At 32.8% G+C, this 237,436-nt stretch overlaps 15 protein-coding genes across 21 annotated transcripts; 6 read left to right on the top strand and 9 right to left on the bottom strand.

Annotated features, from left to right (window-relative positions):
• Positions 1–777: 777 nt before the first annotated feature.
• On the top strand, positions 778–21,264 carry LOC140051916 (ribosome production factor 1-like). The gene is made up of 9 exons (XM_072097264.1): positions 778–945; positions 1,201–1,257; positions 1,887–1,967; positions 5,835–5,930; positions 8,528–8,681; positions 9,575–9,657; positions 9,952–10,130; positions 10,618–10,744; positions 18,761–21,264. The coding sequence occupies exons 1-9, from the start codon at positions 778–780 to the stop codon at positions 18,800–18,802; spliced, it is 987 nt and encodes a 328-aa protein (XP_071953365.1). The 3' UTR covers positions 18,803–21,264.
• Positions 21,265–26,009: 4,745 nt separating this feature from the next.
• LOC140052117 (uncharacterized) lies at positions 26,010–40,891 on the bottom strand. Its single transcript, XM_072097537.1, has 7 exons — positions 40,243–40,891; positions 38,724–38,864; positions 34,435–34,673; positions 33,251–33,430; positions 32,399–32,587; positions 31,536–31,644; positions 26,010–29,914 (listed from the first exon to the last, which is right to left on the bottom strand). Exons 1-7 carry the CDS (start codon positions 40,367–40,369, stop codon positions 28,935–28,937), a joined length of 1,965 nt encoding a protein of 654 aa, XP_071953638.1. The 5' UTR covers positions 40,370–40,891; the 3' UTR covers positions 26,010–28,934.
• Positions 40,892–41,386: 495 nt separating this feature from the next.
• Positions 41,387–56,997, bottom strand: LOC140051915 (macrophage mannose receptor 1-like). The gene is made up of 12 exons (XM_072097263.1): positions 56,991–56,997; positions 56,531–56,785; positions 55,903–56,022; positions 53,195–53,458; positions 48,326–48,439; positions 47,375–47,626; positions 45,058–45,171; positions 44,628–44,888; positions 44,294–44,410; positions 43,641–43,919; positions 42,686–42,802; positions 41,387–42,348 (listed from the first exon to the last, which is right to left on the bottom strand). Exons 1-12 carry the CDS (start codon positions 56,995–56,997, stop codon positions 42,068–42,070), a joined length of 2,181 nt encoding a protein of 726 aa, XP_071953364.1. The 3' UTR covers positions 41,387–42,067.
• Positions 56,998–58,585: 1,588 nt separating this feature from the next.
• LOC140051914 (macrophage mannose receptor 1-like) lies at positions 58,586–67,509 on the bottom strand. Its single transcript, XM_072097260.1, has 9 exons — positions 67,239–67,509; positions 66,318–66,437; positions 65,115–65,366; positions 64,753–64,866; positions 63,150–63,410; positions 61,926–62,042; positions 60,838–61,110; positions 60,334–60,450; positions 58,586–59,989 (listed from the first exon to the last, which is right to left on the bottom strand). Exons 1-9 carry the CDS (start codon positions 67,507–67,509, stop codon positions 59,709–59,711), a joined length of 1,806 nt encoding a protein of 601 aa, XP_071953361.1. The 3' UTR covers positions 58,586–59,708.
• An 11,169-nt stretch (positions 67,510–78,678) lies between these two features.
• On the top strand, positions 78,679–90,594 carry LOC140051430 (macrophage mannose receptor 1-like). Its single transcript, XM_072096642.1, has 13 exons — positions 78,679–78,803; positions 79,620–79,664; positions 80,100–80,351; positions 80,609–80,725; positions 81,496–81,762; positions 82,891–83,010; positions 83,441–83,692; positions 84,043–84,156; positions 86,054–86,314; positions 87,095–87,208; positions 89,357–89,635; positions 89,807–89,917; positions 90,006–90,594. The coding sequence occupies exons 1-13, from the start codon at positions 78,722–78,724 to the stop codon at positions 90,290–90,292; spliced, it is 2,301 nt and encodes a 766-aa protein (XP_071952743.1). The 5' UTR covers positions 78,679–78,721; the 3' UTR covers positions 90,293–90,594.
• Positions 90,595–92,134: 1,540 nt separating this feature from the next.
• LOC140051913 (uncharacterized) lies at positions 92,135–93,462 on the bottom strand. The gene has a single exon (XM_072097259.1). It carries the CDS (start codon positions 93,356–93,358, stop codon positions 92,135–92,137), a length of 1,224 nt encoding a protein of 407 aa, XP_071953360.1. The 5' UTR covers positions 93,359–93,462.
• A 2,472-nt stretch (positions 93,463–95,934) lies between these two features.
• LOC140051910 (uncharacterized) lies at positions 95,935–108,103 on the bottom strand. The gene is made up of 13 exons (XM_072097257.1): positions 108,081–108,103; positions 107,917–107,963; positions 106,669–106,958; positions 106,169–106,397; positions 105,516–105,652; positions 104,845–104,920; positions 104,375–104,605; positions 100,978–101,032; positions 98,806–99,121; positions 98,215–98,443; positions 97,895–98,031; positions 97,090–97,165; positions 95,935–96,179 (listed from the first exon to the last, which is right to left on the bottom strand). The coding sequence occupies exons 1-13, from the start codon at positions 108,101–108,103 to the stop codon at positions 95,935–95,937; spliced, it is 2,091 nt and encodes a 696-aa protein (XP_071953358.1).
• A 79-nt stretch (positions 108,104–108,182) lies between these two features.
• LOC140052005 (pancreatic triacylglycerol lipase-like) lies at positions 108,183–110,847 on the top strand. The gene is made up of 6 exons (XM_072097377.1): positions 108,183–108,237; positions 108,514–108,806; positions 109,126–109,354; positions 109,771–109,907; positions 110,175–110,250; positions 110,512–110,847. Exons 1-6 carry the CDS (start codon positions 108,189–108,191, stop codon positions 110,784–110,786), a joined length of 1,059 nt encoding a protein of 352 aa, XP_071953478.1. The 5' UTR covers positions 108,183–108,188; the 3' UTR covers positions 110,787–110,847.
• A 775-nt stretch (positions 110,848–111,622) lies between these two features.
• LOC140051908 (pancreatic triacylglycerol lipase-like) lies at positions 111,623–115,980 on the bottom strand. Its single transcript, XM_072097256.1, has 6 exons — positions 115,893–115,980; positions 113,648–113,931; positions 113,021–113,252; positions 112,723–112,850; positions 112,487–112,559; positions 111,623–112,237 (listed from the first exon to the last, which is right to left on the bottom strand). The coding sequence occupies exons 1-6, from the start codon at positions 115,978–115,980 to the stop codon at positions 112,002–112,004; spliced, it is 1,041 nt and encodes a 346-aa protein (XP_071953357.1). The 3' UTR covers positions 111,623–112,001.
• Positions 115,981–116,603: 623 nt separating this feature from the next.
• Positions 116,604–168,493, top strand: LOC140052093 (protein phosphatase 3 catalytic subunit alpha-like). Of its 6 annotated transcripts, none has more exons than XM_072097493.1 (15): positions 116,604–116,768; positions 124,322–124,528; positions 125,710–125,834; positions 127,898–128,009; positions 130,929–131,074; positions 131,714–131,853; positions 138,757–138,834; positions 144,044–144,138; positions 144,642–144,767; positions 151,416–151,487; positions 152,923–152,955; positions 156,914–156,934; positions 160,272–160,356; positions 160,979–161,076; positions 163,375–168,493. In XM_072097493.1, exons 1-15 carry the CDS (start codon positions 116,720–116,722, stop codon positions 163,494–163,496), a joined length of 1,509 nt encoding a protein of 502 aa, XP_071953594.1. In that variant the 5' UTR covers positions 116,604–116,719; the 3' UTR covers positions 163,497–168,493. The 6 variants fall into 6 exon arrangements, with proteins under 6 accessions (XP_071953594.1, XP_071953593.1, XP_071953596.1 ...); XM_072097492.1 differs by lacking the exon at positions 163,375–168,493 and adding an exon at positions 163,116–163,361; XM_072097495.1 differs by lacking the exons at positions 152,923–152,955; positions 163,375–168,493 and adding an exon at positions 163,116–163,361.
• Positions 168,494–169,130: 637 nt separating this feature from the next.
• Positions 169,131–178,362, top strand: LOC140051489 (S-phase kinase-associated protein 2-like). The gene is made up of 8 exons (XM_072096724.1): positions 169,131–169,270; positions 170,286–170,406; positions 171,171–171,418; positions 172,346–172,528; positions 174,840–175,100; positions 175,771–175,901; positions 176,561–176,720; positions 177,168–178,362. The coding sequence occupies exons 1-8, from the start codon at positions 169,188–169,190 to the stop codon at positions 177,355–177,357; spliced, it is 1,377 nt and encodes a 458-aa protein (XP_071952825.1). The 5' UTR covers positions 169,131–169,187; the 3' UTR covers positions 177,358–178,362.
• A 1,740-nt stretch (positions 178,363–180,102) lies between these two features.
• On the bottom strand, positions 180,103–184,298 carry LOC140051490 (oligoribonuclease, mitochondrial-like). The gene is made up of 3 exons (XM_072096725.1): positions 183,939–184,298; positions 181,459–181,757; positions 180,103–180,841 (listed from the first exon to the last, which is right to left on the bottom strand). Exons 1-3 carry the CDS (start codon positions 184,176–184,178, stop codon positions 180,712–180,714), a joined length of 669 nt encoding a protein of 222 aa, XP_071952826.1. The 5' UTR covers positions 184,179–184,298; the 3' UTR covers positions 180,103–180,711.
• Positions 184,299–184,447: 149 nt separating this feature from the next.
• Positions 184,448–219,139, top strand: LOC140051134 (nucleoporin NDC1-like). Of its 2 annotated transcripts, XM_072096255.1 has the most exons (15): positions 184,448–184,545; positions 189,778–189,898; positions 190,076–190,177; positions 190,587–190,816; positions 191,542–191,607; positions 192,473–192,581; positions 193,585–193,766; positions 194,091–194,265; positions 194,677–194,835; positions 195,220–195,369; positions 195,947–196,096; positions 196,361–196,461; positions 197,276–197,439; positions 197,814–197,879; positions 219,027–219,139. In XM_072096255.1, the coding sequence occupies exons 1-14, from the start codon at positions 184,513–184,515 to the stop codon at positions 197,875–197,877; spliced, it is 1,806 nt and encodes a 601-aa protein (XP_071952356.1). In that variant the 5' UTR covers positions 184,448–184,512; the 3' UTR covers positions 197,878–197,879; positions 219,027–219,139. The 2 variants fall into 2 exon arrangements, with proteins under 2 accessions (XP_071952356.1, XP_071952357.1); XM_072096256.1 differs by lacking the exon at positions 219,027–219,139 and having other exon boundaries at positions 184,453–184,594; positions 197,814–199,789.
• Positions 219,140–224,338: 5,199 nt separating this feature from the next.
• LOC140051907 (uncharacterized) lies at positions 224,339–226,371 on the bottom strand. Its single transcript, XM_072097255.1, has 3 exons — positions 226,367–226,371; positions 225,567–226,031; positions 224,339–225,339 (listed from the first exon to the last, which is right to left on the bottom strand). Exons 1-3 carry the CDS (start codon positions 226,369–226,371, stop codon positions 225,270–225,272), a joined length of 540 nt encoding a protein of 179 aa, XP_071953356.1. The 3' UTR covers positions 224,339–225,269.
• On the bottom strand, positions 226,369–228,375 carry LOC140051905 (uncharacterized). Its single transcript, XM_072097253.1, has 3 exons — positions 227,932–228,375; positions 227,212–227,309; positions 226,369–226,828 (listed from the first exon to the last, which is right to left on the bottom strand). Exons 1-3 carry the CDS (start codon positions 228,373–228,375, stop codon positions 226,486–226,488), a joined length of 885 nt encoding a protein of 294 aa, XP_071953354.1. The 3' UTR covers positions 226,369–226,485.
• Positions 228,376–237,436: the final 9,061 nt, after the last annotated feature.

Genomic DNA, 237,436 nt, shown 5'->3' with positions numbered 1-237,436 from the left:
AATTGGCTTATCAATGATACAAATGGTAACCATACAAAATATAAAAAAAAAAAACTTACATTAATTGAAATATAATAGGTCAAAACAAAGTAAAGAAAAGATCATTCAATTAAGTCAATGAATTAAGACGTTTTTCTTTTATTTTGCATTCAGTTTGGACACAGAAAGTCCAACACGGTATATTTATTTTCATCCTTATATTACTTAATAATCAATTTAGATTAGTCTGTTTTCGAATTGCATTTTATTTTATTGGCATTTTTGTTTGCGAAAAATAATACAACTTTTTAAATGATGTTTAGATAACTAAAATGTGTAAATTACTATAGATAAAGATAATATGACAAAGAATTGTTTTGATTTTGCACTGTGGTATAAGAAAATACATATATTAAAAAATCCTGAAAATGTGCTAAGGGATAATATATTGACAGATTAATTTAAAAATAAATAATGTTAATATGAAAAAAATTGTAAGAATGTCTAAAGAGATATGCATACAAAATAACAATGTTAAGATAAATGTATATGAAAATAAAAGTGGGACGAACCCACATATCGGATAAAAAATAAAATTAATTTTACATATCCACCTTTTCCTTCTTTCGTCTCTTTTTAGGTATCCCCTGTTTTCAACACCATCTGCTTAAATGACCTGTACAAGTAGACTGGCTACGTAAGGACTGAACAGCCGTGCAAATAAAAAATAATGAATTAGACACACGACGGTCGGTTGACCCAAAGATTGACCTCAGCTCCATTCATCCGTTAACAAAAATGGCTGAAAACATGTGGACGTCGACGACGGTTTTAACCTCTAATAATGAGGAAAGTAACCAAACTCCTGCTGCTGATAGTGGAATTCCAGCACCCAATATATCAAGTATAAAGAACAAGAAACGAAGGATGGAAATATACAGGCAATTGAAAACTGAAAAAAGAAAAGTAAGATAGGCTATTAGGCTAGGCCTAGGCCTATGTAAAATGTATGCCTGCCTCTCTAATAAGTGAGCGTGGTACACACACGGGTTAGCGGCCTTCTTAGTTAGGTCAGGACGGTTCGCCCATGTTTGGTGGGTAGTGAAACGTGAAGCATGGAGTTATTAGGTTATTATAAATTAGATGTTTATACCTCTATGTGTACAGTACCACTTTTTCTATTGCATTGATCCATCATAAAACATTTTTTCTACATTTCAGCGTGAAATTAAGCAGAAAAAACTGAGGAAGAAAGAATCAAAAATGCTAGGTGATAAGGTAACTAATAAGGGTTTTTAAGTACGCCGTTGCTAAAGATACGGTACCGTATCCATGCTTTTAAAAACTAAAGATACGGTAATTATAGAGGGCGCTTCCGTTTGCTAAAAGTACGGTAAAATTGCATTCCTAAAACTCGTACAGGTAAATATAAATAAATAAAAAAAGACGTCAAGAAGAGTATCGAACCTCCAACCCCTTAAGCCAAAGCCTCATCACATGCCCACTAGGCTACACAGCTGGGTTGCAGAAAACCAATGCAATAACCTATTTGATTAACATCCACATTACATAGCGCCCTCTATAATTACCGTACCTTTAGTTTTTAAAAGTATGGATACGGTACCGTATCTTTAGCCATAACGTTTTAAGTAAGTACTGTGTGTAGTACGGGTAGGCCCTATATAGTGCATAAGATAGGACAACTGTACTGTTTGCTATGTTTTTCACATTTCATTGTGATATTTTAAAGTGGCTTATTAATAATTAACCTTTAAATTAGTTTTTTTTTTATATTTCTTACATTTTTTGGTATATTTTTAATTGAATTACAATTTTTATGTTTTATATATTTATTTAATATTTTATATTAAAAAGTAATGGTTTTTATAAATTTGTTTTTTAACCAGGCACCACCAAAACAAGCACCCAAGACTATTGAAAACTTGAGAGTGTATGACGAGACCATGGTTGACCCAACTGATCAAGAGGTATTATTACAGTAAATAAATATTAAAAAGATTTTCACAAATAATATGTATGTATACAAATGGTAAAAGTTTTCATTCATTCTCTATAAGCTATAACTTTCTTCATTTTACACACCTTTTAGTTTATTGTATTTTCATTTAATTTAATTATGTATGACTTAACTAACTTTTCTGTATAAACGGTTTTGACTCCATTGGAAATAAGTGGACATATTTTTAATTGTCGAGTTAATAAAGACTAACTTGTTTAACTAACAGTTTATACACATATATGGACCAAAATTGTGGAAATAATTCACTTGTAATGGTGGTAATAAACCGGTTATTTTAAAGATGTATTGTCCCTTTGACTAATTCCAAAAAAAATAAAAAATAAAAGATTTCGAAAAAAGGTGGGTCATTTTAAAGTATCATAATAGTTATTAACTATCACCAAACATTTTTCGAAAAAAAAAAAATTTAACTGAAATACAGACGTTTTTTTGTTAAAAAAATAACTTTGACTTCCAGTCAAAGTTTTCAATCAAAACATATCCCATAATGAAACGCACTTGTTTGGCTACTCTGTATGCATAATCATAAAACTTCCTCATGATCTGTGTGAAAATACCTTCTTAACCGTGACGAGTTGTAAATAATCCTAATTTAGCATATGCATAATGCGTACTCATGGTTTGAAATCTTTGTTTACTTTCGCTCGTGACGATTTTCCAGATGAAATGTAATCCAAATAACTCTACGCTTAAGCTTCATAAATGTTCGCCACACTCGGAAGTGCTGGTTGTTGGTATTCGCCCCTACTATCTTCCGAGAGAGTTCTCGCATGTTATCAATGTTATGGTATACATACCTAACAAAAAGCTTGAAAAGCCTGCTATAAATGAGATCGCAGAAATTATCGAAGGTATTGAGTGTAGTCACCCTGAGGCGCTTGTAATTATCAATGGCGATTTCAACAGATGCAAGCTCAAGAAAACAACGGCCACTTATTATCAGCATGTTACATGTAAAACGAGGGACAACGCGATTCTTGATTTATGCTACTCTAGTGTGAAGGATGCCTATATTTCGACCCCACTACCGAACTTGGGCAAATCTGATCATAATTTGATTTTACTCAGTCCTAAATATCGCCCGTTAAATAAGACATGCCAACCAAAAATTATTAATGTACGTAAATGGTCTCCTGAAGCCGAGGAAGCCCTGATAGCGGAATTTGAATCTACCGATTGGGATATTTTTACGGAGGATGAAGATTTGAATAGTATTACTTATGCAGTGAGCTCGTACATAAACTTTTGTATTGATAAATGCGTTCCAGTTAAAAAAGTGAAAATCTACCCTAACAACAAGCCATGGATCACGAAAGGCGTTAATTTACTGTTGTGTGAGAAACGTAAAGCCTTTAAGATGGGCGACTCTAATCGTATGAAAATATTGACTAGAGAGATTAAATCTGAAATAATGAAACAGAAGAACATTTATAGGAAAAAAGTTGAACATAACTTCAGGTCTAATAATATGAAACAAGTTTGGCAGGGTATGAAACTTATGAGTGGTTACACAAACGGTGGTAATACACCCACCTCGATTCCGAATGTTACTGTGCAATATGTTAATGAGTTAAATGAATTTTATAACCGTTTTAATGTTCATGATTTTAAAAAAGAAAGAGAGGCTCTATTTAGCTTGTGTCGGGTGACTGAAGATGATCCCAAATTTAGTATAAGCATTTCTGATGTACATAACGAATTCATGAAACTCAATTCATCGAAGGCTGCTGGGCCGGATAGAATCCCACCACGAGTACTTAAGGTCTGCTCTCCTCACCTTGATGGTATATTTACATTTATTTTCAATATGTGTCTTTCTTATCATGCGTTCCCGGATATTTGGAAACTTTCATGCATAATACCGGTACCTAAGAAACCTAAGATTAACAGCATGAATGATTTGAGACCCGTTGCACTCACGTCTGTCGCGATGAAAATATTGGAACGTATTATTTTAAAAATTATGCAACCTTATGCTGAAAAAGTGTTAGACCCGTTGCAATTTGCTTACCGATCACTCCGTAGTACCAGTGATGCGATTTATTTTAAATTACATAAATTGTATTCACATCTAGATAATGTAAAGAAAGGCCACTCGGCACGTATTATGTATTTTGATTTTCAATCTGCGTTTAATACCATACAACCCCATATCTTAGCAGACAAAATGTTGAATATGGAGTTTCCCCGTCCGATTGTTCGTTTAGTTTTAAATTTCATTTGTGATAGAAAACAATTTGTTAATATTAATGGTGTTAAGTCAGAAATCGTAACCTCTGACACCGGTGTTCCTCAGGGTACTGTCAACGCACCTAAATTATATTCCTTGTATACGGCGGATTACAGATCTTTAAATGATGAGCTTTGCCCCGTTGTTAAATTCGCTGATGACACTAGTACTATTGGTCTCATAGTTTCAAACAATGATGAAAATTATCGTAGCGAAATACAAAGATTTGTTAAATTTTGTGACGATAATTATCTCCAAATAAATGCATCAAAAACAAAGGAGATGATCATTGATTTTAGGACTAAACATAAATTTAATTTTCAACCAATCACTATCAAAGGTAAAGAAATTGAAATTGTTGACCAGTACAAGTATCTAGGAGTTGTTTTCAATGATAAACTGAGTTGGGGAGACCATATAGACTTCATCAGCAAAAAATTAAGTCCCAGAATGTATTGTATGAGAACTTTATATAAATTTAACTCCTGTGATTTGATGTTACTTTCGTTCTATAGATCCGTTATATGTAGTGTTTGGACGTATTGCCTCTCCTGTTGGGCTGGTAATGTTACCGGAGGGAATAAAGGACGCCTTGAAACTTTCATCCGTCGGGCTGGTAAAATGATTGGTCTGGAACTGCCTTCCTTTACCGATGTGCACCTAGAACACCTCCAGAAAGATTTCGAACGCATTGAGTCGGATGCCTCTCATCCTCTCCACAAAGTGATCATAGACCAACTTAATCCAAGTGGTAGATTGAGGCTCCTCAGTGTGAAAACAAATCGATTTGCTAAATCCTTTATTCCCTCCGGTATCATCCAGTACAACAGGAAGTCAAGAAGATAATTTTATATTGTAATTTTTTAGATGTTTTTATATGAATGGTTTTATGCTATATTTGTTTTTATAGTGTTTTCTTTGTTTTATGACGAGCGATGAATTTCCTTTTTGAGGATCAATAAAAGTTATCTTATCTTATCTTATCTTAAACTAATTTACCTGTTAATTACGTAAACTTGTTGTTTTTGGCTCGAATTTTCGACTTAAAGTGAATAACTTTAATATTACTTTGATATGGCCACTTTAAATTTAGAATATTTTGACTTTCATTTTTTTGTGTTTCAAGGGACAATACATCTTTAAAGAAACAAAATAAATGTATAAAAAAACAGGTCAAAAAATACTTTTTATTACTATATGCTGATTAACAACACCTTTGTTTATTTAAGTTCTACTTACTATATACTTGTTCTTATGTAAAAGGGTCCTACATTAAAAAAAACGAAGCTACAGCTTTTTTTATGCAGGATCCCTGTTTTCAGTTGTACTGTAATTATGATGTACAGTAATTGATGACTAAATAAATGTGGAATAAATGAAATGAAATAGGTTATAAATATACTTAGTATATTTACTATTTTATTTGAATAACGAATACAATCAATCAAGTGAGTTTACTGGACATTTAAAAAATGTTTTTCTTCCTTCTGTGATTCGCCAATTCAATGTATTGTGGATTTGTTTATATTTTATCTTTTTAAAATATTGATATTTTAAATTATTCACAAATATTTGAATAAATAGGTCATGCATGATGAAGCACAGGATGAGATGGCTTCGTACTTCAATAGGTTAACAGAACCAAAAATTCTTATTACAACATCTGACAGACCTAGATCTGTAAGTATAACAGTATTTTTTTTTTAAATGTGCAATCATTCATTTAATTTCTCTGGCATAACCCCACCAACAAAATTGTAGTCTGTGATGGATTTAGGTTGTAAAATCTAACTTATACTTGCAAAATGTCAGAGCAACACACAAGCAAGTACGCACACTTTTTGGTAAATCAATTCTATATTAACAATTTGAATTTGGACACATTTGACACAAACTAAAAGGTAACTATAGTAGAACCACTCATTTTTGGATAACCCTATACAGGAAACATCTATATCAAGGGGACTGTGTGAAAAGAACAAAAGTGAATATATGTTTTAAAACTCGATTCAGCCTCTATTCCAGAGACACGCCTAAAGAGGAACTTTTTGCATCCCAAAAGTGTCTCCATAATAGGGTTATGCTGTGTACCATTAAAAAAGCAGTTACAACCAGCAAATACTAGCTAGTTTTGACATCTTCAACTACATAGCAATTATGAAAAACTGACCAGCAAATTAGTAGTTTGCTAGTCTGAATTTTGAGCCTGTCATAAATCCAACAGTACACTTTATGATCCATTGATACTATTGCCCTCTATCGTTTACAAATCATTTTTGTGTAATTTAATCAATAATGTGAGGTTTTATTAATCATCAGCTTGAAAATATGATGTAGTTCAAATTTAAATTTGGTTTTCATTCAATCTTAAAAAGGCTATTTCCATAAACCAAGAATATTACTGCAATTACTGTACTACGGAAATTGGTTTTCCTTTTTAATTAATTTAAAAATATGCTGTTACACTAATTTAAATAATATAAAATAATTAGATGTTCAATTATTAAACAAATTGAAGCTTTCTTATATTTATAATTAATTTCTGTTTATATTTTGATAAATAAATTAAGTTATGGTATTAAATTTTTTTTAAATCCTTTTTTATAATAAACAAGATACAGTACTGTGCTAAATTATATTTTTCCATTAAAAGAATAACAAAATGAAGCTCACAAAAATTGTACATTTTTTATATATTATGGATTAATAATCTACAATGACCTTGACTTCATAACAAATAATAATAATAATGTTAGATACAAATTTTTAAAACCGTATGTAATTTTGTAAACATGACTCTGGTTGGATAGGTCAAACCAATAATATATACAATACATGATTCTATCTCATAACACGTAATAAAGAAGTAAGTATTCATTTTTTGCGACATACAGTATATATTTCTGTGTGTCTCATAAACTCATCCTTGTTTTTTTCTTTCAATACATTGATTCTATACAGAATATTAGAGAGGTTTCGCAATCTTACGAATACGATAACTAAAACGGATACGTCACGTACACGTATTCGTTTTCGTAAGCCAGTAAAAATCTGTTAAGCATGGCAACGAAATATTGAGGTGCGTCCAAAATATGACTGCGGTAAATTTGAGCGAAGCGCAGGTACGTGTTGCTTGGTGCTTGGCTGCCTAGGCCTATAGCGTAACATCAAAGCGAGTGAGGACTTTAAAAACTGCTATTTATCAAAATTGACCTGGCATTTTAGTAAATTACTTTCAATAAATCTATAATTATATTATAATCATGAATCATTCCTGATTCAAATGCAAAATGTGCAAAATAGATCAAAAACTATACTCGTTTTGTAGTTACGAATATGACTGGTGATATTCGTCAACACGAATACGCTTTACGAATATGAAATGGGGATCAGCTCAAAAGTTTCACAAATGTATGACGTATCCGTTTTCGTTATCGTATTCGTAAGGTTGCGAAACCTCCCTAATATTGTTTGTTATATGTATCTCTTTTATTGTAGGTTTATGTAATAATAAAAACAAAAGTAAATATATTTTTTTTTTTCAGTAAAGTAGTATGGTATATAGCGTGTTATAAAAAAATGCCAGCCGTTTTTAGCTTCAATCCTCTATTTTAATTAATTCTCTTCCTCTAGTAGATAACTGACATGCTTCATCTAAAACTCTGTCTACACTACAAACTTTATGTGGAAATAAATGTGATGTGCCCATATATGGTGGTGATGATGTCATAGCACTACCATATTTGATAATATCACTACCATATTAGGGCACATAACACTTTTTTTTAGTTTGATAGTGTAGACATAGCTTTACTCTTCTTTCAATACTTCTTTAAAAACCATCTCTTTTTTAGACCAAATAATCTTAATCAAATGTTTATTTGAAATCCCTTTAAAATATTTCTATTATACTATACTGTATAAAACTGTATACAAATGTATTGTATTTTATAAAAATTGTCTGTATTTTTGTGAGGGTCATTAATTAACCACCCTCATAAACTAAAAAACTAAAATACAATTTTAGTTTTGGACATACAGTATACTAGCTATATCAGTCACTAGGCCGTAGCAAAAGTTTAAAAACAGACGAGGCAAAGATGCTTTAAATATAATTATTTATTAATGTTGATCTGTGTGCTGAGGAATTGGGGTGAATGGTGAAAATTGAAACTTTCAGACAAGGTGGGCACCTCGTCTGCCTCATCAACCAACATCATCCATCCAATGAAATTTAAATTCATTTTGGTTTGTTTGTTTTTTTTTTCGTTATTCAGCGGACTATGAAGTTTTGCGAGCAGTTAAAAGAATGTATTCCTAACACACATGTGTACTATCGACGAGGGTTAGCGCTTAAGAAGATTATACCGCAATGCAAAGCAAGAGATTACACTGACATTATTATAATTAATGAAGACAAGAGAATTCCTAGTATCCTTTATCACCTTTTATTGGACAAAAAAAAACTAAAAAAGCAACATATTGTTGTTGTGATACTCATCTGAATTATGACATATACAGACAAAGAAGATATATGTTATAAACCACTCTACCTTTATTTTTGTTTTCTATTTATTTGTTTATTTATCTATTTATCTAACTAATGTACAGTAATCACATTGTAATAATGTTTTTTCTATTTTTTTAATGGTGGTCTCTGCTTATGTCTATTTCTAGACTTATTTTGACCACCATCCACATTCATAAATATTTAATGATTTATCAAGAAAATATATGTATTATTTGTGGAAACAGCAACAGTGGGTCAAAACATTCAAATTGAGGTCGGAGGTCAAAGATGATTTTTATAAATTTGACAACATTTTTGTTTTTTTTAACCAGCATGATTAAAATATTCATAAAACACAATGTTTACACTTTCCCCATGATCTGCACACGAAAATACATAGCGATCTGGACTAAACCAACATTACTACTACCAAAGCTCTGGTTTCTTAGCATGTGCAGATGTTTTGTACCTTCAGGAGTGGTGTTGAATCTGGATACAGAATATCCCTAACATTTTTGGGGGGATTTATTTTTAATTGCCAAAATTTAATTCTAAGAAGAACAGTTTACAAAAGTTTTTCTTCATGTGTACATCATCATTTTCCTGTTGTTGATATTTTAGAATTCTTTATAAACCCCACCCAATTTATCCTTTAAATCGCAGCTTAACCAATATACCACTCATTCTAAATCCTGAGCATACATATACTGTACTGTGGTATTTTCCCTTCCAAGTCTGCACACACTTGGTTTGCATCAATAGTTCTTAAATATATTTTTATGTTATTACTATAACACTTAACACACACTTTTAGCTGGACTTTTATTATGTCATCTTCCAGATGGCCCTACTGCACATTTTAAATTAACAAATCTTAAACTAAGAAAAGAAATTAAGGTAAACAAATCATTATATAATTCAGTAATAAATAAACTAGCAAAAAAATCAGTAAATTCAGTAGTTCGATATACGTCGCATTGGAAAGGTTGTCCCAGTATTTTGCATGTAAGACACACAAACACGACAACAAACATATTGGTTAATGTAGTTAATAATTGGTTAATCATAAATAAATATAAAGATTATTTAAAGATTAAATGTGTAAAAATGATAGGGAAAGGCCGAACTTGAATTTTTAATTTATGATTTTATTTACAGTATTTAGTAGCAAAGTTATGATTTTTGTTTTAGAATTCTAGCACACCAACTGAACACAAACCTGAGCTGGTATTGAACAATTTTAACACACGACTAGGACACACTGTTGGTAGGCTTATAGCATCGTTGTTTTCACACGATCCCGACTTTGTTGGACGCCGAGTAGTCACTTTTCACAATCAACGTGATTTTATTTTCTTTAGACATCATAGGTATGTTGTAAAATAAGTATAACAAATTATTTCAAATTATATTTTATATTGTAATTTTTTGAAAGACAATTGACAGCAATCTACTTTAAAATTCTGTCTACACTATCACACTAGTTTGACAAAAAAAGTTTGATGTGCCCAAATATGGTAGTGACATCATCATGTCCATGTATAGACACATCACATTTTGTTGTCACATAAAGTTTGATAATGTAGACAGAGCTTTAAACTTCAGAAGACTGTTTTAGCTGCATATCAACAGAAACGTTGAGACATTGTCAACTTTACTTTATTTCTATTTTATAAACACATGTTGTACCATACTTTTTTTTTAAACTTTACTTTAGCTTCTTTAGGAGTTGAGTTGTTTTATAGAGCAAAAAACTTCTGATCTGATAAGAGATTTGGACCCAGAATCTGTAATTGGTAGATGGGTACAACCACCATATTTTAAATCCAAAGTCTTAAGATTAAATTTTTATTTTAGGTACATTTTCAAAGATGGGAAAAAGGTAGGTCTTCAACAACTGGGACCGAAGTTCACTCTAAAGTTACGGTCGTTACAGAAGGGAACGTTTGATTCAAAGTTTGGAGAATATGAATGGGTTCACAAGGTACAGTATAAATCATATTTAACTACAGTTAACAATATTATGTATATACATTTCATTTATCCTACAAGAAAATACCTACATTGGTCGCACTGTACACATTATAAAAAAAAATGAACAAAAAATGAAATAACAAATACCAAAAGTTAAAAAATTTATTACATTTTATAAACCAGATTTAGGTACAAATATACCTTCATCATCTGGGGATAATATACTCATTTTCAGAGTCAGAGTCGGCAAATATTTCTGCAATTGCTTCGTCTGCAGTAAGCACATTATGTTGTTTACGGATAGGACGCGATGTAGGCCAGCTGGGTCAATGGCACTAGGGGTTAATAAAGTATCAAAATATTTGCGGTCCAGATCAATTTGGATGTTGAAATTTCTACATGCGGTCCATATATACCTGATCTAACAAATTGTGCAATAAAAAGCCAAAGACGGAAATTTCCGTCTTTGGCGGTCTGGCGCTGGGCATCGAAAGACGGATATTTCCGTCTTTGGCAGTGAAAGTGTTAATATTAGTGTATTACCGGGCGGTTTAAAATTTATTCTATATATACATAACAATACAACAAAATTGATACATATATTTTGACAAATTCAACATCAATGCTGTATAAAACGGCACCATATATTTTTCAATTCATGCCTCATTTTGTAGTGTAATGTTGTATGTTGTTAATCCCTAGAAGAGTTACAATTTTTGATTGATTGATACACATTTTATCTTCCTCTTCACCTGCCTACAGACATCAGTAGGATGTAGTGTTTTATCTCTATAGTTTTCCTCGATATTTTCAATTAGGCTTAAAAAATTGTATGTTGCCCAAGTATCAGTTTAAGGAACAGTTCAGATTTGTTTCATTCTGTTTGGGTTATTTTGTGTTAATGAATTTAGTCTTGCTAAAATTAAATTACTAATTAAATCTAAGATACAGAATAGAGGGTGCTATAGAAAGTTTACTCATTTATGCAATTTTTTTTTTAATGTAATGCTTAAAGATGTATTGTCCCCCTGAAAAAATTATTCTTAACAAAATTTTTCTTGAATATGCCATTTCATGTAACATAATAGTTATCCACTTTGACCAAAATTGGATCGAAAAAAAATGTATTTACCTGAAAAAACTAATTTAAAGCATAAAATGGGCAAATTGGCTGCTATTTGGCTGGTCATTTTATAAGTGAAAACAGTATTTGTAAAGTTTTTTCTACGGAATTGATTAACTTCGTGTGGCGCAGGGTGTTGGACGTTGGACTACTGATCGTAAGACCGAGGTTCGAATCCAACTCTTGCTGCATTGCTTGTATCCTTAGTCAAGATACTTTACTTACGTTTGCCTCTCTCCACCCAGGTGTATAAATAGGTACCCGGTTAGATCAAGACACAACTTTGAGCTGATTACTAGTTGCATTATGGGAGTATGTTTCCATACGTGTTTGATCCCAAAAAAAAATGACTGGGGTAATAATGTTCAGTGCTTAGAATGAACTATTATTATTAATTTTATTAAAACTACAAAATAACATATTCAAAGTCCGATAGACCAATAGGGTTACTTAGTTCATACTCTGGTATGTTCAATGTGATTAGATAATTATTTTCATATTTTAATCATTTTTGTATGTATTTATTCCAAATTGATATTTTGTACAGTTAATTTATTATAGACTAGATAGACGTAATTCAATAGGTATTGACATTGTGAAATTAATATATGTTACGCCCAAGGTGTCAAAATTACCTTCCAGAACCTTCACTTTATTATCCAACGTCTTCTGACTTAAATTTGATTAGTTTTAGGAAAACATTGGCTGTATGACATAATTCATTTATTACAAATCGTGAATAACAATTATTTTAAGATGCTAACCTACAATTTCCAGGTGCTGTTATTAATTACTCAACATGCTAATGCAATCTATTTCCTTTCTTCACAAGAGAATTTTTAGCATGAATGACAATCTTGTATGTATACTGTATATTGTGTTTCCAATTTATTTCTCAAGGCGTTTGCTTATGATGATATATAAAGGAGCTAGTGAGTGGCCAAGCGGTTAAGACACTGGAACCATAATTCATAACCATAACATCGACAAAGGTTCGAGGTTCACTCGCTCCATGGTTCTGGTGGTAGAACAAGTCTTCTCGGATAAGGACTGTAAACCGTGGGTCCAGTATACACATCTGGCTCATGTGCACTTTAAAGAACCTAATACATCTTTCGAGACGAGTATGGGGTTACCCCAGTATACTAGTTCACACACAGCAACTGTCACAAACTCATTATATATATACACTGGGTCTTAAACTGAAGAGGCTACCCGGTAGAAAAAATAAAAACGGAAAACGTTCTAATATGTTGAGTATAAGGATTTGAATTGTTGACCCACATTTAGCTGTCTATACAAAATAACCTTGGGACACCCCTATTAAGAGGACACTTTCCTGTGAAACAAACGAGAAAAATATATGTGTTAGCACTAACAGCCAACCCTATACACCACTGTTAAGGGAATCATTTCACGAGTCCCAAAGGTCTCCTTAAGAAGGGTTATACTTACTACTTACTTAAGTTTATTCCAATTGTTTTTTGAAGTTTCTCTATTTTGTAGATTAGATTTTATAGATGGCTTTAAAAACAGTTTTGTTCTTGAGCCCAAACAACCCACATTTTTCATTTTGCCTGTAAAATATGTGAGTGCACAACCATAGTGCTTCCTCAACCACCCTCTCCTGCCCACCACCCCCTCCCCATCTCCTGCTAGATAAGGAGTACGATTCAATATCAATACATCAGAATAGATCTCTCTTAATCTCCACTGCAACAAATTGAGGTTGTCTTTCTCTCACTTACAGTAAGTCAGTTTTTCTCAAAATTATTTCAATACATTAGCCTTCCATTATTCTTTGAAATCCTTATTTATTCAGCACTACCCCGTATAATTAACAATGAGTTATTTTTAATTATGTTAGAAGCTATACAAATGGTATTACGGTCATTTATGTAAAAAAAATGTTACAAATCATCAATATTGTTATAATTTATATAATACATTTATGTTAAGATATTTAAGATATATATCCAATCACTTTATCCCCATTGTGTATACAGTGTTTCTTGCACATTATTCAATGATCTATGAAAGGTATAACATTTTATCTTATGGCTCATGCACTGTCTAACAATTGGTTGAAAGAGCATCTCACATAAAGTAGTAGTATATAAAATAGACTAGAATAGATTTTGTTTATCAAGTACTGCAATTTCGTTTTGCATGTTTGATTTTGTTATACAGAGAGCAACTACACACACGAACCAAGGTTAGGCTGATGTTTCACATTCAATCAACCTTTAGTGTACACCATCTATAATTTTTATACTCCCCATCTTATATTAGAGCAGTGTCTTTTCGGATGGTTTAGGCCGGCCTTGGTCTAGCCTCTTCTTATTTAAAGGTGTGTTATAAAATAAATGGTTTATGTTCATGTCACAACGAAATAGATAATTTTAGGTAATGGATGAAAATGTATTTTTCTGTCACCTGATGACAAAATTTACATCCAGGCAATCTAGCAATATGATGCTGAGCTCCGGAAATCAAAAGGTTTATCTGTGACCTCGACACGATCAGTTACACGCCTCTTAACTGAGCGCCGTGGAGAATATGTACATAGTACAGCACTGTTGGTTTTTGTCGAAGCCAGACATAAGATCAAAGGACGGTTACGAGTTCCTATCTTGTCAAAGCAAGCTCATTGTCCTGTTGTTAGATTGCCTTGTTTGTGCCATCACGCTCATAAATATTCATTATTTGTATTCTAGTATTTTCTGTAAAATGACATCACTGTTGAGTGGTGTATAACTCTTGTACCAAAACGTGACCACTTCCATTCTACAGGCATAAATGAAAGTTTAAATACTTTACTTTAGAAGACTTCTTTCAGCACCACTGTCCATAGTTTTACTCCGAAATTCTCAAAGATTAAAGCTCTGTCTACATTATCAAACTTTATGTGACAAAAAATTTTTGTTTCTATTTTGTTAGGACAGGAAAAGTCAAAGCATATTATTATACCTTAGTGGAAAAGGTCAATGTAAATTGTCTTTTCATAGTTGCTCAAAGATAAACATACTCATGTTACACTCAATTGTGTACATCATTATTGTTGCCATGCAACAATTGATCATCTAATCCTCAATCCACACTGACAAAAGTTAACCGTGGAAAAAAATCAAGTTTTATTCCTAAGCAACATTCTCGAAAACTTAGTGTTAAAATAACACAATTCAAAATCTAATTGACACTTGTGTGTATTACGCTACCATATTTTTATTATTTTTCTCACAAAAGATTCTCGAACAATGACAAATCAACCTCTAACCTTATGATTGGATTTTTAATTGCAATTTTCCAATAGAAATCCAACTCTTTAAAAATCAATGATGCAGAACCAATTTAGCTCGTTCTTATACTTGATTGGTTTGACATCCAATAATATGTAATATAATCCTAATAATAATGATAATTATTGGCCAACTGGTTCAATTTATTGTCCAATATTTTAACAAAAAATCATAATATAGTTCTAATAAAATTAGGACAATTTGAGAAAAAAAAATGACTATAATTTCTACTTTAGTGCTCCATCTTTCAACTCATTTCATTTTTATCAAAATATTAAAATAATATGAAACATCTATTGTGTATTCGTACCTTTACATCAAATACACCCTAATAGTTTGTTTAAATACCGATTGTTATAGTTATATAAGTATAGAATATTTTCCTTATGTTAGACTATTACATATTAACAGATGAAAATATTTAATCCAGTCCATAAATAGAAATGATTTCTTATTTGTTTTATAACCCATTAACTGACTGTTGTGAATTTAAAAGACAATAAAAGCTCCAACCCTGCTGTTCTTTAGAACGCTCTTTTAAACTCATCAGGAAAGCTGAATTGACATTCAAACAACTCCTCAAATCCCACCTTTTTAATTTGCACTTTCATCATTAATCTTTTGCTCTTTAATTTTTTTCTGTTGATTTTTCAGTGCTTAGAGGCGCTGTGCATTTGGCATATATTTAATTAAACATTATTATTCTTATTATTAATACATTACAGTAAAATACAAATGTAACATTCTAAAAAATGTATTGAAACAATCTTTTAAATGCAGAAATAACAACATTTGATAATGTTTCATTGTAGGTTTCGCATTAACCAGAATAATGACCTTTAGTCACATTTTTCATGTACTTATTTTTTACATTGTTGGAATGTCAACATGTATTATAGGGAGCTAGCTTTCGAGGTAGACACATAGTAGTAAGACACGGAAGTCAGTCAACCATGACAGGCTTAGATGCCGATCCCTGTATCAATGCATACGAAAGCCAAGTCCACCAGGCAACAATGAATCTCGTCTCGCGATAGAAAAATTAGTATTTTCACAGTATGTTACATCTAAAAAAAATGCTGCATCATGCTTTCGTAAGTTCCGTATTATTATCGTAAGAGATACTGCATAGTATATAACTTCATTATAGACCTGAAATTTGCATATAAATTGCATGCAAAACCAAACAATAATGATAATTATCCTTAAACTCTCAAGAATGATACAGTATATAAAAATCAATAAAACAACAATTGCGCTATTAAAAGTATGTATTTTAAGTGATGAAAGCATCTTTGTGTAATATACAATAGCTTTATTAGTTTATTAATTTTTATTTTTAGGATTCTGATTCATAAATCAATAATTTATAATATTATTTTGAGTAAATAATAATTGGTATAAAATTTACCACTGTGATTGGACAGGAAATCAAAAAGAAACGCAATTTAGTATTGTACTGGTTGTCTGTAAAATAATGTAAAGGTTCTCAAGATCTCCCAAATTCTTATTATAGTGTTCTTGCTGAAAACCTTGGAAAATGTTTGGCCTATTATAACAATGGTGATCATTATTGAAGTCCTGACTCTGAGATCCAAGTGTGTTAATCTATATGGCGCCAAAGGAATAATTATGACAATATTACAATATTTTGATTTCAGTTACGGTATACTTTAGCATAATACTTCATAATCTGACCTGGTTATTATAATTGTGGCACACTCAAGCAAAATCAGACATACAGTAAGTTGGAATTTTCAAAATTGATAATTTCACAAATACTGAAACTAAATCCAATATTTAAAATACTGAAAAAATTAGTCCATGTCTACTTCCAGAGATATCTCAGTCTAAAGTGTTGGGGAGATCGGACTTTCAGTGTTGCTGGACCTAGGCTCTGGAACCACCTACCCTTGAACATTAAACACACATCGTTATTGAGTCACTTTAAGTCACTACTCAAAACTCACCTTTTCTGATTTTTTCTACAGCGCCATGAGCAATGAATGTTGGAATGGCGCTATATAAATCTAACGATTGATTGATTGATTGATTGATTATACTGTACTGGATTTATAAAGCGCTTATCCAAAAAAAGACGAAAGCGCTGTACATTAATTTGAGCAGTATATACAAGGACAAGTAGAACATCTAAATTATTGTTATTATTGTTACAATCAGTGTTTTGATAAAATGCTTTTAAAGTTAACTAACAAGAAATGACTACAAGTACAAAAACAGTGAGTTTAAGTTTACGCCTTAGTAAAGGGTATTTCTATTGTTGTATTTCAATGAATTTTCATACCTATTTCATTAACTATTATACTTAATTTTTATCAAAAACAACCCATGAGAACATTTTTAATTTAAATCGTACACAATTTATACCATTTTTTAACCAACTTACGACACAAAATGTTAACATTCCTGCATTTATTTTTATAAAAATAGAAAAAAACACCAAAGTAATTTAATTAAATACTGTTTCAACTGTTATTTTCCATTAAAAAAAATTAGATTTGTTTAGCCTTTCATTGTTTTTGGCTGTCTATACACATCTACCTATGTGACTTATTTCTGATTCCACTTACGTGTGCCACATATCCTAATTAATACATAATGCAATTAATTAAATTGTAATTTATTATTTCACCTAATTGATAGACACCTCAAGTAGTACAGTGATTGTTTGTCTTAGTTGTTTGACATCTTTGTTTATTCACAAACAACATATGGGCTTTATACAATACAACTGTTAACATTGCTATTTGATATCGGAATACTGTACATACATGCATTCCTTAGTTTACGTCACACTTAAGCGTGGTTCCCACTAGAACGCAATGCAGCAACGTATTGATGCAAAGTGCTGTATTGCGTAAAAGTGGGAACCAATGATGCAATAGTGCTGCAAACATCGCAGGTTTAACTTCACGCAGGCGTGGGAAAACACAATTATTAAAAGGGCATTTTCTTACATTGCGCAGATTGCGTTATATTGCGTCGCTAGTGTGAACCACGTTTTAGTGGGTGCTGTACATGTTGATAATTTGTTTCATCAGCCAATTGCAATATTCCAGGTTAAACTGTGCTAAGTTATCCTCAATGCAATGAAAAATAGCAGTTAATCATTGCTACATTTGAATAAGTACTTCTCAAATAACCACTTTATTTGAATAAGAATAAGTGCTATTGGCAATTTACCACCTTATTAAATAACCATCTGGTTTGAATAACTGCCACATTATAATAAGTGCTCCATTTGAATAGCCTTTCTCATTTGAATAACCACCTGATAGTGCCACATTATAATAAATGCCACATTTGTATAAGTACCTCATTTGAATAAGCACGTCATTTGAATAAGTGCCAGTTGAATAAGTACACTACATGTATTCTAAATAACCACCTCATTTGAAAAATAAAAAAAAAACAAATTTAATAAATGTCTGTGCATAGACATTAGACTCATATGAGTAATGGAAGGAATATACCACAACAAATGAATGTAAAAAATGTAATGTATTGTTTGATTATTGTTTTCAAATTTACCTTTCTCTTTGTAATACTTAATAATTAATAGCAATATATTTTTGTTTTGCAGCGACATGAAATGGAAACAAGTCGACGGAAATTCTTCTTGTAGTGTCGTAGCTGCCATGGCAACTGAAGAAAACAATGAAGTACATACACATAAAAACAGAGAGTTGAAATGACAGATCATTCACTATCTATAAAAGGTCGTCTGCTGTTAAATATATACTGAGCTAGCACGTAATTAGAAGGTGGTCTAAAGGTCTGTCTACACTATCAAACAATGTGTGATGTGGCCAAATATGGTAGTGATATGGCTAAATATGGTAGTGATATGCCCAAATATGGTAGTGATATGGCCAAATATGGTAGTGATATGATGCCATATATGGGAAAATTACATTTTTTAGTTACATAAATAGTGTATAGCTGAAGCATCTCTATTAGAGTGAAATCTGATGACAAAATCGTGCATTCACACAGAAAAAAGATGTATTGGCGTGTAAATCCAGTTCCATCTGTTTATACAGAAAAATCTAAAGTAGGAGTTCAAAAAGTGGCCATGAGCATGCATTGGCTTTACCCAAAGGCTAAAAACAAGAGACCCTTCACAACTCTCTGTCCCAAGTGTTGGATTGCCATCTGGTTTGAATAACTGCCACATTATAATAAGTGCTCCATTTGAATAGCCTTTCTCATTTGAATAACCACCTGATAGTGCCACATTATAACAATTATGTGCCACATTTAGATAAGTACCTCATTTGAATAAGCACGTCATTTGAATAAGTGCCAGTTGAATAAGTACACTACATGTATTAAAATAACCATGTATTAAAATAACCACCTTTGAAAAATAAGCCTCGCTTTTCTACGTACCTTAACTCATATTACCAACCATTGGTCTATAGATTTAAAAAAATCCAGTTTCATTGTACATTCAAATAGAAACAACTATTTTAGAAAAAAATATGGTAATATTGTTTTCTGTATATGTAATGTTTAATTTTTGTATTATTATTTTTCAATAACAAATTATTATGCTGTCTATATTAGAGACTGCACTGACAATCAACAGCTGGCTGCAGTGACTACAAAACACATGTTGAATCTGTTGAAAATAAATATACTGGTGTCAGATCAAAATGTTTACCAAGTATTTTCCAAAAACATGCAATTGGTGTTTTTGTTTTGTTTTTTGCTAGCCTTTGCATGGGAGAAAAGACTGCTATTTGTATACCAATAAACAATTACAGCAACAATTTTCATTAATTGATACTCAATTGAACAGACAATAAAAACCGCAGTGGTGGTATCTGCGCGCATATCAAACAGAAAATCCACCAAGAACTTTTTTCTCTATTACAACAGTTGTTTACCATTTTACAATGATCAGCTGTTTCTTAAGCAAGCTCTGTCTACACTATCAAACTTTGTGGAAAAAAATGTGATGTGCCCATAAATTATATAGACATGATGTTGTCATATCACTACCATACTTGAGTAGGCCTCACACTTTTTTGTTGAACTAATTTTATTGTGTAGACAGGGCTTTAAGTTTGGTTCGCACTAGAGCTCGCAACATAACTGCGTAAGCGCGACGCAAGTGAGTTGACCAATCACAATCTGTCGATTATTCGAACTTTCTCAGTGTAATTGTCATCTCGCGTGAGTCGTGCTTATGTCGTTTACATTGGGTCCTAGCTTGTGAACCAAGCTATAGGCGTTTTGCCGTTAACATTTAGTTGCAGTGTTATTTTTAATAAATATGTTAATCTACAAACAACCGTGTTGATCTCCTTTATGCGATAATTTAGAATACTTAGATTGAAAATTGCAACGCTACCATGGTAACAAATGGAATGATGGATTGTGGTCATAATTCTGCAGTGTCCCATTTTAATGAGCATACGTAATTGTTCAAACATTCAATACAGGTTTTATAAATTTTATAGCTTAAAGTAAGAATGAGCTTGATCAATTTTCTTCCAAGTTACTCCAAGGTATTGTGTGCTTATTGCGTGCTTTATCATTTTGTTGAAAAGGGGAATGTACCTAAAATAACGACTGATTAATGGTTTATGTTGTATAGGATTTTTTAGGCCCTACTTATAAAATTGTAAACATCTGTAAGAATTAAAATTTCCAGGTAGCGTGTTAACCTTTTTTGAAATATAGGTTAATATGAATATGGTGGCCGGCTGTTGGTGGGGACAAATTGGTTCGTTTTAACAATGGTAAATAGATGGACGAGATAATAGATGGATAATTTTACTGCTAACTAGATCGATAAGTAATATAATGTTGACAAAAACCACAAAGAATTGTTGCTGTTATTTGTATCTGCACTAATTTTTTTGTGAGGGTCCTTAATGATTCAGCTTCGGCTGCATGGAACACCCTCGTAAAATATTGTTGAAATAAAATAAATAAACAAAATAAATTTTAAAAAATTGTAAAACTAACCTTATCTGTCTCTACCTCTTTTTAAAGATGGACCATCATCTTTGTGTTTTGAAAAAGTTAGTTAAGTTAAACAGTGAGCATTGTCCTATTTGAAAATAATATATTCATCACTGCCCATGTATTTGCTATAAAGGACGCAACGCAAGGACGTAAGCGCAACGTAAAGCTTGGTTCCCACTAGAACGTAACGCAAGGACGTAAACGCAACGCAAACGTTTTAACCAATAAAAAGCGAAGTTATAGACAGTTAGCAATCACAAGCGAATAAGTCATTGCTTGTGATTGGTCAATTCACTTGCGTTGCGTTACGTCCTTGCGTTGCGTCACTAGTGGGAACCACGCTTAAGTGATTTGACCAATCACAAGCGATGAATTATTCGAACTGTCGCTTGTCATTGGCCAACTCGCTTGCGTTGCGGCTAGGTCCTTGTGTTGTGTCCAAGTGAGAACGAAGCTTAACTATCAACGTGTTCACTTGTTTTGGTTTTTCTAACAAAACTAAAACTCGTCATTTATTTTATAGAACAAACACAATTATATCTCCATCAAGTCTGTTTAAAATTTAGACCTTTTTAAAAAGAAAACTAATTTATTATTTTAATACTACTGTGTATATCTTAAGATTATATAATCATTGTAATGCATGGACCTAATAAAATTCACAATCGTTTGAAAACGTCGATGCTTACATGCCAATGATTAGTTTGTAATGGAAGCCTGTTTAGGAATTATCAAAACACATATATCCCACATTTATAAATGTCTATTTTCTGTTTTAGTGCTTTAATTTTAAACGTAAAATGTTAAGAATCAGAAATAATGGTTTCTAAACCAAAAATACTAATTTTTTATATAAATTTGGCGGCACAGACTATTATTCGGATTCGGCTGTTTCTCCCGTGTATTTTGGTTTTCAACATTATTTTGATGGCGTCTCTACTGCGTGTTTGATTACGGTACGATGTTTATTGGTTCCAGTTATATAATAGTTATTAAGTTGGTGTTTATGTGTTGGACTTGATCTAACCTTTTTTGACTGTTATTCGTTTTTGATGCATTTATTCCAACATATGTGTTTATTTAACGTTTGTTATAGTTAGTAATAAAAATAAAAACTACATTTTGTGACAATATACCTTATCAATTATAAGACATCGATTCACGGTAGTGTATCTATAACTTGTACAGTTTTATAGGCATGATACTGATGGTAGGATATAATACATTGTCATATGTATCACATATGACAGCTGCACCAAACTTAGCATAATACAGACTACACATGTGATACAATGTGATAGTAAATTACGGAATTCGCCTATAACTGGACATAATAATGTCATCGAGACGTGAGTACAGGGAATCGAATAACGGATTGCATTTTTCTTTTACTCCTGTTATGATGATTAGCGCGCATCCATTTGTTTAACAGGATTCGTGTTTATGCTTAATAACGAAATTGGTATTATTTTATGTTCAAGGACAATTCTTCTTTAAATGGCTTCATAAACTTATTAAGCTCTGTCAAACTAGTTCGACAAAAAAGTGTGATGTGCTAAAATATGCTGGTGATTAGTCTGGGTCTTATTAGTAAAAAGATAATTATTTTTGCACATATGGCGTTTTATACGTATACCACTTGAACTTGGTACTGTATTTTTAGACAAAAATCGAAATTTAAAAAATACGTAAAAGAAGACAATGAATACAGACTTGGGCAAGTCTAGCTGGTGATATGCCCATATATGGTAGTGATAATTTTATTTTAATTTTTTTATTTTATTCAATCGAAACCAACAGCGACAATTACCGCCACTAACAGGTTTGATAAAAACAAAGCCAGGACTGTTTAAAGCACCTTGATTGGTCCTAACATTGATCAAGGGCTTCTCTCGTCCAGTGCCCACCTTAACCAGAGGTCTGAGGCAGATACTACACCTGCCTCACTAGAGACATCATCATGTCCATATATGGTCACCTCACATTTTTTGTCACATAAAGTTTGATAGTGTAGACTCTAATGAGCATTGATTACAGTTTACTGAATTCCTATTTTCCTATACTAATTACCAAAATGTGTTAGAGAATTTAAAAAAAAAACAATGTAATGAAAATTACAATGCAATGTGTGTATCGATTAACCGATCGGTTCATTCACTGTCGTCAGTTATCGCTGTCGTCATCATCGCTCATAAATAGGCCTATACACGTCATAATCACCATCAGTATCATCATTATCACAACTATATCAATATCATTATTGATATTACAATTTATTATTACAATTATCATTTTTATTATACTCATCAAAACCATATTACTATCATTCATTACAATTATCTTTTACTTTTATTCAACTTCTCACTATGTACATACAGAACATTAGACATAAACCTAACACACATCTAGTGAAAGATGGGACCAACAGGTGGTAAACCCCTTTAAAACGGCCAATGTCCCAATTGCACAATTAGTAATGAAAAAGGTTTATATAAAATTATAATAAATATGGCGTATATATATAGCATTTTATAGAAATATCTTTAAAATTAAACTTAAGTTGGCCGACATACATATTTGTAAATAAGTCGTTAGAATATATGATTAGCCCCTAGCTTGAAGCTATAGGGCATGGAAGCTTCTCTAGTAGCTTGAGCTAGCTGCTCCCACATACAATGTGATATCGAACTACATCAATTTATGTGATTCAGTACGAACATTTCTGGCAGAAAGATTGTAATCATCAACATTATGATACCGTACCGTATATTATTATCATACCTCCATTTTTAATCATTACAATTATCGCTATCACAAATATTATGCCTAAATCATCAATATCATTATCACAAATCACAATCGCCATTTTGTTTTCATCATGTTTTTGTGCTTTGTCTTATTTTTTCTTAAGATCCATGCTTTTGCCAAATAATGTGAATTTGATTACGTTATCACCTTCCCCATTGCTATCATTATTATATCACCATCTTCATTTATATTAGTATCACCATCGTCATTATTATCTGAATCAAACCAGAATCACGTATCATTGACATTCATTACAAATTCACGGACAATATCGACTCGTCAGTTGCCGTGTATCGATTCGGAAACACATTGCAACGTAGCTCTCTTATTTAGCGATAGACGTGTTCACACTTTCTTGACCTTACACCGTACAAAATGACAATGAGAAATCTGTATCAAGCTATTATATCGAATGCATCTTCTAAAGGATATAACAATTATTCACACGATTCTTTGTACTGTTCTCCTTAGTTACATAATACAGGCATCACATGTGAGATTATGTGACCTTGTATTACAAAAAGTTCATATGATACTGGGCAAATTTTAGAGGCATACAGTGCCTAGAATCGGCTACACAATTATGATGTTTTTTTGGTTTTTATTTATACTGTATATACACATATGGATACAGTAATCTATCAAAACCTGCTATTTTAGATAAGATTTTTTTTTAAACATGTCAATTATTCAAAATTTTAAAATATTGAATAAAATATTTAAAATAAATTTTTTTTTAATGTCGTTATACGCTACAAAATGTACGTGGTATTTCAAAAGTCTATACGCAAATAGTACATTTATCTATATATATATATAGATTGTAATAACTTTATGACATTATTTTGTAAACATTTTGTATGGGCCGAACCTCTTGTTACGAGAGTGATCCTCCGTTTTAAAAGAGAGTAACCAATAAATATTATTAAAATATTATAATCTAAATCCAAATAAACGCCGACATTGTCGGATATTTTTTGTATTCATTAATGACAAAAAACAACATTTTTGTCCATTTCAAGGACTAAATCATTTCCTGTTTTTACCACTCCTAACATTACCACTTAAACAGAAAAATGCAAATACGAAAAAAAAAGAATATTTGATATTAAATTGTTTTCATTACCATCCATTAGCCTATTTTCTAAAGAACGCTTTTATTATCCATTACAATTGTAATCAACATAATGCTATTCTGGAAACAAATTTGTTCTAAACTAAGAAAATACGTATAAAGATATTTTATTGTCGTTTTTGTTGTTGTTGAATATGTCATTTTAATGTCACACACTAGTTTTTTTCTTTTGACTAAAATTCGAGCGAAAACATTTACCTGAAAAATAGTAAAATTGTCAGGTAATTTGAGTGGGCCTAATTTTAACCGTTTATTTTGTCTTTTTATAAGTGAAATCATTTTGTTTTATTTTTATTTCAATGGAAGTGAAGAACTATCTATATTAACACTGCAAATGGTGTATTCCAAGTCTGATTTTATTAATCTTCATTGTAAATGATTTTGAGTGACATTACATCTTTAATAGTTCTTTATTTAAAAAAAAACATTTCCTTACAGATAAATTAATTAGATTTATACGTAGATTAGATATAAAAAAAACTAAAAACTAACTACGTTGGTATGAACAAGGCTATTAAACAGCCTTGCTATACACAATAGGGCTTGTACTGTTGTTCTATAGAAAATAATTACATGTTATATTACAAGGCCTAGATTATATCTAGTATAAAAATAGAAAACATTGTTTCAAAACAACATAAAAATCCATCCATCCCTCGGATCGCACAAAGTTCTATATCCAGCTTCCCTCGGTGCACCGAACGTACTAGTATAATGCGACTTTGTGTTTTGTTTGTTGAGAGAATTTTACTCAAACCAAAATACATTTTAGTATTGTATTAATGCATATGCAAAGGACATAAATATAAATAAACAAATATAATTTGAATATGATATTTTAATTTTTTTTCTTCTTTTATTGTGAGAATAATTGCAGCTAGATAGATTTTCCACGTTACATCGCCTACATTATATTACATATTTTTTTCAAATTTTCAACAATTGAAATTTAAAATTATATATGATATGATAATTTATCCTGGTTTGGCTAAAAAAAGTCTAAAATATAAACGCAATCTTATTTTAAAATGTGACACATAATTTTCCTTCATTTATAAATTCAAATTGGAACGTTTTGAATTATTTGAATATCAGTATAATTATTACTGGCAATGAAGCGAGACCAATTTGGCTACCAAAAGCACGGATACAGTATTATTCAATTCAACATTGGGTGCCAAAAGTGTAACTAAATTAGTTCGATTTTTGATGACACCAATTCTGGCTGCCAAAAGTGGAACGATTTTTAAAAGCACAAATTTTTGCTGCCAAAAGTGAATCGATTTTGGATGATACCCAAAAGTGAATCGGTGTTGGTCAATACCACTTTTTGTACCCAAAAGTGAATCGGTGTTGGTGACTACCAATGTTTGCACCCAAAAGTGAATCACTGTTGATCACTACCAATTTGTTTCTACCAAAAGCGAATCAGTGTTGGTCACTACCAATGTTGGCTGGCACAAGTGGATAGTATCAACATTGGCTGCAAAGATTTGGCTAATAGTGAATAGATTTTGGATGATACAAATTGTTACTCCAAAACTGAACCGATTTTGAAAATTTATCAATATTGGCTGCCACAATTGGAACGATTTTTAAAAGTACAAATATTTGCTGCCAAAAGTGAATCGATTTTGGATGATACCACTTTTTGTACCCAAAAGTGAATCGGTGTTGGTGACTACCAATGTTTGCACCCAAAAGTGAATCGCTGTTGACCACTACCAATTTGTTTCTACCAAAAGCGAATCAGTGTTGGTCACTACCAATGTTGGCTGGCACAAGTGGATAGTATCAACATAGGCTGCTAAGGTTTGGCTAAAAGTGAATAGATTTTGGATGATACAAATTGTATCATGAACCGATTTTGAAAAATTATCAATATTGGCTGCCACAAAATATTGCTAAAAATATATCGATTTTGGTCACTAGCCCTACAAACTTTGGCCTCCAAAAGCCCTCTCTAAAGGTGGAGCTATTTAGCCAATATCTACATTAGCAAAACAGATCCCTCGAATATTACATTTAATAAAAGGAGTAAAACTGTTTTTTTTTTCAATCTTTTATTTCCATTCTAGATTGTATTTCAATTATATTTTGACTGTTAAAAACAATAGGCCTATATATTATTGTTAATTTATTTTAAAGGGTACCTCCGGGCTTAAAATGTATAATAAAACTTTTGCAACAACATTAATTGTGGAGTAAGTGGAGCATACTTGACTTTTTCGTAATGTTAATGGAAATTATCTATATTAACTCTCATGTAAACGTTGGCATTTTATTCGGGGAAAGTATATAAATCAAAAGACCACTTTTTGGAAAAGTGGATTATTTAACGACGCTGCTCGTTCTGTTTCCGCTGTCAAAAATAACTGGGGTTATATTGTAATAAATTTTGTTGCAAAGGTTTTTATTTTCTAATGCAGAATGGCAATTATTTTGTTTAAGCAGTGAAAACCCATATTGCCCAATAAACACTTTTGGTAAAAGGAAGAGTAAAGTTCGTTTTTCAGGAAGTGTTTTAACTGAACCTTCCAGAACTTATGCTTCCAGAAATATTAAAGAATATGTACTGTATGTATTAAGTAGGTACTTATTATGAAATAGTGCTTTAAATGTAATAATAATAATAATAATCGAAAAAGTGCATTTATCTAGTGCATATACAACAATACCTCATTACATTTAAATAGGCTAATAATTTCGTGAAATGCATTTATGACGATTGTTATACCGTAAAGATAAATCATTATAAAATTTGAAAACACTATTAGAACTATAGAATAAGAGTCCAGAGTACATGATAGAACGGATTTAAAGCGGATTCGAATCAGAGTTAACTCCGACACAAGTGCTCGTACACAACTCTCATACATCCGTGCCGTAACTCCGATATAACTCCAATAGGTTTCAGACGTATATCCTATGTAACCGTTGTTACGCTGCTACGCAAACTGATCGAATCATAGTATTTAACTCAGACAGAGAAAAAGAACGTCGATAAACATAGTAGCAGTTAAACATAATTAATAAATATAGGTATTTTTAAATACATTAGGATTTTGTCCAGTTATTTTGTAGGCTATTTGTACCAATATATTTTGTATTTTACACGTTGTGCAATTGCGTGACATAATCATATATATGCACTATGGTCACAATGATTGTAATGTCATGCGTTTCTCTGTGTTTTAACTACATTATCGAATAATAAAATAATCGATGCATTGATTATGTAGTAAATTCAATATAATAAAAATATAATTTGTATAGGACCCGCCCATAGTAAACTTATTTTTCTATAATAATATAGGCCTATAAGCATATATTTATTTAGGCCCTACGGAAATATTACCTTTAAGCTACAACCATCTACCGAAAAGGTTGAAGCGGAAAGACGAACAATAGAATATGTTTTTTATCGAAGAATAACTAATGATATCTATAGATTTATATTGTATAATCACAGACCCAAGGTGTTTTGTGTTAACGGGAAATTACATTCTTCCGAACAGTTTTCATATCTCCATATTAAGTTGTCTTAGTTGCATAGATCTTCTTTATTTTTAGATCACTCACTTCCGTTTGTACAAATAAATAATGAATATTTATGAATGCAATGGATTCAAATTTTTTGTTAAACTATAGACTTCTTTTCCAATATTATTGTCAAATTACCTGGAGGGATGAAGTTCCTTTAAAATCCTTTTGTCAATTTTTTACTCTTTCCGTCCATCATTTTGTCAGTCAATCGTAGTAGAAATTTCAAAAGATAGCATTCCATACATAAACATAATGCACCAATTATACTATATTGAATAGCGCACGATCATCAAACATAGTGCGTTGCAAATGACTTATTTCGTCGTCTATCTTTACGCTCATTCCTGCCATCATGATGGTCAATAACAATACCGTTATCATCAGTGGCATCAATATGGTATGAACTAGAACTTCTTGACCGACTGTGCTCGTAATCATTGCCATTAAATAGTCGAGGTTTCGAGTACATTTCCAATAAATTATTATTTCGTGTTTCTATCGGTATGTGATGTCCGTCATAATATCCTTTTGAATTAGTTCTTGTTCGATATCGTTCTGTGGCATATAAACTGTCAGAAAAACTGTGCCAACTACCTGCATAAGACTCTTCAAGATCACTAGATGCCACGTAGCCATAATTAATGGCGCTCTCTAGCGACTCTGTGGTGAGTTTATGTTGGAGCACGTGCTCATCATCAGCGTAGTTACTTGATTTGGATTTCTTTGATAATGGAGCTCTTTTAATCCTCTGTTGATGTTTTAAGTAAGGCGTTGATGGTTCCTCTGGAGTAAATATCTTATCTTCAGCATTTGAGGATTGCCTGCTTGCATTACTACTATCGTCCAAGGAAATCTGAAAGACACTGTTTCCTTGAAAACTCATGCGTGTCGTATGCGCACTACTTCTACGCGTGTTATACTTTGTAATACTTCCGCTGCTTTTACTAGCAATAGTTGAACCTTCAGCGTCGTCCACTTTCAGTGATGGTACATCCAACAACGGTGTACCATTCAGTGAATTAATATTTTCGAAACTGTCACATCTTGGTGAACTATGATATCCACCATTATGGTTTTGAACGTAACCGTTAGTGTTCCTTTCGTCAACAATAATTGGAATATCAGCAGTTTTGGCAGCGTTGGCGCCATTCATCGGCAATGCTGTCAAGTATAAAGGAGTAAAATGACGCAGGTGTATCACTTGTTGTCCATTGTGGTATTCCTTTATAAATCCTTCGTTTGCTCCACAGGATTTGGAGCAGGGATGAGCTACATGAATTTAAAACAAAACAGAATAGGATTAGATACTGCAGTCGACAAATTGATAGCCTATTCTAAAGTAGTCAACGTTATCACTGTTTGCTTCTGCAAACTTGTTTTCAGCAGTTTGTCAATGTTTGTTAACTTTTCAATACATTATTAACTAAGTTTGGAAAACTCAGAGTTTGTTCGAGTTTGCAAACACACATTTACCAGTGTAGACTATGCTTGCGTATGAAGCCTTCGATTTTCAGGACTTAGGACTTGTGGAGATATTCCTATACATTGATGTTTGGTATTTTTTCATATGTTCGGACCCGACGATGCTGTTATGCGCATTTGAACCTTTTTGAATGTGCGATCGTCGCGAAAAGATCGAAATCGAGAGCTAGACGACTACTCGATGTAATGCATAATTTACATAAGTTCAGGTCGTCGCAAACTCTATATAAACTGCGTGAGGACAGTTAACGTTACTGCATGGCAACAATTCACTGGTAGAATAATTTTAAAGTATCATATATTTTTAGACCAGGTGAAAAATGTTGTTAAAGACAAGAATTAGCCGATTCAAAGGAAAATATCTATACTTAGTCAAAGGAAAATTGTAATACAATGTAACATATGCATCACATGGGACGCCATGACATAAACCTAACCATAACTGGTTTTATATAACACCTATATAAATTCCTGTCATTTGATTGGACGAATGTGGGTCACATGGCGTGCAATAGTACGCACTATTCAACGATCGTTAAATAGTACTTTTTGAAACATTTTTGTGTACGAAAAAAAAAACGTCTCGCGTACTAATTTCATTCAAAAAGGCATTTAAATTAGCTTTAGATCGTTTTTAGGATTTTGATTAATTAATGGGGACATCCCTACAAGAAAACCATAATTAGCTTAGATAAGTTCCAATTGTCTGTCGAAGTTTTGCCTTTCAGCCAAGCTAGTACTAGGCTACTAGGTCTAGCCTAGGCCATGCTAGTATTAGGCTAGGCCTAGCCTAGGCGTTTTAGCCTTGCTAGGCCTAGGATTGTTTGGTCGTTTGTTGACATAATTAACACAAAAGTAGGTGTGTTTACGAAATCCATATAAATATAACATTTAATATAACATTATTAAAAACCAAATGTTACTGTTTTTAATCAAATGTGTGTGAATGAAATGTAGTAAGCTTTGGCTAGGGCTACCTTTTATTTGATTCAAATAACTAGAATTTATTTAGATGTTATATAAAACAAATAATGAATGTTTTGTATTCGTGTAATGGTACAAATAATGGCACTTGGTGAATGATGAAAGGTTATATCAACTCGGCTTTGCCTCGTAGATATAACCTTTCATCATTCACCTCGTGCCATTATTTGTACCATTGCACTCATAAACATTCATTATTTGTATAATATGTTATACATATGTGACGATGTATTACATAATTTGCCTATGTACAGTAGATCAACACAGAGTCGGGTGCATAAACCATTAAATTAGCTTCAATTAGGTCATTATTCTTGTTTAAATTCATTTTTGTAATTAGCTTTCATTATTATTATAATATTATAATCATTATTATATGAGATGATCAACACTCAAGGGCAACGTTTAATAAAACCATACACACCATATGTATATTCTTTTGTTCTACCAAATTTATCCTTGTAAGGCACGTTGCATATTGAAATTGGAAAATATACTTCTAACTCGGACTTATCATCAACAAATAAGGCAACCTGGAAAATAAAGAAAGAAATAGTAGAAATTGATCATGTTTTATCGCCTGGTTCGCATAATGCGTCTATATATTTGTAAGTGCTTAGCAACCATCCTTTTTTAGATCGTTCTGAACGTTATTACTGTAATTTAAGTACTGGCTATGTTCTCATATTAACATAATCATTGCATTATGATAAAGTACGTTTTGTGCCTTTGAAGGCTCACTTTCCATTTGTACGACGCACGCTTGCATTTTTTTTATTGTTATTGTTTTAAGTTGGGTTGAACACAGTTGCCTTCTTAAAATTAGGCTTTAAGCTTGGTTCCCACTAGGGTGCAACGCAGGGACGTAGACGCAACGTAAGTAAGTTGACCAATCGCAAGCGATGGATCATTCGAACTCGTCGTTTGTAATTGGTCAAAACGCTTGCGTTGCGTTGACGTCCTTGCGTCCTGGTGGGAACCAAGCTTAACATCGCACGTAATGTTTGTAACAAGGTGCGCTACCCTTCTTTCACAATTATTATTTTATAATACAACAAAACAAAACAACAGAAACTTTATAAGCTACGTACCCTGAAAAGTTCTTTTTACATGTATGTTTATACTTATACCTATTTGTGGCGCTTTTAAAGGTTCTTGCTTTGTACAAAAATAGATAAATATATTAAAACTAGTTTTCATATAGGCCTTATTGTTAGGGACTCCTTTGTTTTAGAAATTGCAAAACAGGAATTGAAATTGAATAATAGAAAACAAAGATCATCTTACTTCGATAACATAATTCACTTGAATGAGACGTGTTTGTATAGTGTGTGGAACAACTGGAATTTGAACAACACTTGCTGTTTGCAAAACGTATTCTTCGTCCGGTAGAACGGGTCTACTGCAGTAGGTCATAACATCAAAGGAGCCGTTACGAACTCGGTATTGGGGTGTTTCTGCTTTTGTTGATATATTCTGCAATAACAACAATAATAAGCAAAAGTAGTACAATAAATGGATAAGCTTATGCTACTGAATTTTAAAATGTAATGATTATTATATTTATGTGTATAGTAAAATTTATATTTTTCAATATTAACCATCTTTTTCACAAAGCGCCGTTGGAATACGCAGCCGACTCGCACATTAAGAACCATGAGCATGCGCTGTATGTAGGCTAGGACTCAATTTCTTATTTACCAGCATCTAAGAATGTAATAACACAATGAACGTTTGATATATTTGAAAATGCTAAAGTCAGAGAAAAATATCGATTTTATCTGTCCTTGTTTTTCTATGAGCATGTGTGGCTATTAACGACATGCCCTAGGTTATACAACAGGAGAGTGAACCAAAAATAATAGAAGTAACCATAAATGTGTAATTTAAAGAAAAAAACGATAAATAGCATGTACATCATTGTGACTCTTAATTGGTAACTGTTGTAAATACGGACGGTCGATTCGTAATCTATCTTAATTTGCTCAATATCGTAGAAACGTAGTACTGTTATATTTGTCACATGTTTCAGTTGTATCATAATAAATTAGGAGCAAAATGTTCTACGGAAGTGAATAATTGGCCCGATCGATTGTATTAATCTTCATTTGTTATTCTTTTGTGTTATTATTATCTTACTTGTATCAGCTTAACACCTAATTTCATTGTGTTATCAGAGTTGTTGTCCAGCTTTGTACAAATGTTAACAAATTCTCCAGGACAATATGCAGTCCGCTGCAGTTCCACTTTCAACGCCATCGGTCGCATCTCACGGCAGCACCATCCTTTCTTTTTCTTAGTAGAACCAATGATAGGTTTCTAAAAGGAAATTCAATACGAATATGATAGTGGCAGTATGATGATGAGAAGGAGGAAGGGGAATAGGAGAAGGATGAAGAGGAGGATGATGGAGAGGAAGAGGAGGATGATGAAGAGGAGGAGGACGACGAAGAGGAGGAGGAACGTGGAAATAATGAGTATACAATTAGACGGAAAACTATGAAAATAATGGGAAATTGAAGATGCTGATGAAGATAAATCCAGGTGATAGGAAATAAAGATAAAGCGGGAAGTCAAGAAGAGGAAATATTATTAACCATGATTAATTGCAGTGATGATTTGGTGTGATGATTTATGAAGATAACTAATCTTATCAGTTATGACTATTCAATATTGTTGGTAATCTTGGCAATAATTATTACGTTGAATCAAGGCAATCTGACAACATGACACTGAGCTCGCCTTTGCCAAGATAGGAAATCGTAACAGTCATTTGATCTTATGTGTGGCTGCGACAAAATACCAACAGTAACTGTACTACGTACATGATCTATGCGGTGCACGTTGTTTGTTTAGGGACGAGGAACTGATCGTGTCGCAGCCACAGATAAACCTTTTGATCTCCGGAGCTCAGAATCCTGTTGTTAGATTGCCTTGGTTGAATAATGCTAGCAATGGTGACAGTTGGTGGTGGTGATGCCAACGATATTGAATGATAATTCTGGCAATGGCTATTACAGTATGATAAGGATGGGCATTAAGGATGGTATGCCTATTACATCAGATTCTGCAATTGATTTGTTAACTATTATATAAAAATGTGATAAAGCTTCAGATGTTTCTCACATCATTATTATTGTTAGTGTTATTGGAAAAACAATACAGAAGCTTTATTCATGAAGTTTTCTATAATATGAAAATTATGACATTTCCTTATAAGGCTTACAATTGTAATTATAATAACAATGCATAAAATACAGCAAATTTGAGAGTTGGCTTAAAAATCACTATTAATAGAACATAATGTATGCCTAAATAATCACCTGATATTTTGGTAGATTTGGATCAATTGGTGATCCAATAAAAGAAAAATAATGTTCAGCTAATGGATCTACCGCCCACGAGATATTCACAGTGGCCTGGACGAAATAGCGAACACACGCAACTCGGCCACATTCAAGACTGCACGGTAAATCCATGTCACTGGGTAAAATGAACTCAAATGGGAAGGTGTGTTGTCCAGCTTGAAGTAGTGGAAGGTCTCGTTCGTCATCTTCATTATCTACAATGAAAATAATCTTATATTATTTTTATATTCTCGTTAGCAAAAATGACTATGACTGAGCTTAAAAACTTTAAATAAAATTCTGAAATCAACCCAATCTTATATTATATACCCTGTTATCTTCACTCTTTACCCGATCCTTAGTGGTATCACTTATATTGCCCAATAAGAATAGTTGGTAACACCGCATATTATGTGGTTCTTGTATCATGTAAGGTTTAGGGTTAAAGGTTGTGATATACTAGGCGATAGTTGTGAAACACATGCAATGATGTATACCGAATAAAATGATACAGGAGCAATCCAGATACAGTACCGAAAAACGGGTGCAAATTACATTTACTGCACCTTCCAACCGATTCGAAAAATAGGCATTTTTGCAGACAGAAGATCTAAACAGTAACCCATGTGGAAGTAGACAGTAGACAACAGACGTGATTGTCATGGACTATACACTTGAACAAAAATCTCAAACTTATTTATAGATCCTCTAGTTGCAATAAATAATATAATGATCGTCTTACTAACAGAGTAAATTAACTGAAACTAATATTTTCTAACTAAATTAAATAAAACCAATATCAAAATTGGTCATAATCTACCGCAATACTTTTAAAATACTGCATAAATCCTACGATGAGGTTTGATGTAAAAAGTCTGTATAAAGTAGTTATGTTATTTGATGCCGTGTCAATTTTTAATCTGTGTATTTATAATTGTTATTTTATATATTCACTCATAAACCAGAATTGGCTGGCCTTGTATTTCACGAAAGTGTGATTAAATAAATAAATTTGTAAAAAATACGATAAATTGATTTATTTTGGGAACAAAAGTAATATTATTGATAATTTATTTAAACATTTGTTGGCTTACGTCACATATAATACATCGGAACATATTATTATTATTATTATTGATAATGTTGCTGATGCCTTAATAATGATTTATGTTTACATTTTATAATATAGGCTATAACCCAATATGTAGATTAGAGAGTTTGTTAATACAAAGATAAGAAGTTGCATTGTAATTACGCAACACATCTTACATTTTTTTTAGAATAAAGTCAATGAAACGAGTCCATTGATTTAGCATAATGTGATTTTAAAAAGAAATACACTATGTAGTCTTTAGGATGATATGGTATTCGTTTGTAAGTACGTTTGTTTTGTACAGTGTAGGTTGATGATGATGACGATGATGATCATGATTATAAGGATGATGATGACGATTATAAGGATGATGATGACAGTTAGTCTCGACAGATAATGCATGATTGATTGTACGCATGCGCATCACAACGCGCTTACGTATTTTGATTCCACCAACTGCAAAGCGTAAAGTACCTAATCTCCGCATTAGGCGTCTATATGAACAGTAAAATCTAATTAAATTGTCAGTCTGCATTATACAATGTCATTTCGTTGCTATGCCAACGGATAATCACACAATAAAGTCATGGATAATATTGAAATCCAGCGTTTATTTCAGTTTTAGAGGTTGAAACATTTAAAGGTAAAGCAGATAACATTTGTTATGTTACTGACGATTTTTAGACAGATTAACAGGTGATTCTATACTTTCAATTTCTAAGACTAATGTTTGCATTAGAATCCCTATTTAACTCAAAAGACCTTGTAATGCGACTTTAATAAAATTAAATCGTTTTATAGTCGCATAACCGGAAAAGCATTATCAAGATAACAATTTATCCTAAGATTTCTAATTGAAATTAATAAACAACATACATTTACATACAGTACATACCAAAATATATCAAATGTATTTGTTGTCATAACAAAATTATATTTTGACAATAACATTTGATACCGGTAGCTCTTGCGTCATTGAGGTCATTGAAGCCTAGTTATTTACCAGGGTACGTTGGTTCCTACAAACCAAAGTTAGCGATAATGTGTCTATGAACTTACCTGGGTGAATAAATAAGCCTGAACGGGCCCAGGATGACAGTCCATTCCAAAACAAAAAAGGTAGGGTCCTTGTGCCAATGAAATTAATTTTTTTTCGTATATGTTTTTTTATAAGGGCCCCTTGATTGTCAGCATATGCTGTTTGGGTTACCGTCACTAAAAAAGATTTAATTTAAAAAAATAATTTTGACCTTTTTAATATATTACGATTTTACAACTTTGTATTTATCTTTTTGTGATTCCTTGTACCATTGAAAAAAATATACATGTACGTTACTTTAGCTTAGGCCTATTGCTTTCTCTATCAGTTGAGTTCCACCATTTATCTCGAAAATTCTGTATTCCCTATTTGTTTATGAATTGGTATACATTTTATAAAGTAAAATATCAATTTTAGCTGAACAATTTTCCTAACTAATTAATGTTTATATAATACAGTGCTGTGTGCCCGTTTTTGTGTTTTTAATCAACCAACAGATACACTGAAATTGGAAGCTTATTAAATTGGCAGTCAGCCTTTCATATACACACGATATATTATTAAATGACTTCTCAAATATCACTGTTGGTCGTTTAGTGATCAATAATATCTTTTCTTATGCCTGTGTATATCGTAACAGATGCAATTAGCAACATAAATAATTCGTTGACATTATTCAAAGAAATTGGAAACACGCAGTAAACGCCCAATATTACATACAGGGCGGAAATTGTTTTTGTCACCATGGTTCATTAGTTAGCGTGGGTCATTGTGTAGGTATACTAATACTTTGTGTACAGAATTACCTTGTGATTCAAGTAATGGTGTTATTTCTAATCACCGTTTAGGTCTACCTTGATCACGTTTCTATCTTTCTTGCTACACACTATAATTACCCTCATTTATGGAATCACATGGATTTTGTAAAAATGGTTACAAGTATAAACACAGAAACGTCAAATTGTCGAACTATGTATTTATACATAATTAAAAGGTAATAACAGTATTCTCATCTAGAGCATGATCGTATCAATTTTTATTTTTATGATTGATCATCATGAGAAAGTTTCTCATTTAACAATCTACTCTCATGGCCGTAACTACCCTTCGGCAATCATTCACTTTTATACTGTAACATCCAATCATACTCTAATCATCAGTATCAACACAATTTATTTTCAGGTTTTACAATTTTCTTGTCATCTTTTAAACATGTTTCAGAGTGATAAAGTTTAAAGCTTGGTTCTCACTAGCGACGAAACGTGACGCAATCTACGCAACGTAAGAAAATGCCCTTCCAATCATTGTGTTTGCCTCCGCCTGCGTGAAATCAAACGATGTTTGCAGCATTATTGCGTTGTCGGTTCCCACTTGTGATTACGCAATACATCACTGTGCGTCAATACGTCGCTGCGTAGTGGGAACCACGCTTTATTTCCTAACGCAAAGCAAACCGCAATGGCAAGGGACAGTTCGGTGGATAATTCATTGCGTGATTAAATTCACGTGCGTTGCGCGTAAGAACTAGTGAGAACCAATCGTGGGCCTGGTAGAATGAATTAATATTTTGATGATGTCACTGATTTGGATTACGTAACATAAACATTAGGCCTATAAAACGGCAGTTTAAGAGCGCTTTATAAATGCTCAGTATTTTATACACAGAAAGATTTGTGTTTATTCTGAGACATAAATGCATGTTAATAAATAAAGCATAAATTAAATGAAATTGTTTTGATAAAAAACAAAATTTAAGATTCACATCCTTCTAAACAAGCGTTCAATAGACGTTGTTTTGTATGAAAAGATGAAGCATAATAGTCTATATCGTTACGTAATAACTCAAATGCATTATGCAGAGCAGGGAGTTACAACTCCCTGTGCAGAGGATGGGTTGAATACGTTTTCTCAGTCAATCATTAATAAACAAGGCTATATACATGGCTGCAGTCGCGTGCGCAAATTTGAGTTAGTGTTTACCGGCCGACCAACCAACCGACCGATATAGTGAACTTAAAATGATCAATAGAGATCTGCTCTGATACATCACAACATGTCTTTCTTTTGTGAACAACATAATAATACTGAAGGTGACACATTCAATAACATACTAATATATAAAGAATACCTTACCCTTTCCCCATAATGTTCTTTTTATACATAAAAATGTTTCCAGGCCTTTAGCTATACTTCCACGTTTGTCACCAGTGACATTTAGAACAGGCTTTTCGCGCCACTGTGTCCTTGATTCTCCTTTCAACGAAGCTCGTATACCTAAAAAAATAATCATACCATTGTTAGTGTAGGCTATCTAAAATGGATTGTACTTTTTAACATAACGTTTAACATGTGTACAGTGAAGTATAATTATGGATAATGTTTTTTTGTATTATTTGAATCTGTTGGATCTTGGATTTATAGAAAAATATCATAAATCGCAGACCGTTTTTTGTTTGTTCAAAATGAATAATGTGACATTAAAATGACATATTAAACTAAAACAAATGTTTAAAAAATATTTTTTTCAGAGACAATATATCTTTAATATAATAATGTCACGTGTCTGCAAACTTTTGATACACGACGTCACCATTAACTGATTCCTGCCTCTTTTTCTTTGTCTCATTTAAATATTTTTATCAACTGATTCTTGTTTATAAAAGTTTGTTCAAGTTTTGTGTTGAAGGATTTTAACCAACTCCAAACAAAATAAATACCGTAAATCATACATAAATACATACATAAGTAATGTAATTAACGTGTTTTGACCTAAATGTTTAATTTAATGTTTTTGTTTGTCTGGCAGTCAATGTGGTTTTGGTTAAATTCAACTCTTTCGATATCTCAAAACAATGTTACTCAATTAAACTTAAAATTCACGTAGACAGAAACAAGTGACAAATCAATACAAAAAAACAGGCTTCACTTGGTTGCGATTTCATTTTATTTATTTATTTTTGTATTTTATTGTAGTATTGTACTGTACTACCAACGCGTTGATTGTACAGTACTGAACTGAACCGATGATACACGCTACGGGTTTGCTCGATAGTAATTAACATGAAGGTATTCAACCATTTAGGAAAACAATTAGTGAAACAATGCACAATCACAATGAAGTAATTAAACTATTCTTCTGAACATCACCTGTTTATTTTGTCTTTTTATCATTGTTTTCGTTCATTTTGTTTTGGCAAAAGTGAATTACTTTATTACTATTACTATTATTATTAACACTTTTTTTGGGAAATTGGCCAAATACATCTTGAATTAAATGAGTACAACCATTCTGGTTTTTATATTGATTGCACAATCAAACATCAAGGAATCATTATTGTGTTGTCTTGATCTATGTTTCTGCAGAATAATATTACGCCCGCGTACAATTAAAGATATGCCTACTATCATTATCATCGTTTGGACGCACGCGCCAAATCGTATGTTTCTCCTTGGTCTAATTAACGAATGTCACCCTATTTTCAGTGCTGTAGGCCTATCTCCTCATGACATAATATGTGCCTAGTATCACGTGATGTATAAGATTTATTATACAGGTTTCACATGTGTATAACAAATAATGCTGTATCACGGAACTTGTCATGATAACTGGATAAATGTTAACAGTAACATGTAATCGACTGTTTAACCTTACCTTTCATTGCAAGATCTTTTGTGAGTGACAATACAACCTTTCCTGTTAAAGTCTCCCCTGGCTGGTATACCTCCACAGGATGGTCCAAAAGAACATCAAACCCATTTACTGCTCCCATGTTGAACATAGTTGCAAGCCTAACGCCTTGCACATATAAGTTATGCGTGTCATTCGAAAAAGATACTTCTTTAAAGTACTTCGATAAATTAGAGAAATATCACTATGATTACTAGTTAATATATTTTCCTAGCACGTGTATGTTAATTTGTCTCCTCGTCTACCTGTATATCCCCTTAGGTCTATTTATAAAAAGAATGAACGTCTTGTAGGCATATATACCAGAATAAACATATGAGGTTCCTCAAAAACCATAGTGAACTATGACTAATTACTGTTACAGTTTTGATTTTCAAATATACGTATTAATATACTGTAAAAAAAATCGATGAAATGTCAATTCTTCAAAATGTTGCTATAATAATCCATACTGACGTTATTTCCAAAATAAACAATAACTTCTGCTAATGATATAGTTTCGCAGGACACAAACCTATTCGTTGTGAAAGACTTGATATATTCCATCGCTCTCCTTGTCTTACTTACTCTCAACTAAGGAATAGTTTAGTATGATGGTTATCCATCATCTTCGGTAGGCCTACTTCTTTGTAATGATATGTACCGAGAACATAATTTCCTGTACGCAAACAACAGATGAAGTGAAATAGAGCCTCTCCATGCAGGTTCAATTACTACCTGTTGTCAATACTTGACTTCCGTTTATATTACAGTCTTTTCATCGTTCAGTCATTTTAAATTATACTGAACTGAATGCAGTGTTTGCTGCCACCTACAGTATGATAAATGCCTCGAACTTCTGTAGCAAACGTAATCTCTGTCTACACTATCAAGCGCAACGTAAGTAAGCGCAACGTATAACAAGTAATGGATTATTCGAACTTTCATAGGTCAACTCGCTTTCGTTGGGTCTACGTCCTTTCGATTCATGGAATATTCTCAACCATCCAACTCATAAACATTCATTATTTGTATATATTTACAGCGAAATAAAATTAAATCATCTGTTATTATTTCATATTCAGAAGCCTGTTACCAATTGCTTTTAAGCCTGGACTTATTTTTTATTTAACAAAAATACGTTTAAAATGTGGGCCATCTTAGATTTCAACATAGTGGCTGAAATAGAATACTTTAATGACACTATATTTGGAATCCTCACAAACATAGGTATAGGTCACCTACTTTTTAACCTGCTATGTCACTTAAAAGTCAAGTTATAAGCCAAAATAAGTTTTAAATGGCGATCATTTTGTTTTTCACATTTTTAGGGAGAAGATCTAAAATATTGAACCGGGCAAACAACAGATTTGAATTCAGCACCCCACAATTACCCTAACACATGTTTATTCGCTTTTAACATATATAAGCTATTTACATTTCAAAATAAATATAGCATTATAATAAAGTACAATGAAGTTTTCTTAATTTCTTAATTACAAATATTACAGTATCACCTTATGAACTATTACAGTGTAAGTTTTAACACTTTTGTCAACAGTTTACAAATATCAGATTACAAAGTGTACGAAACGTATCACACGATCACTCAAAGTATCTTTGGGACCTAAATGTAGTTGATTTAGGCCTATTCGTTATTTAAATCTATATGCTAGACGGCGATTCGACATAATATTGGTAAAAAGATAAATTTCTAGAATCGAAACGCTAACTGAAAAAGACAATTAAGACCTAAATCGAGCTGCCCATTAAATTTTCTTTAGCCAATTTTAATTCGCATCTTCTAAAGCTATGTAAATTCATAATAAGTACACGTGACCAGAGTAAACACATCGTCCGGGTAGTCAGATCTGAAAACATCGTTTAGTTGACAGTTCATGACGTCATCAGCGGGTACGTAATAGTTTACGGATACGCATCCTACGTCATTTACGCATGCTGTTATGCATTCAATTATACTTCGTACACTAATATCTTGTAATACGTGTCCGTGAACGCAAGTGTTCTGCGTATCGTGATCTACTTCTTCACTGGTTCCTTCATATTGAAATTCATAGTCTTCTGTCCACTCTTTAAAACAAGACAATAATGTTAAGTATTCTTTCTACATTATAAACCTTATTCAAATAATACATGATGGCATTTATGTTGATTTCCAAACAAGGGTTAGGCCTGTATTGTTTTCAATGGTTGGGTTTGATTCCATCCTGTCAGTTTTGTCATTGTTTTCGTTAAGTTTGGTCTACTGGTTACTAGAGTTATGTTTTCCAGGGACAACATACTCTTTGGATTGGGGATTGGAATATGTAAAAATTAAAAGGTTAATAATTATAAGTAATGCTATGCTATGTCGTAATCATATGATTATAGGATATTATAATTGATTTTGGAAGGTCTATAATCTTACCTATTTCACAAATATGGTATGGGTTGGAAGTACATGAATACGAATACCAATCCATATCCTGAGGTCGCAAAACAGCACAATCATTAGTATCATCAAACGTAGAAGAATCTGACCAGACTAAAACAAAAATCAAAGATGAAGGGTGTATGTGAACAGTCAGGGGGAAAATGGCAAAAGGTTTCCTACCTTCTGGGATTTGAATCAGATATTCTATAATGTTTTAAGGACTCTTGTAACCACAGTGCTGATTTTGCCATTTTTCCTCTGAATGTGAAAGAAAGATTACAAATATTTGATGGAATGGAAAGAAGGTTATCTGGATAACATTTAACGTAAATTTCATATTAAATGCTGCTAATATTAAATGTTATAATAAAGTACCACATCACTCTTAAGCTCTGTCTACACTATCAAACTAGTTTGACAAAAAAGGTGTGATGTGCCCATATATGGTTGTGATATACTTAAATATGGTAGTGATATGACATCATCATGTCCATATATGGGTAAATCACATTTGTTGTCACATAAAATTTGATAGTGCAGACAGAGTTTTAGTATTATTGAATACTATTTCTTAGTTATTCCACTAATTGTGGCCTATGGGTCTTTACATTTTGGGTGTCGTTCAATGTATTTATGGTCACAAGTGACAAACTTCACAAGTGACAAACTTATAATTTAATATTCTGACTAATTAAATTATCAAAGGCTCTATCGGGTTCAAGTTTATCCTAGGCAATACTTTCCGATAACCACGCGTGTACACTTGAACGGTACGTGAGCAAAGTGGTTGGTTCTTACTTACTTACTTACGAATAATAATAAATAATAATACATCGCATGTGATTGGTCAAATCCCTTACGTTGCGTTACATCGTTGTGTTGCGTCTCTAGTGGGAACCAAATTTAAGTGTGTTTTTAAGACCAATGTTGAATTCACATTTCAACTTACTTTCAAAACCGTTTTGTGCTCTACCAGAAGACGATGTTCCCCAAACATAAGTTCCTTCGGTTACAATATCATTATATCCAATATAATAATAATGATTGCTGCTTGAATACGCATGTGCAGCTGCGACAACAACATCCATTTCATATTGTGACGTAATAGATGCCAATTCCATGCCCATCTCATTGCAGTTAGTACGAGCTTCATCATAAGTTAAGGTTTTTGGAACCACCAAATATCGCCTAAGCTCCCATATGCTGGTGTCAGTAGTTGCATTTAAATCTAAACGGTATGAAGCATAAAGCCCAAAATAATTATTTGATATTTTATATACAGTATTAACTTTTAACTATTAACAGAATAATAATTACAACAATTTAAATATACAGTAAAAATTCGATAATATAGATTCTCAAATACTTCTATCTTACGGTCGTAAGAAAATAAACTTTCTGTCGTCCGATTTTGATGAAATTAAAAACAATTTGTTCAATAACATGTTCTTGTTGTCAATTGATTATCGACGCATACCAGTCATTAGAGAAATAAGACTGCGCATGGGCGGGTTTCGTTGTTGATATTGATTGAATATTTACCAGTTGATTTGCGATGATATCGGCCTACATTCCTGTCTACTACATAAGGAATACACTTACCAGCTTCACAGACACTCGCTCTAAAGTGGGAGCAACTGATATCATAATAACAATCCAAGTCGCTCCAATACTCTGTGCAATATTCACTTCCTCCTGATGGTTCACTTGGACACCAACCTGTAAGATAGGAAGAAAGTGATGTATTCACTATTTCAAAAGTTGTTACCATTCCACTACTACCTATCTGAATTAGTGCTACTAATTCGAGAAAACAATGATAATGATTATAATAATATTTATATTTCTGTTAATGTTTAATCATGCACGTATTAAATGTGCCCAAAACAGATAAAGAAAGACAATTATGGCGTAACGTTTCTGCAATTTCTCTTACTAGACAGTGTACTAGCCGTGCCAGTTCGTGCCCATTTAAACACATCGCCTTCTCTGCGGTTGCCGATATAAACACCTTTATATTTCGACGTTATTATTAGTGTGCGCTCTAGAAGGCTCTCTACAACTTTTTCTTCTTCTACCGTGTCATATGACACAAGATCACCGCCTAACTGTTGGCACGTTTCTCTTGCTTTGTCGTAGGGCATTGGAGTTGGGTTTATGTAATATTTCTCATCATGCCATGGAATCCAAGGTATTTCTGAAAGAGAAATATAAGACTCCAGTTAAAGAATATCAACAATAGGCCTATTAATTTTGTCTCCTTCACCAAAAACTATTTCATTTTGAAATTAGTTTTAGTGTTAGTGTCAAGTTGTACAACGTGATCTACAGGTCTATAATGTATCTTTTGACCATTTTAGACATACCATCTTCACATATGATTCCGTAAATGCCTGTACACGATTCGTCGTACCATTGGCCATCGGATAAAGACAGTAATGCGCATGCGGACGCCAGATTACTTTCACCTACAGCCCAATCTGTAAGATCGTAAGATACATTAAGACACAGTAAAATACAGTAAGATCCAGCAAGATGTATTAAAATATAGTAATAATATACAGTAAGATTCAGTAAGGTACAGATACAGTAAGATACAGTAAGATAAAGAACGATAAAGTAAGATACAATAAGATACAGCAATATACAGTAACATACAATAAGATACAATGAGATACAGTAAGATAAGCCTACATTAGGATAAGGAAATTATATTGGGATGCAGAAAGATACAGCAAGATACATTAAGATACAGTAAGATACAGTAAGATACAGAAAGATACGTTAAAATACAGTAAGATATAGCAAGATACATTAAGATACAGTAAGATACAGTAAGATACAGAAAGATACAGTAAGATATAGCAAGTATTAAGATACATTAAGATACAGTAAGATACATTAAGATACAGTAATATATAGCAAGATACAGTAATATATAGCAAGATACATTAAGACATGGTAAGATACAGCAAGATACAGTAAGATACAGTAAGATGCAATAAGATACAGTACGATACATTAAGATACAGTAAGATACAACAAAATACATTAAGACATGGCAAGATACAGCAAGATACAGTAAGATACAGTACGATACATTAAGATACAGCAAGATACATTAAGATACAGTACGATACATTAAGATACAGCAAGATACATTAAGATACAGTAAGATACATTAAGATACATTAAGATACAGTAAGATACATTAAGATACAGTAAGATACATTAAGATAGATTAAGATAGAGTAAGATACATTAAGATACATTAAGATAGAGTAAGATACATTAAGATACATTAAGATAGAGTAAGATACATTAAGATACATTAAGATAGAGTAAGATACATTAAGATACATTAAGATACATTAAGATACATTAAGATACAGTAAGATACATTAAGATACAGTAAGATACATTAAGATACATTAAGATAGAGTAAGATACATTAAGATACATTAAGATACATTAAGATACATTAAGATACAGTAAGATACATTAAGATACAGTAAGATACATTAAGATACATTAAGATAGAGTAAGATACATTAAGATACATTAAGATACATTAAGATACATTAAGATACATTAAGATACAGTAAGATACATTAAGATACAGTAAGATACATTAAGATACAGCAAGATACATTAAGATACATTAAGATACATTAAGATACATTAAGATACAGTATGATACATTAAGATACATTAAGATACATTAAGATACATTAAGATACAGCAAGATACATTAAGATACAGTATGATACATTAAGATACAGTAAGATACATTAAGATACAGCAAGATACATTAAGATACATTAAGATACATTAAGATACAGCAAGATACATTAAGATACAGCAAGATACATTAAGATACAGTATGATACATTAAGATACATTAAGATGCATTAAGATACAGCAAGATACATTAAGATACATTAAGATACATTAAGATACAGCAAGATACATTAAGATACATTAAGATACATTAAGATACAGTAAGATACATTAAGATACAGTAAGATACATTAAGATACATTAAGATAGAGTAAGATACATTAAGATACATTAAGATACATTAAGATACATTAAGATACATTAAGATACAGTATGATACATTAAGATACAGTAAGATACATTAAGATACAGTAAGATACAGTAAGATACAGTAAGAGTGGAGCTGTAGCTTGGTGGTTAACGTGCTTGCCTTCCAATACCAAGGTCCCGGGTTCAATCCTGATACAGTAAGATGACAGTAAGATGCAGCAAGATACAGCAATATACGGAAGACAAAATAAGATACAGCAAAATACATTAAGAAATGGTAAGATACAGTAAGATACAGTTAGATACAATAAGATAGGCCTACATTAGGATACAATAAGATTAAGGTACAGTCACAGCAATATACCGAAGACAAACTAAGATACAGCAAAATACATTAAGACATGGTAAGATACAGTAAGATACATTAAGATACAGTATGATACATTAAGATACAGTAAGATACATTAAGATACAGCAATATGCATCAATATACAGAAGATAGGTATATTATGATACAGTAAAATACATTAAAAGACATTAAGACACAGTAATATAGAGTACAGATACAGTAAGACAAAGAAAAACAATTATGTTTTTTGGGAATAAATAATATATAATGTATCCTTAACATACTTGAATAACCTCTTGGAGATGAATCTGGCCAGGACCAGACCGCACTGCTGTCGCTCACATATCCAATGTAAAACTTTCGTTTACTATTGTGAGTTTTCTCAATCATGTTGACCAGAAACGCGTTTTCTTCATTTGAAGTAATTACTGCAAGATATCCTCCAATGTCTGCACATACATTTACGCCGTCGTTAGCCGTCATACGGTAGTCAGTCGCAAAGTACCTCTTATTATTATAGTATTCCCATTCAATACCTATGAACAATTACCAGAAACATGCAAAATGCTGTAAAACTTTAAAATCGTATCCCATAGCACCGCGAGTGGAAAGAGTGAACCATTAAGGCCAATCTACACAGCGGTAACGGTAAGCGGTAAGTGGAAAAATATATAAAAATATATATATAAAATCTATATTATTTACCAATACTACACGTTGCTGTCTGTAGAAATGCTGTACATATATTATAGAGGGCGCTATATAGAGTAAATATCTTGCGGAAACACTGTTTGCCAACCGAAATGTTTGGTCTAGTGGTAAGGGCTTTAATGTTACACGCTGGAGGTCTATCAAGGAAATGCATTTTTTTTTAATAGTTGAGAGAGATTATTTAGAGGGTTAGGTTTGTATATTTAGGAAGTAATTTTTTATAATAGAAAATAATTAAGGTAATAATCTCATTTTAAATTGTCAACAGATACTGTGCTACAGGACAGTGTACGGTGTTAAAAGTACAGCGTTTCTGCAGACAGCAACGTGTATAACTTGCTATAGTTTTATAGATAGGTACTTGACAGTAGCAGAATCGGCTGGTGGAACAGGCACGCGGTTTCCGCTTACCGTTACCGCTTGTTTATGTAAATTGGATATTAGTAGACTGATCTTGTTGGAAGAACATGTATATTAAATGTGTTTGTAAACAAAAGTAATGTGCGAATAATGAAAGAGTTTACCTTTCTCACATATTGATGGATAGAGAGTTGCAGTAGTAATGTCATTCCATTTTAAAGTATTATACTTTAAAGTAACTCCGTCGCCATCTCCATAGGGCTCACCCGAATCCCAATCTAAAGAAGGCAATTGTTATTGATGGCAATTACAGTATACATTATGGTTACATTATCTTGTAAATGAAATCCAATGATACATTATTATTGATATTCTAACTTCAAAATTTTATATCAACGATTCTGATTTCAAGCTCTGAAATGATGTGCTTATATATGGACATAATCATGTCATACCACTACCATATTTATGCATATCACTACTATATTTGGGCACATCACATCAAGTTTTGATAGTGTAGACAGCTTTATAATTTATTGTTGCTACGGATATGACTGTGGTACTGACTGTGGTTGTGACTGTAGTGACTGTGGTTGTGACTATGGTTGTTACTGTGGTTGTGACTGTGATATTGACTGTGGTTGTGACTGTGATATTGACTGTGGTTGTGACTGTGATATTGACTGTGGTTGTGACTGTGATATTGACTGTGGTTGTGACTGTGATATTGACTATGGTTGTTACTGTGATATTGACTATGGTTGTTACTGTGATATTGACTGTGGTTGTGACTGTGATATTGACTGTGGTTGTGACTGTGATATTGACTGTGGTTGTTACTGTGATATTGACTGTGGTTGTGACTGTGATATTGACTGTGGTTGTGACTGTGATATTGACTATGGTTGTTACTGTGATATTGACTGTGGTTGTGACTGTGATATTGACTGTGGTTGTGACTGTGATATTGACTGTGGTTGTGACTGTGATATTGACTGTGGTTGTGACTGTGATATTGACTGTGGTTGTGACTGTGATATTGACTATGGTTGTTACTGTGATATTGACTGTGGTTGTGACTGTGATATTGACTGTGGTTGTGACTGTGATATTGACTGTGGTTGTGACTGTGATATTGACTGTGGTTGTGACTGTGATATTGACTGTGGTTGTGACTGTGATATTGACTATGGTTGTTACTGTGATATTGACTGTGGTTGTGACTGTGATATTGACTGTGGTTGTGACTGTGATATTGACTGTGGTTGTGACTGTGATATTGACTGTGGTTGTGACTGTGATATTGACTATGGTTGTTACTGTGATATTGACTGTGGTTGTGACTGTGATATTGACTGTGGTTGTGACTGTGATATTGACTGTGGTTGTGACTGTGATATTGACTGTGGTTGTGACTGTGATATTGACTATGGTTGTTACTGTGGTTGTGACTGTGATATTGACTGTGGTTGTGACTGTGATATTGACTGTGGTTGTGACTGTGATATTGACTGTGGTCGTGACTGTGATATTGACTATGGTTGTTACTGTGGTTGTGACTGTGATATTGACTGTGGTTGTGACTGTGATATTGACTGTGGTTGTGACTGTGATATTGACTATGGTTGTTACTGTGGTTGTGACTGTGATATTGACTGTGGTTGTGACTGTGATATTGACTGTGGTTGTGACTGTGATATTGACTGTGGTCGTGACTGTGATATTGACTATGGTTGTTACTGTGGTTGTGACTGTGATATTGACTGTGGTTGTGACTGTGATATTGACTGTGGTTGTGACTGTGATATTGACTGTGGTTGTGACTGTGATATTGACTGTGGTTGTGACTGTGATATTGACTGTGGTTGTGACTGTGATATTGACTATGGTTGTTACTGTGGTTGTGACTGTGATATTGACTGTGGTTGTGACTGTGATATTGACTGTGGTTGTGACTGTGATATTGACTGTGGTTGTGACTGTGATATTGACTGTGGTTGTGACTGTGATATTGACTATGGTTGTTACTGTGATATTGACTGTGGTTGTGACTGTGATATTGACTATGGTTGTTACTGTGGTTGTGACTGTGATATTGACTGTGGTTGTGACTGTGATATTGACTGTGGTTGTGACTGTGATATTGACTGTGGTTGTGACTGTGATATTGACTATGGTTGTTACTGTGGTTGTGACTGTGATATTGACTGTGGTTGTGACTGTGATATTGACTGTGGTTGTGACTGTGATATTGACTGTGGTCGTGACTGTGATATTGACTATGGTTGTTACTGTGGTTGTGACTGTGATATTGACTGTGGTTGTGACTGTGATATTGACTGTGGTTGTGACTGTGATATTGACTGTGGTTGTGACTGTGATATTGACTGTGGTTGTGACTGTGATATTGACTGTGGTTGTGACTGTGATATTGACTATGGTTGTTACTGTGGTTGTGACTGTGATATTGACTGTGGTTGTGACTGTGATATTGACTGTGGTTGTGACTGTGATATTGACTGTGGTCGTGACTGTGATATTGACTGTGGTTGTTACGTGGTTGTAACTGTGGTACTGACTGTGGTTGTGACTGTGATACTGACTGTGGTTGTGACTGTGAAAGTGACGGTAGTTGTGACTGTGGTTGTGGCTATGGTTATGACTTTGGTTGTGATTGTGGTTGTAGTTGTGACTGTAGTGACTGTGATATTGACTGTGGTTGTGACTGTGATATTGACTGTGGTTGTGACTGTGATATTGACTGTGGTTGTGACTGTGATATTGACTGTGGTTGTTACTGTGGTTGTAACTGTGGTACTGACTGTGGTTGTGACTGTGATACTGACTGTGGTTGTGACTGTGAAAGTGACGGTAGTTGTGACTGTGGTTGTGGCTATGGTTATGACTTTGGTTGTGATTGTGGTTGTAGTAGTGACTGTAGTGACTGTGATAGTGACTGTGGTTGTGACCGTGGTTGTGACTGTGGTTGTTACTGTGGTTGTTACTGTGGTTGTGACTGTGATATTGACTGTGGTTGTTACTGTGGTAGTAACTGTGGTACTGACTGGTTGTGACAGTGATACTGACTGTGGTTGTGACTGTGAAAGTGACGGTAGTTGTGACTGTGGTTGTGGCTATGGTTGTGACTTTGGTTGTGATTGTAGTTGTGACTGTGATTGTAGTTGTGACTGTAGTGACTGTGATAGTGACTGTGGTTGTGACCGTGGTTGTGACTGTGGTTGTTACTGTGGTTGTGACTGTGGTTGTGACTGTGGTTGTTACTGTGGTTGTTACTGTGGTTGTAACTGTGGTACGGACTGTGGTTGTGACTGTGATACTGACTGTGGTTGTGACTGTGAAAGTGACGGTAGTTGTGACTGTGGTTGTGGCTATGGTTATGACTTTGGTTGTGATTGTGGTTGTGACTGTGATTGTAGTTGGACTGTGATAGTGACTGTTTTTAAACAAGTTATCTACCTATTGTACAAGATGGGAAGTAACTGTCAATGTTAACAAGAGTAATATTATGGTGTTTAAGAATGGTGGTAATCTTAACAAATTTGAAAAATGGAATTACAATGGAAATACAGTTGACATTGTCAAATCCTTTAAATATTTAGGAGTTGTTTTCAACTCAAATGGTAATTGGAATAAAGCCAAAGAATACAATTGTCAACAAGCTAATAAGGCTTTGTTCACATTAAAAGGATTGACCCATAGACGTTTTGGTAACCTCCAAGTTAATATATGGAACCATATATTTGATGTTAAGATTATGCCAATCTTACTTTATGGTAGCGAAATATGGGGTTTAAATGATATATCAGTATTAGAGAAAGTTCATCTAAGATTCTGTAAATACATTCTAGGAATAGGTAATTCTGCACCAAGTGTTGCAGTGAGAGGAGAATGTGGAAGATTCACTATCCAAATTCAAATTATCATTAATATAATTCGTTATTGGCTTAGAGTAATCCAAATGGATAATGACAAATTTATTAAACAATGTTATGATTTTCAATATAGAAAAGCTCAAAGAAATGAGCAATGTTGGGCCAATGACGTAAAACAAATACTATGCATAAATGGATTTGGTAACATATGGTACTCACAACAGGTTAATAATATATATACTTTTATTTCAAATTTTAAACAAAGGCTTACAGACATTGAACGACAGAAATTCTACGAAGATACTAGGCTACACTCTAAGCTCCAATATTACAAGCACGTTAAATATAAGTTTGGGATTGAAGAATATCTAACAAAAGTAACAAATTACAAACATAGACAAATTATGACTAAGATACGACTAGGAATTTTAGAATTAGAAATTGAAAAAGGAAGATGGAATTGTATAAATAGAAATGAAAGATTATGCAAATTATGTGCTTTACAATCAATTGAAGATGAATATCATTTCACTTTAGTTTGTCCATTTTATTCAGATATTAGAACTAAATATATGTTTTCCTTTTATACAAACAACCCAACTAAATTAAAATATATTTATCTTATGTCTGCCACAAATACTGATCTTATTGTTAAACTTGGAAAATATTTATTTTTTTCATTTAAACGTAGAACAGAATTTTTAAACGCACTCAACTGATATTTATTTAATATTGTATTACATTGTATATTATTTGGGCCAAAGGCCATATATAATAAATGTTTCTTGGATCTCCAAGAAAGAATGAATAAATGAATGACTGTGGTTGTGACCGTGGTTGTGACTGTGGTTGTGACTGTGGTTGTTACTGTGGTTGTGACTGTGAAAGTCACTGTGGTTGTCACTGTGGTTGTGACTGTGATAGTGACTTTGGTTGTATTTTGACCGTGGTTGTTGCTGTGATTGTGTATATGGTTGTGGTTGTTGCTATTATTGCAGTTTCTGTTGCTATTTCTATTGTTATGTTTCTCATTTTTATTTTTATTTCCTTGTTGGTATTGTTATTGTCAACTCAAAATCGAATTAGTTTTATATGTGTCTAAATCGTTTATAGCCCATTCAATAGAATCGTTATACTTACTTGTATAAGTAGTGACTTCTCCAGATTGGGGCCATTCAAAAGAACCTTCTGATCTAACGTCATCGTATCCTATCCACCAATAGCTGCTACTCCGTTTGGAATTTCCTATAGCGATTAACCAATCATTTTCGGTAACATCACCAACGACAGCCAAATGCGCGCCAACATCTTCGCACGAACTTTGCGCATAACCCCACTTGGAGTTTATTGTATTGAACAGGTACATACTGTACCCTCGTGGGTACCACTGTCTAGGAGTTATATCTACGATTAAAATGTAATGTTAGAATTTTAGGTCTCTGAATTGAAATGTACTGTTATTATTGTTATGCAATGTGGTGAAGCTTATGTGTTGAATCAATGATTGTGAGGTAACATTGCGTTGTTCAATAAATCGTCAATGAATCTTCATCATCATCAAACAGGACCATATGTAAAACAGGTGCAATATCTATACCTGATATGTTTTTATCCTGTCTAAATATGTTTTAAATAAAATAAAAGATTTTTAAAAAATAAAAAACCATCGTCATCATCATCACTGTCATAATCATCGTCGTCGTTGTAGTAGTCGTCGTCGTCGTCAGCATGTCGCGTTCCACTACTAGTAGAACTACTATAGACAGCGAGGGCGTCTCCCAACTCGCTTCATCTTTTACTATGTTTTGAGTTTCCTATATAATTAATAATTCGTTTCTCCGTCTACCTGTACACTACTCCTCTGTCGTCCTTATTTATTTTAATAGCTGTCATCCAAACGTCCTACAAAATTATAGACCAATAGCAAATCTTCCCTTCCTTTTCAAAGTCTTGGAAAGAATTGCAACTGCTCAGATAAAAGCATATATGGATGAACATTTCTTGTTTTCAAAAGTCCAATCAGCCTACCGCCGCTTCCACTCAACTGAAACCGCTTTTATTACGTGTTACAAACGATCTACTACTTGCTTTAGACAAAGGTAATGAAGCGGTACTTATTCTACTCGACTACTCCGCCGCATTTGACACTATCAATCATGATTTATTATTTCAACGTCTTCAGAAAAGATACGGCATAAGCGGAACCGCATTGAAATGGTTTATTTCATATTTTGAGAATCGTAGACAAGCAATCATTGTGGGTGATTCGATGTCTGATGAGTTCGCTCTACCCTGGGGTGTACCGCAGGGATCCGTAAAAGGTCCACTCGATTTCTTCTTATACACTGGACCACTCAGCAACATCATTGATTCCCACCCGGAAGTTCGTCATATGATCTATGCAGATGACACTCAACTATATTTAATCATGAAACCTACACATCATTTTGAATCTGTTAACGGCCTTGAATCATGCATTGCAGATGTTCGCTCATGGGCCATTCAAAATAAACTCATGCTCAACGACTCCAAGACTGAAATGATCCATTTTCATTCAAAGTTCCGTGAGGCATCATCATTTCCTTTGGTCCATATCGGAGATACTAGTGTCTCTACCTCCAGCTCAGCCTGAAATCTAGGCGTCCAACTAGACAACAGCCTCGGTTTAAAAGAACACATTCGTAATGTTTGCCGTGGTGCTTCCTTTGGAATTTACCAGATCGGCCAGATTCGTAAGTACCTTGACAAAACATCAACTGAACGTCTTGTTCATGTTTTTGTTTCATCTCGTCTGGACTGTAATAACTCGCTTCTGTACGGCCTACCAACTTCTTATCTGTCTCCTCTTCAACGAATCCAAAATTCCGCCGCAAGACTTATCACTGGCACTAAACGACATGAACATATTTCTCCCGTTTTACGTGACTTACACTGGTTGCCTGTAGATCAGCGCATTCGTTTTAAAATCCTGTTGCTGACATATAAGGCCATCAACGGATGTGCTCCAGCCTACATATGTGACATCATTACTCCGTCAACCAACTCTTCGCTTCGTTCATCCAGCAGACTTCTTCTAAAACCTGGACCCCGTTCCAGAACTCGGTTTTACGGTGATCATGCTTTCGCTGTCGCAGCCCCAAAACTCTGGAACACTCTACCCCTCGAAATACGCTCATCAAAATCTGTTATCACATTTAAAACTAAACTCAAAACTCATCTCTTCAGAGAAGCATAATCACACGCTACTACTTGCACAGATCTTGGAAAACACAGCGCTTTGAAACCTTTGTCTCTTGCGCTTTATAAATGTTATTTATTATTATTATTATTATTATCCTATCGCCCGTCCTTCCACTGAAATATCCAATCTGTATTCACTACATTCCTTTAGCTGTGATTATTACCCCCTTATTACCCATAAATTTTTTCTAATCAATATGTTCCATTTCTTTGGCCAGTGTCTAAATTCCATTACTGACATTGGTCGAAAAGTATCTTTTATCTTTTACATAACTGGTATTATATAGGCCTAGGATTGTTTGGTCGTTTGTTGACATAATTAACACTACAGTAGGTGTGTTTATAAAATCCAAATAGATATAATATTTAGTATATTATAAAAAACCAAATTTTACTGGTTCAACAATGTGAAGCATTGTTCACTGTCTTTGTGTAGTTTGTTTAGCGGTGTCGATATAACATTTCTTATATTTTGTACCTATATTCTGTTTTGTATACTCACCTATTTAACAATAAATACGTGTTTATAATGAATTTACATTTAAGAGTACTAAAAAAAGTATATATATATATATATATATATATATATATACATATTCTGCACATACCCATTTCGCAAATTGCCACATAATTATTTGTACAAGGAATATCATTCCAATTCGCATTGCTACTTTTATAAATTATTGTACAATCTTCAGTTCCACCATTTGGTTCACCTGAAGCCCATCCTGTAAAATTAATTTATATAGTTATTAGCTTCGCTAGCTTACCCTACGATGGTTCTCGTATACAGGAAGAGCTATGAAGGGAGTGTTATATAATACGTGAACCAGTATAACTAATGCATTCGGCATTGTTATGCCTCTTTCACCCTCTCGCGCTTAAAGCCGTCTTAAATGCATTTCTTACTAATTATATTGACCCATATTATTTGGTCAAATATTTAAAAAGAGAATCTATAATACTATACTGTAAATACTGAAACATTAAATTTATAGATGAGTAATAATATATTTTATATATCGAGATGCCGAGACTGCCGCCTTTAACGATGTTCGTCTTTTTTTCTTGCCTTATTTTTAATATCACCGGCAAATTGTTAAATGCAGTGTCACAAACTGAGCATAATTCCTATGATATAGGTGTTTCATATGACGAACATGTAACGTTGTATCACCGAACTAACTGAATACATTACACTATAGACAACGTTTTTAAAGAAAGTGATGTACTAACTTGTATATGATGTACTTGTTTTATCTTCGTCGTCCCACATAAAAGTACCCTCTGTTAATCGATCGTTATAGCCAATCAATCTATTTCTTGAGGAAGGTTCTTCAGTTGCCAAGTAATAAGACTCATCATAATTTATGACGACTGGTAAGTATCCTTTTTGTACTCTACACATTGATTGACCCTCGTTGTACGATGCTGACGTGCTTACAGTTTTGTAACACCGACCAACAGCGAATGACCAACCCTCTTGACAAACTGATAATCGTATAAAATAACTTAATGACAAACATTACAGAATTATATGTCTGAAACATTATTATGTAATAATAGCATTATATTTATAATTATGACATTATGTAATAATGAAATATTATGCATGTTTTAAAATACAGAGATACCAGAGATATGAATTGCATGTTTTTGATTTATATTTAAAGTGTATAACCATCAATATCTATACCATCCATAGACAATTTTTTACACCTTTTATTTTAATATTACATAATTAATTTTGTAGGAAAAAACATCTTGGAATATTCAGTTCATGTATCTATAGGACTAGATTTTATCAATAAGCTTATAAATGTCTTAAATCATGTCAAAACTCTATTTTGTCCATCATAAGTATTATTAAATTGCAAATCCATCATCTACCGTACAAATAGGTTTCGTAACAGCTTTTATCTAACTGCCATTTGGCACTGAATGCTTGTCAGTATACCGTACGAGAGTGATGTGACACTGTAATTGTTTTTGTTAGTTTTGCATTTATCTGTATTTGTATATCTCAGAGCAAACAATAACATAACTTGTATATTTATATGCAAACTTGTGAATGAATTTCGCACAAAAATAGCTCCTATCTACTATATGTATATTAGATAGTGTTTTGTCAGCACTTAACAAATGTTAAATAAACTGCTTTCAACTTACACGAAGGAGTTGTGCACGTGTATCCGTTGTCTGCACAATTAGACTCTAGATAAAATATTTTACAACATTTTGATTAACAATACATAATACAATCGTTATATGATTATTTCAAAATAACACGTTGTCGTTTCGTCTACTTTGGGTGGTATAAACAACATTAGTAATATTAGGCCTAAAGCTAAATTAGTATTATTCCTATATTATTATTATTATTATTCCAATATAATGTATTCGTTGTTGTAGAAATGCAATAATTCATAAATAAAGCTAAAAAAACAGCTGCATTTAGATACAGTTTACATTTGTAACCTATATAATATAAAGCAATAAATACCTATAGGTAAACTGGAATATACTCTATATCGAAGGTGAGTGAGAAACAGCAAAGTGTACCAGAAGGTTGTACAGTATTCCATTTTCTTTAACGCTAGATTCTATTTGGATTGCAAGCACACAAGATGTTGTACTGTTGTTTTAATGGCGTATCGATAAATGTGTTTCCTCCTACATAACTACCTTTTGTTATTCGATAATAAATCGATTCAATCAATCAACCAGCACTGGGACAGAATAAACGTGTAGACATTTAATTTAGATTTAACAACAAAATCCGGCCGTAAAAAGTCGTATTAGACGGCCATGCCGACGTTGCTTAGCATTATATCATTAGCAGTTTTATTAATGAGCAATTCAGAGCAGATGATAAAAATGTATCTACTTTTGTATTGAAGAAGCGTTCTGCAATAAAGGAGACTATTCGGCTGCAGCCGAACTTATTTGACGGTATATTCACATGGCAACGATTGACTGCACGATGCCAAACTTACATTCACAAAATAATCAATTATTTCGTATTGCCAAAAATCGAATGGCTTCTACCTGAACTTAATCCACAATATCAATTGACATATTGTATAAATTTATTTAATACCCAAAAACGAATTTCACCATAGTTTTATTCTTTTTCCTCTGCGGCTTTTCTTCTTTTGTTTGGTTATCTTAAGATATTCTATGAATCATTTTTGTGTGTAAAGCGCACGGGACTAACATTATTATTAATATATAAATTGTAAATATATGAAAACATCAATAAAAGAAATGAAGACATAAATTGTTACTTTCATTTTCATTTATTTATTCGACACAATCAGTCAAGGAGTTACGTTAGCAACATTAATGCGCCATAACAAGTACGTGTCTGCAAACCCTACTTTAAATTACCATTTTATTTGTTCTATTTCAATAATACGAAAGTCAAGATTTCGGCGCTATGTAAAAAAAATACTGTATCAATCTGAATGTACATTTAAAACAAGAAAAATAATAAATAATAACGAGTTTATAAATAGTGATCGAAAGTCCAATGTTATAATAATTATATCAAGTGGGGTTGTAATGCCTCGTACAATGGGGAGACTTCCCGGGCATTTTGTAACAAAATACTAGGATAAATGAGCACTTAGCCTAAATAGGAATAAGAACACTCATGGATTGTGTATAACACAAAATATTAAATGCAAAACACAAAGTAATGAAGGCAGTTTTTAGGCCAATACAAGTCACTATCTTAAAAGAAGCCCTTCACATTAAATTGAAGAACCCAGTCATCAACAAACGATTAAAAAAGTATGTATATCACACTTAAATTTCAATAGATAATTAACATGAAAACAAATTCAAAATACGTAATTCTACAAATAATGAATATACTGCTGATGATATCGTTGAGAAGAAACGAATAAATATGTTTGGTAATATGTACATTTAAAAGTGCTATAATCTTCAGTGTATTCTCGTTTTTATTTCTGTTGGGAAGATATTCTATTAATTAATGACTTCTCCCTCTGACGTGTACAGTTACCAAGCAAGAATCTAAACGTTTGGAACGACGAGGGAGACCATCTTTAAAATAATTGCCTAATGCCAACATTCCTTATATGCCTACTTGGTTTCTATTATTACGGATAAACTAGTAAGTTATAAGTACTTATAGTTTTATATTATGTATAAAAGTAAGTAAGTGTTGTGTTTGGTCAGTAATAAATACGTAGTTTTCTATTAAACCTAAAGCAGTAAGTCTAGGCCTAAAGATCAGTAATAAGTACGTATAGTTTTCCATTATTATCATTATTCAAATGACAGGAATCTATTTAGATGTTATATATTCATAAACATTCATTATTTGTATAATAATATATAATTTTGTAAAATTCATCATGACTTATAAATCTAGGCCTATAAGCTTTCATTTAAATTCATAATAAGTACACTTGTCAATAGTAAGCACATCATCCGGGTAGTCGGATCTGAAAACATCGTTTAGTTGACAGTTCATGACGTCATCGGCGGATACGTAATAGTTTACGGATACGCATCCTACGTCATTCACGCATGCTGTTATGCATTCTATTATACTTCGTACACTAACATCGTGTAATACGTGTCCGTGAACGCACGTGTTCTGCGTATCGTCATCTACTTCTTCACTGGTTCCTTCATGCTGAAAGTCATAGTCTTCTGTCCACTCTTTAAAATAAGATATTAATGTTAAGAAACATTGTTTCTATACTTTAATCTAAGTCAACAAGTCAACCAAGTCAGTAATATTCAAATAGTATAATAGCATTAAATTGCTATATACCACCGTGTGGTTGATTGACTCACGTGGTTTTATAAACGCGGTGAATGTTGTTCATGACAGCTTATATAATTCTACGAGTACTGGTTATTTATGTTATGCTGTTTTCTACGCTATACTTTGTGTGAAAAACAGGCAAATTGAAATGTTTATAAAAATCATTTATTTCGTCATCATTATCATACTTTTGAATAGAGTATCATGATTATCATTGTCGTCATCGTCATCTTACCGATTTCACAAATGTGATAGTAGCCGGAAGAACATGTAACTGAATGCCAGTCCGGATATTGTGGTCGTACAATAGTACAATCATTAGTATCATCAAACGTGGAACTCCCTGACCAGCCTTTTTTTATAAAAAAAATCACAATATAAAGAATATGATAATATTACAGCTTCTATTTGAACACGGACTGAAAAGAAGACAAATAAGCAGAATGTTAAAGGGCTATGGGAACATGCGAAGCGCTGAACTGGGGGTTGGGGTTCCAATTTTAGAGTCGTTATAGTAATCATTGAGTTGTATAATTGCATGTGTAACACAGTATACCTGATCAGATCTGATTTATATACTTTTTTTCAATAAGGCAGTAGCAGTAACTAGGTGATTCTACCTTTCTGTTTAAGCATTGCTTTGAAATCTAATTAGCATAATTTCAGTATGAACTACTTTAAAGAAAATAAAGTACTACAATTATAGAGTTAATGATAATCAATTCATGTATTAACTTACTTTCAAAACCGGTTTGTGCTCTACCAGAAGACGATGTTCCCCAAACATAAGTTCCTTCGGTCACAATGTCATTATATCCAGTATAATAATAACTGCTGCTTGAATACGAATATGCAGCTGCTACAACAACATCTAGTTCATACTGTGACGTAACAGAAACCAAGTCCATACCCATCTCATTGCAGTTAGTACGAGCTGCATCATAAGTTACGGTTTTTGGAACCACCAAATATCGCCTAAGCTCCCACAGGCTAGTGTCAGTTTCGTGTAAATCTAGAGTACGTAATAAAGGATAACGATTTGTGTATACATAGATAGTACTGTATTTCTAATGGTTTAAGTTAACTGTTGCGGTGTTCTTTATAATATTTGGTTATTGTAAAACACAGGTGGTTATTTGTGTTCTTCGTTATTTCATTACGGCTAATTACAACCGATTCATTTGGCCAATTGGTTAGCGCAGACAGAACATGTTGCATGCCATGGTTTGATGCTTCTAATTAAAATACTGAAACACGAATGTGTGTACACATTTCACAAGATATTATCTGATAAGAAGTCTAAACATCCTTGTTGCTTGTGTTTGCAAACATATGCTTCATAAAGCTTGGTTCCCACTAGAACGTAACGCAAGGACGTAAACGCAACGCAAGCGTTTTAACCAATGACAAGCGAAGTTATAGACAGTTTAGCAATCACAAGCGAATAAGCCATCGCTTGTGATTGGTCAATTCACTTGCGTTGCGTTACTTCCTTGTGTTGCGTCGCTAGTGGGAACCACGTTTAACTCCAAAATGTATTGTAGATGGAGAAGCATTCTATATACTTAAGTTTAGAGTTTACGATTTTTCTTTTTCTGTTTATAAGTTTATTAATATGGATGATATTTCCGAAATAAAAAGAAATTCAATTGAATTAAACAAATTTGAATCTTGTCCTTCCAGGTGTAGCAAGCTAAATAAGTACAGAAACGAGACAAACTCATGCAATCTTACATTCCAACTATTTTAACCATCATATCATTATATTATCAAGCTATATTTTTGACGTAATAATCATGAAAAAAAGTTTATTAGATTAAAGCTTACCAACTTCACAAACGCTGGCTCGAAAAACAGAACAACTAATATCATTGTAACAATCCGATTCACTCACATACTCTGTGCAGTATTCACTTCCCCCGGATGGCTCCCCTGAACACCAACCTGTAAAATTGAGAAAAACATAATTTGATCATTTTTGTTGCTGCTGTTTTATTTTTATAATTGATGATGTTGATTGGTTCTGCTGTTGCTACAGAAGGTGGTGTTTTGTCTGAGAATGTTCATGTTGTGTTCTGTTGCTGCTCTTTGAGTGACTGTAGCTTGGCTCTTAACGTGTCTGGCTTCTTCCAATCCCAAGGTTCAGGGATATCTGACCTAGTGCCAGGGCTGTAACTCACGACTCTTTCAATTCCACTCTCTAAGCTCCACTACTGGAATCGTTACAAGTTTTTTTTATAACCTTTTAATAAAATGTTTACGATGTAATGCGACTGATTCTGCTCCTACACCTGTTGTTTATGTTGGTGTTGCTTACGGTGTTGCTCTTCCTAAAATGTTTCTGCTGTTTTGTTAACTGATGGTGATGTTGTTTTTAAGGCCTAACCATCTTTCTTTGCAGTCAAGGTTGTAATGAAAAACTGCAGTTATATAATGTGTTTTGAAAAAAAAACTAAAGTTGAGAATGACGTGTCGGTTGTTATACTACAACCGTCTTATGGCAAGTAAAGATGAGTTAAATATAAGGTGGCACAGTCTAAGAAAAAAGACACAAGACAATGACAATGATCATCATCATCACACTTCTTGTGAATCAGTACAATAAATCGTCAAACATTTTCCTCAACAATTATGTCACACCACATGGACTATGACAGTGTATTTATAGAGTTTTAAGCTCTGTCTACAATATCAAACTAGTTTGACAAAGAAAAGTGTGACCAAATATGGTAGTGATATGCTCAAATACGGTAGTGATATAATATCATCATGATGGGCAATCACATGTTTTTGTCACAAAGTTTGATAGTGTAGACAGGGCTTTAGATAACAGTTTATATAAAATGATAGTAGTAACTATATTAGCATTCTTTTATTTTTTTTATTTATGATATTCTTATCAAAGAAAAAAGAAAACATTTTTATATAAGTAAGTAAGTAATTAGCTTCTGATTTGGGAGAGTAATGAAATATAACCCGAATTTTTACTGGGAAGGCATATTAGAGAGATACTGTGGGTAAAATAAGGTATCAAAAGAGTATTTTTCTTACTTGACAGTGTACTAGCCATGCCAGTTCGTGCCCATTTAAACACATCGCCTTCTTTGCGGTTGCCGATATAAACCTTCTTATATTTCGACGTTATTATTGACGTGCGCTCTAGAAGGCTCTCTACAACTTTTTCTTCTTCTACCGTGTCATAAGAAACGAGATCACCGCCTAACTGTTGGCACGTTTCTCTTGCTCTGTCGTAGGTCATGGGAGTTGTGTTTATGTAATACTTTTCATCATGCCATGGTATCCAAGGTATTTCTGAGAACAAAGCATGCAAACGATACAACGTTGTTAGTATTTTCTAGAAAGATAGGCTACTCGGATGTTTAAGTTGGTGCATAAGTGTATGTCATCATTGGCATACACTTACAAAAGTTCAAATCATTATTTACATTTTTACTGTATAGAATGCATCTGGTAAATAAAATAATAATAATTTTGTTTAGGCCTAATAATACAATAATAATTGTATATACCCAACATACAATTTTATTAAATTATATCATATCAAATAAACTGCACCACATCAACAAAGTCTTGTTTTGTGACAATAGACTTGCCTCAGGTCTCTAGTTGTTATCTATTTATATTGTTATTAGTTAGTATTTTATTACGAGTCGCTCCAGTGGTAGTTTTGATTTTTAGTCGCGTGCAACGCGACTCTACAGCGCACTATGTCGGTCGGTTGGTCGGTCGGTAAACACTAAATTGTATATGGCCTTGTCTTGATATCAGTTTCATCTAGCTAAGTCAATTTTTCAGAGTATATTCCTTATGACCAGGAATCGATGTGGTTATGTTTTCACGGCGCGCAATCAAAACGAACGAAATCACTTTTGTAATCATATCTTCACAAGAAGCATGAACCACAATTAAATAAAATTTGTTACATTTCAGGTCATATATCATTATATAGCAATACGATTACGTGCGTAGCGCATATAACGCATGCGTACGCGCGCTTAACATTTTCAAAACTGTCAATCCTTTTTCCCGATTTCTGTTTTACAACCTTTCTTTAATATCATCATATTTGATTCACTTTTCCACACAATCTACATAACGGTGTTTCTGATCTATACTGTATTTTATCACATTCGTTCTTAAAGCTTGTTCTTGAGCAGCTAGTATCAAATCTTTTGTCTCCTTCTTCAAAAAACCATTCCTAAGCCATCTCCAAGAATCTCCATGTAGGGCTTTCTCTTTCCAGCCCTTGGTTTTCTCCTCTTGCCACCTCTTCTGATAATCTATAAGATTTCCTTTTTCATCAACACCTTCTCCTTAAAAGCAAATTTCAGCACCCACTGTAGTATTTTTACTCTACTCTACAGCTCACTATGTCGATCGGTTGGTCAAATGATTGGTCAGTTGGTTGGTCGGTCGGTCGGTAAACACTAACTCAAATTTGAGCACGCGACTGCAGCCATGTATATGGCCTTGTTTAATCAACATGCGATGTTTATCAAAACGTCTCTTTACCAATATTTAGCGAAACAACGTTTAGAATCTAGAATACGGAAATAATTTTCTACTACTAAATAAATTGAACACCACATGTAGGCTATACCAACATATGGTAAGAAAAACCAAAAAAACCTACCATCTTCACATATGATTCCATAAATGCCAGAACACGATTCGTCGTACCATTGGCCATCGGCTAAAGACAGGAGTGCGCATGCGGACGCCAAGTTGCTTTCACCCGTAGCCCAGTCTATAAGAATTGTTATAATAGTAATTATAATAATGTTAATATATTATAATAATATATAAAAAAAGTGTTTGTATAAGAAGAAATTTCTTTTTGTAAACTTGGTAAAATCAATATAGTGTACTAGTGACTTAGTATAATATCCAGCTATTATGTAAGACTCGTTTACGATTGAACCCTGGATTAGAAGGATACAGTTTCTCCACCAGTTATTACTATTTTATTTTATGCATATTTTAATAATGACATACTTGAATAATTTGTTTGAGATGAATCTGGCCAGGACCAGACCGCACTGCTGTCGCTCACATATCCAATGTAAAACTTTCGTTTACTATTGTGAGTTTTCTCAATCATGTTGACCAGAAACGCGTTTTCTTCATTTGAAGTAATTACTGCAAGGTGCCCTCCAATGTCTGCACATACATTTATGCCGTCGTTGGCTGTCATACGGTAGTCAGTCGCAAAGTATCTCTTATTATTATAGTATTCCCATTCAATACCTATGAAAAAGTACCAGAAATATGTATACCCATTCAATACCTATATACTACCGTACTTTTAGAAAAGGGCCTATCTACAAAAAGCTACTTTTGAGTAATTGACCAAAACGTGTTTTAATTTTTAATTATTATTTTTTTTCATTTTGAGGGGTCTAATTGCAGATAAAGCCTTATTCTAAATAATTTGTACTTAAAAATGGCGGGAAATACTTCAAAAACAAGGCACTTTTGCAATTATTTTGTTTGAATTTTGATCAAAATTTACCAAAAATATTTAGTAACTTTAGTTGAAATAAATTATAAATGTAATTTAGATCAGGTAATTTTTTTTTAATGACAAAATATATGAAAAATGCTTTTCTACTTAGAGCATTAATCTGCCTAATTATATATTCATCATACTGTTATCTAATTGGTCAATTGCTGTAGTTGAGGCCTTTTGTCAAATTATTTCTTTAGGTGTTTGTAGATAAGCCCCAGTAGTAATTATTAGTATTATAAATGTCATATTTATAGGCGTATTTTGGGATAACTGGTCAATTCAAGTGATAAAGTATATACCCCCAAGAGTAAAATAAAACAGAAATGTCAATTTAAAAAAATATATATATAGAAAGGCCTAAACCCTTTTTTTTTTTGCAAGTTGCATACTACTACAGTATATAATATAATATAATCTTTCATTTGGTGCTATTACTACTAAAAAAGTTAGTAATTAATCAATGGATATGTCTTGTCAATGGATACATCATGGTGGCCAGGTTGACATCTGACCAACCGTAGGCCTACTGCTGGTGGATGGCGGCCCAAGTAAGATCATCTCACTTAATCACTATTCAAAGGATAAACTTTCTATTCTATAGGCCTCAGATTTGTTTTCTATTCAATCCTACTATTACATGTGTTTGTAAAAATAAAAACAAAAGTAATGTTTAAATAAAAAGGTTATACCTTTTTCACATATTGATGGATAGACATTTGAAGTAGAAACATCATGCCAAAGCCAAGATGAATAACTCAAATAAACCGCGTCTTCAGAAGAGCCACCTCCGGGCTGAGTTGAATCCCAGCCTAAAAATACATTAATTGATGTCAGTATAACAACATTGCTTACTGTATCTTATAAAATTAAGTAAAACTTGATAACCAAAATTATATATTATTATGAAACGCCGTTTATGCAACATTTCGATATGCATTTTATGACGCGATATGTGAATGAAATGCATCGATATGAATTGAATGACGTGATACGAATGAAATGTTTGGAATGAAAGGCTTTGAATTGAATGTTTTGAATGAAATGTTATGAAATGATATGTTTTGAATGAAATGTTTTGAATAAAATGTTTTGAATGAAATGATTTGAAAGAATTGAATTGAATGCGTTGAAAAGTCAAAATATTGGCGGCTTATGTCATCCAGCTTTGTTTTCTCAATCTCTTAAGCCTTGGTAACCTCTTCTCCTCTCTCTCTCCCCGCTGTCATCAATATGGGTCCTTTACGGCGAATCCTAACAGACCTGGGCTTGGATCCATTTAGTAGGGAAAAAGGTAACGTGGGAATGACATACGCCACTAATAGTTTTACTTTTCGAAGCAATCAATCAAGCATGATAGACATAGGCCTGCTCTTGCTTCAAACACAACAATAATTTTTAAACAAAGTTAGCAAATTAGTTAACCATATACAAATATACAAAAGATATGAACTCTGAATAACAATGCCGCCTGATTTCTAAATGAAAATTGACAAAACAAATAAAAATGAATGAGGACGAATGACTTAAAATATAATTATGTATAAATAGGCGTCGTAAGTAAATGAGATAAGAAAGCATTCAATATAGGCCTAAATAATGTTAATACGTACGCGTATACGTAGTGAATTCTCCAGTTTCCGGCCATTGAAAAGAACCTTCTGAACTAATGTCATTGTATCCTATCCACCAATGAGTGGAACTCCTTTTAGAAACTGCCGTCGTGATTAACCAATCATTTTCATATACATCACCAACAACCACCAAATGCGCGCCGACATCTGCACACGAACTTGTGGCGTGATTCCTATTGTGGGATATTATATTGAACAGGTACATACTGTGACCTCGTGGGTACCACTGTCTAGGAGTTAGATCTGACATTAAAATATGAAATAAACTAATGATTCATGGTGAATAATAATGTTAATCAAATGTGTTATTAAATATTACAATTAAAAAGGTTCACTCGTTTCTGCTAATGTCATAGCTGTAAATGCAGCTGAAAAAAATCTCGTCATATAAAGGTATAAAGGTATTTATACTTGTCCTAAAACTGAAGAAATAAGCAATTTATCCAGCTTTGCAATAATCTTCCCTTAAGATAATCTTCGAAAATCAATCTGTAAGTTTTACAGAAAACTTTAACACAGACAGTCATGCATTCAGTTTTGTCTTTTTTTCTAACATACCTGTTTCACAAATTGCAATGCGTGATGTACTATAACAGCTTATATCAATCCATCCTGAATATGAAGGATAAAGCATCGCGCATTGTTCACTCCCTCCTCCATTGGGTTCATTAGGATTCCAACCTACAATATAAAGATTCTCTAATAAAACGCTAATAAAATAAATCTTATCTGCTTTTTTAAAATTCTTATATTGATATGTCCATTCAGATATCACATGATCATGTGACAATTTGATTCACATGAATTCTAATACAGTATAAATAGCAAATAAATAGCTGTGCAATTGCTATACTTGATATAGCCATAAATAGCAAATAAATAGCTGTGCAATTGCTATACTTGATATAGCCATAAATAGCAAACAAATAGCTTGCAATTGCTATACTTGATATAGCCATAAATAGCAAATAAATAGCTTGCAATTGCTATACTTGGTATAGCCATAAATAGCAAACAAATAGCTGTGCAATTGCTATACTTGATATAGCCATAAATAGCAATATAAATAGCTGTGTAATTGCTATACTTGATATAGCCATAAATAGCAAACAAATAGCTTGCAATTGCTATACTTGATATAGCCATAAATAGCAAACAAATAGCTGTGCAATTGCTATACTTGATATAGCCATAAATAGCAAATAAATAGCTTGCAATTGCTATACTTGATATAGCCATAAATAGCAAACAAATAGCTGTGCAATTGCTATACTTGATATAGCCATAAATAGCAATATAAATAGCTGTGTAATTGCTATACTTGATATAGCCATAAATAGCAAACAAATAGCTGTGCAATTGTTATACTTGATATAGCCATAAATAGCAAATAAATAGCTGTGCAATTGCTATACTTGATATAGCCATAAATAGCAAATAAATAGCTGTGCAATTGCTATACTTGATATAGCCATAAATAGCAAATAAATAGCTTGCAATTGCTATACTTGATATAGCCATAAATAGCAAACAAATAGCTGTGCAATTGCTATACTTGATATAGCCATAAATAGCAATATAAACAGCTATTTGTTTGCTATTTATGGCTATATCAAGTATAGCAATTGCACAGCTATTTATTTGCTATTTATGGCTATATCAAGTATAACAATTGCACAGCTATTTGTTTGCTATTTATGGCTATATCAAGTATAGCAATTACACAGCTATTTATATTGCTATTTATGGCTATATCATGGTATAGCACTTACACAGCTATTTGTTTGCTATTTATCGCTATATCAAGTATAACAATTGCACAGCTATTTGTTTGCTATTTATGGCTATATCAAGTATAGCAATTGCACAGCTATTTATTTGCTATTTATGGCTATATCAAGTATAACAATTGCACAGCTATTTATTTGCTATTTATGGCTATATCAAGTATAGCAATTACACAGCTATTTATTTGCTATTTATCGCTATATCAAGTATAACAATTGCACAGCTATTTGTTTGCTATTTATGGCTATATCAAGTATAACAATTGCACAGCTATTTATTTGCTATTTATGCTATATCAAGTATAACAATTGCACAGCTATTTATTTGCTATTTATGGCTATATCAAGTATAGCAATTGCACAGCTATTTATTTGCTATTTATGGCTATATCAAGTATAGCAATTGCACAGCTATTTATTTGCTATTTATGGCTATATCATGGTATAGCAATTGCACAGCTATTTGTTTGCTATTTATGGCTATATCAAGTATAACAATTGCACAGCTATTTATATTGCTATTTATGGCTATATCAAGTATAGCAATTGCACAGCTATTTGTTTGCTATTTATGGCTATATCAAGTATAGCAATTGCACAGCTATTTGTTTGCTATTTATGGCTATATCAAGTATAACAATTGCACAGCTATTTATTTGCTATTTAGGGCTATATCAAGTATAGCAATTACACAGCTATTTGTTTGCTATTTATGGCTATATCAAGTATAACAATTGCACAGCTATTTATTTGCTATTTATGGCTATATCAAGTATAGCAATTGCACAGCTATTTGTTTGCTATTTATCGCTATATCAAGTATAGCAATTGCAAGCTATTTATTTGCTATTTATGGCTATATCAAGTATAACAATTGCACAGCTATTTATTTGCTATTTATGGCTATATCAAGTATAACAATTGCACAGCTATTTATTTGCTATTTATGGCTATATCAAGTATAACAATTGCACAGCTATTTGTTTGCTATTTATGGCTATATCAAGTATAGCAATTGCACAGCTATTTGATGCTATTTATCGCTATATCATGGTATAGCACTTACACAGCTATTTGTTTGCTATTTATGGCTATATCAGGTATAGCAATTACACAGCTATGTGTTTGCTATTTATCGCTATATCAAGTATAACAATTGCACAGCTATTTATTTGCTATTATGGCTATATCAAGTATAGCAATTACACAGCTATTTGTTTGCTATTTATGTTATATCAAGTATAGCAATTGCACAGCGATTCCCTTGCTATCTATGGTTACGCTATTTGATGTCTATAGTTTGCTATTTATTGCTATGACCAATCATGCGCCTTAGTGGGCAGGAGCTGCATGAGTGGATTGGGATAACAGAATGTAGAACAAAGAAAACGAGCAAATACTAGGGAGGATAAGATTCGTTTACTTACTTGTATATGTTGAACTTGTTTTATCTTCATCATCCCACATAAAAGTGCCTTCTGATACTATATCGTTATATCCAATCCATTTCCAGGTTCCTTCAGCACTTCGTATGTAATTAAATTCGTCAGAGTTTACAATCACTGGTAAATAACCCTTTTCAAGCTTACACATTGATTGAGCCTCGAGGTATGATGTTGACGTACTTACAGTTTTGTAACACCGCTCGGCATCGGCAGCGAATGTCCAACCCTCTTGACAAACTAAACAAGAAGTATTTCTTACAAAAAACGCCACTCTTTGACAAACATTGTTTTTTCTTCAGATATAATGGTTTATTATATCAATTATTTTTGTTTAACAATCAGTAGTAAACATTTTGTGTAAATATAGTCTATACTGTAGAGCTACTGTACAGAACAAGAATATAATCATAAACTAAACTACAGTATGTCATGGATTAAGCCATGCATAATATACATATTCCAGAGTATTATTCCTAATGACCCGGCCCCATATACTAGTATATAGGCCTACTACCTAGCAAGGGATAACGATGCAACATTAACAGTTAATAGCATACATTGCCTATTAATATTTTGTATCAATATTAATAAAATAATACAAGAATTATAAAGATCTGACTTGTAGTTTTCGAAATATAGGGTCCAAAACATGGTGTCACGAAACCTAAGATCATGAAAGCTGAGGACCCCAAAGATCTAAGATCACGAAACCTAAGACCCAAGACCTAAGATTACAAATTTTAATAAATATATATATATCCTTTGTTTCACAACAAACAAACTGGACGGTTTATTTGTTTGTTTGTTTATATATATTTACTCCATTGTGTTGGTTTCAGGGTGTGTTTTTCTTTCGCACGTACCTGCATTGTATTTTGACTCTAAATTAACTTTATTCTTAATACCACACCTTAGAATTAGGCCTCATAAGTACTTTTATGAACATAAAAAGTAACAAATAAATACTTGGTATTATTTATAAATAAAAATTGGTGATTTTACAGACGTGTTTCTTACACACTTTCGCATACTCAACTTTTCGTTTCTATGGAGCACCAAAAGAGCAACAATAATAGAGGGCTAAAAACTCGATGGAATGCGTCTACATTTAATGCATTTATTGGTGAAATACACGTTTATTTGTTCAATATAATTTATCAATTTGTCAATAAAAATGCTGTAATATGTTGCTGCTGATACTTATACTATTTTCAGAGAATATTAATCAATCTTAAAATCAGCATCACTACTTACCCTTGGCCTAGTCATAAGGGCGACCTAAGGGGATATGATGAATTTGTCGATTTATTCTTAAAGTTAAAGAAACTGTGTAAAGTATCAACAGTAACATTTTATTTGTATTGACAGTGACAAAATATATTAAATTGAACATTATTTTCACCAAAAAAATGAGTTAAATAGATGGATTCCACATAGCTTTTAGCCCTCTATTAATGTTGCTCTTTCGGCGTTCCATAGAAATAAAATATTGAACATAGTCTGAGTATGCGAAAAACGTCTGTATAATCAGCAACTTATTAAAAAAAATTATTGTTATTTATTGATTCTTCTTCATCTAATTCTAAGGTGGGGTATTCAGGATAAAGTTTACAGTTAAAATACAAGGTGCGAAAGAGAACTATTGGTAATCTTGGGTATAGGGTATTAGGTTTCGTGATCTTAGGTCTTAGGGGGTCTTAGCTTTCGTGATGTTTCGTGACACCCCCAAACATCGCCGAAAATAATCGTTTTTAGAAACGAACAAAGTAAATAAATTGCGCCCTTAGTAGGCAATTGAATGAACTTTATTTTTACGGTTTTTAGTAATATATTTTGTATATCAACATTGTAAAATTCAATCAAATATGATATTACATGTTTATTAAAGATGTATTGTCCCTTTGACTAATTCCAAAAAAATAAAACATAAAAGATTTCGAAAAAAAGTGTGTTATTTTGAAGTATCATAATAGTTATTAACTTTCACAAAAATTAGTCGAAAAAAAATCATTTAATTGAAAAACAGACGTTTTTTTGTTCAAAAAATAACTTTGACTTCCAGTCAAAGTTTTTGATAAAAACATATCTCATAATGCATTGCTCTTGTTTGGCTACTCTGTATGCATAATCATAAAACTTCCTCGCGATTTGTGTGAAAACACCTTCTCAACCGTGACGAGTTGTAAACAATCCTAATTAGCATCATGCATAATGCATACTCGTGGTTTGAAATCTTTGTTTACTTTCGCTCGCGACGATTTTCCAGACAAAATGTAATCAAATTAATTTACCTGTTTATTACGTAAACTTGTTGTTTTTGGCTCGAATTTTCGACTTAAAGTGAACAACTTTAATATTACTTTGATATGGACAATACATCTTTAAATAAAAAAGAGTGTTTATTTAACCTCATTCAAAGAATTTCAATACATTTCAATACTTTAAAAAATACGGTTTTCAATATATTTTGTATATCAACGTAAAATTCAATCAAATATCATATTAAATATTTATTAAATAAACAAGGCCATATACATGGCTCCAGTCGCGTGCTCAAGTTAGTGTTTACCGACCGACCGACAAACCAACCGACCGACAAACTGACCGAAATTGCTGAACATGTTTAAAAATGTTTAAAATTTTTACAAACATTTATATTTTTTTAATTTACACGTGCGTAGCCTGTCACTTTTGACGTGCTCGTATAACGTAATTTCGTGTTGAAAATTGAATCAAATATGCTGACATTAACGGAAGGTTTTAAAACAGAAATCGGGCAAAAAGAGTACCTATTAACGTTTAAGGTGCAGTTTGCGTGCAAAAATCTGCGCACTCTCATTGCAATTTTGTAAACGCTTAAAATTGCCTGAAACGTACTTTATTTTCATCGAAAATAATTTTGACAGTTTTAAGCTCGCGTACGCATGCGTTATATGCGCTACGCACGTAATTGTATTGCGATATGATGAAATATGACCTGAAATTTGTGAGTACCAAATTTTATTTAATTGTGATTCCTGCTTGTGAAGATATGATTACAAACGTGATTTCGTTAAATCGTGCGTATACCGCGTAATTTTTGATTGCGCACCGTGAAAAACATAACCACATCGAGTCCTGGCTATAAGGAATATACTCTGAAAAATTGACTTAGCTAGAAAGAAGCTGATATCAAGACAAGGCCATATACAAGTTAGTGTTTACCGACCGACCATCCGACCGACCGACCGACATAGTCACGTGAGCTGTAGAGTCTAAAAACAGGGTTTATTTAACCTCATTCAAAGAATTTCAATACATTTTTTTCCCGACGTGTGTTGGACATGCCAGGACATGCAGTCCTCAGGAGAGACAACGGCACACGTGAGAAAATCCGAAGTGTGTTGATTCGCGTCAACCAATCAAAGGGCGAGAATACAAAATCGTTCAACCGTGAGCCCTCATAGACTTTCTTTTCCCAGACGTTTTTTGGGTCCAGCAGCTTGGACCTATAAATTATATATATATATATATAAAATATATATATTATAGCTTTCGCGATGATAAAGCTTCTTATTGGTTTTAGCTGGCTAAGCCGCGGCGCGAAAAGATGATTACGTATATAAATACTATCAAGGTACCCTTTTATGCTTAGTTATGTACGGTCTACCCAGCACTAAAGTTGAGCGATAACTTACCCGGGTGGGTAAATAACAAGCATGAAAGGGCACCTTGGTATTTGATTAGTTGATTATGTATCACGTGTCGTGCATTATTTGCATTCATCCACATGATTAGGTTGTACATTGCACGTTTACAGTATAACTACAGATGACTACAGTATTTATTGTATAGGGGCCAGTTCACAATTGTCAGTATTGATTCACTTGATATAATATCTTTTCTAAATTCTAAATATTTCTTCATTGCAAACTTCGATTGACATTTTGCAACTTGTACTGTAGGTTGAACAAAACTACCTTACATTAGCAAGGATAATTATATAAGTAGGCCTAAAATAAATGGAATCGGTATTTTAAAGCAAAATGATAATAATAGCGAGCTTTCGTTTCGGAAAAAAGTCAACGAGACAATAATTTTATACAAAAGGTTCAAATTTGCGCATGCGTATAAACCTATACAGTACACTGTTCTGTTCATTTATTATTTGTGAATTCGTCTATCTACCGCCCAAAAGGAAAGCACGCTAATTTTGAATTATAATGCTATAGTTTACTTACATGAAGGAATTGTACATGTGCTACCACCACGGCAATTGGACTCTAAAACATAATGATTTGAAAATGTATAATAATATTATAAAGTAAACAATAAATACATATCAATTATTATCAATTGGAAATAAAACTACTTTATAACATCACTCGCTAATTTGATTGTTTTTTGGTGCTTTTTTATACTATTATTAATGAGAAATTAATGACCAGATGAGCAATGTGATTGATCACAAACCAATAAAATGACTAGTTAATCCTCCATACCAGGAAATCTAAGAACAAAATGCTTAGCTCGCCTTGCCAAGATAAGACATTGTAACAGTCCTTTGATCTTAATTCTGTACATTATTCTTCGGTTTAGGTTAATCAAACTTTTGAGGAAGCCAATTTTGCCCATCGAAAATCAGTCGTTTGGTGGTGGAGTGTGGGCCTGATGTGGGACGCAACCATATAAAACATTTGATCTAACGGAGCTCATGTCCTGTTGTTTGAAATATTTGCTACTGTACATGCTAAATAGAAGCAAATGTTTACTATTCATTGAAGCTCTGTCTAAACTATCAAACTAGTTTGACAAAAAAAGTGTGATGTGTTCAAATATGGTAGTGATATGCTCAAATATATACACAAGATGTCGATAAAAAAGAGTATATTATCTTTCGAGACGAGTAGTGGTTTACACCGGTGTATTATTTTACACATATCCACTGTCTTAAGTACGTATTCTAGTAGGCCTCGTAGGCACTAGTTCCATGGTTGTCAGATAAAGACATGAAATCGTAGGCCCAGTGTATACACAATGTCGGTAAAAAAGAGTATATCTTTCGTGGCGAGTAGAGGTTTGCTACGGTGGATTTTCACACATAGCCACTGTCTTAAGTAGGCATTATAGTAGGCCTTGTATACGTGTAGGCCTTTCGGTAATAATCGGTGTGCTAATTATGGAACTTACGACGATAAAGATGAAGACACTTTACCAAAACAACAACAAAAACAATAATACAATACCTATGGGTAAATCGCCAAATACTTCACATCCATTGCGAGTCAGTAAAAGCAAAGTATACCAAACATAATATGTAAAGTATTCCATATTTTTATACCTCAGTTTTCCGTTGTAATTGCAAGAATGAAATCGCAACACTGTATTAATTTTTAAATCGAAATATATTGATTTAACCAAACAATACTGTATAAATAGAACTCCTGGTTATGAAACTAATTAAATTATGTCCTAATGATTAACCAGAGAATTGTTATGACAGTGATCGACAAACCTAGGACCAAACAACGAAAAATCAATTAAGAAGTAGGTCTTAAAATAGTCAGCATTTCATGGCTTTTCTTAAAACTATCGTTCATTTATTTGAACAATATAATAGCATCTAGCTATCAATCAATAATTATAAAATACAACATAAAAAAAAGTACTAAGTAACTCAAAAGAAGTACATTGCTCTAAATAAATTGAGCTAGTATACATTTTGTATTAAATATTCCATACAAAGTAATCTTTAAAATACTCAATTTGTTAAAAATAACAAAATCGTAATAACTGTATTTTCGAAATTGACAATTTGACAAAGCGAAAGATATGTTTATGTAAGACACAAAAATCAATAATACTGAATATTTTTTAAAGATATTGTCCCTACAAATAATGGAAAATGTAACAATCAATAATATCAGATATTGAAACAAAAATTATTTAAAAAAGACAAAATAAACGGTTACATTTAACCAAACATACAATTTTCTGTGAATATGTTTTAGGCCTACTTTAAATTACATTTTTTGGGGTAAGTCATTTTTTTTCGGTCCATTGGTCAATTGATAATGTTTTTATATTTTTTTTAATTTTTATTCTGTTTACCGTATACAGTAATTTAAAAGGTTTTAGACCGCTAGAGGGCGACAAATTAATTAAAATTATTTAAATGGTTATGCAAAGTAAGGGGACACGTGGAGTGTGCCACATAGTAGGGCGTTGCCTTGATGAGAATTGGAGTTGTGTCCAGGTCTCCAAGTAGAGAGAAGTAAGAAGTTACCGTAGCTGATATGATCAAGGATCAGGCCGGGGATCAGGCTAGGAACTTGTAGGGGCAAGCTCGAAGTGGCTGCTGAAGCAGTAAGCAACGTCCTAGTAGTATTTATTCATCCCTTTCATTTATTTAATTTGTATTACTCTTGTATAATTGGTTAGGCAGTCATTAAACTATATACAGTGCCTGGATTTGTGATAGGCCATATACTATGCCGATCCGAGGGACGTCGTAGCTCGTAGTTAAGCGTGGTTCCCACTAGCGACGCAACACAAGGACGTAACGCAACGCAAGTGAATTGACCAATCACAAGCGATGGCTTATTCGCTTGTGATTGCTAACTGTCTATAACTTCGCTTGTCATTGGTTAAAACGCTTGCGTTGCGTTTACGTCCTTGCGTTACGTTCTAGTGGGAACCAAGCTTTAGATATATCGTAATTTATGTGTGTATAGTATAGGTCTACTACTATTTTGTGTTATTTCATATGTACCAATTATTATCTAGCAAGTTGTTGGGATGATTATATTGTAGGTAGCCTCTGGAGCTGGGAAGCCATAAATTTTAAAGGTTATAGTTTGGGGCTCATAAGGTGAAGATCCAAGAATAAAGAAATTGGAAGCATACCGATGGCGTGTTGTGTCTTTTGTTACTGATTCGAAGTACCACGTGACACTATTAAATATTCTAAGTTGCCATGAAAACGATCGACTAACTAAATCAATATTCAGTAAAAATAAATCAATCTTTTCGATTATTGACAAAAGGCTATGTTATGAAGTTGGCTATTAAATGGATATTAAGTCCTATCTTGGCTCATGAATGCGGTACAGACATTGTGCTAAAATAATATTTGTAATTTGTATAAAATAAAGCGTAATAACAGCAAATTACAATCAAATATTTATATTATTTCTTCATTTCTAAACATGAAAATTATCGTGATTGAATCCGATCAATGTATTGAGTTTAAAAGAATCAAAAGTCATGTCATGTTTCTTTTTTAAGTTCATATTAATAAATTAAAATCCGAAAAAGGGGCAAAACTTGTGTGTGAGGCAGCCCATAAACTGAAAACGAAAAATATGACAACACGACAACCGGAAAGAGGACAAAAAACTTCAGAGTACCGAAATAGTAAAATAGTAAAAAAAGACGTATTTGTTTAGCGCTCCGAGTTGTGTGCTTATAAAAATTGTGCAACAAAATAAATCATCAAATTGAGATAGAAAGAGTGAGTTCGACTATGAATAAAGAAAGGCACATTGTTGAAGATGGTTTACAGACCAAAGGAAGAATACAATAACTTGGAATAGGGAAGAAGCATTCGCTATTTATCTTACAGTTTGTTTTCTTTCGAATTAACGTATGAAGTGTATTAGCCCAAACAATTTTACTGTAAGTGAGGTTAGGGAGGATTAATGAACAATAAGGGATAAGGTTGTTTCGGGGGATTGGGTGAGTGTGTTTGACAATAAAACACTGAGAGTTCGTTCCAAAGTGCGTCCATCGTAAGTCTTAGTTCGAAAACATAGCAACTAGAAAGCCACTCCGAGAGTACATAGGCTACCTCCGCCTACTACGCGATCGATTACATAGAATCACATTACATAAACCTCATTCAATTAAATTTTCACATTTATAGAAAACAATAATGATGTTGATGTAAAGGTAATGCGCATGTCATACTAGCATGCTTCTGTGCAACAAGGTCGCCATTCTTATTATAATTAAAACTAACAAAAATATAAACTAAACGTCGTATCAAATATGCTGAACATCAATAGTAATTGATGAATTATTTACTGTGTAGTCATTTAGATCAAAGTCGATTGTGCACATGGTAACGATGTGCGTTAGGTTCAGACTTTGTAAACTTCTGATCAATAATGGAGTCTCGAAAATCAATTTTAGTTGCCATTTTATGTGTTCGTTTATTAATGAATGCTTTTGAAGACCGTTGATATTGAGGATGTTTCTTCTCTTATATTGTTTATCCATTTTTTATCAAGTAACTGTTTTCTATTATGGAGTAACTGCTGCCTTGCCTATAGGTAAATATCTCTTACTTGCTTGATTTATCGTAATTTGAAGAGAACTTTTACATACTATTATTAAAATAAATTAATTGCTACAGCCAATAGTAACTATATAAAATATTGAATTATCACCCGATTCTCCGTGCTGTATCGAGGTTTCTCCAGTATCATAGGAATATTTGGTATTACAGCATCACATGTTTCACCTGTATTACCTTGTTCATGCATACTACGCTAACACTTAATCTGACATTACATGATACAGGCATCACATGTGATACAAATGAGATACTGTAGTGTTTCCAAATATTCCTGTGAGACTGAGCAAATGTGGTAGTATGTGGAGATAGAGCATTGATAATCGGGTAGAATTATTGGAAATATATGGTGTATTTAAAGTTGATTTTAGTTTACTTTGTTTCTTAAAAAATTAGGCCTACTATATATTAGAAAATATAGTTAGGAAATCCAACCTATATCTCCCGTGTTGGGTTATCGTCTATACTATTTTCTGTTTAAAGGGTATAATAAAATAAAGCATAGTATAGCTTAATCTGATACATTGTTAGAGATTTTCTAAATTCAAAAATAATATTTTAAAACTTACGTTTTGCTGAAACTCATGAACCCTGGATTTCGTGGTGAAACCTTGGTGTTTTTGTATTTAGGCCTATGTTTATTTTGTACAAAATATTTATTGGATCATCAACAAATATCTTAATATTGTTCCAGATAAACATTTTAATATTATAATAAATAATAGGAGTTCATAATTTAAGCTTTACTTGGCCTAATATTCTTAATAGTCCAATTACATCATTATAATTTTAGAGGCAAATTGTAATGGACAGTCTGCCGCCTGTGTAACGCCCTCATGTAAGTATAATATTTTGTTTGTTTTGTCTTGTATATACGATTTTGTAAATAATAACAACAATAGTTTGATTTGAAAATGAGTTATTATGAAAACATCATGTGAAAACATATTATGTGTTTGCAAAGTATTACTGAAAACCCATTTCGCTGTATGAATATTAATTAGTGATCCTCAAAATGTCGTGATAAAGTGAATTCTGTCGTGAATTTTGTTTTTAATGTTATAGTGTAAATACAGCTTCACGTGTGATACATGTGATGCTGTATCAAGGAATTATTTGAATAAATGTGCTATTTTTATGGATAACCTTAATAATACTTTATGCTAGATATTTTTGTTTGTTTGAAAATTGATTAAATGATTAAAAAAAATTGAAATATTTTCTTGATTTCAACACTTACGTAATAAATACGTCATCAATCGGGTTTTTTTAGTATGCCAGGAGGGTTGGACTTACGCCGTCCGTCGATGTTATAACACCGTAAGTACGTTGGCATCATACCGAGAAGCCCACTCAATGTGCAGGTTACAGAAAGGATATTTGCCAGTAGTGACAAATGATGACCAACACAATTATTTATCAAGTGCAGAGACTTCAGTCAGTAAATGGATTGGTCTTGATGATCTTGTTAGTGAAGGGGCTTTCATGTGGCATGATGAACTTAAATCTAGTACAACTTACACACGTAAGTTATTCATTTTTAGGTATTGTTCGCTCTTTGCGGTTTGACTTGTTTTACGTTGAGAAGAAGTGTAGGCCTATATGGTCAAGTGTTACATCGAATAAAGGGACATTCACACCGGTCCCGTTATGGAACGAAAGACGTTCATTTCAACATGACGCGCCCGTTTACCATTTCGTCAAAACATTCACACTTGTTCCGTCACGTATTCCGTGACCTCACATTCATTTAACTCAATGTAATTGTTATTGTCCGTACAGGTTGGGGAGTAAGTGAACCGAGTAATTATAACGGAGAAGAACATTGTGTCGAGATTTCAGGCGGCTACTGGAATGACCTTATTTGCACTGCAAGCAGATATACTATTTGTGAAATGGGTAAACACAAACATTAAACAGTTATTTATAAATTAATATTTTAAATGTTTGTCACAGAGACAGATTATTATTTTTATTGATGTTTACAAGTACTAAACAGGCGATTCTCAGTGCCTAATTATTTCCACAATATTCATAGGAAAATCCGCAATACAGCACTCAAATGTGGTGCCTCTATCATAAGAATATAGGCTACCGGTAGTGTTAGGTTATGGTAACACATTCTGTATGCCAAATATTCCTATAATACTGGAGAAATTTAGATACTGTACCAAGAATAGGGACGTATAGTTCATAAACACATGTGTTAGCCTGCTGAAGAGTATATAAGCCTCGTTTATAGTAGGACAATACAGATTTACAGAAAACAAAAATAATCGAAAATGTTTTTATCCTAGAACTATAGGATACCACTTTATGCTCATATTTGATGAGTCCAATCAGATGATGTCATGATGATGATGTCATGGTCAATAAGAACAATACAATCGTTGTCGTCGCGATAATATATAATATTTGACTCATCAAAGACAGTGTAAATGATTATCCTATCGTTCTACGATTAAAGTTTTTCGATTTTTGGTTTTTTTTTTTCAGTAAGGAAATTGTATGTTTATCTAGGGCCTATTTATTGTCGTTCTTAATTGTCTGCAGTTCAAACGGGCCTCCAACTCTATAACGAAGATTAAATAGTTATAATGATATCAATTTAAATTTTTCACGATTGTATATCAATTTTTTCTAACATAAATTGTATTCATTGTCTTCAGATTTAACTCCTAGAAAATGGTACCCACGTGGACACAGCATGTATCTGTTTAATACGATAACACAAAACTGGTTATTAGCTCGTGATTCTTGCGAAGATGTTGGCGCTCATTTGGCTGTCATTGGTGACTATGCGGAACATGATTGGATACGTACTATGGGCGCCGGAATAAAAAGTGGTGGCTACAGTTGGCTTATAGGAATTAACGACTATAGCTCTGAGGGTACCTATGTATGGCCAGATTCTGGAGAACAAAGCACGTATACATGTTAGTATTCATATTCATTAAATATACATTTACACATGCATGGAGAACCGATGTGAGAATGAGAAAAAGCCCCTGATTTGAATTCGGAATTGTCTGTTAACAAATACGCAGGCACGTCCTAAAGCTTGGTTCCCACTAGAACGTAACGCAAGAACGTAAATGCAACGCAAGCGTTTTAACCAATGACAAGCGAAGTTAAAGACAGTTAGCAATCAAAAGCGAATAAGCCATCGCTTGTGATTGGTCAATTCATTTGCGTTGCGTTACGTCCTTGCGTTGCGTCGCTAGTGGGAACCACGCTTAAAGCTTGGTTCCCACTAGCAACGCAACCTAACGAAAAGTAAGAAAATGCCCTTCCAATAATTGTGTTTTCTCCCGCCTGCGTGAAATAAAACCTGTGATTCTTGTAGCACTGTTGCGTCGTCGGTTCCCAATTGTGATTACGCAATACATCACTTTGCGTCGAAACGTCGCTGCGTCACGTTGCGTTGCTTTCTAGTGGGACCACGCTTAAGCACTTTCACTGAGCTGTCAAAGTAACACCACAGTTGTTTTTGCATTTAATGTAGTCGTTAAGGCGTTTGTGTTTGAAAATATATTTTCACTAAAGCGTGGTTCCCACTAGAACGCAACGCAGTGACGTATTGACTCAAACATTGCGTAATCACAAGTGGGAACCTACGACGCAATAGTGCTGCAAACATCGCAGGTTTGATTTCACGCAGGCGGGGGCAAACACAATTATTAGAATGGCATTTTCTTACGTTGCGTAGATTGCGTCTCTTGTTTAAGCATTAAGCATGTTGATGTGTAAATGAATGGAGTAGCAAATTTTTTTATTGAATCTGGATGCCAGTGTTATATAACCATAATTTAAAAAATTTAAATAAATCGTATATGGTATCCTTCAATCTCATTTTCCTCCAATCTCATTTTCCTCGTTTAAAATGTCCAGTTTATCACATTTGTATTCGTCATGCAGCCTTGTTTGCGTATATTTGTACTGTTGCAATGGTAGCACACATTCAGAAGACGCTGAAGCGCTTTCTGTCCAATTTCATACAAATGGAATAGTATTACCCTACAATTAAATATCGATATGATGATAAATACATTTTAACTGTTTAGACTGGTATCCCGGTGAGCCCAATGATGCTGGTAATGAAGATGCAATTGTCATATCGTATTCATATCACCAATGGGTGGATGTTTATACGTCGAGGACATTCCCATCAGTCTGTGAAAAGGGTAAATATATTATTATTATTATTAATATTGATGCATACTTTCCCAGTATGTACATTTTTTTTTTAACTGGAGGATTAAAAACATTGGCAACATGTTTGGCCAAGTTAAAAATAAACTCACTTCGTCCATAACAATTAATTTTAAAACCACTTTAAATACTTTTTTTTTATTAATATAATGAAAGAGCTTGATATCATATCTTTGAAAAAATTAGAACAAGAACATTTTAATAATCAAAAGGAAAATAATTTAGCTGAACCCAACTTTTTTTTTTCAAAATGGATCGGTATCGAACGACAACTGAAATGTATCGGTTAGTACAAAACAAAAGCCAAGATGTGTATTGCTTTTGAGGTTTCCAACATTAAAACATCTAAGCAACATTTGTCGATTTTGACTGTATGGTTTCGTTGTTTTGTACATGTATTAGGTATTGAATGGGAATACTATAATGGGAAAAAATACTTTGCGACTGACTACCGTATGACGGCCAACGACGGCATAAATGTATGTGCAGATATTGGAGGGTATCTTGCAGTAATTACCTCGAGTGAAGAAAACACATTTTTGGTTAACATGATCGAAAAAAGTCACTACCAAAGAAGGGGATTTTACATTGGTATGGTGAGTGACAGCAACGGAATTTGGTCGTGGCGAGATTCTACAGAACCGGTTTATTCAAGTAAGAAAGCTGTATGCTTATTATACAATAGGCCTACTACACTATTGTTGTAATGTTTTTCCGGTAACACTATACGTATATTTATATTATTCCTATAGTGCATGTCTCGTTTTTGTTTTTTTTTGTATTGTTAAGGGCCTAAAGCTAGTCTGTCCACACAATCAAACGTGATGTGCCCATAAATCACTGCCATATCTGGGCATATCACTACCATATTTGGGAACATCAAACTATTTTTGTCAAACTAGTTTGATATGTACACAGATTATTATAAACAGCAGCTTCAACGAATGAATTTAATATGTTATTCAGCATTTTTTTACTATATTTAATCTTAATAATATTTTTAGACTGGGCAGAAGACCGAGGTCAAATGACATCCGCGTGCGCAACATTGAGTCTCGTTGAAGGTCAGTGGTTTGATAATGCCTGTACAGAGCAGGTCGGAATTCTGTGCGAAGCTGGTAAGATTGTTTGTAATAATCCATCATTTATTAGTCTTGAATAGGGTGCGATTATAACATGGTTTGTTTACTAGTAAACATTAGTCCAAAATAAACATTTTTCCAAAAACTTCAACTTAGGGTGCTAAACTAATCCAAAATACGTGACTCTTTCCAATATCAACGTCAACTTGAAGGCGCTATTATTTTCCAAAATGCGTCAACTTGAGGCCACGATTTTCCAAAATAGGAAAATTGTCAAAAATAAAAACATATTAGGGGGGCTGTTAATTTTCAAAAATACATCTACGTCAGGGAAATATTAATTTTCTAAGATATGAGTTATCGGATATAGGCCAACTTGAAGGCAATTTACATATTAGTTTTAAATGCAATTAAGTATTTTCCTGCTGTTGTTATAGTGTCTATTCATTCAAAAATGTACATGTACATCATCCTGATCCATGGATGCAAGCTAGAACTACAGTACATTAATATACCGTATCCGTCTGCTACAAATCCATGGTTCCCACCTAGGACATAAATTTGTGTGGGAACCGAAGACGTATTAAATTCAACACCGTTTCTGCTTTGTGTAAACGTCGCGTCGTGTTGATTTAATTTCCAGTCAAGTGGCCAATCGGTTAACACAGGGGCGCCGCAAACCATAGCTATATAATCGTCACTCCTCGACCATTGTACTGGTGGTGTCTTCTCGGATAAGGACTTACAAATTTAGGTCCAGTGTACACATATGGCTCATGTACACACTAAAGAACTTAGTTCATCTTTCTGAAGAGTAGGGGGTTATCCGGTGTACTGCAAATCAGCCCCTGTCGTTGTAGACAGACGAACGGGCACCGTTAAGTGGAAGCACTCGAGTGACACTTAGGGGAGAAGAAAGTTATTGTATATTAATATTTTTGTTTTCCATTTTTTATATTTGTAAGAATGAAATTTAATATATAAAAGAAAAGCAGCAATTTCGATTGCATAGAAACGTTTTAAATACAGTATGTTTACAATGATATTTGTTCTCTCTAAATGTACTGAAATGATAAAGGTAAGTGTATCTCATAAAAGACAAAAACAGAAAATTATTGTATGTGCCGTCCACACCTTTGCGTAATTCAACCCAGTTAGGCTTCAAGTCACAGGTTATTCCCCCACAATATTGTGAGAGGGAGATGCAATGCGTTGCGTCAGATTTTTTTTTTCTAGTGGAAACCAAGTTTGACGTAAAGCTTGTTTCGCACTAGCGACGCCACGTAACGCAACGTAAGAAAATTACCTTCTGATAATTTGGTTTTCCCTCCTGCGTCGTGAAATAAAACTTGTGATTACTCAATACAGCACTTTGCGTCAAAACGTCACTGCGTTGCGTTACGTTGCGTCGCTATAGCTTGGTTCCTACTAGAACGTAACGCAAGGACGTAAACGCAACGCAAGCGTTTTAAACAATGACAAGCGAAGTTATAGACAGTTAGCAATCACAAGCGAATAAGCCATCGCTTGTGATTGGTCAATTCACTTGCGTTGCGTTACGTCCTTGCGTTGCGTCGCTAGTGGGAACCACGCTTGAATATTTACGCAAATGAATGATTCATTCATTTAAAATTCCCCTTGTCATTGGTCAATTGTTGCTTTCTAATGGAAACCAAGCTTTAAAGTTACTATTCGTGCTTCAACGTATGTTTTCACTGAAAAATAGATTCACCGCAGCCGCGTGTGTAACCACAGTCACGATGAAGCGCATATTCGAACCCGACATATTATGAGTATGGCATAAACGGAGATTACTACTATAGAAACAAAACTATTTAAATTATTCAGTATCATTATTTATATTATTTTATAAATAAATGTGGAAAATATAACTAAATATTGAAATCGTATTTTTGTTGACTTTTTATTTCAGAAATACCTTGGACACCATGGCATGATGAGAAATATTACATAAACACAACTCCCATGACCTACGACAGAGCAAGAGAAACGTGCCAACAGTTAGGCGGTGATCTTGTTTCATATGACACGGTAGAAGAAGAAATAGTTTTAGATAACCTTGTACGCCGCACTTCAATATTGACGTCAAAATATAAAAAGATTTTTATCGGTAGTCGAAAAGAAGACGATGTGTTTAAATGGGCACGAACTGGCACGACAAGTACATTTTCAAGTAAGAGTAATAATCTTTTGATACCTCATTTTACCCATAGTATTTCTCTAATACACCTTCCCAGTAAAAAAATCGGGTTATTTTCATTAGGCCTACTCTCCAAAATCAGAAGATAACAAAATACCGGAAGGGCCCAAGTCCATAATTTGGCCAAATTTAGTTAAGCATAGAAAATTGTCACTTATGCATAGGGCTAACTTGTGTATGAATTATGGACTCAAGTCCACTCTCTAAGTACTAATTACACGTGGTAGAATACCGGTATGTATACAAGAAGAGCCCAACCCAGGGACTTGGGCCTTTCTTACACACAATTGATAGCGCTCTCTGTTGACGAATATGTAGATTTCACTATACAACATGATTATAAGGACCCAAGTCCATTGTCTTAAACGCGTTCCCATGATGCAACAGAAGCGCATATAATCATGTGCTATATCATTTTACATTTAGATATGAATACGTAAATTGTCATATAACCAACAATATATTTTATTTTCTTAAAATACTTTTGTGTGGACTTAGGCCCTTCTTATATTCAGGTATTACAGTTAAAATGTCTTCTCTTTTTTTGCAAACCCCTTTTAATTAAAGCTAGATACCGATCGATTTTTTCACAAAACTAATTTTTTTAACTTTTTGTTTATTATTTTTATTTAAGACAGGACCACAATGCAAAACAGGTTTTCTTGTATTTGATTGTATAATCCTGTATAAAGATAAAAAATAAGCATAAGAAAATGTAATTGTCTTTCTGTACATTATTTCTTATTAAATCAGATTGGTGTCCGGGTAACCCGTCTGGTGATGGAAATTGCGTTGAGTACATTAGCGACTCATACTGTTACAATGACGTGTCATGTTCTGTATTTAAAGCGAGTATTTGCGAAGCGGGTAAATATTGTTTTTATCGTATTTTAATAATTGTAGCAGTGTTAAAACGGTATACATATGAGCATCTATATATAAATTATGGTTAATTCTGACATAGGCGAGCACAATGCAAAAACTTCGGTACAAATCTCCGCCTTGGATACCTACCTTATCTATCCGAGATGTACCGCGAAACGTAGATTTGATAACATTAGTGTGCACGCCGACGCTATTGTTCCATATTTATATCTTAGGAAGATATTATAAAGAGTTTTTTAACAACATTTATGATTTCAACATTGGATTTTCCTCTCAATTTCAATTCTTCCCGGTCAAAGTAATTTCCGGGTTTAAGATAAGTTCACCTTAGTTTCAAATATTTTCTCTCTTTTATACACAAGGGAGCAGTTAAAATAATAGATTTGACCCTAAAGGTGACTGGAAACAGGCACTTTCCATCAATCAATACAGTGTCCCTTTGGAAGACGAAAAAAAAATTGGCCATAAATCATAGCCATTTCAGTTTTTTGTTTATTTTAAAACATACCACACTGTGTGAAGGTACAGTAGTTAAATAATAGGAATTATACTGCAAATTAATAAAGATCAAATTAAATATACGCCATAAAGAATCAGAATATATTGTGGGGAATAGTATTATAAAATTACATAGGGAGATTTGATAAGGCATTTTTCGAGTGAAATCCCGATAGCTGAGTTTTATTGAGTAAGCTTGCAGGAATAACTGTAGGCTATCTTCCTGTGTCCCGTTAGGACCGAGATGTCTGCCCATGTTGCAAGCCGTAATGTCTTCTTTCTTGGGCCCACTCTGTCATGGCAGTTAGTTTCAAAAGATGATTAAATTAAATAATGTATTAATAATTATTAGGATGGTATTCATTTGAATAAACGCCTCTCCAATAAAACATCACTTTGAATAATAACCCCCCCCCCCCCCCCCACCAACCCAACTATCTAATAAACGTCCATCCACATATTTATAATAACACAATTATACTATTTGTAGTAGAATTCACCGCACTGTTATCTGCAATTTACCAAGCATTTGTTATTCTTTTTTACCACTTTTCATATCTATGAGAGGATTTCATTTGATTATAAATGTTACCATATTTTTATTAGAACTAAAAAATTTAACATATATCTTTCGAATAAGCACCTCCCTCAAATGACCTCCGCCTCCCCAAAGGGCCCTACCAAACAATAAAAACTATACTTTAAAATGTTATTAATCATCTAAAACACTGTGAAACAAAGTAGTTTAGTTTTACGAATGTCAAGCATTTTCAATAATGGTAACCGACAGAAAATGTATAAGGAGAACATTATCATTCCGAGAACCATCGTCTACACTTCCTAGAGGGGGAGCGAGCGAAGCGAGCTCACCCTCTAGTGCTATAAACGGAAGGACTAACAGCTCTCCATCCAATTAAAGAACACCTTTGGGACCCAGGAGTCTTTAGTATAGAACCCCTCCGACTACCAACAACTAGTGGTCTTTAAATTACTCTATTAGAGGGTACTAAAATATGTCAGAATAGTTATCTTGCTCCTTGAAGGGTGAAAGTAAATGAAATCAGCTTGGTCTGTCTGTCCTTCTGTCCATTGCTTACTTCGTCTTCTAATCTTTTGTATGCCCATCCATTTTAACCACACCACACAATTAAATCATTTTAGCACTTCATATAGTTTAAACCACCTATAAGACGTTTCCTAATCCTAATTCGATACCGTGATGAAAAGACAGTGACGTAGTAGTTTCAGGCCAGTTATAATGTTCAAATTAATTTCATAACGTTGAAAAATAATTTTATAACGTTGAAATTAGTTGTATAATGTTGAAAATAATTTTATAACGTTGAAATTAATTTTCATTTTGCGCATTTAATTAATTGCGCGTTGTATGACGTCTTTTCGACGTCGCTTACCTGACATTGTCGCTTTCTTTTAAGGCATACAGATAAAGCGTGGTTCCCACTAGTGACGCAACGTAACTCGATAATAAAAAATATTAATAATCGCCCTCCGCCTGCGTGAAATCAAACCTGAGATGTTTGCAGCACTGTCGCGTCGTCGGTTCCCACTTTGCGTCAATGCGTCGCTAGTGAGAACCACGCTTAACATTTTTATTTCATTTTCTTCTACTAGATTTACATCCTACTGATGGAATCCTTTGGGAACAGCGAAGATACTTCGTTAACAAACACGCGTTGAGGTTTGAGTCAGCTTCAGCTGCTTGCAACGAGATGGGAATGGAGTTGGCAACAATTACCTCTAATTATGAAATGAGTTTGGCAATGGACCTTATTGATGCCGTGCATCTTTCTTCTTACAACATTTATATCGGCTATAACGACATAGACACAGAAGGAACTTATGTTTGGAAATCCGAAACACAATCAAGAGCAACAACCACAGATTTTGAACGTGTGTATAAAATATTTGCAAGTCTTCTTCCTTTCATCTTCAACATTTTTTCATTTCAAACAAAAAAAATAAGTGTAGGCCATTTATTCCTGCCATTTAATTTCTTGATTGCGTATCACGTGCCAAACAAGATGAGTGATTTTTGCTAACATTTTCTTTTTCTTCTTGTAGTATTCTCAAGCTCTGCTACGCTAAATGAAGATAACGATTGTACATCTATATATGGTTCGTCTTGGAATACATTTCCCTGTGTCAACAGCTATCACCATATATGCGAGTTAGGTAATTTATGTATTCATTTATTTGCCTTATAATATCACTTCTCGGAATAAAGTCTCTCAATGTTACGTTTTTAAATATCTCTTTAAAGGCATTGAAGATGATTACGTATTTACGTCGAGTGAAACCCGTGAAGTGGAAAATCTGGATCCGCAAAATACGTGCGTTCAGGGTCATACACTGCAAGATATCAAAGTACGCAGTCTAATAGAATGCACCGCAGCATGTGCAAATGACGTAGGATGCGTATCCGTAAATTATTACACCAATCTACTCACCGATGACGTCATGAATTGTCAACTAAACAATGTTTTCAGATCTGACAACCCAGATGATGTGTTTGTTTTAAGCACATGTAGCTACTACGAAATCAAATAAAATGTTTATTATAACATGCTACGAAGACTACTCACCGATAGATGATATTGGTATACGGTAATCAATCGTGTTTTCATTACATTTTGTTTATTTAATAACATTTATTTAGGCCTAGATAATAACGACATGACATGTAGCAAAATGTACAAATACAAGTGGGAAAAAGATAAATCATTATTAATATGGACTAGATGTTGATACTTATGCTTATACCTAACAATAACAATCCTTATAGTTAAATTGTCGTAACGTAAGTGAAATAAAAATGTTTTCGCATGTACATATTCATATAAATAACATGATCGACTGTTATCGTGCTTATATTTAGTTGGTTTTAAGCTTTACTATGAAAATGACGAAGATAATTTTTTTGATTAATAGAAAGAGTCGTAGAGTTTAATAAATGTACAGTAACTTATTGTGTAAAGAAGAATTCTAGGTCCAGTCGCTGTTGTATTATTTTGTCCATCTTATATATATTTACTTTGTGTAAAATAGTTATTTTGTTCCATATCATTGGATATCTGGATTAAAATAGACCTATGCATATTGCCAACTACTTAAAAGTTATTGTATAGTAATATTAATACTTTATTACTATTAATATAGTTAGGTCGAGTTTCTGTCCGAATAAAATAAACTACCTACCTTTCGAATAATATTAAACCTTTATTACCATGATGGTATCACGTGGGTTATTGATGTTGCACGATCCTCAGTGCTGTCTTTCCACATACAATATTTTGCCAGGTTTGTTTATAACATGCTACGAAGACTACTTACCGATAGATGACATTGACATACGGTAATCAATGTTTTTATCAGCTGTAACACGTGTAAGTCAAAATATGTGCATACATGAACTTCGTTACATTTTGTTTATTTAATAAACATTTATTTAGACCTAGATAATATTATTATGCCGACATATAACCAAAAGGTACAGATACAAATGGGAAAAAAAAGAAATTAACTGTTAATTAATTTTCAGAACACATAGTACATTGTTAATAAGAATGTTTGTTAATGGAACAACTATAATGTATTATAATATTTGTATTTGCTGCAATTATACAATGTCTGGGTTTTTTTGTATATTAGAATTAGCCTACAATATGCGGAACTTGACTGTGTATTTTGTTTTTGAATATTATTACATTTAAAACCTATTAATATTATATTGTTTGATGACATAATAAATCTTATTATATTTTAATTCAAGATTTCATAGTGTTACATATTGTTTTCTTCTATTTACCAAGTAGGCTACTGCAACTCTTGCATCTCGTCGATAATGTTTGTTTAAATGCATTTAAATGAGTGGAAAATAAACGAAACGAAAATAAGCACTAATAATTTATAAACGATAATAAATCCTGCTTTTAAAAGACTGATATTTTCTCCTGAAATTACTGAATGTATTTATTACTTCGTGAGTATATTACATGTTCGTACTGTTAATCGAGCTCATATAATATGTATTTGATAACAACAAGAGCACAATAATTCCAAACAATAGTTTTTTAATAATAATTGTATATTAAACTTTATCCGGTTTATATACATTGGCTCATAGAAAGGTTACTGTTTTGAAATGGTTATTTGCATTATCATTTATAAAGAAGTATACTGTATAGCCATTTGGTTTCATCGTTTCAAAGCAATCTTTTTACCACAGTATTATTACGATATCCTCCTGTTTGAAACAATCATTCAATTCTATTTAGAGTTAACACATTGGAAAGTAAATATCTACAAATTTGAAACGTCTTCGATTATCTTAAAATTGCAATATATTGGGGAAAATAACAGATTTGATCTTTTCATTACACCAACAAATAATTATGAGCTAGGCTGGTAGGTGGGATAAAGATTTGAAGACGTCTTACGTCGGAGTAGCATCGGCTGTTGATTACCCATCGTACTGCCACGTCTGGTTGAAACTCTGCGTCCAAATGATCTCCTAGATTCAAGTTCTATCGGTTCGAAGCTAGGCCGCCTATCAGTAGCCATTGTCACCGGCCTATATATTTGTGGTGGTCTGTTCGATAACTGATTTTGATATAATTCAAACAATATTCTTAAATCATGGTTGAAGTTGTACGGTTTTGTTTTCTGATGAGAATCTGTATTCTTCGGGAATGGTGTTTCGATTGAACTGATTGTACTCATCGCTCGATCTTTATTCTTTCCCTCTTTTTCATCTTCCTTTATTTCCATATCTTCTAAGATATTTATTAGATCAGTTAAGTTATTTTGGCGATTCCTAAGTTCGTTTATAATGCACCATGTTTGATTTGGATTCAAACCATAAGATTTTGTGAAAGAACTATTCAAGTTTTGTAGTTGAATAGGTGGTAAATTTATACGTAAGAAATGAGGTTGATGAATTCCTAAGTTTTCAATAGAATGGCGCTGGCCTTTGAAAGTTTGGAGTAAAGAAACACTGCTCTCCTTTAAAGATCCTTCAAACATTTTTTGGCTGTACTTTGCCCATTCTGTAGCATTCATATATAATATATTATCTCTGGTGTACACTGATGAGTTCCCTTCGGTTAATAATACCTTAGCGCACTGGTAATGTCCATTCTTTGTTGCTAAAAGCAAAGCAGTGCAGCCCTCATTATTTCGAGTGTCAACGCCTAGACCCTCACGAATAAGGACGCTGGCAATAAGTCTAGTGACCTCTAAATGTCCTTTAGAAGCTGCTAGATTCAGTGGCGTGTCGCCGTTAAGATCAGGAACATTTTTCTCTATTGTATCTTCCTGTAACAAACGTGCGGCTATCAATTCTCTACCAAATAAGGCAGCGTAAGAAAGCACAGATCGTCCGAGTACATCTTTACTGTTAATATCTGCTTTAGCGTGTAAAAATATACGTGCCATCTTAAGACCTTTTTGCTCATCATCAATTGTACACGTAGCCATCAACGGTGTTCGTCCAGATTTATCTCGGCCATTCGCATTTGATCCCATATCGACTAGTAACCTTACTTGATGTAATCTACAATCTGCAATAGCACGATGAAGCCCATGGTTCCGTGATGTCCTCACTACAGTTGTCATTTTGAGTTCACTCAATATTGTGTGAAGATGAAAATCGCAACGATGTATAGAAAATAGTGATCTTCACTGCTCAGTTATACGAACCAAGTATATCATAGAGTAAGTAAGACTAAGTAAGTTGTTTTTAGAAACAGTCTTTACAAACAACAGAACAAAGAAACTCAAGTACGTGTCTTTTGTTCACTGTTTGCAACTATGTCAACGGTCTTCTAATCACCTAAAGGCATTGATAGTGCTAAACAGAATATAACAAACCTTTAAATTGATTTAATGAACTCTTATAGCGTCCCAATCGATTGTCGCTTGGTTACATGAGACAATTGCTGTATATAATCACCAGCAAAGTTTGTTTTATACTGTGAACAACTTTAGAAATGTTATAACTTTAAACAGAATAGCAGAAAATCTAAGCAACACAGATATTTAATGGCTCAATTATCAATAGCTATAATCCAACACGTTTATCAGTTGCGTTGTGTGTATCTGTGTTATCTTATTGACGATAACATTTGGCTTCAATATTCTAACAACTTTGCATTAAATATACATTGTGTAATTAACATTTTGTTACTGTAACCATAGAGGTAAAATTAGTATTTTTATTTTTACCTCCATGTTCTAACACAAGAGATGGATTCCCGAGATCAACATGCATTATCTCCTTATTTTTAAAATACGGCTGCATCAAAAACGACCAGTCTTCATATTGAAAAGAAAAATATAAAATAAACAAAATGTTGATTCTAGTGTCATTTTGTCAATAGTTTTTGTGACTTTAATAGTAAACCCCATGGGTTACTCTTTGCGTAGTGGGTTGTTATTATTATAGATTGACTTATAAGGTGGGTTACTATTAGAAGGGGAGTTACTGTTAGAGTGTGGGTTACTATTAGAAGGGGGCTTACTATTAGAGTGTGGGTTACTATTAGAAGTGGGGTTACTATTAGAGTGTGGGTTACTATTAGAAGGAGGGTTACTATTAGAGTGTGGGTTACTATTAGAAGGGGGTTACTATTAGAGTGTGGGTTACTATTAGAAGGGGGGTTACTATTAGAGTGTGGGTTACTATTAGAAGGGGGTTACTATTAAAGTGTGGGTTACTATTTTAAGGGGGTTACTATTAGAATGGGGCTACTATTAGAGTGTGGGTTACTATTAGAAGGGGGGTTACTATTAGAGTGTGGGTTACTATTAGAAGGGGGGTTACTATTAGAGTGTGGGTTACTATTAGAAGGGGGTTACTATTAAAGTGTGGGTTACTATTTTAAGGGGGTTACTATTAGAATGGGGCTACTATTAGAGTGTGGGTTACTATTAGAAGGAGGGTTACTATTAGAGTGTGGGTTACTATTAGAAGGGGGTTACTATTAGAGTGTAGGTTACTATTAGAGTGTGGGTTACTATTAGAATGGGGTTACTATTAGAGTGTGGGTTACTATTAGAAGGAGGGTTACTATTAGAGTGTGGGTTACTATTAGAAGGGGGGTTACTATTAGAGTGTGGGTTACTATTAGAATGGGGTTACTATTAGAGTGTGGATTACTATTAGAAGGGGGGTTACTATTAGAGTGTGGGTTACTATTAGAAGGGGGGTTACTATTAGAGTGTGGGTTACTATTAGAAGGGGGTTACTATTAAAGTGTGGGTTACTATTTTAAGGGGGCTACTATTAGAATGGGGCTACTATTAGAGTGTGGGTTACTATTAGAAGGAGGGTTACTATTAGAGTGTGGGTTACTATTAGAAGGAGGTTACTATTAGAGTGTGGGTTACTATTAGAATGGGGTTACTATTAGAGTGTGGGTTACTATTAGAAGGAGGGTTACTATTAGAGTGTGGGTTACTATTAGAAGGGTGGTTACTATTAGAGTGTGGGTTACTATTAGAAGGGGGGTTACTATTAGAGTGTGGGTTACTATTAGAAGGAGGGTTACTATTAGAGTGTGGGTTACTATTAGAAGGGGGTTACTATTAGAGTGTGGGTTACTATTAGAAGGGGGGTTACTATTAGAGTGTGGGTTACTATTAGAAGGAGGGTTACTATTAGAGTGTGGGTTACTATTAGAAGGAGGGTTACTATTATAGTGTGGGTTACTATTAGAGTGTGGGTTACTATTAGAAGGAGGCTTACTATTAGAGTGTGGGTTACTATTAGAAGATTTACGATAATTGTAACATAGAGCACAGTCCGAAGTGGGTTTGTTAGAGTGGACATAAACAATTTAATGAACTAACGTTATAATACAAACACGCTAGTCGTCTTACGTAGTATTCACATATATTCAATAGTCATGATATACCTTTCTATATCTAGTTGATCTTCGTATTGATATCATTTCCAATTTCTCAGAATATAGTTATGATTTATGTTTTTGACAGAAAGACAACAATTCCTCAGATGAATAGTATGTTCATTTTATTTACTATTTATTTTTTAATCAATTTCAATAATTCTCATTAAAATTATCATTAAGTTGATTTTTTAAAATTGTTGTGTATATTTAATTGATTATTTAAGTCAAATGCTCCATCCAGCATGTAATTGAGCAAGCCTGTCAACCAGCCTTGGTTCGGGTCTACTTGCAGAATGGTTCAGAACTCCTTGTGTTTAGATAAAAGCTTCCACTCGCTAGGCTTAGGTCGGCGTAATAACCCATGACTGGACAGCCAAATAAGCCACAGTCTGAACACTTTCCATCAACGAAACGGTCCCAGCTGGCACACGGGTAGGATTTGAACTGACAAGAGGCTGACTGGTCCATACTCTCAAGGAAGTAGAGATGAGATCGGCTGTGACTGCAAGACACCTCATCGATGGCCGCTTAAATAATATAGAAAATACAATTGATATTTTTATTTAGGGTCGACACTTTTCAAGGAGGTGTGTTAGGAGAGGCGGGATTCGAAATGCAATTACTTTCTCCCTTCTCTTTAAATATCTCCGCCATAATAAGATCTATCAAACATCTATTTTGCCAAGTATAGTACTTGCTTTGTATGTTTGTTTGTTAGCACGATAGCGACTACAAATTTTAAGTTATCATTATTATTAACAATTTTATTTTCCATTTTAAAAAAAACGCGCTTCATATTACGTAATTAATCATGGCGTCATAAATATGCATATTTATGAACTTCATTTTGAGTACCGGTTAACTCAGTCGACTGAGCAAACAAAACAAATTCGTGGGTTCGAATCCCACGCTGGTGGAATAGAGTTAAAGCTATGCGAGCTACTGACGTGTTTGGGGTTCACATAATTATACGTCCTCTTTCCACTACATCATGAAGCGAAACACCCTCGTTGTAATTATTAGAAAATTAGGAACAAAATAGAAAATGTGTAAAGGTGAAAATGTCTAGATCTAATCACACACAGCATTAAGACACAAACATAAATAATATATATACCTGCGGTACATTTCATTTCAAAACCTGAGCTGCACTGACGAGATCTAAGAAGATCGAAACAGTACTGTCTGCAGATTGGATATATATAAATATATATTCGCAGTAAATCTTTGTAGAAGAATTTTACAATTTTACGTTAGGTGTTCGTCAGTTAGTAAGTGTTTCAGTCAGTTTCTGAGTGCTTTCGTTAATATTTTTGTTAATTTATCACATCTTTATTTTTTTTTTTTTAATTCGTACGATTATTTATATACCATTAGTACCACCAGTACCATTAACTTAAGTTCGTTGTATGTATTCATAGTTCATGTTGTACCTACCAAGAGCATCGAATACGGTTGCAGGACATCCGGGTTGTTCTTTTCCACTATTTGGATAGAAGTCCATGTGACCAAGCTGTTTAAAAAATGACGAGTTACAAAATGACTAAACGTAAACTACTAAACAAAAACATGCCACACCCAAACACCCAAAAAATCTTCTCATTGAACTGTTAATGTTTGTTTTTACTAAGATTCTTCATTACCATTATTTACACATTGTGACTCTTATTGTGTAGTGTTTCGTCCTTATTTACTAGAGAAGCTGATACTGAACATTCATGTACTGTTCGTTTAATGTGTTTCCCCTTTAGAGGGCATGTCGCCATTAACTTAGGCTATTCTTTCTTCATTCAAATAGGTCTATAATGTATGTTATGTATGTACATATAACATTAGCAGTGAACTCTCGCTAACTCAACTCTCTTTTATTTTATTTTGTTTTAATAAAATATCTTAATGATAATGTTTTACTCTGATTGATTGTTTTGTACTCAATAAATGTATGGGTCTATATTCAAAGATACGTGTACATTCCAAGTAAATTCAATTAATTAACACCTATGGCACCAGAATATTATTATTCCGGAAACGTTTTCTATGATTACTGCTTAGATAAAAATGGTCAATAGGCCTATCTTATCTGGGACAATTGCACATTCCACCTTTCCTATATTATCAGAATGAACTTATAATACGGAATGAGATTCTAAGATGTTTATTTTTTTTGTTCCACATTACTACTGTCCATTGTTTGTTGTTTTTATGAATCTGATTTGTGGAAATAAATTAGAAATGCTCTCACCGGTTGAAGTAGACCAAAACCAAGACTAACAAGGGTCTCTCCATCTGTATGAATGTTATCCACAAGAACCGCATCTGTTGGGTCAAGGCGGCAGTCAGGATGATTGTAACGGAATTCTGGACCAGCAGGATCAAGTCCTGCAAACAATGTTAATTTAATGTGTTGTTACAAACAAGCTAACTTGTCGAATGATTAAATGAAAATATATCTTAGTATTCTATTTTAAATTCTGTTTCTTTAAATATCGTGTCTAATAATAATACATAATGATTTTAATTTGATAAATAAATCTGATAACATAAAGATGTACGGTATTCTACCTGTAATTCTAGCAATCCCAGGATTCATTGCTCCTGCGTAACCGGCAGTGTGTGCACCTAAACTGTGTCCAATGATGTGTACCTTTCTGTTTGGATAGCCAAGCTCTTTATTTAAAAATTGAATAAACATGCCCAGCTCAGCACCAACTACTCTGATATTCTGCACTGATTTATAATAAATATCATGGGCTCCTATTCCCCAATCAACAACGATTACATTTACGTTTTCCTGGCGAGAATAATATTGATAAGCATTTCTAAACAATGTATTTCATATTTAAATATTCTTATAGACCTTTATTTCAGGAAAAGATTATTTCCACAAAATAATGCATATTACAGTAGCACCACTGTTTCGAGGTCCAACAAAGTGTCTCCTTAATAGTAGAGGTGTTCCCCAAATAGGATTTGGCCGTAATGTTAAAAATATTGACCTTCATTAATTCTAAAAGAAACTGTTCCCTTATATCCTAAATAAGGATGCCCCTACTGCATATAGATTTACAAAAAGTAAAACAACTACAAATTCTATCATCGTAAATGTAACCAGTATTTTAGAAGTTTTGTGGTAAAGAAACGGTAAGTACTAACTATTTCCAGCAATTTGGTTTTCACATTCTGAACCCAATCAGAGAAGAGTCCAGCTTCGGTGTAGCCATGGATAAGAAAAACAGTTCTTTTCAATGAGTTAAATGTTGATATCTTCAATGACGATGGATTTGTTCTATCAATCGTCATGGGAATGTCATCATTAAGGCGGGTGTACAGGAGAAAGTTTGTGTTGATATAATCGGGAGATCGTGGCGGGAAATCTCGGAAGGTGTCACATGGTGGATCATCTGTGAAGCAGCCCAAATCACCGTAGCATACCTTATCTGCTGCAACTGTGGAAATTAGAAAGCTTAAGCTTTAAAATATCTATACTATAGGCCTACTATTGTATATTCTGTTTACTTGAAAGCTAGGCCTACTTGATTTAATTTGTTATATTGGTTTTGGCAAGCAAGGCTCTATCTCTTTGCCCTTTGAGGTCATTGATGACTATCCATACTATAGAAAGAGACACCAACATTCACCAAATTGATACGTTTTTCCAATTAAGTTTCTTCTCTTTCTTCTTTCTCCGTTTTCTCTGTTCCATTAATTTGAAGACTTTTAGATTGTTATAATTATATTTTCTTCTGTGTTTTTAGATATAATACAAAGGAAATATTGCATAAAAACTTACCAGATCCTGCAAATAAAGCTATAATAAGCAACAACAGCATTTCAAAAGAACGTGGTACAGTAGTTAGCTTTAAAAAAACAGTACTAAATATTAAAGATAAAGTAGTTTTTGTTTCTTCTTCGTTCAGCAACTCGTAGTGATGGAATTCGCTTTCGTTTTAGTTAATTTCTAAAGGAAAATTCTTGATTTATACTGTTGTTTGATGTCATCAGTCACGAAATATCTTTTAATGACCGCTATAAACTTATAAATAATTTGTTAAAGTTGTTTGGATAAGCTAAATAGTTATTACTCTTATCGTTCAAATGGGCCTAACCAAACATTTTAAGAGCCCGTTTTGATGAGAATTTTCACACCTTGTTAATGGTAATTGCTGAAATCATAGATGATGCATGATGAAAATTAGCACTTCTAAAATGTGAACCGCAGTTTTACTTAAACTTATCTTACCATAAAGGTTGTAGATTTTTCATTTATAAAATCGATAAACATTACCTTATCAAGTAAAACGATAATGGATATAGATATGGATAAGCGTGAGTGGTGTTTTAAATAATTGACAGTTTTGGCTATATAGAAATCGGCTTCTTAAACTCATAAAATGCTCTACAGGTGCATGTAATAGTGTAATGATTGCGAACGAATTGTTCAGTTTGCGATGAAATACTAAACATATGAAATTGAAAAATTTCATCTCCTTCCCAAAATATTTTTGATATCAACATCACGTGACTATGCCATGATCAGTGTCGGCAAACCAAGCTGACACCACTACCTTGAAAAAGTGCGATGCTAACGCACGAAACGTTGGTAAGTTTCAACGTTTATCTTCACCTTCACAAAAAAACGAAAATTTGATATCAAAAACTAAACATATGTATAAGAACATACTTTTTTTTCAATATCTAAGTTTGTTTTAATAGTATCTAAACCATCAAAGCCACGGTATAGTATTTATATATTTTTTAATGCACTGCTGCTGCACATGTATTCTCCGTGTCCTTTAATTGCATACTATTTTTATATATTGAATAATGACACATGTTGATATTCTATTATTTATTTTTCACTGGCGTCATTTAGTAATATTACATAAAGTACAATACCCTAACCATGACTTCTAATAGTGCTATTAGTGAAAATTGACAAGTGACAACTTCAAATATGTTTAGAAATAAGCGGACACCTGTAAACTGTGGGTTTCTTCCATTTCATCAACAGGTAATTTACTAATGTTGTAGTTTGGGGTTTCATGAAGGTTAAACCGGCTCTGCATATCCATGGAGTAAAAAATAGAATCTCATTAATCCATGGTATATCATACTTTACAAAGTATTGGGTTGGGGCTTTTCAATGAAATTGCTGTATTAGTGACCATGCATTCCTGTCATAATGTTTTCTACATTTTATCTGCTTACTTTATACCGTTTTGTATACGGCTGTCCTATGTTTTTATTTAGTTTGCTTTCTTTTTTGAAGAAATGTATCTGAAATAAAATGTCCATAACCGGTATCGGAGAGTTAACTAAGTCTACTAATCTGGGACGCGGTTGTTTCCTCGTATACAAGTTCCACAATCCGGTTCTTCATCTGTTAAACATTCAAAATGCTTATCTTACCAAATGTATTGTACACGCTCAATATATACAGCACAAAATATTTGTGTTTATGAGAATTCTTTGCTTATAAAAAATACATTTCTAGAGGTTTCACTTTTTCTATTCTGATTTGTCAGATTTCCTATAACTATGTTATTCTAAATTTATAGTTTTCATCCAAATCTTCGGTGTTATTGTTCCTACTGTAATTCGTTTAAACCATCATGACAATTATCATTTGTGAATCAATCTATTTTATTCCCATCAAGTTATATTTTATCTTCACAATATCTTCGTTCAATAGTACTTTTTTCCGTGTATGAAAAAAATGTCTTATCACGTTTGGAATTTTGTTGTTATATTATACTGTTTTCTTTTAAAATACAGCACCGCCTATTTTGTACTTCCGCCGCAAGATTTAGTGTGAGACTGGTATCGCGACGGAAGTAAATTTTTGGAGAGATAATGTACTAACTTAGGCTAAAACCACCGACGCAGATCCTGGGGAGATCCTCCCACACAAATATTTTTAGTGGAGGATTGTCCTCACCCTCACTTTTTCAACAGCAAAATCATTAAATTGTTTGAAATGAAATAGAAAGTAAGACTTTGAGCAAGATGTATCGTATATAATTTCAGAAAATACAGTATCTAAGAAGAATAGATTTTGCGTGAATATAACCAGTGGCGCATTAGGCCCAGTGCCTAAAAAGTGCGTAACCCAAAATAATTGTGTTCTTCTGGGCGGAATTTTTATGTGCTCAGAAATCGATTGAAACGACCTATAAATTACTCAAAGAGACTTGGCGGCCCACTGGCCCTCAGCCTAAGGTTGCTCGCTTCGCTCGCAAAGTATTTCGATTTGTATACGTTACCCCCGCCCGCACTATTAAAAACAGATCTACGCCGTCCAAAACATTAAATTAGCTTTAGATCGTTTGTATGATTTTGATATTTCAAGTTTAAAAATTCAGTGCATTCCATAATATTTTTCTCGCGTGTACCACGTGAAGTCACGTTGTCTCTCAGGACTAATAAAGTATTTACATACTTCGAATGAGGTTAAAGTAATATAATTGTTTATTTACTAATCATTTAATATCATATTCTATTGAATTTTACATTGGTAATACATACATTTTGTTACTAGCCTAACTAGGAGTGTTATATTAGGCTAGGCCTAGGCGCTTCAGCCTAGCTAGGCCTAGAATTGTTTGGTCTTTTTTTTTTACATAATTAACACTACAGTGTTTATAAAATCCGATTAAAAATAATATTTAATATATTATATTAAAAAACAAATAAATGTTACTGTTTCAATGTGAATTAAATGTAGGCTAAGCCTAGCTTTTATTCAATATGATTTAAATGACAAGAATCTATTTAAATGTTATATAAAACAACTGTTCTATATAAACATTCATTAGGCCTATTCATTCATATCATATTTAGGACTAATTCGACTAAAAGAAATGCGGGTATAACTATGTTAATTTACAACAGAAAGAGAAATATGTAGACAAGTATGGGTAGCGGCGCTATACAATCTTTGGTATGGGTAAAAGTTTACATTTTTTCAATCCGGATAATAATCATTTTTTCTATGACGTCGGCCACTAATCAGACTTCTGATGACAAGTACAAAATCAGCAATTAGCTAAATTCGTTCATAATTTTTTTTTACACATATAACAGCTATTACAAAAGCATGCGGTGGTACAGCTGTCTATAACCTGAACTCGCAATGGACCACGAGAACAAATCTTTATCCTATAATATGTATGTCCGTTTATGCATTACATCATTCATTAGTTAATCATGCTCAACGGATCGTAACTAGCGCCATCACATTTTAAAATGGGATTTTCTCCTGAGAGCTTTAGTTGGTTTTTGGTGGGTGTGGGGGTGGGTTTCAAATTTTACTTTGATTATTGTTGGATTAAAAAGGAGGATAAAAGTGGTATTTACGTCGTAGCCCTTATGTAATATAATCTTTTTCAGTTTTGATTTTCTTCTCCAACCCAGCACACTGTTATTTACCAAAGAATGTGCAAATGGTAGTAATATAATTGTGTCTGTAATTCAGATACGACACACACAATCTGGCTTCAAGTCATCTTTCACAGGGTAGTGTTACCCCTCGTTGTTTGTCGAGAAAGTCAGGAATATCTTGTCGACTCTATAGACGGATACACGAGTCACGAAACAAATAAATGTACAATAATCTCGACTTCAACTATTCCTTAAGAATGTAATCAATTTAGTAATCTTCGTTAGTCGTCACGTAATTTGTTATCTACATTCTTCAGATTAATCGTTAATAATTACCCAAGGCATCATCATAACCACAGACAAACAGTTACCACACCACCATACACCATACATTAAAAAAAAAAAGTTACACTAAACATCAGGGGGAAACAGCCCTCTCCCCCCCCCCCCCCTTACAGCGACACCCCCCCCCCCCCCCCTAACCGACTCGAACCCCCATTCTCGACATGCCAAATACCTCACCCTCATCTCTGAACATTTTCCAAATACGTGCCCCACAGTACAAAAGCTTATTCGTAAATTGAAAAATTCGTAAACTCGTTCATGAACAACTCATACCTTCTCCTCTGTATGAGCGTACGCCGAGCGATACATGTCTGTAAATTTATAAACTTTGCAAATAAATTGCCGATTTTCACCCGGAAAATAACCCGCATTTTTTGTCCCTGGATGTACCTGGTGACCCAATTACTTAGTGTCATAGTGATCACCCCCTCCCCCCCCCCCCCACACACACACACACACACACACACACACACACACACACACACATATCCTGGCTACGGTCTACGGTCCTGAACATCTGTTTCCTCGTTACTGTTCAACATAACATTTCCTGCTTTACATCTCTATTTTGTATTGTTACTTGGCGATGTTTTGGTTGTGAATGTTTCACGATCATGATGAATGTTTATGAGTTATATGGAGGACAAAAACAGGCTTATTTCATCGCTAAATGGAAAATTTTACCTTAGCGGCACTCGTCTACCAGACGGACGATTTAAAAACCAATGTCACGTGATACAAAATCAACAGACAGCAATATTCCATATTCAGTTTAATAAGATCACTTTGTTGAATTTAATACGTTACTAAATGTTTATCGTCATATTGTATTACTTTTAAAATCTAAACAAAACAACAATTAAAATAATTATTAAACGATTATTTATAATTGTTTCTTATTAATTCAATTAACATTGTGTACTGTATATAGTTTTGTTATGCTGGTGTATATTTGAATCATGTTGATGATTACCACTAAATTGTCTAATTTATTGGCAGTATGGCGAAGAACTCCCTGTGACTAGGTAAAAGTTTCCTCTTGCACTGCTTTGGTCAGCGTAATATCCCATTTCGGGACACCCGGATGAACCACAGCTACACTTGCCGGCAACATAACGATCCCACGTAGAACATGGGGTCGATTTGAACCTACAACTTGCTGAACCCATACTTTCCAGAAAGTACAGATGCGACCGACCATGACTGCAAGACACCTCATCAATATCCGCTGAAATACAATATTGAAATTAGTTAATAATTAACATTTTACTCATATACATGGATAAGCGTGGTCACAAACATTTTGCTCAAAACATTCCAAATATCCAAAATAGTACAAACATTAAATTTGGTTAGTGTGTTGTGGAACTTGATTTATTAATGAGTTTTAATATCTTATCCAGCAGCAGACAAAATAACAATAATATTAATAGCATTATAGTTATGTATATATTGTTTAAAACCTACCCAATGCATCGAACACTGTCACGGGGCATCCGGGTTGTTCTTTGCCGCTATTAGGGTAGAAATCCATGTGACCAAGCTGATTTTAAAATATAGTAATAATGATTATCATAATACTACAAATATTATTATTTTAGGTGAGGTAAAGGAAAACTTTATAATTTATGCGTTCGTTGGTTTGATATTCATACATTCATATGTATTTTATAAACTTTTTATGAGTCTTTTTTCTATTAAAATCAGCATTGTAAGTTAAGCGCTCAGCAGACACTAAGCAAAGTATTTGGCAGAATGCAGAGAGCGACAGAAGGCGTGCTATGTAATACATATTGAAACAATTTTGTGACGTCACCAGATATACCAGATACAATAAGTATTGTTTGAGATAATTAATTAATTAATTGCAAACAAAAAATAAGAACTGTTAAGAAATGTTAGAGGTTAACGTTATACAAACAAAAAAGGTATAGTCAAGTAGGCTACTAAACGTTAGACCTAGGTCGGGTAGGCCTACGTATAACCTCCTCTTCCAGTATAGCCCAATCAATATATACCAAGTATAGCAGTTAATTTGTTAATAATTGTTGCTATAATTCTGCTTTGTGTTCCCATTTCAAGATAGAGTAAAGTTGTTTTTTTTAATAAAATCGTTGTGTTTTGTGAAGAGCGCTTACCGGTTGAAGTAGACCAAATCCCAATTCATCCAGTCTCTCTCCATCAGTGTGGATGTTATCCACAAGAGATGCATCTGAAGGATCCAGGCGGCAGGTAGGATCCAGATATCTAAATTCAGGACCAGCAGGATCAAGACCTGGAATCAAGTACACCTTAAGGTTTACACGTGCCTTATAATGATCTAATGCAAACGAGCCCCCATTGCTTCCCTTTAAAATTACTGTCAATGTCTTTAATATTCGATCAAATATAGGTAAAATAATCTACAGTTACACTCCATTTACTACTACACTTATACTTATACTAAACAACCATATGCATCAAACTTTCTTTCCGCATCCATGTCAATACAATATTCGATGCTAAATATAATATATTGAAAAAAAAGGGGGAATTAAAACAACAGAAAATGGTTGTTGTAATTTCGAAAAAAATACCACCGGTGAGGTCATAATTCATTCTACCCTTCGTCCCTTGTCGTTGCAAATGCCATTCTTGGTATAAAAGACGAAATGTAGACAACTACGATGACCACATAGTAATCTTTCTGAGTTTCTATAGGCCTATAATCTGTTGCTATTTATGATTATTTCGTGGATCTTTTGATTTTTGGAAAACAACCACCTTTGGTCTAATAGACTTGAAGGCCTACCTGTAATTCTACCAATCCCAGAGCTCGCCGCTCCAGCGTAACCAGCTGCGTGTGCGCCGAGACTGTGACCAATGATGTATATATTCTTGTTAGGATAACCAAGCTCATTGTTCAAAAGCTCAATAAACTTTGCTACCTCAGCACCGACTACTTGAATGTTTTGTACAGATTTGTAGTAGATATCTTTGGCACCACGTTCCCAGTCAACAGCTATCACGTTTTGTTTTTCCTAGTAACAAATATACAAACAAAAACTATAAAAAGATTATTTAAATACAGTGTTCTAGGCTATGGCTATGAATAGGTCTACCTACACACATTGTGTCTACTTTGTCGTTTATATTATCTACATGAAATCTGGTGATGTGTTGGGTAGGTAAAAATGTTTGTAAAATAATTATTGTAAAAATGCCTTTTTTTACAATACAATTCATATTTTCAAGACTATTTAAGACATTCTAATTTTTTTAATCGTTGTAATGGCAACATATTTTACTTACTAAGTTCAGAAGTTGGTTTCTGACATTGTTAACCCAATTAGAATAGAGCCCAGATTCGGTATAGCCATGTATAAGAAAAATGGTGTTTTTACTAGAATCGAATGTTGATTTCTGGAGTGTCGAAGCGTCGTTTCTATCAATTTTGAAAGCGTTATTAGAATTCCTGGTATACAGATAGAACTTAGTCTGAATAAAATCAGGAGATCTCGGCGGAAAACTTTTAGTACGGCTACACGGATAGGTGTCTGTAAAACAGCCTAAATCACCATAGCACACTTGGTCGGCAAAAGCTATGCAATAAAAAAAAAAGCAAAATAAAGTTGTATTATTAAATACACATCTATTGTGGACCTCAGTAAAGTGTCTAGCATAAACCCACAGTAATACTCGATGACAAACTACTGTCTACTATTCTTGTTATAACTCAATATGGTGTGATTTTTTTTTTACCGAAAAAAAGCATAAACAAAACGAAACAATAAATCAAACTTGACCAGGCAAGACATTCAAATGATTGCAATGGGAATGCTAAACGATAAAGACTGTATACCACTGCCTATATAAGAATATGTATATCATGAATAAATAAGTTTGTTATCCATGTTTAATACACAGAGAAATTAGTTTTTAAGTCTAAGGTTATTTAGTCACTATAGTAAATTTAGATAGTAGAAAAAATTAAGTCAACTTGCCAGACGTTGAAGACAGCGCTACAATCAACAACAGCAACATTTTACAGAGTCAATTTATAAAACGAAGGTTTGCTTAGAAAACTTTGATGTACTAACAATGATAGAAATTAAATGTATGTTTATATAGAGGTTTGCGCGTCGAATCCAGTATCACCTGACACAGATGTTGAAGTATCTGTTGAAAAGCAGGACATTTCAGATAAGTATTTGCTAAATGATATAAGCCTAATTGCTTAAATTATCTATTAGTCTGCAAAGCACCGTATGTTTTAAATTAATAACGAACCTATTAACGATACTCGATTTTACCTTATTTATAATATAGATTTCAGTTCAATAATATTCATAACTACAGTATAGCTCAACCTATTTCTTAAAGTTATAATTAGTAAGACAAATGAAGAATAATGTACAAATAATCCATGACTTCAATAGACTGGTTGATAAACATTATTATGCAATTAATATATTATATTAATATGTATAGTGCTACATAATAATATTATACATAACAATTAATAAGAAAATATATTTAACAAAGTAGGCAGATATGAACAAATAAAAGAGTTGAGTATTAACACATACAAAAAACATGTGGCCGAACTGTTAATGATAAAATGAAATCCATCTATGCCACGTCAATATTTGCAAAGTACAATTTCCATTCGTTTAGCCTATTTTAAATTATAACATAAGTAATTTTGCAAGACGGATGTATACTAAGTAATTGCAAATAAAACCATACTGGTCTCTTTGACTTGAGTAACCTGAAAAGATAAGAAGCCAATATAAATTAAGACTACCTTTCTTAACTCGCTCGCATTCAAGATGTTTTCGTTTACACACTTGTTGATTTGCTCTTTTATTGTTCTTTCTGGTAAGTAATGTATCAAAATCTTCTTGTAAACGCGACGATTATTTTCTTTTATGTTATATTCAAGATTTAATAATTTATCATTTTGCTGAATTGGTGAGTGTGAAAATACAAGAAATAGAAAGAAAATCTCAAAAGCTTAATGAAATTGCAAAAGCAACAGTGATTCAACGTTAGGCCGAAAGAGGCTCGTTTAAAGTGACTATTTTTTGTTGTTATAATTATTCACATTAGAACACATAGTTAGGCTATGAAATACACTCAATCTCCTTACTTTAGTTTCATCTGAGGAGGTATGTTATGGTGACCTAGGATGTTTCAGCAGCGACGCACCGTATGACTCATTTTGGCACTTTCCTCCAAGATCACCAGCCTACATCGGTACACGATTCCTTCTTTACACGCAACATAATCCTACCGATTTCTGGGAGGTGGATCGAACTCAGGCGGCATCTTTGCTGCTTTCCAATTTTAACCCATTACTGAAGACAGTATTCCTTATTCATGGATATACATCGAGTGGAACTAAATCTAACTGGGTTCAGACGGCTAAAGACAAACTTATTAAGAGGGTAAGGTAATATTATTGTGTAGCATGACAACTTATATGCTTAAATATGTTGATATTTACGTTCCTTCCCAATAATTATTTACATTGGGCAAAGCAGATCCTAAATCCTTAATTCAATTCAGTTTAAGCCTATTAATGCAAATATCATTTATAATTGTATATAATATACAATAGTAACATACAAATGATTACAGAAAATGTAATACTGTATTTGAAATGGAAATAGAATGGTACAAAAGAACGTACCTTTATGTTTAAATTAGCTGCTATACAACTTAAACTGCTCCAATATAACAAACAAATGAATATTTTTACTTTAGAGAAATGTTAATGTGTTTGTTATTGACTGGGGAAGAGGCGCTAAAGATATTTACACCAAATCTGTACAAAACACTAGAGTTGTTGGTCGAGAGGTTGGAATGTTCATCCAGTTTCTTCAAAAGGAATCTGGTGCTCTATATGTTATGATGCATCTAGTTGGCCATAGTCTTGGTGCTCACATATCTGGTTTTGCTGGTGAGACAACACCAGGTATCGGACGGATAACCGGTAAGTAACATTTTGCTTTCGGAAGTTTTCGAAGTTTATCTTGGGTAGAGCTAGAGTTTGTATACTTGGTTGGCTATTAGGGACTAACGTGCTTGCTGACAAAAACCCGTCAGCTTATATGGTTTTTTTTTTAAATTAGTTGTACAGTAGTAGCTTATATATACAAAATGTGGTACTCGGGTTAAAGTGATATTACGATGCCTGTGAAGCAACCAAATACTCACATTGTGGCATTGAACCAAATAATGATATTTGTTTATCAACTTTGTGTTTGTTGTCTACAGATGGAAGTAGACAAAAACACAAAGTTACCAAATAATACACTTTTTCTACTAATATCATAACCAATAAAATCACATGAACAAAATATATGAATTAAATATAGTTTATTTTAATCCATATAAATTAAATATCAGGTCTTGATCCTGCTGGTCCTGGATTTCGCAACACCGATCCAATTTGTAGATTGGATCCGTCTGATGCTCTTCTTGTTGACAACATCCACACCGATGGCGAAACTCTACTAGTGGTTGGTTTTGGGATGCTTGATGCAGTAAGTATAATACTCTCTCTACACTATCAAACTTTAAGTGACAAAAATGTAATATTCCCATATATGGACACAATGACATATCACTCTACCATATTTGGGCACATCACACTTTTTGTCAAACTAGTTTGGTAGTAGTGTAGACAGAGCTTAACTCATCTTAAACTCCAAAATGAGTGTTTCTTTATCTAAGAATACCAGTCAACAATTGTACAGACATGATTTGTTTTGACACCACTAAATCCGTACTGTATTTATCCTTCTTTCAAGATTGGCCACATGGACTTTTATCCGAACGGTGGTAAAGAGCAGCCTGGTTGCCCACCTACAGTTTTTGACATGTTTGGTAAGTTTGACATTCAACTTCCAATTATGTATTCATCGAGCAGTTAAAAATGTTGCATTCTTCAACTTTACAATGTATCGTTCGCTATTTATTTTGCAATATTGCCTACGTCATAGTAGATGCAGCGTATAGTGTATGGCAGTTTTTGATTTGCAATATGCGTATACGTACGGTAAGTCTTAAGGTCTTCAAAATAGAAAGCTCTCTATTAGAATTGTGATATGAATATCAACACCGATACAATCTTTGTTTACATTTTAGCAAACATGTCAGAGGTGTCATGCAGTCACAGTCGAGCAACTGAATTTTTTATCGAAAGCATCGAGGAGGAAGACTGCTTTTCAGCCTTCCCGTGTCTTAATAACCGACGCTTTGAGAGTGGGAAATGTACATCATGCGGACTCCTTGGTTGCCCCAAAATGGGTTACTTCGCTGACGTCAGTCAAGTCAGTGGAACATTCTACCTTAGAACATCTGGCAAGCAACCGTTTTGTTGGCTTAAAGACCTGATTAAGCAACTTAAGAGTGCGGAATAGACAAATCACTATGTAGCCTACAGAAAGAGCGTTCTAAAAGTATAGCATGATGCCTCGACACACGGGGAAAATGTTATCAGTTATCGCACGAAAAATTTTAGTTAAGCAAAATGTATTTCAGTTTTAATGATAATTATACTTATGATAAAAATGACGATGATTCAACCATATGATATCAATTGCTATTGTTATGTTGATATTCAGACAAGATTCAATAAAAACAATCATTGCAAGCATTTGTTGTCGTCTAAGGTATCGTGTATTTCATTATCTAACTGTACCCACCAAAGAATAACCAATACATGTTATTTTTAGACTCTACCGCTCACTATGTTGGTCGGTTGGTTGGGCGGTCGGTAAACACTTAAATTTGCGCACGCGACTGCAGCCATGTATATGGCCTTGTTTAAATACTAAATGATTGGTCAAAAAAATTTAAAGGATTTCATCAGGGGCTTCTGGTCCATTTATAATTTTAAAATATAATACGGTATAAAGTTCTTAATTAATACACTTTGTCTTGTTTCAAACGATTAATAAATTATATTCAATGATGAATTGAATGAAGAATTATTTGGGGAATGCTAGAATATAATTTAATATCAAAAAGGATTCTAGAAGATATGTAATTTAAAATAAAATAACAGGTGAAACTTTTCATAAAGAATGTAAACAGCTGTGTTATTCGTCGTTGTTTTAATTAAATAGATAAAAGAAATGTCAATATCACTGTGATAATAGGCCTAAATGTAAGTAATAGATAAAAGACATATCAGTGTGATAATAGGCCTAATTGTTAGTAAGATACCGTATTTAGATAATAAGAAGTCAGCGCACTCTTGTCTCTAGTCTCAATTAGTTCATTCACCTAATGTTAATTTATTTTAAAACCAAACTCTTTTTATTTTTTTTTTTTTTTTTTTTTTTGCACGTGGCTCCTATTAATTGTGATCCCGTACACACTAGTTATGTCGGCATCACTAAGAGTGGTTGGGGTCACCAACTTACCCTAGTAAATAACTAAGCTTGATTGCGCTATTCGAATTTCAAATACTAGGCCTACACAAAACAATCAAACATAACGAATTGCCAACAAATAAATCATAATCTTAAAGGAATGAAATTACTATTACCATTAATTTTATTAAGCATTTTCGAAGTTTACACATCATACTCATTTTCCATATTCTATATATTATCTGATGACGTTTTAATCTAAGATACACAATATGGAGAATCTTCGTTGGTACGCAGGTAAAACGTTCCTCTGGCCCGGTTGTTGTACGTGTCCGAATAATAGCCCATCTCAGGACATCCTGACGGGCCGCAATCTGTACAATTACCTGCCGTGAATTCTTCAAAGTTAGGGCACGGGTAGGCCTTAAATCTGCACGCATCACCTAGAATGCTTTCTAGAAGAAAGTAAACCGACCTTGCGTGACTACACCCATCTATTATGAAAAATAATAAAGATAACTTTATTATTGGTAAATCTAAAGGCAAATGACAATGATGTGGGTATCAGTGACTGGATCTCAATAGAGATAGAAAGATAGACATTTTAAATTTTGTTGCATAGAGAAATTCTTGTTTTATGATATCAATGTCAAATGAAAAATAATTTTTACTTTGTCTTAATACAAAAGAATGAAGTAATGGTTTGAATGAAACATATTGATATCAATGTTCTGATCACTCACTGTCAAGAAAAATTGGCTTTCGGCATCCCGGTTGATCTTTTCCTCCATTAGGATAGAAATCCATATGAGCGTACTAAATTAAATCAAAAGAAAGCTCAATATTGCAAGTTGATCATTATCTTTTTATTTGTATCACTTTTCTATCAGCAAATTTTACTTAAATCACATTATATTATCCTGAAATTGGTTGTCACTTGGTATTTACAATACTGTATGACATTGGCTAAGTTACTTACTGCACGATGCATGCCCAAACCAAGCAGTTCTCCGTCAGTATGGATTGCGTCAACAAAATCTGCGTCTGTGGTATCTAGTCTGCATTCTGGACCGAACGCGGCAAAACCAGGCCCAGCTGCGTCGCTACCTGAAAACATTAATTTGTTTTTATTATTTAGCATGACATTTTACATGCAGGGTAGATTAAGTCATTGGTAGGGTCATGAAATGGTTGCTTATTTTCTTTCTTTGTTTGTGACGTCCTTGTGTTGCGTCATAGTGGGAAATTTAATCCTAAAAATGCAATGAAAGACAAACCTGTTATTCGTCCAATGCCCGGCTGTGCTTCTCCTGCATACCCAGCGACGTGAGCCCCCAAACTATGACCAATTATATGCATGTTACTATAGCTTGCACCAGTGATGTCATGAAGGAACTTCAGGAATAATGCAGTCTTCTTGCCGGCTACTCGTGCATTTTGACATGACCTCTGGTAGATAATATTACCTGCACCAATACTCCAGTCTACGGCTATGATATTAACCGACTCCTATAAATCACGTTATAGAAACATGCATTACTAGTATTACTTTTTAAATAATTCAAAAAAGGTTTCGTTTATCCGTATAAAAAGTCCTACTGTAATGAGAAGCAGTTTGGCTTGGTAGAAATCTTTTGAGCAAAAAGCGAAGGGTTTAAAGACGACAACGTAACAAAATGTACAGTATAATACCCAAACAAGATAGCATGCATAATAGTATAGTACAATGATCACTGGCACTCTTTCTAAGGATCAACAGAAAGCGAAATTCCTTAGAGGCAACATTCTCTGACATTCAACATATTGTGTAAGGGTTCAACATTACTTCTCTTAATATTTTCAATTAAAGGTTTTTAAAAGAACATCATGGAATGTCATTTCAGTAAATTCTTGATAATACGTACGTGTTGTAAAAGAGCGTCTCTTGCCATATCTGTCCACCCACCGACTATACCGAACCAACCGTGGATGAGAACCACCGTCTTCAAATACGGATGGAAATATGTTGATGTCAGTGATTCTGGGACATAGGGATCAACGATGACAGACGTAATTGGGTTCATCTGGGTGTATAAATGGAACTGAATGTTCATAACTTCTGGTGCCATTGGCGGGAAGGCTACTTTATGGCATGCACTAACGTTATTGAAACAACCAAGATCGCCATAACAAACTTCATCGGCCAAACCTGATCGCACAAAAGAAAGATGTTTTTAAGGATTGCTAAAATTAAAGTTGTGCTGACGATAATCAACATTTAAGACTAGTCTGTTGTCAGACTGAAATTACAACCGGTTGTCGTGCGGTATCATTTAGCGGCAATATCCTGCAATATCGTATTTGATGAGGACAACGGGCCCATAACCTAACTAATATCTAACCAGGGAAGTATAAAAATGAAAGTACCTTCCTGATCTAACTATACGAAAATAACCAACGAATACGCTGATGTCCGAATGTATCGATTAAAAAGCTGAAGAACTAACTAATCAGCAAAACAGCAGGAACAAGGTCAGGAGATGGTGACAATATCTCATGGGATGGAGGTTGCTGCCAAAAGATATGATACTGCATGGTGTTTATTGTCGATACCGCTCAAGTATAAGATGGAAATCATGAGAAACAATACGTGTTTTTATATGAAAAATACTATAAATAATTTTGTTTTTAAATGTGATCCGGCTACCTCCCACTCTAAGCTTACAATTTACAAATGCAAATTGAAGGCCTACACTTTTAATTATAACATGTTGCTATAATTAGTTTTAAGAATTAAAAATATCATGGAAAAAAAAATTGCATTAGCCTCTCATAGTGACATATACTCACTTATTTCAAGAAAAAAGTAAAAGAAGACGACGATAAAACACTTTAGAGCTGCCATTTCGGATCAGTAACGAAAAGCAATATCCATGAAGTTGTAACAAATAATATCTATATCTGAATCTAAATATAAACAGTTGGTTTTAACCAAATCGTACGCTATTGTTTTTCATAAACCGTTTAAGATTTCTGTAAATGCAAGCGATCCGTTATCTATTGTTGTATTAATTAGATAGATAAGCAAAAATAGATGAAACAATTCCGATATCATACTGTTATGATAACAACTGAGAAATTTTATTCATTAGGGCACTGAATTGATAACTTGAATCATTAAATCCTCTATGCTTTAATTAATATTGTTGTTATCAGTTTTCGTTCCAAATTGCAATTAGAATATTACAGGTACTGTATAGTGTCGGTACGTTCATTAGTTTAGATAGAATGGTCTTATTACTTGGCAAAACAGAATTTTGCCAAGTACAGTAGGCTACTTGTTTTGTATGTTTGTTAGCACGATAGCGCCTACGATTTACAAGTTATTATTCTGAATTTGTCGGTGTATCATATGAATGATAATAATGTAAATTAATAAAGAAAAATTGTAATCTTTTAACATGTGCCGAAATGCAGTAGTTAATATTTTCAGATATTCTAGTGTTAAAAGATAGGAGACAATTTTCAAAACCCGGAGATCTGGTACTAAGAAGTCTAATCGTAACAAGTAAACTGCAATTGCATTTTCTCGAGAACTATTTGTCCAAAAAAATTCATGTTTGAGAGAAAAGTGTTATAATTGTTGATTTGAAATTTTAAAACATAATTTTGATTTAAAGTACATGTTTTTTGATACGAGTAGTTTTAAAAAACCCATTTCTTTTCAAATTCAACCGCTTGTTTGTGGCGTTTTTATCAATAATCCCTTCCCATTTGTTATGCATATTTTTAGTCCACAAACTGACCATAAGAAATAATTTCTCACGTGTGACTTATGCAAATTATGCATTCCAACGTGACATACCATGACGCTGTAAGTACTCAAAACAGAGCATTATCCGTTACGCCATAAAGTACATGACCGAACAGCTGACAATAGTCTTTACGTGCTTCATATTACGTAATTCATCGTTGAGTCATAAATATGCACGTCATCTTGAGAGAACGAAGCTTGTATCAATTATTTTATAAACAAGATGACAGGTAGCTCTGTCGTCTGAGCGTCGTGTTAACAACACGAATGTCGTGGATTCGAATCCCACGCTGATGGAATATATAGTTAAAGCTATGCGAGCGTTTGGTAACATATTTTTTCTGTGGTTCACACACCATCTCCTTCGATCTCGTAAATGTTATGTTTAGCGCCCTCAATTTTAAGAACACTCGCCTTATAGCATGGAGGTATTTTTACCTCCATGGTTATAGTAAAACAATTAGGAACACAAATAATGTAAGAAAATTAGGAACAATATTTATAATATATATAATGTATATTAAAATTAATAATTAGGGTTTTTTGTGGCTCGCGCTGTTTTTTGTTTTTTTTTTACCTATTTATATTTATTTCATAAAATTTAAAAATAAAATAAATTTATAAAATAAATAATGATGAAAAAAACTTGATTAGCAGAAAATTAATAAGGGATCTCAACATGAAAGGCTGGATACATAACCATTACACTAAACTCACATTCACAAGGTTGTAGTGAAATTAGCCTAATCAAACACAGCATTATATATAAGACACAAAAATCAAAAATATATATTTATTTTCGGGGGAATTCTTATGCCGGGGAAGTAGGCGGAGGTATGCACTCTTGGAGTGTCCTTCTAGTTTGCCAAATACTTTACTGAGTGCTTTTATCATTTTTGTTTTATATCACAGAATAATAAAAAGTACAATTAATAAGATTTGATAATTATTATCCGTTTGTGTACACCTGTAACACCTGAAATTATTCATATTCAATTAATTTTATTTTGCAACTTTTTGTAATAGCGCCCTCCTACAATATTGTTTAGTTGTTTACGCCATCTTGAATTTATATTTGGAGTAGAACCCTGGTAAATATCCAGCGAAAATCTAAGTGTATCTGTGTTTCTACCTGTCATCGGATTTACAAAAATTATTCGGTGGAAGCTATAGGATATTTACTATGGCTACCACTGATATAAAGACTTCAACGACCGAACGAACGGTTAAAAGTAAGTATACAATTTGCCTCCCGCTGATAACCTGAGCGATGTACGCCATTGAATGGGATACTCCCATATTTTGCTACACTATGATAAGGCTGCAATGTTTTCATAACACTGCAATGTATCATGGTTGTAGGCTTAGGCCTAGCCTACTCCTTATTATTGAATTTATGGTAAATTAGGTATAACATAACTGCATTACTGAAAAATTTCCGGTAATAAGTTTAAATTTAATTAATAAATTAGTGTATTTGATTTTTCCAAACAACAATATTAAATCTAAATTTGTTTGTGTTTATTTTCATATATCTCTATCCATCTCTATCATACAGTCTCACTGCACTGACTTTGCTGTCAATGATGTACAGTGTACTCACTCACATTAGGCCAGACCCTAGGGATGTTAGCTTACAATTTGGCCTACTGACTACAGTAGGCCTAGTTAGTGTAATTTATTTACTACGGCCTATGGATGGTTATTGAATGTTCAGCTGACTTGTCCTGCTCTCTGCCCACTCAGACCAGACAACGTACAAGAGATCAATTCGGCTGTCGCCATTCTCGCCATAATTTCACATGTACTTAAAACCAAGTCTTTAATCATAGTCAGATTCGCCTTTACAGTAGTAACAGTACCACCATTACCTGAGGGGTATTTTTTATTTTGGTTAAAGTATGTTCTTTGGGTGGCGGCTCAACTTAGCCTACTGTAGGGCCTAACATGATTTGTATGTTATTTGGGTGGCGGCTCAACTTAGCCTACTGTAGGGCCTAACATGATTTGTTTTGGTGGCGTACCATACATTTGGGCCTTCCATTCCTAGCTGCTGATGCACTGTGACCACTTGAAGTTACTTTACATGAATTATTACCAAAAATGTGTTGTAACAGACGGGGAATAATTTCGCCAGTGTAGCATAGCAAAAAGCTATACAAAACAACCTTTTTTCTACACATTTCTACAATTGTGTAGCAAAAAATACAATACAAAACTATGTTTCTTGACTAAAAAATCAGTTTGATTAGCAATTTTACTAAACAAAATTTTCAAATGAAATTTTTCCCGGTGTATCGCTTTTGTTTACAATTTATTTATATTTGGCATAAAACTGCAAGTTCATTTTTTTCCTACTAACCCATATTTATTTTCTGGGGTTATTCATTAATTTTTGGAGTATCTGGTATTGACAATGATTTTAAATTTAGTAAATTGTGTCAATAAATGTTTAAAGCTTATAGTGTTTTTCTTATATTTTTTAACCTTTCAAAAAATGATATTTTTCAAAACAATGATTGAATGTCAGTCTCATTGCAAAATACTGATTCCCATTTCATGAAACTATTTTAGTAATGTGTCATTATTGAATCTATTTTATTTAATTCAGACCCTTGGACTTCATACTATTAAAACAAACAAACACACAAACAAAGTAAATACTATACTTGGCAAAATTCTTTTTGCCAAGTAATAATAAGGCCGTTTTATGGACATGTAATAATGCACTACGTACCTTAAGCAACATTTTCATATTTTAATATAGATCTTTAAAAATATTTTCACTGTTCAGTGACTTTTTAATCAAATTTTGAAATAAAAATAACAGACGTTTATCTTTAAAAAAAATGTTGTGTTTAATAATATTTCTGATTACTTTATTGACTTTTAATTTAATTCTATAAATAATAAGATAATTATAATAATAATAATAATATAATTGTATTGACCCTGAATAAGGTTTTAAGTATATTATAATATAACTAATTGATTCAGCCATGGAGGAGCAAGTCATTATAAATTATACTGGCTGTACAAATATAACAAGGTATTTTTGTATTTAATAGGCTTGTTGAAATTGGAAAGTAATTACAAATTTTAATTATAATATTTAATCTTTGATTTATGTTGTAGCCACCTCATCAGATGTGAACGTGAAAAGTTGTGTGCACAATGTTTTTATTTTTTTTAAAGAAATACATATTGATGAAAAATAAAATTCTGCCGATATTTTTTATCTATTTCTATACATATATTTCACAAAACATGATATGTTTGTAGTGATAATATTTGATAGCTACCGTAGCCTGTTTTGATTCGATGGTACGCCATCTAGTGATGAAAGTTTATCAAGATCCTGCACCAAATTGCTGAGATGTGCTGATGAGCCAAGTTACATGCCCTACTATTGTCCTAATATTACTAGTCTATTCTACTGCTATTCAAAAGTAGCCCAATTATTTACAGTACACCCAGGGGCGGATTCAGGAATTTCTGAAAAGGGGTGGGGAGGGGGGTGGCGGGTAAACTGTCGAAAGTCAAGACCAACTCAGCCCCAGTTGCTGAGTTCAGGTTATTTTGAAAATATGACACCTCTAGATGGTCGGAAATGGCACTCTCATGTTATTAAATTATATATTAACAATTGATCATGAATAATACCACCAAACTTGCGAGTTAGGATGACTACAACGAGACATTTAATAAAAAGGCAAATTGCCTTAAAATATAAATGTGACATGTTTCGAGAAACTATTCTCATCATCAGAACAGTAAACAACGCCTAGAGTGCTTATATACCAATAGGACATATTGTTGTATGTAAATAAGTAAGTAATTAGCATAATAAAACAAGGAATGTAGGCAACAACCAATCATATGGCAAGTGTGACGACAATTGATATTTTAAATATGAAAACTGAGGTGACATTTTCCCCTATATTTTGACGATTTATTTTTAAATGCAATGTATAGGAATTTTAAATTTAACGCACACCAACTACTAGACCCGCATGATGGGTAACGACCTGTGTCAATCGAAGCTTTGCTTGCTCTTGGATTGACGCTGTCGCACTATGACCTATTGATTAATTTATGTTTCATGATTATGACCCTTGTTACAAGTAAAAGCTAACTTTTTTTGGTGGGGGAGGAGGTTGAAATAAGGGGACTTGGATCATCATTTACACTATCTTTCTATTGATCTTGATTCCACAAGCTAGGAGCTTGTCTGGATCATGTTTATTTTGTTTGCCGACAACCGTACATTGTTTTGTTTGAAAATCTAACTGCAGTTAAGTTAGTAATCAATAGTCAGTTCATTTGTAAAGATATTGATTAGTTAGAGTAAATTTGGGTTTAACGCCTGTAATTAGGGCATAGACAGTGTGATATTGAGTTTAAATAATTCATGGTCATACAGTGTATGTACTGTACAGTACTGGTCATACAGTATGTACTGTACAGTACTGGTGGTCATACAGTATGTACTGTATAGTACTGTTCATACAGTATGTACTGTACAGTACTGGTCATACAGTATGTACTGTACAGTACTGGTCATACAGTATGTACTGTACAGTACTGCTGGTCATACAGTGTATGTACTGTACAGTACTGGTGGTCATACAGTATGTACTGTACAGTACTGGTGGTCATACAGTATGTACTGTATAGTACTGTTCATACAGTATGTACTGTACAGTACTGGTCATACAGTATGTACTGTACAGTACTGGTCATACAGCATGTACTGTACAGTACTGGTGGTCATACAGTGTATGTACTGTACAGTACTGGTGGTCATACAGTATGTACTGTACAGTACTGGTGGTCATACAGTATGTACTGTATAGTACTGGTCATACAGTATGTACTGTACAGTACTGGACATACAGTATGTACTGTACAGTACCGGTCATACAGTATGTACTATACGGTACCGGTCATACAGTATGTACTGGACATACAGTATGTACTGTACAGTACATTATCACATTTCAAAACGGTCTAAGACATTTTATAGGACACATTCTTTTTATCATATTTTGTGTCATTTCTAACAGAAACAGGCTCTTTCAGTGTAGATAATTACTATTGTTATGCTTGACCTATCTATTTTTTTTTACTTTACAACTTGTGCACAAGCGACATTAGTTTTTTAAAATACATCTTAAATTCTGAAAATTTGATCTTTTTTTATTCATTGACTAATTCACCTTTGAATCAGTGGCACTCGCCTCGCTGGTCCAAACAAAAACAAAACAGAAGAAAAGGAAACATAAATATTACTCAACTAAACTATCAAGCACAAATACAATAAATCATTGGGAGTCCTTTAGAAAAGATTTTAAATATTTTGGAACAAAATTTATCGAATGCATTTAATATTCTTTTCAGGAAGAGGGATAGCCTCTTCTAAAATAAAACTTAATTTGTTTTTCATCATTTGCATTAATGTCCATAGGTCATAATTATTACAGTGTCAAATTATTTTTTATGTTTCTTAATTTATTTTTTTTATGTTTTTAAAAGCATATTATTTAAAAGTATAATATTTAATATGATCTTAAAATTTACCATTTTTACATTTTTTACTATATTATGAATATTGAATACAATGAATATTGTCAAAATATTTTTCACAGTAATGAATATTGTAGTTTTACTGTAAATAATTGTTGACTTTGCATTCACAACTGACTGATCAATATTCATTAATTAATAAACCGCTATAGGCCTTCCACAATGTTGTAACACTACAGTATTACAGTATAAACATTGTACATGTTGTATCTAAAATACCACAAACACAGAGAATTGCCTATTGATTTCTACATGCATTAGGTTTAAATAAAGCAATAATGTTATGTTCACTTGAGTGCATTTATTAAGGAATTCTCTGCGTTGGTTTGAGTCAGGATTTTGATATTATTAGTATACTGTACATGCAGGTATTGATGTATAGTATGTTCTTGTTTAGGAATGCTTTATTGCAATGCAATTTGACTATTAATTATTGACAGTAAAGCTTTTCCAAATGGAAATTTAAATATCTTTTATATTGAACTGATTTCTAATAGTTTCAGTGTACTCAGTTTTTTTAACGTCGTGCGATGGTAAGGGAATTACGTAAATTTAATTGTTTTTATCAATGGTAACTTTGTATAAAGTAATCATGATGTCATAAGATTAAACCTCTTTTATTAGAAAATAAACGTCAAAGTAGCGAAGATACATTTACACCTTTCACCAGAATCTAAAGATTCATAATGGATAATAGTTCTTTACATTGAGCAGTATGGAATACTGTAATGGTGCTACAGTAGCTGGCTAACAGCATTTCTCTATCAAGCAACAACTTAACACTAATTCCCTATCAAATTACACATCTCCAATCAATATATTGAAGAATAGAAGAAATGTATGGCCGTAGTAGTATTTGATATAAGAGTATACTGGTGGTTATAATTTAATAAGTTAAAATTGTTAAACCTTGTTTATCATGTTAATTAATAGAGAATGTATTCATATTCATGACCATCATCCAAGAGGCCTGGGTATGAAATTTGGATATTGCATTAAAAATGGAATTTAAACCAAACCTGGATTTCGCCTAAATTACAGTAGGAGATTATATTCAGTGGGCCTGTTTCTGCTGCATAAAAATAACCGGTTAAAATCGGTGTGACTAAATTAACTCCATTTTCTTGGGAACAGAAACAGGACAAATTTGTGGTGACTGGTTAAAAGGCAGCGCAAAATAACCGGTTAAAAACACCCATTCAATTCAGTGTTAGAACGCTGTTTAACCGGTTATCGCTGCGCAACATTTAGCTGCAACGAAAGTGTATTTGATTGACAGCTGCTGACCCCGAGTCAACTACACGTTAGTTAACGTTTGAATTAACCGCCAGGACCAATTCCATTTTGGGTAATTCTAAAGATTTTTGTCAACGAAAACCCATTGATTTAACCGGTTATTTCAGAGCACAAATTGAGCAGGAACGCAGTCTTGCCATTTTTAATCAATTTTAAAATAAACGGTTAATTTGCGTTATGCAGCAGAAACAGACCTAGTGATAGTGATATCACAGTATTCGAAAGGTCCTTTTAAACTACAATGAATTGATAACATTAATCATTCGTGTGTGCAAGAAAGTCGGTTATCTGTCTGATAATAACCTGAATCAATAGTGTTTTAAAAACTGTAGAAAAGGCATAGAGAATTATTCATGTGGATCCTACAGTATGCAACCAACCTAATTTGAATACCACCATATGAATTGAAGAAAATTACTACACTACTGTACATAATGTAGAGTGCTTCAGGCTTGTTTCTATTTAATAATAAAAGACAAAATAATGAGATTTTTAAAGGCTTTATTAACAAGACCAGGCAGCCGCTTGCTACTGTATGCAAACTGCATTTTTTTCTCGTCAGAAATTCGTTTACTACTTGCGTTTTTTTTGTTAAACAATTTTTATTTGAATTAGAAACAGGCTGTTCGTTTCCTTATCTTAACTAAAAGCCCTAGTTTATTAACCCAATTTTACTGTTTAAACGTGAAAACCTTAGACAATGCTACTCTGGCCTTTCTCTATATTGTGCTGATACCAGCCCCCCTCTATGTAAGTATTGCTGATACAAATTAAATATTGATTGTCTAATACAGGTTATTGACTGATCGTAACAATAGGCTATATTCAAAGACAGGATCTTTCCTTTTTGCCCACAATTAAAGACCACACTTTAATCAATGATTTTTACTACCAGGATTGACCTTTCCCATTGTTTTTTCATACACTATTTTCATTTCTCACACTAAGGCAAGGTGATTAGGGTATGTTCACATGTAAGGTCTAAGGCTGGTTTACGCCTTGCATAGCCTACGCCTTTCTGTGTGAACTACCGGTAGGCAGTGGCATTACGCCACATACTTGGCGTTATCTACAACAACTACATATCCCATCTTAACTAATGCTATGGAGCTAACTCCAGTGAAACTTGAATAATTTTGATCTTATTTTGAGATATTTACAAATGGCTTAATAAAAAAATAAAATCATTGTTTCATTTGCATATTTCTTGATACAGTACTGTAGCAATGAGCAATCAAATAGGAAATTCTCTGAGCTACTGTACTGTAGGTTAGAACCTAACTACAGGCGTCCAATATTTGTCAATTTGCCCATGTGTTTAGTTCATAAATCATAATAGCATTATCATAATTTTACAGCAACACAATCTAAATCTTTATATTAAATCCTTGCTTTTCTTCGTAACTTCCTGCATGTCATGTGATGCTCAAAACTAAACATAATATTTTGCCTTTGTATTACAATACAACTGGGTTTTGTAATTTTTTTTTCATTGTAAAAAAAGACAGTAAAGCGGTATACTTGCTTTAATTTTCTTGTTAAATGCATTTTAAACTTAATTCTGTAAAATATAATTTATAGGAGATTCAGTCATAAATGGCAGTAATCCAATTTATTTTTACTCTATCTCCTACCACAAGACCAATACTAGCGTTGTTGGAGCTGGTGTACCTTTTGATTCCTCCTTTATGTTAGAACGGCAAATTTGTGCTTAAAATTTGTTTGTTAGACCAATTTCTTTGGAATGGCCTAATTCCATGCTCGGTATTGTAATTCAGAGAGGTTACCACTTGTCGCTAGCCGTCAAATGTACAGGCACCATTTATGTATAACAATGTTACAAGTAATTCTAAATTTGTAATTAACTTAACCAATAACTGTATTGTAAATTGTTTTATTTCAGGTGTTCCTTATCCACCCACAAAGAAACTCGGAGTAGAGGATATTTATGATGTAGACCAGAACAGTAAACCAAACCAAGCCAAGTTAAAAGCACACTTTTTACAAGAGGGACGTCTCTCAGAAGATGTAGCATTAAGGATTATTAGGGAAGGTGCTGCAATTCTAAGAAAGGAGAAAACAATGATAGATATAGATGCGCCAGTAACAGGTACAAATCTCACTACAAACCCTGTAAACTTAGCTTGTCCTAGGGTGCATTTCATATGGCCAATGAAGGGGTAACTGCTTTTAAAATGATTAAAAACTTATTCCTTTAAAACAAGCCCCTACTAAAAACTGTTGAGAACTGCTTTATAACACTGAATAATCGTTCATTTAAAAATACATTTAAAAAATAACATTCATCATTTCTGCTCCCGAAAAAAAAAATTGTGTTTTATAAGCATTATTTTGAGAAAAAAATCCTAATTTGACAATACTATTAGAAGCCTCCACCATATAACATCTGAAAAACGGGTTATTTAAATTTGTCATTCCGAGAATTCAAATCTCTCCTGAAAATTTACCTATTTCAATAGTTATTCTTTTCATGTTGTTCTGTGAGACTGCGGTATAGAGCACTTTATTGATGTTTGATATTGCAGTCGACTCCGCCTAAGTCAAATTCGCGTAAATTAAAAAATCGCGAAAGTCGAATTTTTATGAAAGTCCCAATTCTTTCCTATACATTACTGTGTAATTTTTATTAAGTCGAAATTCGTCTAAGTCGACATCTTTTTGCGGTCCGAATACACACATTCTTTAGTGATTTATATCGTATAAGTCGAAGTCACAAATCACGCGGCGGCAACACGCTAAAAAAGCCGATTAAACGTATGTAATTCGATAAACAAACGACAGAGGAGATAATGTGGGACCATATCGGTTCTCTCAAGCAGGTTGTATAGTATAGGCGACGTCCTACAACTCGCGCTAGTGTATAGTGTATGAGTTGTTTCATAGTTGAGAACTTGAGCGGCGTTTTGTGGGTACCCATTTTGTGCTAGACAGATGGCAATAAACAATGGATACCGATTTCGAATAACAACCGAAATGTATTTATTATACGTTTTCGTATTGTTTCGGGCTTAAACCATAAAAGAAAATACAGTTTATCATTGCCGATAAAAGAGGCTTAGCATTTATTAGGCCTAGCTAGCTAGCTAAGCAAACTCAATTCAAGAAGGCTCATCGCTTAAGTCGCGACAGGGCAGGGTTACTAGGCCTAGCCATAACGCGGCTAGTGAGTGAGCCTAGGCCTAGCATTTTTTTTGCAAATCTGTAAGTCGAAGTTCGCGTAACTTAGGCGGAGTCGACTGTATAATTATTATTATAATGTTTATTTTTCAGTTTGTGGAGATATTCATGGTCAATTTTATGATCTTATGAAGTTATTTGAAGTTGGCGGTGACCCAGCAACTACACGTTACTTGTTTCTTGGTGATTACGTAGATCGAGGTTATTTTAGTATAGAGGTAAGAATTGAATCTGATTTTATGTTTACATTAACCACTACTGAACTACTGTCATAATTAAGACATTTAAAAAGGTTTTTCAGGATTTCAAGCCAAATAGCTTGAAAAGCTTAATTCCATTGGGGTTCTTTATATCTAAAATAAATAAATAAATATTGGTTTATAACGGGTTATAATTTGTGTTGTCGCTCTGCCATGTTAGCAGTTTTTTACGCATTTATCTTCTTTTCAAAACAAATTAATTATTTTACCAAATGTGTTATAAATTCATAGTTTTACAAATGTTAGCCCCAAGGGTTCAAAATTCAGGATTAGTGAAACATCTCATTTAACAGTCAATATATTTTGCATAATCCGTGTTTGAATATAACAAAATTGTTGGTAGGATTTGTTGAATATAATCAAGTGACCATGCAACAAGGACATAAAATAAAAATGTGACCAATGTTCTGGTGGTAAAATCTTCTCAGTTAAGGTCTTTAATACAGAAGTTCAGTGTACCATGATGTACACAGGCATTATGCATTTCAAAGAACCAAGTGCATCATTCTGAAGAAGGCCCTGGTAAAAAGCTCCAGTCAATATACACCAGTTCAGGGACCATGCTCTTCATACTATCCCCTTAGTATAACATGAAACAATGCTGGCCAACCTTATAGACAAACACACCCACTGTTTATATTTGGGGAGGGGTGGGTTATTAGAGAGTGGTATTCCTAAAAATTATGATACATTATTATGATCATTCATAATCATACACATATGAAAATGGTTTTTCATTGAACTTTAATAGATAGAAATACTTCCTCACTCACATCACAGCAATGTTGATGTTTTTATATAGATTGCATTGCATTAAACTTTATTTAGTAGCTAAAATTATACCACTTTTATCACAATATTTGTGTAGTTACCTACTTTTCTGCATAGATTAAAGTTGTTTACAGTTGATAAATTCAGAAAGAAATTTGGGTAGTGATCTGTTTTGAAGGTTTTGCTTTCAGAATAACAATAGCTCAAACAACTTTATTACAGTATTTTGAATATTGCACTTTTATCCATTGTAGCTGTTCGTTTATGGTGTGCAATTCAAATCAAAGATTTTGATTCCATTGAAATCCCAGGATTAAAATCTGAACCTTCCAAGCCTATGACCTTGATATTGTGAAATATTGTAGCAGGTCACTTTAGCAATTAGCTCCTGTGTATTATGGTAGCCAGGCCCTGTGAATATTATTAAAATATAAAAAAAGCCCAGTACTTATTTTGTCAGTGATATTATTAGTATTTCATGTTAATTTTATTATCTGTTTCAACAATCAATGGTTTAGTACAAATGAATGGCTTTATGATTGTTCTCCTTAATCAATACATTGTATTTTACTATAAATGGGCGTGTCCGACTGACTTTGAGGTTACTTAATACAGAGTATAACCACAGTACTGTATGTAAATTTATGAATTAGAGTTTTACTTACTGTTTTCAATATCTGAGGGGTGTAAAATGTGCAGAATACAGGAAATTAACTACCCATAATGAACTCTACTTTTGTTAGAGTCTGATGGGAAGGGTAATTGGGCTAGACTGTTTACAATAGAAAGAATCGGTATTGTTGTCTATAGTATTGTATCAGAAATAACATTGTGGGAAAATGGTGTTCTTGATTTTAATAATATGCAGTAGATTGGATTTTGAATGGAAATTTTCCAAATAACACATTTCGGGTAGATGGAAATGTTACCTAAAAACCATGGAAACACATTTTGGTTTGACATCTGAAACCTATTTTTGGCCTACACAATGATATCTATAGACACATGTAGTTAGTAATTGTAGTGTTGTTAATATCAATTTCGGATTTAATTCTGAATACTAACTTTACATATCATATTATTTGTATTTGAATGGGCTGTTTTGAGCAGATAATCAGCAGACCCTGATGTCCCCATTATTAGCGAGCGGTGTGAGTAGATCACTGCGAATAAATGTAAAATTATATTTTGTGTGTGTTTCAATGGAACCATGCATATCTATGGTGTACATTGTTTTTTTTCTTTTTAAGTGTGTGTTGTATCTTTGGGCACTCAAGATCCTCAACCCTACAACGTTGTTCATGCTCCGCGGTAACCATGAATGTAGGCATCTTACAGAATATTTCACCTTCAAACAAGAATGTAAGTATAATACATGAGCTATTTTTGATGGCATAAAATCTAATCCATTTCCGTGTTAAAAAAAACTGATTTGAAGACCGTGTTTGCATACAGTCTGAATAAAATATAAAATCCAATAGTTTATAATTTTTATTATTTTTTTTACTAAATTACTGAAAATTAGCTGTGGAGTATTATATCAATATAAAATAATGGAATATTATACTGACAAACATGAATATTATTTAATAGCATAATTGATATTTGATTTATTTTTATTACTGTTGTTACTGTAATTAATTTCAACTAAAACTATTTTTAGATCAGTTCATTTTGTTTTCATTCAACATTTTTGCTCTTTTATTCTAGACAATTTCTTTTTTATTCAACACCCTAATTACGTTTTTTTAGACATATATTCATTATTCATATTTTATCAATATTCCTCAACAAAGATATCATATTGTAATGTATTGAATACACAATGTAAATATGTACTTAATATATTATTACAATAACATTAAATATTATTAGTTAATTAAATTTGTATTCAATTCATTTGTCGAAGTTTAATTTACTTCTGGTGACAGTGAGTCAGACAGCCATTCCCATAGGATTATCAGAATATTAAATATTATATAAAATTATTTTTGAAAATGGTACTATTTATCAATGAGATGTGGTTTTAATTAATGCAGGAATATATTTATAGAAAAATAACTCGATTCTAATTATTTAAGCAGCCTGCTGTAAATCCCAACATGCGCACGGATTGATATTTTCAGTTTTCGGTTTCAATCGATCGTGAAGGCCAAAAGAAAGGGAAGAATCGTAACTTTTCAGCAAAATTAATGGATTCTGGTAAAAAGACAAAGACAATTGATGCAGCAACTAGACAACGTCAGGCTAGGCCTACAAAACTAAGCCTAGCTAGGCTAGGCTTACAGACATTCGACGCGAGCTACTTAGGTAGTGCATAGTTTCTTTCTTTTTATCTGTAATTTACCATAAAACGTACATTTAAGACAATGAATAACCTGGTTTAATGTTTTTAAAGTAATATATGTATTTTGTACAAAATGTCAAAAATTGAAGGGAATGGGTCTGTAAAAAAACAGAGGGTATTCCAGCATGGAAGGTGGAGTATCGGATCGCATGGGTTAGATACATTTTTAAAAATTTATACTTTTCAAGGTTTATCTCGCTCTTTGAGGAAAGAGTGCTATTGTCGGTTTATCCAGGTAAGCTAGGCACAAAATTGACTGTTTACACTTATAGTCTATTTTACTGACATGCGTACAAAGTATAATATATATTTTTTAAATTTAAATGCGAAATAAAAATTGTCTTACTTAATTCTTATTTAAATTACCATAGAGACTATTAACTAGAATGAAAGAGTGTAAAATTATGAAGATTATACGTTAGGTACAAAAGATGCAGTTTTAGTTTATTCATACAAGAGTTGTTTTTAATTACTATTGGGACTAGTTGTCTTAATACAGATTGCATGGTTATTCACTATAACAAATTAACTCAGAACTCATCATAAAACATCACCTATGCTTTCTTGAATAGCAGCTGCTCTATTTTAATTAACTTTCTAAAAATAGTAACATTTTTTTACATCTCATCTAAATAATGGAAATTTTACTGTTTCTATTTTGTACTAACTATTTCAATTATTTATTTTTATTTAAATCTAAAAATGGACAGAAGAAAACAATAAATTCACAATAAAAGTCCATACAAACTATAGAAACAAGTCATAGAAAGTCCTAGAATATTAATCTAATAATAAATATGTTAGTGGTCTATTTCAATGGTTTTTAATGTCATAGATGCTGTTTATACCCACTACATGCATACATTTATCTTAATAGCTAGGTTCACATTCAGAAATTATCGTGAGTTTCTTTATCATGATGTTCAATGTGAACCTGCAGGAAGTCGTTAACGTGATCTTGGATATTACGAAGTTATCATGATAAAAGACAAAATTCAACCAATCAGCGCTCGGTTGCTAATCGGGTGATGTATGGGTCATCGACCCAACCGGAAGCCGACGACCCCAACAACAATAATTTTGACAGCGCGTTATATTCTTTTTGACGTCTCCATCTTTCAACCAAGCAAGCTGCAATACATTCTTTTTATTTTATCGCAATCTTTCGTTCAATTTTTTTCAATCTTCGGATAACTGCTGTATAAAACTGAACTCGCACAACGCAAACAACAACAAATCAACAAACAAGCTACCGCACCACGTCACACACCATGTTCTCAACGTTTGACCTCTGTCACGCAGCATTGCACCTCATTAGAATACTTATATCATGATGTCCAATTCTATGTAAACACTCTTCCTGCTAACGTGATATTCAATATCACGATACGAGAGCACGCGATAAAATCTTATGTGAACGTGGTTAGTAATTATAGTATGTTTTTCTTTTTTCCTAATAAGTAGAAAATGTATTAGAAATTTAATAATCAAATACTGCAGAGTTTTTTGGGTTTTTTGTGGGGGGAAGGAGGAGTGGGGAAGGCTCATATTTGAATAGTGATGATTAAAAATAACTTTACCTTTTAATTTCTTTTTTTCCTAATAAGTAGAGAATTTATTAGAAATTTAATAATCAAATATTGCAGAGTGTTTTTGTTGGGGGATTGAGGTTGGAGAGAGGATGCTCATTTTTTAATAGTGATGATTAAAAAGAACATTTCATGCATTAAAAGAAAAGAATCTTGTCGAAATGAAACAGACTTGTGCCTTCTGATCACATGCCACTGCGATTACTTGCCATTGCACCATATCACTCTTTCCAATTAATTTTTTATCGACATGTTTTTATAATACCCAATGCATAGCAAATTATGTTAATGATACTGTCTTTAGATTATGCACATTGATTGATGAAAATTATTTTGTCATTACAGGTAGAATAAAGTATACAGAGAAGGTGTACGATGCCTGTATGGATGCGTTTGACTGCCTACCTCTGGCGGCCTTGATGAACCAACAGTTTCTATGTGTCCATGGAGGCTTGTCGCCAGAGATCCACACCCTTGATGACATAAAGAAGGTAGCGTGTAGTGTTTGCTATTGTTGAAATCAATTTATGTAATGAATATTTGTATAGAACATTATCTCCTTTATGTGGGATAATTAGCGTAGACAAATTTACGATCTTTTGATATAAATACAATGCAATATGTTTTTGTTAACAGAAATGGGTTGATTTGATTTGATTTTATTCGGTTTCAACATAAGATTACAAGATAATATGAGTCCAAACAATTTACTAAGCAAACACATTAGATTAGAACCAAATTAGCTCATAAAGTCAAAAGAAAAATCAACTTAATTCCAACAGAATCCTTTAAAAGACAGCAAACAATTACAACAAACAGCATAATAAAGAAATCAAACACGCATTACAATAATATGTGGCAGAAGATATACATTTTAATAATATGAGACTATAAAAATTGGATGACCTACAAAATTTCTTGTTAACTATTATACATGTACAGTAAATGTAAGCATTAATTTTATGATATGCAGATTATTGTTTATCATTAAAAGTAACAATTTTTCTACTTACTACTGCAGTAGCTACATTTTACTTATAAATATAGTAAAACAATATTGCCCTAACAAAAATGTGTAAATAGTTTTGACATGATCCCTTAATAATGTGATGATTTGTATATTATTCCAGGTGGACCGATTCAAAGAGCCACCAGCATTTGGCCCAATGTGTGATCTCCTCTGGTCTGATCCATTAGAAGACTTTGGCAGTGAAAAGAGTGCGGAACATTTTAGTCACAACACAGTGCGTGGATGCTCATACTTTTACAGGTAAGATTCTTGGAAAAATGATTAATATAACAATTTTTTTGTCATACAGTACAACCTCCCTCATAGGGGATGTAATAATATACGGGCCCGGATGTAATAATATACGGGCCCGGATGTAATAATATACGGGCCCGGATGTAATAATATACGGGCCCGGATGTAATAATATACGGGCCCGGATGTAATAATATTCGGGGGATGTAATAATATTCGGGGGATGTAATAATATTCGGGGGATGTAATAATATTCAGGGGATGTAATAATATTGAGGGCATGTAATAATATTTAGGGGATGTAATAATATTTAGAGGATGTAATAATATTTAGGGGATGTAATAATATTTAGGGGATGTAATAATATTAGGGGATGTAATAATATTTAGGGGATGTAATAATATTTAGGGGATGTAATAATATTTAGGGGATGTAATAATATTTAGGGGATGTAATAATATTTAGGGGATGTAATAATATTTAGGGGATATTTTATTAGATTATAAAGAGATGTTAGACTACTATACACACAATATTCTCGACATTTCAATCTATTTTTTTTTAAATATATTTTTTAAACTGCAAACAAGCAGTGTTCTTATATTTGCATGTACTGGGATAGTTACAACAGTAGCTTTGCACAATTATTAAACACAATTAAGTAAAATAATCACACTACATTATCATATAGTATTTACAGTTCTATCAATCTTATTGGTTGATGTTTTACTGTATGTATTTATTTAAATGTATTGTTAAATAGAATGTTCTGTTTTTTTTCATTTTTTTTTGCATATTAACACTAAATAATGTACATAGTTCACATTAAAAAAAAAACTGAGAAAATATTTGCATTTTAATTTTACGAAAGCTTTTTTTTCTATGTGTTATGTAAATTAAAATTATATAACAAAAATAATGGACACTTTTAAACCTCTGTCTTTGTAGACCTTAACAGCTAGAGACATGTAATATTCAATGTATTCTAAGTAAAACTAAGCTTAAGAGAGTGATCCGTTTCCAACTAAATTATGTCAAGTATTTAAGTTGTTCTGCTTTGCTAATTTATTAATGCATGTAATAGACGTCTGAAGCAAAGGCTACTACTATAAACAAAGTTATATAATAATAAATATAGCACTGGTATGCAAATTTAATGTCGCCAAACTTATCCATAAAATTTTTTTTTTATGTTATGCCAAAACTAAACATAATCTTTAGTGAATGGAATATTTACAGTCAAAATACTTTACCAAAAAATAAATATTGTATAGGATTGGCATATGAATATTAATTACACAAGAACCTCTATTAATGATACATGTTCAGAACCCAGCAAAGTGTCCTCTTACACAGTAATAGGGACATCCTTTACATATAGAGGCTGTAGTTTTAAGCTCTGTCTACATTATCAGACTAGTTTCACTATCAAAAAAGTGTGATGTGCCCAAATATGGTAGTGATATGACATCATCATATCCATATATGGGCACATCACATAGTTTTGTCACATAAAGTTTGATAGTGTAGACAGAGCTTTAAACATTGGTCTTTGTTTCACACAATGTTTTTAGCATGATGAATGCAGTACCATTGACTGTGACAATAATTTTTAAATAATAAATTAATTAGATGAAGTAAAGGTCATAAAATACTTTTTTTACTGAAAATATCTTTTAAAATATCAGCAAATATGGTTTTACAGATAATATCAATCAAGTGTAGTTGTAGTCTTTTATCTTCAGGTTAATCATTCTTGTTTAATGTACACATTTATCAGACCTACTGCAGTTTATTAACATCACCACACCAATTCAGTTGCATAATGAGACAGGTTTTTTTGTTATTGCATAATTATGAATATAAGTTTAGTAAAAAATAATCTTTCAAATCAATTACACGTTTAACTGGTTATCTTGCTTAACACAAAATAAACGGTTGTTAAGTTTTTAACCACGACCACACACGGATCACACCAGCTATTTGGGGACCAGAAATGGAGCATAATTCAGAAAATAACCCCGGTGATTAATTGTTGAAGGCAAATGTTAACACCTTTCCTGAGACATAAAAAATAAATCATTGTTTCACTACAAAAAACATTGCATGATGATTGTACTGTAAGATGGCTATTTCAATACCAAAAAAGGGAGAGGGGGGGGGGGCATTAGTCCGAAAAGGATTCCCATGATAAATTGTTGAAGGCAAATGTTAACACCTTTCAGACATATATAATAAATCATCATTTCACAAAAAAACATTGCATGATGATTGTACTGTGAGATAGTTTTGGCTTGTAAGATAGTTTACACTTTTGTGTAATCAGTGATGAAAACCAAACAACAAATTCATCAAATGGTTTCCAAATGGCATTCTCTCTTGCTGCGTCTCTTTGTCATTCATTGAATCTTAATTGCAATTAAGTTAATTTTTGAAAGGTCACAACTTGTTTAACATGGCTGTATTTTGCTGTCATCACTCTCGCATACGATTTATCTGAGTGCAGTAGACATTCAACTTTGATGTAGCATCTAATATCAGAATAATTATGATTGCTTTTTAATGTCTTCTGTCAGTTACTTACTGTAGTTTTGCATTTGATCAATTTTTATATAAGTTAATATTGCATAACATTTATATTATATTACATTATTTACTAACTTTATTTTTGTCATAGTAATGTTAGTATAACTCCACTCTGGTTTTGAGCATCCATGGTATAACACTAACACTAACATTTTAACAAGTCAAACTACTCTTGTACACTGGTACATAGTATAGTACTAAAACCTCACATTACAATAACAAACTGCTCTGTTACTGTATGCTGTGTGGTGGGGAGGGATTGTGGTGTAGGGAGATTTTATAAATTCGCCTTCCCATGTTTAAATTGGTTACAACTTGTTTTATAGGTAGACTATTGTCAATTCAGTGTGAAATTGGTCCAAAAATTTTATTTAAATTTCTTGAATTTTTCGGCACACACAGATGCAGTTGTCTAGATGTGCCATAATTCTTTTTTTTTTAAACCTGTTCATTTTAAGCTCAAACTATGATTCATTTAAAGCATAATTTCCTATCCTAAAATGCTTGATATATTTTATATAAAAACTGATCCTAGGTACGATATGATGATATTCATATAGATACATTTAAGCACCTGGTTGGACACAGGGTCATGAGGCTGTCCCAGATGTTAAACATAAATTAATTGGATTAGCTAGCCAGGCATTAATGAACGCTCCTCCCACACACTATAATAACGTGTTTATAGAATCATGACACGTTTTAGTACCTGCTTTAATCTATACATTAAATAAAATAACAGCTTCCATGCTCAAGCTACAGTCCCACAAAGTTGAATACACGCAAAAGAAATCCAAAAGATTTAAAAGATTATAGTAAATATGTTTTTGTCAGTCAAAATTATTCTACTGTAGAACTTTACTTCAGTACATTTTGTTGTTACTCTTTAACCTGTTTGCAATTATAAAGTGTAGCAAGTATTGTTGTTTAATCACCATAAACCTTACATAAACCTCTACTAAAAAAAAATAAAATTATGGATTAATGCAGATAAAAATACAATTACTGCAGTACAGTAGAATCATTTTGACAATCCTTTAATTAAAGATTACATTTGAGAAAAAGTTTTTAGCGGACATTGAGCCTTGGTCTCTAGATCAAAATTGCTAATAAACCAAAACATGTAGGCCTACTTGCCCAATAGCTTAATGTACTGTAAAGCTTAATTATTAGGCTAGGACAAAACATGAGTGCAAAGAAGCTAGCACTTAAGTTTTGATTGCATAATTATTTTATTAGAAAATTCTTGATGGTAAACCTAATTGTATTTATTAGAAAATAGTCACAAAAACTAGTTATTTTTTCCTTTTGTGCAACCACACATTCTAATTGCATTTTCAGTTTTTTTTTTTGTTGACAACATAATATGACATTAACACATTTCTATGACATAATCATAATCAGGGGTGATTGTATAGTCTAAATGTTTTACTTGGCAAAGTTTGGGCCCACTTTCTTGACAGAAAATTATACTAATAATACTAATAAAATTATAAAAAATTGTATGTGAACCGATTTCTACATCCTGTGCTCAAAAAAAAAATACTAAAGTTACAAAATTCAATATATTTATTTGAACACATGTTAAAACGCTGATAGTTTCAATAGAACAGCAAATTTGATATATTATCTGATGATAGGATATTAAAGGATTTATTGCATGTACAGTATTTTATTGTAAATTTGATAATTTTCCAAAAAGGAACAAATCTGAAAGGAAATCGGATATATTTTCAATAGAAAGATTAGATAATGAAATATGAACTGAATGAAATGAAATATCAATACCATCAGAAGTATTTTCAAAATTGTATTCTGCTCTACATTACTAACTAAAGTCTAAAGCAGTTGGCGGGAGCCGAGTGGTTGTGGAAACATACTGATGTGTAGAAAGACATGGGTTCAACTCATGAAATAATAAAAGCATTTATAATGCTCCATATATCCAATTAATGATTGCTCATAGGCGCAGTACATATATGTATAAAACCAATAAAAAGAAATTGATATAAGAACTAAAACAACTTTAGAAAGATAAGAAGATAAAATACCACAAAGGTCTGACATAAATGGTTACTGGTTGAAAAATAATGGGGCGTAGAAAAGAAGTGCCTATCATACTAATTTCAAAGCTTAGTACGATAGACTTCTAACAACTTTATTCTCCTATGTTCAGAATGAATAACAGGACCTTTATCTTGTTTAAACCCAACCACACAATATTATATATTACTATGATTTTTCATTAATTGAATATCATAATTTTATTTATTCATAAACAAAAAGTGAGTGGGCGGTCTTGCCATGATTTTTGCATGTAGTCAAAAGCTACAGACTTGTTATGTAAGTTTGATCACTGTACAGTAGGCCTTGAATATGGAAACCAATCTCTCAAGCCCTTTTCACAAAGAATTGCGGCAATATCCCAGTAAGCAAGCGGGTATTATTGCCGGTCTAGACCCATTCACACAGACACTATTACGGTCATTTTTTGGTTTTCTGTGTGAAAGTCCACAGTAAAAAAGGCGCAATATTTAAAGATTACTGTCTTCATAAAGGTCGCACTTCATTAAGGGGTTTTACCCCTTTCACACATAGGCCGACGTTCACGAATTACCACAATATTACCGTCTTACGGCTCTGTGTGAAAGGGACTTCATTCACATCAGGTACATGCATGCAGGTTATATAATGAGTGATTTGAGGTATCAACATTATTTTGGGGGAAAGGTAAAGATTATGGTTGTTAGAACTTGTTGACCCCACCCAACATTATCCAGAAAAGGTGATGACAGTTTATTTTATGGGCTTTCAACTCAAACTATCAACATAAACATAAGTACCCTGTGATAGCTTAATATGGTTTATTATATATAATGTTATTATATGACTTATTGACACCAGCCCAAGAATGTGTATTACTAAATAAAGTACATACATGAGGCCATGATATTGCAAGGCAAGCCGAGTGAATTATCTGCATAAGTTTTCATCTAACTATATTAACATTGACAGCTTAACACTACCAGGTCAAATGTTGTTTATCTTTCTGATTATATTAGTCTGGTAGCTCTGACAATTTTAAGAACATCTAACATAGTATTTCAGTTATGCTAGAAACAAGATTTCATCATTAGTAGCTCGTCGATACTATTTATTATCCGTGTGATCTTGTGAATTCAGTTCCACAATTATATCTTGTTAAAATGCTATTTTGTCATAATTTTATGATGTAAAATGAAAGGTCATCCTTGTGTGTCGCAGACACTTTTGTACTGTGTTTTTTTAATTAATTTTAACAATCATCGTGTTAATTGTGTCATTTTTGTTATATTATTAATGAAAGGTCATCCTTCTATCAACAAAACTATTTTAATATTAGAACAATAAAGAAAACATAATTATCAACAATCAAATACTATGTGTATTTCTACACTGGATATATACTGTAGTATCAACAACATTTATTTAGAAATAGTTCATGAAATAAAAACAGCATACATTAATTACAGTAGTAGTAATGCACTACTATAAAATAAACATATTCTTCAAACATAAACAGGTCTGTCCAATCTTATGAATTCTATGGAATACTTTTATCTCTAGAGTGCAATATAATATTCTTTAGTGTACATTATGCAAATTTAGTGTCTAAAACTGTCATACATTATGAATTATTATACTACTGTATGGAAATATTTATAGATATTGTTTTTATTTTATTGCTCATTTTATATGTTCTGTGTTTTTTAAAATCTTTATAAATTTTGCGTTAATGAGGTACATTAAAGCAATATAATTAATTAATTTGTACTATAATTAATTTGTACTATAAAAACTAAACAATTGTAAGTAAATATTGTATGAATTGATTATGAATACATTAGGTAAAAAATGCTATAAATTATAATTTCAGAATTATTGATTTTTAAAATGCATTTGTTCACTGAATGAATGTATTCTTTTTTATTCCACACATAAAACATGAAACGATTTTATTTCTATTGAAGTCATCATCTTAACATGAGAAGGGTAGATCTCCTACAAGGATTATGAATCCTAAATAGCTATAAAGAAGGCATCAAAGTCACCAAAGAAGGGAGAAGCAAGCAGCTCTTTTCAGAATATCCTAAAGAGATCTTTTAATTTTAAATTCAATTGTCATTTATTTATTTATTTATCATCAAAGTCACCAAAGAAGGGAGCAAAGAAGTTAAATATCAATTTTCCAAACCAAACAGCGCTTCTCAGAGCCACCGAATATATGCTTTTATTCAATTTTATAAATTGTCATTTATTTATTTTTGTTTGTTTTTTTCCAGTTATGCAGCCTGCTGTGAATTCTTATCTCAGAACAATTTACTGTCCATCATCAGAGCTCATGAAGCACAGGATGCTGGGTAAGTTTTAGGGGTGTCACCTTTGAGCCACCTGTTCTGGATGTTATTTATAAATACATCACAATGGGTGTGTCTTTATTTGTCTAATGTTCTGGATGTTTGTTGTCAGGGATTGCATAACGTAAAAGTTGGTTTGTCTTTATTGCCCTTTTTAAAAATCTTCCTTGCATTGTTTATTAATTAAAAAGCAACAGTAAAAAAACAGAATTCTAGGTAATTTTTCTGACAACTACAACAATATTAGAACGCAGTAAAAAAAAAAAGAAAGGTCGTGCAAACATAAACTTGCCAGAAAAAACGATTTGTCGACAATTTTTTTAATCAAATATTATTATGAAATACAAGATACATGTTCAAATTTTGTATTTGAAAAAAAAAAATGTTATAATAATATTAATTTGGGCAGCCTATTGGATTGAATTGCGCACATGTGGGAATGACACATACAACAACTTTCTACTCCCCTAAAGGTCCCTTTCGTGTTGTACATTTGCCATCAAACGGCACTCATTCCTCTGTCCGACAGAGGCCGATATGGACCAGTACACAGAGTTAACCCCTACTTTTCCAAAAGAAACTGGGTTCTTTAAATTGTGTACATTGAACCGCCCACTATATCTAAGAAGACTTGTTCTACACCAGAAAAATGGTTAAGGAGTACTTTGAACCAGTGTCGATGGTATAGCTATGGTTTGCGGCACTCCTGTCATAACAGCTTGCCCACTCTTCTATAAAAAGATCAGACATTTTAGTCTTTAAACAGTATAAAATCCTAAGTATATTGTGTAGATTTAGATATAGAATATTTAAAATAAAAGTTAAGCACTTAAATTCAATTCATGTCACAATTTTAAGCGAATTTAATTTAAACAGTGAATATTTTTATCACGATAGTAACATATAAACATGTATTCAAGTACTTTAGATGGAGATTCATACATAAAAGGTTGTTACCAGTTTGAAGGCAATATCTTGCAGTCATATTCACAATTGACTGATGATCAATCGTTTAGACATATGTACATTACAGTATGCTGGTAATATTAGAGATGCATTTATATCCATAAATATGCAATGATAATATTTATGATTATATTTGTCTGAATAATATGATTTCTAAATGCAATAATTTCATTCAATTAAAAAAATTCAATTTCTATATTATTGTGTAATTATCTTCAAATTCATTAAATTATAGTTTGTTGTGGCTTTGGCTTTCTAGATTGTTTCCACCCATTTTAATAGGTACTTGTTTCAGGGTTGGAATTCATAGTGTTATTACATGCTTCACGAAAGATACCAATTGATGCGGTACTAAGTATCTGTTCAAACACTCCTGCGAGCAAGCCTGTGCGTCTATCACGGTCACTGAATCGTACGGTCATTGTATACACCCGAGTAAATTACGATGAATAAATTACATTATTAACTTTCTGGTGAACACGTGTAAAACCCTAGAGTCACCTCAATGTCGAAGATGAATTAACATTTATGATGATGTAGTGTTTGAATCAATTCTACAAGGAAAATGGAGATTGAATGAGGATATTAAGGTTTATGCTAAACATTGCTTAAATTAAGTATACATCAGGAAATAGGTTGATTGAGCACCTGCAACAAATAAGATTAAAATAACATTTTACCATTTATTTACCGTAAAAATTATGAAAAAATTTGTGGTAAAAATGTACAACTCATGCTATGTTCAGACCCATGGCGTTAGACCGTTTTAGCGTACAACGTTACTAGCAAGGTCACATTACAAACCGCAGAGAAAAAAATGAGGTGTTTAGACCCATAGTGTACGATTATCGTTACAACGGAAGTGCATCATTCAGGTTGTTTCTAGTTGCATATTCATGTGCTCTTACCCACATGTTTTCATCATTATTTCCACTGTATATAGGCCTAGATCTCAGCCCTACAACAATTATGACAAAATTTGCCGTAAATAAAACATACCTCAGCATTTATTTAAGAAAAATATACTAAAGCCAAATTTCTGTTTCTATTGTTTTTATTTTGTAGTAAAAAACTGTCCACAACTGTTCAGACACACATTCTTTTAGCGTCGTACGCTAAAACGGTCTAACACCATGGGTCTGAACAGGGCCTTATTTATATTCATAAGAAATATAGACATCGTGGTCGTTTTAAAATTTGACGTAAATCAATTGATAAAATTATTGATTGATTGATTGATTAAAATGATTATTTATTGAAATAAATTATGATTAGAATTGGTTGGTGAATAATCGTTTTAAATCAATAATGTATTCAATATTTACACTGACACTAACAGAGTCTATAAATTATCGATCAGTTGACTGAAAGAATAGATTATTTACTAAATTAAGAATGGATTGAATGACTAACTAAATAATTAAGTGAATGATTTATAAACCTATCAATGGAATCATTAAATAAATCTCATTCTGACTGTGATGAATTAATATCTGATGTTACTGAAAAGAAAACATTCTTTCTATCTACCTTAACTGTCAAGTAGCTTTCAATTTTCAACAACACAGGACTAAATTGTGTTCAATTTTTCTTCCAGATCTTTCAAATCAATTTTGATTTTTTATGTCAACAATAAATCCAAAAAAAGGGTCAAATTTGCATGTCTGTGATAACATCACCTGGACTTAGAATTGACCAAGTTGGGTTAGACGAATTCACAGATATTGCCAAAACAGTGTAAAAAAGTCTAAAGCTCTGTCTACACTAACAAATCCAGTTTGACAAAAAAGTGTGATGTGCTCAAATATGGTAGTGATAATGATACACCCGAATATGGTAGTGATATGACATCATCATGCACATACTGTACACATCACATTTTTATGTCACATCAAAGTTTGATAGTGTAGATAGTTCTCTTTAGTTCTTGCCAAAATCAAAGCTCCTAATAACAAATATTCATGTACTGTATGTAATAATATAAGGTTTAAAGTATGTAACTAAGGTATTCATGTTGTTCAGATGTGTTTCCTCCTGGCTGGCAAGTGTCATTATCAGTCTACTTCTTGTTGTCTTGACCCTTGAAGGCAACTGTATTGGATCAAATTTCCCCCTCCCCATGTTGCCAGCATTTACAACAGTGACATGTTGAGTAATTTTATCTGGTGTTTCCAGGTTAAATGGGTTCATTTAATAAATCATTATCACTATACTTCTTTCACCTATTACTTGCACTTTGATGTGAAACCAGCAACCTTTTCTATTGCCATCTACCAATACCATCTAAATACTGATACTCTTGTTTGACGTTTACAATGTAAATAGAGTTCAGTTACCATCATTAAACCAATTGCCTTCTCAATTATCAATTAAACATGTTTAGTAAAGGGTAGTTTACTTTTTTTTTTAAATGTTTATTGTGCTATGCTCATTCTACCGATGACAGAAAATTGGTTGGGGTTATTGTCAGTGGAAGTTATACCTGACAAGACAAGGCCTTATTTGACAGAATTGTTACTATATTAAATACACTCATACGACAAACTGCTTTTTCAGAGGTGACTATTAGTATTAAGCAAGCCTATTTTAGCAGTCACATACCGCAAACCTTAAAATAAACTTATCCTATGCTATCTTTATTCTTAATAATATATTACTAAATTCAAACCTAAATTCAAACAATATAACTTTCCTTTAATATTTTCTATACTACTATTATACTTTAAATTATTTTTATGCTAGTGTAATATGTACTGTACACAACAATATAAACTAGTAATGTTGATCAGTGCAATTATAAATCAACACACACTGTAGTTGATCCCTAATCAATCGTCCGTTTGCTTTTACTATTTGTGAACATATTTCTTTAATTTCTACTTTATAATATTATCTACAGTAGGGTTTTTGAAACATAATATTACGGAATTCTAGTACAATACTTGCAATTCACCATCATATTATTTTAATTTATAAATCGTTTTTTGGACTTGAAATGGGTTTTGTCTGTTCATGAATTATACCACGGATGAGGCAAAATAAGATTATTTTTTTTTGCATCCTCTCCATGGTCAATTTTTTAAGCAATGGTTTTTTTCACTACAATATTCAAAAGCTATATTTTATCCTTTTTTTATACTATAGTAAATAATAATAAAAAATATTACAAATTTATGATTTTATTATGAAATAAAATAACTTTATGATTTATAATTAAAATAAATTTTTGCTCATTGTTTTTATATGTGTGTAGTATAGTTAATAAACTAAATTGCAGATATTTAATGAGATATATATTATGAGGTAAATTATGCTAAAAAGTTTTATTTAAAAATGTAAACATATTAAACTTAAAGTGAATTCTGCATTTTAAAATTAAAATATCTTATCTTGTGATTAAATATATATATTTCCTTCTTGAAGGCATAATTTAACAATCAGCTCTATGCTCTTGCAAATCAAACTAATTCAATTTTAAATTCATTATATAATTTTCATGCCAGCTATTTTAGTCTCAAACACAATAAAAGTTTCAAATAAATGATCCAAAATTCATTCATCATAATGTTTTCTAATTGTGCCACTCTATTTCAAGCTCATACAATTGCAATTTGATGAGCAGGCAGTTTTATTTTTATAAATTCCATAATACTAGATAGTTTGTGTCTCATGATATCATGTAATGATATTCAAACTCAGTTTTACTGTTTATGAATTGATTAAAGCAGATCGTTGTATTTTATGTTCTTGATATTGAAATTGATTTTTCATTAGGACAGAAATTGTTGTATTAAAGTTTAACAATGAAGATGATATTTTGATATTGGGAAACATTAATATTCCTGTCCTTGTGGATTATATATTGTTTTAGTAAATTTCTCTTTTTCAAGTAGCTTTTGTGTATATGGTTAATCAACCGACATCACAAATCACTTTTCTACTACTAATAGTCATTACAATTAAATTTTAATTAATTTAATCAGACCCTTTAAGTAGTAAGGTACCGTAACAGTCTATGTTCCCCAAGTCCAAAAGTTTCTACAAATGCCCAAAAATTTCTACAAATGCCCAAAAATCTCCACAAAGAACCTCAATAAAATCATGTTTATGTCTTTTATATATATTATAATTCACATTTTTGCAAAATTCTGATGTTTGTGGTTACACAGTAGTACTTATTTTAAACTGATGTATAATGTGTTTTATTTCATTTTACTTTTATTTTACTTGTGTTTTTTTGTTTCAGATATCGAATGTATAGGAAGAGTCAAACTACAGGATTCCCTGTTTTAATCACTCTTTTTTCTGCACCAAATTATTTGGATGTTTACAACAATAAAGGTACTGTAATGTTTATTTTGAGGTAGGTACTGTACGTAGAAATACTTCATTAGCCAGTCAGGGATATATCTAGAGAAGTCTGGAGATTCGTGTCACAATGCTGGTGGGAGGGTGGGGATAAAAGCAGGGTTGCCTAACCCAAACTTAAGCCTAGCAAAAATCTTTGAAGGTAGTATTTGCCGTCCTTGAAATTTCTCGTTTATGTAGAACAATTTTGTGTAATGATTATCTTGTGAAACGATTGTTACATCTATAAAGTTGCCAGTCAATTTTGATTAATGTCACTCTTATGTAAAAGAATAAGTGTTTGCATAAAATGAATATGTCTTGTCTTTATCGTACATCTGCCTTATATCATAACAATCTGAAGGTAGCCAAACCGTCTCTTGTAACGGATTTCTAGACTTCTCAATCTACTGTTCTTTTTTTTTCTTACTTTATCATAATGTGATATTTCAATATAATTTCATATGGATTATATTTAACACTGATTATTTTTGCAGCTGCTGTATTAAAATACGAAAACAATGTTATGAATATTCGACAATTCAATTGTTCACCGCATCCCTATTGGCTACCAAACTTTATGGATGTTTTTACATGGTCTTTACCGTTTGTTGGCGAGAAAGGTATGTTTTTATTTTACATTATTGCATAAAATTGATAATAATTTTGTTTTGTTTTAGGACTCAAGAAAAGTAAATTTTTTCTTTAACCGGTTTAATGCAATGTTTAGGTTATCCCCCACTGAAAAGAAAGTGCTTAATTTCAACAAGCTCGTGTAACACAAATAAAACCACCACACTTATGAAACATAGTGGAAACTATAGATCGATAACTATTGGAATGTATGATAAATAGAAATTTTTTCCTGCTCCTGGCCTTTAAAATATGTAGTAACTGCCGTAAAATAATGTTGACATGGTCCCTAATTGTATCATTGTCCGTATAAGAATCACCCTTTTTTTTTTTTCCAGATATTCTTTTGTCTCCCTTTTCCGTTATTTCTTGCCATCTTCATTTTCATTGATCTTGTTAACACGTATGATTAATGCTATGAATATTGACAATGACACCGTACAACCTGGCCTTGTTTCATTCTTAATTCTCTCATGTTGTCAACGATCGCAATGACATCTGTCACATGATATCAAACTGTTATTTTTAAATTGTAAAATGCGGAGAAATGTAATAATTTGTAATCATGTTTTGGTTATTTTAATATGCAAAATTTGGGCATATTGGTGGTGGAAAGGTTGTCTGTTATTAGGTCTTTAGTTGATACTATAATAATACATTGCAGTGTTGTGAATATTTAGTGTTTAGGTAATTTAAAAAGTTTAAAAGTAACAAAGTAATCCAAAAATTGTGGGTTTATAATGTCCTGATTTTGTTAATATTACAAATTTCTAATATTTCTAATGATTGGTACAAAACATTAAATACCATTTTCCACACATAGTTTGATAAATGTTAATGTTAAATATTATGAACAAATGTTAAATTGATATTTAATAAATGATATTTTTCACACATTATAATTTGAAATGTATATTATTCATAATAAATAATAATAAATACTTTATTTTAACACGGAAAAGCTTGTGTCACCATAAAGGTGTTCTTCAATGATTATAATAAAAATGTTCATTTTTAATGCTGCTGTTAAAAAATAACATGGTTTGATAATTTCCACACATTATGGTTTGCCATTTCCTAATTATGTTACGATTATAATGTAATTATAATACTGTAGTACAGTAATTCAAACTTAATAATTTCTGATGTTGTAGTTTTCCTGGATAGGAAATGTACCATTTAAACTGTCATGCATGTGAATGTCATGATTTGAAATTTACAAAACATCTGTGGTTCATGAAATTTGGTAGTTAAGGGATTATGTCAAAATTATTGTAAACTACAGTTTCTACTATAATAAAGCTGGTTTTTTTTATAACGGCAATAAAATATTATTTTCGTTAGTTTCAATGTAGAATGAATGTAATACCAAATTTGATTACCCAAAAAGAGGCTTGATAATCGCAAAAAGAAATAGATTAAACAAACTATAGTAGCTGCAGTAGAATCAGTTTTATCTAAAATGTTATCAACAGATGCATTTTTGAATAATAATCAATTTTGTTCAGAGGCAAGATGGTAATTCAAAACATACAGGTAGTTCCTATCTTCAAACTACTATTGGTTTTATAGCATAGTCTATAGATGTACAAACTAAACATTCTAATAGCTTGTTTTTTGGGTTTTTTTTTTTTAAGAGAGAGAGAGGGGGGGTTGTGGAACGGACCCCTTTTGTTAAGCTCTGTCTACACTATCAAACTAGTTCGACAAAAAACGTGTGATGTGCCCAAATATGGTAGTGATATGACATCACCATGTCCATATATTATTGGCACATCACATTTTTTAGTCACTTCAAATTTGATATTGTAGACAGAGCTTTAGACATGTTAAACCCATCCGTATAACCTTTCTTGAAGGGAGAGAAATTATTCATCGCCTCCGTGCATTTAAAGTTTGTAATTTCTAATGAGAAAAAGTATCTCCTGTGTTAAATGAGGCAAATCTGATTATGCAGTTACTAAAATCAAAAGCATACATTTCGGTTATACAACATAACCTTCATTTGCAAAAAAAAAACCATTAAGTAAACTGTAAAACAAAGGAAATATATATGTTTTAACTCTACAGTCAACAGTCTATAGCAAACACTTCTACAGTATTCCGACACTATAAAGTTAAATGTGTACGCATAAAATTTGTGTCGAGAATAACATTTAATGGCACATGCAATGTGAAGTATGTGTTATCAATATGTTTGATATGGTAAAGCATGTTATTACATTTCTATGCATTCTGAAATTTAGGTATTAATATTGCTGCTGAAACATAATGTATCTATGTTGAAATATGACCAACTCCAGGGTTGTAGCTAAGAATTGTTGAGGGTGGAAAAAAAAATTGTGAGGGTGGTTTTTTACTAAGCTTACGAGCGAAGCGAGGAACTTAGGCTGGGGGCCAGGGGGCCGCCAAGGGCCCCCGGTCGGGGTTCAAAAAAAAATTTGCTATATTGACCTTTATAAGACTCATTTTAATGATGGTTTATATGTGTAATTTTTTACATTTTTTTTTATTAATAATATTATCATTGTTCAGGTGAATGATTTTAATAAAGCAAAACATTACTTTTACCATGGACGTAATTATACGTACCTCCCGGTTTATACCTCCATGCTTTGACAGTGTAAGTGTAGGCCTACCATTTGGACCTAAACATAACTGCCTTTGTGGTTAACTTGCCCCTGAAGAACGCCTAGGCCTAGCTAGCTTGCATGAATTAAATAAATTTGTTCGATTTAGCCGAGAATATTTTTTCAAGATAAAAACCTCTTATTGATATTCATGCCGCACAACAACCACGTAGAAAAACATCACGATGTACTTACATGAACGAACGTACATTTCGCCAGGTCTGCGGCCTGGGCGATGAATGATCTAGGCTATCATCCGAGCCATACTACAGTATACTCGCGCTAATGATGTAATTCACAAAATAAAAAATAATAACAGTACAAGATATATAGTATGTTTCAATTCAATGTTTTTTAATAAATACACGTAGTCGGGAAGTTACTCCACAAAGCAGTCGGCGTGGAACGGTTGATTAGCCTACAGTTTAATTCGCCGGTTTTTTTAAATATTCTCCATGATTCATTCATACAGCAGAGGAGATAAGAAAATCGCGCACAGCATGCAAAGCTAGCAGCAAGCTGCATGCTAGGTTGTGATGTTCACTCAAGTGGAACTTGAGCGTACCGTCCAATCAGCATTAAGTACATGACAGTTCTGCTTGGTTGATTTTCAAAGCTGTGTGTTTTGTGCTAGGCTAGCTGCATTGTGCGATGTGAGCTTGTGTTAGCTAGAATATGCCCGATATTTCGCGGAAAAAAAAGGAATTTAGGGTGGGCGGACAGGTACGTCTGACGCTGGGCGGAAGGCCTTAAAATTAGCTTTAGACTGGGCGGGAGGCTTTTAGGCAGGGCGGCCCCGCCCGGCTCCGCCCTGCACAATTACATCCCTGCAACTCAGTATGTCACTGTTGAAAATATATTAATCATGTTTTTTACTAGAAAATTTAAGACTTTAAAGGTTATATTGAATATGATATTTTAATGTCAAATAAACCTTTCGAAAAAAATTAATCATTTAAAAACCTGATAAAACCATAAATTTAAATAAAAGGAGAAAAATAGTCTTAGGGCCTGTTTCTATAGAGCAGAGAATACGGTTTTGAATACCGTTCTTTTCAAGAACCGTTTTTTCTTGCCAGCAGAAATGGGTCCCCACAAAAAACCACAAAAAAGAACCGATCTTAAAAACGGTTTCAAAAACCCAAATTGATTGCGGTCTCGATCGCAAAGAACCGTTCTGAAACCGGTTTCCGCGGAGCAATTTTTAGCTGCAACACAATCGCGGTCTCAATTTGACCCCAAAAACTGAACTCTGCAGTCTGCTGCACTGGGACAATTGCGGTCAACTCGCAGTCAAACCCCCGCGATAGGACCTAGGCCTAAGTCATTTTTATTTCTCTGGATAGTGAGTATTTTATTTAACTAAAAATTGTTGACCGATGCCATTACGAGGTTCGTAAAAAATATGTGAAGGGAAGAAGATGAGGGGACTTGTCGGGAGTCGGAAGAAAGACTCGCGTAGGCCTACATGTTTTTAAGAATATTGTAAAGCGTGTGAAAGCTAGACGAGTTCAACTTGATAATATCAGAGGGTGCGACGTACCTATACTTTAACCAAGGACCACAATAACGTTTCAGGTTATAATTCCCCCTTCTATGATGAAATGGATGCTATTTCTTGGGGATCGCGCTATGCGAAAAAAAGTAAACATGACCTCGATCCAATCGCGCTTCCGCCTAACGAACTGCATTGTGGTGTATATAATGACGTCATTCATAACGAACACACATGGACGGAACCGGTTTTATTGGAGTAAAAATTGAGCTGCAACGCGATCTTTATTTATAAACAACAGCCGAAACCGGTTTCCAAAAAAACGTTTTTTTTTTTATTTTTCAATAGAAACAGGCCCTTAAACCGGAAAACCAACAGGGTAGTTCAAGTTAATATATTTAGGAGTTACTGTAAGTGCTAGGGTATGTGCCGTCAGCAGAAAGATAATGCTGGATGTTTATTGTCGCTAGACATGATACACTATTGGGTGTTATCAGTCATTATAGAAGATGACGCCTCTGGCTGGAATTGATTTGTTGATTCTAAAAATACCATTATTTGGTTATGCAAATACAGTAGGAAATTGAATGGTCAGTCTTGTAATCTTTGCTAAAAACTGTGTTTGTCTTGTTACCAGTTCTGTGAGTTTCCTCTTGTTTTCATCTGCTTATAGGGCTAGAAATTTCCTTTTTTTTTTATCCATTAGTAAGAACCTTTGCTAGTAAAAAGACAACCCCATAGGCAAATCCAAATTAATTATTAATTAATTAATTAATTACATTAATTATCATTAATATGTACAATTCTAACTTTCGACTATAACTTTTTGCTGTAAATTTAATTGGTTATCCGCACTTAGCGGATATACCCTTGTTATTGTCGGGATCTCTTTTTTTTTTCTATCTTACTCTTATTTCTTTTCAAGAATTTTGTTGCATGTGTATCTCTAATTTTTGTGGACATAACATCATATAACTTTGTCAGAAGATTGACCTTAAACCATTCAAAGTGACGAATTCAAATCTAGTTTTGAATTTTAATTGTTTTAACAGTATTTTAACATAGACCTATAAATAGTATTTTAACATTGCCTTTTGCAATTTTATTTATTTTTCTTTGTTGTTTTATTGTCTTTTATGCCAAGCAAAACATATTTCCATTTTAAAGTGGACTAATAACATTTCTTCAATCTTGAATTTCAAAATTGACAATGGAAAAAATAAAAAATTAGGTTCCTTTCAGCGCTTCCTTTTACTATTTTAGTACCTTTGTTAGATTTGTTTTTACAACCAGCAAACATAAGCTACTTTTGAAATTATTAACTAGCAATTTTTACAAATCTGCTAGCAAATTGCTAATTTTCTATGGTGAATTTCAACATTAAGATTTGGTTTGGAAAATGTGGTTTTAACGTAATGATTTTAACTAATCTCTTTAGCATATGTTTAATTATATTGAATTTTCTCATTTCAATACAACATTTGAGCCTTGCAAAAATATTTTAAAATACAAATAAACTAGATATATTGTAGAAAAGAACAATGTTCAAATTAATTTACTCACAAAATGATTTCAGTGCTTAGGAAAAAAATGTACATTTGCTGTTATAAATTTACTTTATGTTTTGTCAATAATATATTGACAATAGCATTTAATTTGCCATTTTGATGAATTATAGTATATTAATCCATATATTATTTTTCATATTTTTTGTTATAAATTTACTAATTGCAATCTCCAATTATTTCCAAGTCTTAAATTTGAAGTATTTTTAGGATAATTAATTATGCGCACATTTGGCTCACCATTTTGCAATTACCGGTACTATTAAAGTGTGCATACCAATATGACCGTGTTTTTATTAATTTACCTTCACTATAATACAAACTTATACTCATTACATGAGGTAAATTGGTCTTTTTAGCTGTGTAATATCTAACCTTTAATTTTATCTTATTCATCATCATGTATGTACCACAGAGATAAACCTTGGATGATAATAATGTACGCCAACGCGTTCTTTAATATGCTTTATAACGAGATTTCTACAGCTTTTTATCTCATCCCAAGGTAAATTTATTGAAAGTATGGGCTCTTCCTATTCCATGAATTATGCTGATTAGTCTCCAACCATGAAGATGTTTGGAATTTAATCTAACAGTAATAATCTAATTAATTATAAATTTCACTGAAGTTCACTTCAAGGTCATGTGATATGTAAGGTCAATATCAAGGTTAAAGGTTATTTTATCTTGTATACATTTTAAGATAACTATAAATAAAGATGTACTGTAATAAATGTCATTGTACTTTTATTCTTTAAAATTTAATCTTGTGCTAAATTTGAATTGTTGGATTAAATGTAAATTCTACGCCTTAGAAAATGAATACATCAAAAATTGTTTTTTTTTTTTTTTGCATTTGATTAATTGTTATGTATATGTTTTTTTTAACCTCGCACATGGACATTAACTGATCATGATTTTCTTTATTTTTTCTCCCTTTTTGTATAGTTACTGAAATGTTGGTTAATATCTTAAATATTTGTTCAGATGACGAGCTTGGAGATGGTGAAGATGATGAAGGTAAGATGTACAACATGAAAATATGGGAAGATTTATTAACAGTAATCAAATATAATCAAAATCATAAATCAAAAAAAAAAAAAAATATTGCATACAAACTAAATTACTAGATATTTTCTACAGAATTAACAATTATTAAGATAATTTTTTAATATCATCTCCCATCAAAGCTAATATCAATATCACATCATGAATTGACGAATAATTATTTACTCGATTTAAAAATGAAAAACGTGTGTGCATAGTTTTTGAAGTAGCAAAGTGAACAGGATTGTTGTTGTGCAAACTCTAGCCTTGTATGCATATTGCATGAGTTTAGGATCGGACAAACTCGATATATATCAAGTATACAACATCCTTCTCTGCTATTGTCAATATTACACCGTATAATCAAATCACAATGTTCAACAAAAATTACCATAGACTAAACATTTATTTTTGCACTAATTTAAAGTGAAATCAAATACTACTAAATTGTGATGATATACATAATAGTTTTTAAGAGAATCGTAGATAAATATAGAATGTAAATTTATTATTTTAATAAATTTTTATTATAATATAAATTATATTCTACATGCCATTATAGAGATATATCTCTGTGATCTCACATACAACAAAATTGACACCTAATCTAAAATGTAAGTTATTTAAAATGCACAAGCATCCCCCGCAATTTGAAGAGTGTTAATACACTTGCGTGATGCTCCTTACTATCTTCTAATTAAGTATTTATAACTGACAACCACTGACACTTTTGGTTTAATTTAAAGATGTATCGTCCCCCAAAAACAGGAAAAATGAAGATTAATTAAATCGGACTTTGAATAGGTTATTTTGTAATTCTAATAAAACTTCCATAGAAAAAAAAACAAAATGTTTTCCCTTGTAAAATGACAAAACAAATGGTTAAATTCAACCAAAAATCCATTGGCTGGCAGCCAATTTAACTATTTTTTGCTTTAAATTACAGTCTTTTCCCGAAAAAAAAATTTAAATAATTATTTTTTTCAGCCGACAATACATCTTTAACTGTCATTATATTCTTATTCTTCATGGCCAAAATCATACAAAACAACAAATACCACAAAGTAAGTTGGCAGGAGACAAAAGTGAAGTGCTTGTGTTTGCAGAAACCATGGAGGAAAAAATTATTTATTTTTTTACTCCATTCCCTAACTACCTGTGTATACATTGTGTATCATTAAATTCAGTTACAAAATACATAAAAACAATTATTGTTAGCATAATACTATTTAATACAATTTTCAGTTCAGTTTTATTTCAGATTTAGACAAAATATTAAAAACTGTTGCTTCATTTATTATTACTTGTGATTAACCTTATTTATCTGTTTTTTCGCTTGAAAGTTTTCTTCCTCAGCTTTTCATTCATTACTCATAATTTATTTTCTATTCACCTTTTTCTTTCCAAGCCTGTAAACGTGTGGTTACGTACGAACGACCAAGTAAGATCACGCTAAAAGCAAATGGCGTGCGTGTGTGTGTGCGTTTAGGATCTATGTATTGCTGTGCATTGTTGCAACATGTCGTCGTGTGTTTTTATTAATAGCAATAACGTGTGTCTATAACCCTATAGTTGTTTGACATGCACACATTGACTTAGAATAAATATTAGATATTTTTTCCTGTGTTTCCACGCCTGATTATGTATAGCATTTCCAATAACATAAAAACCTTATAATTATATTTGAAATGTGTATTGATTTAGACTAGAGACGATTAAGACCCAGTTTCTGTTGTTAGATCATTGTGTAGGTTAGTACATACATTCAGTCATGCTGTTATATTAAACTACTTTCTTGTTAACCTTGCATATTTACATTGGCAATGTTATGTACTTTAATTCAACAATATCCATTCACTTTTCAAAATGAATTGTTTTTTATAGTTTGCTTGAAAGTCATATAAAAGGCTGCCATAGAAAATAGTATAGAGATCCAATCTCAAAGCATTATGTGGCAATTACCTATAATTTTATTCACAATAATAGTATCACTATAAGTAAACGTAAATAATGATTATGGTCCTGTTTCTGCTGAGAAAAAAGAATAAATTACTCCTAATATCTTGGCAGCAGAAACTGGAAAAATGTTTAATAAACGGTTTTAACATGAAAATAACGGTTGAAATACGATTGGGGGTTAGAACGTCATTTAACTGGTTTATCGCTTTGCAACTTTCAACTGCAACACAAAATACTGTTTATTTGTTCTGTAGGATCTTGTACGTTTGACCACCTGGTCGCATTGCAGTTTTTGTAATGTTGACGTTTTTATCAACGACCAATCACTAATTTAACCTTCATTTTATTTTTGAAATAAATGGTTTAAATAAACAGCAGACATACCCTAAACGATAAATATTACCTATACAAAATTTCTTTCTAACATACTTAATAAATGTAAACTCGTTTAAAAGAAATTTTATTTAAAAATTTTTAGAAAAATAGTTTTATTTTATGATATCGGTTTATATAAAATTTTATTTTGTCTGAGAGAATTAAATCATTCATACAAATACAAGGAAAAAAATCATAAATATTCGTGAATAATATACATTTCTCAAAATATAGACTTGGATTTTAACTAAATTTTGATGCGATCAATGCCTAGTTAAATTCTGTCCAGTCAAGCATAAAATAGTAGACTTGACATTGTACATGGAATAGATGCTAAAAGAATCGATGATGCATGATGATGAAATGATGAAAAGCTTTTGAGTTGTAATTTGCATCGCAACAGATACACATTACATTAACATTGATATTATACATCGTATTGTTGAATAGTAAATTTTTAGAAGCAATAAAATCTCTAGTAATCTTAGCGTAGTTTATAATTGGTTTTTAGGAAGCTTGTCGAGATAATATTGAATGTTTGAAATCCAAAATGTCTATAATTTTCTTGAAATAAATTAGCGTTTCGTAATGAATTGAATATTGATTATTATAAATAATCAATAAGTAAGCACAATTATTCAATAATGATAACTAAACCAGAGAAAATAAATAAACAAAATGATAAAAATAATATATTTATTCAGAATTGCATAATTTTGCATTAAATTATTACAGAGTTAATGCTTGCTATATGTTAAGTATCCATTTATATTCCTAGATGTAATGTTTACAAATAATGAAACAAAATAATAATAAATTTGAATATTATTATAATTATTATTAAAATTATTAGTCATTGCCCTATAAAGTGCCCATTTATACTCCTGATTGGAAATAGAAGTTATTAATGATATTCAGTGTTAACATTTGAATAGCAGTTTCATTATCAGGTGTAGCAACAAAAATTTAAGTAAAAAAATTTTAAAAATCTTTTCATACATAAAAAAAATACGTAAAACCCTTTTTAATCAATATCTGTTGCTTCATGTTTTGTTATTAGCTAGCTTCAAATTTAAAAGTTTTTCACTAGATGAGTATTTCTACAGCTTAACATTACAGCTTGAACAAAATAACTAATATAAAATACAGTGTTTCTGTGCAAAATTGTGAAAAACCTGACAAGAGGTTGCTTTAGCTTCCAAAAATGGAAAAAAAAACTATATAAGTCCAAAAAGCTGAATTTGTTGCTTCAAACTATATATAATCATGGAGAAATAAGTTAGGACTTATTTCTCTGTGATATAGTATATTCATATTATGACTGTGGTGATAAACTACTGTATTAAGCTTGGCTAAAAAAGTGTGTTCCACTGTTATATCAAGTGGGAAATAATTTTCAATAACAATGCTTAAACATATAAACCAGTATGCTACAGAAATAAGACCAAAATTATAAAATCTGAGCATTTTATTCTATAGGACTTGCTTACCTTCAGTTTTTACTATCGATTTCTATGTTAATATTATGCTTTGGCTTCTAAACCAACTGCCAGTGCTAAACCTTTCTACTGTAAAGATGCCATTATTTACCTCTTTGCTGGGTGAAGTATCTCTATACTGTTATTCAATAATCTTAATATATTCTTTACATATTTCAAAAACTTTTTTAAGAGTGCTGTGAGTTATAAGCTAAACACTATATAAAAAGTACTATTGTGTTTTAACTTAACATGCAATGTCCAGAGGTTGTTAGTGTTAGGCATTGAACATCTTCTATTTTATTATAACTGATAATTATTACCCTTAGAATTGATCAAATAAAATTAAAAATTTAAAAAATATAGTCAAAACTACTTTTAAATTAAATTTAAAATAAGCAGGAAAAATCCAAATTACCAAAAAAATATACCATATTTTAATTTTATAAACAAAATGGATGTTATTTCAACTTAACACCCTACATAATTTGTAAACAAACTTTCCTAAACCAAAAACAATATAGTTAATCACCATACACAAAATGCAAATCATGACAATGTATAAAGGCTGTAGAGAACTGAAATGTCATTGCATCGTTCATATGCAACCCGAGACGCCTTCAAACCATCGTTACTGATCACATGATTTGCTTTTCTACTTTGGTTGCGTTAACAGTAATTGTCCCCTCATATACCTTACATTCTACGTAGTTTAGAATCCGAGTCATAGCGTGAATGGTTTATATATTTCATTCAGACTAGTTTTTAACATCACTATTCTCCATCTAAAGTATTATTAGAAGTTACCTATTCCCCTACTAGTATGCTTAGAAGAATTCACCTCCAAACCAAGTATCCTTAGAAGAGTTGACCCAATGCATGATCGACCACTGAGGCATGTCTAGTTAGAATGTATCCCAGAGTGTATATCCTACATACATTATTGGAATTTAATATTGGTGTGATTTATATAGTAATGTAGTGATACAGCCAATGTTGAAGCATAATTGCTTCAGATGATTATATTTGGTTTTAAAACTTTATCTAGTAGGTTGAATTAAAATTAAACAATTGTTTTATTATTTGAAAATTCTCCATAATAATCCCCACTAGTATATTTGCTGTTGTACTATAATGATTAATAGTACCTCAGTATGTACTGTATCAATATAATTATAAGTGATATATATAAAGATTATAGCACCTTTCATAAAAGTCCAATTAACATAGTCATTAATGTGAACTTTAAAGGCCATCATGGCATCAATATATGTAACGCTATAGATTTCTAAAAAATAACAACTAAAGCTCTGTCTACACTATCAAACTTTATGTGACCAAAAAAAATGTGATGTGCCCATATATGGTGATATCGCTACCATATTTGAGCACATCAAACTTCTTTGTTCAAACTAATTTGATAGTGTAGACAAAGCTTAAGAAAAGGGTTTAAATTATATTTAATGTAAAATATCCAATCATTCAGTGCTGAATACAATTCTGTGCACATAGTTTTTCTACACTTTTTTTTTATTTGTGTTTTTTTTTTCTCTAATTATCATGTTTCGTTCATTTTTTTCACTTCAGCTGAAGACAGTAATGGTAATGGTGAGTGTTCCGGGTTTATAAGTTTCCGTCAACAATGATATAAGAAATACAGAAAACTTTTTCTTCATTTAATAACTATTTATTATCTAAATCGACTATTTTAAAATTTCACAATGCTTGAAATTAATTGTATTAAATTAGCTAAAGTGCCGTTTTAGAAATTCGTAATATGTACCAATTACTCTTAAATGGAATTTACACGCTAATTCTGCCTGTATTTCTGAATTGATTACAAATAAATTATTGTGGTAATAACTAATTTTGTTTGCTATTTTGAATGAACTTAATAGACTACCCTGGGAAAATTAATAGTCAAAAAAACGTTTGTCAAATAATTAATTAACCTATTATATCATTATTTTATACTTTGATGTATCATATTATATGTAATATTTTACATAAAAATACATTTTTAAACATTAAATATCAATTGAAAAACTATTAATCATCAAAATAGAGAAATCTAAATATAATTCTGATTATTAAAAAAAAGGTTGCAGTTTTTTTCTCTCATTTATTACCATTTGGGCCAAATTATTCTGACAAAATCTTAATCAGCAACATTATTTATGAGATAATAATTCAATATGTTTTCCAGTACAAAGATAAGAAGGCTTTAAAAGAGTACTTTATGAAACAGAGGTCATACAATCGTACAGCTACTTAATGCCAGTGGGCAAAATAAAATGTATCATTATCTTTATTGTAGGGAATCGGCACAGCAAATTATTATTAAGTCCCATGCTGGCCATTCTCAGCATTTTGATATATAGCCCATTGCATTGCTAACATTACATGTAAAATACCTAATTGCACCCACCTATCCTTGTTTTGAATAAGGCATGTCATAAACAATGAGTATTACACAAACAAAATGTTAATTTCCGACAGGAATATGCTTAATTTCTTAAGTGAATTTTAATGTTTCTGAAAAGAAAAGACTAATAATAATTTCTACAAATATTTTATATTTATAAAAAAAATGAAGAAATGTTATTTTGTATTTCTTGATCATTTTGTAGAACGCTAGATGTACTGCACTATGTATATATCACTAAATACTGTATTACAATATTTATCTTTATCTTGTTTATTTATTCCGTCTTTTTGTGGTAGTATAAAATTCTTCCCTTGTATGTACATAGAGTTATAAAAATACTAGAGACTACAACAATTCTGGATTCAGACAGTCCTTTGTATGACAAGAATTCATGCTAAACTGGAGGTGAATTTAATATTTCATACCACCATACAGTATACGCAATATAAAAAATTGTATTTGTTGGAAAACAAGACAGATATCATGAACCAGCCTAAGACATGTTCAGTGTGGGCATGTTGATTGTGCTTAGCTCTGTCTACTCTATCAAACTTTATGTGACAACAAAACGTGATGTGCCTATATGGCCATGATGATGTCATACCACTACCATATTTGAGCACTAAAACACTTTTTTGTCGCATAAACTGTGATATTGTAGACAGTGCTTTAGACAGTAATATCTCTCTGGTATTTTATATTATACTGGGACTGGTAAATTGCAAATAATTTAGAAAGCTTATTAATTAAGGAATAAGGCTATCCAAACTAAACTTGCATTTCAGCTTTAAATTGGGAATTTACTAATATCTAGAAACATGTGGTTTCTATATTATATATCAATCATAGTGTGGAATACTCATGTATTTTATAATAACTCTATGTAATAGTGATGTCCCTTGCAAATTCAACCTTCCCGGAGTAGAACCTGTATCTCCTTTTAGATGTAAAGTATTTGTTTGATTGGTTATTGATTGATCGCTTATTGATCGATTATTTATGTGAATAAAAACGCTGAATTATATAGTTTTGCTTTAATAATTGAAATATCTGAATCGTTGTAAACCGATCCGTACTGTTAACCTGTACATTTTGCGTGCATGTTATTGTTACTAAATCATTTTTATGATTTCAAGTACTATTGTTTTTCGGCAAAAGGTAGTTTAATTCAGAAAGTATAGACAATGAAGTTGATGTGGGTATTTATAAGGTATATATATTCAATGCTGTTTTTTGTTGTCGATTGCTGTGTTTAACGCACCTTTTCACAATGGTGTTTCAACTCACATTGATTTAAAATGCAACTGATTCCGAAGGTCATGATGAACTAGCACGAAGTCACTGCACATTTTTAACATTATTGTTGATCTCTAACGTAAAGTAATTAATACACATTTTAATTGTGTCGTTGAAAATTGTGTTGATTACTTATCTCTGGAAATTGTGTTTGGGAAGACTCTAATTAGACACCATATGTCTGCAGGGGCGTATTCAAGGGGAGTCCCAGCCAGCCCGGGCCGCCTCTAAATTTCACAAATTGTAATGCAAAAGATAGGACATCAGTTCAGCACTTAATTTCATTATTTTAAGGCCCTACTTCAAAATCCTGGATCCGCCACTGTTCCGAGGCTATCTCTCCAAGGTCTTCTGACGGACTTACTGGGCAGTAAGGTTAATTTTACTGATTAACAACAATGATGTCGGTAACCTTTTTGGATTTCAATTGAGATATAAAATAATTATTAAGGAAAACGCAGCTTAATCAAAACAAAAAAGCTTGAGAACAATGTGATGTCAATCTTTCAGATAACACTATTCTTTTTTCAGGGCTATTTTATTAATATACTATTCTTTATCAAGGCTAATAATAGAAAATATAATGACAATATAGCATGGAGGAATTAGTTAACCTAATTCATCCATGAATATAGCTGCTTTTAAGTGGCCAAATCAGTTAATGAAAGACCACTTACTATTTAGAAATAGTTTTGGTGGTAGGAAATGTGTCTAGACATGCCATTTGAAAATCTTTGTGTTAAGGCGAATTAAAATATCCTATGTTAATCTTATGTGCGTAATGCGCCTATTAAAGTGCAGAGCTGGTCTTGATTGCTGTTTCACAGACATTATAGGATTGGACGTTTTAAATTCCAAGCAGAATATTTTCATTCATTTTTATTTTGGAATGATATAGAATTTTGTTTTGCAGATTAAATTCACAATGTTGATTTATTGTTGGATAAGCTTTGTTCCCACTTGTACACAATGCAACAGTTGCAATTGGACCAATCACAAGTAACAGATCATTGCACATATACCCTTGCATTTCATCCAAGTGGGAACCAAGCTTATGTCCTCCTAACCATCTTTTGGTGATATTTCTTATAATCATTTGTAAAAATAACAATACTACAGTATATGGTTTTTAAGGTGTTTCAATCATTAAGTTTTCAGATACCAAAATAATGTTAATAATATTACTAATTAATTTAATAATAACCTTTTATTTGTTCTCAGGGGGAACTGCAGTTGCCAGGAAAGAAATCATTAAGAATAAGATCCGTGCCATTGGCAAGATGGCTAGAGTTTTTACAGTTCTGAGGTAGGTATATGTATTGGTAAATTATGTTAACTTTGAGATAAATCGGACCAGGATGTTGTAATGTTAAAGGCCAGGTGCGGGCAAACAATTTCTAATGATCATACATTCCAATAATTATCGACCTATAGTTTCCCCTATGTTTCATATTTTTTTGGATTTTATTTGCGTTACACTTGAAAATAAGCACTTTCTTATCAGTATGGGGGGGATAGTTTAAATTACACAGTAAAATCTCTATTCATGCATTTTTAAAAACTATAAAAATAAACGGTGTGGTAAAAAATGTTATCAGATGACTAAATATAGGTAATATAACTTGAATTTTACGTTTCTGGTATTTTTTATTCAACTTCAGAGTTTTATTTTCATGCTATTGCAAAATTTATCCACCGTTTATCCACAATCTTTGTTCACCTTCTAGGGAGTCAGTAGACATGTTATTACATTAGGTTAAACTACCTAACTGAGAAAAAGTCTTCCTGAATTTTATAGCATTAACCATTATTGTTAAAATATTTAGTCAACTATGTATATGAATGTGTTTAATTGTTCAAAACTGAAATGTCATTTAAAAAAATTGTGTGTGTGAAATTCCTCATTTGGTTTATTTATCTCCTTTCAGAGAGGAAAGTGAAACCGTTCTTGTTCTCAAGGGGCTGACACCCAGTGGTATGCTGCCTACAGGGGCGCTATCTGGGGGAAAAGCTACTCTACTAAGTGGTAAGTATGTTGTAAATCAACATGTAAAATATTTCACTATTGGTAAGTTAGGTGTCGTTATGAAAACATGGGAGAGGTGGAGTGGAACTAATTGGGGATGCTTATTGAAATTCAATTTTTATTCTAATAAATTAAGGGAACTTTATTTATATAATGATAAAAAATATGTTATATATATTTGTTTAATATCCAAGTTGGATAATCGTATTAAATATGAATATAGAGTCAATATGAAACAGTAAATTCATTAAATATTCTACACATAATTTATAATATTTTGAATAGGCAAAAACTTAAACAATACTTAAGCACAGTTTAAACTAATAATAACACCTATTATTTCTAAGAACCTAAAGGTGCTTGTCTATATTCATTTTAAGATTCCTCAAATTTATGAGATAGATAAAACTCATCTTATATTCAACCTTATGAGTGAGTGGCCGAGCGGTTAAGACAGTGGAACCGTAATTACGTAGCCATAACATTAGCAGGGGTTCGAGGCTCACTCACTCCATGGTTCTGGTGGTAGAACGAGTCTTCTCGGATAAGGACTATAAACCGTAGGTCCAGTGTACACATCTAGCTCGTGTGCACTTTAAAGAACCTAATACATCTTTCGAGAAGAGTAGGGGGGTACCCCGGTGTATTAGTACATCACAGCCACTGATCACCAACTGGACCCTCTGGGAGACCAGTCTTTGACTGAAGAGGTTGGTTACCCAGTATAAATATAAATTTCAATCAATCAATTCAATCAATTGTTAATCTCTCGCTCAGAATATTCCCAGTTTCATTTCTCCATCAATTCCTTTTTATCATTTTCTAAGAAAATTGTTCTATTAAATATTATACTGTTTTACTAAGTATAGTAGAGTTAAACACCAATTACCATATAAGGTCAGTCTATCTCAATTGTGGTATACTAAATCCAAGAGAGTTGTAAGCTGTTCTTAATTGCTATGGTTTGCTTCATTCATCTAACTTTTAATTGGTGGTGTCTTTTTTTTCCTTTTAACATATTCTCTGCCATATTCACTGACAAAATTAATGGTGCGAAACAAATACATTTGAGAATTTTTTTTACGTCACAATTTTTTTTCTTTCTGCATTCAGAACTCGGGCACACTAGTTTTTACCCCTTTATTATTTAATCTCAATTTAAGCAGATTATGTGATTAATTTCACTGTCTTTGGTGGCAACCCAGTTTACGTGACGAGAATATACAAAGGCTCTACATAAGCAAAGTCTTGATACAAGTCTTTAAGAGTGGCTTTGTTCTTTGTCAGGCAAAAAGTATTGGTGCCTGATTTGAGCCCTGGGATCGGTAGGAGGGCATCTAAACCACCCTGTTTACCACTGGCAGTGAATGTGTTAAACTCATTGCATCATTTTATTAATATTTAAATTTGAATTATTAAAGTTATCTTCTTGACTCGTTAATATATTTTTTATCTAAATAATACATATTAATTTTTTTTCTACTTTTATGATATTTCTACAAACTTTATATTTCACTTTTTTATGCACTTTTTGTAGACATTTTAAGGTCAACATTTTTGGTTGATATTTCTTTTTAAATTGATGCATTGGTTATTAATTTAGATTCACACAAAATAATTGAATGTGCTATCAGAAAATGAGAGTAATGTGTATTGAACTTCATATAAAGTGCCCCCCTTATTTTCAGAGTGGTCCCAACTTAGAGAAATGAAATATCGGCTTTTAAAAATATAACTAAATGCTAAAAATAAAAGCATATTTCATTTTTTCCTTGTTGTGACCCCTGTGAACATAATATGAAACCCTTAGGTTACATAAAGTAACACAAAGCTATGAAAGAAGTTCAATCTTATTAAATATATGCCGTCTCTCTCATTTTGTGGTGGCAGGCCTTGTGGGTACTCATCACTTTTCTAATTTTAAAATCACTTTTTTTTATTCTTACTATGATAACAATTCACGCATTGTTTATTTTGATTACTATCTGCATGTGGCATTCTCGTGTTTTATCCTACACTACTTTTTATCTCTTCAACAGCTATCAGCTCTCAGAAGATTAGTGGCTTTGAAGAAGCCAAGGGTCTTGACAAGATGAATGAACGCATGCCCCCCAGGCACCCCGGTGCCAGTGGTATACCACATAACAGCATGGACAAGAACCCTTAGGTTAAAACTTATATGAAATCATGTCAACAACAATTTAGGTCAGGTTTTGCAGGAGGTGAATGGATATAGGTGTATGCATTCATTTCTGTATTACAATGTTATATCTCTGCTAATACTTCCCTCGTCAACAGCAATTAATTCTCACAAGATCAGTGGATTCGAAGAAGCCAAAGGACTTGATAAACTGAATGAGCGGATGCCGCCACGAAAAGACCCGGAGTCATCAACCACCGAAGAGAGCAAACAAGAATAGACTGTTTGTTATGGCTTGTGTTATCTTCAAAGGCATGGACAGATGAACGGTAGGCACGCATCAGGGCAACCCGATATATGCCAAACAACATTTCATTGGCAACAAGTTTAACATCTCAAGGGCATCCTACCCCTGTTTATACATGGTCAGTATTTGGAGGTAAATACTCCAAATGCAGAAGGTAAAAAGGGTGCTGAAGCAAATGACATGCTATGAGATGATTAAAAAATGAACTGTTGCTATAGAAAACTGCCCGCTGTTGTCCTGTCCCATCCTATTACTTTAGATGCAATTAATTTACACTTTTTATTTTACAACTAGAATGACTAAAGCCCGCAGGTTTCGGGCTTACGACTATGCATTCTTTTTCCCTTGTTGGTATAAAACCGATATTACAACTAGTTTTGTAAACCCTCCTAATATTAACATTTGTCAGGTAGGATGATGTATGGCAAGAAGGCACTGTTGTGAGTGTATATTGAAAGTATAATTTTTCAAATTCATTACTATACTCAATTGTTCATGCTGGTTGCAACAGGATTGCTGGAAATCAAATTTCTCAGTTATAAAATTGGCTACTGATGATTTATAGATCTTTATGTGAGGTAAATCCTGAGGTACCACTAATGAATGATTAAGTTATTATATTGATTGATTAATTGATTGTTTATCAAAATAAGTAGATTGGGTAAAGATGTGCGCCCTCAATGTTTCTAATTGAAGCCCAAGAATGTACACCTGAAAGGGCAACAACTAAAGCATGACGAACTTTATGGCTTTTGTGCCAAAATATTGCAGAAGAATCTGTTCCATAATGTACAAAAAATTGTCTTGAACAATTCTCTTGCGAGGTCCTGAATTTTACTTGGAACTTTTGAAATACCTATTTAGAGGACACATTCCCATAAACCAAACAAGGGCAACCCCTATACAGGGGACACTCCTATAAGACGACACTTGGTTGAGTCCTATAGGTGTTTAATAGCCTAAAATGCCCTGTATTTAGAATGTATATTGTTCGTTCATAGGTTTGCCTATGCCAACAGCAGGATTTACCTCATTTGAGAATCGAAAATAATTTATTTAAGTCAAACACTTTGAATAGATTAAATAATTGAGGATTATTGAATGTTCATTACAACCTTATTGTATTGTATTGTACAACTACTTTTTTCATATTGGCTAGAATGTTATTGAATGTAATTCAGTGATTGGCTGGAACTTCTTCAGAGATAGTTTCTGATAGGCTAGGAACGATAGTAAGAAATTAGGATTGTCTTTTTTTGTAGATAAATTATATAATATACTATATTAGGCTTGTGGATAGTAAAGAACAAATGAAATGTACTGTGTGAGATCATATGTGGAAAACTGTGTTTACAGAAAGGTCCACTGATGTCGCTAGTAAATCGTTAAATTATATTAAATAAAAAGAATCAATGTATGACTTTTTCTACTGACTTGCTGATATTAATACTGGGTGTGATTATTCTTATTGCTATTATTAATATAGATATAAATTGTTCATGTTGCTAATTTTAAATGTTGGTTGGATGGAAAACAAGTGATTGCAAATGTAGCCTGTATGCTATATAAGATTTTCTTTTATCGTATATTAGTCTTTTCAATAAGCATTTATATGTGGTATGAGGTCTGTTAAAAATAGATACCAAATGTGGTGTTTACACTACCGTTTGGTTAATGTAGAATTCGGGTATACTTTTTTTTTTATTTTGTATATGATATTTTTTGTCAAATTACAGAGTGATAATTTGTTTCCACTTTTAAATACCTTTTTGATGTGAGAGTTCAGTCTATAACTGTCTTCTGAGAGATAGATTTGTGTACTTTGACTCCTTAGTTTAGTTTAATATATAACTGCACAATGGTGGTTCATTTAGTAATAAAAACAATATAGTTACTAATTAATCAATCAATTTTGTGAAATATAATTATGCTAAATACCTTATACAGTAAATGGTTTGATCCTACTGCTTTTACCAACGTTCAAATTGATTTTCCCAGTTGTCCATATTAAATAGTCTTAATACAACATACAGGGTATGTCAAGTTTTAAGACTGTTTAATGTCAAAATTCCTTTTTATATTTACAGTACTAATCCGTTTAATCTTCAGGATTATTGTTTCTTTTGGATTAATGAAATGGATTAAGCAATGTAAGACAATATAACAAAAATACATATACATAGATACTTAAACATGGTTACTTGGTATGTAAGAGATTAAAAAACAATGTTTATTACTCTACAACATGTAAATTGTAATGTTAAAAAATCTCTCACAATTGCATTATCCAATAATTGTGATATAATTTTAGTACTTTTCAGTACAGTATTAAATTATAAACACCATTTGATGCAGTGACGGGGTAAATGACATTTAGAAATTACGATTTCTGAGTGTACTTTTTAAATGGCAATATAGTAGTTATTAGATCAAATGCATTTGATAGGATTAGGCTATTGGACACCAGCACTAATCTATGAATTATTGAAATGCTCACAGTGAGTAAGGAAAAGATTAATTTTGTACCCCTTTCAGTATTTATATAAAATTATGATTCAGTTTTTGTTTTTTTTTGTATGAATAAAATTGATAGAATATTATGTAATTGATTTTAAAATCCAACTGAAACTATGTTGGTTTTCCTCTAATAATTAACTCCTGGTGTGAATGGGTTCAAGCAATGCTAAACAGTAAAGATAGCTACTATAATTCTAATCTATGGATTAACCTAGTTATGGGCCTTTCACACTAGTTCCAGCATGGTTCCGGTCGCCAATGTTTAGCTTTCACGATGCTCTCCGTGGATATGCACCAATCAATATGCGCATAGCCGTTCGATTGGATTTGCCGTCGTCGTGCCGGAACAGGTGTGAAAGACCCTTAAACCAGTGTGTATCGATGGATTGTACTACATAGTTTCAGCGATGCTAATCATCCCGAATATTTCAAGATTGTCGCAGACAGTTTCTTGAATTTAATTTGAATTATATTGAGTTAATTCTGAATTGTAAATTTAAATGACACCTATATAATATATTGTTATTGTAGTTTATTTTAATTTTTGTTAAAAGAAACATGAAAATTCTTTTCTATTGCTTGTGTCTCTCTTTCACTGTTTTTTTTGTTTTGTTATTAGTTGATAGTTTTGAGTGCTTGTGTGCAATCTTTTTTAACGAAGAAATTATATGGTTTATAGCGCAAATATGAATATTCATGAGCTGTGCAATTATACAATATTATTTTTCATGGACCTATAAATCTTCAAGGTCAATAGAAAAATATGTACAATTTATTGCATAGCCTTTTGAATATTCATGTAGAGTTACCTTCCATTTAAATCCATGTTATACACCTATTCTATTAATTTGCTATATATTTCTAAGGGAAAAAAATATTATTGACAGTGAAATATATTGAATTGCTTGATAAGCAAACAAAATGCTTCAATCCTATTTTGTATTCTCTCTTAATCCATAAACATTCTTAAAGTGAAATTGATTTTGAAAATATTTTGACGGAAATGTGTGTATTAATCTAAAGTTTGTTCCCCTAATAATGTGACCTCATTAGGAGTATTTGACTGGTCACTCACAAACACCTACAGTGAGCTACAGTGAGTAGTATAAAGGACTATTATGGTCATGGGCGTCGCCAGAATTTGTGGAGGAGGGGTTACAATTATTAACGAGTTTCCACATTTTCTTTCAATACATTGTAATGAAAGGGCTTCTGTTGCATATGAAATGTCTGTAATTTTAGTTGACGTATAATAATAATTTTACAGTAAATATAATTTACAGCATAATATTGTTAATCAGTACAGTAATACAATTTGTTAAATTTAAACAAAAATTATATAGAAAAAGAATATATATACAGTATTATATACCAGATCAGACATTTTAAGTAAAATTATATTTATATTGATGTACTGTACAACTTTTAAAATTTAGAATATGGTGTTACAACGTTTTTCACAAAATGCGATATGAATCTATTTTCTGTTGTATCTTAAATTTAATATTCACCGATAACTTGAGTATAGTCTGAAATTGCAAACAAATATTTTATAAATTCAATGAAATGAGAAATAATTTAAATACTTCTTGATTTTGAACACTGTTTACTCTGGTATATAATATCACCCTCTACATTTTTGGCATTATTTTTCAGTACTGCGTTACTTACCTTTGATTCCTATCAACAATTCTTAAGCTCTGTCTACACTATCAAACTCTGTGTGACATAAACATGTGATGTGCCCATATATGGACATGATAATGTCATACCACTACCATATTTGGGTATACCACTACCATATTTAGGCACATCACACTAGTTTGATAGTATAGACAGAGCTTTGTGTGTTCATGGTCAATTTCTCCTTTACTAAGATCATATATACTCGCTTTGATACTGCACACCAGCCACGATGCATTCAAATGGTTATTAAACTATGTTGTTCACATCTATTTAGCCTAGTCTGTTTGGGTAGGCCTTTATATTATTTTATAAGTAAATCAAAATTTATAATATTGTAATGTATTTGAAATACATAAATTGTATATTATGTAAAAATGTTTTGATTTATTTGATGATGTTAGGAGAACTCTTTTCCAGTAAAACATGGAGAAGTAATTTCCATGAGTAAAATAACCATTTATTATTTACTATTGAAGTGAAGTTAAAATGAGTCGTTTATTCCTATTAATGGGATCATTTGCCTCTAAAGATATGTCTACACTATCAAACTTTATGTGACAACAAAATGTGTATATCACTACCATATTTGGCCGCTTTTTTTGTCAAAATAGTTTGATAGGGTAGACAGAGCTTAAATCTTTCATAATCTTAGTATTATAGAGAACCATTTGAATGTATTTGTATCAATGTGCACTGTTACTTTTTTATGCTATTATGTTGCTTTGTGGACTCTATAATAATTCTCAATAAACTCGACTTCAAATTAACACCTCCTTCATGTCATCATTCTCATGCGTCTGCCATCATTCAATCATTCTCAATCAGTTTTTAAATGCTGAGTTTCAGAAACACTAACATTATTTCACGCTGCTGCTCTAGCCAGCTACGTTCCATGAGGACTACTCATTCATAAGCTAAAGCAGGCAGCAGTTATAGTATCTAAGGCCGACAGTTTCGGCTTTGTAAACTTTTCTATAATTTATAGATCCCAGCTGTTGGACCCAAAAAACATCTGGGAAAAGAAGAGTCTATGAGGGTTCACGGTTGAACGATTTTGGATTCTCGCCCTTTGATTGCAAAGACAAATAAAGTTTCTTGTATCTTGTAATATTTTACGAGGGTGGTCCATCTGAAGATGATCATTAGAAATAGAGGCCATACAAACATACATGACCGGACATAAACATATTATAACACTTAAAATTAAATAAATAGAATTTATAAAGATTAACAAAAAAAATAATATAATGCACAAAATAATTAGAATCAAAAGGGAAATCAAATAAAACAGTGGGATCTCTAAACAAACATCTCAAAAACACAATCATGACAATCATTGATAGATTGTTTATTTATTTTTTTTGTTAGCTAAATTTAGAATTTACGTCATTCATTCATTGACTTGTCACACGCACACACGCGAACCTGAAACAGCGCGAAAAGTTTATCATTTAATAAAAAATGGCGAGTCGAAAGAAGGTAAGCCATGCTGCTGGAAGAAAACGAACGCGTAAACGTAGCGAATCAATTGAACTTGAAAACAAGTAGGTTATTTAGTTGTACAATAGTGCTAGTCTACTAAGTTAGTAGTAGGCCTAGGCTAGGCTAGTATGTAGTAGAGGCTGCTGCGGTAAAAACCCCCCTCCCTGTTGCTACTACCTAGTCCTAGCGTAGCTAGACCTAGAGCCCCTAGTCCTAGCGTAGCTAGACCTAGAGCCCACCATGCTAGTCTTCTATTACTAGCCTAGGCCTAGCTATTTAGGCTTAGCAGTAGAGTACTGTAGGAATTTAGTGCTAGTATAGTGTAGAAGGCCATGGGCCGGGTGGTCCCGAGGCTAGCTAGTATAGTCAAGCAAGTTGCCATGCCCCATGTTAACATTTAATGATTTATTTACATACGTACTCGCCCTGTCAGTCTAAATTGGAAATAGGCTAGGCTAGAGGTGACTGTTTTTATTTCCTATAATAAATATACTAGGCTAGGTAGGCCTATATAAATATTATTAATAATGTTTGTCATAGGCATGTTTTTTACACCTTACCATCATGAATTTATTCATAGGCCTAGTCATAATTTTCATTCACCTTTTTTAGAGTTCCATCGTCGGCAGAAAACATATTGATTGGTCAATTTAAAAACCCTCACTTATTTATGCAAATTTAGATTCATTTGACTGGTTTGTAATGATTATTTTCTGGAAAAAACGAACCAATATTGGTCTTTAAAATACTACTTCTGCTTGTCAACTACATAAACTCTACAGTACAGGCCTATTTACAGGCATTAAATATAATACGGCCAGTGTTAAGTTGAATCCACCCTAGTACACAAAGTTTTCTTTTAGCAGGATTATTCATCCCATTTAACGTCGCAATGATATGGACGAATCGTTAAAGTTCATAGATCTAGACAACAATACAGCAATATAAATCTCATTTAAGCAAAGCTGCTTTGTTTTCTAAATTAACAATAATAGAATATGTAATAAGTGTTTCCTCCATGGTAAACATTTAACACTCTATGACACTGTTTTCTTTAAAGAGGTATCTTTTTTGTAGGCTTATGAGATTTATTTCTGAACCTGTCCAAAGTGAACTATACAAGGATCTTGGTGTAGAAGTACTAAAGCCTAGTTTATCTGATGATGAAGAAGATTCAAAATCAAAATCACCCCCTCCTGTGAGTATAAACAAACTAGTGTGGTATCCATATATTGACATGATGATGTCATATCACTACCATTGAGCAATACCACTACCAGTTTGTAGCACATCACACTTTTTTTTTGTCAAACTAGTGATAGTATAGACAGAGCTTTGCAGATTATCAAATAAAATATACCTAATTTAATTAATACAATCATTTGACTCTAGTTGTAGACTTAGTGGATTAAAAAAAATTACAATGCAAATGATACAGTAGGTCAGTTCTGCACCTTAATTTAAAAGTTATAGGCCCTTAAGCTCTGTCTACACTATCAAACTTTATGCGACAAAACAAATGTGATGTGCCCATATATGGACTAACATATTTGAGTTTATCACAGTACCATATTTAGGCACATCATCACACTTTTTTGTCAAACTAGTTTGATAGTGCAGCATTAATGGTATCATTTATATACTTATTTCTTAGTGTTTAGATTATACGCATGATTTATATTTATAATGAAATCTAGAGAAAGAGTACATGTCTTTAATATTATTATGTAACAAGAGTGGTTTATTACATTATGCGCGGAGGGGTGTTTGATTGGATACCGGCTATTGTATTTGCGTTAGCAAGATTCTATCTTTCATATATTATAAATAATTAAAGAATCTGACAAAATCAATCAATCAATCAATTATCTTTTAAAATCAATTATCTTTTATTTAAATCAATGCATATAACCTATAATTCGTCATTAGTGATGAATTAAATCTAGTTATTTCACTTTACAGTCTGTGCATACAGCATCTAAACAGGTAGATGTTTACGATATAACGTCAACGCCGTCTCCAGTACGTAATTTTCCTGTCCATGACCACACTGGACAGACTTGCAGTTGCCAACGTGTAAAGAAAGCCATTCCGTCCAAAACTATATTCAAGACCCTAACAGATGAAGTGATCCTTTCAATTCTGAAATGGCTACCAATACCGTCCCTTCTTAGTTGTGCTGGTGTGTGTAAAAGATGGAGAACATTAGCGTAAGTTTTTAAAAATGCTTAGATTTTTCGTTTAAAGATGTATTGTCCCCCAAAAACAAGAAAAATGAAAATTAATTAAATCAGACTTTGAATAGGTTATTTTGTAGTTTTAATCAGGTTAATAATCCCTTCCGTAAAAAAAATAATGTTTTCTAATATAAAATGACAAAATAAATGGTCAAATTCAACCAAAAAACATTGGCTGGCAGCCAATTTGACTATTTTTTGCTTTAAATTAGTTTTTTTCAGGTAAATACATTTTTTGTTTTCGATTCAATTTTTGTTCAAAGTGGGTAACTATTATGTGACATTAAAATGGCATATTCAACAACAAAAATTAAAAACATTATTTTTTCAGGGGGACAATACATCTTTAAACAATAATGAAAGTGATCATTCATTTTCATCTTTGTATTTTTAGCAATAAACCAATCATAACAAAGGAACTTTTTTATAAATGAATCATACAGTACTCTCATTGTTTGGTAAGACAATACATACACAAACTGCCTATTGTTCTAATAGGTGTACTTCCTACTAGTACTAGGGTGGGGTAAATTGGGATCCTATTTATATAATTAACAACTTTTAACACCTTAATAATACTGGCAACTGTAATGAACTGGAAAAAAAATTTCTTTTCCACTCCTTAAAATCGGCCATAAATGATCTACACCTTAAAAACTGGGCACTGTGTGCAGATTATTTACCTCCGCCAAGGAGGTATATGTAATCGATCGTGTTTGTTAGCAGGATTACTCAAAAAGTAATTACAAGATCTTCACCAAAATGAAAATACAGATAGATATGTGGTCAACGACCACTCCATTAAATTATGAGGTCCATATTGTTAAAATGTTGTGTTCAGGCACATCTCTGCACAATAAAATTACTTTTTGTTTAAAATTTTCCTTTCCTCATTTTTAGATATGATGATAGTTTGTGGAGAAAGATTAATTTAACCGGATATCATTTCTCATCGGGAACGCTTGGGAAAGTACTTGAGAGGGGCTGCGTTGCAGTGAAACTTGCCCAGGCAAGCATTGAGGGTTCCTTAACACATCGGCCAAATGGGTACTCACTTAGAAAACGAAGTTACAAACAAATATGGTAAGTACATGTAAACAGATATTTAGGCTTGCTAGAACAGTACTTAAGCTTGGTTTTTAAGGAAAGGCAAAAATGTGTAAAATATAGTCTGAAATGCTCTATTTAATTATAAAGCATAGCCTGTCTGGTAATAAATACATAATTGTTTTGAGTTTTATAGTATTTACTATGCCACCTGGATGCATGTAAAGCTCTGTCTACACTATCAAACTACTTTGACAAAAAAAAGCATGATGTCCCCAAATATGGTGTTGATATGCCCAACTATGGTGTTGATATGACATCATCAAGTCCATATATGGGCACATCACATTTTTTAGTCATAATAAAGTTTGATAGTGTAGACAGAGCTTTAGGCTGTAAGCGCAATGCAAGTGAATGACAGGATGATCCATCAGATTGTGGTCTATCAAATCACTTGTGTTGTGTTTATTTATTTTTTTCGTCTAATATTTAAGTCCCATCTGAAGGACGAGACAATAAGAGTAAAGCATCTTGCCTAAGGATACAGTTAATATGGTACAGATAGACTCGAACCCATGCCTATCACATGCTAGTCTGATATTATCATTATACATCATCACCATCACTCTCCGGAATACAGAGGTCCCAACTTGGGAAAGTCCATTCGCAGGAGATTTTGTCGTGAACCACATTCAATTCGTCGGGGCGTCGAAAGTCAACGCGCGGGGAATCGAAAATCAACACGCGTGTCGTTTACGTCTCTTAATTAATTAACTAAATATGTTGCATAATATACAGTATATACAATATTTACACATAAGTTGGCTTAATTTTTACATAGGTTTATCCATCAGTATTTTTACATTTTATTTTTTTTTTATGGACACATCCTCAGTACAAAGAATTTAAAAAATATATACTGTATTTTAACTAAAATCCAGTATATAAAATAATTTAACTTAATTACATAATGTACAATAAACACATGATAGTATTGCCCAATAGAATTTACTCATTTTTTTTTAGGCACAGGCCTAGCCTAGGGCTTCTACTAGGCCCTAGCTAGCTACCATTTTAAAACCCAAAAAAAAAAAAATAATATTAATTATTATAATAAAAAGAAATAACTATTCCGAATCCGTCTTATGCTACATTACGCGAGTTAACATATTATTTCAGATGAAAAACATTGAGTTTTATATTGTTTTATCCATACGTAATTACACTGGCATTAAAGATATAACATTAAAATGTAGGCCGTTTATGAGCTATTTCGCCGATTTCTTATCGCTAGGAAATTCCCCACCATCCACATCGATCAAGGTCCGAGGAGTAGGCCTAGCTAGGCTAGAATAGAGGCCTAGCGTGTATGCCGGAACGGGTGGATTATTGCTATATAAATAACAAGTTTGAACAAAAGAGCTTACGACAATCTTAGGTAAAACCTAGGCCTACTTGCTTGGCGAATCCATGCCTTTTAAATCATTTTAACATGTTCGTATTATCGGATCGTACAGTAAAACCAAATAAAACACCGCCTCAACAACCTCGTGCGATGTGCGATCTGTTGTTCTTTTTGCAGCGGATCAACATTGGTAGAGTCCATTAATTATGAGGGTGTTTAAAAATGTAATAACTATTAAAAACGTGTCTCAACCACTGTGTAATCAAAGAGCGTTTATTTAGTAAAACTTGGATCCTCCCAAAATTGATAATCGCGTATTCCGGTGACCACGTGATTGATTCACGGTTGGTTGGTTTTTTTTTTCTACGTCCGGCGTGTAGTACCGTGCTACCGTGCATGTTTATAATATTATTGTTACGGTTTAACAAAGGCACTGTGCATACAAATAAAAATTCAATAATAGACCACGGAGACTGCATGAATAGACATTGTTTCAACATCCTGCCTCACTTTTGTCTGGTTATTTATTGACTATTGTTGACCTGGGCTGAGCCTGGGTGTAACCGTAAATCAATTTGGCCAAAAATATGGGGAAATTTGAAAATGCGGTAAAAAAATCAAAATGCGGTAGAAAACGTCGAGATAGCGGTAGCGCGGTAGATGGGTACTAAAAGCGGTAGACTACCGCGAGTAGCGGTAGACTTGGGACCCCTGGGAATATACAGCACCCACTGCGATTCCAGACAGTCTCTCATTCAGAATACAACCGGGCCCAACATTGCTTAACTTCGGTGATCTGACGAGAACCACTTTTTCAATGTTGTATGGCCGTATATGCGAGGTTAGCTTATACCCGATCAGTACAGTAACTTTGGTGCTTTCAGTGCTGTTTTATATCTTGTTTATCTTCTGTGTGTTAATTCTCTATAGTTTTTCCAACAGCCAACTAAACTCAAATCAACCAAAACTTGCCATAGAATACCTAGACTTGTCCAACTGTAAGATAGATGATGACCAAATCCTGTACCATTTGTTGTCCCGTTGCAATAAGCTACGCAAGCTTAGCTTGGAAAGCGCCAACGTAAATGACAACCTTATATCAGTGATCGCAAGACTATCTTGTAACACATTAGAAGACATTAACCTCGGTATGTGTACTGGACTTACGGAGAAAGCCTTTTTTCAAATTTTTTGGTGCAAAAGGTAAATTTTTGGTACAAATTTTTAAACATAATGATAATAAAAGTGTTTGATGTTTCTGTTATTCAAAAGCCATGTGGAAACTACCTTAAAATTATTTCTTAGTTACGTCTGTCTGTCAGTGACCGTTAATATACCCAATCATGAACCTATAAAATTGTAGATCTGTAGGTCCATGATCTAATCTAATATAATTTTTAATAAATAAATAAATTTTCATTTCAAATTAGTTTAACCAAGCTACCCATAAATGAATAGAGGATTTATGATAGAATTACTTGAAAACGTTGAATTACCTGACAACAAATAATAACCCCTAGCACAAGCTTGAGCATGAGCGCCAGGCTAGTGATCTGGAGGTCATGGGTTTGAGTCTCACAACCGAGAACTACTTGAAAATTGTTTGTTCTCAATGTACTTATAGTAGAACAGTACTATGTACATATTCTCTGCGGTGCACATTGTCTGTTAAGGGACGTGGAACTGATCATGTAGAAGCCGCAGATAAAACCTTTGATCTCCAGAGCTCAGCATCCTGTTGTTAGATAGGGCAAACATCCGACCAATTGAATACATGAATGAATGATTTAATATTAGATTTTATTTATTTTTTATTATTAAATTTTATTTATTAACAATTTTATTATAATTATATACCATTTTGTTTGCACAGCTTACGTTCTTTAAATCTATCGTGTTGTAAGCTGACGTCTGCACAGTGTTTACTTCCATTTTTCCTGATGCCTTACCCATCGTTGAAGCATCTTAATCTAAGTGGATATCGATTTTGGATGAATGATCTCAGTATGTATTATAAAGTTAGATTATTCTGGAAGAGTCAAATATCTGTATATTTTAGTCAACTCTCCCAATACCGGACTCTGAAAACCAGAAACTCTCCCAATACCAGACTTTTTTTTAAAGAAAAAAGGTCCCAAATTTTTACCATTAAAACACACATTCCGCATACCAGACTTTCCAATAAACCAGACATATTTGGCCGACCCAAAAAAGGTGTCCAGTATTGGGAGAGTTGGCTGTATTACTTTCCCATAGAAAATAATGTATACAGTATATAGGCCATTAGAGTGATTTTTAGGGGTAAATCTTGCTCTGGTCTCCGTCCAGAAGAGAAAATAAAAAAAAAACAATTGTTTTTCCCATCGCATGTTGTACTGCAAACTTTAAAATGTTTATACGCCATGCAAACCTTTAAACAATAATAAAATATGAAAATACAGATGCAGTACCAAACATCTTGATTATTAACTTTCCCATTTAAATGTAATACATGATTTTTATTACTAAATGTGTAACTTGTAACAGAAATTACAGTACAGTGTAGTAAATAAACTAACTAAATTAAAAGCTTAGAAATTGAGCGAAGCAAGTGTCTTCTTAATAGGAATGGGCCATAGTGTAATATCTGTGTAAAGTAACACATTTGTTAAAATATTTTGCAGAAGTCGCAAAGCTTGTAGAGAACTGCCCGAACCTGCTTGATCTTGATCTCAGCGACTCCAGTCTGACAACAGAATCTGTGAGTGTGATTGTCCAAGGATTAAAGGACCTAAAACACATTTCATTAAGCAGGTGTTATGATATTGAGAAATACTCACTTCTGTAAGGCATTTTTACACATTTATATGTCTAAACTATCAAACTTTATGTGACAACAAAATGTGATGTGCCCATATATAGACATGATGATATATGATGATGATCATCATATCACTACCATATTTGGGAATATCACTACCATATTTTGGCACATCACTAGGCTGGCGACTTGCATATTCAAAAACCAACATGTAGTGTGTCCCGTCTATTACTTTCAATTTTATTTGTTCGACAAAAACGTCTGGGGCTTGGTATAGCTCATTAGCCAGCTTAAAATTAACTACAGCCAAAATCGAAGCGCTGCCTTATTTAATAATCTCTCAACTATCCTTAATGATGAAGCGGCTGTTGATTGAATACACAAATAGTAGTCATTTTAGTTATTTAGTACTTATTTAGTACTAATTCAAATTGTGTTATATTAAATACTGTTTCTTTTATTTTCAACAGTAAATTTAAATCTATGGCCCATCTAGAAGCACTTGACGTATTCGGAATTGTCGATCAGCAAACCCTTGACCATCTTAAGGCATTCATGCCCAAACTGCGTATCAACAAGTGCCCATTCTCGGTGATTGCACGTCCAACAACACGTGCAGCACACAAGAACTCAATCTGGGATGTCAAATGCTGGGATTAAAACAATACAGAAGAGGCTGTCATCTGGCAGTATTCATCAAACACACTTACAGCCGATTTCCCACTAGTTGAATTTGTTCACGCGAATCGAAAGCGTCATGCTATGCGCATGCGTATTCCAGTTTCTGTATGCCTTACACCCTTCTGCAACAAATTCTAGTTCGTTTGATTTTTTCGCTGCAGCGAAATTTACTAGTTCGAGTTGTTTCTACTTTTTGCGAAGCGAAATATTGCGCAACCAATCAGAGCTCAAGAAATGAGCTACGACGCCTTCATGAGCACATGCGAATTGAAAAGCTCAGCAACCATGCAAGAAACGTCACAGCTATTCACTCATGTAGTGGAAAGAGAGTAGGCGATTTTTTTCTCTTCAAAACGTTGGATTCGCGCTAACAAATTTCGCCTAGTGGAAAATCTGCTTAAGTGTGATATTAAATAAGTATTTCGCTTAAGTCAATAAATATTCAAGTTGTAAAATTTACTTAAGCTCTGTCTACACTATCAAACTAGTTTGACAAAAAAGTGTGCCCAAATATGGTAGTGATATGATGTCTCCCATATATGGGAACAACTTTTTTTTTATTGTCGCATAGTTTGGTGGTAGTGTAGACAGAGCTTTTAGATATGGGAAGAGTGTTTAGATGGTTAATATAGCCACTGAATTTGAAAACAATAACCATTGTTACTTCTGCAGAACTTGCAATAAAACGTTGAGGCAATAATCACACGAATGATATGCAACTCAATTACCCACACCCACACACAATCATGTTTTTATTTGGTAAATTTTATTGTCAAAATCAGATGCACTATATTTTTTTAATTGTTTTAATTCAAATGTCCATTACAGTTGTATATTATATTAATATGCTTGCCAAGTGTCCTTCATAATACAAGTGTACACATCCCTGGCCTTTAAATATCTTACTTTTTTTACGCCCAAAGGTGTATTTTATGTAAATTTTACTTGCCAAATGTCCATTATAAGGTGTACATTTACATAAACAGGTGTATTTCATGACAAAAACAAATTGCTTAATTGTTGTTGTTTACGTTCATTTTAGATAGGATTACCTTATTATGTTTTATGTTTAAATTTTTACTAATTAAGTAGTCTAGTAATGTCATTTGAGAATACTGTATTAGCAACAACAATGTTAGAATATTTGTTTCTTTACCTGTTTTTTAAAAATGTTGTGTTGTGTTGATGTTTGCATGCTTCTTGTTTTGGTTTCGATTTTTTCCAAATCATACATTGTAAAATTATTTTATTTTTTTCTAAAGAAGAAAACTATTTTATGTAAAGCTTTCAGTTGAGAACATTTCTAGATACACTGATACACAAACAAAATGTACAGTATTTATAATGAATTTTCTAAATTTTGCAATAAAAGAAAAGCCCTAATACCATTCACAGTATTATTGTTATAATAAATATATCTAAAACATAACAGTACAACCACATTTCAAAGTGAAAATTATGCTATTACAATCTATTTCAGTATGCATGGTATCAAAATGCTATTCTTGTATATCTTCTTTTTATGCCAACAGGTGTGTTTTATGTAAATTTTACTCTTAAAATCACAGATATATTTTTTAAGCGTTTCAATTCATGTGTCCCGTACGCAATATTTCTTTTTGTACATAAGTTGGGACCCCTAATGAAACGTCACAAAATAAACATGAATAATCATTAGTCATCCATAAGGTGTGACGTAAGAATTGAGCTAACTACAATTCGCTAATGCAAATGCTTTCTGTCGAGCCGTCTACTGTATGTAGTCGAGTGGATTAGACTATGGATGTACATGTCGATGTATGGGGTTCGAATCCCCTGAGCTACTTCTTTTAATTTATAGTGAGAGAGAGATTATTTAGAGAGTTAGATTTAGTTATATTTAGGAAGTAGCCCAGGCTATCTTTCACATGGGGTCCCCAACTTATGTACGAAAAAAAAAATAACGTAACGTACTCAATTAAGTATATTATTTTTTATTTTATTGAGTACATACTTGCCAAATATCCTTCATAATAAGGTGTATAAGATATCTACTTTTTACACAAACAGGTGTATTTCATAACAAAAACAAATAGCTAAATTGTTGTTGTTTACGTTCATTTTAGATTCATTCATTTTATGTTCAAAGTTTTACTAATTAAGTAGTCTAGTAATTAATCCTGCAAGCTTTCAGTTGAGAACATGTCCAGAAACACAAACCAAATGTACAGTATAGTATAGTATTTACAGTTTCTGAATGTTGCAATAAAAGAATAATACCATTTCAGTATTATTGTTATAAATAAATCTGCCGATATTAACAGTTTTTGGTGTTTCTTTTTTGTCAATAAGTTCAAACTATACATAGAAAAGTGAATAATGGTCTGGTCATGCTTATGCACTTGTCAATTGTATGACCCACCATACGACCCCGGGAGAGGTGCGTCATTTGTCCGATGTGCATCATACCTTATAAATACCATGACTCACCTGTGCGTAAAAAATATGACTTACCTTTAGGTGGCCATGACGCACCAATTTTGCAAATCAACCACGTTAAATTAAAACCCTTTACCATAGCTTTTTCTAAGATGTACATGTTTCATGGAAACATTTGTATCTACAGACTATTATATGTACAATCTTATGGGTTGAGTTTGCTAATGTTAAAAACTCTTCAGATTTTCCAGATAATTTACCAAAATGCAGGTTTTTTTTTATATTAAAAATAGCACTAGAAAACAATGAATGTCGATAAATTTATTGAATAATTTCAAACGTTATATTAACCAATTCATAAATCACTTACTATTGAGGATGATTAAAGAGACGTTTAAATAACTCGGTAAGTTTAACCAACCTGGTCATTATTCCTAAGGGAATCTCTCTAACCATGTATAGTACAGTATATTGACCGGGAAAACTGCAAAAAAAAGTGCAATAATAATAGACACATGCTATGTTATTGATAAGGCCCTGCGAAATAGATGACGTGGTTCTCGTCAGTCGCCTAGGTACAAAATTTGTTTATAATTTTATATTTGTTCACAAAAGATGATTTTCCGTAATTTTAAAGTGTAGGCCTAATAGGGTTTACTGTAGCTACGTTACCACAACTTGTAATGTGTGCACATATGATTAAAACCTTCTGATAAAAGATGACCAAAATATTGCACCAAAATTTTAAGAGGTGGTGACAAGAACAATATAATGTATTTCCCCTGGCCTAATTTATGGTCTGCTTTCAAATCCCTTTTTTTTTGTAGCACAGATCCTTACCCTGCTTATTATGACTAATATTATAGTATACAGTTTAATTTGATATGAATAAATTATATAAATAAACATTAAACATTATACTGGAGGTAGAAAGATGTTTTGTCGATAGTATTTCAGTTCCTTGATACTTTCCTTTATGTCATCCAATGCACGATGTGCGGCCATCTTGGAAGGGGCGGTACGTAATGCAGTCGGATACCATCGCCTAAAATATAAAAGAAAAATAATAGTTTAGCATACTTACTGTAGTGTAAGGAGAGGAAACTAAAGTTTTACAAATTAGAACAGAACAGTGAGTGGCCGAACTGTTAAGACAGTAATACGTAGCAATAACATCGGCAAGGGTTTGAGGCTCGCTCCATGGTTCTGGTGGTAGAACGAATCTTCTCGAATAAGGACTATAAACTGTATGTCCAGTGTACACATCTGGCTCATGTGCACTTTAAAGAACCTAGTACATCTTTCGAGATGAGTACTAGTACTAGTTCACACACAGCCATTGTCACAAACTCATCATATATATAGACTGGGCCCTCTGGGAGAACAGTCTTAGACTGAAGATGCAACCCTTGACCACATATCTATCTGTATTTTCATTTTGGTAAAGATCTTATAATTACTTTTTGAGTAATCCTGCTAACAAAAAAACAAACAGACAAACAAACACACACAAGCGATTGACTACATATACCTCCTTGGCAGAGGTAAATAAACACACAGTACAACTACAGCTGTTGCAGGATCACAAATTAGACTTAGACAAAGCCATGAAGTCAAGGAGCATTGCCATTAAGCTAAAGTTTTCAGACCATTCATACTAACCTGCATAATTCTTTCACTGTGCTGACATCTACAATACGATAGTGAAGATGATACATAAATTGTTTCATGTACTTCTCTAGAAATTTCTTGTCCACATGTATCGTATTTCCGGCAAGGGGACATTTCCCTGGGGGTGTGTGCTGCCGTATAAACCCCAACATTTGGTATTCGGCATTCTCTAAGCTGAGCGTACTTCTGCGAACCTCTTCCGTTAAGCCAGATTTCCCATGATGTTCCTTGCACCAATCATTCATATTTTCTAAGATATCTTCTGGTTGATGAATAATAAGATTTGGACCCTAAAACAATGGTAAATTTACATTTGGGTTAATTAAACTCAATCCAAGTACCATACTAACCTACTTTCATTTTAGGCACTGGCCGTGGAATGTTAAAATCACAGTACCCACCAAGCACAGGTGGATGTTGATGAATATTATTAGTCTTTTTTTTTTTTAATGTCCAAGAATTATTAGCAATTTTGGCAGTGGCTATTGAGGCAAATCAAGAGCCAAAACTGGTCCGGCCGGACAATATTTTTTTTGAGGGGGCCTCCTGTTAGTTAGTTAGTTCGTGTTTTATTATTATAATTAAATCAAGTTAGTAGGTTAGTAAAGTAGTGTAGTAGTACTCTACTATATTGTAGGTATATATATATATACAATATAGGCCTATTTATGATGGTGTGTGACCGAAACGGCCGCCGACTGAAACGGCCGCCAACATTTTCTATGGGACGCCAATACCGCCGCAGCTACAACAAGCCAATGCAGTATTATAAACGTACAGTAAAGCCTATGAAACCATGATGGAGAAAAAAAATAAATGAAACCAACCAATATATGTTTAAGAATAAAATCAAAGAATAAACGTATTTTTTAGTTAAGTTTTTATAAAAATAATGTTTATTATAATAATTCACCATTCTAAGCGCAATATAAATTTATTTAACGTATTCAAACAAATACTGTATCAATTATTGAAGTTGAAATAGGCAAAACAAATACAAATGTACTGTAATAATATTAATATATGTTATGTAGTAAAGCTATTTATATTGTTACTTATTAGGTCTATAGTAAATTCAATAACATATGAAATTGTGGAATAATATTCAAACATTCTAACGTGCAAATAAAGCACTTTAAATGAAGTTGTGTCCTATTGTTTTACTATTATGTGTATCAACAACACCTTCGCAGGGCTAATTGTTTTGAATTTATGTTAGATGTTAGCGCATTAACCGTGCCTAGTCACATTATCTGTGGAGCTCCGCGTATCGGCGTCATCTAACATTACATAAAGACAATAATCTATTATTTGCACAGAAATGCCACGCACTTTTTGGTGCTTGCGTTTTCCTTTAAAATGGAGTTTTTTCCAATTGAACATTACTTGTTATCAAATTATCAACACTAGATGGTCGTGCCCACAGATGGTTCTCGAATACATAATAGGCCTAATTTCAGCGTTAAAAAACTGGCGATTTCAAATGTACGTACCGCAGGACAATAATACATGTCGTGTACAGGAACGAATAAATAGACACTGTGATTTATGTACTCAACTAAAATTAGCACCCTATTACTTCCGAAAGAGAAACTTGTCACAAAATAAGACCAATTGTTTAAGTCAAATTTAAACAAACTTAATTTGTGTTTTGTATGTAACATTAGGGTTGAGGGATGGGGAAGAGGATGGGTGCAAAGAGGAACAATGTTAAAATATATTCTTATCCATTTAGTAACGAAATATTAATTGCTTTCATGTTTTACAAATAATATACCACTAAACACAGTAAAACATTGCGATGTAATACTTTGTTGAAACTGTCACCGTCCTAGTCGATTGAAATAGTAGGCCTACAGCACATGTAACGATACATCACTACCACGTGTATATGTTTATAATATAATGTAAAACAATTTGTGAAAACCACCTCTATTCGGGGAAAATCATAAATTCGATTTAATCGTCAATAAATATTAAATTATCTAACTAGTACTAGGAAGAATTTAGATTTTAATATAATAATAGTAATTGTTTATCATTTATTTTGTCAAATTCCAATTCTTTTCCTTACACTTTTACTGTATAGGCCTACATTTAAAAAATATATAAAAAACCCAACTATGTTTACACAACATTCATTATTATACGATAAACATAATAATACATAAATAATTAAAAAACATCTATCTGTTTAATATTTATTAAGTCACATACGTCTAAAGTCATTTCAATCTGAAAAAAAAGTAAAACAATTGTATTAAACCACACGTCGTTTTGTATGACAAACGGCACACGCGGCGTTTCATACATTTAATTGCGTTTCAATTGGCGGCCGTTTCAGTTGGCGGCCGTTTCGGCTGTAAAAACCTTTATGATGTATTGTTTGTGGTAACTGAAAAATCTGCCATACATATGGCTGATTAAAATATATATTTTCAAAAAAACTAAATTAGCGCCAAATTATGTACCTCAGCAACCATATTAAGGTTGTCATCTGTAATAAGACAAGCCATTTCAATGATATGACAGGTATCAATGTCTAGGCCTGTCATTTCCAGATCAACCCACACCAACCGGTTGCTCATCCCGTTGGTACCGCCGTAGTCTGCTGCGTTGTTTCCATGCTTGACCCATGTATTACTGCTAGCCGCCATGTTTCGCCGAATTAGTTTTTGCCCAAAATGAATAATTGATTCAAATAAATACATGTAAATACCATTAACTATTTAAAAACCATCACAGTTACATCTACCCTATATCGATATATAAGAGTAATGTAAATTGACGAAAATATTCCCTTTATTACCGTCCGGTGTCCGCCGTGTCGTCGTGCGGTGGGTGGGATGTGTGAGAGTGTGTGTTGTGTTTTGTACGTGTGAGCGGTGTTTTTTTTTGTGTCAAAAGTTTATGGAGAGAGGTGGCGCTGTTCTGCACATGGACAGAAAAAAAAATCAAAAACATTGTGCATGGGAGAATTGAACCGAACGCGGGTAAATCAAGTTGTTTCCTGATTTTCTTATTTTATTTCTTCTGCAAATCATAATGGCTTTTTCAACGCACTGGTTTATGAAGGAGGTAATAACATTGTGAACAAAATAATCCTTAAAAATATGAAATACGTACGGTAGGTGAATAGTTTATATGCCTAGGCTAGGCCTCTATAAGTCAAGTCAGGCCGAATACCGTCGTGTTCGGCCGCCAACGAGTTCGGCCGCATGTATTTAGTATGGAACGCCAGGCTTGCTTGCATTGTTTATATTAAATGCATTGTTTAGATTGGCGATGTCCGTGGCTTATTCCATTAAAAAAATAGGGGTGCATTGCTTTACCGATTTTTCTCTACATTTGTATTGTATATATTACGATTTCTTTTCAGATACAGTTAGATTCATCACAGATAGAGAAAAATGAAAATTATTTTATTATATACAATCTTAACACATTTATTATCAATTCCTGTATTTTTATTTAGACATGTTATAAGTTTGAGAATTTACGAACGAATTAACTTAGCTACCATATTTTATAAATAAACATATAATATAACATTTATATTTATAATTGTTTTTTTCATATATAACCACTAGCATGCATTAAAATTATGTGTTGGAGAGACACACCTTACCGGTGACAGCGTTTGTTTAATGCTTTTGTCTTTCCTCGGCCTCGTGTCTTGTTTTTCATATATACTGTATATATATATTTTTATGTTTTTTTTGTAATTATTATTTTATGTTTATTGCCGAAATGAATAAAATAAAAAAATAAAAATAAAATAAATTGACTTTATTACTAGTAATAACATGTTATATTACAAAACTACTTAACTAATAAGTAATATAGTTTGCAAATATTTTAAAATGTAACAATGAAACAATATCTTTTTTAATGTTTATTACTAACATACGATTTTTACTAATATCTTACTTCTTTACATACATTAAAATTGACTTTATTTCTAGCAATAACATGTTATATTACAAAAGTTCTTAACTAACGTATTTTGCAAATAGTTTAAAATTATATTTAATGTTTATTACTAACATAAGAGTTTTTACTAATTTTTTAACTAACATACATACATTAGCACTATTCAACGCGAGCAGCGCATCGCGAGTAATAAGTTTACTCGCGGCAAGCATTTTGAGAACGTACACTACGTTGGCCCTCGCGGTACTCATCCCACAATGTTTCAACTCCATTCTTCTCCAACACTGTTGCTTTGCACGTCACATTCTTGTTTCTGAGAAAACATCTCCATGTTGTATTTGCCCGTCTTTTATCAATCTTCTCTGTATATTGGTACCCATGACTGTCTACAAGCGAGTCCTGAAACAACAGAAGGTTAAGTTGGTTTTCACAAGAAATGCGATAATAAAAAAAAAATTACAAAGAATAGATTATAAATATTTTAAGAACTTACATTCCCACGTTTTGTTGTTCCTGCTAATCGCCGATAAGTAACGATGTCATCATCAACAGCAGGCATCACTGGTATTGGTTGTGGTTCAGGGTAAAGATTCAGTACCTCTTCTTCTATGAACGATTGGTTCCAAAAAGTCGCCAAGGTCGGCTGCAAAAATCTCCAGTTGCGGCACCGGTTGGACGTTGTTTTCTGGAGCACATTCTCTACTGTATGTCTAATCAATAAAACCCTCTTCGACGGCTAACCTGTACGCTGCTCCTCTTTTCACTCCTGAGTCACACCGACGATGTTGCCATCTCTGACACTCTTCGCAAAACGGTCCTTCTTGCTGTTCCGTTACGGGTTCGCGACATTCAATACAATCGTTCATGGTTCGTAGATAATCAGTAAAAGTGTAGTTAACAATTCAGATGGCAATTCCACCCGATTCTGCTACTGTCCACAGGTGCTATCTGTAAAACTATAGCAGAATCGGGTGGCAATTCAGAAATAAGTAATATTCTCTAAAATGAGGTTCTCTTATAAAGATGCGCGCACTCCGGTTATTGTTTTACCGATTACAAAAAAAGAATCCTTAAATGTACCGAATTTTGTGTGTGTGTATTGTGTGACGGTAAACGCCTAACTTAAAAGCGTTATTAAAAAATAATGGTCATTGTTTAGCCAAACTTTGCGCTTTTTGTAGGTGACTATACTTTTAAACTTTAACTTTAGAGGCCTAACTGTAATAAATCAAACCAAAATGAATAACGATGCATCACACAAAATTATATATTTACAAAATTTCCTTTTTCATGTAACACTACGATGAAATCAAACAAACAACTGGCTTTTTTAAGTCTTTTTACTAATTTTTGTAATAACTAGTGAATCACGTTATGAAATTAGACATTATACAGCAAAGTTTCGATGTTATACTTAGATCACTTACCCTACTTTTTTTATGTGAGATTATACAGTCATAAATATCTGACGTTTTATTATTAACTAAGTACAACAAAATGTTATTTATAAATCAAATTAAATGAGATTTAATGTGTATTTTGTGATATTGAACATAAAATCATGCTTTCTTTTTTCTTATACAGTATAAAGATTGAATTATAAATAATGACATAAGAAAATGAAATGACTGAAAGGAATGCAAGTTATATACAGTACTGTCATTAGATTAATTTAAGGATATGCACTTCTATAAGTTATAATGAAAAAGAGTGTGTGTACTTTAAAAATAAATATTATTAACTTTTAATTATGTTTTTCTTCATGTATCGTTGTTGTTACTGTATATCAATGTCGGTGAAGTTTGCCACATATAATTTGTACATTTGAAAATCAGAATCAGTAATGTATACCACAACTTAATAACATTTATTTTTACAAATACTGTACAGAGTAAAATAAATATAAAACCAATAATGAACATATTATATTAACATAACGTTAAGAAAAGAAATGTAAGTGAAAACGGACGCAACAACAATAATAAGCAAGGTTTTTTATTTATTTAAATTGTTCTTGCAGTTAACAAACTGAATTACAACAATCGTGACAATTTATAAAAATAGTAAATATTGGATAAATAACATAATAAAATGTAACATTAATATTAACATCTCCATTAATCACATACAACAAGCAAGCTAGCTTCCCTCTAATTATTAAAAACATAAAATAATTCACCATTATTTTTATATTTAACTTTGCTGTTAATAACACTTCAACAAATTGAAGACACGAAACGTAACACATTTCATTGTTATGTTAATAAAAAACAACCATGCTACACCACCTTCATTGTCTAAGATGGAATTCAAGACACTCCCTCATTGTTTTAAAACAATAGCAGTAGTAGCCTTTTCAGAGTTTTCGCAATCCAATGTTGGTAGGTTTTACTGTGGAACTGTATAATCCTGAAATAATTCAAGCCTTACTAAATATGAATTTTTCAAAAAATCGCTTTAAAAAAGGAATTTCGAAATACTGTAATGTTATTTCCTCCTATTTTCTTATGAAGGCATGGGCTTATTTAAGTATTGTTGATAGTATACAATAATTATTAGACATACAATAGGCCTATATAACCAGAGTTTTAAAATACTTAATGTATTATTAACTGATTTAATGGTCATTTCTGTTTTTATTAGAACACATTAGGCCTGCAAGAGTAAATGTACAAGACACAAGTACAAGTTTATTGCCCGTTTAAGATTATTATTATAATAATAAACGTATATCTAAATCATTTAAAATAGGTTCAAATATATCCACACCACAGCATTCTAAATAATACTTATATCACAGAAAGTAATATGATAATACGCCGTACATTTTATGTCGGTCAATTTCGATCGATCACGTTAGAATGCACCCACATTTTTAGAATGGAATAACCCAATGAAAAGACCAGCAGAACAAACGGAAGTTGATGCATAGTTGGCGCTCCATACATAGCGCCTTATATGGGCATTCAAAACATTGCGGCCGAAACCGTTTGCGGCCGAACACGATGTACACCAGTCAGGCCTAGGGCCAGCCTAGGCCTAGGCCTAGCTAGCTAGGCCTCCTAGGTGGTCAGTTAATGAAGATTGCTTGCCGAGCTGAGTGGGTGTCGCAGGCAGGAATGCACTGCGCTTGAAGGAAGTCCATAGTATAAAAGGGGGCCTAGCCATAAGATTATTGCTCCATAATTGTTTTGGCCATAAACATGATGATAAACACCTGTTTCTCTCTCTCTGATTTTATTTCTTTTTAATCCTTCTTTCTTTGTTGACCTACTACGGTACTGTATATTTATATAAATACAAAGGCAAATTACTGAAAAAATGACAATGCTGTGTGGGTATCAGTGGCTGGATCTCAATGGAGATACAAAAAAAAAAGCGAAAAGCTAAATCAAAACGATAAGTAAAACAGCCAGAAAAGTTAGCAGAGCTTTCGGGCAACACTAGCCCTTCATTGCAAGTGAAGGAATTTGGATAACGTCATAAAGGGTGACGATACCTGACACGTTTCTCGGACAGGCTACGTAATATATATTTATTTTTTATTTCTTTGTTGATTTTGTGTTTTTATAGTTTATTTTGTATTTACTGTTTGTATTGTTTGAGGGTCCCTAATGATCAGCTGATGCTGGATGGACCACCCTCATAAAATATTGTTGAAATAAAAATAAATGATGATGAGGCAGTGAAAAAAAAAAAATTATGAAATATAAAGGCCTAGGCCTAAATAAATACATTACTAGCCTATAGTATCTATTTTATTATTTAGTTAATGCACCTGTCAATTGTATGACCTACTATACGACCCCCGGGAGAGGTGCGTCATGGGTGCATCATTTACAAATAATTACTGACGCAGGGGTGCGTAAAAAAACCTAGAAGGTACGTTGCATCAATGAACGATGTTGTGTTGTGTCAATGTCCGTCACTTTACCACTAAAAATATCATAAAAAACATGGTCACAGTGCGTCAAAATGGTCACATTTTTTACGCACAGGTGCATCGTGGTATTCATAAGGTATGACGCACATCGGACAAATGACACACCTCTCGTATTGTGGGTCATGCAATTGACAAGTGCATAATATTATCTCTATTCTAGCCTAAGGCTTAGTTTCAGTTTTTCAATTTACTTTTCATTTTAATATAATAAACAATAACAAACAACAAAAACTAGAAGGTTAAGCCTAGATCTATTAATATTATTTAATTATATTAAATAAACAATGTTATAATTAATTTCTAAACAAGATCAGGAAGCACACAACATACAAAGGGACAAATACTAGAGAGTATTACTAGCCTAGACTGAATCTTATCAATGTACCACCAATATTATAATTGTAGCTTATCATCCATCAAATATTGTCTTGCAGGATTATTTATGGAGGAGTTGTGCAAGTTTTGCCTGGATGACCATGCTGCTGCCATTCTTTGCTGCTGTTTACAGCCTTCTGTTAGCTTTTGACCCATTACATCCAATTACATGGCTCTCAGGTAATAATTTAAAGACATAATTTATTTTGGTATAGAAAAACTTTACTATCCCCACTGCACAATCGTCAAACCCCATTCAACAGCCATTTCTTGTTTGATTTATGCTTATGTACAATATAACATATTACAATACAATTTTTATTTTTAATCTTCAAATATTTTTTAATTTTTTGACAGAGTGGATTTTCTTCATATTTTCTTTCAAGATGATAGGAATGGTGACAATTCTTATAATGTCATGTTTGTTTGTGACATTTCTTAATGTCCGACATATTACAGGTAAATTAATAAATTATATCAAAATATATTTTGTTGGATCACAAATAGCTTATAACTTTTACTCACACAATATATAATATTGATAAAATACCTAAATTTATCTATTTTTATTTATTTTTTTTTGTGGAATAAACTCCATAAATTATTGTTATTACGGAGCAACATTCGGAACAACCTATGCATTGATTTGTCGCTAGTCGTCGCCTTGGAATGTCAAGATTGGATTGGATTTGGATTGAGGAAGAATAAAGCCAAACTTCCCCATGCACTTCATAGTCATCTCAAATCGAACCCTCCCTATTATAAGAACAAATTATCAAAGTTATTCCTCAAAAATAAATTACTGCCCCTCTGTGAACTATTCGCTATGTTCTCCAATTTTTTTTTTTTTAATAATGCTTCTTTTTAGTCATACCAGTAATAAGAAGAAATCGATTATCATTTCTGTTGGACCTGATTGAGCCAATGCATGCTTTACAGATTTGTGCTATTACACTCTACTCAGCTCTCACAGCCTGGTTTATTTCGGCCCAGTTAGGTACAAAGTACAGTACCTTAATTGATAATTGCCCTGCTCACATACAAGGACTATGTTTAAATGAAAAGCATGTCGTAGTTGTCATTCATTCAGGTTTTATTGTAAGTATGATTTATAATTATTACTTGGCAAAATATTATTTTTACTTGGCAAAATATTTTTTTGCTAAATATAGTACTTGCTTTGTTTGGTTGTTAGCACGATAGTGTCTATAATTTTTAAATTATTATTCTGAGCATTTCGGTGTAAATAGGTATACAGTCAACTCTCCCAATACCGGACACCTTTGGGCCGGCCAAATAAGTCTGGTTTTCCGGAAAGTCTGGTATTCGGAATGTGTTTTTAATGGTAAAAATAAATTTGGGACCTTTTGGTCCTCAAAAAAAGTCTGGTATTGGGAGAGTTTCAGGTTTTCAGAGAGTCCGGTATTGGGAGAGTTGACTGTATACTTACAGAACATGCCTATATTGAAATTTAAGAAAATCGGTTCATTAATAACTTCACAAATAAAAAAAGAAAATTTTGTATTCTTTTAAAGTGGGCCGAAATATCAACATGCGCCCTCTATGGCAATAGTTTGCTCAGTTTCTTAGTGCTTTCATTTATTTATTATTACACATAAGTGTATCCTTGCCATTTGATTGGTTAACTTTGTATTACTTGCCGTGTTATTCAATATTCTATTTAATTGTTCTATTCAGATTATTTAAATGCTAAACTGTTCTACTCTATGGCCAAACTAGTAGAGCTGACTTACAGTACCACTAGATTTGTGATAATAGTTACATATGATTTTAACTGCGTTTTTTTTTTTTTATATTCATAGGGTTTCATATTTGCTGTACAGTTCTTTCTACAGCATGAATATGTTATGGACTTCAGTCCTGTTCAGGTATGTTCAGGCGTGTGGCGCAGTGTTCGGGCGTGTGGCGCAGTGTTCGGGCATGTGGCGCAGTGTTCGGGCGTGTGACGTTCGACTATTGATCGTGAGATCAAGGTTCAAATTCAACTCTCGCCACATTGCTTGTATCCTTAGGCAAGATACTTTATTTACGTTTGCCTCCACTCAGGTGTATAAATGGGAACCCGGTTAGATCAAGACACAAATTTGCGCTGATTACTAGCTGCATTATTGGAGTATGTTTCCATACTTGTTTGATAAAAAAAAATTACTAGGGTAATAATGTTCAGCGCTTAGAGGTTTCACAAAATTAGGTGCTATATAAATCCAGGATGTTATTATATTATGTATTTCAGACATTTTTTAATGATATTATTATAGTCCACTCTCCCAATAATCTCTGAAACTGGAAACTCAAAACAAAACCAGACTTTTCTTGAGGTTCAAATGGGTCCCAAATTCATTTTATCATTCTGAAAACCAGACATATTACGCCACCCCAAAGGTGTCTGGTATTGGGAGAGTTGACTGTATTAATACTATAAAGATAGATTTTTTAATTAATATTTTCACGCATTTGTTATTGTCTTAGATAATGACCGTCTGGGATCTTTAAAAAATGTAATCCAGAGAACACCTATTTCAAGACACCCCATTAAGGGGACATTTTTCTGTGAACACACAAGGGGCTATGTATGTTTTATCACAAATGTCCCATTAAGGGACACTTGGTTTGGGTTTGGAATCCTTTGAGTTCTACTGTTTTTGAGTTTGTGTTATAAATGCATTGAATTTATTGAAAATTTTTATTTAAGGCCACACCAAAATATATATTTTTTTTATTTTCTTAAAACAGCAGAGAAAGTTTTGCAAAGTTCGAGACTTCATCTATCCTAACTTGATCAAGTGTGGAATTGCGTCGATGAAACATACTCTCTACTTTTATTTATCATACTTTTTCTTAGGTGAGACTCAGATCTGATTTGTTTGTATTGTCTCAGCAGGTTTGCCACTATTAAAATTGTTTGTACAAATTGCACATTTGAACATATCCAATAATATTTTAATTACTATTTGTGTCATATGTTGGCAATATTGTGCATTCATTTGTTGTAAGACAATGGCTGTGTGTCACACGGGTAAATTATAATTATATATTCTAAAACATATCACAAAGCGTAATTGCACGCCAACTCATGGCCTAGCAGTAACGCTTAAACAAAAGTAATAATAAAAGTTGTTTAGTATAATCCAAAACAATGGGAGAAATTGCACTTTAGTGGGGACAAGAGATCATTTGAAATTGATTTTTGTTTCTATCTTAGTGTCTTGTACAGTGCTTAGAAGTTTCACAACATTAGGCACTTTATAAATCACTTCTAATGGTTTACTTAAATTGAAGTTCACCTTGTTATCTTTAATTTTGAATTTTTTTTTTTTATTTCTTTGTTTGGTAATCATTGTTTTCCTCATCCAATTATTTATATATGAATGTGACTTTTAATTATTTATCGCCGTGGCTAAATATATATCCATATTTCTAAAAATTAAAGGTACAGTAATTATAGAGGGCGCTGCCATTTGCTAAAGGTACGGTCAAATTGTATTCCTACAACTAGTACCTAAATATAAAACTCATTCCTAAATATTAAAACTTGTTTCTAAATATTAAAACTCATTCCTAAATATTAAAAACCTAACCCTCTGAATAATCTCTCTTAAAATTAAAACTAAAAAAAATATTTCAAGTAACAAATCAAACATACAAGCCCTTAAGCCATAGCCTGATCACAAGCCCACTAAGCCACACAGCTGGCTTGCTGAAAACCATTGCCATTTGATTAACATCTATCTTACATAGTGCCCTCTATAATTACATTACCTTACGTTTTAGAAGAATGGATATGGTACCGTATCTTTAGCCATTACGTTTATTTATTTTATGTTGAATTACTATTTATTTTTAAGGTTGTTTTGTTAAGTCATGTCTCCTAAGCGCTTTACAACTTAATGGAACCATGGACACACCTCTTAATTCTTTACATGGATTTGTGCAATTTTCTTTATTGTGGAAACTTTGGCTAGTGGCTACTGGTTTCACATTTGTCTGGAAACTTGGTGTTTATTTATTTAAGATATATAATTCAGAGGTAAGAATATAATAAGCACTTTATTTAATTACATTCTGTATGATATCTGAGATCAAGAGGTCAAGATCATTCATAGTTTCGGGAAACTTATAGAATGGTTATCCATATGGATAATTTAAATATCTAATATATCAATTTTTCCTTTTTTTAATTGTCACGATTGTTGTAATTCAGTTTTTTTTAACTGCAAGAACAATTGAAATAAATAAACCTTGATTATTATTATTATTAAATTTTTACTGTACATAAATGGTGATGAATTTATTAGCTAAAATCATATTTATATTTTGTGTATTTTTATACTTGCATTCTTTTCCAATTTAGTCTTATCCCTTCCTTATTGACACTCCATATGCTGAACAGTTGGAGAGATGCCTCCATTCCGTAATGTCTACACGAGCGCCCTCTTTAGTACGACACCTTGCGTTCTTGGATCTTAGCCTCCTGTCAAGGCATGATGTAAAAAAGCGTATTGAGGTGTTTTCACTCAGCCAACCAGGTGAGATGTACTTTAATTAGATTCAATAAGTGTTACCACAACGTTTTAAGTTGGAATTTGTTGAAAAGACTTGTTAAAGAGCAGATTAACAGTAAAAACCTCTATTAAGGGGCGGACACCTTCGGGACCCAACAAAGTGTTCTCTTATTACGATTTTACCTTGAATAAAGGTTGGTTGTAGTGTTTAAAATGTATTTTCCCTCATTTGTTTCACAGGAAAGTGTCCCATTAATGGAGGTGTGTCCCAAAGTAGGCTTCTTCTACAAATTACATTGAAAAGAATGTTTTATTTCAGTTTTTTTATCATATAATCACCATCAATGTCAGATTCCATATCCCACCCCCACTCCTTTTCAAGTATATTTGGTATAAAATTAAAGATAACTCTAAATTCAACTTTTTTTTTTCAAGGTCATCACAGTCACAACTGGAACCGTATTTCAGCTGAATGCCTATCAACTGTGTACTGCTTGACCAATCAGCTAACAGCTTATAATCAGAAGGTGATGATAACAGGAGCGTCTAACGGTGAGAGCATAAATTCAGCGAAACAGACAGATATTTCACAAGGTAAAGGCAAATCAACATTTGACTACAATTCGCTAATGCAAATATATTCCATTGATGTGTGTGTTCGAATCCCTACAAAATTATTTGTTTTACTTCATATAGTGAGAAAGACATAATTATATTTGTAAAACTCTGTCTACACTATCAAACTAGTTTGACAAAAAAAAGTGTGATGTGCCTAAATATGGTAGTGACAACATCATGTCTATATATGGGCACATCACATTTTGTTTTCACATAAGTTAAAAAGCTTTAGGATAAAATGGAATGAATATTTTCATTAATGAAATGTACTATTTTCACCTCATGAAATTATAATTGTATATTGCGCTCATAAACGTTCATTATTTGTATTAAGTCAAATAAATAATTTGTTCTCTGTAGGTACTCCACAGACACCACGTTATCGCACTGTGCAATCCTTAGGACCAGATATTGTACAATCTCCATATTCATCATTTACCCAGAAATCATTGCACCCTCCACGACGCGGACAGAATGGTCAACTGAAAGTAGTACAGGTTACAAAATCTTGTAAGAAATACAATTATTTTTAAGCTTGACCCAATATTATTTGTTGGGGTTGTTTGTTTTTGTTTACTCATTATATTAGGATTCTTTTTAAATCTTTTTTTTTCACTTTGGGATTTTTTTCATCTTTACCGTTCCATACACACATTCTTTGAAACACCTGTTTAACATCAATAACAATTTGTTAAACGGCGATTGTATAAGTATAGTATTCTACTACTTGTGTAGCAACCTATGTACATTTTCTATAAACTACATTCATCAACATTTAGAAACTGAAGAAATTCGGATTAGGCCCTCAACCCACACAGTGCAGAGCCTACCATGATCAACACTCTCAAATAGGGTACCAAGTGTTTTTTATTGCGGATATGTACATTGTATGTACATGGGACCAACAGCTTTACATCCCATCCAAAAGACAAAACAATGAGAGTAATGCGTTTTCTAAGGACACAAGCAATATGGCCCAGACAGGTCTTGAATCCATGTCTCTCACATGCTAGTCCAGTGTACTTCTAACCATTACACCATATCCCTCTCACATGTATGTAACACGTATACATCTTTTCTTCTGCAGATGTAAAAAATTGGTTTGAAACAGCTTCAACAAATTGGATTGAGGTCCTAAAACACCTTCAGATTGTAGTGTACTTAACCAACACATTCCCAGACTTTGATCAAGGAATGGTATTTCGTGAAAGCCAACTTCAGCAATGGGCCTTAGAAGGTATAGCTTTCACATACACATATTTAAAGCTCTGTCTACACTATCAAACTTTATGTGATGTTTCCATATATGGACAATCATGATGATGTCATATCACTACCATATTTAAGCATATCACTACCATATTTGGGCACATCTCACCTTTTTGTCAAACTAGTTTGATAGTGTAGACAGGGGGCAAAATCTAAATTTAATTTAGGATCAAGATATTCCACAAGAATTAAAAGTGTTTAACCTGTATGTAATACTGTATTTCTATTTCAGGATTATCAAATCTAGTAGTAGCATCTTATGATGAAGATACATTCGGTGTTGTCCAGCAGTCGTTACCGGACGTAATATCTGCTTTGTTTGGTCTGCATTCGGTGAGTTTCGCATCCATGCCATGTTGACTCAATGTAGCCATGGATGGGTGAACATTTTCAATGTTACGTCATTTTGTGGAAATGAAAGTTATGTATTATATTCTTCAGGTTGTGTTGATGATATGTAAGCTATATCGCTTACATACCATTACCTTAGACCCCTTTTGGTTAACTAAAACAAGGCCATATACATGGCTGCAGTGGTGTGCTCAAATTTGAGTTATTGTTTAGTGATCAACTGACCAACATAGTGAGTTGCTGACACATTTCCACCTTTAGTTACAAAACACACACAATATACATCAGCTTATATGCTACACATTGGAAAGCACCTAGCATACCCATTGTTTACTATGGATACCAGAAATTTGTTTAAATAGCACCCTCTATGTTTGGATATATTTCTTAATAAATATAGCACCCCATATGGTTTTGCCAAGCTTTTATAAAGTCTGCCAATATTTCACTTTTCTAAGTTGGAACCTCTGAAAGTCTTGATTTTTAATGCTTAGTTTATTATATTATTAACATAATCATTATTATCATCATCATCATTAGTATTATTATCATCATCATTATCCTTATTATCATTATCATCAACATTATTATCATAATCATCATCAACATTATTATCATAATCATCATTATTATCATAATTATCATCATAATTATCATTATTATTATCATCATAATATTATCATCATCGTCAGTATCATCATGAATAACGATTGACATGTAGATTTGATAAAATTGTAATTACACTAACAACAGACTACAGATAAAACAGTTCATATTTTGCTTTTATTTTTAAAAGGCTTTGTGTAAATACACCAAGTTAAATCAAAGACCAACTTCCATACACACTAAAAGTACAATATCAGAACAAGACACGGCGGTATACAAGTTACAGAATTCTGTGATGGAGGCGTTAAAGACGGCAATCCATCGTATTGTGGCCAGATTCGGACAGCATCTCAAGTAAGAGAATTATTTTTATTAATACATTAAGTTGTATAAACATATTTAGACAATCGCAAACTATAATCAGAAATAATTGCCCTAATTAGACTGGCATTTATTAATATTTTCAATACAGTTAAGAGGTGAGGCTTTATTTATCAACCAATTTTTTAAAAAAAATTGTTAATACCTTATATATTTTCTTAGGTTATATTGAAAAGTGGCTCAAACTCACTGACTTAAAACAAAGTTAAGTTCCGAGATATCTGACCCCTTCTTTTCAACTATTTTCAGATCTGTGCACCATGATAACAATTTTCATATATACAACCCACCATAATTTAATTTCCAATAGCATTGGATAAGTTATTAGTATTTATCTTGTTTTTTAGGGGAATTCAACTTTCAACAGAAGATCAACGAAAATTATCACAATTCTTCAACTACATTGAATAAAGGTGAAATATTTTGGCTTATCTGAGGGTATTAAATATTTTAGCATATATCGAGCATATAAGTTGAAAATTGCTTTATTTGTTATCAGGACAAGCGGCCATTAATGGTTATTTCTTTTTTTTTCTATTAAAATCTGCAGTTTAATCATGTTTATAATTACTACTCAAAAGTTAAAATGTGGTGGGGGTGGGGGTGCACTGTAAAAGATTTTGTTTCTCACATGGACTTTTTAAATTAAATCTTTTGCCATTCACCCCATCTTGTAATGACTGTCGATTAGAAACCTTTCAAGTATTAAGATATAATAATTAGCATATAAATAAATACTAGAATTTGATTTGTCAAAATGGCATCACATATGTAGCCCTCCATAGAATCATTACATTGATCACTATAAGCAACTTTGATAACGCTAGAAGGCGAAGTTGAATTAGGACAAAAATGTCCATCTAGGCACTAGCACAGTCATGTAAATTTGCATCGTCGCGCTAGCTTCAGGCCTAGATAGAACTTTTTGTCCCAATTGACCTTGTAAATATGTCGCCCTCTGGAGTTATCAAAGTCGCTTATTGGGGGAGATAAAAGGTCACATTTGTATATAGGCCTATTCTAACTTATGCTCAAAATAATTTATACTGTGCAAGCCTATGTTATTGTTTCTTCAAAGTTATGTTTAAAAAATGACACAAAAAAAATTTACAAAATAAGAGTGATTTTGCTCAACTTTGCGAGCTGTCATAGTTGATTGTAAAATGTACATTCAAAGACAAACAATAGCCAATCATAATCAAGATATTACATTAAATGTTATAGAAAAAACTTTTCTTCATTTCTGACACTGAACTAATTTCAGGAATGACTGTCTTATTATTTTGTTCCGCCAACCATATACGAAAGGATTCATGCAAGAATTTGCTACTAATATCAACATAGTGGCTTGCCAAATGTACGATAAGGATTCGTCATTAACCTCTTTCAGTTTCATGATTCCAAAAGGCATATATGTTAGACAGAACATAACAAACAAAATGAAATATGTTTTAAACATAGCAATGTCAGGATTTCTTTCGTTTTCCACGTGTATTCGTTTTTTGTAAACATGCTTAAAAAGTAGTCCGTAGAACGCAACACTTAGAGTAAAACAAAATCCCACAGTGCTAGTCAAACCGCTAACTGCAGCCCCACTTCTGCTAGCATATGCACACATCAGTATTCCCTTATGGAATTCTATATTAAAATTGTTGAAGTTAGGAAGAATAACTGTAGCTATACATGCTATCCAAGTAAACATGACCATGCCAATACTTGTAACACTTGTAAATAATTTAACATAGCGATTTTTGTAAACAACATATACAAATCGACTAAAAGAGATAAGTACAATTGTATAAATAGATGAAATTGTTGCAATAGATAACATGATGCCATTTATGGTACAGTAAAGATCAGAAAATACACATCGTTTATAAATTAAAGAAGCAACCCACCCTGGGCATATTACACCAGTGGTTAGTAGGTCACTTACTGCTAGATTAATAATAAAATAGTTGACAGTTTTCATCCTTAGTGATTTCTTAGTGAGGATACTGAAAATGGTGAACATGTTTCCGCCAGTACCCACAATACTCAAACTTGCAACACAGAGCACCATCAAGACTTGTTGAATTTTATCGACGGTGACTAGAAAGCTCATTTTTGAAATCTGAAATATGTATCTTATGTATCTCCGGTGACTAGAAAGCTCATTTTTGAAATATGTATATTATGTATCTCCGGTGACTAGAAAGCTCATTTTTGAAATCTGAAATATGTATATTATGTTACTGCAAACATTTATATTTCACGATGATAGACCATGTCTGAAAACGAGAAAATATATATAGAGTACTTACGATTGTCTTGTTTTATGGAAGTGGGCTGCTCTACTTTGTTATGTTTTTAGAAACTCTTCTGATTTTTTGTCTGCCGCGACAACTAACATACTATTTTTGTAAGATCGTGACAACTACCATAGGCTACTAATGTGAGATCGCGACAAATACTATAGGCTACTAATGTAAGATCGCGACAACTAACAGACTATTTTTGTAAGATCGTGACAACTACCATAGGCTACTAATGTGAGATTGCGACAAATACTATAGGCTACTAATGTAAGATCGTGACAACTAACATAGGCTACTTCTGTGAGATCGTGACACATACTATAGGCTACTTCTGTGAGATCGTGACAAATACTATAGGCTACTAATGTAAGATCGCGACAACTAACATTGGCTACTTCTGTGAGATCGTGACAACTAACATAGGCTACTAATGTGAGATCGTGACAACTAACATAGGCTACTAATGTAAGATCGCGACAACTAACATAGTCTACTAATGTGAGATCGTGACAACTAACATAGGCTACTAATGTAAGATCGCGACAACTAACATAGTCTACTAATGTGAGATCGTGACAACTAACATAGGCTACTAATGTGAGATCGCGACAACTAACATAGTCTACTAATGTGAGATCGTGACAACTAACATAGGCTACTAATGTAAGATCGCGACAACTAACATAGTCTACTAATGTGAGATCGCGACAACTAACATAGTCTACTAATGTGAGATCGTGACAACTACCATAGGCTACTAATGTGAGATCGCGACAAATACTATAGGCTACTAATGTAAGATCGCGACAACTAATAGACTATTTTTGTAAGATCGTGACAACTACCATAGGCTACTAATGTGAGATCGCGACAAATACTATAGGCTACTAATGTAAGATCGTGACAACTAACATAGGCTACTTCTGTGAGATCGTGACACATACTATAGGCTACTTCTGTGAGATCGTGAAAAATACTATAGGCTACTAATGTAAGATCGCGACAAATACTATCGGCTACTAATGTAAGATCGCGACAACTAACATAGGCTACTTCTGTGAGATCGTGACAACTAACATAGGCTACTTCTGTGAGATCGCGACAACTAACATAGGCTACTTCTGTGAGATCGTGACAACTAACATAGGCTACTAATGTGAGATCGTGACAACTAACATAGGCTACTAATGTGAGATCGTGACAACTAACATAGGCTACTAATGTGAGATCGTGACAACTAACATAGGCTACTTCTGTGAGACCGTGACACATTCTATAGACTACTTCTGTGAGATCGTGAAAAATACTATAGGCTACTAATGTAAGATCGCGACAACTACCATAGGCTACTAATGTGAGATCGCGACAAATACTATAGGCTACTAATGTAAGATCGCGACAACTAATAGACTATTTTTGTAAGATCGTGACAACTACCATAGGCTACTAATGTGAGATCGCGACAAATACTATAGGCTACTAATGTAAGATCGTGACAACTAACATAGGCTACTTCTGTGAGATCGTGACACATACTATAGGCTACTTCTGTGAGATCTTTAAAAATACTATAGGCTACTAATGTAAGATCGCGACAAATACTATCGGCTACTAATGTAAGATCGCGACAACTAACATAGGCTACTTCTGTGAGATCGTGACAACTAACATAGGCTACTTCTGTGAGATCGCGACAACTAACATAGGCTACTAATGTGAGATCGTGACAACTAACATAGGCTACTAATGTGAGATCGTGACAATTAACATAGACTACTTCTGTGAGATCGTGACAACTAGCATAGGCTACTTCTGTGAGATCGTGACAACTAACATAGGCTACTTCTGTGAGATCGCGACAACTAACATAGGCTACTTCTGTGAGATCGTGACAACTAACATAGGCTACTTCTGTGAGATCGTGACAACTAGCATAGGCTACTAATGTGAGATTGTAACAAATACTAAAGGCTACTTCTGTGAGATCGTGACAACTACCATAGGCTACTAGCCTATGGTAGTTGTCACCTACTAATGTGAGACCGTGACAACTAACAGACTATTTTTGTAAGATCCCGACAACTACCATAGCCTAGTTCTGTGAGATCGTGACACATACTATAGGCTACTAATGTAAGATCGCGACAACTAACATAGGCTACTTCTGTGAGATCGTGACAACTACCATAGGCTACTAATGTGAGACCGTGACAACTGACAGACTATTTTTGTAAGATCGTGACAACTACCATAGGCTACTTCTGTGAGATCGTGACAAATACTATAGGCTACTAATGTAAGATCGCGACAACTAACAGACTATTTTTTTGTAAGATCGTGACAACTACCATAGGCTACTTCTGTGAGATCGTGACACATACTACAGGCTACTTCTGTGAGATCATGACAAATACTATAGGCTACTAATGTAAGATCACGAAAACTAACATAGGCTATTTTTGTAAGATCGTGACAACTACCATAGTCTACTAAAATAAAATAATAATAAATATATATTTCAATCAATCAATCAGTCTACTAATGTGAGATTGTGACAACTAACATAGGCTACTTCTGTGAGATCGTTACAACTAACATAGGCTACTAATGTGAGATCGTGACAACTAAAATAGGCTACTAACTAATGTGTTATGACCTTACACAAGAAATAAGGCTTTTTTCTAATAGAAGTTCCTTTAAAATGAAAAAAAATATAAGTAAAACGTACAAGACGAAAAACATAAATTGTACAGTAGTTTATTTAGTAGCGAAATTGTTAGTGAATTTTAAGTTTAAACTCCTATAATGCTTACCGTTTATTGCGTGAATTATTGTCTTCCTGATTCGTGTAGATTTCAATACTTGCAGATGACAATGAACATGTTAATTCTGATTATGAATATACTCACAAAAGAAACAGTGACGACACATTGTTTGTTCAATAGCACGACATTTCTTCAATTCGGTGATTGGTTACTTAATTTACATGATGAACATGATTCGTACAACATATCTATTATTTTTATTATATAATAGATTATTGTTGCAATGTCACTGTTTTTAATAGTATTTTTAGACGGTAGAAGCGTACCGTAGGCTATGAATCAAACCTTTTGAAAGTATTAAGTCATTCATTCTCCAAAAAATAGTTTTATAAACTAATAGAGGTAGTTTACTGAATAATATGTATACTCTGCGTTCAAAGAGCGCTATTTCTAATTGGCCTATCGTTAAAGTAGATATATTTTATCAAATCTAACTAAATATTTTATTACTGTATATATATATATAAATCAAAGAGCTGCATAGGCAGGATATAGAAAAAAATCAAGATCAAATAAGTTAAAACTGCCTCAATATAGATTTATTTTAACGACATGTTTCGGGCATAGCCCATCATCAGGTGAAAAGAATTGTAACAAAGGATAACATATATAAGTCACAAAATTACATAATAAAACAATATTATATAAAATAATATTATATAAAATAATATTTTATTATATATTCTTAATAAACACAAATCAATTATTAACAAATAGCAAGGCATTGCTGTCCAGTAAACACCATTACATGTTGTATGCCCTTAATTGAGTGAGTCTTTCATGCCATTTTCAGTTGAGCACCAGATTAGTTTTGCCCTTCACCTATCGTTAAAGTAGATATATGTTATCAAATAAAAATGAATATTTTATAGGCTATTCGTGATGAAACAAATAGCTTCATTCGGTGAAAGAATACATTTTCTATTTTCACCTCATGAAATTATTTGTGCCATTGCACTCATAATCATTCATTATTGTCTATATATTATTTAAAATGGTTTAGCCCTCTTGGCCTATCTATCTAGATATATGTTATGAAACACTAGGTCGTGCCCACAGATGGTTCTCGAATACATAATAATTTCAGCGTTAAAAAACTGGCGATTTCAAATGTACGTACCGCAGGACAATAATAATAATAATGTCGTGTACAGGAACGAATAAATAGACACTGTGATTTATGTACTGAACTAAAATTAGCACCCTATTACTTCCGAAAGAGAAACTTGTCACAAAATAAGACCAATTGTTTAAGTCAAATTTAAACAAACTTAATTTGTGTTTTGTATGTAACATTAGGGTTGAGGGATGGGGAAGAGGATGGGTGCAAAGAGGAACAATGTTAAAATATATTCTTTATCCATTTAGTAACGAAATATTAATTGCTTTCATGTTTTACAAATAATATACCACTAAACACAGTAAAACATTGCGATGTAATACTTTGTTGAAACTATCACCGTCCTAGTCGATTGAAATAGTACAGCACATGTAACGATACATCACTACGACGTGTATATGTTTATAATATAATGTAAAACAATTTGTGAAAACCACCTCTATTCGGGGAAAATCATAAATTCGATTTAATCGTCAATAAATATTAAATTATCTAACTCAACTTAATTAGTAGGCCTAATGGTTTTCAATTGTTTCTTAGAGCCAATTCATACTTAAGTTGGTTCCTACCCTACCCACCAAAGTTGTTCTGCGTTTAGGGCATGTGATGTACCGTAGGCCTATTCTCTACTGGTTTTACAACGCTACTCATGCCAGTGAGGGAAAGGTGATGATGTGGGTGGTTTAACTGCAATAATAAAGATTTGTACATAATATACGGCGAGTGAAAACGCTAGCTCATTATCCGTTTAAAAAAAAATTATATCCAACCTCTGCAGCACAGATTGAAAACAACAAGCACGAATGTGCGATACTCGGGGTACAGCGAAAGAAGCTGTAATGACGTCATAAGAGCGGATGTAACGTCACATACACATCAATAACCGCGCTACCAAATACGGCTATACGGTACCATCTTCGAGACGTGATATGGCTGCATCCGGTTTGAAATTAAAAAATCCGGCTCTATAGCTTTGAGGACATGTCCCTGTAGTATATTCATGCTATATCCGAGCTCAATACTACAACGAATAAGGGAGGAGTAGTACTTTATAAATCGCACTTTTTGCTCAATAGTGTCTGGATGGTAGAAGAAGAGGAAAAGATGAGAGAGTCCTAGACTCAGGTACCCCGAGTAATAAAACGAGATATACTCTATATCATATTACGTATACAGTATATTTCACCATAAAGTTAAAGAAAAATAGGTTGCGCCAGGGCTCGAACAACCGGGACCTTCTGCGTGTTGTTAAGCAGACTTGACAACCACTACACTACGAAACCTCTTGCACTAAAAATGTGGGTTACACAAAGTTTTTACTCGGGGTACCCGAGTCTAGTACTTACTCATTTTCTCCTTCTCCTCCACCTGGACACTATTGAGTAAAAAGTGCGATTTTTAAAGTACTACTCCTCCCTTATTAGTTGTAGTATTGAGCTGGAATTTAGCATGAATATACTACAGGGACATGTCCTCAAATCTATAGAGCCGGATTTTTAGATTTCAATCCGGATGCAGCCATATGACGTCTCGAAGATGGTACCATATAGCCGTATTTGGTAGGTTATTGATGTTTATGTGACGTCACATCCCGTCTTATGACGTCATTACAGCTTCTTTTGCTGCACCCCGAGTATCGCACATTCGTGCTTTTTACTCGGGGTACCCGAGTCTAGTACTTACTCATTTTCTCCTTCTCCTCCATCTGGACACTATTGAGTAAAAAGTGCGATTTTTACTCGGGGTACCCGAGTCTAGGACTTACTCATTTTCTCCTCTTCTTCCTCCATCTGGACACTATTGAGTAAAAAGTGCGATTTTTAAAGTACTACTCCTCCCTTATTCGTTGTAGTATTGAGCTGGGATTTGGCATGAACATACTACAGGGACATGTCCTCAAAGCTATAGAGCCGGATTTTTAATTTTTTGTTAATTAATTTGTTTAATTAAGAATCCACAATGTTTGACACACACCACAGCGTTATGTAGTTATATGGTTATATGCGGATTCTTGGCGTAGAGGTTATCACGTTTGCTTAACACGCAGAAGGTACCTGGTTCGAGCCCGGACGAAACCTTTTTTTTAAACGTTATGGTGAAAAGTACTCTATACGCAATATGATAATTATACACAGTATATCTTATTTTTATTATTTTTTTATATACTTATTTTGTGTAATCGGTAATTATCACTTTTACACATGTTTATTTTTCTTTGTGCTTATTACCATATTTATTTGTAATTTAAATGGATTAAAAAACTTTCTGTAACCCACATTTTTAGTGTAAGTGATTTTCGTAGTGTAGTGGTTGTCAAGTCTGCTTAACACGCAGAAGGTCCCGGTTTGAGCCCTGGCGAAACCTCGGATTTCTTTTACTTTATGGTGAAATAACTGTATACGTCTGTATACAGCTTCTTTCGCTGTACCCCGAGTATTGCACATTCGTGCTTTTTTGTTAATTAATTTGTTTAATTAAGAAGCCACAATGTGTGACACACACCACAGCGTTATGTAGTTATATGCGGCTTCTTGGCGTAGTGGTTATCACGTTTGCTCAATACGCAGAAGGTACCTGGTTCGAGCCCGGGCTAAACCTTTTTTTTTAAACTTTATGGTGAAAAGTACTGTATACGCAATATGATAATTATACACAGTATATCTTATTATTATTTTTTTAAATACTTATTTTGTGTAATCGGTAATTATCACTTTTACACATGTTTATTTTGCTTTGTGCTTATTACCATTTATTTGTAATTTAAATGGATTAAAAAACTTTCTGTAACCCACAATTTTAATGTAAGAGGTTTCGTAGTGTAGTGGTTGTCAAGTCTGCTTAACACGCAGAAGGTCCCGGTTCGAGCCCTGGCGAAACCTATTTTTCTTTAACTTTCTAACTGTATACGTCTGTATACAGCTTCTTTCGCTGTACCCCGAGTATTGCACATTCGTGCTTGTTAAAGTACTACTCCTCCCTTATTAGTTGTAGTATTGAGCTGGGATTTAGCATGAATATACTACAGGGACATGTCCTCAAATCTATAGAGCCGGATTTTTAGATTTCAATCCGGATGCAGCCATATGACGTCTCGAAGATGGTACCATATAGCCGTATTTGGTAGGTTATTGATGTGTATGTGACGTCACATCCCGTCTTATGACGTCATTACAGCTTCTTTTGCTGCACCCCGAGTATCGCACATTCGTGCTTTTTACTCGGGGTACCCGAGTCTAGAGCCGGATTTTTAATTTTTTGTTAATTAATTTGTTTAATTAATTAATTAATAAAAGTACTACAGCGTTATGTAGTTATATGGTTATATGCGGATTCTTGGCGTAGTGGTTATCACGTTTGCTTAACACGCAGAAGGTACCTGGTTCGAGCCCGGACGAAACCTTTTTTTTAAACGTTATGGTGAAAAGTACTCTATACGCAATATGATAATTATACACAGTATATCTTATTTTTATTATTTTTTTTAATACTTATTTTGTGTAATCGGTAATTATCACTTTTACACATGTTTATTTTTCTTTGTGCTTATTACCATATTTATTTGTAATTTAAATGGATTAAAAAACTTTCTGTAACCCACATTTTTAGTGTAATAAGTATAATACCAAACATCAAGCAATTAAATACACGCAATTTTGAATACTTTTGGCCACTTTTATCTACTGATACAATTGTTGTGAAGTAACAATATTTTATTACAATTTCTGCAACTTATATTAAATATATACTAAATAGTATATTATTTTGATTAATGACAACGACAACGTATCTATCGACAATTATTACTATAGACATAAATCTTCATATATTAAATACAGTAGATCGAAAGGTTTAACATTATAACAGAATGATGGACAGACAGCCAGACAGATATTCATAGACATGAAGCTCTCAATATCAATAACGTTGTGACACAAATTCAAATTCGTGGAAAATAAAAGCCCATTCTACGGTTGTAAAAAATGAATGCTGACATTATGACCACATTTTTATTTTAAAATATCTGACAAGACATAGACTGTTGCCCGAAAGCTCTGCTATTTTTTCTGGCTGTTTTACTTTATCGTTTTGATTTAGCTTTTTGCATCATTCCAAATTAATTAATTAAATTTCGAGTATATCACACCGGGCGGTTTAGAAATAATTTCTATGCCTATTGTGTTTATCTATATTATAAGTGAGAGAGTTTGTCTGTTTGTCTGTTTGTTCGTTATACAAAATTTTGTTACTGCACATAATCTTACATATGGGGTATCAAAATGACCGCAATTGTACCGGGAATGTTCTAAGCTATATTTCAACATCATCCGCCACCTAGGATTCAAGTTAGGGACCAAAATGTGGTCAAAACCCCCACTTTCGATGTTTGTTCGTTATACAAATTTCTGTTTCTGCACGTAACCATACGTATGGGGTATCAAAATGATGGCAATTGTACCCGGAAGGTTTTAAACTACATTTAAAAAAATTCCCCCGACTCCTGGGGTTTTTGTGGGAGGGTGGGGGGAGGTGGGTGTGGTGGTTTGTGATGTCACATTTTTGCTACGGCTCGGGGTTGTAGGCTATCGAATTGTACAATATATACTACAAAAGTTTTGAATTATCCTCAGCAAGGCGTTTGGGGAAATATAGATATATATATACATATTTTATTCATTAACCAATATGACACCTATTCAATTACACATTTAGCAAAGTACTTTAACCATATCCAGCTATGTATCGGTCTCTTGGATTGTCTCATTACAGACATCCATACCTGTGTGAACATACACATGATGTTTACTGTTCAACTACATCACCAATCCTCCAAGAAAAAAACGTCAATTGTGGGAGAGTGGGGTTGGGAGATAGGGTTTGGGTTCAGGGGATTTTTCTTACACCAGAATTGTGGTTGGAAAATGTTAAAGTATTTAATCATCCATGGGAAGCAGATGGGACTTTGGGGTGGGGATGTAGGCCTATCACCATGACCGAAACTGTATTTGGAATGTTTTAAACTACATTTGAAAACTGCCACTGAGGGATTATGGGTTGGGAGTGATAATAACATAATTTGTACTGGGGTGTAGTATAGTAGGGAGAGGAGGAGCGAAAATACTAGCGTAATGAAGTAGCCTATTGAATTGTACTAGGAAAAGTTACTAAATTTGGTTTGTTGATGGTGGCTGGGGTGGTGAAAGGAGAAAGAAGGCTGGAGGAACATACACACGTTGTTTACTGTTACCATGCCTCCAAGGAAAAAACGTCAATTGTGGGAGAGTGGGGTTGGGAGATAGGGTTCAGGGGATAGTGGGGATTTAGCTTACACCAGGATTGTAGTAGGAAGCGGATGGGAGTTTGGGGTGGGGATGTATGCCTATCACAATGACCGAAACTGTATTTCGAATGTTTTAAACTACATTTGACAACTGCCACTGAGGGATTATGGGTTTTAATTATCAGCCAATATGACACCTATTCATTTACACAATTTACAACGTACTTCAACCATTATTAGACCCATCATAGCTATGGGGGGCCGCAGTATCTAAGTTAGATATTTTAATTATCAGCCAATATGACACCTATTCATTTACACAATTTACAACGTACTTCAACCATTATTAGACCCATCATAGCTATGGTATACTCCTCTCAATTTGAAGCTTAGGTTGAATTGAATTTGTCCATCACTGGGAATAATTTGTTTTTAAGAAAGAGTATGGGGTGGTATTGAAAAGAGGGTGGAGGTTGGTGAGTATAGGCATATACTGGCGTCGGGTGTTATGTACTGAGAAGGCTGTAAACTAATTTTGAAACCCGCCCTGGGGCGGGTATAACTGCTAGTATATTATATGTTGGTACGTTAGTGCTTAAATTGTGTTAATAAAGTATTGTGGTTGATGAAATTGTTACGTCAGTGGTTAATCTTACGTCAGTGGTTGACTGTTACGTTGTGGGTGATTGTTACGTTGTGGGGGATTCATGTACGGTATTCTGACACTGAACTAATTTCAGGAATGACTGTCTTATTATTTTGTTTCGCCAACCATATACGAAAGGATTCATGCAAGAATTTGATACTAATATCAACATAGCGGCTTGCCAAAGGTACGATAAGGATTCGTCATTAACCTCTTTGAGTTTCATGATTGAACAAGGTATATATGTCAAACAGAACATAACAAACAAAATGAAAAATGTTTTAAACATAGAAATGTCAGGATTTTTCTTGGTTGTCAAGTCTTGTATGCGGTTTTTACGAACATGTCTAAAAAGTAATCCGTAGAACACACAACTTGCAATGAAACAACATAATGTCATGCTACTTAGAACCGGAATCTTGCTTCCGGATCCACTAGGATATGCACACATTAGCATGCCTTTGTGAAACTCTATATTAACATTATTTGAATTAGATATAAATATTAAAGTTATAGATAATATCCATGTAAACACACACATGAAAATACTTGTAACACTTTTAAATATTTTCCCGTAGACATTTTTGTAAATAACATAGAAATCGACTAAATGATATTAATACAAATGTATAAATAGATGAAATTGTTGCAATAGATAACATGATGCCATTTATGGTACAGGAAAGATCAGAAAATACACATCGTTTATAAATTAAAGAAGCAACCCACCCTGGGCATAATACACCAGTGGTTAGTAGGTCACTTACTGCTAGATTAATTATAAAATAGTTGACAGTTTTCATCCTTAGTGATTTCTTAGTGAGGATAGTGAAAATGGTGAACATGTTTCCGCCAGTACCCACAATACTCAAACTTGCAACACAGAGCACCATCAACACTTGTTGAATTTTATCCACGGTGACTAGAAAGCTCATTTTCGAAATTTCTTCAGGTCTAAATAAGAAATATGTAGGCCTACAGTTAATTAAATTATGGTGTCGCAAAAAGGATCAATAATATATCTGAAAAAACGATAAACAAATATACCGACGTTTGTACCTACTATCTACGATTTTCTTGATTTATTGATGTCAGTTCTTATTTTATAAACTCTGGAAATTCTATTCTGATTTGTTTCTCTTACTACAGGTCAGCAGTTGTGTCCTGTGTAAAACACAAACAAATTTCAACGAATATCGAAAAATTGTAACTTATTCTCAGCAGTTGATCAGTTATATTAATTTGCATGATATCATCATAATCACTACTACTCTAGTAGCTAGATCAACTTTCGTATGCACTTTGAGGTCCAGAGAATTTGACTTCAGAAATTGGTTTAGGGTGGTAAACAATCATTTTTGGCTTGGTTACACATTTTGAAAATGTGGCGAAAGGTCAAAAGGTCAGGGTCAAAGGTTATAAAATCAAACACCATTATGTCCTTAAACCTCGACAACCACTGGTCACAGCGAGGTAATTTTGGTCTTAAATTAATCAGAAGGTATATATTTATATTCAGTCTAATGAAACATTTTAGTCGAAAATGACCGGAAATGCCATTTCTGACCTTTGACCCATAAACCAGGGCATTTCTGTATCTCCGTAACTATTGGCCGTAGTGACTTGAATTTGGGCTCAAATTGTTCGAAATATACATTTAGTTATTTGTTACACATTTTGAAAAATGTTACAAAAGGTCAAAGGGTCAAGGTCAAGGGTTATTTGAACAAATAAAAAAAGGTACTTGTATCTCGGCAACCACTGGTCGCAGCAAGACAATTTTGGTCTCAAAATGTTCAGAAGGCATGCATTTATATTCCATCTAATGGGGCATTTTAGTCAAAAATGATCAGAAATGCCATTTCTGACCTTTGACCCACATACCAGGGCATCTTCATATCTCTGTAAGTACAGGTCGTAGAAACTTAAATTTGGTATCAAATTGTTCGAAATATACATATTTACATTCATTGTAATAGAAAATGTGGTTAAAAGATGAACAGAAATACTATTACTAATGTTTCAAACAAAAAACATATCTACACAACTTATCCTATAGACAGTAATGTTATGCAATAACTGATACTTTAAATTGTTTTAATTTCAAGTTATTGCTGTCCCCAAGGACATTTTGATAGAAACGTTAAGCTCAACAGTTCTTTTCAGAATGCTAGAAGTAACTTGCCATATGTATCCGATTAAACGCTCCAGGCATTTATTGTTCAAAAGGGTTTTTAGGGGGAAAGGAGGCATCTTTATTTGGGGTATAATATGGTAACATGTATAATCAAATAAATACCACCTAGATGTAAAAAAATACTGCACAATTAATATCAAAAAGTGATAAAATTATGTCAAAATGCTTGGTAAATTGTAGATTATGGTAGTTAATGAAATGTGTTGACGACATACAATTATTCTGTAAATGCATGTGGCGGGGCGTTTATTCCACATGGTGTTCTATTGGAGGGAATGGTGGCGTTTATTTGAAGGAATACTCTAATTTTAATAATTGTATTTCGTTTCTCAACTGATAAAAGGTACTTTACATGATTCGTTTTCCTCTTTATGCTTTTTAACGAAATGTTTCTGTCTTTTAAAATAAAAGTGATAGATTCCATTAAATGGATCTTCTCCTCCAGGTGCCAGTATAATGATATAAAACAATGACACATCATTATCCTGACACGATTGCACTCATAATGGATCTTCATTCTATCATCTATTTGTTTGTAACTACAATTTGACAACAATCTTTTGCATAGTTTTAAATGCCAATACATAGTTTTATTACTATTGTACAATATGTCCAGCTTTCCTGAAAACACCCTTGTGTACTGTAGTACAGTGTTGTAGTATGATTTTATCATGATAAACTTCTGATGCTTTTATTGTCAATGCATTCAGTACCTAAAACATGTCAAAGTTTCTAGTGGTATTGATAATAAATCTCCAGAAATATATATTGTTTTATTATCTACACTGGGAACAGACGTGTATGTATAAGTTTTGTCGTTGACATTCAAAACTATTATGCAACAGTGTTACGTAATAATGACAATGACTTGGTTTATTATTGTGGTCTCCGATACCTTTTATTACATGATTGTACTTCCTCCAGGATAGAATGAGGTTTAATCCCGTTATTATTCTTATTATATATATATATTTTTTTTATATATATATCTGGGGTGTATTTATTTGATTATACATGTTACCATTATTACACCCAACAAAATAAACACCTTCCCTGAATAAATAAATGCCAGAGGATTTTATTCGGGTAACTACAGTAAATTACTTCTAGCATTCTCAAAATGTTTGAACGTTCGGGGGTCAACAATACTTTCTAGCATTATTATAAGCAAAAGTACAATTATTACAAACAGTAAAGGATTTGTTTTAATTCCTACAGTATAATGAAATCATTAAGCATCAATTATTGCATAACATTACTGTCTAATGATAAGTTAGGTAGATATGTTTTTCATTTAAAAGATTAGTAATTAATAGTATTTCTGATCATCTTTTATCCAAATTTTCTGTTAGAATGAATGTAAATATGTGTATTTCTAACAATTTGATACTAAATTTAAGTTTCTACGACCTGTACTTACAGAGATAAGAAGATGCCCTGGTATGTATGTCAAAGGTCAGAAATGTCATTTCCGGTCATTTTTTACTAAAATGTTTCATTAGACTGAATATACGAACCTCCCCCCTGTTCTCTTAAAATCCCTGTACTTGCTGATATTTCATTTAGTCCGAATGATATAATTGACACCATATCTACATTTCGGTCTAATTCCGCTCCTGGACCAGACTTAATATCAGTCAAATTACTCAAGCCGATATCGCATTCAATTGCCTATCCCCTTTGGTTGCTGTATCGTACTTCTCTTAATACTGGTACTGTGCCCAATGATTGGAAATGTGTAAATACTATTCCAGTTCATAAATCTGGCGATAAGGCAGCGATAACTAATTATAGACCAGTGGCCCTTTCCTCATTGGTGTGTAAAATTTTAGAGAAGATTATCGTAAATAACATTAATAACTTTACGTATGACAACGGTTTACTTAACCCTAATCAACATGGTTTTGTCAAACATAAATCTTGCGTAACTCAACTCAATAATGTTACCTATCACTGGTCAAAAATTCTTGACAAACGTGAGCCAGCAATTATTGATACTCTGTTTTTAGACATGAGCAAAGCATTTGATAAAATGCCCTTCGACATCTTATTAACAAAAATTGCTGTAAATTTTAATATTCAAGGTAATATCTGGAAATGGATATCTTCATACTTGACTGACAGGAATCAGAAAGTTTGTTTCAGGGGGGCTACTTCTTCCGTACTTCCAGTCACATCGGGTATACCTCAGGGCAGTTGTCTTGGTCCAATTTTATTCAATATGTTTGTGAACGATGTTAATCATAATGTTTCTTCTGAATGTTTTCTTTTTGCAGATGATATAATACTATATAGACACAGACAAAATGCCAACGATATTGTTAATTTGCAAAATGATATAAATATTTTATCTAATTGGGCTGATAAGAATCAAATGAAATTCAATGTCAACAAAACTAAATTAATGCATATCACCAGAAAGCGTAACTTTGTTAAGCCGTTGTACTTTCTTAATGGTGAGACAATTGCGGTGGTTGATAGCCATAAACATTTAGGAGTACATATCGATTCTAAACTGAATTGGAATGTTCAAATCGATAATCTAATATCTAAAGCTAATCGAATGTTAGGTTTTATTTTTTCTGTAGCCGGAAATTGCTCTCCAGACGCGATTTCGTGTCTGTACAAAACTTTGGTGCTACCTATTCTAGAGTATGGTTTGCCGGCGTGGGGCCCCAGAAATGGAGGACACATAAAACGCCTCGAACAGGTTCAGCGACGGGCCTCTAGACGTATTCTGGGACCCCACTGCGGACCTATATCATACGACGAACGTTTAATAACTTTGGGTTGGTTATCCTTACGTGATAGACGTTTAATGATTTTAATTTCCTTTATATTTCGTTGTTTTTATAATGTAACTTTTTGTAGTACTGTAAATAACAATATCCATATCAATCAACGCCATCCTGAATTACTCACATTTGTCCACCCTTTTGCACGTACCGATACTTTAAAATATTCGTCTATCAACAATTTTCCTGTTATATGGTCATCACTACCCTCCATAATCAAAGATCAAGCAGTTACTCTTCCTTTGAAAAATTTCCTGTCGAAATTGAAAAAATATCTGCTTGATCAACGCTAAATTTATTTTAATTGTATAGGAGTATTTTAAATTGTGTAACACAGTAATACAAATTAATTAATTTTTTTATATATTCTGTATATTTTATATTCATTTTTAACTTGTATTAAGTTGTATGTTACAGGGATTGCGGACACAAATGTGTTATGGTGCTCTGTTGCTGTCGCAATCCCTGGACCGCTTGTTGTCGAATAAAGAAATGAAAATGAAAAAATGAAATGAATATGAATGTATACCTTCTGAACATTTTGAGACCAAAATTTACTCGCTGTGACCAGTGGTTGCCGAGATACAAATACCTATTTGTGTTTATTCATATAACCCCTGGCCTTGACCTTTTGTAACATTGTTCAAAATGTGTAACAAATAACTAAATGTATATTTCGAACAATTTGAGCCCAAATTCAAGTCACTACGGCCAATAGTTACGGAGATACAGACATGCCCTGGTTTATGGGTCAAAGGTCAGAAATGGCATTTCCGGTCATTTTCGACTAAAATGTTTCATTAGACTGAATATAAATGTATACCTTCTGATTAATTTAAGACCAAAATTACCTCGCTGTGACCAGTGGTTGTCGAGATTTAAGGACATAATGGTGTTTGATTTTATAACCTTTGACCCTGACCTTTTGACCTTTCGCCACATTTTCAAAATGTGTAACCAAGCCAAAAATGATTGTTTGACCACCCTAAACCAATTTCTGAAGTCAAATTCTCTGGACCTCAAAGTGCATACGAAAGTTGATCTAGCTACTAGAGTATACCCAGAGACCATAACTTCAATCAATATATCTCTTATCGTTCCAATCCCACATTTAAGTCACTGCACGCTGCAGTTACTGAAGTTGGAAGTAAGTATTTGGCCAATCACAAGTGATGGATTGTTCAAACTGTCGCTTGTCATTGGTCAACTCGCTTGCGTTGCGTCCTAGCGGGAACCAAGCTTTAAATTCACTGCAGTAAGTTCACTCTATCTTAAAGAACAACTTGATATCGAGAACCATATTTTAACAACGAATTAGGGATGCACATCATATGATTTTAGAACAATCGCGAGATTTACGATTTGGCCGCGCGCTCGCCGTACTGCCGTCGCCGTAAATTGCTGTGACGTCACAAGTGCATGGTAAAATCTACCTCATGAGTTTTTACTGTTATTAACATACAAGAGATAGGTACCACTTCTATTGCTAATTTTACCTGTATTAGGCTTAAATTTGCCAAAATGTTTAGTCTGGTATTTTGAAGAAACACTTCAATATGCAGATAGGCAAAAGAAACAATAAAACAAATGCAACATTTATATTTTTTACGATTTATTTATAAAGTGTGTTTACTAGAAATGTTCGCGATTTGCGAGACTTGTCTATTGACCCACGAGGTAGATAGAAGTATGGCGTATGTGATGACGCGTTGAATGTGTCACACTTAACAATGGATGGGTTCCGAAAAATGTTAAAATGGAAAGAGTTATTAGATAAGGTTGACCTCTGCTCTGTTATTTATTTTAGTTGTTTGAGGTAATGGCAACTAGAATAAGAAATAAAAATTATAAGGGTATTAAACTTCCGAATATTTAAAACAACCTTGAAGCTAGAATAAGCCAATTAGCTGATGATACTGTCTTGTATGTTGGTAACGACAACAGTTATAATTGAACTTTTCTGTTATGTATCTGGAATTTTTTTTTAAACAATGCTTTTTCGATTGGTAACTGGAAGGCCTTCAGAATTAAATTGGGTAAAACACTCAATATAAATGTTAGGAATATACGTAAGGTACAATAAAGAAGAATGTACCAGAAAAAACTGGGATGTTAATAGAACTAGAAAAGACTAGAAACAATGAAATACTAGAAATCTCTACATTTTATGTAAATAGGTAATCCTGAAAAGTCTGGCACTATCTAAATTAACATGCTGCAAATATTACTGATGTTTCAAAATATACAAAAGTAAAAACATTTTTTTTAAATTTCATCATATAAGACATTACAAAGGAAAACATAATAACATTAAAATTCAAAATAAACAAAACAACATAGATATCCATCTCCTTATAAATTAAATAAATAAAGGTTCATAAAAATTATTCTAATCTTTAACAATTTCATATTTGATTTATCCATGTTTCTAATTGTATCCATTTTGTAGTAAAAATACTGTCCTTAAAATTCTGATGATAAATAAATTTTTTCCTTTGATAGTTGGCTTACATTTAACATTTGTAAATACATGACTTTACTATTAGAATAATTGCATTAATGGATTTTAAATTGGACAATTACAGAACAAGTGCTTAATGGTTTCGATTTGACCATCTCCAAATGTTTCCGTTTCATAAAACCTTTTTAACTCGTTCATAACCATTTTGCTACTTGGCTTACATTTTACTGGTTTACATTTATAAATAAATGATTTTACAATTAGAATAATTGCATTAATGGCTTTTAAGTTAAAAAAAATGATGCGCATCTTGGTATCCGAAAATTATGCTTTCTTTACTAAAAATAAATTGCACTCCAGTTTTTTTTTTAATGTTTTTCTGGAGGAGGTTCCATATCCTTTTTACTATTGGACAATTACAGAACGAATGCTGAATGCTTTCGATTTGACCATCTCCAAATGAGCACATTGAAGTTTCTTTTATATTCATTTTAAATAATTGTTCATTTGTTGCAATTATTCTATTTCAAATTTTATATTGAAAATATATTAAAACAATATTCATTGTACACGTATGTAGAGCAAGGTAGATTGTTTTCCATTGTTCGTTATTGAATACAAATTTATTCTCTGCCCATTTCTTTTGTGCTTTCCATGATTGAAACATTGAATTGTTTAGAACGTCATAACAAATGCAACAACCATTTCTTTGTTTAAAGAGTACTTTTATATGAAATGGAATATCTATCAAAACTGATTTTTTTAAATGTTTACACATGTTATAAAATTGTAAAATTTTCCATCAGAAGCCTTTTAAATCAACTTTATATAATTTCTCTTGATACTGTTATACAGTATATTGCTCTGGGAATAAATGATAACACTAAGTATTTCACTAAGAAATCAGATCATGTGCTAATGTTCAGCCATCTTGTAGAACTCCTTTATTAGTCTCTAATCCAGTCGTTAAATTGCTAATATGAATATATTACAGATACCATAACATAAACATAATATATAATATGGAATAATAAAAGGGAAAAGATAAAAAGAAAAACGCTAATTTGTGATGATGAAATGGAGGCATTAAAATGCTCTTCATGTTAGCGCACTCATGTGTGGCTGGTTAAAAAGAATTATGAATGATGATGGTGCTAAATGGAAAAGCATTCCAATGTATTATATTAAAACAATATGTGATGTTAATGTGTTACTTAATATGTCATGTTATAGTATTAGGGGCCTATTGATGTTAATTCATATAATATTTCAATGTTTTACAAAAATATGATAAAAGCTTACATAGATTATAATACATTTAAAAAAAGAAAGAAAAAAAACCCAGCAAAATTATAATGCTATAATGAATGAGCAGCTGTGGGGAAACCGCTTTTCTACAAGCATTTGGACTGCCAGTGGCATTATTCGACAAATTTTTTTTAAACATCAAACGCAATACTAGTCAAACAAACTGGTTAAAGCTTGGTTCCCACCAGAACGTAACGCAAGGACGTAAACGCAACGCAAGCGTTTTAGCCAATGACAAGCGAAGTTATAGACAGTTAAGCTTGGTTCCCACTAGAACGTAACGCAAGGACGTAAACGCAACGCAAGCGTTTTAACCAATGACAAGCGAAGTTATAGACAGTTAGCAATCACAAGCGAATAAGCCATCGCTTGTCATTGGTCAATTTACTTGCGTTGCGTTACGTCCTTGTGTTGCGTCGCTAGTGGGAACCACGCTTAAAAGAGTATTTTTGTGTATTAGTAAGGCAATACCAATTCAGTGGGAACGTATTATTAAGGGTACTGATATATTCGAATGTAATAATGATAAATGACAATTCAATTATAAAATATTACATAGAATACTGAAAGTTAAACAAAACACAAACGTGCGACATGTGGAGAAATTGAAAATGAAAATCATTTGTTTTTTAGTCGTAAATTTATTCAGAATCGTTGGAGGAAAGTTTAAGTTTAAACCACACTAAAATGTCATATAAGCAATTACTACTAGGAATGGGAGATAATCGAGTAGATTATATTTACACATCTGCAGCCTTCACTATTTATAGAATAATAACAATAAGACATACAATTATGTTAATATGATAATTCTAATATGATACTATTGTATCAGAAAATAAATTACTGTGATACGAGTTACCGGTATTTATTATTATAATGATTTTGATTTGTTTTATATTGTATATACATAAATTGTAAAATAATAATTCTGAATTGACAAAAAAACATGATAAACTCACAAAGGGAAAATGTTTTATTTCTATGTAAAATATTTTTAAAATGATATATATTATGATATTGATATATATATATATATATGATATCATGTATTATATATAATTATAATTATTTTATTTATTATATTATTATTATTATGTATTATTATTATTATATATGTTATAGCGATGTTTGGAAACAAACAGGTTAACGATGCAGTTATTTAGGTAGTCTGGGCTCCAGACGGAGTTTTGTCTTAATATTAGTAAAAATATAAATATTTTTGCACATATGGCGTTTCATACGTGTATTACTTGAGTTTGGAGTATCAGACAAAAATCAAAACTACGACGTGTGAAATGATATTAAAAAGACAATAAATACCGACTTGAAGCAAGTCTATTATTTAGGCATCTTTGTATTTAATTCCCTTCTATTGTAAGTGTAGAATAACCAAATTAAATTAATGAAAAAAAGAGAGGCAATATGGAATACAAAGTGAATTTAAAAGATTTAAAATTTTACTGATGAAATTGATCAAATTAACAAAAATGTGATAATAATGAAAAGGATATGATTTATGGTGACGAATGGCAAATGGTGTTTACGGCACAAAAGAGGAAAAAAAGATATGTGAATTATGTTTTTAAGAAACACAAACTCCATTAAGGGCCGCCGGTACACACTAAACATTTGCACGCGAAGCGACACGCGACAAGCGTTATATCGCGAGTCGCGCGAAGATTGAAAAGTTGCCCAAGGAGCAACTCAAGCGAATTCACGTCAAAATTACGGTTCGGTTTGACGTTTGACGTGTGTCGCTTTGCTTGTTACCGTACTATTCAATGTGCACCGGCATTTACGTACCGTTTATTCCGTAATTGTTCCGTGAATTATTTTGTCTTCCAGCTCCTGATTGTAGATTTCTATACTTATTGTTGTCTTCCTCCTTCTTGTGTTCAGATAGCAATTGAGGCAAATGTTTGCTCTAATAATATTTAACTGTTAGGAGGAAAATTCGGGTGTTTGTTTAACACAAGTAAAAACACCCCTATTAAAAATAAATGGTACGGTCCACTCCCAGGCCTGACAATTTTTGTTCATTATCTTGTATTATTGAAATCAATGTTTACCTTATTTTACAGTGAAATAATAGGAAGAATTACAATAAAATGCTGTAATTTTTTCAAATGGCCGTTACTATGGCAACAAGATACAGATATCCAAAATAATTGTATCTGTGCATGCTTCAACCTAAACCTCTTTCGCTGGTCAAATTTTAAAGAAAATCTACTTTTTTAACTTGGCCACCTAAAGGTTGATATTTATATACAACTGCTCTTAACAGTTTAACGAAAATCTGAGTGTATTTTTTTTCAATTTTTAATTGGTTTCGTGATTCTCATAAACATGTAATTGCTTCACATATATTGATATCGCTTTAAAATCTAACTTCTAAAATGATGTTTAATGTTTAAAGTATTAGAGTCTCTGACAATGCATTATTCTTATGATGATAAATATCGATTTTTTTCTACAATCTTAACTTCAATTTTTAATGTTGTGATGACAATAGTTATACTGGTTTAATGCTGTTCATTCTACAGATGAAGGTCCCTCCCCCTGTAAACATGGACGAACGTGATTTCTTCGAACAAATGCTTTTTATAAAAAAAAAAATTAATAATGTCAAAATACAGATTTTGCCTTAAGACCCATTTTAACGATCGATGATAATAGACAAATGTGCATTTTTTTACATAAAACAAAAGAAATTAGAAAGGTTTTCGTTCTTGCACTATTGGATAATCATTTATGCTGTCTTTGATCAAAATAATATTTTTTAATTCCAATCAAATGACATCAAATAAAAACAATAAAATCGTTGTATTGTCACGATGTTATTGCTCTTACTAATCATGACGTCATTTGATTGGACGTGTGAAAATACCATTTTCATCAAAGGAAGCATAGATGGTTATTTTATAGTTCTAGAATAGAAAATGTTTAAATTTCTTTTGTTTTATGTATGAAAAATGCACATTTGTCTATATTTATCGTCGATCGTTATCGTCCTATCGGCATTTTGGTGGACGGATCCAGAATAGAGAGTCCATGCTAAAAGTATTATCCAACTTTATTTTTATGAAAGTTAAAAATGTGGACAACAATGTTCCATGTAATACAAGTAATTTACAACGTCTTTTTGGTGCTCACTCGATATAAAATACATTTTAAAATCTACTTTCTAGTTACACAGATACTTTAAATTATTTTGAGTGATTTTCTAGAAACACAAACGCTTACGTACCGTTTATTTTGTGTAGATGTTTGTTGCTTCTAGGTGTGTTGGTAGATGACATATGTTTGTTCTGATTAAGATTTATAGCCCCTTAAAAGCAGTTACGAACATTATATTCCGATTTATTTTCAAAAGTACGCCATTTCCTACCTCAATTATGTGATTAATTTTGTTTTTAACTTTAAATTCAATGCTTAAATATTTAGAGCCTGCTTTACTAACAAGGCATCAATGTTGTAATAAGTCATATCGATTACAAATCTAGAATATTAATGGTAAAATTACGAGTTTCTGATGCTGTGACGACACCAATTCTTCATCTTTATACAATATTATTTATAGTCATGGTTTAATTTTGTTTGTTCGTGAAGTGTATTGTCACTCACTGTACTGCTATCATCATACTTTCGAACAAGAAGTTTAAAGGCCAGGTGCGGGCAAACAATTCCTATTGATCATACATTCCAATATATCGATCTATAGTTTCCCCCTATGTTTCATAATTTTGGGGATTTTGTTTGTGTTACACGAGCTTGTTGAAAATAAGCACTTTCTTTTCAGATAGTTAAATTACACAGTAAAATCTCTATTCTTTTGTACACAAATGTTGTAAATAGAGAGGCATTTTAAAAAAAACTATGAAAAATAAACGGTGTGATAAAAAAAGTCTACACTATCAAACTTTATGTGACAAAAAATGTGCCCATAATATGAACATGATGATGTCATAACACTACCATAGTTGGGAATATCACTAGCATATTTGGTCACATCACACTTTTTTTGTCAAACTAGTTAGATAGTGTAATAGTTCACATGTATCTAGTAGTAACCTACCCTTAACCTAACCTTACATGATACAGGCACCACATGCGATATAAATAAGAAACTGTATTACCAAATAATCCTATGATACTTCGGAAACAGATAGTATGCGGAGATACAGCACTGAGAATCGGCTGCTACACAAGAGCAACAATATTGGAGCGAATTTTAATATAAGGTCTGCCTCTTGTTTATTAGTGAAATGCCATATTACTTTAGTTTGTAATCAATCTCTTAGATCTACTATTACATTTGTGCTTTTTGTTATTTCAACCACCAAAGTTCTAAAGACTAGTTAAATGTTTATCAAACCTGTTAGTGGCGGTAATTATCGCTGTTGGTTTCGATTGAATAAAATAAAATAAAGTAGTATTTAAGATCTAACACATACAATACACGATTCACAAATACAAAAATCTGTTTGGTTTTTTCTATCTGTTTTAATAAGAAGGAAATAATGAACATAACACTATACCTATACTTATTATAGAAAAACACAAAAGTTCCTAAAATTCCGTCCGAGAAATAAGAAATACAGTAAAAAGAAATGACGTAAGAATTACAATTTGTAAGTAATTAAGATTTAAACAAGTCATTCATATTCAAAAACAAATCTTTAGTTTTGCACCACGGCCAACAATTCTGCAGTTTTCATAAATGCTTGTATTTAACTTGACTTGCGATAGTCAGTTGTAGTATATCTACGTGACGTATTTTTATTCAAAGATGGTAGGGTAGTGATGTGCCCAAATATGGTAGTGATATGACATCATCATGTCCATATATGTTGTCACATAACCTTTGATAGTGTAGACAGAGCTTTACGTTTACTATCGATACATACCGACAGTTTATTATATTCTTTAGTCCCGAAAGAAATCAGAAAAGTCTCCAAATATTTGTATATAATCAAAAATATAAGTTATTTACAATAGTGTGTGATTGATGATATACAACCATACAAGCACTTTACTAAGCAACGGTTAATGTAATATTCTGTTTGACATTTATTATCCAATTTTCTATTGATGTTTCAAGACAGTCATTGTATTTATATTTATTTTACCGGCGGCCTACGTGTATTTATTAACTGTATTATTATTCTTTAAACAAAATGTCCACAATCCAGTATTTACTTAATATAGTTAGTTATCGATTTGGTTGGCAAACGATGTGTTTGTTTAAATCTCTAAACACTTAAAATACATTTGACAAAAAATAATACACACGCGATTATGGTGTATTTGACCTTTAGTCCAGATCCCTATGTATTTTCGTGTGCAGATCATGGGGAAAGTGTAAACATTGTGTTTTATGAATATTTGAATCATGCTGGTTATAAAAACCCATGTTGTCAAATTTCTAAAATTCATCTTTGACCTCTGACCTCAATTTGAATGTTTTGACCCATTGAAAACAAAATGGTCATATCTTTGCAACGCTTAGATTAGATGAAATAATTTTAGTTTCAAATTATTTGGGAGATGCGTATTTATATTCGTTCTAATGGAAAAGTTTGTCCAAAAATGGCTGGAAGTATGATTTTTGGCATATTTGACCTTTGACCTACATATCATATAACTCCGTAAGTAATAGTTGGACAAACTTTAAATAGGGCTCAAATTAATCTGAAGGTATATGTTTCTATTCAGTCTAATAAGAACTTTTTCAAGAAAATGACCCAAAATATTTTTATTGACCTTTCACCTGTACTGGTAGTACACATTTCTATAATCTCATAAACTATTGGCCGTAAAATGGTTGTTTTTGTGAAATGGTTCGAAAAATTTACATTTATATGTTGTATAATAACAACATTTTATTTACACAAGTAAAAATACACTTTTTTGCCTGTATCTAATTAAGTTTTAGCCATAATAATTTGAAAATAGTCTTATTTGATAGATAATTACATTTTCTTTATATAAAAAAAAATAAACTTTATATTAAAGTATATATAGCCGGCTAAGCTCTAAGACCGTTTATAGACCGCTTAGGCCTATAGCAATCCGCCCCAGTACAACAGTCGGTTCAAATTTGTTTGCGTAACGTTGTTGGATATACTCTGAAATCCAGGCCTTCGAGCTTATATCGAAACCTAATACAGAGTTGGAGCACTTCCGTTGTATGCACGCTAGTGTATGTAAACACAACAAGTTTCAACCAGTGAAAATGTTACATAATGATAATTTGTTACAGGTTTAAAAATTGTTCAATTTCAATTTCTATACTGTACTACTATTTTTGTTTATATACACTGTAGGCATATAGTTAATAAAGTACATTTTACAAGTAAAAGCAGTGAGAACCTTTTTTCTGTACTTTCAATGACCATCTGTGTAGATTGCAAATCAATTCCTCCACTCCTTTAAGTACTATGCACTTCATACATAGAACTGACTTTATTGGTGGAACTATTTACACTTCTGTTATGAGTAAATTGCATCACAAAACAAGATAAGGTCTTAGAATATAAAGATTAAACCACATTGATTATTTTCCATTAAAATTGAAATAACCTCTTAAAGAAATGTCAGGCTACGTTACTTTTGTTTTTTTTTATAATTTACCCGGAGTTACCTTTAAGTATTCGAACTTAATGACTTTTTGTAAAAGCTTAAATATACAGCGCCAAACAAAAAACCAAATGTCTGCATATAGTTGTCAGATTCAAGTTATTTCAACCCGGAATATATCCACATTTCTCCTGGCCTGCTGATGATCATTTTAAAAGGGGATAATACATGAAGTAGTTTAGCATTCAAATTTGAAACTCGGTAGAATGTTATTCAACTTCTTGGTTTTCTCAATCATAGCTCAGTTATTGCGGTTCCATCGGCAGCGTCAAAACTTTGATTTACGATTCCATTATTTTCGAGCCTATTTAAAGATTCAAGAGAAAATATATAATTAAGGTATATAGATATAAATACTACCACTACTCTTTTCGGATTGTAGGCCTATACTAATTTAGTAATTTAATAATAATCTAACAATATTCCTGATGAGAAGGAGAAATAGGCTGGCCGTGATGATGTGGTGTGTGATTGTGGTGATTTGTTTTGTAAAGATGATATAACAACATTATTAGTGCCAGTAATACTTACTCCAGCGACTGTTCTTTGACAAGGTTCACTAACTCCGACGTTGCTTCTTCGGCTGCCACGTCCATGTCAAATTCTGGTTTTGGCGGCTCCGGAAAGTCTCCTTTCTGCCAGTCGTCGCTGTGTACGTCTGCCGCAAATTCTACTGGTGGTGGCGGTGGTGGTAAAGGTGGGGACGGTTCTTTACTTTCGACTACAACTTCGTTAACCTCTGCTTTATCTCCACCAGCGTCTCCATTTGGTGGATTGTCCTTCAAAGACTTATTAAGGTATTTTTCAACAACCGGTGCACCAGTTTCGGCTACGATTTCACTGTAGTGTGTCTGAATAGCGGATGTGCTCTCCTTGGGTGTGTTGTTATTTTCGTTAATGTCACCATTTACGCCCGGATTCATTTCCGCAATAATTGTAGCCTGAGTTACTTGTGTTCCCTTTTCTTCTCCATGTTCAACATCCAAAGGTTTTTTACTTTAATGGAAAAATATAAAGTTGTTATTAGCACATATGTTTATTGCATGTAATATTCTAGTTCTCAATTAGTAAACGGAATTGTTATATATAATGATAATCATATAATAATGGATGATAGACATTTAAAAAAAACAACTAGTTTATGTTATATATTAATGTGTATATGTTGGATAACAATCCGTGCAATACTAGGCCTATAGCACTATAAATATTAGAAGATTTTTTCAAATATTTTTCTTTTTTTTTCAATCTTTTTCTCGTTTGTGTTTGTATCGTTCCCGTTTTAAGTATTGAGGGCGTCATGCATGTCAGCCTCGGCTGTTATGAGTCACCTCATTAGACAAAGTGTAATATTGTTTTAAACAATCATAACGGGGCAGAAGATATTGGAAATGTGGAAGAGAGAACTGTGAGGAGAGAAACATTTTGGCTTTGAATGACCATCACATACTTACTCTAACTGTTTAGCACGCCAAAATACAAACAGAAATACAAACACACAGATAACAATAAACACTATCAGTGTTGTTGCCCATGCAGGAAACCCTGTAGGCTTCTCGTAGGGCTTGGTTATTTCGTATTGGTAACCAAGATCCTTATCTATGTCTTCTTTCTGTATTTCTAACATGTTCTCAGTTTCTTCTGAAGTCATCACATACTCTGTACTGGTGTAAGGATTTTTTATGTAGAACGAAACATGCGTGTTTCCGGTTGCAGCAACGGCGACTGTTTCTACAGTAGGCCTATCGAAGTATGGTTCATCTCCAGTGTAATATATGATTACGTCCCTTTCACTGAAAGAAATAAAAAACTACAGTGATTACGGTAATTTTTCAATTGTATCTTACATGATTTTCATGTTATTATTGTTTTTAAAATGGTGTATTTGTTTGAACTATGGTGAGAATACTTGCATAAACTATAACAATATGTTGTTGGTACGGTATTAGAGAAGGAAGAAAATATATTCAAATTGAAATATAGTATCCATTCAGGGACACGTGACTGCATATAGTTGTTTAAAAAGGGAAAGGTTCCTACTGTAAAAGTTAGGCCTATACATTGGACTTATAACACGTCCTGTTAGGCCTATATACACATATTTCACGTCAGAAGTCTTGTTTGTTTGTGTTATACACTAGGCCTACATTACTAAATTTAGCACCATTTACCGTACCTTATATACTCAAACGTATCCCCGCAATTCGATTCTTCAAGATTACAGTATATCTTTGTATTATTTGACATAGCTTGTTGGAATTCTTTTTCATCAAACTAATAAATAAAAAAAACGGTACAACTTAAATGTTAAACAGAATTCGATTTGACGAATAATGTTATGTGAGGGGGTATATTAATTGATTGATCCATTAATTTAGAGATTTAGGTTTAACTAATAACATTTTCAGAATGTGCTTTGCACTAGGGAGTGGAATTTGTTTAATTTGTTGTAGGCCTACTATGTGCGTATATTTTTTTTCTACAAATACACTTATCAATCAGCACATAGAAAGATATGATAACTTTATTTGTTCACAGCTGGGAATTATGAGTCTCGCCTCACGCACAAAGTTAGGTAACGAAACAATAAAATATATTGATAACATTTCATAATTAGCAAATATCAATAAACGGAAATATTTGCAAATATTTATCAGCCAAACAGTAACGAAAACAATAAAATATATTGATAACATTTCATAATTAGCAAATATCAATAAACGGAAATATTTGCAAATATTTATCAGCCAAACAGTAACGAAAACAATAAAATATATCGATAACATTTCATAATTAGCAAATATCAATAAACAGAAGTATTTTCAAATATTTATCAATGAGATGATTTACCACGTCACAGGTCCACTAACGCTATTGTTACTATTGTTCATTTTACCTCATCCATTGGTGTTTTTAACTCCATGTTGGCTCCCGATGATTCAATCAATTCATTATTTGGCAATTCGGTAGCGGGCATGGTCGTGGTTGCTGATTTGGTTGTCATTGTTGTTGATTTGGTTGTCATGGTTGCTGATTTTGTTGTCATGGTTGCTGATTCCGTTGTCATGGCTGCTGATTTAGTTGTAAGATCTGGCGCCATCGTTGTCACGGTTGCTGGTTTGGTTGTAGGATCTGGTGGTGCTGCTGTCGTATCATCACCACTTTCTGTTGTCACTCTTCTATTTGTCGTTTTACCATCTGTATGCATTGGTGTTGTAAGTGGTTTAGTTGAAGGTGCATCTGTAGTTGGGTTATTAACTTGGGTAGTTGCCACGACATTTGTTGTAGTTTCTTTCTCATTTGATGTAGACATATCTATTTCAGTTGTCAATTCACTCATGGTAATTGTTGGATCCATTGACGAGAGAGCTATGTAAAAAAATGTACACATATACTTAGCCAATACTACACGGAAAAATGTTTTAATGATATAACTTTTAATGGTATGTTGCAAATGTTGACGTAATATAAGGATTAATTATTTGTATACTAATGTATACTCGTATGTCAATTGTATTGAAGATGAAATACACTGTTTTATTTAATTTTCAACTTATGATGATATCAGATCTCATTTATTCAACTTTATTAGCCGGCTCAACCCATCCTTTTCAGATCTAAAAAAAATATTTCAAATTGTTAATGTGTGATGGCAACCACTGTTCTACAGTTGCTAAATTTGCCTATCAATTGCTCTCCTTACACAAGTAATTTGTAACGTATTTATTTACATATACAGTATTTTTTCTCTCTCTTTCTCTCTTCCATTCTACTCGGAAAAAGATAAATGTATTGTCCCTTGAAACACACAAACATTTAAAGTGGCCATATCAAAGTAATATTAAAGTTATTCACTTTAAGTCGAAAATTCGAGCTAAAAACAACAAGTTTACCTAATTAACATGTAAATTAGTTTGATTACATTTCATCTAGAAAACCGTCGCAAGCGAAAGTAAACAAAGATTTCAAGTACGCATATTATTGCTAATTAGGATTGTTTACAACTCGTCACGTTTGAGAAGGTGTTTTCACACAGATCGCGAGGAAGTTTTATGATTATGCATACAGAGTAGCCAAACAAGCAAGTTATTTTTTTTTTTATAAAAAACTTCTGTATTTCAGTTAAATGATTTTTTTTTTCGACAAAGTTTTGGTGATAGTTAATAATTATTATGATACTTCAAAATGAGCCACCTTTTTTCGAAATATTTTATTTTTTATTTTTTCGGAAAAATCCGTGTCTGTTGTATCTTGCAATCCGTGTCTATTTATAATTGTTATTCTATATATTCACTCATAAGCCCGAATTGGCTGGTCTTGTATTACATAAGAGCGTGATTAAATAAATAAACTAGACATGAAACTCGTCACTTTGACGAGTTAGTTATCCGCACAACGACAAACGCCACGTGCACGTCATACGTTGGAATATTGCACACAGATAAAGATTATGGCATTATGACAAGAACTGAAGAATATGATATGCTGTTAGTGCTGAATTCTGTCAATTTTGTGTCATATAGTATATACATGCAAACAGTATAATCTGTATACATATTACATACAGTGTAGAATAGGTGAAATTACGGGACCCGCCATTTATTCCAATTTTTAACATGGCGACGGTATCAAAATGAAACACTTAAATAGCAATTTCAGAAGGAAATTATCTCAGGAACAACATATTAACGTGTAGAAGAAATTTGAATACGTAAAATATAGATGCGCACCCTTTTAAATGTGATGAACTATTACGCAAAATATGAAAATACGACTTTTTTTATTCAACTGGCAATATGATGATGTCACAACATCCGATTGGCAAAATGTTTACATGAATTCGTATCTACAATCCTATAGCTTCCAGAAAACGTTTTAATCGTGATTATCACATTTTATTCTTACGAGCTATTACAGATTAAAATTTACTGTAAATATGAAATTAATGACCCACGTAATTAAAATTTTTAGGCATGATGACGTTATAAAATTAAAATATTTTTATCTCATGCTAAAGAAAGTTGATTGACCTAGACAATATATAAATATAGGAGAAAAAGGAATACAGATAAGCGTGATGCGCTCCATTGAATGTGATGAGCAATAACGAAACAGACAAAAATCCTATATTTTACATTCGTGTGGCCATACGATTACGTCACAATGTTTTTTTAGCCTTATCGATGCATGATCCGATATCTGCAACTCATCAACTTCTAGATTTTGTAATAAAAATAAACGGTTCACGGTTTACTTTAGAAACTATGACTGTTTAAAAAAAGACATTATTTTGATGATTTTTTAAGCTTTTTCATAAAAAACGCGCACAAATTGTCTAATTCAACGTGTTCGTATGGCGTTATTTAAACTGGAAAAGGTCTAAATTGTTTTCAAAATTACTAGGAAAGGCTTGAAAAATATAATTCAAGAGAAAAAAATATGTTTTTATTGCTACGTGCGCACCGCGTGCGTAAAAAATTGCGCGCCCGTGGGAATTTTTGACATGCTCAAAATGACATGAAACGCGTAAAAAGAAATTGATTAGAAATTAATTTTGCGCATTTTGAAATTTTAAATGCGCGTGCGCGCGTAACTTCTTGTGAAACAGGCCATTTTTAATCCGTAGAAAGTTTGCCCCTGATATGACTTAAATTTTGTCAAAGTGTCAATACTAAATGACTTTTGGTTTTTAATCTATGATCAATCATTGAAATTCATAAAATTGCGCGTAAGTCACGTTGCGCAACTATGACGTCATTCAAAAATAGGAGGTGCACAACTTCACGTAAATGCCCATATGTTGTCAAAGTTATGAAATGTTGTGTTTACACATTTTAGAGAAACGCGACTCACAAAAAGGAAGGAAGGAAAGAAGAATAATACAGAAAAAAAATGTTGATCTCATACAATAACAAGGAGTTATCCGCTTGGTATACCAAGCGGATAACTAATAAATACAAAAATAATCTGTTTTCCACCACAATACAGAATTGTGGGAAATTGTCCATGTGTCGGTTACTGTTCCTTTCTGAACTATTATGATGATGAGTGCACAGTGGGCATAAAGAGTAATAAAAATGAAAAATATAACACATAATTGTATCGCACACTGTCTTTGACATTTATTACACGGTTTGAATGCAATTTTTAGATCCGCGAATTATAAGCCTAACATGATAGGCATGTATAGACCGACCTATTGGATGTCATAACCATTGGAATTTGACGTTTCAGAATCATGAGTACGCCGTGCATGGGCATTGTTTCTACCAGGCCTAATAATGTTATAATAATGATTTATAATACTGTATAGCATCAATAATTGTATACCATAAATATATATAATATATCTACTTTGTTTGTAACTCGTCGCAGAGTTTCCAAACGATGCACATTTGTATTCCTAAACCATAGGGAAACAAAAAATGACAAAGTATAGACTTTATAATACAATATGTACACATTAAGTAATGTTGTCAATTTCTTTCATTTTGTCGTTGTCGAGTACGCTGGAGTCCTCATTATAGGTCTACTTTATTCGAGTTTTGATACGTTGTATTCCCTTCTTTCTAATAGTTTTCTCTGCCAAGATCATATCTCTGTTTTTATTATAATTACTATGTGGAGAATATCAACAGACAAAAATTGTAAATACTTACTACTGGTTTGTCCTTTGCATATTGAAATCAAGATGCAAAATAAAACTATTAGTAATAAACCTCTTGTTTTTCCTTTTGTGTACGACATCTTTTATGCTGTTGTATCCTGCAACTGGTTACCAATATATATCTTGAATGGAAATGAAATCGGATATGCAATCTTTGAACCAATAATGTTTATTCTATGGGTGTGCTGACTTCTCTCTTATGACAAACACTGCTATAGTAGGCCTACACTAATAGATTTAATCAAAGGTTATAGTTAAAAGATGGAAGTAAACAACAACCCAGATAACGATTGACAAAATACAATTTCGTTGTAAATAAAACTCTGATTCTTCTCTCCAACGTGGTCTTTGATAAACAAATAATAATAAAAAACAGTATGAACTGCTAATCGTTAATAATTATCTAAATGTTGTTCTACTTCTTGAATACCACCGCTTTCTGTTTAAAATACGGTTGAAATGTATTTACGCTGATGGGCCTATACTATGTACATGGTTGGGAGTGGTGATATACCATGGACTTTGCGCTTAATGCTCCAACTTATCTTATTAAGATAGATAATTAATCGTCATTGTACGCAGTCCTCTGTGACGTATCACATTGTTGATGCTAAATTACGTGACTGCCACACCACTGTTTATTTTGTTTTGAAAACATAATATAATAAACATATATAAATATTATATTTTATGTTTTTCAACCCTGTTAATGGTGATGTATGGTCACTGTAGGGTGGTGATGTATGGTCACTGTAGGGGGGTGATGTATGGTCACTGTAGGGTGGTGATGTATGGTCACTGTAGGTGGTGATGTATGGTCACTGTAGGATGATGATGTATGGTCACTGTAGGGTGGTGATGTATGGTCACTGTAGGGTGGTGATGTATGGTCACTGTAGGGTGATGATGTATGGTCACTGTAGGGTGATGATGTATGGTCACTGTAGGGTGGTGATGTATGGTCACTGTAGGGTGGTGATGTATGGTCACTGTAGGGTGATGATGTATGGTCACTGTAGGGTGGTGATGTATGATCACTGTACGGTGAGGATGTATGGTCACTGTAGGGTGGTGATGTATGGTCACTGTAGGGTGGTGATGTATGGTCACTGTAGGGTGAGGATGTATGGTCACTGTAGGGTGGTGATGTATGGTTACTGTAGGGTGGTGATGTATGGTCACTGTACGGTGAGGATGTATGGTCACTGTAGGGTGGTGATGTATGGTCACTGTACGGTGAGGATGTATGGTCACTGTAGGGTGGTGATGTATGGTCATTGTAGGGTGGTTATGTATGGTCACTGTAGGTGAGGATGTATGGTCACTGTAGGGCGGTGATGTATGGTCACTGTAGGGTGGTGATGTATGGTCACTGTACGGTGAGGATGTATGGTCACTGTACGGTGAGGATGTATGGTCACTGTAGGGTGGTGATGTATGGTCACTGTAGGGTGGTGATGTATGGTCACTGTAGGGTGATGATGTATGGTCACTGTAGGGTGGTGATGTATGGTCACTGTAGGGTGGTGATGTATGGTCACTGTAGGGTGGTGATGTATGGTCACTGTAGGGTGATGATGTATGGTCACTGTAGGGTGGTGATGTATGGTCACTGTAGGGTGGTGATGTATGGTCACTGTAGGGTGATGATGTATGGTCACTGTAGGGTGATGATGTATGGTCACTGTAGGGTGGTGATGTATGGTCACTGTAGGGTGATGATGAAATACAAATAACAATAATTATAATAACAATACAATTAATAACAACAACAACGACAACGATAATAATAACAACAATAGCAATAGCAATAACAATAATAATAATAGGTGTAATTGTCATTAATAACAACACACTAGGCCTAAGTATCATAGGCCTAAATATCAATAATAACAGCATAGGCCTAAGTATCATTAATCACAACATAGGCCTAAATATAGTACCACAAAATTATAGAATTGTTAACAATTCAATGAAAGAAAGCTGATATCTGGTATAAATTACGTACACTAGAGAGTAGATATTTTGACTGCTGAAAATTAGTCTTAACCTATACATTTGTTACTGGTACTGTTGTTGGAAATCTTTATTGACACTGGATCTTTAATAAATGCATGATTCTCTTTCAACAATGTGAACAGTATTACTGTTTATTAAACATAATGGTTAAACACATTAACATTATTTTTATACTACATATTTTATTCGTCGTCAAAATTAAACAGCATGCATGTAAAGTAATAGTTCTTTCAACAATACACCTTCATCTACCATCGTGGTCTTGCCACTTTCATGCGTGATCGAACATTTTTTTAATAAGTGAAACCAGAGAAAAACGACTGTCTGGCTGGCGCCTTAGTTGTCTTCATATGTCTTGTTTGTCGCACCAGTCGCATCTATTGTTTGAGAATTGGTTAGCTCCACTTCAAGATCACCATTCAATCCATCCGATTTCCTGAAATGTTAAAAAGTTCTTGTGTTAGAATGTCCCTAGGAGTACCGATAACGACTGTATTTCTTTTTTATATGAGGGGTGGAGGAGGTAGTCGACTCACCTGAGTTACAGAGATGTATTTTTGCTTAAGCTTCCCTGATACAGCATATTTCATATGTTGTATTGTATGTTTTCTTTTTGTATATTGAATTTATAATAATTATGCTGGTCAAATAAATCAACGAAACAAATATCCACAAAATGAATGCTTTGAAAAAAGCATAACATCATCATCATAATAGTATATAATCATGGTACCAAACTCACAATATCCTATTGCATCCCTCCCACCTCTAAAAGTACAACCCTAACACTATTCAATGTTGATTTTTAGACATTCATAACGATTTAACATTAGGAAGTTAACCGCCAACAATGGTTTAATATTTACCTTTGCTGTCTGACATAGATAAATAAACCAACAACAACCATAACGCAAACAGCACCGAGACATATAAGTGTTATCGCCCATGGCTCTAATCCTGGTTTGTCTGTTGGAATCGCTGTCTGCTCGTGTTTCGTACTTTTAGTCTGCTTCTGTGTAGTAGCGGGAATAATAACTTCTAAACCGTAGCCTAGATCATCTTCAATGACTGTACCATAAACAGACAACATGCTTTGTAGGTCATCAGAAAGCATCAGTAGTTCAGAGCTGTCGGCCTGAGTTATATAGAAAGATACCGACGTCTGTTCAGCGCTGTCGGCCTGAGTTTTATAGAAATATATCAGTGTGCTTGTTGATCCATCAGTTACCTCAAACATCATGACGTTTTTCTCACTAAAATTAATTTTAAAATGTAAATGCAAATATATATGTTTACTAAGGTAACATTCTATACTTCTGCAGGGCATTATTTGAATTTCTCGGATCATTAGGAGAGTAACACAAGGCAATGCTAAATTAGCGTCTGGATAAGTAGGATATGCCCCCAGAGTTACACAAGAAAATACTAAAATAGCGTCTTCTTCTTCTACAGTAAAATATGACGTCAATATTCTCAACAACAGTATACACCCATAACTATTTGAGTAATGGCGATGGTATTACTTACGAAACAATTTTAGAAGGGCCCAAACAAACCTCGAACTCATCGCAATACTTGTTCGCGTTATCAGCAATTGACGACCTGAACTCTTCTTGCTCGGTGGCATCAAACTGTAAATTAGGGAAAACGGTTTTAATCTTTTAAAGGAAGGTTTTTAACAACAGCTTTTGATTTTTGTTATGTACTATATGCGTGGAAATCGGGACATACTTCATCGTGCATCTCACGGATTCAATCCATACGAAATATATTAATGCGTAGATCCTAGATTGTCGCATATCGAAAGCTTCTTATATTATGCATAAAACTGGAATGAATTTCCAACAACATGATTACATGGATTATCTAGTTTTCTAAACGATCAGAAAATGTTTCTTTTTTAGATTGTTGGAGCGAAGTTTATATTTAGATGGAGAAGTTTTACATAATGGAAATCGTTTATAGGAACCTTTCCATTTTACTATGAGGGGACATTTGGACATGCTTTCTCGCTCGATTTCTCAACAACGTTTTCACGGAGACAACAATATTCATCAAGCTCTCTATTGTGCATAACTAGAATGAGTTTCCAAAATGAAAAATTTAAATCAATATTACAAACCTTACTATATTCAACACTTAGTTTAACATCTACACCTCCATTTTCAATGTTGTCTATTGGATAATGTTTAGTTGTCTCGATAGGTAGAGTTGGAGTTGGTTCGCGTGTAGTTCCTGATAAAGAACATTTTAAGAAAACAAATCTAGCTTTACTGCTGAAGAACTATATAATTATCTTGAAGAACCATATAATTATCTTATAAAACCATAAAACAACAGTTTAACAGAATATCAATTACGTAATGTACGGTATACTGATATTATTTTTTCAAGAACATTTATTAATTTCAATAATGACATTTTGAAAACCATTATCCTGTATTAGAAGAAAAAGGAGGATCCCAAAGAAAAGATAACATCTACTACAAAGCAAAAAAAAATATTTCAGAAAAAATTGCTTACAACTTATTTTAAAGTATGAGTATACGGTACCTTGTAAGCTTGTACTACTCGTTCACTAGATAAAATATGATTTACTTGGTAACGTACCCAAAAACATGAAAAATGAAGATTATTTAAATCATACGTCGAATAGGTTATTTTGAAGTTTTAATAAAGTGAATCACTTCCGTAGAAAAAAAAAATGTTTTTACTTATAAAATAACACAATAAATGGTCAAATTCAACAAAAAATCCATTGGCTGGCAGCCAATTTGACATTTGTTTGCTTTAAATTACAGTTTTTTTCAGGTAAATAAATTTTGTTTAGATTCAGTTTTTGGCATTATAAAAATTATTTTTTCAGGGGGACAATACATCTTTAACTTCTGAGTTTACCTGGTAAAGTAGTTACATTGACAAATCCAACTTGATTTAGTTCTTCATCTACATGCATTGCTGCAACACTTATCGTATACATCGTATTACCCAAGAGTGAATCTAATGTTGAATTCTCTACATCCCCTCCATTTACAATTTTTAATTCAGAAACTGAAAGGAAATAACAATTTTTTTAAATTATATTTACAAAATATTGTGAATGGCCGAGCGGTTAAGACAGTGGAACCGTACGTAGGCATAACATCGGCAAGGGTTCGAGGTTCACTCGCTCCATGGTTCTGGTGGTCATCTCGGATAAGGACTATAAACCGTAGGTCCAGTAGTGTACACATCTAGCTCATGTGCACTTTAAAGAACCTAGTATATCTTTCGAGACGTTTACTGTGTTTATCAACTTTATCATAGTGTTCACAAAAAAATTGTTTAACTTGGTGGGATTCATTGTGTTCTAGAACATTCTTCAAAAGAAAATTCTTCTTCGAAGACTTAATTTCAGGAAGAACACATGACATGTGTTCTTTACTGAACCAAAAGGGTTCTTTAAATTTGTCGAATAATTATAATACCCAATGAACTTGACACAAAGCACAAACATGACGGGAATTTCCAAAATAGATATTTTGATATTCAAACAGTTGTATGAAACTCATCAAATGTTCTATTTGATAACCTATATACCTTATGATAAACAGACCATAAATTCCTTTCTTAGATAGCATTGAATTACATTATGATTAGTGTACATATAATATTGATATAGCGATTGCTCAAAGGTTGTTAGAATGTACCATAGTGTTGAATGTTGTATGTAGAA

Source organism: Antedon mediterranea, chromosome 6 (genome assembly GCF_964355755.1).
Source record: "Antedon mediterranea chromosome 6, ecAntMedi1.1, whole genome shotgun sequence".
Lineage (NCBI taxonomy): Eukaryota > Metazoa > Echinodermata > Crinoidea > Comatulida > Antedonidae > Antedon > Antedon mediterranea.
This window is presented reverse-complemented; position numbering and strand designations above follow the sequence as displayed.

What these genes read in the sequence shown, in the direction of transcription:
- LOC140051489 (XM_072096724.1), top strand. Translation starts at nt 169,188, where the DNA reads ATGGCGAGTCGAAAGAAGGTAAGCCATGCTGCTGGAAGAAAACGAACG. An exon ending in TCAATTGAACTTGAAAACAA is followed by an intron (nt 169,271 to 170,285) that starts GTAGGTTATTTA and finishes TCTTTTTTGTAG; the next exon opens with GCTTATGAGATTTATTTCTG. An exon ending in ATTTTGGATGAATGATCTCA is followed by an intron (nt 175,902 to 176,560) that starts GTATGTATTATA and finishes AATATTTTGCAG; the next exon opens with AAGTCGCAAAGCTTGTAGAG.
- LOC140051490 (XM_072096725.1), bottom strand. Translation starts at nt 184,178, where the DNA reads ATGTATTTATTTGAATCAATTATTCATTTTGGGCAAAAACTAATTCGG. An exon ending in ACCTTAATATGGTTGCTGAG is followed by an intron (nt 181,758 to 183,938) that starts GTACATAATTTG and finishes CCATTGTTTTAG; the next exon opens with GGTCCAAATCTTATTATTCA. An exon ending in ACAGTGAAAGAATTATGCAG is followed by an intron (nt 180,842 to 181,458) that starts GTTAGTATGAAT and finishes TTTATATTTTAG; the next exon opens with GCGATGGTATCCGACTGCAT.
- LOC140051908 (XM_072097256.1), bottom strand. Translation starts at nt 115,980, where the DNA reads ATGGAGGTAAAAATACCTCCATGCTATAAGGCGAGTGTTCTTAAAATT. An exon ending in GAGACGCTCTTTTACAACAC is followed by an intron (nt 113,253 to 113,647) that starts GTACGTATTATC and finishes CGTGATTTATAG; the next exon opens with GAGTCGGTTAATATCATAGC. An exon ending in GTTTGGGCATGCATCGTGCA is followed by an intron (nt 112,560 to 112,722) that starts GTAAGTAACTTA and finishes GATTTAATTTAG; the next exon opens with TACGCTCATATGGATTTCTA.
- LOC140051915 (XM_072097263.1), bottom strand. An exon ending in AACAAGTACATCATATACAA is followed by an intron (nt 56,023 to 56,530) that starts GTTAGTACATCA and finishes TTAATTTTACAG; the next exon opens with GATGGGCTTCAGGTGAACCA. An exon ending in AGAAGTCACTACTTATACAA is followed by an intron (nt 48,440 to 53,194) that starts GTAAGTATAACG and finishes TGCCTTCTTTAG; the next exon opens with ATTGGGATTCGGGTGAGCCC.
- LOC140052005 (XM_072097377.1), top strand. Translation starts at nt 108,189, where the DNA reads ATGTTTTCGTTTACACACTTGTTGATTTGCTCTTTTATTGTTCTTTCT. An exon ending in CTCTTTTATTGTTCTTTCTG is followed by an intron (nt 108,238 to 108,513) that starts GTAAGTAATGTA and finishes TCCTTACTTTAG; the next exon opens with TTTCATCTGAGGAGGTATGT. An exon ending in TACAGTTTTTGACATGTTTG is followed by an intron (nt 110,251 to 110,511) that starts GTAAGTTTGACA and finishes TTTACATTTTAG; the next exon opens with CAAACATGTCAGAGGTGTCA.
- LOC140051910 (XM_072097257.1), bottom strand. Translation starts at nt 108,103, where the DNA reads ATGGTTTTATTTGCAATTACTTA. An exon ending in GTTTTATTTGCAATTACTTA is followed by an intron (nt 107,964 to 108,080) that starts GTATACATCCGT and finishes TATCATTAACAG; the next exon opens with TTCGGCCACATGTTTTTTGT. An exon ending in GTTTTGGTCTACTTCAACCG is followed by an intron (nt 97,166 to 97,894) that starts GTGAGAGCATTT and finishes TTTTTTAAACAG; the next exon opens with CTTGGTCACATGGACTTCTA.
- LOC140051134 (XM_072096255.1), top strand. Translation starts at nt 184,513, where the DNA reads ATGGCTTTTTCAACGCACTGGTTTATGAAGGAG. An exon ending in TAATGTCCGACATATTACAG is followed by an intron (nt 190,178 to 190,586) that starts GTAAATTAATAA and finishes GCTTCTTTTTAG; the next exon opens with TCATACCAGTAATAAGAAGA. An exon ending in ACAGACAGATATTTCACAAG is followed by an intron (nt 194,836 to 195,219) that starts GTAAAGGCAAAT and finishes TGTTCTCTGTAG; the next exon opens with GTACTCCACAGACACCACGT.
- LOC140051916 (XM_072097264.1), top strand. Translation starts at nt 778, where the DNA reads ATGGCTGAAAACATGTGGACGTCGACGACGGTTTTAACCTCTAATAAT. An exon ending in TTGACCCAACTGATCAAGAG is followed by an intron (nt 1,968 to 5,834) that starts GTATTATTACAG and finishes TTGAATAAATAG; the next exon opens with GTCATGCATGATGAAGCACA. An exon ending in AACTAAGAAAAGAAATTAAG is followed by an intron (nt 9,658 to 9,951) that starts GTAAACAAATCA and finishes TTTTTGTTTTAG; the next exon opens with AATTCTAGCACACCAACTGA.
- LOC140051913 (XM_072097259.1), bottom strand. Translation starts at nt 93,358, where the DNA reads ATGACAACTGTAGTGAGGACATCACGGAACCATGGGCTTCATCGTGCT.
- LOC140051905 (XM_072097253.1), bottom strand. Translation starts at nt 228,375, where the DNA reads ATGAGTGAATTGACAACTGAAATAGATATGTCTACATCAAATGAGAAA. An exon ending in TAAAAACACCAATGGATGAG is followed by an intron (nt 227,310 to 227,931) that starts GTAAAATGAACA and finishes TTTATTTATTAG; the next exon opens with TTTGATGAAAAAGAATTCCA. An exon ending in GATACGTTTGAGTATATAAG is followed by an intron (nt 226,829 to 227,211) that starts GTACGGTAAATG and finishes TATTTCTTTCAG; the next exon opens with TGAAAGGGACGTAATCATAT.
- LOC140051907 (XM_072097255.1), bottom strand. An exon ending in GTCAAAGAACAGTCGCTGGA is followed by an intron (nt 225,340 to 225,566) that starts GTAAGTATTACT and finishes ATCTTTAAATAG; the next exon opens with GCTCGAAAATAATGGAATCG.
- LOC140051430 (XM_072096642.1), top strand. Translation starts at nt 78,722, where the DNA reads ATGTTTCTTCTCTTATATTGTTTATCCATTTTTTATCAAGTAACTGTT. An exon ending in CACGACAAGTACATTTTCAA is followed by an intron (nt 86,315 to 87,094) that starts GTAAGAGTAATA and finishes TTATTAAATCAG; the next exon opens with ATTGGTGTCCGGGTAACCCG. An exon ending in AGCGAGTATTTGCGAAGCGG is followed by an intron (nt 87,209 to 89,356) that starts GTAAATATTGTT and finishes TTCTTCTACTAG; the next exon opens with ATTTACATCCTACTGATGGA.
- LOC140052093 (XM_072097492.1), top strand. Translation starts at nt 116,720, where the DNA reads ATGGCTACCACTGATATAAAGACTTCAACGACCGAACGAACGGTTAAA. An exon ending in TTTCACCTTCAAACAAGAAT is followed by an intron (nt 128,010 to 130,928) that starts GTAAGTATAATA and finishes TTGTCATTACAG; the next exon opens with GTAGAATAAAGTATACAGAG. An exon ending in GGTTACGTACGAACGACCAA is followed by an intron (nt 152,956 to 156,913) that starts GTAAGATCACGC and finishes TTTTCACTTCAG; the next exon opens with CTGAAGACAGTAATGGTAAT.
- LOC140052117 (XM_072097537.1), bottom strand. Translation starts at nt 40,369, where the DNA reads ATGTTCAACATGGGAGCAGTAAATGGGTTTGATGTTCTTTTGGACCAT. An exon ending in AAAAGATCTTGCAATGAAAG is followed by an intron (nt 38,865 to 40,242) that starts GTAAGGTTAAAC and finishes TTATTTTTTTAG; the next exon opens with GTATACGAGCTTCGTTGAAA. An exon ending in AAGTGAATTATGTTATCGAA is followed by an intron (nt 31,645 to 32,398) that starts GTAAGATGATCT and finishes TTTATTTTCCAG; the next exon opens with GTTGCCTTATTTGTTGATGA.
- LOC140051914 (XM_072097260.1), bottom strand. Translation starts at nt 67,509, where the DNA reads ATGTCAGATCTAACTCCTAGACAGTGGTACCCACGAGGTCACAGTATG. An exon ending in ATCTCAAACAAATTATTCAA is followed by an intron (nt 64,867 to 65,114) that starts GTATGTCATTAT and finishes CAATTCTTATAG; the next exon opens with ACTGGGCTACGGGTGAAAGC. An exon ending in AGCACAAACCGGTTTTGAAA is followed by an intron (nt 60,451 to 60,837) that starts GTAAGTTAATAC and finishes TTATAAAAAAAG; the next exon opens with GCTGGTCAGGGAGTTCCACG.